The sequence below is a fragment of the Sus scrofa genome, chromosome 3 (assembly GCF_054392235.1).
Source record: "Sus scrofa isolate SSC_HxYL_T2T_F1_AM1 chromosome 3, Sscrofa_HxYL_maternal_Yorkshire_Landrace_v2.0, whole genome shotgun sequence".
Classification (NCBI taxonomy): domain Eukaryota; kingdom Metazoa; phylum Chordata; class Mammalia; order Artiodactyla; family Suidae; genus Sus; species Sus scrofa.
Window position 1 is genome coordinate 143209786 of NC_139385.1, and position 254348 is coordinate 143464133.

A 254348-nucleotide genomic window follows, 5' to 3' on the forward strand; every position below is an offset into this window, starting at 1 on the left:
GGAGGGGTGGCAGGTGGTTGGCCAACACCCCAACTCCTCGTCCTTCAACAGCGACGAGCTGCCTGGCGGGAGGTGGTCCCACAGGATCTCCCAGAGGACCCAGTGGGGGTGTGTCCTGCCCCTGCGAGCTGCTAGCCATCTGCCTTTTGTTGACTTCCCTCCCTGCATCCGGTTCAAAAGGAAAGGCCTCTTGTGGCGAGAAGCAGTCGCTAAGGTCGGTGAATGATGCCTTAAGAGGAGAAGCCTTGGGATCTGCTTCCTGGGGCGCCAGCTGGCTAAGAAACAGACCTAACACAGAGAGAGAGAGAGAGACGAAACAGACCTTTCGCTAAGAAGGAGGAAGAAAAGGAGGCTCAAAGCAGCGTCCTGGGTCTTGCCCGGCAGGTATGCGGAGATCTGAGCCAGGGATGGGAGGCCCTTGGCAGCAGGGACCAGGCCATCTCTGAAGACAGACTTGGCCTCCGTCACTTCCCCACAAACACGCACGCCGAACAGGCTCAGCCAAGCCAAGGGCTTAACACTCCCGCCAGACCTTGGTGGTCTTGTCATCACTGCCAAGGTCTTACCCGACGATGCTTCCGGGAACCCCGCTACGTCTTTGCGGAGGGATTACAGACTCTGCCAGCAGAGCTCCGCCGGAGTAAGTAGACGGGCCACGTGTTCTGTAATTCTTCAAACTTCCACAGGGGGGAGCCGTGGCACGCTCTTGCTTGTTTTTCTGGGCTCAGCCTCCCCGTGGTCCCTGGAGAATTGCTCCCGCACCTGTGACAGCACCACCGTCCCAGTTCTCCTGTGCCCTTTGGAAGTGGGCATGTAAGTGCTGCAGTCCGAATGCAACCCCCTAAAACTCATGCTAAACCTATCCCGCCACAGGATGGTGTCAGGAAGCAGGGCCGCTGGAGGTGACAGGTCCCCAGGGAAGAGCCCGGTGATAGGGTTAGCATCCTTGTAGAAGGGACCCCAGAGAGCTCCCTGCCCCTTCACCACTGAGGATGCAGGAGAAGACCATCTCTCACCAGACATCGAGTCTGCCTGTTCTTGGACTTCCAGCCTCCAGAACTGTGGGGAACCAACAGAGCAGCCTGACCTAAGACAGTGAGCATACACTTTGTACAGCTAATGAGTATATAAAGATAAAGATAAAGTTTTAGAGAAATCATATCCCCAAACACCTGCTATTTATGGAGTCCCTTATTTCCCTGGCCTTGCACTGGGCAGTTCACCCACCCAGGACACTGAGACAAAGAGGGGAGGGCCTGTTAGGACCCTTTGTGGGGCTGTATTAGAAAACCTGCCCAGTGTGTGGTCAGAGGAGGCCCAGCACCAGCCTACATGTGGGGCTATCCCAGCTCCTTCTCTCTCTCAAATAGTTCAGCCTTGGGCCCCTGTGTGTCAGCTCTCTCTTTAAGCTTCAGAAATTCTGGGAGTTCCCTGGTGGCTCAGTGGGTTAGGGTTCTGGAATTGTCACTGCTGTGGCTTTGGTTTGATGATCCCTGGCCCTGAAACTTCTGCATGCCAAGGGCGCAGCCAAAAAAAAAAAAAAAAAAAAAAAAAAAACTAGAAAGAAAAGAAAGCTGCAGATGTTCTGAGTGTTGCTTCCATAAATGGCAGAGGAAAAAGAGACCACTTTCTCCTTGGAAAATAGCCCAGAGAATTTCCCCCAACGAGGTCCCACAGGAGTCGAATGGGCACCCAGTCCAGTCCAGCAGGTGTTGTCACAAGAAGGGAGGCGGCCGTGTGAACACACACAGGGACAAGGGGCGGGGGTGACAGATGCAGAGGCCAGAGTGATGCATCCACCCGCCAGGGGTTGCCTGGAACCCCCAGAAGGTAGGAGGGAGCCGGGTCCTGCAACGCCCTGACGTCAGACCTCTGGCCTCCGGAATGTTAGACAAACACCTTCTGCTGTTTTCAGCCGCCTGGTGTGTGGTACTTTGCTATAGGAAATGAGCACATCTTCTCTTAGAGCATCCCTCTCACGTTACACCTGATTCCTCCTCTCGTCCAAGTTCCACTCACTCAACGGCTCCATTTCCGACTCCCCCTTCCTCAGAGCGCCCCCTTTGGTCGCCAGTGTGAATGGCACCCCTCCTCTAATTGTGATAAGCTTCCACTTTTTTAACCACAGATCTCATCTCTCTAGTTTGGTCATAACTCCAAGGCACAGAGTGGAAATTGTACTTATTTTTCTGCCTTATGGCATCTAGAACTTCTATGCATCATAAATACTGAGTATTTATTCAACATCCTATTTCTGATAGGATGTTGCACACGCAGAGGGACTGCATTATCATTGAGCGTGGCTGACGTGCTGCAATGAAGCCTGCAGCACTAATGCTGCCCTCCCCGTTCCTTTCTGTTAGCTTACAATCCTATTCATTTATGGAATTATTGGCTTTAATAAATAGTCACTTTTTCTTTCATTAATGTGTGTGAATATCCCTCACTTAACTTCCTGGTCCTAGGGAAACAAGGAAACTGCCATTTGTGTGACTGAAAGAATTATAAAGTCAAATCCAGATTTGAAATGTGCTCAATGGCGCAAAAATCCATGAAGCATTGGCCCCTGGTCTGAGCTCAGTAATGGTCAGTCGTGGGGGACCACCATGGTGTGAATCATTGAAATCTGAGGGAAATCCCAGAAGGAAGCAGTCATTATTCATCTATCTCTGCCCACACCACTGTCATCACTTCCCAGTCTATGATAAGAGTACGAAGCCAGCTTACGACCAAGAAGAAACAGTGGCAGAGAGCCAAGCTAGCATTAGACATTTATATAAGGCAAGGTAAGAACAGCATTGCATTTTAAATTACGAAATATACATCTCTCATCTCCAAAAAGTGATTATTTTGAGAAATGTCTATAAGTCTCTTCCTTAGAAATATATATAAAACTTGGTGTAATCCTAGTAACACAACATCATGATAGATAAAGATTAGCTTTTTTGCAATACATTTTCCAACGGTTGGAATCAGCTTCATGGAAGACCACACACACGCATACTTGTTTTGTTTTGTTTTTTAAGACTAATTTTTAAAGTAGTTTGAGGGTCACAGAAAAATTGAGGGAAGGCACAAAGATTTCCCACTTGCCCCTCTCTGTGTGCACAGTGTCCCCACCGTCTGAAACATTTGTTACATCATGAACCTAGACCGACACGTCATCCCCACCCAAAGTCTGTCAGGGGTCCCTCTTGGTGCTGCACCTTAGATGGGTTTGGATAACGACGAGTATCCGCCATTACAGGGTCACACAGAAGAGCTTTACTGCCCTAAAAATCTGTACTGTCCCCATTCACCCCACCCAACTACCCTCAAACCCTGGCGACCACTGATCTTCTTACAAAATCCAGTTTTGCCTTTTTCCAGAATGTCATCTAGTTGGAACGTCTTTTCAGATTGCCTTCTGTCACTGAGTGACACGCATTTGAGTTTCCTCTGAGTCTTTTCATGGTTCGATAGCTTATCTCTTCGGGGCTGATGGACTACTGAAGGACATCGTGGTTGCTTCCAAGTCTAGGCAATGATGAATAAAGCTGCTGTGGACATGCATGGGCAGGTTTTGTGTGGACATCTACTTTGAGCTCTTTGCAGTAAATACCAAGGACTGCTAACTGCTGAATCATACCGTAAGAATGTGCTTAGTTTTATAAGAACTCACCAAATTCCCTTCCAAAGTGACCGCACCATGATTCAGTCCCACCCGCAGGTTCCTGTTGCTCCACTTGCTCAGCAGCATTTGATGTCGTCCGTGTCTGAATCGTTGTCATTCTGCCAGGTGGGTGGTGGTGTCTCATTATTGTTTTAATTTGCATTTTCCCGATGTCAGATAATGTGGGACATCTTTTTGTATGCTTAAACTCTGTTTATCTTCTTTAGTGAGATCTCTGTAAAGATTTTTTCCAGTGGGTTGTCTGCTTTCCTCCTGTTTAGTTTTGGGTGTTCCTTATTCTTTATCAGATGTGTAATGTTTTCTCTCAGACTGTGCTTGATGTTGCTTTTTTTTTAATCATTGTTTATTCTCTTGACATTGCTTTCGCAGAGCTGACTTTTTTTTTTTTTTTTTTTTTTTTTGGCTTTTTAGGGCCTCGCCTATGGCATATGGAAGTTCCCAGGCTGGGGTGAAATCAGAGCTGTCTGCCAGCCTACACCACAGCCACAGCAATGCCAAACTGTGTCTGTCGCCTAAACCACAGCTCACAGCAAAGCTGAATCCTTAACCCACTGAGTGAGACCAGAGATAAACCCAGTGTCCTCATGGATACTAGTGGGATTCATTACTACTGAGCCACAACAGGAACTCCCAAGAGCAGACATTCTTAATTTTAATGATGACTAGCTTATCAATTATTTTTTTATGGATCATGCCTTAGTGTTTTATCTAAAAAAAAATCACCATTCCCAAGATCTTCCAGGATTTCTCCTTGTTATCTTCTAAGAGTTTTGTAATATTTCATTTTACAGCGAGGTCTATAATCTATTTTGGGTTCTTTTTGGTGAAGGAGGGAAGGATGGAAGGTCTGTGTCTAGAATGAATCTTTGGCGTGTGGATGTTCAGTGGTTCCAATACCATTTGTTGAAAAGTCTGTCTTTGCTCCACCCTGTTGTTTTTGATCTGTTGTCAAAGATCAGTTGCCCATATTTATCTGAGGAGCTCTCTATTCTGTTCCGTTCATCTATTCGTCTATATTTGCACTAACACCACAATGTCTTGATTATTATAGCTTTATAGTAAGATTGGGCAATTAAGGGAGTTCCCATCATGGTGCATCGGAAACGAATCTGACTGGGAACCATGAGGTTGCAGGTTCGATCCCTGGCCTTGATCAGTGGGTTAAGGATCCAGCATTGCCATGAGCTGTGGTGTAGGCTGCAGACACGGCTCAGATCTGGTGTTGCTGTGGCTCTGGTGTAGGCTGGCAGCAACAGTTCTGATTGGACCCCTAGACTAGGAACCTCCATATGCTGCGGGTGTGGCCACAAAAAGACAAAAGCCAAAAAAAAAAAAACAAGATTGGGCAGTTAAGTTCTCCAACTTTGTGCCAGAGCAGAGATGCTAAATAGACATGAGATGTTAAAGATGAATATAAAATTCCTTAGAGCAACATTAAAAATACAACACAAGGAGTTATAGCCTAAAAGCAACAGCAGGATTATCATGAAATACTAAAAATAAATAAGTAACCCAAGGAAAGGGAGAGAAAATGAACAGAGATGCAAAACAAAACAAAAAACATTTGAGGGAGTTCCCTTTGTGGTTCAGCTGAATTTCAACCATTCAACCCATAATGAACCTGACTAGTATTCATGAGGACTCTGGTTCGATCCCTGGTCTCGCTCAGTGGGCTAAGGATCTGACATTGCCACAAGCTGTGGTATAGGTCACAGACACAGCTCAGATCCTGTGTTGCTGTGGCTGTGGTGTAGGCCAGCAGCTGCAGCTCAAATTCAACCCCTAGCCTTGGAACTTCCATGTGCCACAGGTGTGGCCCTAAAGAAAAAAAAATTTTTGAAAATATTTGGGAAAGAATACAACAAATAACAAAATGGTAGACTTACAAAAAGACATAAATAATTGTCTAAAAATATACTAAATTCCAGGAAAAGGCGTAAGCAGTCAGAGAGTGTAAAAAAGTAAGAACCAACAGTAGGTAGTTGTAAGTGATACATGTGAGGACATAAGTGCACAGATGGATGGAAAGTAAGGGTGAGCAAAGACGTACGGTGCAAACTGTGTGCATAAGAAAGCTGCCAAGAACGCATTAATATTGGATGGAGTAGACTTCAAGGCTAAGAGGCAGAGATAAAAAAATTCGTGATGGGGTTCCTTTCGTGGTGCAGCAGAAACGAATCCAACTAGGAACCACGAGGTTTCGGGTTCGACCCCTGGCCTCACTCAGTGGGCTAAGGATCCGGCGTTGTCATGAGCTATAGTGTAGGTCCCAGACACAGTTCGAATCCTGCGTTGCTGTGGTGTAGGCCGGCGGCTACAGCTCCAATTAGACCCCTAGCCTGGGAACCTCCATATGCTGCAGGAGTGGCTCTAGAAAAGGCAAAAAGACAAAAAAGAAAAAGAAAATTCGTGATGAATAAAGGGTTCATTATTGAGGGAGACAAGTGTTCCCAAATGTGAATATTTCTAATAGCAGAGCTTCAAAACCCCTGAAGCATAATGTGCCTTCAACATCACTCATTATTAGAGAAATGAAAATCAAAACACTATGAGGTACCACCTTACACCAGCCAGAATGGCCATCATCAGAAAACCTACAAATAATAAGTGCTAGAGAGGGTGTAGAGAAAAAGGAACCCTATTACACTGTTGGTGGGAATGTAAATTTGTGCAACCACTGTGGAAAATGGTTTGGAGATTCCTTAGAAAACTAAAAATAGAACTACCATTTGATCCAGCAATCCCACTCCTGGGCATCTATCCAGAGAAAACCAGGACTCGAAAAGATACAATCTACTCCAATGTTCATTGCAGCACTATTTACAATAGCCAAGACATGGAAACAACCTAAACGTCCATTGACAGAGGAGTGGATAAAGAAGATGTGGTACATATACATAATGGAATATTACTCAGCCATTAAAATGAAAGAAATAACAGCATTTGCAACAACATGGATGGACCTAGAAATTATCATGCTAAGTGAAGTCAGTCAGACAGTGAGACACCAGTATCAAATGCTATCACTGACATGTGGAATCTGAAAAAAGGACACAATGAACTTCTTTGCAGGACATACTGACTCACAGACTTTGAAAAATTTATGGTCTCCAAAGAAGACAGGTTGCAGGGCAGGGGGATGCCCTGAGGGTTTGGGATGGAAATGCTATAAAATTTGGTTGTGACAATCCTTGTACAACTATAAATGTAATAAAATTCATTGAGTAATAGAAAAAAAGAAGATATGCAAAGAACAGTTAGGGGAAAAAATGTGCCTGAACTCAGAGGAAAACAGAAGCATCAGCATCGCCATTGATTTTTACATACTTCTCTGCTGTGACATCCAAGCACTGTCGGAGCTGGTCTACGGTCATGGACGTCGGAATACCATTGTCTGTGGGGCAGGAATAGACTGGGGCTTTCTGGGTAGTGAAAATATTCTAAAATCGTATCCGATTACATGAATTGAAATAGATACTTGTCAAAATTCATCAAAGCACACGTTCGGCTTTTACAAAAGGAAGAGAATGGAAGTTATGCAAGAAGTATGACAGGGTGTATTCATCTGCTGGTGCAACGGTAACAAATACCACCTACTAGGCAGATTAGACAGCAGACATTTATTTTCTCGGTTCTGGAAGCCAGAAGTCCAAGGTCCACATGTGGCTTGGGCTGGTTTCTCCCTGGCCCCCTTCCCTGTGTCCTCACCCGGGCCGGGCATCCCTCTGTGTGTGTCCTTGCCACAGTCACCTGTCCTTGAAAGGACATTCGTCATCAATTTGGAGCCATGTCGATGACTCAAGGTGCCCTCACTACTTCTTCCAGATCCCACCTCCAAAGCCAGGCACATGCTGGGGGCGGGGGACTGTGACTTCAGCAGAGGAATTTCAACGGTTCCACCCGTAACACGGAGTAGGGAACCCATAATCCAGGAAGAACCTAGGAAAGGAGGCCTTCGTGATAAACCAACTCAACTCACCAAAATCACTACAATTCAGGGCCTAAAAGAAAGCAGTGTAATTTAGGCAGATACTGGCAAAATACTCTCCTAAAACAAGCCCAAATATGTATATTTTCCCTTATCTGGGCTTTTTATTTTGTCTTAGGATAATTTTATTTTATTTATTCATTTTTTTGTCTTTTTAGGGCCACACCCACAGCATGTGGATGTTCCCGGGCTAGGGGTCAAGTCGGAGCCGTAGCCACCGGCCTACACCACAGCCACAGCAACTGGGATCCAAGCCTTGTCTGCGACCTACACCACAGCGTACAGCAAAGCCAGATCCTCAGCCCACCAAGTGAGGCCAGGGATCAAACCCGCGTCCTCATGGATGTTAGTCAGGTTCATTAACCACCGAGCCATGACGGGAACTACAGTCTTATGACAATTTTAGAAACTACAGGAATTTTCCAAAAACCACATCGATCTTTCTTAACCAGGTCATGGGCTTTGCAGGCATGGGTATGAGGACTCTCCATCCGGGACTCTGAGAAAATGTGGGAACTGACCAAGACCTGCTTGAGGAAGTTAGAGAAGCTGCCTGGACCATGGGGCTAGCTGGGACAGGAGTCATCCTGGAATGATGGCTGTGAGGTCTGCCCAGGACAGTCACCGTCCCTAATTACCAAGCTCACTTGCATAGCAGGTACCAGCTTCCCTCCTCGCTGAGTCACAGGCTCCTCCAGAAGTTGCCCCTGCAGATCGGAGAGGATGGTCCTTGCCGGGGAAGGAAAGCGACTCTACAGACAGGAAGAGCCTGTGCACCACGTGGGGTCCGATCACGTTTCCGGTATCATAGTGTTTCCAGCTATCGCCTGCAAGACAGATGAGTAAGGCTTTTCTCCGTCAACAGAATTAAAACCACGTGGAGCACTCAGAAGGTGATCGTGGAGGTGACGTAGATGCCAGTGGGGTCATTTTTTTACCATCTCTAAACCTACCCAGCCCAGGTGTTCCACAGCGGGAACCCTGGGCTGTAAATACTCGAGACTGCAGTGCTGAAATCTTGAATCTTGTGACCAAATGCGGGCAGGCCAACCCTGCAGTAACTACCGCAGACACATTTCATGGCCATAATTCCAAGTTAGTAAACAGGCTTGTGTGAGAGCACATAATTTCTTTCAATCGAGAGGCGTATCACCTCTAAAATGCATCCCTTAAGAAATTGTTCAGTGGAGAGTATTTTGCAAAACGGTAACATCCCTGATTCTGCTCCCCCACCAGGACGTTGAAAATGAGTTTCTCCTCCTCAGACAGCAGCGTCATGGGGACCCTCCCGTACAGCGGGGGTCTTACCTGCTAAAAGGGTTGGGGGCCAGGAAAGCTGCACAGTGACCCAGGCGGTGTGCTGCATTCAGGAAGCCTGTGAAACTGGAGCTTGGCCATTAACCTTCAAGGAAGCAAAGCTGGGCTGGGTGCTTTCAGAATGAGCGAGGCCAGTGTTTCACCATGGCGCGCACTGGTGGTGAATAATTAAAGGTGGATATAATGCTGCTTTGGTGAAAAATGATCATTGTACAATTGATGGACCTTAAACCTAATCCGTGTTCTTATGTGGCCATAAAATGAAGAGGCGGTAGTGCTCACAAGATGAATGCATTTCTGATGGCTGAGCCGTGGCGATTCTGATGTGGAAAATCTTTTCAGAACCCCACGGTGACCCTGCTGGGAGAATTTCATGAAAAATTTAAGAGGGAAATTTCAACCTGGAACAAGCTCATGTCTCACGCCAGCTTGCCTGAGGTCAAACAGTGTTTTTTCGATAATGCTGAGTTAATATCACAGACATAAATCATTCAACCACTGCAGATGTTAACATATCCTAAAACAAAACTTTCGCCTTCCTTCAAATCCTGTTTTTACGAGGTGCTGGAGTTACTTAAAACAATTTAGCAAACGCCTCCATGCATAACTTCCTATAAAAAAATGTTTATTGCAGAATTTCTTTTTCCTTTCGGTAAATATAGCTACTATTCTGAGGGGTCCCTGTTTCACTCAGACTTTCCCAGAACAAGTTAGCCTCTGGACATGTCTGTCATTTGCAGCCAGGCTCTTGCCAAGAATTATCACTACTCTCAGAAAAGAAAAATTATATTTCAAAGACCATTTCTTTCTTCCCAGTAACACTCCCTTTAGTAAAAAGGGGAAGAGTAATTTCTTTAATATGTAGGAAACGCTCATTAGAATCTGCATTTTTATTCATCCATTCTAATTTCGTTGAAAAGTGCAAACGTTCCAGAGAAAGATTTAATTAGGGCAACGTTAAGAATAGAGAAATGAAAAGTTAGGCACAAGGCATCACAGCAGAAATTTCTACTTGTGGTAAATAAAAGCGTGTGACCTGTGTTCTTGGCTCTCATGAGCCTGTGGCTCCTGTGACTCCGAGCTTCCTACTCGTTACCTGAGAGGAAGACAACGTAACTTGTCGAGAATCTGATCTCAAAGGAATCAGCCCTCGGTGCTCAAATCCTAGTGGCCGCCTGTGCTGGGACAGTCCCTGGAACAGGGCTGGCTGGAGGACCAGGTGGGGCAGAGATGCCCAGGTTTCAGAGGGTTTAGTGCACAAATCATCTTCTTTGCTTTCTCATTGCCCCTGCGGGCTGTATCCCGTTGGTGGAACATGCAGCTGCTCTTACTCAGGCAGGATTTGGCTGCCGTGTTCACCTGCGTGGAGTGCCCCCCATCCCTGCCTGCCCATGGGGATTGTTGCTTCTGGAGGGGTGTCTGCAGACTCCCCACAGCTCAGCTTCCCTGCTCTGTTCCAGCACCTCTCCTGCACACAGTGTCCTCTGCCTGGGGTGCGATATCTTCACCTGGGGATCGGAGGGAGTTCCCCTTTGTCTTGCTTGCACTGCTCGCCACAGGACAAGCCAGTCAATTGAGAGATGAAGCCTTGGGACAAGAAGAATGACTTTATTTGGAAATTCAGCAGACGGAGCAGATGGTGGACTAGTGTCCCAAAGAACCATCTGCCCCAAGAATCCAGGGGGACTTCTACTATAAGGGGAGGGGGGTGCTTGGTTGCTACAAACTTCTTGAATTCGGAATCCTTTGTTCTTGCAGCTGTCCAAGTGTTCCTGTAAACCTCCAACAGGACAAATGTCATTCTCCGTTCTGTAACTTTTTATCTCCATGTGAACAGGAAAGGAAAGTGTTACACCCTTAAAGGTCAGAGCATGAGAGGGGCCTCTGCTGTATATGTCAGGCTATAGGTCTTAACTTAGAGCAAAAGTACCAGAAAACAAAGGTTAAATTAAAAGAAACAGATCCAATATGGAGTCAGATTTGTTCTTCCTGTAACAAAGTTCTGTCTGTGGTGAACTGAGTACTTCAAGATTATTAACTCAATGCATATACATCTACAACCAAAAGTCCCTCTGTCCTCACCTGACAATGGCTACCAACCTTGATGCCCTCAACCTTCAGTGGCTCCTGCTCCCACCTGCAGGATGCGGGTCTTCTAAACATTCCTTGACCTTTCTCCCAACCCTTGAAATTCTCACCGGAGACCTTGGGTTCCTGCAGGGGCTGGTGTTTCAAAGTGACCACAAACTGGCTTCTCAGGGCTCTCCACTCCAACCCCCACAAACCCACCTTTGAGAACCCCCACCCCACAACTCCGCTCTGGAGATATCCATGATAACCCCGGTATCCACGCCAATAGTCCTTTCTTGAAGTTCCCAAAGCTGCAGGCTCTGGAGGAGCCAAAGATCAGCGGCAAACATCTATCCCTGATTGCACTGAAAACAGGGAGAGGTTCTGCCCAGAAGTCAAGGAAATGCCCCTCTGCCATGCATTGCCCTCTGCCACCAACAACTAGGGCCATGCAGCTCATGCTCTCCCACACTCCCTGGTGGAGCTGGCCCTGTCACTGTCTCATCACGTGCATCCATGGGACATGCCCTCAACAGTGTCTTCTGTCATTTCACCCCCCCACACACACACACATAGCATTTCCCTAGGTTGCAACCCGAGCAAACCGTCGTACAGAAGCCTGGTACTCCTTGTGCTGCAAGCACATCAGATACACTCAGGAAGGCGCGGGTCCAGGTCAGGGTCAAAGATGCATGTGGCCTGCACTGAGCGTTAACTATGTCCTAGGCACAGGGGAAAGCATTGTGCAGGACTTTCTCGTGTCTCCCTCACTTCATGAAAGAGGTATGAGAATTTATCTCATAGATTAGGAAATGAGGCGCAAAGAAATTAGGGCTTCCCCCCAAAAAATGCACATAGAGTCAGGATCTCACCTGACCTACCCAATTCTGAGCCTCAGCCTTCTCCCCCAGTCCAGTGGATGCTCTCATACAAGTGCTTGCAGGACAAGGAGGTTCTGCTGATGCCGAGAGAACATAGACCCAAAGCCAATGCCTCCATTCTTGTTAGAAACAGCAGAATACAGCAGCAAAAAGAACAGGTCTGTGGGTTCTGCTTCTAGGTCTACACAGACTAACCCAGATGAACTTGGGCAAGTCCGTGTAAACTTTCTGAGCTCCAGCCCCTTAGTCACTAAAGCAATGATAATTCCACATCTTCTGCTACCTCTCGAAAGAGTGAAATTAAGAGGTGATCATGCAGAGGAAAAGTCTTTCCAACCCGTAAGCCAGTGCTGTCATGAGATAAGAATGATGACAATGGCCTTGCCTGAGAGCATGAAGAGCCTTCCGGTGCTTCTCTGGGCAAGAAGCAGCATCATTTCCCTGCAGGAATCTTGAAAGATAGAAGCAATAAAATGCCCAGAGAGGGCAGAGCTAAGTCAACCAGACTCTCTCAGGCAACGGGAATGTAGTCGATGCCACCAAGGTCCACCGAGGTTTAGAGCCCTCTCTCCTGGGCTTGCCACATAATTTGTAACGTCTTTCCTGACACATCCTGTAACTGTCAGTGCCCAGAATTTGCTCTGCCCTGCTCCATGCCATGCACAGTACATGGGGAGGCATTCTTTTTTGTTGTTTGTTTGTTTAGGGCCACACCCGCAGCATATGGAGGTTCCCAGGCTAGGCATCAAATTTGAGCTGCAGCTGCCAGCCTACGCCAGAGCCATAGCAACTCAGGATCCCAGCCACGACTGCAACCTACCCCACAGCTCATGGTAACACCAGGTCCCCAACCCACTGAGCGAGGCCAGGGATCAAACCCGCATCCTCATGGATGCCAGTCAGATTCATTTCCACTGAGCCAGGACGGGAACTCCCAGGGAGGCATTCTGAGCTGCACGTCTTACTCGTTTGCCGGCTGTGTGAATTTTAAAGGAGCTGACCATAAATGTCCAGGCAGCTGGACATTTTTTTAAAAACCGAAACCGAATGTAAAATATTTACTCCCAGCAAGTAAGTGTTGGAGCCATTGGAGAAAACCTGCTTTTAGGACCAGGCTGTGTTAGCCACCTGGTTTCAAAGAGTGATTTTTATGTAGACACTCCAATAAACACAAAGAGCCGCTCTCTGTGTCTTGCTCATCAACCTGCAAGCCCGGTCATAACAGGCACATTAATATTCTAGACTCCATGTGGATTTCTCGAAAAGGGAGAAAGAACTATGTATTACGTTTTCTTCTATGGCACATGCCAGCCAGCAGGCCCTGTCCTGTTAATCTCTGCCATGAGGAGAATTCCAGTTGCCAACATCTGTCCGTGAACCAAGTCTGCTCAACCACAGGGCAGTTCATCTGGACGCACCACTCCGCTCTGTCCTCCTGGACTGCAGAGAAATAAACGCAGCCTTCTTTCCACAGCCACTCATGTATCTGCTTGGTTGGTAGGAAATAGACAGTATTTGCTGCCCAATTAATAACTGGGATGAGTCCTAATATCTCAAGGATGGTTGCAGTCACGGTGAAATAGCATAGGCTCGATGGCATTTAGTAGGAACCTGTTAAGGCCAATAAAAAGTAGCTCTCCTGGATATCCTTTCACTTTTTTTAAGTATTTTTGTGGCCCCACCTGTGACATATGGAAGTTCCTGGGCCAGAAATGGAATCCAAGCCACAGGTCTGACCTTGGCCACAGCCACGGCAATGCTGGATCCTTTAACCTTCTGCACGGGGCCAGGGACTGAACCCACACCTCCACAGCGACCTGAGTCACTGCAATAGCATCCTTAACCCACTGCACCACAGTGGGAATGCCTGGACATCATTTCTAAACCATCGTTAAGCCCATCAGAAGGGCTAAATTTTACACATTTATTTCTCACAGTTCGGGAGAATGGAAGTTGATCAAGATGCTGGCAGATTTGGTTCCTGGGGAAGGCTTGCTTCCCGGTGTGCAGGCAGCAGCCTTCTCACTGTGTCCCCTCCTGCAGAGAGAGGATCTCTCATCTCGTCCTATAAGGGCACTAATCCCATCTTGAGGGCCCCACCCTCAAGACCCTCTACACCTAATCGCCTCCAGAAGGTCCCACCTCCTAAGACTACCACCAAGAGAGCTGGAGCTTCGTGTCCGACACTGGGAGTGACACATCCGGTCCAGAGCACCACAGCCGTGAAATGAAAACACAACATCCTCCTCCTTGTGATGTGCTGAAAAATTAAATGTAAAGCCCTAAGCACAGTGCTAGCGCATAGAAAACCCAAAATGAGTCGGCTCTGTTATTACCAATTTTTGTCTAGGCCCAAGGTTGTGTTTGAAAATGATTTTGCATAAATGTTTCTTACTAAAAACTAAGACTTTTCACTGCATGCGATTGAACCCAGCTATGGCCCTTCTACGAGTTTATGTTAATCTACCTCAATTGAGAAAAGTTAGGTAGGGAGTTCCCTTCATGGCTCTGTGGTTAACGAATCCGATTAGGAACCATGAGGTTGCAGGTTTGATCCCTGGCCTGCTCAGTGGGTTAAGGATCAGGCATTGCCGTGAGCTGTGGTGTGGGTCCAAAATGCAGCTCGGATCCCGTGTTGCTGTGGCTCTGGTGTAGGCCGGTGGCTACAGCTCTGATTGTACCCCTAGCCTGGGAATCTCCGTAGGCCAGGGGAGCAGCCCTAGAAAAGACAAAAAAAAAAAATTTTTTTAAGAGAAAAGTTAGGTTTTTTTAAAAACTCAAAACAAGTCCAATCTTAAAAAAAAAAAAAGATACGTATGTGATACAAGTGAACTTACATACAAAAGAGAAATGGACTCACAGACAGAAAATGAGTGTCCGGCCACAGAAGGGGAAAGGAGGGCAAGGAGTGTGGGAGTGACAGGCACAACGGGTGAGTCCCAAGTCCTGCTGTAAGCGCAGGCACCCATTCTCAGTACTCTTTAATAACCTCTAAGGGAAAGAATCCGAAAAATGATAGACAGATGTGTTAGGACAAAGTCACTTGGCTACACACCTGAAACTAACATGACACGGTCAATCAACTATATTTCAATTAAAATTAAATTAATTTTTTCAATGCTTTGAGTAGTTTCCAGTTTCTGATTATTATAAATAAACCTGCTATGAAGATTTTTTAAGAAATAAAGTATGCCCTATTCTTTTTTTTTTTTTTTTTTTTTGGCTTTTTGCCATTTCTTGGGCCGCTCCCATAGCATATGGAGGTTCCCAGGCTAGGGGTCTAATCGGAGCTGCAGCTGCCAGCCTTCGCCAGAGCCACAGCAACGCGGGATCTGAGCTGCGTCTGTAACCCACACCACAGCTCACGGCAATGCCGGATCCTGAACCCACTGAGCAAGGCCAGGGATCGAACCCGCAACCTCATGGTTCCTAGTCGGATTCGCTAACCACTGAGCCACGACAGGAACTCCCCAAATATCCCCTATTCTTTAAGCGAAGTGAATAAGAAGTCTGTCTTCTTTTATGTTCCTCCCTTAAAATTGGACTCACTTTTCAAGTCTCAGAGGTACCCCTCAGACCGCAGAGCAGAAGCTGAGTTCTCAAAGGCACAGAAAGCTCCAGAAGCCAGGCTGTGAGGTGCTGACGTGTCAGGACCTCAGGGCAGAGTGCAGGCAGGACACCGGCAGCCTGCCAACTTCCCCACCAGCGGGCCGGGCATCCTGGTTCTGCCAGTCAAGAGCGGACTCTCCCGAACTTGCCTGTTTCCTCTCGGGTCTTATGTTTGCAGAGAATGACCCCAGCCCTAATCCATTCCAGAAACGGATTTCAGAATAACACATCAGAAACAGCCAGTGTTGGTGACTTCACAAACCCAGATGACCAGATTAGCTGGCCCTCTGGTCATCTGCATGATTCATATTTCATTCAACCAGTCAAAAACCATTTCTGCAAGACGCGTCGCTTGGGAGGACACACGCAGTAAAGATAAACTGGTAGTGGAGTTCCCGCTGTGGCTCGGCAGGTTAAGGACCCCATGTTGTCCCTGTGAGGACACAGGTTCCACCCCAGGCCTCGCTCAGTGGGTTAAGGATGCGGCATTGCTGCACGCTTCGGAGGAGGTCGCAGATGAAGCTGGGCTGTGGCTGTGACATAGGCCAGCAGCTGCAGCTCCAGTTCGAACCCTGGCCCAGAAACGTCCATATATATGTTGTGGGTGCAGCCGTAAAAACCAAAACAATTTTTTGAATTAAAAAAAGAAACTTTTAAATAAACTAAAACTGTTTTAAATAAACTCACAGACCCCCAGATGTAGTATTTGTCTACCTTTAACATGGTTTTCAAAGAGCTCTAAAAATGGATTTTAAAAGAGCTCTGAAAATCTGTGTCCACTAGTCTGCCTTTGCGCTGACGGTTTCGTGGCTCTGAGGCCGAGAGAGGATGGTGATCCGTGGCTTGGTGGCTGACCGTGGACCTGACGACATCCGTGCACCACCCCTGGCTGCTCCCAAGCCTTTCTCCTGGTCCCGCCCTCAAGTGACCAAGCCCATCACGCACCCCCCCCAGGCCTGACACGACTGACACGGTCTGACACATGCCGGGTGGCCCCCAGGCCTCCGAGGAAGAGCTCGGTTGCAGTGGCAGGGACACTGAGGGAGGGACACTCCGTTCTCCGGGTCAGCCAGGTCCTAGGTCTGTTTAGCTTCTGCTGCACAAAATGCTCCTGCTTTGCCTGGTCCCGTCCAAGCCTGAGTCTCTCAGGATGAGTCAGTGCCTTAAGGTGTAGCCATGACAACAGGTCGGTCAGCTGGCCTAAGCACAAATCACATTTATTTTTTTTTAATTCGGTTCAAGATAACACCACACGTAAGTCTCAGAATAAGTCCCTTCTCACAACGTGGGCAGCTGCACCTCTTAAGAGAGCTCCTCTTTCGTGGAGACGTAATTCATCAGGGTCCCTGGATAAAAGCAGCCTCCTGGAAATGAAACGTGCCCATGCAGGCTGATCCCGAGGTTTTAATGATCTGCGAGCACGGCAGGGGCTCTGTGTGGGTTCAGAGCACCCAGGCTCCAGCCGGATTGCCCACTCTCACTCTGCTTGGTCCTGGCCTTGCCGCATGCTCGCCAGGCCCTGAGCACCTGACAGATGCCCTGGAGACCACGCGTGGCTCGGGGCAGTTCTGAAGCAACAAGGAGCCTCGCTTTCATGCAACACAAGACTTGAGGGGACTGAGGAACCCAGAGCTGCCCCAGCCCACGGCTTCCAACCTCGGGAAGAGGGATCCAGACAGCTCCCCTATTTCTTCATCTGCCTCCCACTCGCCTCAGGCTGGAAATGCGAGTGGGAATGCACAGACCATCGGAGCCGCGCTGTGCTGTGACCCCTTCACAAGGAGGGGGTGGCACTGCCCTTCCTTGCCACTCCCCCACCAGGAAAATAAGCAATTCAGACACCCCGCCGTGGTGACAAGCCCCTGGTCCCGCTCTTAGCTGTTCTGTCATTGCAGTGTTAGGGCCCCACATCCTAAATCTCAAAGATGATAAACCGTTAAGAGGACAAGGAACACAGCCGGGGTGACTGCGTGTCCTCAGATGCCCAGGGAAGACCCAAGCACGCAGAACTCAGGAAAAACACATTTTCACAAAGAAAACAGCAGTTCACCGTGAGACCGTCAGCCGTCATCTGGACTTTGTCCTTTTTAACTGGAATTTTCTAACGTCTAAGTACTGGGGAAAATCCAAATAAGAGCCTCTGTTGGCTAAGGCCTCAGACCTCCTCGGCCACGGGCAGCGTTGGCACGCGGCTTCCCTCGTTCGCAAACCCACCCTGAGAAAGTCCTATTCGTCCCACTTTGCCGATGAGGAAAGTCCAGGTGGAAGAGGCTCACTGACCAGGGCACAGCCGTCCGGGTAATAAATCATAAAGCAGGAGGCAAACCCAGGCAGGACACCCAGGCTGCGACTTCAAGGCTCGGTTCTCAATCACCGTGCTTTTCCAGGGAAGAGGAAAAAACTGCTGAAAATGCTATTTCGTGTTTTCAGTAGCTGAAATCAGGCACCATCAGGATGGCTGGAGCCTGGGAGGGCGTCCTGGGTCGGGGGGAGGCCAGAGCAAACCCCAGAGACCTGGGCAGCCAGTGCAGGGTGTCCGCAGCAGCAAGGTGGCGGGGTGACAGGCAGTTGGGGTCGAGAAGATGAGCCTGGGGCCTGTGTGGGGCCGCTGCGACATGCACATGGGAAAAGAGGCTTCAGCACCCATCTGTCACTCTCTCATGTGACACAATCTGCCTGCCTGCCTCCCTGGTGATCCTGCTCTCATCACGAAGTCACGCCCGGGCAGCTGCTGAGGGCACGTTATGAGACGGCCTGGTCACTGCCTTCCACACCCCCTTACCGCCTCCCCTTAACCCCTTCCTCTCTGAGTGTCATCACATCCGGCTGTCCCCATCACTCTCAGGTGCCCCGAGGTCCCCTCCCACACTCACACCATCCCCAGCCCTGGTCACTGTCCTCAGAAACATCTCTGCTGCGCCCCCACGCGATGCCCACATCAGGTCCGTAGTCTCTGCTCTCTCCTCCCATTCTAACTGCCTGAAACCTGGCCCTCTTAGTGCATCCTCCAACTAACCAACGCCGGACAGGCTCCACGCTCCCACCGAGTGACAACCTCTTCTGTCCGTTAGGCCCGTCAAGCCCCCTTCCCTAAGAGGCCTGACCCCCTGGGCTGCTCCCTGGGCTCCAGGTACTGTGAAGCACCTGCCCCCTCGCCAGGGCCTCCTCACCACGGGGCCGGGCCCCAGGAGGTAAAAGGGAGGCTCCGGTGATCCCCCTTATTGCGGATCGTGTGCCTGGTCCTTTTCATGGCCAGGCTCCGAGCAGCTCCACCGGCCCACTGGCAGGACAGTGTGCACGGCTGAGGCCATCATGAGGGTGGGATGAGGGTCCAGAACAGCCGCGGGGGCTGAGAAATCAGACTGACAGGAAGCTCAGGCCACAAAATGCGAGCCTGTGGAAACCGGCCAGAGCAGTCCAGCTTTCATGGCTTAGGTTGGATTCCGCTGGAACTGGGGGCCGCTTTGGGCCTCCTTCCCTCATCACCAGAGGCCCAGGGTTCCTGGAGCAGCTCCTAGAAGAAGCAGCTTTAAAGCCTGATGTATCTTAGAACACTTTTCTTTCCTTAGTTCTCGCTCACATGGCCCTGGAGGGGAGACTCGAGCCTTCTGCTGCTGAGCAAAGACCAGGCCCTGAAGCACTTACAGATCATCAAATTGAACTCGGGCGTCAGATGCCAGAGCTTAGGAGAGGGCAGGACACACACCCCCAAACAGAGCAGGAGTTGGCAGGGACAACACAAACCCCATCAGAGAGATGACAGATAAACAGAAGGATAGATAGGCAGATGGGATAACATACAGACATACATTAATAATGATAAATATCTATAATGAGATGAGAGAGATGGATGGATGGATGGATGGACAGATGGGTGGATGGATGGATGATGGATGGATGGATTGATGATGGATGGGTGGATGAATGATGGATGGATGGATGGACAGATGGGTGGATGGATGGACAGATGGGTGGATGGCTGGATGGATGGATGCATGATGAATGGATGGATGGATGGACAGATGGGTGGATGGATAGATGGTTGCACGATGGATGGATGGATGATGGATGGATGTATGAATGATGGATGGATGATTGATGGATGATGGATGGATGGATGATGGATGGATGGATGGACAGATGGGTGGATGGATGGATGGATGGATGGACAGATGGGTGGATGGACAGATGGATGATGGATGGATGGATGATGGATGGATGGATGGATGATGGATGGATGGATGGATGATGGATGGATGGATGGATGGATGATGGATGGATGTATAGGTCAGTGGGTGGATAGATGGATGGATGGATGATGGATAGATAGATGATGGATGGATGGATGATGGATGGATGGATGGATGATTGATGGATGGATGGATGATGGATGGATGGATGATGGATGGATAGATGATGGATGGATGGATAGGTCAGTGGGTGGATAGATGGATGGATGGATGATGGATAGATAGATGATGGATGGATGGATGATGGATGGATGGATAGGTCAGTGGGTGGATAGATGGATGGATGGATGATGGATAGATAGATGATGGATGGATGGATGATGGATGGATGGATGGATGATGGATGGATGGATGGATGATGGATGGATGGATGATGGATGATGGATGGATGGATGGATGGATGGATGATGGATAGATAGATGATGGATGGATGGATGGATGGACAATGGATGATGGATGGATGGATGATGGATGGATGGATGATGGATGGATAGATGATGGATGGATGGGTGGATGGATGATGGATGCATACATACATACATAATGATCTATAATGATAAATATGATGAGATGAGAGAGAGAGATGGATGGATGGACAAATGGACAAGTGGATGGGTGGATGGATGGACAGGTGCATACATGCATACTTACATACGTACACACACACATACACACATACACAGACTCAGATATGAGTATGATGCAGAGTGTCGTTCTGGTGGCGTGGTGAAAAGGAAGCACGCTTAGAGGATTTCACACACGTGTAACATGCTCTACCCACAACCTTGCTGAGTGTTCCTACTACTTCACACCCTGCAAGGAAAAGGGGTTTCCTATGAAATATACTGGTCAAAAATCCACAACTTTGGGCAATTCTAAAATGGCTTCTTCTCCAGCTTTTGGGTAGCCCTCTGGCAATAAAGGATAATTGCATTAAAGAAACCGTCTAGGAGTTCCCGTCGTGGCGCAGTGGTTAACGAATCCGACTAGGAGCCATGAGGTTGCGGGTTCGGTCCCTGGCCTTGCTCAGTGGGTTAACGATCCGGCGTTGCCATGAGCTGTGGTGTAGGTTGCAGACGTGGCTCGGATTCCACGTTGCTGTGGCTCTGGTGTAGGCCGGTGGCTACAGCTCCGATTCAACCCCTAGCCTGGGAACCTCCATATGCCGCGGGAGCGGCCCAAGAAATAGCAAAAAGACAAAAAAAAAAAAGAAAGAAAGAAACAGTCTGCTATGTCAGTCTCTGTCTAATTAAGCTCCAGACCCCAAAGCAGGACAGAAAGCTGAGTGCCTGGCTGAGAGCCTGAGGCAGAGGGAGCAACGCACCGGGGCTTGGGGGCAGGAGGGGAAGGGGCACGGCCTGGGAGAACACACCTGGGATTCAGACGAGTCGGGTGTGGGGTCCAGCACCTCCCACTGTGTGATCTTGGTCAAGTTACTGACTGAGTTCAGTGCCAATTTCCTCATGTGTAAAGTGGATAGAACTTTCCCACCAGGCAGTTTATTTGCCTATAGTAGGAATTCATTTTTTTTTCATGTCTACCTTTTTTATTTAAAATAAGTGTATTCAAGGGTAAGGCCAATTTCTTTTCTGATTAAATTTTTATACGTGGATCACAATCCTATTAGCAACTGAACAATGAATATATGTTATAGTTATGGGTGTAATCAGAATCACATAACGTATACTTGATAAGTGTATCTTCAAATGATTAATTATGAGACTGAAAAATGCCTTAAAAGGCCATGGAGGTCTTCCCTTTTTGAACAGTGTTTTCAAACATACATAAGTTATTTTCAGTGTTCTTTGGAGCAGATAATATTGAGGCCGCCTTTACATGAACATCCTGAAGCTTGATAACAATTAAATCCACACACTTTGGTGCCGATAAGAATTCTGGATACAAAGGTAGAGATGTGAGAACTAGTGTTGCAGCAACACACTTAACACTGCACATCTGCTTCAGGGTTTTGTTTGCTTTATTGTTATTTGGCCATACATGTGCCTTACAGAAGTTCCCGGGCCGAGGATCACACCCGAACCACAGCAATGATTTGAACCACAGCAGTGACATCGCTGGATCCTTTAACCACTAGGCCACCAGGGAACTCCCACTTCATATCTTTTGGCCTCAACTTTTGCCATGGAGAGAAGCCTGGCCTCTCTCGGAAGGTTTGCATGAATGTCAAATTAAAAAGTGCATGCAGGAGCTCCTGCTGTGGGTTAAGCGTCCGACCTGGGTCATTACAGGTGTGCAGGTTCAATCCTGGGCCCAGTGGGTTAAGGGTCCAGGGTTGTTGCATCTGTGGCATCGGTCACAGCTTCGGCTCAGATTCAGTTCCTGGCCCTGGAACTTCCATTTGCCACAGGGGCAGCCATAAATTTTTTTTTTTTTTTTTTTTTTTTGATGTGCACGCAATGGAACAACACGAGGGTGTGACGACCACCTTGACAAAACATGCTTTCGTGACCACCAGCTCTCGTCCTGGCTTCCACCGGAGTGGAAGACAGCCTGCCTTCCTTCCTGCCGCAGGGCTTCGCGTTCTTGAAGGTTCAGCAAAAGGAAGGGATGACAGGTATTCACGACTCTCCGGGAATCTCATCTACCTGTTTCTTCCACGTTGGCAAACACCAGAGGCCATCTGGTTAATCATTACCTCCGACAACAGGATAGTTCCCCTGACAGCAGGACCCTGCCTTTCTGGAGGGGCCATAATTCACCGATCCCACGCAAGGGAAATGACTGCGTATAAATATAACCTACCTAAATAAGCCTAGTCTCTCATGTCACATGGTGACATGGGATCGCTGTCCATCCATGACCCCAGTCATCTCAGCAGAGGTGTCCCATCCAGGGCACTGAGCTCCCCCGCAAATTCCAGGGTGAGAGGCTGGCAATGAAGAGCCCAAACAGAGCTTCTGACTGGTGATGTCGCCCCCAAGTCCCGTAGTGGGTGGTCGCATGGCCTCCCTCGGCTCACGGGGGCCATGTGCTCACAGACCCTCTGGCTGCACCCTCGAGCCTTAAACTCAACATCGACACTTACCGTGTTTGCCACAAAAGAAACAAAACAGCACGTAAACCCTGATGTGCCTTCGAGGCGAAGAGAAGCTCACTTTCACACAGGCGTCGACCTCAGCCACAGCCGCATATTTCCTTGTCAACAAAAATACATCCCAAGAACTTGATAGGACGCTACATACATAAAGTGCAACGCAGGCCACCTCTCCTGGGAAAGGCTTGGACAAAAACACCGAGAGGTCTATGGGAGAGGCTGATGGAGGGGGCGCAAGGATGCCCCCCGCGTGCGCTGTCTGCTTCCGAGGGGAAGGAGGGCTCTGGAGCCGCGGGGGACCAGCGGGGGACCGGAAGACGGCACAGCCCCAGCTGCCTGCTATGGCAGCGTGTGCGACAGATCCGGGAAGACTTCACTGCCTCTGGGCACATGTTTCCCACGTTATTTGTGGGGCTATGCTTCGTGTCAGAACAACATCAACTCTGCAGTGACAGGGATGGAAATTCAGTGGTCATTGAGCTCTCCCCAGGAGCTGGGGCCCATGCCCAGCGCATCACAAGATTGGCAAGCGATTTTAAACTTTGAGAGGCCATAGAGGTCTGTGCCCGCTTTCATCTCCACAAAAGGAAACATCTTCTCCTTTTTAAAGAAAGTGAATGAGAATGTTCCGGAGAGATTTACTTTCCACAGTGTATGGCTTTTAACCTTTTTCTTTCCCTTGGTGGTCCTCCGGGCTCCGAAAAGAACGAATTTCACAGTGAATAATATTGAAATAGCAACTCCAAATAGTGATGCTTCGTGAAAAAAATTATGGGATTTAGCAAACCTGAGTTCTGTCCCAAATTCATCTCACCAGTCGCCTGATTTTAGAATTTTAGTCTTTCGGAACCTCTGTTTCCTCATCTGCTAGAAGAGAATCATAATCCAGAGTCGGGCTTACTGCTAATAACACCCGGGACAGACCGCTTACTGCTTACTGCTTACCAGAGAGCTTCCTACGTGTTCCATCTGGACACCTGGGTCTTCTGACCAACCTGGGGAATGGCTGGCATCGAGCTGGCACCAAGACCGTGGCACCCCCACCTCCCCCGACTGGGGTCCGCAGGCCCTCTGCCGGCATCCCCTGACATGCCGCGTAGGCCGCGAGTGGAGGGATTTGTGCCTCCTCCAGGCCTGGGCCCTGATCCCACATCCCCTACTGCATCCTGCTGGCCCATCCCCTGGGAAAGGAGGACAGAAGAGAAAACTGGGAAGCCGTTGTGGGAGACGGCAGGACACCCATCACCGAGGTCCTGGGTGACCACACGGAGGAGGTAAGTGAGCAAGAAATTAACTCCCCTGAGGCATTTCCCAGGCTGCTGTTGGTCCCAGCGGCTACATGAGCGCAGCTTTGTGAGACCTCGCAGATGGCCGTGCTCACCGCAGACCAGCCATCACGGACCCTGTCTCCCCTTGAGGACGCAGCCCTAGCCATCGAGACCAGAAGGGGGGCGGCAGAAGAGGACAAAACACCAGGGGTTTAAGGGCCCCTCCTTCCAGTGGAACTCCAAGGCGGGGGGGGGGCACGACTCCTGCAAGGACTGAGCTTTGAGGTGAATGGTTCCAGGAGGAAAATGGAGTGCAGCTGGGAAGGCAGGCTTGCTTAAAAGCTATACCAAGAGTTCCCTTGCAGCTCAGCAGGTTAAGAACCTGACTAGTATCCGTGAGGACTCGGGTTCGATCCCTGGCCTTACTTAGTAGGTTAAGATCTGGCGTTGCTATGAGCTGTGATGCAGGTCGTAGATGCAGCTTGGATCCTGCATTGCTGTGCTGCAGGCCAGCGGCTATAGCTCCGACTTGACCCCTAGCCCGGGAACTTCCGTACGATGTGGGTGCAGCTGTAAAAAAGAAAAAGAAAAAAAAAAGGGCATGAAAGTTAGGGGCTGAAGACAGGGGAGCAGCAGCGTTTGAGCACTCAAGTTAAAAGCTCCGGGAACAGGAGAGCTGACAGTAAATGCCTGATGTCTCACATAGTATGTCTCTCTTTCTCCCAGGAGCGATCTGAAAAAAATTGACCAAGCAACTCCCTCCTCTATCCATCACCTCAGCAAGGGGCCCCGGTAGACTCCACATCCAGCATTTTCCATGACTCTCTCGGAAAATGGCCCAGTTACTCTCAGAAAAGTTGCCAGTCAGTGGACACAAATGCTCTGTCTCTAACTCCTCCCTCTGTTCCAAATTGCCTTAAATCCATAAAAACATCCAGAAGTTCGAGCTTTTCTGGGCTCATATTGACACCATTTTATCCCAAGATGATAACTCAGTGTTTATCTTGAGCGCCTTCCCAGTGGATTTCTTTGGCGGTAAATCAAGATATTTTTACAGAAAAATACAAAAGGCTAAGCATTCACAACAGGTACATTGTTTTTGTTTGTTTCTTTGTTTTCTTTTCAAGGCCACACCCACAGCACATGGAGCTTCCCAGGCTAGGGGTTGAATTGGAGCTGCAGCTGCAGGCCTGCACCACAGCCACAGCAATGCCAGATCCAAGCCACATCTGTGACCTACACCCCAGCTCAGGGCAACACCAGATCTTTAACTCCCTGAGCGAGGCTGGGGATCGAACCCATGTCCTCATGGATACTAGTTGGGGTCCTTACCGCTGAGCCACAAACAGGTACCTTGTTTGGCCAGCAAGGATGTGATCTGCATGGGAATATTTAATTTCCAGACAGCAGGTTATATTTGGAGTTCAAGCCGGGCGGATGATTGCACTTAGGAGGGAGGGAGGTGCTCCTGGGGAAACGAGGGCCGCGTCCAAGTTGAACCTTAGTTGACAAATAGAGCTTTTGCCCTATTCAGTGGGTATAAGGGTACAGGGCTGGCTGGGCCCTCGCTCGTGTAAGACACAGATCTTTCAAGGTCCCGAACGGACACAGCTGGTTCACATGGAGTTGTTCCAAAATGCTCTTGCCAAGCAGCAATAACCTGCGCCTTATCGAGGGGAGTTGTTTGAAGTTATTAAAAATATACTCGTCACGGACCCACAAAAACGGAAGGTCACAGAAACGGCGGCAGAGCCCGCCTGGAACGTTCCAACAGCAGGACTTGACGCCCAGGGAAGCAACTCTCTCTCCATCTCACCCGCATCAAGAAATCCTTGTCACTGGCAAGGAGTTTACGATGCAGAAGAGCCCCGAGGCCTCCCTCATCTCCCAGGCCCTGCAGTCTTTCTGTGGGGCCTCTTGTGAGACTTTTCAACACCCAGCAGTGACAAACGCATCGTGGGCCCATCTACTGTCCTGCCACTTTCCCAAGGGATCTGAGAGACTCGGCCTGTCCCGCTCAAGTGCGACTGCCCCCAGGGCCAAGCGTGGCTCCCTTTGTAAGTCAACTATATATGCCAGTAAAACGTATTTTAAAAAGGAAACCTAAGGCCTAAATAAAAACAGCTTTGGGGACATTTTGAGTAAAAGTGATATAAATTCCACAAAGCTGAAACAAGTTAGCATGAGGGTTGCTTGCCTAAGGAAGGTGGGTTTCTGGTTCCCTTTGTCAACACAGTTTGCACATCTAGACTGACACTCTTGCTGGTTTGGTTTCCGCATCCCCCGTAAAGAGCTCCGGCTCTGCTTGAGATCACTCAGAAAGCAGATTTTGAAGTCTTGCTTTCTAGCCTAGACTCTGAGATGTGCGACCATCTTGCCACAGTTTTCTAGACTCTGGAGTAAAAACCAGCAGATTCTGAGAACAAGAGTTATGAAGTTCCAAGAGTCGGGAGCTGAAATTTAATTGTTTGTACCATCTCTGAGAGTGCATCCCCCCTCTTCCCTAGAGGTAATGTGGGAAAACTCAGCATGGGGATAAAACAAGGGTTGCTGTTGGAATTAAACGAGAGAACAAACATTAAATGCCCTGAACAAACTACAAGGCACTCCCGAAGTACTTCTCTGCAAGTACAGGTAGCTCTCCTGGGCAGAATGGTGCGGAAGAATATTTACATTTTCAGAGAAGAGCAAAGGACACGTGGAATGGCATTTCCTGTGCTCCACAAAACTCATTCTGACCGCAAGACTAGGTGCCGGCCGTCACCAGAATTACAAAAAGAAAGGGTTCCCTAGCATCAGGCCCCTGCTTGGTTTCTGCTGCCAAGCGGGCCTCTCCAATCCTCTGGATCTCGCCCTCGGAGAGGGAGGAGAGCTCTCGGCCAGACCGTCCTCAGACCCCATCGCTCGCCAGGTCGGGGGTCAGGTAAAGAGGGAGTGCAGGTTCAGACTCTGCAGCTCCGTGGCTAGTTCCTGCTTTTCGTTTTTATTGCAGTTGATTTCCAGTGCTCTGTCCCTTTGTGTTGTACGGCAAGGCGACCCCATCGTACGTATCTCCACGCTTTTTCTCACATCACCCTCCACCGTGTGGAGCGATCGCGGACAGTTCCCTGCGCTGTGCAGGAGGACCCCCACCGCCCGGCTTACCCACTGCACATGCAGTAGTTTGCACCTTCCAACCCCAAACTCCCCGTCCAGCCCCCTCCCTCTCCCTCCCCTTGGCGACCACACGTCTGTTCTCCAGGTCCATGCGTTTGTTTCTTTTCTGTAGACAAGTTCATTTGTGTCGTATATTAGATTCCAGATTTAAGTGATATCATATGGCGTTTGTCTTTCTCTTTCTGACTCACTTCACTTAGTATGAGAGTCTCTAGTTCCGTCGCTGCAAGTGGCTCGTTCATTTCTTAAATGAAGAATTCTGGGGGTGGTGTGGTTCTCCCTCGGTGTCAGACAGAGGAGTCTGGCTGATGGCATCTAAGAAGGGGAGAAATTCAGGCAAGAAGACGCAGGCACGGAAGGACCTGACGGAAAGAGGGTGGTTAGAAGGGGTTCTCTGTGACCCCAGAGGTCTGTATATTTACAGCCTGGTGTTCGGCTGTTCTCCCGTCCCTTCATCAGGCATTTAATCACAACTAAGTGTCCCATGGCGCTCTGGAGAGTCGATACGTCCCACACTCTTTAATTCAGGCAAAGCTCCAGGAGAAAAGGTCATTTGTTTAAGGTTTTCAAATTCTGTTCCGTTAAACAGATTGACTAGGTGATGTGGCTCCCAAGCCGATCCACAGCGCTCCTGCCTCTCACCTTCTCCCTTTGCAGAGGACATGTGCCTGCCAGCCTAAGCAGCATTTCTTAAAGGAATAAAAACTGAATTTGGTCCACTGAGTGCATACACTGGCCTCCAGGGGTCATCATGACATCAGCGTCCCTAGACCTCCAGTGACCAGGCCACAAGCTGTGTTATAATTCGTGCAGAATCAGGACATGTTGAGAAAACCAAATTTTAAGGCACCTCCCAGCCTACAGCAAATAGGACAAATCTCTGGTTGCCAGGTTATAGGTGGGCTAACGACACTCTCATTGTTCTTGAGGCTTCAGTTCCAGAGAGAAGGGGCTAGAGGTGAGAGATGACATATTTATGTCTGTCTCTCATTACAAAATAATACATTCTCAGAGTTCCCTGGTGGCTCAGCAAGTTATGAATCTGATGTTGTCACTGCTGTGGCAAGGCTTCAGCCCCTAGCCTGGGAACCTCCGCATGCCACAGGCATGGCCAAAAACAAGACAAACCAACACATGATCATTGTAAAAAAAACATAGAAGCAAGTAAAAAGAAAATTAAAAAATGCAACACCAGGAGTTCCCGTCATGGCTCAGCGGTTAACAAACCCAACAAGGATCCATGAGGATGCAAGTTCAATCCCTAGCCTCGCTCAGCGGGTTAAGGATCCAGCGGGGTTGCCTTGAGCAGACGTGGCTTGGATCCCACACTGCTGTGGCTGTGGTGTAGGCTGGCAGTTAAAGCTGTGATTTGACCCTTCGCCTGGGAACTTCCATATGCCTTGGGGTCTGCTCTTAAAAAAAACCCACAACACAGGATACAACCACTGTTGGCACCCCAGGATGCCGCTTTCCAGACAGATTTTTATGATCACGCTTGCATATTCTTGCGAGGATAGGACTGTAACATACACAGTATTTTTTAACCCACACTACCTTTTTTTAACTTACAACGTTGTGAACGACCTTCTACATTAACAAATATTCATCTATAAAATTTCAAGTGGCTGGAGAGTATTTCCGGCTATAGATGAACCATATTTATTTAATCAATTCCGTATTACTAGATACTTAGAAAATCCCCGATTTCAAATACAACCCACAACATAAAATTAAACGTTTTTCTTCAAGTCACCATTCCTTCCTTAGGACGGCGCCAACCACAGACTTGGCAAACACACGGCTCCGGATGAAAACGGCACAAAGTCACCCCTCCCGTGGCTGAAGGGAGTGTCCCTGTCCCTGCCCTGGAGATAGTCACTTTCTATGGACCAATATTATACATAAAAAATGCTAACACTACCGGCTTACTTTTCGTTTGTTTACTGGGGAGCAGAGTGGAAGCTTCTTTTCCTGTTTCTGTCCGCGGTTGGATTGCGTCGGCCGTGTAGTTTCTCCAGGGAGCAGATCAACTTCCCAAAGAAGGAAGCCCTCTTGTGCCCAGGCTTTGTATGCGTATAGAACCACTAAAAAGGAAGAACCACAAAACATGCTGGACCTTCTGGGAGATCTGTAGGTTCTTACAAGCGTTTTTGTATTTCACAAGGCTGTGCTAAATGAAGGTATGACTTTTTTTCACCTAAAAGCTGTTTTCCTGCCTCTAAGTTTTTATTAACAAGAGTTTTTTAAAACAAGCATCCATACTAGTGTGGGGGGTGAGGGTGGGAGACGAGGGAAGGGCGGGCCGGGAGGAGGAATTTCGAGCTCTTGGTAATAAAGCTCCAGGTTCATCCCATCACGGATGTCACAGTCCCCCAGAAACACCTGGTCCTTAAAAATCATGCCCCTCTTCTAGTTTGATGGACTGCATATTTTTACTTTTGTTGCCTGTGCTTTTGATGTCATATCCACCAAATAAAAAGCTTCTGCTTAGCAAAGGAGATGCTCCACAGACTGAGAAGGCAACTTACAGAAGGAGAGAAACTATTTGCAAACCACACAGATATGTGATAATTGACTAACTTCCAAAGTATACAAGAGAGTCCCACAATTTACTAGCAAAACAAAAACAAAACAAACAAACAAAAAAACTCTAATGACCTGATTTTTTAAACAAGCTAAAGACTTGAATAGACATTTCTTTAAAGACATTTGGAAGGCCAACAGGTATACCAAAAATTGCTCAATATCACTAATCATTGGGGAAATGCAAATCAAAACTACAATGAGATACCAACTCGCACCTGTTAAAATGGATGTCATCAGAAAAAAAAAAGTGACAGGTATCAGTGAGGATTTGAAGAAATCAAAACTTTTGTCCACTATTGGTAGGTATGCAAAATGGCACAGCCACTGTGGAAAACAGGACCCCCAAATAGAATTACTACATGAGCCAGCAATTCTCCTTCTGAGTATTTATTCCAAAGGATCAAAATTGGGATGTTGAAGAAATATTAGCATTCCTATGTTCTTTGGGCACTAGTCACAACAGCCAAGATGTGAAACAAACTAACGGACACACAGACACGTAGGTAAAGAAAATACTGAACACCCACATAACGGAATCTTTCAGCCTTAAAACAGGAGGGACTCCAGCAATGTGTGACAACGTGGAGGAGCCTTAGGGACATTATGTCTGGTGGAACTAGCCATCCCAGAAGGATGAGTACCACCTGTGACCTACCAGGAATTGTCAAACTCGCAGAAGCAGGGAGCAAAAGGTGGCCCCGGGGAAGAACTGGGGAGCTGACCAACAGGTGTAAAGTCGAATTTATGCAAGAGGAACCAGCTCTGGAGATCTGCTGTATAAGGTCATGCCCATAGTTAACAGGACTGTTTTGCACAATTAAAAATCATATTGTATTCTCACGAGATTACAATAAAACTTTTTTTAAATAACAAAGTTGTTTACGTATTTTGTTAAATGGACAAGTGCATCTGAACGGTGGAAAAGCCAGCTTTAACCAGCTGTAACCAGCTTTAACCAGGAGAGAAATGTCTCATAGAACGTGTGTGGGTCAAATCACACACTCTCCACCCATTCCTGCATTTAAAGCCTTAACCCCTGTCTTCCCAGCACCTGCCTGGAGATGGCCCGTAGGAAATACACAGACACTGCAACACAGGGCTGTCCTGAAAGAGATTCCTGAATGCATGAAAATGCTGTGCGAGAGGAAGTTGAGGCCTGGGGAGCAGCAACATCTTAGCTCTGGACCCATAGAGGCAGAATGCAGCCTCTAACTAAGCTTTCCTAGTAACCTGTCCATTTACCCCCTGATCAGGGATGGCTGTGAGCTGACACCTGCTCCATCGCTTTCCCACTGTGGGTCTTAGCGCTGCACATGGACGATGGAAAATTTAGGGCCAGGGACACCCTTACAAATGGACACTCAGGGTCAATGAAAAAGGTGTTATATATCAAACCGTGGGATTTTCCTTATTTGATGAAAGAAGATGTCACTTTCCAGCAGATATCATTATTTTAATAAGCTGAGATTTATGGTATTCATAATCTCTTTATTGAATTCATATACAATTATTGAAAAGTAATACAGCCTAACTCAGCCTTTCTTTAAGATATAAATGTTCAGTGTTTGGAGTTCCTGTGGTGGCTCAGTGGTTAACAAATCCGTCTAGGAACCATGAGGTTGCAGGTTCGATCCCTGCCCTTGCTCAGTGGGTTAACGGTCCGGCGTTGCTGTGCGCTGTGGTGTAGGTCGCAGACGCAGCTCGGATCCTGCGTTGCTGTGGCTCTGGCGCAGGCTGGCAGCTACAGCTCCGATTAGACCCCTAGCCTGGGAACCTCCATGTGCCGCAGGAACGGCCCAAGAAATGGCAAAAAGACCAAAAAAAAAAAGGTTGGTGTTTATATCCTTCACACGAAGGGGAAAGTTCTCAGGGCTGGCGGTGAGAATCGTTACCTCCTGTCTCGCGTTACAAACACATCTTCCAGCTGAGGAACTGAGAAACATCTTTCCTAAGGGCCACAGCATCCTGCAGAGGCTGAGGAACGTGTTTTAATAACCACCATTTCAAATATTTGCATATTCAACTTGTTCAGAAGTTACTGATTTGTCGACCTTTTACTCCTGTGGAAAATCGCTCTGAAAGCGTGACAATAAGCCTGCACATCTCTGTTGGGTGTAGGTGGCAGGAGGTCCAGCCCAGAGGCAAGAGCGCTGGCAGTCAGCTTGAGGAATGTTCTGAGCCAAGGACACCCCCACCCCTGCCCCCGCCCCCTCTGGCTGCACTGTTTTCAGACCAGCCTGGCTGCGGCCCAGACAGCTACTGGCTGCCTGGAAACTCACCCCAGACTTCTGTCTGAGCCCCCTCCCGCGGATCACAACCCAGCTAGCGCTGCCCAGGAAAGCAGCCTGGACCCCAGCCCTTGCTACAGCCTCGTGGCCAGCACCCAGGCAGGGACGTCACTCCTGCCGTAGGATGGCCCACTGTGTCTCCCTGTTTCCACTCCTCTCCGTTTAATCCAGCCCCCGACGCAGTCCCTAAATCCACGGGATAAATCTGGTCCCACAGCTTCCCAACAGGAAAACACCCCATGACACACGCGCTCTCTGTCACAGCCAATCCTGATCCTCCATCAGCGGGCCCAGCCTGGCTGGACTGGCTCCACCCTCGTCCAGCCCTGTCATTCCTACCCAGCCCCATCGCGAGAAGATGTGTTTTCACTCTGATGTGTTCCTATGGCATAACTTCTTACGTCATTCGAACTCTCCATAAAGTACTACGCACTGGATTGTCTTTCCTTCTCTCAGCATGTAACCATAATGGAATACTGTCTGTAGAGGAAATAGAAGTGAAACAGGAGAGCTGATAATTCCACGTTGAACGGTTGTCATCTATGCACACGCATGTAGGGCAATACTACTGTGTTAAAATGATGTAAACATTGAAAACACGGTTGCTCTCCGTGATAACCGGGCTGTTAACACAGGAACCTCCTTTCGATGCCAAACGCTGCCACGGGGTTTGCACGGTTCCCTTTGGGTGGAAATCCACTTTCTCCCCGACGGTGCTCTTGGGCGTTGTCTTACAGCGGTGGGTTGTGGCCACAAAGATGCTAGTGTGTTTGACATTCGGGGAGCCTGACGGCCACATTTTCCTTTTAAAGGCCCCGTGCACATTCCCTGGTCAGTCAGCATCCGCACTTCACGTGTTCTCTTTTCCTGCAGCCGTCTTGGCGTTATCACCACCACACTTCATAGAGAGGAAAGAAGAGGCCTTCGGCACCATGGGACGTAATTCAGTTGGTTCTGTTCGTTTTTTTTCTTTTTGTTTTTTTTTTAAGGCTACACCTGCAGCAGATGGACGTTCCTGCACTAGGGGTTGAATCAGAGCTTCAGATGCCGGCCTACACCACAGCCACAGCCAAGCCAGATCCTTAACCCACCGAGGGAGGCCAGGGATCGAACCCTCGCCCTCATGGATACTAGTCGGGTCTTTAAGCTGCTGAGCCACACCAGGAGCTCCAAATTCAGTGGTTAATAGATGGTTCTGTGAGACTAGAAACAATTCTGCTAGATTCTGCCCATTGTGGGTGGAAAGCCTAGCATGTGAAATTGAATTATGATGGTTTTTATTAAAAATGAGAGTCATTTAACTGGGAGGCGGAGGCCACACTTGCAGAGTTAGACCACAGAATGGAAGGTTCTCGCTTTAGGGGTGATCCAGTTAAAGTCCAGAAGGCTCCAGGGTCGGGGAGCCCCGCCCAGCGTCCAGCTACCCTCAGGGGCCCTCGCAGCCCATCCTGAGTGAAGGTCCCAGTGGACGTGCAGGGTCGCTGTGGTGCCAGGAGCCTAGGAAGCACCACGGACTGTTAGCAATTTTAAACCTAATTTCTCTTTCTAGTTCATGTGGAAGGAAAACATCCTTTCACAAAATTACAAAGCCTAATCCGTTTGCAAGTTGACAAGGGGATTTGAAGGTCATTTTCTTTTCTCGAATATTTGCGCTATGATATCACTTCTGCTGTTTCTAAGTGAAGTGGCTTTGAGCCTGAAAGTACTTAAATAATCATTTTATTTGCCGTATGTAGATAAGGATGTCGGAACCACCCCCCAAATTTTAATCCTCTAATTGTTTCCAGATAAGTTTCGAGCAATATTAATTGTTCCATAGAAGAAGCAAAGCAGATCTTTTTAGAGCCAAAGATGACGCTTGAGAGGTTTCCAAGGTTGGTGAAGCCCACCGTCTTCAAGCTGGACAGTCCCTTGTGGGTGTGTAGTTATAAATGGGCCCCAGTTACAAATGGACCCCTTGACCGTGACCTCAAGTTGGGGCCGAGGAATATGTAGATGTAACATGGCAACTTAAAATTTTGAATTAATTCCTCTCAAAAATAACTTTCTTTTACAAGTAAGGGCATTATTTTTATTGTGAAAAAAGAGACGTGTCGGGGTTAAAGAAAAAAGGAGGTATTTTCTGTGCTTCCCGGGATTCCTTAAGCATGATCCAGGACCAGCCCCTGCCCACGTGGACAGGTGCCCTCTCTCCCGGTGGGCAGGAAACGCCGAGACAGATGACGTCAGCGCACATCCCTAGTGGCAGCCGATGCCTAAAACTGTCCTGAGATGTGAGCACATGAGCACGTGAAGGCATCCAGCCTCCCGCCGCTGGAGAGCGGGGCTGGAGTTAAGGCTCCTCACAGCAACTCCTGGGTCCTTCCCCCACGCCACCCTGCCTCGCAAAAGAGAGCGAGTGGATTAAAATGCAAGTCTTTTTAGTAAATTAAATTGTATTTCCATGTTGATGTTTTTATTTCAAAGATGATTTATCTCAGTTCGTGACTGATCTGTAATTGGCGTTGGAGTCTTATTTCAGCTGTGTTGCCCTTGCTGTCTTTCCCGCCACTTTTGAAAGCACGCAGAGTCCGTAAGTAAAGGAAGCAGCAAAAAGATCAAGTTTAAAGAAGCATCTCAAGTCCAACTTCGTCTCTTTTATCAATCTCATCAGGGTTTCTCAAATAGGGACATACCTGTAATTAGTACTACCAAAAAACGGGAGTTTCCATTGTGGCTCAGCACTAACTAACCCAACTAGTATCCATGAGGACTCGGGTTCAGTCCCTGGCCTCACTCAGTGGGTTAAGGATCCAATAGAGCCATGAGCAGCTGTGAGGTTTGCAGAGGAGGCTCGGATCCGGGTGGCTGTGACTGTAGCTGTGGCCAGCAGCTGTAGCTCTGATTCAACCCCTAGTCTGGTACTTCCATGTGCCACGGGCTTGGTCCTAAAAAAGGAAAAAAAAAATCAAAAGTAAGATTAAAATTAATCATAATAATTAACAATAATTAACAAATACAATTAATTGTGGTACATTTAATATGACACATACTAATATTAATAGATAATATTAAGCTGTATTATATTGACTATTAAATGCATATGTAATGCCAATGTATATAATACATATATATTCATACATGATTATTAATTATATAGTACATACAGTATAGTAATGCCTTATATAACTTTAATATACAACATGTAATAGCAACATACCATCAACATCACATTAAATAATAAATGCAGTTAACTACAATACTACATTTGTGGTTTTAAATAAATATTAATACGATCAACAAGAATATGGAAAATAATTAGTGTGGCACACTTTTTTGAAATTTTAAATGTATTTATTTATTTTAATTACTCAAATGAATTTATCACATCTGTAGTTGTATAATGATCATAACAATCTGATTTCACAGGATTTCCATCCCACAGCCCAGGCACATCCCCCCACCCCCCAAACTGTCTCCTCCGGAGACCGTAAGTTTTTCAGTGTCTGTGAGTCAGCATCTGTTCTGCAAAGAAGTTCTGTCTGTCCTTTTTTCAGATTCCACATGTCAGTGAAAGCATTTGATGTTGGTGTCTCATTGTATGGCTGACTTCACTTAGCATGATAGTTTCTAGGTCCATCCATGTTGCAAAAAATGCTGGTATTTCATTCTTTTTAATGGCTGTGTAATATTCCATTGTGTATATGTACCACATCTTCTGGATCCACGCCTCTGTCGATGAACATTTAGGTTGTTTCCATGTCTTGGCTATTGTAAATAGTGCCGCAGTGAACATCGGAGTACATGTGTCTTTGCGAGTCGTGGTTTTCTCTGGGTAGATGCCCAGGAGTGGGATTGCTGGATCAAATGGGAGTTCTATGTTCAGTTTTCTGAGGAATCTCCATACTGCTTTCCACAGTGGTTGCACAAATTTATAATCCCACCAACAGTGTAACAGGGTTCCTTTTTCTCCACACCCTCTCCAGCACTTATTGTTTGTAGACTTTTGGATGATGGCCATTCTGGCTGGTGTAAGGTGGTACCTCAGAGTGGTTTTGATTTGCATCTCTCTAATAATGAGTGATGTTGAACATCCTTTCATGTGTTTCTCAGCCATCTGTATGTCTTCTTTGAAGAATTGTCTGTTTAGATCTTCTGCCCATTTTTTGATGGGGTTGTTTGTTTTTTGGGTATGGAGCTACAGAAGGTGTTTATAAATTTTGGACTTGAATCCCTTGTCAGTTGATTCACTTGCAAAGATTTTCTCCCATTCTGTGGGTTGTCTTTTTGTGTTGTTTAGGGTTTCCTTTGCTGTGCAGAAACTTTGAAGTTTGATTAGATCCCATTTGTTTATTTTTGTTTTTGTTGTCAATACTCTGGGAGGTGGATCTGAGAAGATGTTTCAGTTGTTTATGTCAGAGAGTGGCCTGTTTTCCTCTAGGAGTTTGATAGTGTCTGGTCTTATATCTAGGTTTTTAATCCATTTGGAGTTGATTTTTGTGTATGGTGTTAGGGAGTGTTCTAATTTCATTCTTTTCCATGTGGCTGTCCAGTTTTCCCAGCACCACTTATTGAATAAGCTGTCCTTTCTCCATTGTATATTCTTGCCTCCTTTGTCATAGATGAGTTGGCTGTAGGTGCGTGGATTGAATTCTGGGCTTTCTATCCTGTTCCACTGATCTATATTTCTGTCTTTGTGCCAGTACAATATGGTTTTGATGATTGTTGCTTTGTAGTAGAGTCTGAAGTCTGGGAGCCTGATTCCTCCAGCTCCATTTTTCTTTTTCATGATGTCTTTGGCTATTCTGGGTCTTTTGTGCTTCCAAACAAACTTTAAAATATTTCATTCAAGTTCTGTGAAAAATGTCCTTGGTAATTTGATAGCGATTGCATTGAATATGTAGATTGCCTTAGGTAGTATAGTCATTTTGATAATATTAACTCTTCCAATCCATGAGCATGGTGTATCTTTCCATCTATTTGTGTCATCTTTGATTTCTTTCATCAGTGGCTTATAGTTTTCAGAGTACAGGCCTTTTGTCTCTTTAAGTAGGTTTACTCCTAGGTATTTTATTCTTTTGGATGCAATGGTAAATGGGATTGCTTCCCTAATTTCCTTTTCTGCTCTTTTATTGTTAGTGTGTAGAAATGCCATCGATTTCTGTGTATTGATTTTGTATCCTGCAAATTTGCCAAATTCGTGGATGAGCTCTAACAGTTTTCTGGCAGAGTCTTTAGGCTTCTCTAGAATATGGTATCATGTCATCTGCAAATAGAGATAGTTTTACTTCTTCCTTTCCAACTTGGATTCCTTTTATGCCTTTTACTTTTCTGATTGCTGTGGCTAGGACTTCCAGAACTATGTTGAAGTGTAATAATGAGAGCGGACATCCTTGTCTTGTTCCTGATCTCAGTGGGAATTCTTTCAGGTTTTCACCATTGAGAATGATGTTCGCTGTGGGTTTGTCATATATGGCCTTTATCATGTTGAGGTAGGTTCCCGTTATGCCCAGTTTCTTTTTTTTTTTTTTTTTTTTTTTTGTCTTTTTGCTATTTCTTGGGCCGCTCCCGCGGCATATGGAGGTTCCCAGGCTAGGGGTTGCATCGGAGCTGTAGTCTCTGGCCTACGCCAGAGCCACAGCAACGCGGGATCCGAGCCGCGCCTGCAACCTACACCACAGCTCACGGCAACGCCGGATCGTTAACCCACTGAGCAAGGGCAGGGATCGAACCCGCAACCTCATGGTTCCCAGTCGGATTCGTTAACCACTGCGCCACGACGGGAACTCCTGCCCACTTTCTGAAGGGTTTTTATCAGGAATGGGTGTTGGATTTTGTCAAAGGCTTTTTCTGCAACTATTGAGAGGACCATATGGTTTTTATTCTTCAGTTTGTTAATGTGGTGTATCACACTGATGGATTTGCAGATATTGAAGAACCCTTGCATCCCTGGGATAAATCCCACTTGATCATGATGTACAATCCTTTTCATGTATTGTTGAATGTGGTTTGCTAGTATTTTGTTGAGGATTTTTGCATCAATGTTCATCAGTGAAATTGGCCTGTAGTTTTCTTTTTTTGTGGAATCTTTGTCAGGTTTTGGTACCCGGGTGATGGTGGCCTCATAGAATGAGTTTGGGAGTATCCCTTCCTCTGCAATTTTTTGAAATAGTTTCAGAAGGAGAGATGTTAGCTCTTCTCTAAATGTTTGATAGAATTCGCCTGTGAAGCCATCTGGTCCTGGACTTTTGTTTGTTGGAAGTTTTTTAATCACAGTTTCAATTTCAGTTCTTGTGATTAGTCCATTCATCTTTTCTATTTCATCTTGGTTTAGTCTTGGAAGATTGTACTTTTCTAAGAATTTGTCCATTCCTTCTAGGTTTTCCATTTTATTGGCATATAGTTGCATATAGTAGTCTCTTATGATCCTTTGTATTTCTGTGATGTCCGTTGTTACTTCTCCTTTTTCATTTCTAATTTTATTGATTTGAGTCCTCTCTCTTTTTTGCTTGATAAGTCTGGCTAGGGGTTTATCAATTTTGTTGATCTTTTCCAAGAACCAGCTTTTCGTTTCATTGATCTTTTCTATGGTTTTCTTTGTTTCCATTTCATTGATTTCTGCTCTGATTTTTATGATGTCTTTCCTTCTACTAACTTTAGGTCTTGTCTGTTCTTCTCTCTCGAGCTGCTTTAGATGTAAAGTTAGCTTGTTTATTTGAGCTTTTTCTTGTTTCCTGAGGTGGGCTTTGTATTGCTATAAACTTTCCTCTTAGAATGGCTTTTGCTGCATCCCGTAGGTTTTGGAGTGTCGTATCTTCGTTGTCATTTGCTGCCAGGTATTTTTTAATTTCCTCTTTGATTTCTTCAGTGATCCATTGGTTGTTTAGTAGCATGTTGTTTAGTCTCCACATGTTTGTGTTTTTTGCAGGTTTTTTCTTGTTGTTGATTTCCAGGTGTATAGTGTTGTGGTCAGAAAAGATGCTTGATATGATTTCAATTTTCTTAAAGTTACCGAGGTTGGATTTGTAGCCCAGGATATGATCAATCTTAGAGAATGTTCCATGTGCACTTGAGAAGAATGTGTATTCTGTTGCTTTTGGATGAAATGTCCTGTAAACATCTATTAAGTCCATCTGGTTTAACACATCATTCAGAGCCTATGTTTCCTTATTGATTTTCTGTCTGGTTGATCTGTCCATTGCTGGAAGTGGGGTGTTAAATCCCCCACTATGATTGTGTTATTGTCAATTTCTCCTTTTAAGGTTGTTAGCAGTTGCCTTATATATTGTGGTGAACCTGTGTTGGGTGAGTAGATATTTAAAATTGTTACATCATCTTCTTGGATTGATCTTTTGATCATTATGTAATGTCCTTCTTTGTCCCTTAAAATATTCTTCATTTTAAAGTCTATTTTGTCTGATATGAGTATTGCTACTCCAGCTTTCTTTTGATCCCCGTTTGCATGAAATATTTACTTCCATCCTCTCACTTTCAATTTGTGTGTGTCCCTAGAAGTGAAGTGGGTCTCTTGAAGACAGCATATATATGGGTCTTGTTTTTGTATCTATTCAGCCAGTCTATGTCTTTTGGTTGGGGCGTTTAGTCCATTCACATTTAAGGTAATTATTGATATGTATGTTCTTATTGACATTTTATTAATTACTTTGGATTTGTTTTTGCTGCTCTTTTTTCTTTCTTTCTTCTCTTGTTCTTTTCTGCCTAGAGAAGTTCCTTTAGTATTTGTTGTAAGGCTGGTTTAGTGTTGCTGAATTCTCTCAGCTTTTGCTTATCTGTGAAGGTTTTGATTTCTCCTTCAAATCTGAACAAGAGCCTTGCTGGGTAGAGTAATCTTGGTTGGAGGTTTTTTCCTTTCATCACGTTGAGTATATCATGCCACTCCCTTCTGGACTGCAGAGTTTCTGCTGAAAAATCTTATTGGGGTTCCCTTGTATGTTACTTGTTTCTTTTCCCTAGCTGCTTTCAAGATTTTCTCTTTGTCTTTAATTTTGGTCAGTTTGATTAGTATGTGTCTCAGGGTGTTCTTCCTTGGGTTTATTTTATATGGTACTCATTGTGCTTCCTGGATTTGAGTGAGTGCTTCCTTTCCCATGTGAGGGAAGTTTTCAGCTATTATCTCTTGGAATATTTTTTCTGTCTCCTTCTCTCTCTCTTCTCCTTCTGGCACCCCTATGATACGGTTGTTGGTGTGTTTAATGTTGTCCCAGAGTTCTCTGAGACTCTCTTCATTTGTTTTCAGTGTTTTTTCTCTTTTCTGCTCTGCATCCGTTAATTTCCACTAATCTGTCCTCTACCTCACTTATTCGTTCTTCTGCCTCCTGTATTCTGCTGTTAGCTGCTTCTAGTGAATTTTTTATTTCAGTTATTGTATTTTGCATCTCTCCTCGTTGAAGTTTTATATCTTGTATCTCTTTGGTCAGTGTTTCCTGTAAGTTATCCATCTTTGCCTCCAGTTTATTTCCAATGTCTTCCATCATCTTCAGCATCAACAGTCTAAAGTCTTTTTCCTGGAGGCTAAGAATCTCCTCCTTGCTTAGCTGTTTTTCTAAGGTTTTTCCTTTCTCCCTCATCTGAGTTATAGTTCTCTGTCTTTTCATTTTTATAGGTTTTTGGTGTGGTGACCTTTTTATAGATAATAGAGTTGTAGCCTCTCTTACTTCTGATGTCTGCCCCCATGTGGCTGAAGTCGGTATGGGGGGCTTGCTGTAGGCTTCCTGATGGGAGGGGCTGGTGCCTGCCCCCTGGTAGGTGGAGCCGATTCTAATCCCTCTGGTGGGTGGGGCTTAGTCTCTGGATGGGATTAGAGGCAGCTGTGTGCCTGAGGGGTCTTTAGGTAGCCTGTTTACTGAGGGGTGGGGCTGTGATCCCACCAGGGTTGTTGTTTGCCCTGGGGCTTCTCACCAGCTGACTGATGGGTGGGGCCAGATTTTCCCAAAATGGCCCCCTCCAGAGAAAGGCACTGCTGCTGAATATTCCCAAGAGCTTTGCTTTCAATGGCCTTCCCTCACAACAAGCCACAATCACCCCTGTTTTCCCAGGATGTCCTCCAAGAACTTTGACCCAGATTCCCATGGAGACTTTGCTTTTCCCTGGGACCCAGTGCACATGAAAGTCTGTGTGCGCCTTTTGAGAATGGGGTCTCCGTTTCCCCCAGTACCATGGAGCTCCTGCACACAAGCCCCACTGGCCTTCAATTCCAGACACTCTGGGGCTCTTTCTCCCAGTGCCAGATCCCTACACTTGAGAGTTCAATGTGTGGCTCAGAATGCTCACTCGTGTAGGTGAATCTTTGTGAACCAGTTAGTTTCCAGTCTGTGGAGCTTCCCACTTGGGAGGTATGTGGTTGTTTATATCGTGAAATCACCCCTCCTACCTCTTGATGTGTCCTCCTCTTTTTCTTCTGGAGTATGATATCTTTTTTAAGGTTTCCAGTCAATTTGGGTGAAGAGTGCTCAGTCTTCAGTTGTGAATTTTGTTGTTTTTAGGAGAGAAGTTGAGCCCCAGTCCTTCTATTCTGCCATCTTAATCCTGTCTCAGTGTGGCATTCTTTCTTTGAAAAGCCCAATAGAATGCCCCCTTCTCTCTCTCTCTCTCTCTCTTTTTTTTTTTGTTTTGTTTTGTTTTGTTTTGTTTGTTTTGTTTTGTTTAGGGCCACACTCACAGCATATGAAGGTTCCCAGGCCGGGGGTCCAATCAGAGGTGCAGCTGCCGGCCTACACCACAACCACAGCAATGCCGGAGCCAAGCCCCCTCTGTGAGCTGCTCACCTGCAATGCTGGCTCCTTAACCCATTGAGCTCGGCCAGGGATTGAACCCACCTCCTCACGGATCCTGGTCATGTTCTTAACCTGCGGAGCCACAATGGGGACTCCGGGAACCTCCCCTTCTTCTCTCACACAGCTTCTCAGAATCCTTGAAAAGTTACCTACTGGCCAGGGATGGAATCAATTACAGAGGGACAGACCCTAGTACAAAGGTTTCTCTTACGGCACATCTAGAGGACAAAGCTGACCTGGAACCCGAGCCTCCATCCCTGGGAGCCCAGGCCTGAGATCAGCCCTGTTGCACATGCCCAGTCCACACCCCCACTGGGGGTGGTCTGTCCGCCTCTCCTGGGTGGTCTCCCCTAGAGGCGCTGGCTGGTCACCTGCCTGCTTGGCATGAAATGACCTCACCATTTGCTTTTGAACCCTAATTGCTAGGCCCTTCCAATACTTAATGCCTTACTTTTTATAATCTATTTGAGCATCTCATTAATCCCCTCTCCTTGCCTGCCACACACACATCAGACTAAATAGCTTTTGGTTGGCTTTCCCCAACCATGTGCCCAGAGCTGGTGCCTCCACATTTTCTTTAGACTCAGGAAGTTTGCACATGAGTTATTTTTCCTCTGGCTGGTTAAAATCTGCTGAAATAGTGCAAATCAGATGTCAAAGATTTTTTTAAACCACAGCATTCAGCAAAAACCAAAACAAATAAATAGAGCTACAGAAAACAGCACTACTACTAGCTGGCAAGTTGTAGCATCTGCTAGAAAAAAAATATTCGTTTCAAATCATGAACAATTAGAAAATTTTAAAAAGGGAAAAGTACCTCCTTTAGAGTGACTTAGGGCACTAATGAGACACTGGCAAAGGGACTTGGCGGTGAGTATATTTCTGTCATGTGTAAGTGTGTGTGGGGAGGTGTGATCCCAGGATAACACATATGTCCAACACACTGATTTAGAATTGTTTTTGTAATTTGAAATGGGTTGGTTTAATTATTCAGAAGAAAAAAAATTCTCTTTGCAAAAAAATAGGAAAAGCACAAAACCCAAGTAGATTAAACCTAGAAATGATTTTTTCCGATGTATAGACGCCCCATGTGATAATGAGATACATATCCTCAGGAATATAGACAGGTGTATATTTTTAAAACTTCTACCCCGGGGAATTCTGGTGAATCAGGATGCACGCATCCCTCCGTGTACACGTGGAACGGTGACAAAGCTGGCTTGTTCCTGAGACGTTGTCTTCCTCTTTAGAACCAAGGACAGGAGGGATGCATCTCAGAGCTCACCCTCTTCACGTGAATGCACCTTTGTTCGCAAAGCTCCCAGATGGGCTCCCGATTAACCGCAAGGGTAGCCAGGTCGCCAGGCTCAGAATCAGGGACGGGAAACGCTGGCAGCCTGACTGACAGGTCCAGCAGGAGAGGCCTCGGAGCAGGAGGGGCCTCAGAGCGGGAAGGGTCAGACAGGTTATTAATAGCCCCATAACCTTGTGCAGCTTTGCACGGCTTTAAATAAAAAGGTTGAAAGGTTGAGGGGGGGGTTCCCGTTGTGGCTCAGCAGGTCAAAGACCCGACATAGTCTTCATGAGGATACGGGTTCCATCCCAGGCCTCAGTGGGTTAAGGAGCCAGCATTGCCACGAGCTGTGGAATAGGCCTACAGCTGTCTCTCCGATTTGACCCCTGGCCCAAGAATTTCCACATGCCTGTAGGGCTGGCCATAAAATCAATCAATCAATCAATTCTTTAAAAATTAAAAAAAAAATAAAAAGGTCCAAATTTCTTTGAATTGAAAAACCACACATGCCGGTGAATTCATGGACCTGCTGCACTGTGAGGTGGGCAAGGTGAGTCAGGCCACCCAATTTCCTCCTTACAAACAAAATCCTGAGACTCCCAGAGCACGGCGTCTGGCCCAAAAGTTGAAGGCCAGACAGAACTTGAGCCCAGAGCGGGCAGCCTTGCTGTACGATTAATCCCCAGGGTGTGTGTGACCCTGGCGCCTGTCCCAGAACCCATCCCTAGCAGTTACTACCACGTGTGTGGGACAAATCAACCACCAGACGTGGTTTCCTGCCCACAGGGTGGTGCCCAGCCTCATGGGCACCTGCCCAGTCCAGTGCACCCACACAGAGACTCGGGGTACCTAGTCTAGGAAGGCACCTGGCCCCAAAGTGCCTGAACCGTTCCTTCGCTGCTGGCATGCATGTGGACCTCACTCTCAGAATCAGGCACATGAATACCTGAAGGCTTGATAGCTGATAGCAGCTGTCCTGAGAAAACACCCAAATCAGCATTTTAAGAAGAAAAATTACTTGCTGGATTAATTGGACTATGGGAAGTGTAATCCATAGCTTACATTTAAGCCATTTCCTATCAAACGCATCTAAAAGCTCTTTAGACCTCTCTTAACTATTTGTTTTAGCTTCTTAACATCTTTTAAAGGTATTTATTAATAAAACCCAACAAAGGCTCATTTTATTTTCTTACCCTCTTGGGAGACTGGGGCGAGGTATAAGGCGTTGGCGCTCAGACAGACAGCCGAGGACCAGGGTCCATGTCTTGGAACCCCAGGGTCCTGGCTGCTCAGCCACTCAGTTCTTCTGTGGTTTTAGACAAATGCTTATGTTTCCTGAACCTCAGTGTCTCCACCAGGAACCCTGTGAGCATAACATTTATCTTGCAAGCTTCTTTCAGACCTGAAGGTGATGTGTGTGGATTTCCTGATAAATAACAGGAGCCTGATATTTTATGCCTCTTCTTGCTGTAACTGGTGGTGAGCTACGTCAGAAATCACCCCAATTAGTAACTTGTTTTAAAAATTAAGGTGAATTTCATCATGTACTCATTTCCTCCGGCTGCCGTCACAAAGGCACCACACGTGGGCGGCTGTGGCATCTCCCAGCTCTGAGGCTGCATCATCCTGCTTGGTCCCTCCCGAGACTGTGAGGGAGACCATTCCAGACCCTCACTGGCTCGCAGGAGGCTCTCCATCCTGGTGCACGTGGCTTTCTCCCCGCGCCTGTCCGTCTGCAGTCACCTCCTGGAAGGATACCAATCTTATTGGATTAGGATCCACTTTCGCGATCTCATTTTGGCTCGATTCCAGCTCTCAAGACCTGTCTCCAAATACAGTCACGTTCTGAGGTCCTGGGTGGGGCTCCTGTGAATCTGGGGAGGACGCAGTTCAATCCAGAACATATGCATATGTGATGAATCTATTAAAAAGGCGGTGACTAGGTGATAAACACAAACAGAGACAGCTCCAGGACCAGGAGGAGAATGGGACGGGATGGGGACGGGGACAAGGCCATTCCGGGCTGTGGTAAGGTCATGGGTTCACAGTATTCACACAGAGTAATGTTTTGTAATTTACACGGGATAGGTCTATTAGTCTGTGCATACCCCGTGTGTATGTATTTTTTTACCAGGAGGAGAATGGGACGGGATGGGGACGGGGACAAGGCCATTCCGGGCTGTGGTAAGGTCATGGGTTCACAGTATTCACACAGAGTAATGTTTTGTAATTTACACGGGGTAGGTCTATTAGTCTGTGCATACCCCGTGTGTATGTATTTTTTTACCAGGAGGAGAATGGGACGGGATGGGGACGGGGACAAGGCCATTCCGGGCTGTGGTAAGGTCATGGGTTCACAGTATTCACACAGAGTAATGTTTTGTAATTTACACGGGGTAGGTCTATTAGTCTGTGCATACTCCGTGTGTATGTATTTTTTTACCAGGAGGAGAATGGGACGGGATGGGGACGGGGACAAGGCCATTCCGGGCTGTGGTAAGGTCATGGGTTCACAGTATTCACACAGAGTAATGTTTTGTAATTTACACGGGGTAGGTCTATTAGTCTGTGCATACTCCGTGTGTATGTATTTTTTTACCAGGAGGAGAATGGGACGGGATGGGGACGGGGACAAGGCCATTCCGGGCTGTGGTAAGGTCATGGGTTCACAGTATTCACACAGAGTAATGTTTTGTAATTTACACGGGGTAGGTCTATTAGTCTGTGCATACTCCGTGTGTATGTATTTTTTTACCAGGAGGAGAATGGGACGGGATGGGGACGGGGACAAGGCCATTCCGGGCTGTGGTAAGGTCATGGGTTCACAGTATTCACACAGAGTAATGTTTTGTAATTTACACGGGGTAGGTCTATTAGTCTGTGCATACTCCGTGTGTATGTATTTTTTTACCAGGAGGAGAATGGGACGGGATGGGGACGGGGACAAGGCCATTCCGGGCTGTGGTAAGGTCATGGGTTCACAGTATTCACACAGAGTAATGTTTTGTAATTTACACGGGGTAGGTCTATTAGTCTGTGCATACTCCGTGTGTATGTATTTTTTTACCAGGAGGAGAATGGGACGGGATGGGGACGGGGACAAGGCCATTCCGGGCTGTGGTAAGGTCATGGGTTCACAGTATTCACACAGAGTAATGTTTTGTAATTTACACGGGATAGGTCTATTAGTCTGTGCATACTCCGTGTGTATGTATTTTTTTTTTTTCTTTTTAAGGGCCACACCTGCAGCATACGGAGGTTCCCAGGCCAGGGGTCGAACTGGAGCTGCAGCTGCTGGCCTACATCACAGCCACAGCAACGCCAGATCTTAGCCACATCTCTGACCAACACCAGATCCTTAACCCACTGAGCAAGGCCAGGGATCAAACCTGCATCCTCCTGGAGACTATGTCAGGTTCTCAACCCACTGCGTCACAATGGGAACTCCCAGGTATTTATTTTAAAAGATAATAAAGAGAATACAGAGGAGAATAGGAGAGTGATTTGCACGCTTTCCAGAAACAAGGGAATTAGAGTGCCTCCAGTGTCAACAGAGAGGCCCTCCAACCCAAACACTGCAAAACAGCCATCAGCCCTTTATAAAAACTGACGCCGGGCGTTCTTGATGTGGCTCAGCAGTACTGAACCCCTAGTAACCATGAGGATCCAGGTTCGATCCCTGGCCTTGCTCAGTGGGTTAAAGGATCTGGTGTTGCCATGAGCCGTGGTGTAGGTCACAGATGTGGCTTGGATCTGGAGTTGCTGTGGCTGTGGTGTGGGCCGGCAGCTGCAGCTCCGACTCAACCCCTAGCCTGAGGAACCTCCATATGCCAAACAGGCAACCCCCCACCCCACCCCCAAAAACCTGACACCGAAGGTCCACAGTTGTAGAGTCTCATCTTGTGACAGCTCCCTTCCTCTAATTGAGATTTTGTAAGGACTAGGGTCACCGCTTGCCTAAAACGCAGGCCCTGTAGCTGGCGTAAAGGATTTGGCGACGCTGTAATCCTCAGTGGCACTACAAACTGCTCTTATCCAACAGTTCCTTCCTGAAAAGGAAATGAATGCCAGCTGTGAAGCCTGCTTTCTTGACCAAAAGTCTCATGACTGTTTCCAACACTAAGATTCCCCTGTCAAAGCCCCCCTGAGCAGCCTGTTACCATCGGAAATTTCAGGGTCCCTCCAGGCATGACTCCCTTTAACGAAGTTTAATTGGACGGAAACCCGGTAAGACCAAGTTCAAGTTCCCCAATTTAAATCCTCTCTAGATAACCATCGCTTCTCCGAGCCAACACACATAAAGTTAAAACAATTATTTAAATTACACTGAGTCTCTAAGACAAACATTTCGCCCATACTTTAAAATGTTTATAATCAAAACGCAACCACGTGACAAAAGCTACGTTTTTCAATAATGGCAAAGAAGGGATGCATCTTAGGAGCAGAAATCTAATCTTAGGCTTCTTCTTTTTCCTTTAGACCCAGCGTTCTTTTAATCAATAATAATCCCTGGGGAATGATATGCTTATAAAGTACCTAAGCTTTTGAGGAAATCAATCTATACATTTGCTTAGAAGTGGTTTTATGGTATTGCTTAAACTATGCTGAATGACAGTTTTGAAAAGCAAGCCAAGCCACCGGCTTTGAGAATGCCAGCTATGGGAGAATGCCAAGCGATTACCAGGCGGAGTGACTACGGACAAGAAAATGCTACCCCAACCTCATCAGAGGGAGGAGCTCAGCCAGGGTCCGCTAGGAAAGCGGAGCTACGGCGTTGAGGATGGGGTGTGTGTGACCCTAGTGAGATCCGTCGTTTGTTCATGGCTTGGTAACGAAGACTACATACTGTGCTATGCTAGATTCATGCTAAGTCTATTTTTAGAGTCTCAAATACATTTCTAGAAGTGTTGACATTTCACACATTTTGAATTGAGGTCATCGAGTCCTCTTAAATATCCTGGGAAATAAATGTTATAATGTTCTTCACGCAGAGAGGAAAAGTCCAGGTCAAGCAAGGTGCTCCTAGCTTACAACTAATAAGGCACCAAACTCAGGTCTTCTGCTTCCATTTCCACCCACAAGGTAGCTCATGTCCAGAGTCCCAGAATCCCAAATCTGGACGTGGCCCTCAGGGCCACGTGCTGCCTGTGCTTCGACAAATTGGCCACTGAACTAATCCTCTTCGGTGGGAAGCTCTGGCACCTCCCTCCCAAAATGACTGTGAAATGGGCAACCCTCTCTCCCCCTTCCTGAGTCTGGCTCCAGCCTCTCTCCCCCTCAACATCCATCTTGAATCCCCTTTGGCTTCACTTGAACTTCTTGGAAAGTGAAACAAGGAGCTTGAGAAGCAAAGCATTTCAAAGAGACTCTTAAAAATTCAAAATATTTTTAAATGAAGCTGTGCTCCAATGATAGCATCACCAGGGAGCAGGGAAATTCTTACTCCTATCCAGCTGAATCCTGCAGACTGAGAATTACGATGAAGCCGGCAGAAACGCAGTACCTCAACCATGGTGGTACAAGGAACACTTGGGCAACCAGGACCTGCTGTGGAGCAGAGGGAACTCTGCCTCGGATCCGTGATCATCTGTGTGCGAAGAGAACCTGCGGGAGAATGGACGTGTGCCTGGCTCACTGTGTTTTACAGCAGAAACTATCACAGCCTTGTCCATTAACTATACTGTGATAAAACTTTTTTTAAAAGTGTGGGAAATGCAGCCTGGTGTCCATGATGTCCCGTCCACACCAGTGCAGCACCGTCCCCCTCCTGCTCCGTAGCCACCGGCTCTGGTCTGCAGTTTCCTCTCTGCTCCAGTCCTAGGCTGTGGCCTCTGGACAGCCCGGGTGACGGATCTGCTTAGTTCAAGGGGCTTCTCGGTGCAGGACACCCCTACAAATCTCCTATGACACTCCTGTGACCCTGCCCATCCACCCCGGGTCCTATTCCAGGACAGTCCTCCCGCCCCACCACACAGGTGTGGCCCTATTTTGGCCCATCATCTAAGCTCGAAGCGCCCACCTAAAGCCCACAGCACCTCCAGGCTCTGGAAGTCTTCACACAGCTTGCGCTCTGCCGTCCTTCACCTTGCCTCCTGGAGCCCCAGGGCCCCTGTGCTTTCTCAGGCTCGCTCCCTGACATCCATCCAGACCCCTCTGCTGACTGCCAGCTGTTCTGCCATCGCCCCAAGTCCTCCCCCCGGCTTTGATGCTGGGGTTTCCCACAATCCCACTAGACACGTGTGCCAGTAAAGGCAGCCCTTGCTTTTGACCATCGTTCAAACTCCCAAACAGATCAATCAGTCTTCCTCCAGGCCTTCCCATCCGGGGCCTTCTCAGGCAGCTGCCAGACCATTCCTTCTTTTGGTTTGTTTTGTTTTGTTTTGTCCTTTCAGGGCCACACCTGTGGCATATGGAAGTCCCCAGGCTAGGGACCAAATCGGAGCTGCAGCTGCCGGCCTACACCCCAGCCACAGCAATGCCGGATCCTTAAACCTTTGAGTGAGGCCTGGGATCGAACCCACATCCTCATGGATACTAGTCGGGTTCTTAACCCGCTGAGTGGCAGCGGGAACTCCAGCCAAGCCATTCTCGATGAGGGAAAAGGGGAGAGAAAAGAGCAGCTCTGGGAAAGAAGCCTAGTCCTTCGCCAAGTGGTTAAGTCTTTACCAACGGCTCCCACAGACATTGTCTTCTTAGATCCTGCAAAGGACCTGCGTTCCTCTGTGGCAAACAAAGCAACGAAACTTCAATAGGGGTCACTGTTTTATCTGAAACTGCCCAAACCAAAAGGGAGGAGTAAAAGCAGAACCACCTTCCAACCAATATCTTCCCCTTACACCTGCCTGTCACGTAGTCCGCGTGGGAACTGGCCTTGTCACAGGTTCCCAGGATGTAGGAACCACTCAAGGTGGCGAGAAAACAAAGAAAACGGTGAGAGCTGGAGAGGCAGAGCATGAAACGAGGCCAAGGAAGATTCAGGAACTGAACAACAGCAAATTCACGCGGGCCCCATCCTGCTGTGCTGGCTCCTTCAGGAATGAGAACTGCCTTTACTGATTTGTGTGGAATGTGCTTTTCAGAGTGAGAAGAACACACTTCCGTTTACTAGAGAATTAATATGTAGCCACAAGTGCTGCCAATTTTCTTCGATTATTAAAGTAACCTCAATATCAAACTCTACAGAATGTAACTTAATTTTCTTTGACGATGCAAGAGGCATTTCTTGGTCTTGGAGGTCCTCTGGTTCACTGCCATGAACATCCGTTATCACTGCAGCGAGTATATGGCTTTCTCATTAATGTCAGTTTCAACCCATCGGAGAGGCTGCCCCAGCGCTGACAGCACAATGCAGCTGGTGGGTTGGCTAAGAGGCTCACAGCACAGTGGCTCTAAGACATTTCCCCATCGCCTATTAAATGGCACAGGCTTTTCTTCCAGATGGGAAAGGCCCAGCATCAGATCTAAGCCCCCCCCCCACACGTCTTCCTCTGTCACTGGTCACTCCCCTCTTGAGTCCTTCAGGCACAGGCAAGCCGTTGTCCCTCTCTCTCCCCGAAGCTTGCCTGCCCCTCCCAAGCAGCATCGTGCCCAACGTGAAAGCACCAGACGGTGGAGGGTTCTCCCCTGGGAAGCTGAGAAAGTGGCTGATAAAGGGGCTGCAAATCACAGGGAGGGACCAGGACTGTGCTGGAACATAGACAGAGGGGGGTTGGGGGGGGGCGCAGTCCTCACGGCTGCTCTAAAGGTAGCAGGTATCGGGAATCCAGCCCATCAGCGCAGGTGCTTCAAAGCCTGTGTTTGAAAGCGAAGATGTGCCGAGCTGCTGAGTGTGGTCTTTTCATCACAGGGGGTCGACGTGGGGCGTGACTGTGCACAGCGGGGGAGGGGGAGTGTCCACTGAAAAAGCAACGCGCAGGGCTCACTGGCTTTAGCCTCTGTCTCTGTTCCATTGATTACACCTTCACTGATGACCTGCTGAGTGGATCTGCAGCGAAGCTTTGGGATACAGAACAAGCACAAGGCAGGATTTTATAATTATGTTTATTACCTAAGAATGCACTAAAGGTAAAAAAAATTAAGATTAAATAATATAAAAATGAAAAACAATTTGAGCGACACGCAGTAGGAACTCGTAAGTGATGGCGGTGCTACTGAGCGTGCTATGTGTCACTGCATTGGGGATACCATCTGACACGGTTAGATCCACACCCGTAGCCGTAGAGCTGCGATGTATATAATGGAAACCTACTGAGGCCGTGGACTCCAGTCATCGTTTAAAATCCATCCACTATCTTTTTTTTTTTTTGTCTTTTAGGGCCACACTTGCGGCATATGGAAGTTTCCAGGCTAGAGGTCAAATCACAGCTACAGCGGCCAGCCTACGTCGCAGCCAGAGCAATGCAGGATCTGAGCCATGTCTGTGACCTACGCCACAGCTCACAGCAAAGCCAGATTTTTAACCCACTGAGCAAGGCCAGGGATCAAACCTGCATCCTCATGGATACTGGTCAGATTTGTTAACCACTAAGCCATGAGAGGAACTCCCATCCACTGTCATGTCAATGAGACCACAGAACACAAAGTCCACAGAGCTAATGGTTTCAAATACTTAGAAAGCATTCAACAATGAAACCATAAAACCCACTTAATATCTTTCCCGCAAAGAGAGAGGGAAACCCAAGACAAATGCTCAGGGCACGTCACACCAGGGCACAACTTCCTGAGGTTCCAGGTGACCGATGTCACGTCCAGTGCGTGGCTTTCACTCTGGCACAATTCCCACGTCCACACCCACCTCAGGTTCAGAGCTGACTCTGTGGACTGCATCTCAGTGCCGAGATCTTACGGTGGAATCCTATCAGGGGCCCTACGCTTCACGATGCTATAGCCAGAACCTACCTCTAAGAGCATGTAGTGCACGTGTGTGCAGGTGTGCACAGAGACGTGTGCGTCCTATGCATTAGAGACACACAGAGACGTGCAAATTCCCTCTAAGGTCACAAAAATCCGTGGTGTACAGGACACTACCTGTGGCAGAGCCTGCGTCAGTTTGCAGAGTGAAGGAAAGCAGCAATGGGAATTTGAGCTCCAGCAGCCCAGTAATATTTGCTAAAGTTTCTATTGTTACCAAAAATAGACTCTCTTACATTATACCAATTTAAGGAGCACTTTTCCAGCTCACTGCCCACTTCCACACCTTTCCAGGCGTCTCCAGGCTCAGGGAGAGGCCTGGACAGGTGTGATGGCGCCGTGAGTGTTGTGTCTGTCTCAGATTTGTCTCTGCACTAACTCCAGAGCAAGCCTGCCCTGGGGGAACCTGATGCCACAGGCAAGCAGCAGAAGGAGCCCTTTCCAGACCGGAGGATCTATCTAAGCATCCTGGCCAAAAAATCAAAGGTATCCAGTTCAAGATGGAGGAGCTCCCTGGTGGCTCAGTGGCTTAAGGATCCAGCCTTGTCAACTGCTATGGCTCAGGTGCTGCTGTGGTGCGAGATCAGTCCCTGGCCTGGGAATTTTTGCATGTTGTGGGTGCCGTCAAAAAAAAAGAAAAAGAAAAAACCAGAAAAACAAAAGAAAACAAAACAAATTCAAGACAAGAGTTTTTTTCCCCAGGCAATTCAGAAAATTAAAGATTATGAACTTTTCTTCTCGCAGCTGTCAGATCACAGATACAAGGTCTGTGCCTTCCAAGCTCACGCCTAGGAAGCAATTGCAGAAATGCGGTACTCAGGTAAGACTCCAGGCTTGCACTGAAAGAAAAATCAATACGGATGATCAGAGCCAGCTGGCCCAAGGAGAAAAGCCAATGAAACATGGGAAACAAGAGTTATTTTTATGCGGTGCCTCAGGTGCTCTGCTGGGCCATCGCCTGCGTTCAGACTGTGGTCAGTTTTATCACCGTCATCATTTTAGGGCACCAGCCAGACCAGCCAGACCTTGTAAGTGCCCTGCGCTGCTGTTCCAGAAAACGGGAGCCACAGAGAAGCTCCAACAAGGAGTACAAACACTCCAGAAGAGAATGAAGACCTGCAGCCGAGGAAGCCGCTGTGGAGAAAAGCACCCAGAGGGGGACAGGTGGCTTTATTGTCACCTTTCCATCCAGAGCCTGCGCTCCAAGCTTGGCACACTTGCATCGGTTACCTGTCACCTGTCACGCAAACACCAAGCATGTCCACCTTCACCCACAAAACCCACGTCATCACCTCGCTGCTCCGAGTGTGGACGGTGGGACAGCGGTGGCAGCACAGCTGTAGAAAAGCCGAACCTGGGCCTGAACGGTCTGCGTGGTCACAGGTCATGCGTGCACCATGCAGTTTAGGGGGCCCCGGAGAATGTCTTCAAAGCCCAGAGTCACCCCAGAGCCAGAGGCTCCAGCTCAGAGCCTGGGCCACCCCCGCCCTCTCCTCTGCACAAAGCCAGGCAGGTCTCCGGCCACCACACACGTGTCTGGGACACCCAGAGCCACAGAACCAGTGTCGGGAGTCTATGTGTCCTAACTGGTCAGCGTTCTGGTCCAGGCCCTCATCTCCCAGAGGAGGAAACCCAGGCCGCACTGCTTGACGGAGGCCCCAGGGCTGGCAGCGTTCGATTCTGGTCTCTGCTGGTCTCACAGCCACGAACAAGGCCCGCAGAAGGGCGCGCGTAGTTCCACGGGGTGAGATGTCAGAAGGAATCTCGGGGATGCCGGGGCGCCCTCGAGGCTTTAAAAGGAGGAGTAGAGCCTCTGCACCGCGAGGAGGAGCTCCAGGCCCCAGGACAGACAGAGGGGGAGCCTGCGCGCCACCTCCCCGTCCTAAGTGACCAGCAGGACACCAAACACACAGGCCTGGCCTCCCGGCCCAGATGGGAGCGCGCTCTGCAGACCGCAGCCCCCTCACCCCACCCCATCAGCGCCCCTGAAACTCTCCCTTCCGGGCCGCAGATGTCCCCCAACCTCCCCCCAGGACTCAGGTCCTTCTTGGTCCTTCGAGGTCTTGGGGGGAAATGCATTTCATCCTTCAGTCACCACAGTAACGACCACTTTTCTCCACTCATCCACCTCTTAGCCTCACGGCCCGATTAACCACAGTAAACCACACTCACCCTCCCGAGAGGAGGGGAAGGACTTCCCACCCCTTCTCGGGGGCGGGGGCGGGATCCACACGGGGTGGAGGGGGCATCTGCGCCCCACTCCGGACATCCCACGTTATGTCACACCCTCCGTCGAGGTGGTGCTTCTCCAAAGCCAAGGGGGTGTCTTAGCAGCCACGCGCTCTGTACCTAGATCGGTGGCCAGGAGCTGGGGCTGCGATTCCTTACGGAACCGCCGAGTGAACCGGGGGCGGGGAGGGGGGCGGGGGATGGAACTTGGAGTGGAGTCAGCAGCCGCGTGGGAGCTCCGGGACTGTGGGGGAGGAGCAGAACAGCGGGCCAGGTGCCCAGGGACTCCGCCTTCCCAACTCGGTCATCACATTCACACGTCTTTCCAAACTATGCCTCTGATGCTTCTTGTCTCCTGTTCAGAAATGTTCAGGGGCTCCCCTGCACCTCCAGACTAAATAAAACGGATCCGCCCCAAAGCGAGGCTTCCGAGATGTGGCAAAGCTCAGCCCTGAGGCCTCCTGGCTCAGGTCCCAGCAGGTCCTTATTGAACCACGTTCACACTTCCCGGGATGCGCCCTTGGCTGACACGGAAATCCTGGCCGTCCTCAGGACCCAGTTCAAGAACTGCTGCTTCACAAGCTTCGCACAGGGTCCTCCCTCCCAGCCTGGCTGCAGGTTCTCCAACCTTGTCCTGGTTCTCATCTCACGCGGATGCAGGCGGCGCGGCCTCTCTGATCGATCACACGGGCCAGGGCAATGAGCACACGTCGCTCAACTTTGCTCCTCGCAGCTCAGCACAGTAACAGATATTCAATAAGCACTTTGTCCAGGAGGGATGAACCAACCCGATCCACTGGAGACAGGACAGAATGAGAAATCCGAAGGCAGGCGATAGCCCTTCCTTCCCTTGTCAATCAAGCAGTTCTAAGACGCAGCCCCTTCTTGTAGAAAATGTAGCCTCTGGCGTGTACATTCGCCAAGGTTCTACTCCTCCAAAATTTCTAATTCTCAGGTAGCAAACACTGCAAATAATTGAAAATTGGCCTCTAGTCTGTGGGCATTTCACAGCATTCTATTTTAGCATTTTTTAATCTACAGGGTGGGTTTGATCACGCTGAATGACAGAAAGAAAATGCATGACTGCATGCACGTATGAAAATCTGCGAGGCCAGGAAATCCCTGAGGCACGTGACCGTTCCAGGACTGGCATATTCTGACCATGAAAATCATAATGACGGTAGCGCCAAGACGCAGACGTACCCCAAGGGCAAAGAGCAAGGCTGTCCACTCTGGGCGGGAGCGGGGGGAGATGAAATGTAGCCTGGCATTCCATTTCCAGCACATGTGCCATTTGTCACGAGCCGGTGTGTGACCACTCACACTGCCACCGGGAACCTGTGGACCCTCAAAAGCGGGAAAGCAGGGCGCTGCGGCCAAGCAGGTGTCCCCCTGCACAGGGGGTGCTGGTCCTGTATCCACCCTGCTGGCTGCAGGGACCACCGGCTACTCAGGACAGTTGAGGGGCTCCGACGGAAGCTGTGAGCTCTTCTGGCGCCCCTGATGAGAAGAGACTAAAACACAGGAGGAATCTGACCCATTCTGTCTCCAGGCAGCACCTGGCAGCGCACGGTTCCTGCTGCACACACACCCAGAGGAAGGAAAATCAATCGGCACTCTCTGTCAGCCAGGAGACAGTCTCCAGATTCTGTGACGGGTGGAAATGGGGTCCCCTGGGAAATTAAAGCAGCCGTTTTGGTGAGTCTTCGGGAGAACATGCAATTAAAGTCACATTTTTTAAAAAATGATGCTTCCACCTCTGTGCTGTATGGCTGGCAGCTGGAAACCCCCTGGAGGTACATGCAGCCCCTTCGCAAGTCCTTTCCCAGCAGAGGAGTCGCATCGCCAGAGGGAAGGAGGACAGCCTGTGTCCTTGCTTAAAACCTAAGCAGAAGGGACCGCATCACCAGGCTAAGAGACAGCTACTAGCACGCTCTTGGTTCCCCAGGATGGAGATGAGTTGAAACGGTTGAAAATAAACATTCCATCCTTCTGAGATACTATCTAAAGATCTGCACTCCTGAGGAAGTTCAAGAGCGTGGTCATTACAGTGAATGTCCCAGTCACCGAATCTGAGGCTGGCAGTTAAGTGACAAAAGCCCAGGAATTCGGTTATGACTAACATCTTGGAGGCTGTCAGACAGGAGGGAACGTGCATGAGGGTAAAAACTGAACTCTTTCTGCGCCGCTTAAAATCCCTTTCACTCTTAGACTCAGTCGCCTCTCCTTCTCCATCTTTCTCCCGTGCATTCTCCTCTTCCAGATTTTGCCCCTTCCATGGGCTTCTTATCAAATTTCAGCAAAATTTTAGAGGTTGACCTATCCAACCAGCAAAGGAGGTGCTTTCCGTTCATATGTGTTAAGTCTTTGGAAATGACCATTAGCTCCTTTGAGTTTTTTGAGGGTCCTATTACAAAGTTACAATTCTCATATGTAGCCTTGGTTTTTAATTCATTCATTTTGATTCTGGTACTATGTGCTTGCACAATTGCTATCATTAAGTCTAATTATATAATTAGCATAACATGTGTGATCATGTAATTAGAATGTGCAATTATAATGTGCAATTACATAATTACAATGTGTAATGGCATCAGGATGTAACTATCCTTCTGAAATGTCAGGAAGAAATATCCCCTGTTTGCTCAAGAGGTAGTTTTTCAAGTTCAGTTTCACGTGTTTTTTTTCCCAGGATGAAAATACAAATATTATTGAATATTATTATCATGCACTTTAATTATGCTTAAGGAAATAGAAGCTTTATTTTCTTTTAATATCTTTTCTAACTGAAATACAAGGTAAGCGACTTTGCAGAGTATCAAAATTGTTTATTTAACAGATTGTCCCTCGTTATGTCAGCAGAGAAAACAAAATTATTAGAAATCCTAGAAAAATGAACCAATCCCTAAAATGCAAACACCTGGGTCTAGCAAATTTCTATCTTAAAATGTAATATTTCATTTAATCACCAGTCTTGTAATACCTGCGCGCCAGGCAGGATCTGAATGTTTCACAGCTCTCTCAAAGCCCCCGAAACATGCAATTACCCCTGCATTACCTGTCTTAGTGGTTCTTAGACTTTCAGTTGCCTCAGAATCACTTTGAGGACTTGGTAAAACCAACTGCTGGGTCCCCTCCCTGGACCATCTGCTCAGGCAGCCCTGGAGTGGCCCAGAGCATGGGTGTTGCCAGCAGGTGCTCAGGGACCACACTGGAGAACTCTCGTCTTATCCATCACCAAGAGGCCCAAGCAAGAAGCTTCCAGGTCATCTTTGACTCCTCCTTGCTCACCCTCCTACCCCGTGTGTTCACTTAGTCACTATCCTGCAGATTCTAACCCAGGAGCCTACTCCTGGGTCACCTCTCAGCCCTTCTCTCCATCCCCACTGTCCCTGGCTTCACCCAGCCCTCGTGCACTTTTACCCAGGGGTCGTCACACTCTCAGTCCTCCCCCCAGTCAAACCTACACCAATTCGCTTGAACTGCATGACCCCCTTTTCACAAAGGCGTGCTGGTCTCTCATGGCTTTGCCTTCTTAGCCTGGCCTGGGAAGCCCTTCCTTCCTGGGTACCAGCTTCCCTTTCCAACCCACCTCCCCCTACTCCCTGGGCTCCAGCGCCTCACGGCACAGCATCCCTGCCTGTATCGAGTCTCTGTCTTCCTGATGACACTCCCTTTGTGTGGGCTGCGGATCTAGTTCGGACCTGACCTATTACCAAAAATTAAGAGGCCAGCAGACCAGAATCTCTCCATGGTCGTAGAGACCAGTCCTTGGCTGAGTCAGGGCACGGAGTCGGAGGAATAAATCTGCTGGAGGTGGGGGGCTGAGGAAGGGATGCTCCTTCCACCATCCTCGTGCCCCAGGACCTTCACCTGGTTCTCCACTGGGACCTCACGAGCCTCCATTTCCTAAGTTTCATTTGCTAGAGAAGAAAATAGGAAGCTGAGGGAAAGGATGCAACATGTTTGGCGTCAAATACTTAGTAAACAGCACCATTAGTTTGAAATTCATATTCATAGAGCAAATATGTTCTCTGCCCCCACAACTCAGGTGTCTGGCAAACTTCCGCTGTAGATAAATTCATAGTGCCTTGAAAAAACACACTCCAGGAGTGCCAATGTGCCAAAGCTGAACCAGGGAGAGTCTCCAGGGGGACCGTGGTGGGGCGCTGTCTCAGGCCCTGTCTTTGTCCAGGCTGTGAGTGAGCCCTGTGAAGGCACAGAGGCTGCGGCTCTCAGAGCTTGCCATGTCTGCTAAAAACATCATTGGATTTCCAAACACGATATTAAGTTGGATCAGGTCAAATGTAACAGCACATTTGGTTCCAACATCATCGGACAACTTGCAGGCTTAGAAGAAATTTGGTGCTGACAGCATTTAATTTGTGAAAGATCTAGGGATTTCTCTCAATAGTAAACTTGGCAAGAGCCAGCCAGCAACGTGACATGACTTGACTCCTAAACAAATAAATAAAAATTAAGTTGTGCTTATTTTCAAGAGGGCATGGAGCTCAGTCTAAATGACTCCTCTCTGAGGCAATTTTTTTTATTATACTTATCTGTGCTCAACACGAAGAGACACATGCCTGTGGTTCAGAAAGAGAAGAAGACGTGGAGCAATGAAGATGGTTAAAGCCGTCAATCCGTGCCACTCTCAGTCCAGGCACAGGAAAAGGCAAGTAGTAAACAGGTACCTGCACTCTCTGACATGAAGTGGGGCCCAGAACCGACCCAACGTGCAAGGTGTCTGCTTCAGCTCCTGGGGTGGGGCTGCTCCCCTCCTGAAACAAAAAGAGACAGGCTACCAGTACTGCCTGTGGCTGTAATTTATATGATAATTCCGACCTGAGTTGTGAAAGGAAGAAGCCATAAAGCTGAGCCTTGAGACCCTGGACAACATGAGTTGTCGTGTAGGTTGCAGACATGGCTCAGATCCTGCGTTGCTGTGGCTGTGGTGTAGACCGGCGGCTACAGCTCCGATTAGACCTCTAGCCTGGGAACCTCCATATGCCGCAGTTGCGGCCCTAGAAAAGACGAAAGAAAGAAAAAGAAAAGAAAGGGGAAAAAAATAGGAACACTAAGAAAGATAGCCACAAATACTCATGCCCGGGAAGTGAGCATTGCAAACAAAATGCAAATGATAGAGCAATATAAAAGAGAATATAAAATAAGTATTTTGAGCTCCTAAAGAAGAAAAGGAAGGCATGACAGCCACAAAAGTAGAATAGCAATTGAGGAAACAACTGAGATTTAAAAAAAAAAAAAAACCAAGCAGGTATGAAAAAGAACCAACTGAAAATATTGAGAGTGAAAAATGCATTATTCATGAAAATAAAACTTTCTGGGGAGTACCCATTGTGGCGCAGCGGTTAACAAATCTGACTAGGAACCATGAGGTTGCGGGTTCGATCCCTGGCCTCACTCAGTGGGTTAAGGATCCAGCATTGCCGTGAGCTGTGGTGTAGGTTGCAGGCGCAGCTCAGATCTGGTGTTGCTGTGGCTGTGGTGTAGGCCAGCAGCTGTAGCTCCGATTCAACCCCTAACCTAGGAACCTCCATGTGCTGCAAGCGCGGCCCTAAAAAGCAAAAAAAAAAAAAAAAAAAAAAAAAACTGAAAGAAGCATCATCTCTAGACTGGATATGTCAGATAAATAACCATTAAAGTTAAAGCTACCTCTGAGTAATTCATCTGAATGAGTTTTAAAAATGAAAGCACAATTAAGAGACATGGATGGAAGTTTAAGGGCTTCCAAAACTCATCCAATAAGAAGCTCCAGAAAAAGAAATAAGACAGAATTTGCAAGAAGCATTTTTTAAAAAACAAAATCAAATACTTTTTTATTCAAAATCAAAGCTAAGAATCTTCAGATTGAAAAACCACCAGGAACTGGTGATATTCCCAAGTGAAACCTCAGAAAATTAAGGATGAAAAAATCATGAATCCTACCAGAGAAGACAGGTTGCCTTCCAAACAATGACAATTAGATTGTCACTAGAAATGTCATCATTTCTCCTCGATGCCTAGGAGTTCCCTGGGGGCCCAGTGATTAAGGATCTGGTGTTGTCACTGCTTTGTATGGGTTCAATCCCTGGCCTGGGAGCTGCAGCATGCCACAGCCATGGCCAAAAAAAAAAAAAAAAATGCCTAGAATCTTCAATGGGTTGAGAGAAAATCATTTCAAATAACATTCTATCCTTAAACTATGTTTAATGCAGGAAACATAAAAAGACATTTTCAATATGCAGAAGTCAGGACGAGTGGCTTCATAGAGACACTTGCTGAAAAATTTTCTAAACAGTGACATTTAACGTGAAGAAAAGCATGGCACAAGATTGTAAATCAACTATAATTTAAAAAAAGAGAGAAAACTGTACATTAACTATGATCATTACGACAGTAAAAGTGAATGTATAAATAAGAAAAAAAAGAAGTGGACACAGTGGAAAGCAAGGGAATGCAAGAAGCCATGGTAAGCGTATGGCTTGAGCTGTACCTTAGGATATCCACTTAATTATTAGATGAGAGAGTTCCCTTGTGGTGCAGCAGAAATGAATCTGACTAGTACCCATGAGGCTGCAGTTTTGATCCCTGGCCTCGCTCAGTAGAATAAGGATCCAGTGTTGCCATGAGCTGAGGTGTAGATCGCAGCCGAGGCTCAGATCTGGCGTTGCTGTGGCTGTGGTGTAGGCTGGCAGCTGTAGCTCTGATCTAACCCCTCACCTGGGAACTTCCATGTGAGGTAGGACTTCCATATGCCATGGGCTCGACCCTAAAAAAAAATTATTAGATGAAAATAAATCATTTAAAAATTAACCTTTGTGTTAAGAATATGGAACAACTATAACAGAAACAAAGAAAATAAGATGGGAAATGTATTTGATAGATAAATCAGGCTACGCTCCTTGTCTAGCTCAAAAAGATTATACAAGTAATGAAAAATTTAAGAGTTTAACAAAATCAAGTATTAGGTTAAAAAGCTAAGTTACCCTAAAAAGTTAGAAATACAGCTGATAGATTTTAAGAAAGTAGAGAAAATAAAAATAATTTATTTAAAATTACAGCAACAACAATAAAAAATAAGCAAAGAAGAAACAAATTACAGTAGTTTGGTTAAGACATTTATGTAAAGTAAGATGTTAGAAGTGATCAATTTGTCAATAATCATAACAAATACAAGTAAATTAATTCAGTTTTGTAAAAAGCTACTACCACTTTGGATTTACTTTATAACTCAGGACTAAGATGTTTACAAAAGACACAAAGAAAATTAACCCACACAAAAGGATGAAATGAAGGGAACGGGTGAAGATTAACCAGTTAAATAACATATGAAAAGAAAGCCAATTGAGGAAAATTAAGGATTAAAAACTCAAATTTAAGCAAAAAGCCTGAAAAGTGATGAAAAAACATCATAAGTATAAGACAATGGAACAAAAGATAGAGCAATTATGCCTCTAACAACATAGCTTCAAAACATATAAAGCAAAACTGATCGAATAACAAATCTATAATCAAGAGAAAGTTTAGCACAATTATAACCAAAATTAATAAGTAAAGCAAACCCGAAAAAAAATAAGAAGTATCTATAAGATTTGGGGAAAATGGAACTAACAGGGTTGTTCTAGTAGTATTTTTCAGTGGAACTCAACAAACTGATTCTAAAAGTGAGTCAACTATAAAAAATTCAAGAATGGCTCTGAAAATTCTGAATAGGAAAAATGAGAAGGGGGCTTTCCTTCCAGATATCAAAAATAATTGAGATAGACCAAGAGATCACTGGTACAAAAAGAGAAAGTATTATAAACCATTGGGAAACAACATTCCATAATCATTACCCGCAAGTAAAACTAATAATCATAAAATGAAATACCAACTTCATTCTATGTAATGCAATAACCTCTCAATGGCTGAATGAAACATAAATGAAAAGATGCTTAAACTATGAGAAGAAAATATTGGTGACTATTTTTATTTGGTATGGTTGAGGACACTTGCCTCGCTGGGAGCCCCTGATATTTTAGGGGGTTTGTTATTGTTACATAACCTGGGGGAATTGTCCTATTCAGGACTGAACAAGGGAATATTGGGGATTTCAGTTATATCCACAATGCAGCACAAAATGAGACAATAACAGGACAAGGAGGATGTCCACTGAGGAACAGTCAAGCAAACCAAAGTTATTTCACTGGAAAGGGAAGACTCAAGGGAAACCTAGCATCAAATACCTACAACCCATCAGATAAAAAAGTTTCAATGTTTTCCACATTGTTTCAAAAGGCAGTGGATAAAAACGGAAACAAGGAACATTTCAACACAGCATAAGAAAGAATTTTCCACCAGACTATTGCAAACCGGGGCAGCCCTCATCTGTCCCCAGGAAACAAGGGTTGGTGTCATCTGCTCATAAGACTACACGTTGATTTTCTTCATGGACATTCTAAACACGCTCTCCGTCAGGCTTCCCATGTGACGTGTGCCTGTTACATCATGCATGTACCACACACCATTGCCATTCCCCGGCCAGAGCACCTGTTCATTGAGTCAGCCTCACACCACGAGAAGAGACCGGCTCATGAATATTAAACATGGTCTCAGTGTCGAAAGACTGAAAAATTGTCTCACCTTTTAACACACATGAGGCCATTGGGAAGAAGCGACAATTCAAAAACAAATATGGAATTTTGAGGGAAGGGTTTGGGGTGTGCAAAGATGCAAAATACGAGTTTTAACTACCTGTGGTCTTGCATTGAAAAAAGATCAAAGACTAAAACCCAAGAGTTGCCATTTGTAGCTTGGCTTCTGCACTTCTGTGCAGAGACACCCGAGTTTTGGATAAGAGGCTGGACTAGAGAGCACACAGAGGTGGCAGGACCTCAGGAGTGCCTCAGTGACAGCCCCTGGTCCCTGGAGGGCTGGGCTGAGCCCTGCTCGAGCTGTGACCCTTAGCAAAGTGTTTACCTTTCTAAAGCCTCAGCTGCTTCTCCAGCAAAATGGAGTCCTCACTTAGCACCTACTCTGTAAGAGGGTTAAAGAAAAGATAAAATCATTCCTAAATAATAATCAGCATGGTACCTGACAGCGAGTAAATGCTCCTTAAACGTGGACTATTTTTTCTTGAAATCAAGCAGATGTCACTTGTCTGGGAATGACTATTATAACGCCCATAGCAATGATTTACTGAGTTCTTGCTGTAGGCCAGGTGCTGTAGCAGGTGGTTTGCATATATTATCTCACTTAATTCTCTAAATGACACCCTTGGACAGGCGATGAAACCAAGTGTTAAGTAAACTACCCATAGGGTGCTAACCAGTGCTTCAGCCCGCTGGCCGGCTGATTCTGAAGCAGGTGCTTTAACCAGCATATCGCTTATAACAAGGCTGCTGTGGAGACGGAATGCCATGAGTCCTCGGGGGCCCCGGATGCCTCATCCCTTTCTCCTCACCTGCGAGATTGAAGGTGACCTTTAGCACAAAGGCAGAAGGTGTCGTTTTCACTCTCTCATTTGAGAACAGCTGGCGGTGGCCCCAGAGCCAGGAGGCAGGTGAATTCCCCTCAGTGATGAGGACGCAAGCTAGGGCAGGGAGGGACCAGCATGGGACCATTCTTCCCATCCCTGCTCTCTTCCGCAGCGTTCACGTCCTTCAAGGCAATTAGAACAAGTGCATTTCTTGTGAAAAGATGCTCCAGACCAAAAAGAGAGTTAATGGCATAAAAGTGTGCTGCCAAAAGCCATTCCAGGGGGTGCAGTTGCTGCAGGTGGCGCAGTTGCTGCAGGTGGCTACATCAGGGAGCATGATACTTGCTCTCAGCATCAAGGAGAACAGCTGTCTGAGGCTGCAACGGTGTTGATCAATACAGCTTCCAGGTTTGCACAGGTATGGAGAGAAGGAGCCTCTTTTCATAGATGACCAGATTAAACCTGCTAATGTTTTCTTAATCCTGATTCTGCAGCCAGGCAGCGAGAGGGCTGGGCTGTTCCTGATCCCATGCTCTCAGCTCTAACTGACAGGTCTCCGTGGTCGAATTATTTCCTCTCTCTAGGTTGTTTTCCTAAAAGAAAGGAATTGGATGCCGCAATGCCTAAGGTCCTTTCTCGTCTACATGTATATGATTCCAAGTGAATAGTTATCATAGGCTGAATAAATGGGCCCTAAGCAGAAAGGCAAACGTTTACCTGAGATTTATCTACAGGGATTTTAATGCTGTATGGAGTGAAGCCCTTGGGGACAGGCCAGGGGACTGTCTCGTTTCTGTGATTGACGGTAACGGAGGAACCAATGGTCCTCTGAGGCCAGTAGGGCGCCTCTGTGGGAGGGCCAGGTGGGCTCCGCTGCGTTCTAAGGAAGCCCCGAATGGCACGGTCTGCTGCTCACAAAGCAAAGGCCTTTGACGAATCAGTGTCTCCCAGGAGGTGGAGAGGAGCAACTTCAGGTGGCGGAGGGATGGAGGGCGTTTCGAGCAACCTCCTAAGGAAATGCACTCATGGCGATGGGCTCTCTGCTGAGACCGACAGGCCCTCGGTACCCCCAGGAGATCCTAACACCTCTCCAGCCCTTGGTGTGCTAAAGAGTGACAAGTGGGCACAGTGAGAAAAAAAAGAATATTCAGCAACCTGTACTCCTCCATTAAACAAGTGGTCCCCATACGTGGCTAGTCATTAAAATACCCCAGGAAGCTTCTGAAACATCAGATTTCCAGGCCCAGCTCAGTAGAATCCAAAGGAATAATCCATGCCCAGATACTTAATAGTAAGCCAGCAAGTATTTAACTATTTGACCTGTTCACACAACTGCCCAGAGAAAATAGCATTTTTAGTTTTAAAAACAGAAAAAGTGGAACTCAAAGTAATGTATACATTAATAATTATTTGTTACTTCCTAAACCATCCCTGCATTGAGCGTTTGCTGAGTACCTTCGATGATGTAAATTGTAGGCAAGGATTCTCTGTCTCCCCGACATCACATTGCAACAGAAATTCACCAGCGTGAATAGTTTTGCAAGAATTTGTCATTGGTCTTAAATTACCCGTACAATTTTTTAAAACAGTAAGACAATTGGACTGGTAAACGCGTTCACCTCACCGTGATTTTGACGGTTTACAAGGCTGAGGCCCAAGCACCCTGCCCATCCTTTGTTCTCTGGACACAGTCTCAGGAAAGGGCTCTCATTTTGCAGAAGATTCGATCATTCTGACGAGGCAGTCTTTTTTCTCCCTCCACTCATGACAATGTGCATAAGATGAAAATTAGAGTGAGAAATGGACTTTGACTGAAAACGAAATTGGCAAATGTCATTGGTGTCCCCCCTGCAGTAAGGACTTGGCCATTCTCTGCCTTCGTGGGCCTAAAGGTCACTGTCAGACACTGCCCTGTCCCTACCCTGCATGCTCAGTCCCGCTGCAGAGCTACAGGCTCCCAGAAAAGTGCGTGAGGAGAGAGGCCAGCACCCCCAGCTCAGACGTGACCCTAATGGGCTTCCTCTGTACTGAGCAGAGCAAGGAAGCAGGAGGCTCGAATCCCTGGACCACACCGAGTTCCCGGTCCCACACTGAGGGGGCCCATGCATCTTGCGGGGATCAGCCAGACCTGGGCACCCAACTCTACCCGCATAAACTCTTGATTCCAAGTTTCTATTTCCTGCTTTACCTTTATTCTTCAAATAGAAGCTAAAATACAAGTTCCCATTGTGGCTCAAGTGATTAAGAACCTGACATACAGTGTCTGTGACGATGCAGGTTTGATCCCTGGCCTCGTTCCATGGGTTAAGGATCCAGCATTGCTGCAAGCTGCAGCATGGGTTACAGATGCAGCTCCGATTCCGCCCATGGCCTGGGAATGTCCATACGCAGGTGCGGCTGTAAAAAGAAAATGAGAGAAGCTGAAACAATGATGCAGCCAGCTTCTCGGGGTGCTCACTGCCCTCTAGGCCTTTTCATCCCCTCGGGAGCTCACCCAGCTGTCCTGTGTCCAGACAAAGTGGGCAGGAGCTGCTGGCCAGGCAAGCCTGCCATCCATCCATCCCTTGGGGCTGTAAGACCAGATGCCGCGTTTCAGCCTGGCCCCAGGAGCACGCTGGGCGCTGAAAACCACACTTGCCCGCAGGTCCCTGACCTGCCTGTCTTCTCCAGGCTTTCTGGATATGGGCCAGTGCTGCCTCCTCAATAGAAGCAGCACTGGCCAAGTATGTGGTCCAAGCGTGCTGCCCTCAGCGATAAGGAGAGTAATTATGAGGGGATACACAGTACTGGGTGGAGCCCAAGAAATGCTTTCCCATGAATCATCCCCTTATTTCTTCACATACACGCACGATGCAGACGGGGAAGAAAATTCACCTATTGTCATTTATTGAATATATTTCAAACCCTTAAAGCAATGCTGCTAAGTAATTCATATCTTCCATTTTACAGAAGGAGAAACTGAGGTTCACACAGGTTCAATAGCCCATCCATGGCCAGGTCTGCTCGTGAGTGACCAGAGCACAGCTCCCGGTCCAGCAAACAGTCCATTTATCCCATCGCACACTTTTGCAATCTTTGCTCCTCACGCCATGTGACGGAAGTGTCCTCAGTCTTAAGCAGGTGGTTTCCTTACCCCACCTGCAAGCCTGCCAGGGTGGGTTCTAGAAAGTCTCACTTATGCAGTGGGTAAGCACCAGGGGACGAGCACACCCAGGCTCTCAGCCTGAGGGCTGAAGGTTGAGGGGGTCGTGGGGCACTAGGGACCCCCCGGGGAAGGAGGGGGCATGAATCTCATCCGTGCTGAAGGAGCCCCGCGGGCCCACGAGGGACCAGCCCGCCTGTCCTCGGTGCCAGAGCTGGACTGAGATTCAGGGAGGGGATGCTGCCTAAGCTGGTTCAGAAGTGGGTTCCCGCAGCTCGTCGTCCAAATCAGCGTCAGCGGCTGGTCGAAAACTCAGGAGGACAAAGGCCAACAAGGCCCAAGGCCACATCAGGGCGGGTGGGGATAGACAGAGAGTGGACAGGACAGCGCCCGGGGAGGACACGCTTGCTGGGGCAGCATCCAGAGGCCAGGGGCAGCCGCGGAGGGCAGCGGGCGGCCGGACAGACGGAAGGAGGTGGGAGGGAGGCGCCAGCCGTCTGGAGGGGCTGTTTGGAGAAAGAGGAGTTCGGGAGCCGGGGGTGGGGGAGGGAGTGGGGGGGGCTTTCCTTGCCCACACTGCTGGCTCTCGGGTCTGCACTGGGCGGGGGTAGGGGGGTGCGGCTGGCTCTGGACTCTGGCCGCCTCTGGTTCGGAGAGGGGCCCGGGAAGGCCTCGTTCGCAGGCTCCCTCCCCAAGTACCGTTTCCTTCAAGAGGGGTTTCCAGTTATAAGAGTTAAGGTAGAAGTACTCCGAGATTCTTTTATAAATCACAGGCAAATTCTTCCGCCCTTCCTACATGACTGCATTTGGAAACAAAACTAAATAATTCTAGAGTTCCCTGGTGGCTCCACAGGTTAAGGACTAGGTGTTGTCACTGCTATGGCTCAGGTCACTTCTGTGATACAGGTTCCATCCCTGTCCATGTGCCACAGGTGAAGCCAAAAAAAAAAAAAAAAAATTTACTGCTGGGGCTTCTCAAAGCCTGAGGTGTTTAAGAGAAAGGCTGTTGCCAGCAAAAAAGGGTGGACACGCTTCCTGGGCCCAGCACAGCACGAAGCAGGAGGCAGTCTTGCAGCTCAGGAAAACTGATGAGCTCTTTCTGCCACTTTTGCAGAAAAATCTGCAGATGAGGTTGAGCGCTAACGTGGAGAGGCTGACCCGGGCTTCGTGGAAACGACTGCAGTCTGCGTCCTCCCTCTGCCAGGACGCAGGGCACAGCCACTGGCCAAGGCAGACAGAAGCCGCCACAGGGACAGGGCAGAGAGCAGACTAGCCTGGCTGGAGGCCCCCAGCACCTGTGCTGTGGGAAAAGGAATCAGTATGTGACCTTGCCTCCCCGTCTACAGAGCCAGCAACACAGAGTCCCGATTATGCACCAGCGTGGCCACAGCTGGGACAGTTTCTGCAGAGGCGAGAAGGGCCCCCTCCTGCAAATCAGCTGAAGAGCCTTTGTGGTCCCAGGAGACTCCATTCGCAAAATGATGACTCATGGGGCTCTGCAGGAAGAATCCTAAACCAGAAGGATGATAACACAGTTTCACCACCCATAAAACAAACAATAGTCCGCCCTGCTTCACGTTATGAAAAGAACGTTTCATTGCGTGCATTTACCCATACTTGTAAATCTTGAAGATCTTTCCCTTCATGCTGTTTCTCTGTTTTGGGGCTTCTGCTCTCTCGCACGCCCAGCTGTCACTGGACTGTCCTCCCCTTGCTGGCCCTCAGCCGTCAGCACACACGCCACCGCCCCCGCTCCCCGCGAGCTGGCATCCTGCCCTTGGCAGCCAGCCACGCACCCTCACTCCCTCCCGCGTGTCCCAGCGCCTCTCTCTTCCCTCCAGAGCCTGGGCTCTGCATTTGGCATTTCAGCCCTCCAGATACAGTCCCCTGGTGACCCCATCACCTCCTTGGGGATTTAGCAGGTCATGCCCCCCATGTCCACCCACCTGCTGTCCTGTCCTAGCCCCTCCCACAGGGGGCCCAGCACGCAAGGTCACACCCATGACCCCGCATGACCCCACCTTTCCTTTACACACCTGTGCTCTGTCCCCAAATTTACGAGCTACCTCCACTCCCTCTCTGCTGCAGGTGTGTCCTCTTGTTTCTCCAACGGAATGGCTAGAGGTAGAGACTGTTTTCATCGCATCAGTTTATTCATTTTTCGAGCACTGATGCAGGGCCTGCTCTGGGCCACAGGCTGTGCGGCTGTGGGCAGACAAGCACAATAAAAGGTGCCATGCAGCGCTCACAGCCAGCAGGTGACACCGGGAAGGAGCCAGTGGGTGCAGACACTGCACACAGCGGAGACTCAGTCCTCACAGGCTCTGTGGGACCTAAGGTCAGGGCCGAGGTGGGTCAGGGAAACTCCCAGGGGCGAAGGAGGCCGCACCACCCCCCGGGCCGAGCCTGCAAGCACACAGATAGATGACAGGATAGGTAGATAGATAGTTGATTAGACAGATAGATAGATAGATAGATAGATGATTAGATGGATAGACAGATTATAGGATAGAGAGAGAGACAGAGAGACAGAGAGATAGAGAGATAGATAGAGACAGATCAGAGACAGAAAAGTCAAAAGAGGTATATACACCATCCTGAGCTGAGGGAGGGGATGGGCCCTGGGCTGCCAAGGTCAGGAGGGTCATTGGGAGGCGATGAGAAGAGCGGGTGTTGGGTGGTCAGATGCTGGCCCTGCTGTAAGGAAGCTGCCACTTGGACAAAATCCATCTCCAGTGGTAACTCTTTTTCTAGGAAACATCTGCTATTTACACCTTCTAGGTAGTTAAGGGAGAGGCGGTAATTTTTCTGGAAAGTGCAGTGTCCCCACCGCCTTTAGTGCAAATAATCCTCTTGCCCCAGGGGCCTGTTCTGAACCCCTAGGAGCCCAAAGAGTTGGTTCTCTAGCAGGATCCAGGCTTCTGACCTTTCCCCAAATCATCAGCATCACCCTCTTAACCTATTCTTCCCTTTTTCATAAAGTAAAATCTCACCCAGAACCCAGAGAGCTGCTCTGAGACGCCCTCACCTCTCAAGACGGATTCTGTACAGGCTCATTTGCTAAGGAAAACCTCAGATGTAATATTTAGGGGCTGTGCTTCACACACACACACACACACACACACACACACACACACATCTTGTTTGTGTTCAAAACTAACTTTAGTCAAAATATTGAACATAATTTCTTCAGGGCTCATGCCAGGCTGTGAGCTTGGACACTGAGTCTCAGTTTAATGTGGACACTGGGTCCTAGGATTGGACGAGGGTATCTTCCGGGGACTCTTATTCTGCACATCACAGGACCTTATGTATATTCCCCTCAGTTTATTGCAAACACCTCTGAAGACTCTCCGCCATGCCCACCATCATTCCGGACAGTGGCGGGAATGCAGAGAGGAATGGACAGGACCAATCCTGAGACGCTCCCAAGGGTGCGGTGGAGACGGAAATTCAGAGCACAAAATAAGCCCTGTGCAAAAGTCAAATCTTGTGCAAATGAATTCAAACTGCACACGTGCCAAGCGTACCTGTGATGACTTGTGAAAATGCACGGAGAATCAGCAAAAAGGCACTGACACAAATCCAGGCTACGCAGAATGCAGATTCTCTAAGGAGGGGCTTTGAGGATCTCGAAAAACAGACCAGAGGTTTTCATCCTCAGTTCCGTTGCCAAGGTCTGAGTCAGGGCACCAGTTATTGACAAGACAAGAAATACTCATGGTTCAAGGGCTGCCTAACAGCTACCTGGGAATAGGCTTAGACCCCCTTAAAAATAATTGGCCGCAATGGAGATGGCAGGGCACGTCGCCTGTGCCATCAGGAAGCACGGCACGTGCTTACAGCCCAGAAGCAAACAACCCCTCATTCTACCTTGTAAGAACTTTAACGAAGCTTATCTTCTGGTTCTTACCAAAGAGATGGCACGAGGCAGTATAATCATGCCAGTTTCAGAGGAGGGAAAAACGGAGACTCGGAGAGAGAAAAGCATAGTCAGAGCCATGGTCAGAATCACCGCCTGAAGGAAAGCAGAGAAGCTACTTTATGTCAGAAATTCAGTTCATATCTAAAACGTCTGACCTTAACGCCTTCATTTTTTTCTTTTTTCTTTTCTTTCTTTTTAGGGCCGCGCCTGTGGCATATGGAAGTTCCTGGGCTAGGGGTTGAATGGGAGCTGCAGTTGCTGGCCGACGCCACAGGATCTGAGTCGCATCTTCGACCTACACCACAGCTGACGGCAACACCAGATCCTTAGCCCACCGAGCAAGGCCAGGGATAGAACCTGCATCTTCATTGAGCCCCTAACCTGCTGAGCCACAATGGGAACTCCTGCCTACATATTTTCAAAGGCTCATTTCAAACTATTTCCTTATTTTGCTGTCCCCAGAACTTAGTCTTTGGCTTGGAAATATCCAACTGGGGGTTGGTGGCTGCTGATTCCTCAGACATCCCAGGACCCTCACTCATCCCCTGGGACTGTGTTCAGTGTTCAGCCTCCTAGAATGACGACCACAACAATCTCCAAGTGGCCCCTCTGTTTTCTTGACAAATACCCTGTTGTCTGGAAATTGGCAGGAGGCGTCAGCCACCGCCTGTCCTGTGAGCACAGGACTTCTGGGAAAAGTGATCACAGACTTAGCCCTGGACCCCACAGAGCCCCCTCTGGGCTGGGCACACACAGCCCTCACCTGAACTACCTGGATGAACGTGGTCTGAGCAGGGGACCGGGGACCTTGACCTCGTAACCAATAGGAAGCAGATGGGAGGGGGGAGGTTGAGATAGAAATTGCCTTCTGAATTCTCCACTTACTGCAAATACCCCAGTGGGCTTCCTGCTGGAGAAACCACAACGGTTCTTTGGGGTCTATTCAGTCATCCAGAGGCATAAGGAATTTAGTTTGTATATATGTGTGTGGTGTATATCATTTTAATTCATGTAACCATATAGTCTATGTCGTATAGGCATCACTATATAAATGCATAACTGAAAAAATGAATATATAATTATAAAGATAAGTCTGATAATACATATAGATTCCCAGGTGCCATATATATACATATATATATATTTTGGTCCAGATTTCTAGGCAGCTATATATTTTTTCTGTGAAATGCATATTTTTGGATATTTTAAAATAGACTTCATTTTTAGAGCTGTTTTAGGTTCACAGCAAAATTGAGCAGAAACTGTAGAGAGTTCTTATGAACTCCCTCCCTACACCTGCACAGCCTCCCCCACCATCAGCTCCCCAGCAGAGGGGACATCCGTCACAGCCAATGAATCTGTATTATCCCATCATTCTCACTCCAAGTTCGTGGTCTCCACTAGGGCTCGCTATCAGTCTTGTACATTTGTGGGTTTGGGCAAATGGATAATGACACGTACCCACCACAACAGTACCACAGAATAGTTTCAATGCCTCAAAAATCCCCAGTGCTCCGCCCGTTCACCTTTCCTCCTGCCTAACAACCATATCTCTTAAGAGCTATTCAATGAGCGCTATGGTTTGGAAATCACTGCTTGGTGAAGTCCTTGCCACATATTTGAAGATCTGCACAGGACACCGCAGCTATCAACATTCTCCCAAAAACTGCTGGTATGTTGTATGTTGGGAGGAGCCAGCCAGGAAACTTAGAAACTGAGGTTTTATGAAGTTGGAATCTCTGTATTATCAGGAATTGAAGGTAGAAAGAATTTTCTTGAAGAAACCTACTTTCAGGAAGCCCATGATGTCTTGGGGCTGTTTCTCTAGACTTCACGTGGAGTTAGGTTTCATCTCGCCTGCTGGTGCCAGCTGGCTCCCGGTGCTGCCTGGAGAAGGGCGTTGACCAGCCCCTGAGGCTGTGAGCTCATTGGATGGGTGGCGGAGGGCCGAGAGACTGAGCTGCATGGACCGTGTTTGTAAAAGCAGTGGGGGCAGGGTGCACGTGGGGAGGGCCCTTCAGCCAAGAGCATGAAAAAACTAAAGTGGACAGTCCTGAAACTGGGCAACTTCCATCCATCTTCTCCTGCTGAAGACTACCGGCCTCAAAGTTCACGCCAACTTATACACCCAGGACCCCTGCAATGGTGTGTTATGCTCAGTGGCTAAAAGCAGAAACAACTCGAGTCCATCGGTAGATGAATGGATGCATGAAATCTGGTCTACGCATAACCGGGAACGGTTAACCATAAGGAGTGAAGTTCTGATCCACGTTGGATGGACCTGGCAAGCATGACGCGAAGTCGTATAAGCCAGGCAAAAGGACACACCTTGTGCGATTCCAAGATGTGAAATACCTGGCATAGACAGAAAACAGATTGGAAGTTACCAGGGCACGAGGAGAAGGTAAAATAGAGGATGTGGTTTAATAGACGGCGTTTTTATTTGGGATGATGAAAATATTTTGAAGAGCTACTGGGGAGGGTTGCACCATGTCGTGGAGGTGATTGATCTAGTTAAAGATACTTAAAGTGGCAAGTTTTATATTACCTTTATTTTATCATATGTTTAAAAATGAGGGACTTCTCTGGTGGCCTCTCGGTTAAGGATCCCGCATCGTCACTGCTGTGGCACAAGTTCAGTCCTTGGCCCTGGCGCTTCTGCACGCCTCGGGCACAGCCAAAAAATTAAAAAACAATGTGATATGCTGCAAACAGTGAATTGAGCACATGACAGGGGTGACCTGTGAGGAGGTGCATTCATCCTCTTCATCTCATCTCTGAGCAGACCAGCTAAGAAGAAAAGGTAGGCTGGCTCTTGGGGAACCCACATGAAATATGATCATTAACCCTTCGCCAGTGTTCTGGGTTTGGGGCATGAAAATACCACCCTTGTTTTCAAAGTAATGAAGACATTCCTACAAGATACAATTGCTAGTTTGTAAATCTAACTATACATCACATTGGCTTTTGGAGCTGGTGAGCCTCTCCCAGGAGAGATGAATGCTCCATGCGGCCGCTAAGTGGACACCAATTTTCATCTGTAAGAACATCCCACGCCCTAGAGGTGCTCACTAAGCACCATGCTGATTAAGAGAGAAATGTACTAGTAAGGGGTAATGGTTACTAGTAATGATTACTACAAGAGTAAGTGTTACCCAGGAGTATTATTTTTGTTATTCTTACCAATTAAGTTATTCTTTTTATTATGCTATATAAAATATTTAATGGTACATATAAGGCTTTCTTCTTCATAAATTTTAGTTGCATAATATACACAATTTTAATATAATGCTAATTTTTAAAGAAAAATTGAAATGTAATAGATAATACTTAATAGTAAAGATGAACGCCAAAAAAAAAGAAAAAAAGAAAAATATATTCTATGTTTAGTTAAAAAAAAAAAAGAGTAAGTGTTACCAGTATGTGAGTTGTCCATTGATTTATTAGAAGACAATATTTTTTCCCAAATAAACCAGGTAGAGTCCCATGGGAGAGTGAGAGTCCAGGAATAAGCTGCAGTCCTCTGAATATGTGGGATGTTAGTGCTGGGTGACAGCAGCCTCACTCACCCCCAAGTGCGTGCAAAGAGAGAAAACGGGGGAAAAGCAACAAATCGAAACAACACGAAGAAAACAATTCAAAAGTGCTGCGGCAGGAGTTCTGTGGTGCAGCGGGTTAAGGATCCGAGTTGTCACTTCAGTGGCTCTGGTCGCTGCTGTGCTGTGGGTTCAGTCCCAGGGCCAGGAACTTCCACGAGCCGTGGGTGCCGGGAAGGAAAGCAGGTGGAGGGTGAGCTGCCCTATGACCTGATTCTCAGCTGGATTCGTCTCTGAAGCGATTCCTTCCAAGCTTCCACAGAGCCCTGGCCTTTGCTGCCTTGGGATTCCAGCTATTTCCTCATCTCTGCACCCCGACAGGGCCGCCTCCTCACCGGGACCAGGGCGCCCTCTGCAGCAGAAGTGGCTGGGAGTGAAGGCGGCGCTTATGCAGCCCAGCGCTCTCTCGCCCGTTGCTGTACGGGTTCCAGATGTGTGCCAGCGTGACCCCCCCCCCCCCGGGAATTAATGCTTTGCACGTGGAAACAACAGGAGCCTGCGAGAGCCAAACAGAGGAGGCCCTTTCAACCACAGGACAGCTAACGGGGGGTCGTAAGTCTGCTAATTTTTGCAACCTGAGCTTTGTCTCTTGGATATGAAGTCATAGCAAGTCGATTTTCTGGAGCCAGAGTTCACAGTGGGTTTCGAGGATGGGATCAGACAAATGTACAGAGACTCGCTGCCTCGTAACAGAAGGAGATCTCCGTGAGGCCAGGAGTCTTGAGGCTGATTTCCGGAGGCTGAGCCCTTGAGCGGCTCCTGTTGCGTGGGGGAGGGGGGGTGGGGACGGGGGTCCAAGAAAGGAGAGACAGAGGAACACACAGCCAGCAGACAAGGAGACCCCACCTCGGGCAGTCAAGAGGGCTCCCACCCTGTGATGGGCTGGTTCCAGGAGCCCAGGAGCGGCCAGGAGCCCTGAGAAACAAAGGTAGTTTCTAAACATTCCCCTGAAACGGACCTGCTCTTCTGAGTGGGAAGCTGCAGGCCGAGGCCCGACCCCAGCGATGGCACCAGGGCACCCACAGAGCCAGCAGCCCTCCCCCCGCCTCCAGGAGGAAGCTCCTCCCCTCCTCCGCCCCTCCCTTCCTGGTGCATCCGATGCTCCTCCAGGTGCTCCGCCATGAACAAAACAAAGACCCCCTTGTGACACTTACATTTCAGTTGGAGAGACAGTTTCAAATAAATAATAAATAAATAGCAGATGCGTCCTATCATCTTTACCATGCGATGTGTGCAGTGAAGCCGAACGAGAGACGCCTAAAGAAGCCGCGAACTTCCGGGAGGAGGTGGTCAGGGTGACGGGCTGGAGTCCGGCAGAGGCAGGCGATGCCCCGGAGAAAAGCGGGCGCCGCAGGCAGGAGAAGCGCTCCTGTGGGAAGGGACCCCCTGCTTTACATGACTGCACGGGAGGGGCTCTGTTCTCCCAACCGAGATGGGGAAGGAGCCTATCACCTAGTGACGGTTCCCCCGCGTCAGGCCCAGAAGAGGTGGCAAACATTGGCTTCATTCATTTGTTTAAAGTTCCTACAGCCTCCGGATATTTGAAACCCCAGAAAAGCCAGTGCCTGAGGCTGACCTCACCGCTAACAGGCTTCCCATCCCAGAGCCAGCTCCCCGCCAATATTGCCTGGCAGGCGGGATGGGGGGAGTTGCTCACTGGACGTCTTCTGAGAAGTGCTTCCGCTCTGAAGGTGCGTCTTCCTCTCATCCTGCTGTCGGCTGCTCGGCAGGTGCAGGTGGTTTCCCTGAGGAAGATCTCAGGGCAGGAAAGGCCGATGTGTCTCAGCATCACCCCCCAGCAAGAAGGAGCTCCCCTCCTGTTTACCCTGCTCACCTTCCAGTGTCCCTGGCCTTTCCTCAGTCCTGACCATGGTTGATTATCCAGAGGCCAGGCACACCAGCCAAGAGGCACACCTGAACCACAGGTCCAGACTGGTGACCTCCCAGAGCTCAGAGCGTACATGGGGGGGCCCAGCCCTGGAGGAGTGTAAAACCACCTGGAGAGCATTTCCTAAGACACGCCCTGGACCGCAGTGCGTGAGGACGTACACACAGAGAAGTATATCCAATGCCTTCTAATATCCTATGATGGCATCTAATCTGCAAAAAGACCCTGAATCACTATGCTGGACACCTGAAACTAACATGATAAATAAATATATATATATATATATATATATATGGCACTTCCCCACCCACAATGAAATCATTTTTGCTATGGGTGTGACTCAGGCAGTGGTATTTTTTAAAACACTTTGAGATATTTGCTTTTTTGGGGGGCCACACCCAGAGCACGTGGAAGTTCCCAGGGTTGGGGTCCAATTGGAGCCACAGCTGCCGGCCTACACCACTGCCACAGCCACGCAGGATCCAAGCCATGTCTTCCACCTACACCGCAGCTCACAGCAATGCTGGCTCCCTGACCCACGGAGCAGGGCCAGGGGTCAAACCCACATCCTCACAGATGCTCGTCAGATTTGTTTGCGCTGCCCCACAATCGCAATGCCCAACCTTGAGATATTTGAAGGCACAACCCGGATGAACTAAAGCCACCCCTCAGCAGTACAGGCACGGACTCGCTTGAGGGCACCCATTCGCAAACCCTCAACTTCCAGAGGTAGTTTCTCTTAACACACGTCTACTTGAAATGAAGCCTGCGGCTCTGTTTTCCCTCTGAACTTTCACGATACTCTTCCCCCAGTTACGGAAGAAAAGCATAACTCTTGCCCATGGAGATGGAAAGCCCGCCCGGGGTCAGGCAGAAGGGCAATCCTGGATGCATCCATGTCAGGACCAGCAAAGCCAATGGTACTAATCACCAGGCAAGGAGCCCTTTCTCAGGTCAGATGTTTTCCAAGTCTCTGTGTCCAACGAAATTAAAGGACGATTTCACTGACACATCCACTGATAGATCATGACAATAAAGCTTTCATAACACATCAGTTATAGGAAACTTTCCGAAGCTCAGAGAGGTAAAGAGTGTTGCTGTGAAAACACTTCTATTTTCATCAGCTTATATCTAGGAACAGCATTTATCGCTGCATCTATAATAATAAGAGTAAATGAGAACAGAACTGATGGTGATTGGTGATTCTTGTCTCATTCTAGGAATAGTGGCACCTACATGAATACATGAGCTACAGTGAGAAAAATAAGCAACACACCCCTCAGTTAACAGGAGCATTTTCTGTACTTTACTTTTTGGATTTAATAACTGACTAAAGTAAAATATTTAGATTAGCAATTTTGCATTCATAATTATTACCATGATAATTTAATTCAGAAAATATTTAAGACTTCCAGCTTTAGAGTCAAAGGAGATGTTTTTAAAAATCAGTCTAGAGACATGTCTTTGTTATAAAGAAATACAACAGCATGATCCATAAAACACTTTTGTTTTTTAAATATTACTTTAAGGTACAATTCTACGGCTGAAACAAAATGGAATTATGACCTTAACTAGGAAAAAATACATAATATTTCTAATTAAAGAAAAAACTTGTTCACGTGTTTTTAAATCAACTGGTGGTATCACGTTTCCATGGGGTTTAGATTCCCTTGAAGAAAAGCCACATACCAGCTACATGTTAAAATGCCCATAGTTACAGACCCTGGAAACAAATTCCTTTGGAAAGATTTAGAATTATAATGAAAACTTTCAGATTTCAACCTATATAGACGCGTAATTTTTCTAAATTATGTTTAGAGTGAATCCAGACGAAAATACATGAAGCGCCCTGGTCAAGACCTTACCTTCTATCAGCCATCGCCTGGGAGGAACACAAATGACTTTTCCGAGCTCTAAGCCACCAGTTCTTTGCCTGGCACGTGTACTTACCGTTCATGCAAGGTGAATGCAGCATGATTCGTCCTCTTATGAAAGAGAGGGACTGATCAGAAAGCAGGGCATCCGGCGAGAGGGCAAAGGTTTCGAACCACCAACTCCCAATGCCCTGTCTTCCCAAAGCCCGGGGGGCTGCGTGATCTGTGACAGAGAGTAAGGAATAAAGGCTCAGTGGTGGCCCATCAAGGACCCGTATTCTCTTTGCGGTGCTTTCATTTGCCTGCCCAAAAGGAGATCCATTTCCTGCTTTGGTGAGCCAACACATCAGAAAAGTGTCCTCCTAATAAGGACTGAAAATAAGCACACTTCAACCACGGTAAGTCTCATTCCGAGACAACGTTTAAAAACTCCTTGGCGTCTCCCTCAATAACAGAAAAGGCTCAGAGGAGAGCAGGACAGCGAACAGTGTTTGCAGTGGGAAAATTCCAGGAAGGGAGACATCGAGCACATCACACCCAATAGCATAAGGCACCCCGGATATGCACGTTGCACACGCTCACACACATATACACACACACCCCCAGGACACCGGAGCCGATGGTCTCCTATCGCCACTCCTGCATTCAACTTCCCTCAACAACACCAATAACAACGTTTATGTGAAGTAAAATGCATTTTACCACTCATATCAACCAAAAGAGCAAGTTTTAAACTAGAAAAGGGGGGAAGAAATAGAGCCCCCTCAGGGACACGATGGAGCTGATTGGTTTGAGGGGAGATGCCTCTTGAGAACTCCACGTTTCATCAGGAAGGGCTTTTGCACAATGTAAGACTAGGTAACGAGGCATCGTGGAAGCCAACGGGAATCTGCTCCGAAGAGGAAGGTCCCCCTGCCCCCACTGGAGAGGCTACAGGCAGAAAATGTATTGGCAAAGCTACTGAGACAAATTAAATATCCAGTGGCCTGGCCCCCGGGGAGCAAAAACTCAGAAAATGAAGAAAGAGGGAAATAAATCAATTCCGAGATTTAATGCAGAAGATTTACATCGAAACATCTCCAGAAAGCGTTATTTCTGGGTGAGGATCTAGAGGTGGTCAGTAAGGAAGCTCGGAAGCCTGGTGGCGGGTCGTGGTCACTGCAGGATGCCTCCACGGCGCCAGGAGGTCACGAAGACGCGGACTCTGCATGGAGCCCCTCCCTCTGCTTCTCAAAGCTCTTTCGCCTGATTGTTGGCAGGGGTGGGGGAGCGTCAGCCTTTGGACAGGAGTCTGCCCTCCACCAGCTGCTGCTGGTCCAAAACAAAGCCAACTTTTCTTCGCACCAGCCTCGCCTCTTTACCGACTTTAGAGCAGCCTTGAGCAGCCAGATGCCACTTTCAGTAACACTCCCTCCGTCACACTTTACCAACCAGCCCGAGCTGCTGAGAACAGAGCTTCGGACCACTCTGGTTTTGAAATCACTCAATAAAATATTCTCATCCAGGAAACCTCCCAGGATCCTCTTTCAACATCCTTTACCCCTAACTACGTCTACGGAAAATTCTAAAACTAAAACTAAGGACATGCTCATATCTAATACACTATCTCACATCTAAGAAAATGAGGGATTGGGGACGGAAATGCTATAAACTTTGGTTGTGACGGCTGTTGTACAACCATAACCGTAATTGAGTAATAAAAAATGCTATAACATGATAAAAAATTGAAATAAAGAAAATTAAGAGAATTTCCTTAGCATGGTCTCTTATCCAGTCCATACTGCATGGCCCTTAAATTTTTTGTAAATTCATGTCTTTTTTTCCTAATCAGAGTCCGCCGAGGTTCACACATTGTGTTTGGAGGTGGTGTAATCTTGATTTTTATCTCCCGATGAAGGAGGGCAGATTGACTCACAGCTCATCCTTTCACGAGGCTCTGCCCCCTGCTCGGGTGGGGACACCGTCGCTTTTCCCTGAAATGATGTAACAACCCAAGACCCCGAGGACCAGACCAGCAGCCGCTCAGCAGCACACCAGCCCCATGCCCATCGCTCTGGGTTCCAGTCTCCTCCTCGTCCGTTTCCTGAGAGCTCAGGTACTCATGCAAATGCTGCCTTTAATTCAACATCTCCACGTCTTTTTCAGGTGGCCCTCCCAACATCACATCTATGACCTTCTTTTTATCCCCCTGAAGGTCACAAGACCCAGTACATGCTGGAGCACCCAAGGTTCGGGGGTTTTTTGGTCTTTGTTTTTGTTTTTAGGGCTATACCCGCGGCATATGGAAGTTCCCAGGCTAGGGGTCGCGCCGGACCTGCAGCTGCCAGCCTACACCACAGCCACAGCAACACGGCATCCGAGCCAGGAAAACGTTGATGCCACATCGTGTCTTAAGCGCTCACATCCTGGGGCCCTCTGGTTGCCGTCTGACTTATCCAAAGATGGGGCTGACCTTTTCTTCTGCATAACTGACGAGGCCCAAAGACCATTCAAACACTATGCCAGCCACCTGCACACGAGCTCCTTTCACAGGGCTTGAATCGAAACATCTACCCCTTGCCCTGCGGAGCTTTCTGGAGGCCCAGAAGTGGCATTGAAAAAAATTTCGCAATGTGGAAACCTGAAAGGTGATATTTCTTTTAGAACAAGAGCATGCTGTCAGATTGAAGACAGACACAAAGGAAATTGCACAAACTGTTCCTAACATTTTGTGCGATTTTTTTTCCTTATTTTTTCCTATTTGTCCCTTTCCAATGGTTCTAAGATACATTAGGCTGCTTACAGGTCCTGATGTTCGTATATAAAGAGCTTTCATATCTTGTGGAGCTCAGCCTGGCTCCGACAGAAATCTATGTGCTGTGACGAAGTAAGAGCGATAGTTTTGCTAGGCAGTACCTGCCACGTTGCATTAGTTTTATTTGGAGTAAAGAAGGCATTTTCATGTCTGAATTGTAGTACATTTGTTTTCTTTGGTTAACTCAGAAAACAGATTGATCGATCGACTTAAAAGTTCCCAGAAGCTCAAGGGATTAAAGCAAGAAAGAGCTATAAGTGCCGACTACGAAAAAATAAATTCGATAAAGCCATGACATTGGTTAACCACTTTTGATTGACTTTTGTGGAAATTTCGTTTTTCTGCCAAATGAAGACGGAATATATACAATTTAAGTTGGATATAACTTTCCAGGAAGTGTTTTCTGACTAGACTCTTGGGGGTCCCAATCCACACTCCTTCTAATCGCTGCTGCTCCTCTACTGTCACAGCTACTCCTGTGCCTGTAAGTACAGGGGACGCTTGGGCAGGCAAGGTGGTTCTTAATGATTAAAATAAGAAACAGGCCCGAGAAGACGTACACATTTCTCGTTTGCTAGTTTGAGTCAAATGGGTGCCGTGCAACCAATTCCGAGGCACAGCCAAAGACTTCACTAGCCAAGGGAGCACACACGCACTAAGTCGATGTGTGAGCCACAGTAGAATTTCAGTCTCACAAAGCTAGCACTTGCTGCATCTTCCCTGTCTGCCAGTGGGGCATCAGTTTACCTAACAGTGGAGGTTATGTTTCTTTCCATAAATGTTGATCTATCTGTGTCCGTCACCTATCTATCCATCTATCCATCCATCCACCCATGCACCCATCATCCAACTCTCTTCTATCTGTTGTCTCTCAATCGTCCATCCATCTATCCACCCATCCATTCATCTTTATCCACCTACCCATCTATCCACCACCCACCCGTCCATCCATCCAACATCAAACTACTCGCTGTTGTCTATCAATCCTCTATCCATCTATCCATCCATCATCACACTACCTTCTATCTACCTGTCTGTCCATCATCTATTTGTCTCTTTTATGCACACGTAGGCACACCACTTCCTCAGGGCAGTGTCATATGAAGTCTGTTGGATAGTGAGCACTTGCCCCACCTCTGGAATGTGGCCGCATCGGAGGCACCCTTATATTATTTCTCTTTCACCCCCAATGTTCAGCACCCAGGCTCTTCATTAGCTGCCGTGTCCTCTGGTCTTTTAAGGAAGGAAATCCCTCACGCCCACCCACGTGGAAGCAGAGCCAAGGCAGCATCTTTTCCACTGAGTCCAGGGCTTCCCACAGCTCCAGGTCCCCTCCACCCAGCTAGCTCCTTTCATATTCACCCCACAGGACATTGCACTGTCCCCACACTGATGCCTGCTCGGCCCCAGGCCTGTCCCCTGTGGCCAGCAGGAGGTCCCTCAGTACAGGAGGACTTTGGCCAGAGCTAAGCCAACAAAATGTCAATAACTAGACCCAGCTTGAAGATACGGGGAACATCTGAAGCGGTCACCTCCTGAGATGGAACCTAACCTGTCACATAAGGAACCAGGAGGCTCGCAGGAGGCTACAACCCTCCTTGCTCTCCCGCCCTGGGTGGTGTGTGTTCTGCTGCTCGGGACCCTGGGCAATGCCTCCTCTGGCCACAGAGAGTTACCACAAACCACGAGGTTCTTTTTATGCTGGAGCAACTCAAAACATCAGAGACTGTAAACCGGGGCGGGGCGTCTCCCATTGGCACCAGACGCGCCGCTAAAGGAAATCGCAGGACAGCCAGTGAGACAGTCCCCCTCATAGGAGTTTCAAGCCCAATTCCATGAACTCTGACCCTCTTCCACGTCAAAAAACACGGGATGCATAAGGCTAATAAACCAATCAACAGTCAGAAAGGTAAAACCAACCTCTGATTATCTGCATTAGTGGAGGGACTGCACAGAGAAGTCAGAACCACGAAGCACCCAAACCTTGTTTGAACATTTAAAGTCATTTGCTCTCCTTCTGTCAGCCTTCCTCAGGCATAGCTTGGGGGCGGGGGGGTGGGGGAGGAAAGAACAATATTACCACTTTTTAAAATGCTTAAAATCCACCTTTGACATGATGGAGGATAATGTGAGAAAAGAAAGTGTATATATATATATATAGTTCCCTCACTTGGCTGTACAGCAGAAGTCAACAGGATACTGTAAATCAACTATAATAAAAAAGAAATAAAAATCCTTTAAAAACTCCACCTCCGTTTCTCCCTGTCTCCTGAGGTCAAATATGCGGTGCGATAACGCCAGAGTAGACAAACACTCGGGCCCGGGGTGTCCGGATCGCATGGACCTGATTCACATCTTGGCCGGCAGGTGAGGCAGCAGCGCAGCCCTGGCGACATAACCTAATCGCCCTCGGCTTTAGCGGCTCCCTTGGAAAAAGAAACTAACCACCCCATCCTGCAGGGCCGTGTCGGTGGGGCCAGGCAGACGCTCTGAATGACAGGCTTCGGACCAGCGTGCCCCCAAAGCCGCCGGTTCCAGACCCGCAGACACAACATGCGAGGGCCACGCCCCCCCATCTCCCGCCCCCAAAGCCGGGCCCCCGACTCGGCGGTGCCGAGAGCCCCAAAGCAGCCCTTTCAGAGTCTCCCTGCACCCAGCCGCCCCTGCTTTGACCAGATTTGGGAAATCCTGCCATCACGCAGGGAACCAGCAGCACGTGTGCACCCCACCTGCACCCCCGGGGGAGAGAGGCATGTGCCGGCAGGCGAGGACCACCCACCAGGCTCAGAGGACCCGGCAGGCATCTCGGTTTGTCCTGCAAACCACTGGGCCTGCAGAGTTCATCTTTCTTCGTTGCCAGAGTGGATCGGTAACCCCGGGTTGTTCACTGGCACTGAGAGGTTCTGGCCTCTGGCCTGGGCTGGGACATGGCACTGGGGTCGTCTGGGGTCAAGGTCTGTTCCACCACCTGCCAGCAGCAGACTGTGGGCAACTGGGGTGACCCTTCTGAGCCCGCTCTTCCCTGTTGACTGGAACCCCTCCCACCTCATTGCAATGAAGACAAAAGGAAGAAGAGAGGCATTCCCTCCATGGCTCAGTGGGTTATGAACCCCAACAAGGATCCATGAGGATGCGAGTTCAATCCCTGGTCGTGCTCAGTGGGTCAAGGATCCGGCGTGGCCGTGAGATGTGGTGTAGGTCACAGACGCAACTCGGATCTGGCGTTGCTGAGGCTGTGGTATAGGCCGGCAGCTGACCCCTAGCCTGGGACTCTCCATGTGCCGCAGGTGTGGCCCTAAAAAGAAACAAACAAAGGGAGGGAGGGTTCGTTCAGTGGCAGTTGTCATGTTCTCAGCCTCTTCCTTACCACCGTCGTGCTGATGATCAAAAACTCAAACAATTAAGACATAAAGAAGGAGCAGCACCCTGAGCCCGACTCCTGGAGCCCAGCAGGTGCTGGCTCAGCATTGTAGCTGCTCTTGTGACACCAGAGCATCTCAGCCCCTGGAGAGAAGCGCGACTGCGCTGTCTGGAGGCTGGGGTTTCCAGCCCATCCTGGCTGATACACGGAGCATCTTTGAGTGCCAAACGGAGCTCCAGGCTCAGGAGGCGCAGCCGGTTAGGGCGGCCGCTGTGGAGGAGACACAGGCCTGCCCGGACAGAAAGCTACCAGCAGCACGGAGGTCTATCGGAAGATAGCAGAGGAGCTAAAGGAGGTGAAAGGGACATCGCAGGACGCCTGGCTGTGGGGCACTGGGGTCAGGGTGACACAGCATCCATGAGCGCCAGCAGCGAGAACCTGACCACCTCTGGATGTCACGCTACTCAGACAACAGGCTGCACATTCACAGAGGGGACTGCCCACAAGAGTGGACACCACATGCACTGGCCAGTCTTTGATGAGTCTTTGCGTTCCTCCAGGTGGAACCTCTGCACACAGAACAGACCAGGTCTTTTTTTTTTAATACTAATTTTTATTTTTTCCATTATAGCTGGTTTACAGTGTTCTGTCAATTTTCTGCTGTACAGCAAGGGGACTCAGTTACACATACATGTATGCATTTGTTTTTCTCACATTATCATGCTGCATCACAAGTAACTAGTTATAGTTCCCAGTGCTATACAGCAGGATCTCATTGCTTATCCACTCCAAAAGCAATAGTTTGCATCTATTAACCCCAAATTCCCAGCCCATCCCACTCCCCCCTACCCTTGGCAACCACAAGTCTCTTCTCCAAGTCCACGACTTTCTTTTCTGTGGAAAGGTTCCTTTGTGCCATATATTAGATTCCAGATATGAGTGATATCATACGGTATTTGTCTTTCTCTTTCTGACTTACTTCACTCAGTATGAGAGTCTCTAGTTGCATCCATGCTGCTGCAAATGGCATTAGTTTGTTCTTTTTATGGCTGAGTGGTATCCCACTCAGACCAGGTCTTGAGCGCAGCTCTGCTGGGAATGGAACCAGCTCCCTGAGCGAGGCCTTCACACGGCTGCTCTTCATGGGTTCAGGGCACCCATTACTCTCATCAAGGCTGCAGTTCTGAGGCTGCTCCAGGACATGGGGAAGAGGGTGGCCAATGGAACAGCAAGGACACCCAGCAGACAGCAGACAAACGGCCACCACCATGGCCCTGCCCCTGCTGAGCGTAGACCTCATGCATCCTTAGATGCATATGTTTCAAGTTTCTAGCAATCTCTTGATCCCTAATCACACACTTGGCACAACGTGCTATTGATAAGACAGGAGTTAAACAACTAGCGTTTTGCATTCTGAAATGAAAATTTAAAAATGCACAGTCCTTTCTAATTCTGTTCCTAATTACCGTGCTACATACAACCCAGAATGATGGTGAATTGATAAAATATGCAAATGAGCCAACAATTCATAGACTACATTAAAATTTCCATTTAAACTGTTAGTTAAGCTGTACGCATTTGTAAATGTAAACATTAACCCTCAGGAAAAATATTTTTTAAACTATAGCATAATTGGAAACTCCACAGTAATATATAACAGAGCAGGAACCATTACACCCAAGGGTAGCCTCTCGCTGTAAATTTAAAACGAACATTTCCACAGGGCCGTTGCTCCCTCTGAGCTGCTGCTCCCTCTGAGCCGTCGCTCCCTCTGAGCTGCGACCCAGCACTTGCCCTGGGTCCCTGTGAAGCCCTGTCTTCATTCTCGCCTCCACCAGGCAGTTGTGCATGTGTCCATCTCCTTGGCCAGAAGGCGGAGCCCCGAGGTCAAGCATCTCGCTCACCTTGGCGTCCCTCCTGTGGTCCAGCTGGTCCTCGGTCACGTGCCAGGAGCTTGCTGAGGTCCGTTGAATGAAATTCCACCGTGTAGAATTAAACCAAACTGAACTGACTGGAACAGAACTCACTGACATGCACTGTGGGTTTCCAGCTTAGAAGCTGAGGAAGTGCATCCAAAGTTTCTCCTTTCCAGCCTGTGCGCAGATGCCGTGCCTCGGGCCAAACCAAAGTGCCGAGGGGATTGAATGGATTCGAAGGCGTTCAGGGCTGGAATCACCCACCACTGAACAAACGAGGCTGCCCGTCTACACCGCCTTCCCACCCAGGGGTGTCTAAGCCCCTGTCTGGGTGGAAGGAGTGGAGTGCACCTGGACCCGTCAGCCAGCGCCCTCTCCAGCCGCCCTCCTGAGCGCCTCCTCACACGAGGTGCTCTAGGCTCACAGGAAGCCACACGATGATGGAGACGGACGCTTCACAAAAGCCACCACTACCCATTATTTCCACCCGTTCCTAAAAAGAATCATGTCAGACTTTATTCCAGGAGAAACATGGCTTTCAAGGAAAGTATAGGTGTGTTTATCCGACAATGAAAAACACAAATTCTATTGACTGTTTTCGCCCAGTCTTGCCCACAATGTGAGGACAATTAGGGTGCTGAATACGCTATTCGAGAGCAGCAATCCTTTGATGGCCAATTCTTGGGGCATTATTGCCACTTACATTTATTTTGTTATTTCCCCTTTACTATATTCTCTACTGGCATTCATGGACATAGCCTCGAGTTCTTTTTGATAATGACTATAAATAACTAATCAAAACAGAATACATGTTTGAATTATGTGAGTGCTGCTGAGCAAGAAAGCTATGCCATAGATCCAAATGTGATAAATCCTGTCGCCTCTTCAGATCATGTCCAAACACCTCAACTCAACAAATCTAGCAAATTATATTGGGAAAGTAGGATTACAGTTTAAGAATGAGCAAAGACAAACGCTTTGGCCAACAGTATTCGTGATTTTCCCAAAGGCCAGTGAATTCATGATCTATAAATAGGAACCACACTTCCATGCTTCATCACATTCTCTAATTACGTCTCTGAGAGACAGCTCAGTTAATACGAAGGATGGAGAAGGGGGAAGGAAAGAAGGAAATTATCATTATGTGAGACATAATGTGTACCAAGTATTTTACATACAGTGTTCCACAAATAGCAACTCTAATGGGCAGGTTTCAGGTCTTCTCATTTTACAGCTAGGACTCACTTCACTGAAGCTCGGAAATAAGAGACTTGGTCAATGTCACCCAGTTGTAAGACGTCATCAACGTTCCATCCAACCACGTTTCCCTCCAAAAGATGCTGTGGTACCCATTAAACCTGAGAAGCTTTCAAATATTCTGGTTCCTCACATCTTTATGACAGCTTGTTCTTCTACTCACTGTGGGTCACCGTTCCAATAGGAATCTGCCCATCTTGGAAGGGAAGGAATTGGGATTGAGATGTTTAAGCTCCTAGTCTGGGTCCTTCCCAGCGATGCAGAGCCAGATTTAGGTTCTGTTCCTTCAGGGAGGGAACATCACCACTCAGGCTCCCCGCACCTGTCCCGCCAAGAAACAAGACCCCGTGCCCCTGAAGGCCCACCTGCCCGCCACCCATTCCAGAGAAGGACGGCAGCTTATGCCACCAAGACATCCTTTCACCCACTCTGGACTTAGCCAAAGAGCACATTTTGAAGGTCTGAATAAGTCCTTGGGGATAAATCCAGAAATGAGTTCTCTCCCCTGATGCAGTTCCAGGGCTTCGAACCTGTGCACCGAGCTCCTAAGCCTCAGGAAAATTCCTTCCCTCCTGACGTTTAAAAGATCCCTGGAAAGAGGTGGTTAAGTGAGTGTCTGACAGCCTCCAAGAAGCAATTAAACCCTGAGCAGAAAGTTCAAGTTGACGCCGAACCTTCCTGTCCCCATGTCCTGAAATCCCAGGGCCACCCCACCTCCACAGAGACTGACATATTTCCTCTGACGACGATGATGAATATTCAGCAGTGCAAACTCCATTTGGCATTTCCTAAATCAATATTAATGGAAGCCCTCAGGCAATCAATAGACAGAGGGTAAACCTTCATTGATGCAGCTCCTGCTACAAATAGCAGCAGCCCGCCTCCCCGTCGCTAAGGAATCCAGATATTCACGGAACTCTCCTCCCTGACACGAGCTGAGCCTTTAAAGCCTATGAGCAGAACTGCCCCTTTTCATACAGAGTAATTCAGAGATAACCACCCTCGATGCCCCAGCCTAAACACACCTGACCTGCCGCTCATCAGAGGTTTCGCTTAAATGCAAGCACCTAAGCAAGAGCCACCATGGCTATGTCTTCTAATCACTGCAGGTTTCATGGAGCTCCATCAGGTAGTCCCAATAAAACTGTAACCACCACATCTGTGAGGAGCTGAGGGGCTGGAAGCAATGGAGTCCGAGCCAGCGGGCGTTCGACCGGGCTGAACTACTTAACCAGCCAGGCCATTTGTGCCAGCCCTTTAACCTCTCTTTGTGCCCTGTTTTCGCACCTGTAACTTCGAGATCACTCAGAGAACCTCACGGGGCTGCAGTGAGGGTTCAATGAAGCTGTGGAAATACAAGGCTTGTCATAGGCCCTGCAGAGAGAAAGGGTCCAGTTAATGGTACCTGTCACTGCTAATCTGTCTGGAATACATTGATTCGGGAGACCTAAGTGGTAATCTTTTCCTCCTCACTTTAAAGAAGAGGATACGGCATAGGAGGTGTGGATGGCATGGGCCAGGTGGATGGTGTGGACGGTGTGGACGGTGTGAATGGTGTGGACATTGTGGACCATGTGGGTGGCGTGGGTGGTGTGGACAGAGTGGGCGTTGTGGACGTGGACTGTGTGGACCGTGTGGATGGTGTGGACAGTGTAGACGATGTGGGTGATGTGGCCGAGCACAAGTCTTAGAGAGGAGGAGTGGGGAGGAAAAGCAGGGAGTGACAGGGTGACCAGGAACCGTCCGGGTGGGCTTTCCGTTTTCCACGGGTCTTTCTCAGTCACATCCTTGGCCTTACACTTCAGGTAAATTTCAAGAAAGGCTTCCCATTTACAAGATTTGGCAGCTCTCCATGGAACGCTGGAGTGAGAGCAAAGGGCGTGAAGAAAGGGGTCCACCTGCAATCCCACTCTTGGGCATCTATCCGGACAAAACTCTACTTAAAAGAGACACGTGCACCCGCATGTTCATTGCAGCCCTATTCACAATAGCCAGGACATGGAAACAACCCAAATGTCCATGGACAGATGATTGGATTCGGAAGAGGTGGTATATAAACACGATGGAATACTCCTCAGCCATAAAAAAGGATGACATAATGCCATTTGCAGCAACATGGATGGAACTAGAGAATCTCATCCTGAGTGAAATGAGCCATAAAGACAAAGACAAATACCATATGATATCACTTATAATATCCAGCACAAATGAACATCTCCACAGAAAAGAAAATCATGGACTTGGGAGAATAGACTTGCAGCTGCCCGATGGGAGAGGGAGGGAGTGGGAGGGATCGGGAGCTTGGGGTTATCAGACACAACTTAGAATAGATTTACAAGGAGATCCTGCTGAGTAGCATTGAGAACTATGTCTAGATACTCATGTTGCAACAGAACAAAGGGTGGGGGAAAAAATGTATACATGTAAAGATAACTTGATCCCCTTGCTGTACAGTGGGAAAAAATTTTAAAAAAAAAAGAAAAGAAAGGGGTCCAATTACATGAACCCTGGGCTCCTTCTCATGTGAAGACTGTCGTGCGCTAGGTCTGCTGTTGCAGCAGGGAACTCTCAAAGAGTGTGCTGCTAAGTGAGGCTGTGACGTGCCTTCACACTGAGGTTCTGATGTGGGAATTCCAGCTATTCAGGCCAACCCAGTCTAGACTGTATTATAAAGACACGGTGGATTTTGTTAGACCATTTAGGGAAGAGCAAAGGGAATGAGATAGTCCTTAAATAATCCATCCAATCGATGCAGACTTTAACAAGGGCTCCAGGGAAGGACGTTTAAGGAATTTAAGTTTGGACTTGATTTTGCCCTGCAATCCTAGGATGTAGGGTTGGAAGCCCTGCCCAAGGACAGGGGAGCTTGGGGATCAGAGACATTGAGTAACACCTCCAAGGTCACACAGACCACAAATAGTGGTGGCAGCAGTGGAATTCAAATCTTTTTTTGTTTTGTTTTTGTAATGTCCCAGACTGTAAGAAAGATATCAGATTTTCAGGGAGCCTCACTGCAACAGTGATGGGGATTGGCTGAGCCTAGCAAGGTGGAAATTCATCCCAACTGTCTACAGTAGTTTCATGTGAAAGTTAGAAACGAAAGTTCACAGTTCTGCATGAACTCGTGTTCCTCTTTCAGGATGAACTGCAAGGTAACCCTTGTTTGTGTTAGCAAAGGAAAACTTCTCTAGGAGGAGAAAAGGAGAAAGGAAAACACATTGTGCTCCATCTAAATTGCTGCAAGGAGAAAGGCATCCTGAACTGAATAGCTCAGGACTCGCTGTTTTCCCAAGAGAAGGCAGGTTACTTATGGGAAACAAGCTGGAAATCTCTGCACCTGAAGCAGCTTCCAGTGGCTTTTGTCCAAACCAGGTGGAGAAGAAAAAAAAAAAAAAAAAAGGCTGAGACTCTGTCGGTGGGTAAACAGTGACATCCAGTGGCCAATTAAATTTATCAATTGCAGTCTCAATTCAACTACTACATAGAAAAAATAAATTTTTTTAATAGTATAGATTTTGTTCTTTGAGAGATTTTCACTGAGTAACTAGAAGATACTAGATGATGCGATAGACACTATACAGTGGCCTTGAGGCATACAAGCATTTCCTCCACCAAAACCAACAGAAACAGAAAAGCACCTGGAAGCTTGGATCATCTTCCCAACGCTCAAGGGGACCCAGGCAGAGGCGTCGGTGAGTTGCAAGGGAGCAAAGAAGCTTGGCCTGGGTTCACCACCCCGTCCAGGCCCCCCGGGTAACCGGCTGAGCACGGGTCACAAAGCCCTACCTGTGCCCGTCGATTCAAATAGCAGCTGCTTGGTCACGTCAAGTGTTCACCTCGGGACACAGAAGTGTCCTCGGTGCTCCTGGCTTCCCAACACCTGTCTCCGCAGCCTGGTGGAGCCGCGTCACTTTCCACGTTGGGGACAAGCACACTGTCGCGCCGACAATCCTTTACAGTGCAAAGCCCAGAGGGCGCTGGCGGACTCGGCTCCCCCGGGGGCTGTAGCCAGGGCATCCTCGGGCAAGTTGAGCTCAGTGAGGCTGGAGGTCTTCGTTACGAAGCAAGGTCATGTCCTTCACAGGCTGGCAGGACTGGACGCCACTGGCTCTTTTCCTGGAGTCACAGAGCAGCCTCTGTGACCGAGGCCCCCGCCTGCCTGGCATCGAGGTTCGTGCCCAGTCACCCCTCAGCAGACGAGGCTGCTCCTCTGCTCTGTTCTGCACCTGTTTACTGTCTGAGAGGCAGCATCTCTGTGATGCTGCCTCCACCTCCACCACTTGGGCTTCTGCAGAATCCCCTCCCTTCCTCACGCAGCTCCCGAGCAGGAGCAAGAGAGGCCGTAAGAGCAAGACGCTGCCAGCATTTACCACTAAACTAGAAAGCCTGTGTTTCACATGTGCGGCTCCGTCACGCCCATGACAAAGGCAACGAGGCATGGGTGCTGCGGTCCCTGGCCTTGACTGTGTCTTGCACAGAAGCTTATTATTTTCCTGTTTGAGTGGGTTCCTCCAAATTTTAAGGCGTGGCTGGTTCAACCTACAGCCAAGGAACCTACAGCTATTCCAAAATTAATTCCTTAATAACTTCACTCAAAACAGTAACCAAGCCAAGACGAATACATTTTGCTCTTTTCTCTGACTTCATCCACCCACGCTTTGTCTGGACTCACTTTGCGGAATGCGTTTGCGGCATCTGCTCTGTTGAGGGTCATATGCCCTCACCACCCCGAGCCCGCCTTCTGAAAACGAGAGGGCGCTGGCTTATTCCGAGTGGGAGGCAAAGGGAACAGCAGAGCAACACGTGTGACGTTTCACTGTGACTGTTTCACTGTAAACAGCAACACGATGAAAAACTCCGCCTTGAAAAAAGACCAGTGGCAGAGAGGACCCGAGTCCAGACCCGTGGTTGCTGGATTTCAACCAACATCTTTTAATTAAATCCGGAGTCTGGCCGCCGCAGAAACAGTTCATATTTTCAAATAAAGCAATTCTTCATCTAGATGAGAAGCATTAAAGATTCATGTTATATATTATACTTACTCCAATGGGAAAAAAAAAAAAAGAAAATCAACCGAGGCCTTTACTTGCTCAAGACTAAGTTTCAAAGAATAGACTTCTCCATTAACCGTTAGCCAGAAATTAGGTAAATTAGAATTCACTGTTCTCTAAGCATTTTAGGGAGTCGGGGTTTTTCTAACTCGTCTCTTTTTGTGAGCCCTCAAAAAGCACAGTTAATAGACAATATTCTTGAGATGATGACATTTTCTGAAACAAGAAATCCTATCAAGGGGAACCTATCGTTAATTTTTAAATATGATTCCACAGCAAACACTGTGAGCAGACTCGGGTCTGGTTCTCCCAAAACAAAGCAGCCACGGTACCAGCACAACGCCTCCAGTTCGGAAAGGTCTTTCTCCCGTTCATCTCAAGTTTTCCCTGAAAAGTAGAAGTTTGACAGGGAAGGTGTTATTAGCGCCATCTTTCAGATGAGAAAATAGAGGCTCAGGAAGACACCAGACTGAGGAGGAAACAGCTCGCGCTCCTCTGGGATCTGGCCAGCAGAGTCACTAAATCACTCCACTCTTTAAAGAATGGAAAAGCCCCGAAAGACACTGTGTGCGAAGGGCTGAAGGCGTTAGACTGGCCAGCCCTGCCCTGAGGGTAGACGGCTCTGCAGCCTGCTGGACTCAACCAGCTAAGAATCCCGGGGACGCCTAGGGCTGGGGCTTGTGGTCCAGAGCCCGGAAGACAAGAAGGATGTGGAGAAACACAGGGGGGTGAGAACAGTCACATCGGAGGTCAAAACCCACGCGGACTCCAGAGGCTGGTTTTCCAGTGATATTGGATACATGGCTGGACATGAGGGGGCCCACGGTTCTGAGCAAAGGAGATCATACATTTCATAGAAACTCACGGGAAAGAGCCCTCTGGCCGGCGTGATCAGAAGTTCCTAGGACTGAGAGTGACAGCACACCCCTGGATGCAGGCTCACGTCCAGACCAGAGGAGAGTGTGAGGGTGCACCATGGAGAAAAGCTGAACCCCCCCTCCCATGGTCATTTCATCTTGAGGCCACAGCACATTGCTCACAGTTCCATGGAAGCCCCAGGCACCTTCTTATTCTTATTTCAGGTTTTGCATTCAGTTCCACCTGCTCAAGACATTAAAGCACTTGAGAGATGAAAAATTCTTGGAGGTCTCCTTTCAAATGTCATGCTAAGGCTTCTAGCCAGCTTTTCCATATTTAATCAAAAGCACCCGGGTGCCTGCTTTCAAAGACGTTAGCACCAGGGTTCTGCCCACCCACTGTAAACCACAGCCCTTCAAAGCGCTGGGCAAGCTGACCCCAGCCAATGCCACGGAGCATGCAAATCCAGGAGCTTCTCCAGCTTGAAGGCTGAGTGAATGTTCAATGTCATTTGCAGCTGAACACAACCGTGTATGGCGTGCTGGGGTCATTAGCTGAGATGTAGGGAAAGCAAGGCGAAAATCTTCCTTCGCTCTCTCTGCTGTGTTTTCTAATCTAACTGACAACAAGCCCACAAAAGCACCATAAAAATTCCTCTCGAGTCCTCAGGTGAACATACATGCGTATAAGAGAACCATCAATAGGTGTACAAGGAAATGAAAGAGAACGGGCTGGAGCAGCCTCGCCTGGACAAGACAGGAACACGCTGCATAAAAAGAAAAGCCACCAAGACCAAAAGGCAGCAGACACAGCAGGTGGCGAGGTCATTGGGCTCCACGCTTCCGAGAGGAAATTCATCAGACAGTAGCTCAGCCCTTGATTGATGAACTGGACCCAGGTAATTCTCCAAATTTACTAGGATTTCCTGAACGGTATATATTTCTAAATTGAATGTATCAACGAGTCACTTCCAGGACTTTGCCAAAGGGCTGGACAAATGTTGTCTCACACAGACCAGCACCAGCTCGAGGCAGCCCCCACCTCCCCACAAGCATCCAGCCACATCGGGGACACAGCATCGGGGGGGGGGGGGGGGAGAGAGATACACTTGGCTCTTTGACATTTCGAAATGTTACCTTGAAATTATCATGAAATGTTGTCCCGAGAATTTAGAAGTGGGTAAGAGAATTCTTCTGTATTCCTATAATAGTCCCAAGGACTTAAGAAATATTTCTTGTTTGTCCTCACAACAAAATTAGCACGGTAAAGAGGGGAGACCTGTGCTGCCTTTTCTCAATATTCTGTAATAACGTGGCTCTGGAGCTTCATGGAGAAAAAAAATATTTTCTGTAAATTTAGTTGCCACCATCTGCCTAGAACATAACGCTGGTGGATGAATCTGTTTTTTGATACATAGAGACTTTTCAGAATATACATATATCATAGTACCCAGACTAGCCCTCGCACCTATATGTTGCTGGGAAAGAAACTACACTTCCAAGTGACAAGATATTTATTTACAACCACATCCTGTTTTTCTACGTATAAAATTGCGGCGTTCTCTTGTGGCTCAGCAGGTTAAGATCTGGCGTTGGCACTGCAGCAGCTCTGGTTGTTGCTGTGCACAGGTTTGAGCCCTGGCCCAGGAACTCCCGCATGCCATGGGTGTGGCCACAAAAGGAAAAGAAGTTGTAACATATGTAATGAGCTAGGTAAATGGACTTGTCTTTTTTTTTTTTTTTTTTTTTTGTCTTTTTTGTTGTTGTTGTTGTTGTTGTTGCTATTTCTTGGGCCGCTCCCGCGGCATATGGAGGTTCCCAGGCTAGGGGTCGAATCGGAGCTGCAGCCACCGGCCTACGCCAGAGCCACAGCAACGCGGGATCCGAGCTGCGTCTGCAACCCACACCACAGCTCACGGCAACGCCGGATCGTTAACCCACTGAGCAAGGGCAGGGACCGAACCCGCAACCTCATGGTTCCTAGTTGGATTCGTTAACCACTGCGCCACGACGGGAACTCCGGTAAATGGATTTGGTTGTTAAAAGTAGGCTGGATCACGCCATGTGAAGAACTACCACCTTAAAAAATACTTTAAACTTTTAAAAAGCAGCATCACTGCCATGTAAACATTTAGATAAATCTGCGCTTTCAACCCAGCTCACTCATTTGGGGCGATTAATAAATTCTCAGATAAGGAAGTCCGCACTGTGTGTGTGCATGTGAAAAAGGAAGGGTGTTCAGAAGGAAAACTGAGAGAAATGTTTTATTGATACATCTGTAAACTGAAAGAAGTTTTTGCTACAGTCACAAGAATATCAATACTTCAGTGACTCTCACAGGTCCTAACTTCATGTTCACAAGAGGTGCAGAAAGAATGGCAATTTTTAGTAGTGTCATCTATACTTACAGCTAGTGATACATATTTTATTTTTAGACCTCACGCACAAAGTCAAAGAGAAGAAACAGTGTAAAAAGGAACACAGAAAATGCCACCTGACAGGGATTTTTGAAGATACGCCTACCATCAAGGGCAAGTACGCCACAAAAACTCAGAAAGGCTCCTAGCACAGAAATGACTGGATTTGGGAGGGCAACCTTTTGGAGGTTGCAGGCGTTTATGCAGCTAAGATGGCCCAGTCACTCCCTTGCCTGAGCCTCAGTTTCCTGTTCTGGAAACTGGACCTGCGGATGGGAACGTTCCCATCATGCAATGTTCTGTGGAGAATGAGGCCCCACCAGCCGGGGCTGATGCCGAGCCCTGTGGCTGCAAAGCCCACAGCTCTGCTTCAAGACGTTCCTCACACGCGTCTCCCTCTCAGGACCAAGTCGCAGAGGGGCCCCAGCGCCAGTCAGCAACTTCTGCAACAAAATCTGTCTGCAATCCAACTCCCAAGTGGAGAAGCACAGGAGAGACTCTAAATGAAACTGCCAAGTCTCACCAGGCTTGGTCCAGGTGACAGTTCCAGGCCTCAACAGAGGCTCTGAGAGCACAGCAGAGCAAAACAGTGTAGCCCAGGGTTAATGAAATAAAGCTCCTGGGGTTAGTGCTCCCTCAGGGTCAGCTTTACAGAGAAAAGACCTCTTCTCCTAGCCAGAGAGTGTCCACAGAGGCAGAGAAGCCACTTCCAAAGTCCTTGAAGTTGTAACCAAAAGGCAGAGGGTGGGCAAGTCGGTGCCCCTTCACACCTGCCCAGAAGGCCACCTGATCCATCACAGGCTAAGCACGGCCCCTGACCTCCCAGTTAAGCAGGAGGGACACTGGCTTTGGGGGAACCATGCTGAGCAAGAATATGGCAAGGCTACTGACGCCAGCAGGAAAAATATGTGCACGCATTTATCACTGTAAAGTAAATTTTTTAATGTGGCCTAATCGAAGTACACCAGCATTTTCCAGCCCATCAGAAAGGAGGAAAGGAGTTTCCATCGTGGTTCAGTGGAAACAAATCTGACTAGTATCCATGAGGATGCAGGTTCCATCCCTGGCCTTGCTCAGTGGGTTAAGGATCCGGTGTTGCCATGAACTGTGGTGTAGGTCACAGACACAGCTGTGTCTTTTTAGGCCATGGGTGCGGCCCTAAAAAGACAAAAAACAAACAAAAAGAAAGGAGAAAAGAGGACGTGTTCAGGATCTTAGAAACACTTTGGGCAGGAACCCTCTTCTTGCAACCTACTGGCCACAGCTGGGGCCATCTGCACACCTGGTTCCAAAGGAAGCTGGAAAGGGAGTCTTGGGCGGGTACCTGATTCCGGGATGAAATTCAGGATTACTCCAGTCACCACAGAAGGGAATGACTACCGGGGGCATTCAGCAGTCAGCCACACTCTGTGTGTGGACATCAGCCCCTTCCCCACGGTGGCAACGCTGTGAAAGCTGGGATCTCACTCATCCCCCTGGCAGCCCCAGGGTATTCCTGCAGCACAGAGTAGCATTATAAAGTTACTGGGTTGAATTAACTTTATTTATCTCATTTGTGTAGCCTGAGATATATTATGATGAAATAATAATATCCGTCACCTACTGAGGAAGGAGGTGTGTCAGCCTGGGGTCCCCTAAGGCACCTAATACCACACTCACCCCATAGGTGCCTCTCATTAGTCCTATGTCCACAGTGGCTCCATCAGCAGCCAGGCCTCTCTGACTGCCAAGCCCTTGCTCTGCCACGTCTGTGTCATCTGGGAGCCGCACTTGCCACTGTCCAGGAAAAGGGAAACCGCCCAGAGACCGCTAGCTAGAACGTCTCCTCTATGGAGGGAGCGCACAGAGTCAGGCAGCAGCTTGTTTAACCCATAATAATCCCGTTCTCAGACATTTTAATGAGACGGCACACAGCTCAGCTGCAAGAGCACTGTGTTTATGGACTGAAGTTTTATCCTTTCACGGGTGGACCATGAGTGAGAAAGAAAAGAGCTGGAAATAAAAACGGTGTAAATCTGATCTCAATAAATGCCTGGGCTCAGACACTGTAATTTATTTAAATGTCAGCCTCCGTCCTACTGTCTAGTTTGTAACCATCGCTCAAAAATTGCTTACCAACCATCCCAGAGCAGGTGCTTCCCTCCCCCAGCTCCTCCCATCACGTGTTATCGGGGAATCCATGCTCACAATTCAGTGAGACAGAACCACCCTAGAAAAGCATTCCTCATCATGAATGGAACTCTTGGCTGAATGCTTATGAGGAGAAAGGCAAACAGGCAATTCAGGACCTGTCACCAATTACTGAACAGCTAGTCCACCAAAGCTGATAGTTTTCCATATTAGCAAAGCAAACACCACCAGCACCTTACATCAGAGCAGGCCCTGTGGAGCAGGGTGACTGGCCCAGGGTTAGAGCTCCCTCCCTCTGTCCAGGTGTGGACACAAGGCCACAGGGATCACCTGAATTTCCTATGCGATCAAGAGAAGCAGAATTGTTACAATTTTTTACATCTACTTCTAGTTGTGGGGACATGAAGGAGATGAGGCCACTGGAACGTGAGTTCCCCAGGAGTAAGAGTTTTATTTATTTCGTTCTGAGTGCCTAGAACAGGCTGGATGCATCATAATTGCTCAGAAAAGTTAAGTAAATGTTAGGTCTCAGTAACACTGAGATCTCTCAATTTCTCAATATGTCTTCAGGATCCTTCCATATTCCTTCAGGTGGCTTCTCCTCTCTGATGTCCTCAGCAGCTTGGCCACCTGCCATCACCCCCATCTTCTACCCCAGTGCACTCACTCACTGGGGTACCACCCTACCAATAACCCTCTGATGACCCAAGCTGAACAGAAAAAAAAAATACTTAAAAGAAAAGGATGACAGTTTAAGAGGCCTTTAAGAAAACATCAGGTGTACTAAAATTTACTTTATACAAGTCCCAGAAAAAGAAGAGAAAAAGGAGAACATATCTGAAGGCACAACAGCAAAAAATGTCCCTAACCTCGGAACAGAAACAGACATCCGGGCCCAGGAAAGACAGAGTCCCAAACAAGATCAACTCAAAGAGGAACCCACCAAAACACACTGCTGTTAAAGCGGCAAAAATCAAGGATAGAGAGGAAACATTAATCGCAGCAAGGGAAAAGCACCTGGTACTGTACGAGGGAACTCCCATGAGGCTGTCAACTGACTTTGCAGAAGAAACTCTGTAGGCCAGAAGGGACTAGCATGATACATTGTTGCTGTTGTTTGGTTTTTGTTGGTTTGTTTGTTTCAAGGCATTAAGTTTGCTTTTTTTTTTTTTTTTTTTTTTTTTGTCTTTTTGCCATTTCTTGGGCCGCTTCCTGCGGCATATGGAGGTTCCCAGGCTAGGGGTCGAATCGGAGCTATAGCCACTGGCCTACACCAGAGCCACAGCAACTCGGGATCCGAGCCGCGTCTGCGACCTACACCACAGCTCATGGCAATGCCGGATTGTTAACCCACTGAGCGAGGGCAGGGACCGAACCCGCAACCTCATGGTTCCTAGTCGGATTCGTTAATTGCTGAGCCATGACGGGAACTCCAAGTTTGCTTTTTTATAATTTTATGATTTTTATTTTTTCCATTATAATTGACTTATATTTTAAATTGTTAAAAGAAAAAACCTACAACTATGAATATTTATTTACCCATCAAGACTTTCATTCAGATTGGAAGGCGAGATCAAGAGTTTTACAGATAAGAAAAAGCTAGAAGAGTTCAGTGCCATGAAACCAACTTTATAAGAAACATGTAAAGGGAATTTTCTAAGCAGAAAAGAAAAGATCACCACTAGAAATATGAAAATTACAAAAGGGAAAACATCAGGTAAAGGCAAATGCAAAGTATAAATAGTATACCAAAATTACAATAAATGCAAAGTATAAATAGTATACCAAGTAGTACAGCAAGCTAGTAGGAAGGTTAAAAGGCAAAATCGTTTATATCCACAATAAGCAGTTGAGGGATATATAAATCAAAAAGATGTAAAACATGATATCGAAAACAATAAACATGACGTGGTATTAAAATGCAGTGTTGTTAAATTCATTTGCACTTAAGAGATCAATAACTTAAAATAATTAGATAGATAGATATAGATAAAGAGATAAACATCACGGTAAACACGAGCCAAAAATCTGTAATAGATGTTCACACCCAGAAGGGAAGGAAGGAAGGAAGGAAGGAAAGGAAGGAAGGAAGGAAGGAAGGAAGGAAGGAAGGAAGGAAGGAAGGAAGGAAGGAAAGGAAGGAAGGAAGGAAAGGAAGGAAGGAAGGAAGGAAGGAAGGAAGGAAGGAAGGAAGGAAGGAAGGAAGGAAGGAAGAGGGAGGGAGGGAGGAAGGGAGGGAGGGAGGGAGGGAGGGAGGAAGGGAATTCAAATATATCACTAAGATAGTCAGCAAATCACAAGGGAAGAGAATAAAAGAAGGAAAGGGGGGCTACAAAAACATCAAGAAAATAATTAACAAAATTACAATAAATGCATATCAATAATTCCTTTAAATGTAAATGAACTAAATGCTCCAATAAAAGACAGAGTGGTTGAATAGATACAAAATAAAGACCCCTATCAGGCTGCCTACAGGAACACTTGGAATTGAGAGACGCATGCAGACTGTGAGGGGATGTAAACAGGTATTCCATGCAAATGGAAACAAAGGGAAAGCTGGAGTGGCAAGGCTCATATCAGACAGAATAGACTTTAAACAAAGTCTGTGACCAGAGACAAAAGAAGGAGGTTACATAGTGACCAAGGGGTCAATCCAAGAAGATGTAACAATTGTAAATATACACACACCCAACACAGAGGCATCTAAACGTATATATATATACACGGCAAATGTTAACATGCATAAATGGAGAAACTGACAGAAGAGTAACACATAACAGAGGGTACTTTAACCCCACTTACATCAAAGAACAGATCAGACAGAACAGACAGAACAGCAATAAGGAAACACAGGACTTAAATGACACATTAGACATGTTGGACTAATGGATAGGTGTATAACCTTCCCTCCAAAAGCAGCAGAATACACATTCTTTCCAAGTGCACATGAACCACTCTCCAGGTTAGAGTACATGCTATGCCAACAAGCCTTTGCAAATTCAAGAAAATTGAAATAATTTTAAGTATCTTTTCTGACCACAACATTATGAGACCAGAAATCAACTACAAGGGGAAAAAAAAAAAAAAAAAACCTACAAAAAAATGAAATACAAAATTAAAAAAACACAGAGGCTGAAAAACATGCTACTGAGCAACCAATGGATCGTTAAAGAAATCAAAGAGGAAATTAAAAATCCCTGGAGACAAATGGAATGAGCACACCATGATCCACAAGCTCTGGGCTGCAGCAAAAGAAACTCTGAGAGAAGTTCATAGCAACACACGCCTACCTCGGGAGTAAGAAAAATCCCAACTAGGAAACCTAACCTTACACCTAGAGGAACCAGAAAAAAGAGGAACTTAACAAAATCCAAAGTCAGCAGAAGGAAAGAAATCATAAAGATTAGCGCCGAAATCAATGAAACGGAGGCCAAAAATAACAGAAAAGATCAGTGAAACCAAGAGCTAGTTCTCTGGAAAGATGAGTAGCATTGACGGACATTCAGCCACAGACTCAGCAAGAAAAAAAGGCAGAGAGGACCCACATCGATAAAATCAGAAATGAGGGCGTTCCCGTCATGGCGCAGCGGAAACGAACCCGACTAGGAACCATGAGGTTGCAGGTTCGACCCCTGGCCTCACTCAGTGGGTGAAGGATCCAGCGCTGCCGTGAGCTGTGGTGTAGGTTGCAGACGCGACTCGGATCCTGCATTGCTGTGGCTGTGGTTCTGGTTCGATCCCTGGCCTAGGAACCTCCATATATTGCAGGTTCAGCCCTAATGACCAAAAAAAGAAAAAAGAGAGAGAATTCAGTGCCTCCCTGAAAAACTCTCCATGGAATACTAGTTAATGAGATGGAACTGCTTTTTTGTAATATGAGTTTTTCTTAGTCACCTCTTGACTTTCCCTGGTTTTCAAATAGGAGGGTTTACATTAATCAGCAACCCTGATTCAGCAGATCTGGGGCAGAAGCAAGGAATGTCTTTCCCACAAGCACACCCAACAGTTCAAAGCGTGGACCTCACACTTCCCAAATCACTTCCCAAATCCCTTCCCCAATCCCTTCTCCAATCCCTTCCCCAATCACTATGATATTGACAGATGGGTTTCTTAGATGTTTGCGGAAGTTGTTCCAAAGCATGTTTGAAACGTTTGCCCTAGAATTATGCACGAGTGTTGAAGGAAAGGTGAATTTTGATCTTACTTTTTGTCTCCCCCTTGAAAAAAAAATTCAGTCTAACACCAGCCATTTACTGAGCCCTCACTGTGTGCCAGGAAGTGCGATAAGCATTTTTAAGTTCTCTTACTTGGTTGTCCTGGCAACCCCAGGGCACAGGTTTCTCACTACTTCATAGATGGGGACATTGAGCCTCGGGGCAGACACGCCCAGGGCTGCAGAGTCGGAGGGATGTGTGTTGGGGGGGGGGGGTTCTTTTATTATTTCTCTTTTCAAAGCTCTAAAGCTCAAATATGTTTATTTCTATTTTCCACTCAGTTGCTAAACACCATTCTTGTTAGAGAATACATTTCCTCATGAGAAACAAGCTATGCGTTGTGATTTTCTTCTGTCTGAAAGATGAAAATGAGCAGAGAAATATTTATCTCGGCTGGAAAAAGGAAAGAGAAAACGTAACAAAATCCTAGAGAACAGGGGCCTTGTAAACAAGTTTTTAAGGGAAAGAAGCCCTAAAACACAGTGTCTCATCAACTAAATAAAGAACTCGAAGCCAGGTCTGGAGGAAACGGGTACTGTCGTCATTAGACCATAAATGCCCAGCCAGAATGGGAATGTGATACAGGCAGATGGAAATTCAGTTTCCAACAATGCCTACCTGGGAACAGGCGACAGTCTTCTGGCTTCTTGACCCTGCCAACATCAGATCCTGCAGCGCTTCTCAGGGGAATTCTTTAAGAGAAAAAAAAAAAAAAAATGAGCATACCTGTGAATGAAGTAAAGCATAATCTCTGGAGACAGAAGGAAAATGCTCACCTAAAATTAAGGCTTGTGGAGTTCCCGTCGTGGTGCAGCGGAAACAAATCCGACTAGGAACCATGAGGTTACGGGCTCGATCCTGGCTTCGCTCAGTGGGTTAAGAATCTGGTGTTGCCGTGAGCTGTGGTGTAGGTTGCAGACGTGGCTCAGATCCAGCATTGCTGTGGCTGTGGTGTAGGCTGTGCAGCTGTAACTCCGATGAGGCCCCTATCCTAGGAACCTCCACATGCTGCAGGTATGGCCCTAAAAGCTAAAAATAAAAATAAAAACTCAGAAAAAAATAAAATAAAATTAAGGCTTGGGCATGTCAGGTAACTGGAAAGCACTGTGTGGTAGCATCTAAGGGGACCCAGGACCAAAGCAGGATGAGTGACCAGAAGAATTGCCTAAAAAACCACCAATTAACATAGATACATGACTACACATAAAAAACGTGAATAACGAGGACCTACTGTGTAACACAGGGAACTCACTCACTAACTTGTAATAACCTAAACCCTATAATGGGAAAGACCCCGAAAAAGAACAGAGAGAGATACATACCTATGAGTGGGTCTCTGAGTCATTTCGCTACACACGTGAAACTGACACAGCACTGTAAATTAACTAGACTTCAATTTTTAAAAAAAAGCCGCCGGCACAACCCACAAGTATGGCACCTGGATACCAATGGGACTGAGGTCAGAAAACGTCCCTCTGCCTCAATTCGGCCCTGGAAAATTGCACACCTGGTGTGCACACCTGGAGCTTAGCGCTCCCCCTTCAACACATCCTCATTTCCGTGCTTCTCTGCCACCAACAGGCAGGACCAGATCGTACGCTCCTGCTTCTTTGCAAACTACCTTAATACTTTGTGTTCCAAACGCATTCTCCTCCTAGGAACTGTGGATGGGAGCCAGAGAAAGGCAGAAGCGACGTCACAGCCTGGGAGAGGTTCAGTTCCTAACGCCTTAATTTGGGAAGTAAGTCAGAAAGTCACATGCCTGGAATTTCCCCTGCGGGTTTTTTCCCCTGTTTATACTGATATGTAAAATCAGAGAGATTGAGAGACCTTGAGGTCGTTTTAAATGTCAAAGTGCACATATGTAACGATATATCACTCTCCCAGGCAGCCTAACAAGTTCTTAATTTTATGTCCACGTTTTCATTTTACATGCTTTTGACATGACTCGAGGTCTTATCATGAACAGGTAAATTTCCAAAGAGCATACGTGTTTAAAAGATCCTTGGGACTGAGTAAAACCCCATATAATTTCATCCTGGTGGGAAGTTTTCCAAAGTAGCCACAGATAATTTGTCGAATTTACCACTTCCACAGATCCCTGTGCGAAGCCAAGAGAAGAGCAGGCAAAGGCCTGGCCTCGTGGAATTTACAGTCGGGCTGTCTTCGCTGCCACTAACAACTGAGCTAAGGGGCCAAAAAGCAAAAATAACCATGAAAAGGAAAAACTCCACGTTTTCCTGCCTGTGTAGTGAAAACCGGTCTTTGCTACTGTGTGTGTCTCTTCCCAGCGTGTCACATGCAACCACACACACACAGTATACTCACGCCTCGGCACACCAAGCGGCCACTTCTCTGGGACACCAGCTGGGTGTCCAACCATTTAAGTCACTCCTAACGCCCCACCCGGAGACGTTGTCAGAGCCCAGATCCCACAGGCTGAGGGTTCAGTCCCCGGGGCCGCCCTCACCACCTCGAGGTGTCACCTGTGCTTCTTCAGGCTGATCCCCCACACGTCAAGAGGGTCCAAGGACCCCCTAAAATCAGGATGCCAGTCGCACGTCCAGGTTGGGGTTCTGACCAACAGGCTACAGACCAGTGGTACACACCACAGGCATCTGCCCTCGGCTCTGCCAACATGGCAGCAGGGCAATTTTTCCAACACCAAGGAGGGACATGGGGCCTGTGGCTGGCTCCAGAACGCTGACAGATATTAAAATTACGCAGTGCAATTAAGGGCTTTCCTAACAGAGCTTATGTACAGGCCAGGGACCATCTATCAGCAGAGGGCAGAGTTAGTGAACTTCTGAGATGCTTATCAACCGCCCAATAGCCCGGCTGGGATAGCGCCCCTGAAATTGCCACAGTCTATCACGTATACACGGAGGTTCAGCCCTTTTTGTGAAAACCTGCACGATGTGTCCCGTGGAGCAAAACAGCTTCTCCGAGCCCTCCGGGTCTATTCCATCAGTCCCTGGACGTCCACGCTTAGCCCCGCTCTGTTACAAGCCTCAGCGACAACAGCAGCCCGAAAACGTAGTCCAACCAAACAGACCCGAGTTGGCCGGGATCGGGGCCACGGCTCAGCTCTGCCTTCCTTCCTGTGAAGCTTCTGTGACATTTCCTCAAGCGACACCTTGACTCTTCCCCCCCCCAGACACCCCGTGAAGACCCCTCCCCCTGGGGAGAGTGCGAGGGACGCCGTGATGCTTCTCTCTCTGTGTCGGAAGCGCGGGGTCTCAGGAAGGATGTGGAGGAGAAGGGGAGGACGGAAAGGAAGGGCTGCCTTTGGAGGGTCCCTGATGGAGGGTTACCGTGTGTGAGCGAGTGCGTGGGGCGGGGGGTGATGGAGGATATGTAGGGGTGTGTGTGTGTGGGTGTGTGTGAGTCCCACATCTCACTCAGACACCAGCCCCTCCCACGCCAGACTCCTGCTCACCTCGCACGCTCCCTCTGTGTGCCCCGCCACCAACGCAGCACTGCCCGGGCACACACGCCAGAACCAAGGCTATGCCGCAGACCCCTCCCTCTAGCCCAGGCCACGAATGCTGTCACCGCCAAGGCTTGAAGGTTTAGTCCCTAAAATAAGCCATCAGCTTCTCTGTATTCCCCCACCACCCCTGGCCCGTCCTGCTATCATCTGTCGCCTGGGCAATGCAGGATGTATTTATATTGTGTGTGTGTGTGTGTGTGTGTGTGCGCACAGAGAGAGAAATAACCAACTGGAGGAAGCGTTTCTCACCCCCTGAATGGACCCTAATTGCTCTTAGGGTAAAGACCAAACTCCTTTGCATTTTCAGGTCCTCCAGGGCACGGGTCTCCTTCCGTCAGGAATTCTCTCTGCTCACCCCTCCACTTGCTCCCCCAGCTTGGCCCTCACCCCTCAGATCTCAGCAGGAAGGTCACTCCCTCCAGGACCATGTACACACGGACCATCTCCCTGACTCCACGGCACTAGCCACAGGTGCCGCCAGGCACCCAGTAAGGTCGTCATTTGAATGCCATCTTTCTGCCCCACTCCACTCGAATGGGCACCTTGGAACGGAGCCCGCTCTATCCTCTCCGCTTAGCACAGAGCCTGGGCCCCAAGAAAGACCCCATACGATCTTTGAATAAATATCTGTTAAATAAAAATTTTAAATAAATGTTGACAGACGATGGGGATAAGTCATATTCTGATGAAAAGATTACCCTAAAAAAAAAAAAAAACTTGGCTTCCTCCATAAAATGCACTCTGCTCCAACCTTTGAGAAATATCTTACTCTGAAGGACACAGTCCAAAATAGTGCCAACTTTGTCTGGAAACATCCCGCGTGATTTCATTAACAGGATCAGAGAGCATGAAAAGAGTGCATCCAGAAAACACAACGTTCAAGAACTTTTTCAAAAGGAATATGCGCAAGATGAAAAATATGCACAAAAAAAAATTTTGAGAACAAAAAACAGCTCTTGAAAATTAATAGCATGAAAGCAGAAATTTTTTAAATTCAGTGAAAGAGCTGGGAGACAGAGTGGAGAAAACTTTGCAGCCGAGGAGTGTCCCTGGCTCCCCATTGTCCTGTTTCCATGGTGACCAGCCACCTGCTTATCAGCCTATTTCAGCAGGACCACAGTCTAAACACCCTGGCTTAGGGCCAGGTCCCCCACCTCGGGAACCAGGGGTCTAGAACCGTGGCACTGGCTTCAGCCAGTGTGAGAAGCATGAGTCCATCTATTTACCAGAGTCGAGGCAGCAGACGGCATCTGAAAACCAGATTCAAAGTTCAGCAGGAAGGCAGAGGGGACCCTGGAGGGCTGCTGGGGACCAGCCCACAAAGCTGGGGACATGGGGACGTAGGAACCACCAGCCCTGTGAGCAGGTTGGGGGCAGCTGAGGCAGTGGCTTCTTTGGGAGCTCTTCTGTGTCGGCACCATCTCTGACCTGCTCCATCCTGTTTGGGTTTTAAGGGTTAACTATCAAAAGTCAACTACACCTGGGAGTTCCCGACGTGGTTCAGAGGGTTAAGGACCTGACGCTGTCTCTGTGAGGATACAGGTCTGACCCATCTCCTCACTCAGTGGGTTAAGGATCCAGCGTTTTGTGCCTGTGGTGTAGGTCACAGCTGCAGCTCTGATTCAACCCGTAGCCCAGCAGCTTCCATGTGCTGCCGGTGTGACCATAAAAAGAAAAAAAAGTCAACATGAATTTGGCCCCTCTCACCCCAATATCATAGGACCTCTTAAAGATAAACCCATCGAACTTTCCCATAAAGCAAAGAGACTTAAACATAATGGTTCACAAACGCGTCTCCAGTGTAACGGTCCCGCACCACAGCACATTCGCCGGACCCGTCACACAGGGACACCCCCCTGAAGTCACGCGCACCGCTCTAGTTCCTGACGCGCGAGTCTCCCTGGCCCTTGGAATTCTCACTGGGATTCTGCCAAGGACGAAGCAGCCAGCGCTCACCTTCACCCTGGGAATGCACTTCGTCTTCTGTCCATCGGTGAGAACGAACGTTTTCACGTAACCAGAACCTGCCATCAATAAGCATCATCATTCCATCTCATAATTATCTTTCCAATTAAAAACTATCTTTAGTTTGTCAGGCTTGTAAAGACTTACAGCAATGTCCACAGTAAGTAAAACCCGCTGGCGACTTTCCTAACAACAAGAGTAGCCACGGTAACAGCTCCCGGCTAGAATCTGCATTTACTTTATAACCAGTGTTTTCGTGTCGCCTATTTGATGGGGTTTCCTAATGATTCTCTCATTTTAGACACCATGAGACGCTGATATCAAAAATGAGTACTGCTGGCAAAGCCCCATTTGGAAAATTCCTCCTGGAGCCCAGCCTGCCTCCGAAACCAGGGGGCCCCCACCCCTTCCAATTCTAGCGCCCAACAATTTGCTCGCCCTTCCCTCTCTCAATTTTCCAGATCTTTCCAAATTTCCTCAGTAGGAGGTTGTAGATTCCCTGAATGTGAACATTGCTTTTTGTGGGTTTCTGATTTGCTCTTTAAAATCCTCAGCACAGAAAAGACCAGAGAGGAGCTGCCCCCTGGGCCCAGCACTCGCTCCGGTGCCAGGGCTGTTGGTGAGCGAAGAAGAACAGACACTCAGCACGGAACACACGCGGGCCAGAGACGATCCCTTGTTTATTTGGAATTCACCTTTGACCGCATGCCTATGTTTTCGCTGGACCAAAATCTTTGTCTTCAAACAGGGGTGGGACATCTGCTTCCAGCCGTGAGAGCGTGGCAGGGCCCAGATGGCACATGGTCATAAACGACTTGAAAAGCAGGCAAACTGTGAAACGAGCGTTCCTGACATGGAACACGCACAGGACAGCGTTCCCCGAGAGGGAGGGAGCCTGGGGAAGGGGACCCCGCGAAGCACAGGGAGCAGACAGCCGGCAAGGAGGCAGAGGGACCCCAGAGGAAGCGCTGGGCAGGCGGCAACTCCAGAAACCCACACAAAGACCCTGGGGTTGGGGCGGGGGGTTAGCCGTGTACAGACCTGCTCAGCTTGGAGGCAGCCGTGAGAGGAAACTCATCTTGAAGGCAGAGGGCAGAGGACCTTGCCCCGACTTTCAGCAGTTACTCGAGACCCCATGGCCTTTTCTCTGCTCCGCCCTGGCCTGCAGGGATGCAGCGCCCCGGTAACAGGTATGTCCTCTGGGCCTCACCCATCACACCCACTCCGGGCTGCCATGTCCTGAGCCCAGCCCTTCCGTCCGCTCCTCTCCTCTAGCGGACTGCGGGGCCGGGGGCAGGGGCGGTCCCCTTTCACAGAGTTTTCTAGTCTCCTTTTGTCCAGCGGATCCTCCAGGCCATCGGCCTCAAGGTCCTAGACATAAGTTGGCCCAGGCAAGCTGGTACCCATCCTCTCATCAGCCGAACCCATCACAGTGCTCATGTCTCATCGGTAAGCAGCAGGCAGCTGGCAGCAGCCAGTTGGCATGTGTGATGAGAAGCCAGCGCTCCCAGAGGCCCCTCCTCGCTAGAGAAGGGGACACAGACCCGGTGGGCGGGCCTCAGCCCCCTGGCTTGGCATTCTTGAGAACTCCCTCCTGGCCCTTGTGTGGCATGGTCACCAGTTCTGTGTTTGCCCACAGAGCTTGGAGGCGCCTCCCTTCCCCCTGCCCAGGCCCGCTCTCACCTGTGCGGACTGATGCCGCACTGCCCGCTCTCCTCACCCGCTCTTCTTCTCTTCACTGAAGCCCAAGGACCTGCTCAAACACAGCTGTGATGACCTCGTCGCCCTCAGTACCCTTGGGCGAGTCCCAAGCTGAACACCACAGGGCTGGTCCCTGCGTGACCCAGCCTCACCTCCATCCCCGCCCACTGCCTCCTTCCCTCCCCTCAGCCCACCAGGCTCCCCTCCCCAGGCTCTGCCCATCCCTCCCTGGGGGTCACCCTCACTGGCCAACTCCCAGGTACCCCTGAGATCCCAGACCCACCCCAGCGTCCCTGACCTCTATCCCCGGGCAAATCCCCTATGAGACATTCTCACGGGCCCCCGAGCCCCCGTTACAGCGGCTTCCTTCTTACCTGATGAGCGTCTGTCTGGGACACGCTCCGGAAGGGCTGGGGGGACGGTTCTGGCTCAGCACGGTGACTGGTACAGAAGCGGCGTCCTAAGTCCTGGGGGAGGGCGGGAAAGAGAGAGGGAGGGAGAGAGAGAAAGGAGACGAGGAGAGAGCAGGCATGAAGGAAGGAGAAGAGGAGGGAAGGGGGAGGGACAAAGGGAGCAAGAAAGACCGTGGGAGGGAGGACAGGAAGCTGACCACCCCACCTTGTCCTTTGGGTTTGAGGGGGGGGCGAATGCAGGGAGGGAGGACGGGGAACGAGGAACAGGTCAGACACCTGACTCTTCCCAGGAAAAGGCTAAGTCGAAGGAGGAAACTGCGAGACGACCACGGGTCACGACGTGGTGCTGGTATTTCACTGTCCTGGACCCCAAGAGTCATGGCTGTTTGATCCGCAGCGTAGCAGTCAGGGCAGAGGAGAGGCGTGGACTCAGCATCGAGGGACCTTCAATGGATAAAGAAGACATGGTGCATATACACAACGGAATATTACTCAGCCATAAACAGGATCAAACACCACCACTTCCAGCAACGTGGATGGACCTAAAGATGATCACAGGAAGTAAAACCAGCCAGACAGAGAACAAATATCACATGATATCATTTGTATGTGGAGTCTTAAAAATGAGATAGAAGTAAATTTATCCATGAAATAGAAACAGACTCACAGACATAGAGAACAGACTTGGGGTTGCTGGAGGAGAGGCTGTATTGGGAATGTGGGGTCGGCAGAGGCAAACTGTGATCTGGAGAAGGGATATGAACCACAAGGTCCTGCTGCACAGCACAGGGAACTATAGTCGCATCCTGGCAGAGACCACAATGGATAAAAATATGGAAAAGAATATATGTGCATATAAAACTGAATCCCTTTGCTGTATAGCAAGAACTAATGCAACATTATAAGTTTATTGTATACGTCAATAAAATGCATTTTTAAAAAAAGAATTGAGGAGTTCCCATCATGACTCAGCAGTGCAGAACACAACTAGTACCCATGAGGTTGCGGGTTCGGTCCCTGGCCTCGTTCAGTGGGTTAAGGATCTGGTGTTGCTGTGGCTGTGGTGTAGGCCAGCAGCTGCGGCTCCAATTCTACCCCTAGCCTGGGAACCTCCGTATGCCACATGTGAGGCCATAAACAGAAAAAAAAAGAGTCCTGTTTTTCTTCTCAGGACTGTGCCATTTGGGTATAAACATCAGAGAGAAACCTGTTCAGAAATACAGAAAACTAAAGACACACACACACACACACACGCAAGCAAATTGCAGAGTAGGTTTGCTATGGTCGAATATTTCTATCTCTCTAAAATTGCGCTAATTGCCTTGGTAATTGCACTTATGAGACTACGAGGGGCTGACGCTGACGTAGAATAAATAACATTTTGAAATCCATAAACAAAATACGAAGGGACGTTTGAGAGTCGGAAGGGAAAGGGTGGAGCCACAGGTGCCCGTTCACGTCGGCCGCGCCCACACCAACCACAGACTGATTTTTTTCTCGCACGTTACACACAGAAAATTAAAGTATGTGGCGTGTTTTACATTTTAGCATATAAGCGATTTTTCAGAATGGCATGTTAATTAATGCTCGGATATTAAGAAGGGGCCCGTCTCAGAGGCACATCTGTCCATCCTTCCGATAACGGGAACAACTGGAAGATGAAACCGTTGCCGGGGCTAAACGAATGCCCTTCCATCAGCCTCATGCTGGCGAGGACACTCCTCCCCTTTGGCTCTTGGCTGAGACCCTGATGACGTCACCCGGCTTGGTCCCCAAAGAGGCTCAAAGGTCGGCGCTGAAGGTGCCACATTTTAATTCGACGGAAGCAGAGACATGAACAAAATCAACCTAGAATCTGTGTGTGACATGCGACTCTTGGAGCTCCTGAGTCAGGAAAGAGAGTGGGATTTAGCGTCATGCTCTGTTTGGACACGATTAACTTTCAGAGTCCCGATCTATCTTTCTCAGAAGAAATAAATCCCAGCCCCTTGATTTTCTGCTCTGCCTCGGGGCGTAGGGATTTGCTGCTGTGTCTGTTTCCAGCGTCTTTACATCCGAATGCACATACATTCCATCTTGAAGGAGATCAGACCTCATTAACTCGCTTGACCAGGCTGGAAAACGGCTCTCTAAGAGCGCATGGAGCAAAAAGCATTTCTTCTTCGTTCCCAGACAAGGAATCACCAGCATGCTCCCTATCAGAGAATCAGACCAAAGAACAAAGTAATTCAACACCCACCCTATAATTAATATCCAGGCTCCCCCACACCCCCTTGTGACTGGTAGAAATTAAGTCAAAATACATTTTAGGAGCAAATGTTTCTTCCAGCTACAACTTAGAAATGCTCATAAAATCATAAGCAGGTATCCACTGTCCTGATGAATCTTTCAATTCAGGACAGACTTTGTGTCTGTCATGAGAGTAAATTACGACACTAAATTTCCAAGCGCTTGTGTAACCTGCTGGACTCTTTACAGAGACCCCAAAGAAATAAATATCCCAAGCCTGCCAGCCAAGGTCGCCCTATTGATTGAGCAGGAAAGGGCGTTCTAGAAGGCGAAGCATTTTCAGAAATTAACACTACAGAGATGCACCTTCATGCTTTGAAGAAATGTCTTTGGCAAATGGGAACATCAATCTAAAGAGTTAAAAAAAAAAAATCAGCTCCTGTAGAGAAAAAGAGAAGGATGCTTAGCAAGCCCAGCACCCCTTGGGCCACTGTGATCCTGCCTCAAAGGGACGGGGAAAAGAAAAGAAAAAAGAAGGAGCCAAGCTTTCTCGAAGGATTAGAAAATCAGGGCTTTAATGGGCCCCGGACTCCCACGGTGTTCTTCACGCTGGGTGACAGCACACAGCCAAAGGTCACACGTCTACGGGGGAGGTCGTGGCCTCTGGAAGAACGACCTCCGTGTGCAAATAGCCGTGGGATTGAGTGAAAAGAATGGACACTCATTTATATTTTGGAAAATGTAATTGGGCTGATGTTCCGAGGAGAGGGGCTCCGGAAGGCCAGGGGAGGCAGGTCACGGACGCCAGGGTGCGGGGTCACCGCGCAGCGAGCTGACGGCCCGGGCCCCGGGCGCCCCTCTCCCAGACCACTGACTCTGCACTCGGGCACATCAAGCCGCCTTTCCCAGAGCTGGTGGGCTCGGAGGAGGTGTCTGGTACCAGGGCTTGCCTCCGGCTTTATGATTTAGGTTTTACACAAATGAGAAGAGGAGAGAGAAGGTTCTGGTCTTCCATTTTCATCTCATGGCTCATTTCCCCCATCTGTCTTGCTTACTGGTGTCTCCAGGATTTCCTGCCTGTGGCTGGCAATATGCAGACGGGGTGGGAGCTTGTTTTCCGTCTCCCTTGGCTGCGGGGGGAGGGGGGGGAAGTACCTGGGGATTGGTGACAGAAGTCACGAAAGCCATCACATCACATCACCCATGGAAATCGGCTGGCTTCCCTTCTGTGTGGCCACTGAAATGACATCCCACAACCCCAGGATACCTGCCCTGTCTCCTTTCGAGAAGACCAGGTCTGGGTCCAGGGTGTGGTGGCCCCTCGGGGCTGGAACTCCCGTAGAATCATGACACTTTAAATAAAACACATGCACTGCTTCTGATCTGGGCCAGATTCTTTTTCTTGAAATAAATCGTTTTTCCCGAATCCGTCATGTTGGTTCTACTTGCACTGGATCCCAAAGATCCCAGATCTTACAGGAAAGAAGGAAAGTGGTACGTCTCTTGTGAGTCTCACGGCAACGGGGCTGTCACTCCACTCAGGCCTATATGCTTGAGCCGAAGGCCAGGTCACTGGGCATCTGAGCAGGCTCTGCCGCAGCCAGCGGCCTCCCAGGGCTGACCTCTGACCTCTGACACACAGAGGTGACGCCCCCTGAGGTCCCTTTCGGCGCTCCTCTGCGTTTTCACAGCCTCTCCGGGTCGTGGGGTTGCTTTATTTATCTTCCTTCCCACTGATTTAATTAGTGCCTGCTGTCTCTTCAAGGGCCACTGAGTGATGCCTCTGCTGGGTACAGTGGCTTTTGTCTTGTCCCAGGCTGGCCTGGCCCGGGATCCAGTCCCCGGACCTTCTACTCCTGGGGATTTCTTTTTTTTTTTTTTTTTTTTTTTTTTATTTTCCCACTGTACAGCAAGGGGGTCAGGTTATCCTTACATGTATACATTACAATTACATTTTTCCCCCAGCCTTTCTTCTGTTGCAACATGAGTATCTAGACATAGTTCTCAATGCTACTCAGCAGGATCTCCTTGTAAATCTATTCTAAGTTGTGTCTGATAAGCCCAAGCTCCCGATCCCTCCCACTCCCTCCCCCTCCCATCAGGCAGCCACAAGTCTCTTCTCCAAGTCCATGATTTTCTTTTCTGAGGAGATGTTCATTTGTGCTGGATATTAGATTCCAGTTATAAGTGATATCATATGGTATTTGTCTTTGTCTTTCTGGCTCCTGGGGGATTTCATTTCTCTTCCTTTTCGGAGAAAGCCCGGAAGTTCCACATGGCTTTCTCCCTGCCTGATGCCGACAGAGTGCAGCCGCTGTGCTTAAAAACCCCCCAGAAATCATGACGCCGCATCCTAAATTTCAGCACAAATGGCTGTGATGAAAGGACGTAAAGCTTAGTAGGACTTAACTGTTGTGTGGCACAGGGAACTACATCCCGTCACCTGTGACGGAACACGACGAAAGATAACATGAGAAAGAGATTGTGTGTGTGTGTGTGACTGGGTCCCTTTTCTGTCCAGCAGAAATTGGCAGAACACTGTGAATCAATTATAATTAAAAAAAAAAAAATAAGACTTCACTGATCTGCAGCCCTCATGGCGGGCAGCCCCGTGCAGGCAGCCGGCGGACAAGCTGATGGGCAGAGACAAGTCGACACCTCGACGCCCACAGCGGTGGGGCCGCGGGACTCTGCCCTTCGAAAGGAGACGGCACATACCCGTGACAAGGGGTCCCCGTTATTCCTCCGATCGCCAGCGCGCCCCTGGGCCATCCTCCCTGCAGGCTGGAAGTCCCACCCAAGGAGGAGGCCGGGCGCTTTGCGTCTCAGTTAAATGACTCCCGCCTGGAAAGGAGCAGGGCAGCTCCGCCAGTCACACGGCAGAAGGGGTCGCTCTGAGCCGCGTGTAGGGACAGCCTGCTATCTAGGAAACACAGCATCGGAAAGAGCTCCGGGAACAGCTGGCGGCCCTCAACCCCGTGTGTGTCAGGCTCACCATCTCCTCCGCCGCCGGGCCCAGAGGGAGCAGCATGAGGTGTGGACACAGCAGGCCTCCTCCGCGGGCGGTGTAAACAGCGGGGCGGGAAAGCGCCCTAACCCTGCCCGCAGTCAGCCTCTCCCCGCAGGAAGCTCCACCCTGGGGATCCAGAGGCCAAGGCCTCTTCGTGACCCACACGCTGTGACGCTAGGCTGTCACTGTAATAATATGAACCCCATGGTTTTCTACGGCAGCTCCTGGAGAAGAATTTCTTTTATTCTTTTTTTTTTTTTTTTCTTGGTCTTTTTGGGGCTGCACCTGCAGCCTACTGGAAGTTCCCAGGCTAGAGGTCAAATCAGAGCTGTAGGAGTTCCCGTCGTGGCGCAGTGGTTAACGAATCCGACTAGGAACCATGAGGTTGCGGGTTCGGTCCCTGCCCTTGCTCAGTGGGTTAACGATCCGGCGTTGCCGTGAGCTGTGGTGTAGGTTGCAGACGCGGCTCGGATCCCGCGTTGCTGTGGCTCTGGCGTAGGCCGGTGGCTACAGCTCCGATTCAACCCCTAGCCTGGGAACCTCCATATGCCGCAGGAGCGGCCCAAGAAATAGCAACAACAACAACAAAAAAAAAAAAGACAAAAAAAAATCAGAGCTGTAGCTGCAACCTACCTCACAACAATAGCAACCCTGGACCCTTAACCCACTGAGCAAGGGCAGGGATCAAACCTGCATCCTCACAGACACTATGTCAGGTTCTTAACCCACTGAGCCACAGCGGAAGCTCCTGACCTCAGAAGTTTTGTGGGGTTTTGGGGGGTTGTTTTGGTTTTTGTTGTTTTCTTCTGCTGTGGCGTGTAGAAGTTCCCCAGCCAGGGATCAAACCCACGCCACAGCATCGACCCAAGCTCCAGCAGTAACAACGTTGTATCCTTAACCTGCTGCACCACCTGGGAACTCCCCTCAGAAGATTTTAAATGATGCCTGGAGTTTGGGGGTGTGTAGCGAGTGTGGTTGTGTGCACGTGGGAACGACAGAGCCTTGCTCCAAGGAACCTGAGGACTATCACAGACTTCAGAAAGCAAACTCCTGGGTCTGAGCAACTACTTCAACCAGACTAAACGCTGAAATGTAGTCCCCCGACTGTTTCCCCACCTCAGCTGTGTCACGTACAGGTTTCCGTTCCAGAGACTTCCATCCTTGGGGCGCAGGGGCCCAGCCCCTAAATCCCAAGATGCCCACACTCGTCGGTCACCAGCCTGGGAGAGGGGGTCGGGGTGATTAAGTGCCAACTGTGTTCCGAGCTTCTGCAGCAATTGGAAGCGCAAATTAAATTATCTATAAGCAAGTCGGGAGATATTTCCTATGCGGAATGCTGGCGTAAAACTGACAGGAACACAGCTCATCATGTTGAAGCAACTGAGAAAAACACATGGAAAAGAAGTAAAACAATATAAAATAGAGGCTGGGACTCGCAAATGATAAGCCATTAATTTTCCTTTCGCACCATCTTGGACCACAGAGACGAGTGATGTCATTATCTTATTATTTCTAACGGCTGGGACCCGGCCATGTAAGACTTGGCCAAGCTATCTGGATTCCAGACCATTTGTTTTCTGCTCTTCTCATGAATCACTCCTCCAGCCAAACAGGGGAGCTATGGAAATGCAGAGATCCCAAACTCCCAGCTGTTATGAGCATGGAAGACTTCCTGCAAATGACATGTTTGCATGTGCATCATTTAGGCTAAAGATGATGTAAACACCTAACACTGTGCGGTGCCAGCGCTAGAGGGACCATTCGGGGCTGTCGGGCCTCCCCTCACTTCCGAGAGAGGAAGGCGGCAGGATGTAGGACGGGACTAGAAACGAGCCTTGGGCCAGATGCCCCATCTCCTAAGTGCCTCCAGTGAATAACAGAAATGCTCTCTGACTATTTCCTTATTTGCAAAATCCTCACCCCAACTCTCCCCCTCGTCATCATCGAGATACCTCCTTGCTGACAGGTGCACTGCCAAGATGGAGACGGCTACACTCCATCACTCCGAGGAGACCGGCTCAGCCCCTCGGCCTCCGCGGCACTGGGGGGTGCTGCCATTTGCCGTCCAAAGATGGCACGAGTCACTCACCTCTCCTCCGATGGCTTGCGTAACTCTGCCCGTGGTGGCAGTGTGGATTTAACACACTAGGGTCTGTTTCAGGCTGAGCTAAGGTAACACTTTTTGGCATTAAGACATGAATGGCCCCTTACTGGACATGAGAAACGCAGGGAGCATTCCAAGGAAGGAAGAGAAGAGGCCAACTGCCATAAAGCCCTACTTCATCCCCCTGCTGGCGCTGTAGCAGGGGGCAAATTGCTTCAAAGTCTTTTCTATTAGCAAAACTAGGCGTGTACTGGGCAGCTCACATGCTGGGTTCATATGTAGACTTCTCCCCTTAGCTTTCTGATCTGACATTTCCAAAGGTCTAGAATGATTAGCTGCTCGCGTGCTGTGGTGATATTTTAGAATGTGAGCAATAACGAAGGGCCGCTTGGCCACTACCAGGGGAATTCTGTTGGCATCGGGCTGCCTCAGTGGACTACCGTGTCCACGGAAATACCCTGTGAGGCTTGCTACCGCGACACAACCGAAAACCATCCATAGCTTAACAAGCCATGGAGTCACCATTCCCAGTCCTATTTAGGAAACGGCCGGGAGCTGTTCCGGTGAGTTATTTCCTCTAGAAACGGTCTTCCCCTGCCTCTCTGGGGCCGTGTGCAACGACTGCACCAAGGCGACGTGGAACCGCAGGTTGGTGATCTCTGCGCTAAATAGTCTTGGAGCAGATCTATTTAGGAAGCGGTGTCTAAGAAATTCCTCCAGGGGCGTTTGCCAGCCGAGCAGGGCCCAGGTCCTCCTGCCCATCAATGCATTGTTTGTATTAACAATTCACACCACCCGTGTCCAATGGCAGATTGAAAATCAGAATGCATAGAAAAGAAAATCATGGAGAACAGACACGTGGTTGCCAAGGGGGAGGGAGAGGGAATGGGATGGACTGGGAATTTGGGGTTAATGGATGCAAACTATTGCCTTTGGAGTGGATAAGCAATGAGATCCTGCTGCATAGCACTGGGAACTATGTCTGGTCACTTGAGATGGATGATAATGTGAGAAAAAGAATGCATGAATGCACACATGTATGTGTGACTGGGTCCCCTTGCTGTGCAGCAGAAAATTAACACAACACTGTAAACCAACTATAATGGAAAAAATTAAAATCATTATAAAAAAAAAGAAAATCAGAATTGGCAATCCAGATAGGAGAAAAGTCACCTAATTCACTTTCCTGCAAGAGGGTCCTGCAGCGGGGTCCAGCACAGCCCTGCAGGCTCTCCTGCCTGACTCCCTTCCCACCAGGTAGCCCCCCTCACACTCCACCCTGCATCCTCAAACTCCTCAAACAAAGAGACACATGAAACCTATGAAGCTGCGGCCGTGCACCTGCAATGTCAGGGGTGTCCTTCGGGGCAGGGGCACCTGAGCATCCCAAGAACGTAAGGGATGCATTTGCCACTTTCTTCCTTTAAAGTGGGAGCTTTGAAGGAGTTCCCCTTGCGGCACAGCGGAAATGAATCTGACTACTATCCATGAGGATGCGGGTTCAATCCCTGGCCTCGCTCAGTGGGTTGGGGATCCAGTGTTGCTGTGAACTGTGGTGTTGGTTGCAGATGCGGCTTAGATCCTGCATTGCTGTGGCTGTGGTGTACGCTGGCAGCTGCAGCTTCGATTTGACCCCTGGCCTGGGAACCTCCATCTGCCACGGGTTCAGCCCTAAAAAGAAAACGTAATAATAAAGCAGGAATTTTGAGGGACAAACACACCATCCAGCTCATCCACGATGTGCAGCTAGAGCTGGGCTTTCTCTGAATCTCCTTTGCAATTGTTGAGTTACTAGCAGTGGGTTACACTAGATAAATCTTATAAATAAGAAGCAGAGACAGTGCTTTAAAAATCCATAATCTTGGTGACAGGCAGCAGAGGTCCATCTCCGGACACAACCTGTGACCACCTGTTTCTGAACGATCCCCACATCACACTTCATGAAAAGATGGGTCACCTCTGGGCAGTGCCAGATGGGCTCCAGGAAACAACCAGGGAGTCGACGAATAGGAGCTGCCTGTTTCAAAATGAACAAAGACAGGCAACTTGCCTACCCTATACCTGGACTCACCTGAGATCCATGAAGCAAGCAGACAAGGCTCAAAGCTTCGGTTACCTCACAAAGTCTGGGCTTCAGACACAGATGAGAGCCCAGCCCCCACTCAGAGTGCCCAGTTCTCTCTATTTGTACGGCCACATAACCTCAGCACCTCTATAGAGAGAAGGCTTTCTGGATTGAAAATACAATAATGCATAAAGATGATTCCATTGAAGGCGTCGGAAATTTCAAATGTATTAACCACAAAATATTACTCTGAAGAAGATTAAGAGAAATTAAAAATAATTAGACCATATTAAAAGCAAATTTTAAAAATACCAGGGACATAGTAGGAAATAAACATAATTTTAGGAATGCAATTAACGCACATGAATGATTATTCCACTTTTTTTTAAGTTCAGATAATCAATATCAAAAACCCTATTTTATTTTAATGCACATAGATATGCTTTTTTTTCTTTTGCTTTTTGGGGCCGCACCCACCGCACATGGAGGTTCCCAGGCTAGGGGTCTGATCGGAGCTACAGCTGCCAGCCTACACCACAGCCACAGCAACGTGGGATCTGAACCACGTCTGCAACCTACACCGTGGCTCACGGCAACACCAGATCCTTAACCCACTGAGCAAGGCCAGGGATCAAACCTGCAACCTTGTGGTTCCTAATCGGATTTGTTTCCGCTGCACCACGACAGGAACTCCAGTATGCTTTATTTATTTTGCATAAAAACTTTTCAAAAGTTTCAAAACTTATTTTTTAATAGAACCATCTCATATGCACCAATGTGGTAAAAATTAATTAGGTGGTCAATAAATCTGTACGTGTGTGTGTGAGAGAGAGAGAGAGAGAACATGTGCCCCTGGATGTGTCTGTCTGTCTGTCTCTCCCCTTTCTTCTCTCCATTCCTCTTTCCCTCCTTTACACACACGTACATATATTAAACCATTTTTAGTCATCCTTCTCACTCGTAAAAGTGCCCTGGTTCGTGTGACAAATTATGAATGGAATGCAGAAGAGTTAGGCTCCTTTCCTCACCTGTGCCTCATGGATCAGAATTTTCCAGCATTTGTGGAAGAGGTGGAAAAGGAACTAAAAAAAGCTGTTGGGGCTGAGCGGTTAACCTTCTATGTACACATAGAACTGAGGAACTTGAAAGCACTGAAAAAAATGCTTCCTCCCTAGAAAAGATATCAGAATAAGGAGTATTATTTCCCCCCCAAAAAAATCTTAATCATCGGCTCAGAGGAGAATGCTTCAGCCTTTCTTTCCTTCCTTCCTTCCCTTGAAGCAAAAGATGAAAAATGCTTCCTCTCACACCCACCCAAAGTCAACTGCAGGAGACTGTAAATGTACCAAACACAGGGATTGAAGACTTCCAAGAGAAAAAAACCTAGCATGCCGTTCCCCAGTCTGATGGCTATATGGGCTTGCTGATTTGCTTCTCTGTCAAGAGAGAACAGCATTAAAAACATGCCACAGGTGCAAAAATGGAGCCATCTGCAATCCCACCAGTTGCCATCTCAAGAACAATATAAGACAAACATTTCTTTAAAAAAAGGCAAAAATTTCTGAAATAACAAAATAAAGACAATCAAAAGTTCACTCCTTCACAAAGGTAATGAGAACACTAGCAAAAACGGTCAAAATCTTCTTTTTCAGGGCACTACTAGAAATTAATCATAGGGTTGTAGCTATCCAAGGAGCATGTATCCAAGAAAAACAACTGAAGCGCAGTAGAAACAGCAAATTTTGCAGGGTTTTTAACTTGCCCTATCCCCAACTCCCTCTCCCCAGCACATCAACCTTGAGAACGAATAACCTCACAGCTGTTTCATGGTAGCTGTGAAAACCAAAGCTTAGCACCCCCTAGAGAAGGCAGAATGGGTTTAGAGCCTCCAAAAGCTCATACGCAGAAAGCTTTTGCTATCCGACCTGTCTCGCACTCTACGAAGAGCTCCATTCTCAAGAGTTCTCTTTGTCTGACCCTTCTCAGAGCTCACTCTGTATAAACAGCCTTATCTCTGGGGCACTGTCAAAAACAATTGGTGGCAACTGTTTAACATTATAGCTGCCTTAGGTGGTGACACCAATTGGGACTAACAAAAGGCTGGCTAAAAATTTTTTACATTTTAAATTCCAGTTTTTAGGGGGAAAAATAGGAATGAGGCATCTACAGTTGGTTCTGCAAAGCTCTGATATAGTCCTGAGAATCTAGAAGGCCATATACATGTGCAGAGCTGTGCGCATACCCAGGAAAGACTTCAGATGGCCTCAAACTCTCACCTTTGTCTGACCTTGAGTCTCTGATCAGGAAGCCAAGACTAAGGCAGGGCTGTAAATGCCCTCCTGGAGATATACCCAACACACACGTGGAGCCCCTCAGAAAAGGCCAGAGATTTACTGAATTAATTTAAGGGAATCTCTGTCCAATCACTAGCTGAACACTAAACTCAACAAACTCCAAGTTAGACAAACTCAAAGAGATACACACCTAGACACATCATAATAGAACTATCAAAAGCCAAAGGCAAAGAGAACTTTAAAACAGTAAGAAAGAAGCAACTCCTCATGTACAAAGTAGCCTGTGCTACTTCAATGGAAGCAGAGATATGGCTTCTTTTGTCATATCTTTTTCTGTAAAAGAGAAATACATTTCCACTCTTCATTTTACTTCTGGTTTCCACTACTCAGCTCAGAAGGTTCACCAGACATTTTTAATTTTTCTTTTTTTTTTTTTTTTTTTTTTTTGCCTTTTGTCTTTTTGCCTTTTCTAGAGTCGCTCCTGCAGCATATGGAGGTTCCCAGGCTAGGGGTTGAATCGGAGCTGTAGCCACCGGCCTACGCCAGAGCCACAGCCACACAGGATCTGAGCCACGACTACAACCTACACTACAGCTCACGGCAATGCCGGATCCTTAACCCACTGAGCAAGGCCAGGGACAGAACCCGCAGCCTCATGGTTCCTAGTCGGATTCGTTAACCACTGCGCCACGACGGGAACTCCTCAGCAGACATTTTTAAAGCCTCCTCTTTTGCTTCCTTTCTCACTTATGCTTGTGTACCCCAATAGGTTCTGACACGTTTTAATGCACATCAATTCTAAAGAATTTTTAAGCATCAAATATAAGAAGCTGATGCTGTTGAGCCTATTGTCAATGGTTATAACCATTTCATCAATGATCATTAACAGAAAACATGTTTAGGTTCTTCACGTGACAACATGCAACATAAAGGAGATGGAGACGTTTATGTCTCTGTGAAAATTTGACCTTATTGAAAGCACTTTTTTTTTTTTTACAAATGCTAAGGTAAACAACCTATAGCTTCTTTAAATATGACTAAAATGCAAACAAAATACATTTAACAGCTAAATGTGTACCCAGCAAAGCAATCCCCAAACTCTGAACAGAGTGATTTGAAGGCATACATTATTTGCTGGAGTTAAAATCTTTTCTAAAATAAACTGTTAAATTTTCACACTTAGCCAGATGGGTATTACCTTTGTCATAAAAATAAGTAGATAAATTTTTAAATCCATTTCCCAGCAGACCTTGATTTTTTTCTTTGCATTTGGAATTAATCATTCAGAAGGTAAACTATGTTCATGCTTTGAACTTCATACAGCAGTTTCTAGATACCTTTTTGTGAGAACTTCCAAGTTGCAGAGAAATGAAACCATACCCTCCAAGGGACAGTCCAAGAAAAAAAAAAGGAATTGGGGAGACTGTGCAGGTCATTTCAAACCCTTCTGGATTTCTGAACAGTATTTGTGAGCCTTAATTATAAAGAACCGCGCCTCACTCTTTTCAATGTTTACTATAAAGAAACATCACCAAGAAAAGTAATCAGAACAATACGGAAACCAGTGGAAAACCCTCCTCTTTAGCTTTTGAGAAGACACGACTGCTGGGGCTTCAGCTCCACCCCAGACATGATTTTCTTGCTGCTAAAATGTCCGTATCAATAGGGAAGCACCATGATTGAAATAGATATAAAGTTTTTTTTTTTTTTTAGTTTATTGGTTTATACTCCCAGGCCATCTGAAAGACATAAAAAATCACGTTATATAAAACACTTCCCAAAGCTGTGATCTGGCCACCTTTTACTCCCAGTCCTCACAAAAGCTGGTATTTCTGTAAAGTCTGGGTTCCAGGCCGTGTTCGGGGCATATGCTGAGAGTCCAGGAGCTACAGTATCACATGAAAGCTAATTACAGCACATCCAGGCACGGTTTGCTGCCAGGCAGACGCTGATGTAGAAAACAACCTTGGAAATTTATTTTGAAATAATTTTGAAATGATTTCAGCATTAGCGGTCACCTCACTCCGGCTGATCTAAAGAGGCCCCTTACTCCCCCTCTTGCCTTGCCAATGCTCCCCTCCCAGCCCCCATCTTTAAATGTGCTAAGATACCCCAGCATTGTCTGAATGTTTCTGTCTGACTGCAATACTGAACTTCTCCCTTAGGAAGTCATTCCGTATTACAACCCCCAGCACTCCGACCACTCTAAAACTAGACCCCGAACGTGGCTGTCGCCTGGGCGCAGCAGTTTAAATGAAGCAACATTTAAGTACCCGTTAAAATACAAAGAATCTATCTCATACCAGAACACTGCTATGAATTTTAGAGAATTTAATTGCATTTGTCATACAATAATTCTACCCTAAGGCAGATTAAGTATTTCAGTGGATTTGAAACAAACAAACAAAAAACTTAAGAAAGAAAGAAAAGTAAAACATCAGTTCAAGCCCTGCCCTGCTACCTACTAGCTGCAGGTCACGTGTGCCTTCAGACCAATGACCTAACTCCTCCGGAAACCTCAAGGTCAATGTCTGCTAAATGCCACACCCTCTAGATTTTCAGCCAACTTGAACATCAGCCCCTCATTTTACAAAAGACAAGAGGTCAAGAGAATGCTCAAGACCCTCGGGTCAACAAAGGATGGCCTCTGGAGTTCCCATCGTGGCGCAGTGGTTAACGAATCCAACTGGGAACCATGAGGTTGCGGGTTCGGTCCCTGCCCTTGCTCAGTGGGTTAACGATCCGGCGTTGCCGTGAGCTGTGGTGTAGGTTGCAGACGCGGCTCGGATCCCGCGTTGCTGTGGCTCTGGCGTAGGCCGGAGGCTACAGCTCCGATTTGACCCCTAGCCTGGGAACCTCCATATGCCACAGGTGCAGCCCTAGAAAAGACAAAAAAATAAACAATAAAAATAAACTAAAGAAATGACGGAGATGGTTTCCATTTGATTACTGTTTTCTCCTTACGGAGTAACAAATTCTATGGTCAGGTCCAACTACAAATCAAGAAACCACAAATATGAAGAAATAACAGCCTTCCCTTCTCCCTCCACACGCCAGCGCTGTACTACCAACTGACAGATGGGGAAGGACGGGTGTGCTGATAACCGGATCCTCAGGGTCCTGCAAGCCTTGCCGCCATCTGCATTCGGACAGCCGAGAAGCCCAGGTGACCCTCCTAACAAGGGTCAAATCTGGTAAGAATCTTAGCAGAAGCTCTGGGTAGCATAATCTGCTTACCGTCTCTCATTTAAAGGAAAAATGACAACAACCAAAAGGACGTCGTTAACTTCTTTCAGTGTCCCCCCCGAGTCCAGCACTGGCAAAGGGCTTTAAGGTAGGCAGTGGCACGCTCGATTATCCCAACAACCTATGAGTTAGGCGTCATTATTAGCTCCCGTTTATGGATGAGGCGCAGATCTAGTTCACATACCCAGTGAGCGAAGCCTCACTGTACCTTCTGACTTCAGAGTCCATCTTCTTACTCACCAACCACGTGCCATTCCATGGGGTTCTGATGGTCTGTTTCTGACATGTATGTGCGTGTACAGGTACGTATACTGTATGTCTGTGTATGCGTGTATTTACACATTAACATAATAATTATAGGCTTAGCTCACTCTGAATAGAAAGGTTTCATTACACTTACCTATGTAAACACGGATCATTTTCAGGAGGGCTGCGTCAGTCCAGGCATGGACTGATGTTCTAAGAAGAAGGAAACTAACATTTGGACCAAGTGGCGACACGCGTTAAACGTCACAGCGACTCTTCCTTCCCTGCCAGCTTTGCACTCAGGGACCCAAGAAGAAATTCCAGATACATGTGGTCTTATTGTTTGGAAACTTTATGTCTGGGCACCAAAATATGAAATTCACAATTGTAACATTCTGCTAGCACACCTCTTCAGCATCATGTGAAAAAATGCCTAATTTTCGTTTAATTTGCCTCATGATCCTTTCTAGCGTCAGACTGTTGCGCTTCACGCCATGGCCGATACTTCGTTTTCAGGGTATTCGCTGTCCTTTGTGTCCTCCCCAGGGCATCTGTCTGGGGGATGGATGGTTGTCTCAGGATGGCTGTTCAGAGGACCTCCGTCAGCAGCCTGTCCTTGGGATGGCTGTCCCAAGGACGACGGTTCCAGTGATGCTTGGGTGTCACGTTGTACTTCCGGCTGTCCTGGTGAGGACTCTTCTTGGGACTGTTGTCCCCCTGGCGGTTTCCTTTGATCTTCTATTTTCATTGGGGTTTCTAGTAGTACAGGTGTATTTTTTTCCTCTAGAATGTCATTTGGTTCTTTTTCTTGTTTTCCGTCCACAAAATAAAACAAAACCACCAATAAACAGAGTAGCCTTCTAAACCAAGTGAAATAAATCATAAAATGACAAGCATTGCTACGATATGTCATTGATTTTTCAAAATGACAGTGATAACAACGTATTTTTCACATAGGATATTATACTCACAAGGTGCTTTTACATGTTTTCTCACTCTTACTCTCATTTAGAAATATAATCCATTAGTTGATTAAAAATTAAAAACCCACAGGGGAGTTCCTGTGGTGGTTCAGCTGTTAGTGAACCCAACTGATATCCACGAGGACAAAGGTTCAATCCTGGGCCTCACTCAGTGGGTTAAGGATCCGGGGTTGCCGTGGGCTGTGGTGTAGGTCGCAGATACGGTTCAGATCCTGCGTTGCTGTGGCTGTGATGTAGGCCGGCGGCTGCAGCTCCGATTAGACCCCTAGCCTGGGAACCTTCATAGGCCACAGGTGCAGCCCTAAAAAGACAAAAACAGACAAACCATACAGGAAAGACTCCTGCTTTCCTACCAGTCACTGAGTTACAGAGGCACCTCTGCTAAAATGAAAAAGAAAGACTCAGTGCAGGAGGATCCACATGAAAACCAACCCATCCAGGGGGAAGATCACTGGGTGTCTCAACCTTTCACCAGCCAAACCGCATCCACCAAAGCCAACGAGATGCCAACAGAGATACGTGCCCTCCGGCATGGGGTCTGAGGATACTTCTGAGAACTGGAAACACCACCGTTTGAAACAACGCCTGGAAAGGAACCCTCAGCTAGAGCTTCACAGAAACGGAGACAAGCCAGGTACCTCAAATCCTCACATTATCATCTTCGACCCCCCAAACCCTGCTCCTCCTCTCCTCTCGCCCGCAGGAGCAACACCAGACCCCAACTCCAACCTCATCCAATTTCATCCTCATCTCTCACATCCATTTCGTGGCCAGGTCTGGTCCGTTTGATCTTCTCCCAGAAATCTAGCCCTTCCTATGCAGCCCACTGCTGTGCTCCAGGCCTCTCCCGGCGTTAACAGTCTCTACAGGAGGCAGATCAAAACCCTTAGAGTGACACACAGGGCGCCGCAGCAGCGCCAGACACCAAGGCAGTGTCCTCCTTCCCAAGGGTGGAGGCGCCAGACACTCAGCCAGCATCCACCCGGGCGGGGCCCAGACATCTCGGCCTGAATGAACGGCTGTGTGCCGTGAGGTGCCCCCCTGGGCTGAGCTGGTTAATGTGTGGTGTGACCCCCCCCCCCCGGTGTCTCCTCTCCTCCTGTAGGAAAGGCCACGTGTGGAAGACAGCAGTGGCCTCAAGACCAGATCCCTGACTCACCGCTGGCTGGGGAGACACCAGGAGAGTCTCACCCCACAGCAGGCTTTGCTCAGTTGAGGAATAAACACTGACCAGTCAAGACAGAGACTTGGATGGATGGACTTCTTTACTTCGGACCGGCCCAGCCGACTCTCACTGACACAGCCGCCCGCGCGAGCTGAGCCTCCTCTGGATTCCCAGCCTCCCCCTGCCCCCACACTGTTCCAATATGCACTCTTGGTTCCCACTGCGCCCCCAACACGTCATCGCTCCTCCAGGCATTTGCCCAAGACCCCCTGCCCTGCATCCTCTCCTCAGCACGACCCCTTTGGCAAACCCTCCTCAGCCTTCACAGCTCATCAGCGCCTTCTGCTCCTTTGTGGCTCCTTCTCTAAACCCCGCAGCCCCTCTCCAAGCCCCGGACAGTCAGCCATTCTCTCTTCAGGAAATTTCCAGGGTATCCAATACAAATCTCTATCTCTTCGTGCAGCGGGGTCCCAACCCCGATCTAAATGAGCTCCTTGGGGACAGTGACACTGCGTTAACCCGTACATGTGCTCTCAGCACTCAGGACCTGGCTCAGACCTGGCAGCTCCAGACTCTCTTGGTTCGGGTTTAAAGAAGGGTCATGTGACATGTGAGTGTCGGCTCCTGCACCTACTTCCAGAATAACCTTAGATAAATCTGCTTCTCTTCCCGGGTTTCAGTCCTTTCTTGCTTGAAAAATAGAGGCGGAAGTATGGGTCTCTGGAAATGCCGGGGTGATGGTGGTAAGTGCCTGAAAGCACACACTGGACTGCAAAGCATGAACAGACGCCCTCAGTGTCTGCGAGGTATGGTTCCAGGGCCCCTGGGGTCCCAGAGCCCACCACGCTCAAGTCCCTTCTAGAAAACGGCGCAGGGCTTACAGACAACCTAAGGACATCCTCCCATGCCCTGCAACTCATCTCCACATTACTTACGACACCTAATACAACGCAACTCCCGTGTAAACCGTTGTAAATACGGTTAACTCGTCACCTGCACGTGGCAAAGTAAAGTTGTGCCTTTCAGAACTTTCTGGAACTTTTAAAAAATATTTTGGATCTGCAGTCAGTTGAATCCATGGGTATGGCACCCACGGACACAGAGGGCAAACTGTACACATCATATGATGCTTATCACAAAAAGTTTAAAGACCAAAGAAAAGAAGGGATTACAGAAGAAAAACTAAAAACTGTCACAGGAAATATACCATTATACGGACATGAAAGGCCCAGCTGGTGAGAGCCAGGAGTTGAAACCGCCCTGGGCAAACCCGCAGGAAGGCCCGAGGCCGCTCACTGCGCACGTGCTAGTCTGGCGCCCCCTACAGGCTCCCTCCTGCACTGGGGCTCATCCTCTGCTTTCATTTAAGTCTGTCTCCCCTACGAGACCTGGGGGGCAACCTGGGAACAAGGGTTGCATCTGACTCGTCTTTGTTTCCCAAGCTCCCAGCTCAGCCTGGCACATGGAAGGTAGTCAGAAAATGTTTGATAAATGAAAAAAAGGCAATAATGGCATATGGACCAGCGGCCCATAGCCCCACACGTGAAGCATTTCCAAGGACATTAAATTAGAATGTGCAAAATTAAACATGGTTTTAAGATACTAAAAGGTGTTCATATGAATAGTAGGTCACCATACTATTTAATATAAAATTTCATTAAACATGAATATAAAATAACATCACTGCATTGCGATGTGATAAAATGCATTTCGAAAATCCCTGAATTCAATTTGCCTTTTAAATGTCATCGCCAATGAGGTATTTCTGGCATTGCACACGTGTTCTATATTGTCTTCTTTCAGAACTGAACCCATAATCCAACAGGCCCCTAAATAAGGCCAAAAATATGTCACTTCGGTGCACCAAAGAATTTCCATATTTGTCTGACGTCTCAGATCTGAAATCTGCACTTGGTACCACAACTTTGTAAGAGGTTTTTTCCCTCTCCTCTCCTTTTTTACAAAATGTTACAAAGATAAATGCAGTCAAATCTTAAAATAATTGCATAATTGAACACTGAAAAGTCTGCCCCGACTGCACTGCTGGCTGTCACAGTGTCACCACGCGGTGAGTAAAACCTCATCTGTCCACCCACCTAAACAAGGTGCCACATGAAAGAAGGTTTGGAGAGATCGGAACTCAGTTATCAACGTGTAAGCTTTTGTTCAGAGCCAGACAAGCTGAGGGGGCGGCTGCCCCCAAATGGAAGTTCCGGGGGTCTCCCAGCAGGGGGCGTGGCACACAGTTTCAGGGCTACCTCCCAAGGACAGCGACAAGCACACAGGCTCACACGCGCCCCACAAATGACCACCAATAATCACTCTCTTACCAGGAACTGAAACCGCTTTCTGATTCTTGCTAAGGTTCTTGAGAGAAGCTAAAAAAAAAAAGAAAAAAAAAGGAAAACCCAGATATTAATAAACTGACCAAAGTTCATTACATACTATGAGATTCTGTAGTAAGATCTACAGCTAAAGGAATTACCAGAATGTCACCACGCTGACCGGTTTAGAGAACATTTAGGGATGTTTTGAGTACAATCATGCATTATTATACAGGCAGTCAAGCCAACACCATCCCAATTGTAGCTGCTGAGATGACAGGGCAACAGAATTTTGATCTTATTTTTCTTCCTCTAAGAAAAAAAGCATATTTTAGCTAAGGATTTTTTTAACTCCTTCCTCATGCAGCTTCACAGTGGGAAGCTGGGGACATATGTTGGCATTTCCTTTGCTCCATACAAGATTTATCAAGTAACAGCATCCCGCCAGTTAGACCAGCTCGGGGTGAGATGCAGGTGTTGGCTGCTCTCCCTCCAACACCCAGAGAAGGTTCTCAGTGTACAGAGCAGCTGCTTGTCAAAACCTCAACAGCAAAGAGCAGTAAAGACAGCATATTCAGTCTGCCATGAAAAATACTCAAATTAGAAATGCGTAACTTGCACCAATACGCAGGGTAAAACGCACTCGTGTGCACAAACACAACATAAGCAAATGCAACAAAACTTCTGCAGATCTGCCCTGTGACATCTTCGCCGACAATTCTGCTTTGATTTTAGGTATTTTTTAAGTTTATGGACGTCTCTGCCAATTTCCCAACGTGGCATGAAAATATTTATTGCATCAAGGATAGACACTCCCCAAGGCTTCTGGGTGTAGAGTTTCACCGAGATACTTCACGCAGCAATGTTCTTGCTGATAAGCGCTCCCGTCACGTGCAACCTGGGAGCCAAATAACTAGACCAAAGCAATTCGATTCGGAAGACCTGACAGGCTGGCACGTAAGAAGCAGCGCAAAAGCTGCTGGGGGCACGGAGCAGGGTGGGGGTGGCTGACGGCCACGGAGGAGATTCCAGACGCCGTTAGGACCCTTGACTGGAGAGCAGCAGCCGCAGGGGATCTGAAAGTTGGAGCAGAGAAGAAACAAACAAGAACGAGGAGTTTCAGAAGAAGGCGGGTTTTGAGGACAATCGTGGGAGGTCAGAGGCCACCCGGAAGCCCAACAGCTGGATGACATCAGAAAAGCCACTGCCTGGGTCCAAGAAGAGTCCCCAACACCCGTCTGAAAGTCTAATGGAACGCGGGCCTATTCTAAGCATGTCATCGACACTCGCTTTGAAAACTGGTCTTCGTCTCCACATCTTTCCGTGACGGCCAGACCCTGCGGCCGCTGTGCGTTACGAATTACGACGTCAGGCTCCAGTTTGCACTGATTCACCTAATGTTTCAGTTTAAAGTATGAAGACGCTGTGAAACGGCAGAAAGTTAGACCACATTTACTGTTTGTACCTGGTAACTATTATGCAGTCATCTGGTTTCTCTGCGGGCTAGCGCGTTTTTAAATAAGTCAGCAAAGACACTGACCAGGTCCTCTTGGGAGATTACAAACTAAATCAAAAAGCAGTTTGAATTCACAAAATCTCCGACTGGTTTGAGGGTCCCGACTGGAGACTTGGAATCAGATTAACCCAATGAAACCAGGATAATTATCTTCATTCTTAAAATAATTCCAATGTTCTATATTCAAGTGTACTGCTCATCACAGAAAATTTGGAGAAGAGAGACAAGGTCCCCAAGTGGGAAACAAATGTAAGTCACAGACCCACCACTTGTTGCCGGAGGTCGGAACCTGCACGGTGTCGGGAGTTTATGATGAGAACTTATCCACGGCTTTCCAGCCTCGGGTTAAACCCCTGGAGGCAGGTGGCTGGCTCGGGTGTACAGACGCCCATGTGCCCGACAGGAAAAACCACCCACTTCGGCTTCTCCTGAGGACCCGGGCTCCCTAGCAGCCTTCTCGAGGGAGGGCTGCTTGTCCCTTCCTCTCCCTTCCTCCCCTTGAAGCCCTCAGCCTCTCTGGCATTTAGGTCAAGAGATCCCACCCCCCTCCCTCCTTGCAGTAGCCATGCCCTCTCTCCTTGACCACCTGAGCCCTTGGGTCCATCTCTCTCGCTGACACAGCCCCTGTCATCATCCTTGGGGATCTCAACGGCCACTTGAGAAAGACCTTCCAGCCACGGCTTCTCAGTTCCCTGATGTCCCCCCATCCAAGGCCCTGTGCTCTTTCCCTCCCATGACCACACCTGGACCTCGTCATGACCACGGACACTAGACCCCTCTCAGGTCACCCTCCAATCCTTACAGTGTCTCAGTCCTTCCATTTTTCATGACCTGACACTGTCGAAGCGTGCGCGTGGGTATTTTGGGGGGTCCCTCAATTCAGGCATAGCTGATACTTTCTCATGAAGGGACCAATGGCCCTGGAGCAAGACCAGCTCCTCGCCCTGCATCACACCAAGAGGGGTCTTATATCAACATCCCCCTGTCACTGGTGATACCAACCTCGATCACCGCCTGTCATCTTTATTATAACGTTTTCTTATCGTTTCCTTCACATGAAAAAATAAGACTCAGATAAGGCTTCAAATAAGCCATGTTCTGAGTCACACCGTGTGCTAGTATTAGCAGGACTACAACCACAACAGAAGGAAACCCGACAAGGAGACGGGGAGATTGGCTGCTGGGTGTTCAAGGTCCTTTCCTGCTCTGAATTGCAGTCCTGTTATAAGCAATTTACTCTTCTCTTATCCATACTGATAAAAACATATTGGAGTCTCGTTTAAAAGAAATGAAAACTCACTATGCTAGAGGTATAATTCCTGTAAACTTTCCCAAGAAATGCAACAAAATCATATGATAAAAGCAGGCAACGGAATTTCCCATCGTGGCACAGTGTAAACGAATCCAACTAGTATCCATGAGGACGCCGGTTCCATCCCTGGCCTCGCTCAGTGGGTGAAGGATCCAGCATTGCCGTGAGCTGTGGTGTAGGTCACAGGCACGGCTCGGATCCCGGGTTGCTGTGGCTGTGGGGAAGGTCGGCAGCTGCAGCTCCGATTCGACCCCGAGCCTGGGAACGTCCTCACGTCGCAGGTGCAGCCCTGAAAAAAATAATAAATAAATGGGTAAGAACGTGCTCTTCGGCCATTCGGTGTTGAAACATGCTTCCACCTGCATGTTTCTTTGGCAGAGAGTAACAATAAAAAGTCGGCTGGAGGACCGGCCAAAACCAGGTGAGCAGAGATGGCGGGAAGTCAAAGTAGGAGCCTGCTGAAGGTGCAGCCGACACAGAGAAGGGCCCGGCCCCAGACCAGGAGAAGCAGATTCATCTACACACACACTGGAACCGCCCTGAGAACTCAGGGGTGTCAAAAGAACAAAGCGCACAACAAAGAATTACCTACATTTGGAAACGGCTTTGGGGTTTTCAACAGTGTTTTGGGTCACTTTTCTCACTTAGCATCCACCATGTGCTGCTGATTCTGAAGACACAGTGTTTACGAGAGGTTTAGGAACTTGCTCTGGGCTCACAGATAACACGGCCCGGGGCTGGGACCCCCGACCCCGGGACCCTGTGTATACCGCGCTTCCCACGGCACATACGGGGGGCTCCGCCTACGAAGGTTCGTTTTCATGCTCCTTTTTGCTTCTCCTTTTCCATTCTAAGACCTTCTTGAAGCGATTTAAATAATCACATCTTAGCAGCCTCCTAACAATTTTACTGGATCCCATGACAGCTTCTCCGGACTGTCTGGGAGGAGGTCTGTCTGTCTGCAAACTGGAGGAAGTCCATACACCCTGCTTGGCTCCCGGGAAGCAAAGGAAACGTCCCCGCTCCACACACCCCGGGTACACACACCGTCTTCAACCCCCAGAGAGGAAAGCTGCCACAGAAACCCAGCTTGGTCTGTAACCGCTCCGAAGCCATTCCATCAAACTCAAAAGGTCATGGCATCAGGCGAAGACGAGTCGGCCTACAGGAGGGGCCTTGGTACACTGATCAAACACGATCCGGGAAATAAGTTATTTCTACCAGCACCAAAAAGAGAGATTTAGACTCTCATAAACAACGTGTATTTAAATAGTAAGGAAAGTATCGAAAGGGGGAAAAGTGTCTGAACACGTTTTCTAGAACTATTAGGGTTTCGTTCTGTCTAAAGGCAAAGACTCTGGGTTGCAACCTCAAGCAACCTCTGGCAGATGGAGGCACCCGACCGCACCGTCCAAGCGCCCACTGAGCACCTGTCCACAGGTCGTCCTCCCGGACCCTGGCCCCAGCCTCAGCTCGGGCAGCGGCATGGAGGAGGTGGGCAGCTCCCCAGACACACTCCTCCATCCAGAAAAGCTAACGGGAAGCGCTGACCCCCACGTGGATTTCAGAAAATCTGCGAGACTCAGAAGCTAAGAAAGGAGCATCTGACTCCATGGCCTCCTCCTGCCCGTGATCGCAGGCCCTGCGCCTGGTCAGGGGGGACACAGCGGGTCCAGGGCCATCGGCAGGCCTTGGGGATGCAGGCTCAGTGCTCACTCCCCCGGCCCCGGGGGGCAAGTGAACGCATCATTTTACCCCCCTAAGCAGAGGATCACAGCGTATCACGCAATGGACGTGCCCAACATTGAGCCTCCCAGAGAAGAGCCGTAAATTATAGAACTGGAAGAAACATCAGCTGCCTGGGTTACTGCTTCCAGCACAACTATGAGAAAGGACGGGAGCACGTGCTGGGAGATGGGCAGCGTTCACAGCGCGAGAGCCGGGCCCGAACACCCAGCCACCAGGCACCGCCTGGTTTCCTTTCAGCCCCTCATCCTTGGGTAAAAGGAGATGCATAGTCGGGGGACTAGTTCCCTGCATGGCTGAGACCCTCCCCTGCAGAGCAGTGTCGCTCTCACAGGCCCCCGTGGACAACGGTCAGTGCATCTCGGTTTAGAGCCCAATTCCCAGCCTCAGCTTCTTCAAAGAAAAGGCGGCTTCCGTTCGCAAGGGAAGCTGACACGGATTTAATGCCACGTGTGGTCTACGTAACAGATGACAGCTCCCAGGAGCAGAGGCTCCATCCACTGACCACCCGAGAGGAACAGAAAACAGGGGGCGGGGGGATGCTCCAAGGGGCGGGCGAGACGGTGAGGCCGCCGGGAGGGCTGGGAGCCCTGAAACCCACAGAACCCACAGAGTCACAGTTCTGCTCACGGCCACCCTGAGGACAGCCATGCAAACGGCAGAGAGAATAAGCAGACGCCTGGCTCAGGCACCGAAGTCCCTCAGCTTTCCCCAAAGACACGAAATGAGACTATTTAAATAACACGAGAATTAGAAAGAAACCCGGATGATTCACTTTGCTGGAGAGGCTGCTCCCACGTCAAAAGAGGCGGTCAAGAGGAATGGATAAAGAAGGTGGGGTACATGCACGCAGCGGAGCATACACGGTGCGGTACAGTGGGGTACACGCACACAACTACTCCGCCGAGAAAAGTGCCATTTGCAGCAACACGGATGGACCTGGAGATTCTCATACTACGTGAAGTTGGAGCGTGGAAGACGAATACCATACGATATCACAGGTATGTGGAATCTGCAAAAGGTTACAAACAAACTTCTTTGCAGAACAGAAACAAACTCCGGACTTTGAAAACAAACGTATGGTCACCAAAGGGGACAGGTTGCAGGGTGGGAGGGACAGACTGGGGGTGGGGGACTGGCACATGCGCACTGAGGCCTCTGGAATGACTGGCCAGCGGGACCTGCCGGGCGGCACAGAGAACGCTGCCAATGTTCTGTGATCGTCTATGTGGGAGAAGAATCAGAGGGAAGGGATGTGTGCCCGTTTACAACGGAATCACTCTGCTCTGCAGCAGACATGACGACAACCGCGTGCAAGTCTACTGCAATAAACCCAAAAAAAAAAAAAAAACAGAAGAGGCCACCAAAACAGACAGCACACAGGAAAGGCATGGCAAAGCCCCGATGTGCTTCGAACGAAAAACGTGCTGCTCCACAAGGCAGGGCGGGCCCTGGGTCTGTGCTCTCCCCTCTGGAGGCCCTCCTGTCCTGCTCCTGGACCCAACCTGTCACCAACTGTGAGCAGCTCTTTGAATGACCATCACAGGTCATAACTGAGCCAAGCTAATTTATGATCCTTAAAAAACGCTAGAAAAAAAAGAGTTCCCGTCATGGCACAGTGGAAACGAATCCAACTAGGAACCATGAGGTTGTGGGTTCGATCCCTGGCCTCGCTCAGTGGGTTAAGGATCCGGTGTTACCATGGGCTGTGGTGTAGGTTGCAGACACGACTCGGATACTGCATTGCTGTGGCTGTGGTGAGGCCAGTGGCTACAGCTCTGATTAGAACCCTACCCTGGGAACCTCCATATGCCGCAGGTGTGGCCCTAAAAAGCAAAAAACAAACACAAAAAAAATTACTTTTAATAATTCCTAAGTTGCCAGATTGACGAAAATCTTAAAGGAAAAAATCCCTCTAATAAAGCCTTCAGGCAGAACGAGCATCAGGCCTGGCCAAGCTCCTCCCCTCAAAATTCTGTGCTCAGAGCCCCCAAAATGGTCAGCAGACCCACTGGTGCCTACGCTGCCAAAAGGATTTCTAAGCCAGGCGGCCCGGGCCCTGGGCAGCATGTTTCTGTGGCTTTGTCCTTGCAACTGGGAACAAAGAAAAGCAGGTGGAAAAATCACAACGGAAGAAAATGGATTTTTTTTTCTGATTCTTTGGTTTCTTCCCTTTGAGTCGCCCTCCACCTCCCAATTCCCAAAGCAAATAAAAATAACCGCAACAGAACACAGCCAAAAACTATTCCCAGTGAGGATAGAAAAGTATTCCTGCCTTGAATTCAGCTTGAGGAACTTCAAACTGCCTCATTCTCCTAGAAAAATTAAACTAGCAAACTCTCACAAAATAGAAGGTACAGCAATGTTGTAGAAACTGTGTTGCAGCAGCTAAGAATTCCGAGATTTTTAAGCACCTGATTCTATAGAAGACGAAAGAACGTGTATTCTGTAAGAAAAGTCACATTTTTTAAAAAAAATTAAGTTTTATTGGCGTATCCATAATTTACAAGGCTGTGCTAACATCTGCGGTACAACAAAGTGACCCAGGCATACATACACACACATCCATTCTGCCTCAGGTTCTTAGGGAAGGTGACATTGTTTAAGGGAGCTGTGACATGGGCTCATCCCCTTCCCCCGAATAAATCTTTGGGTTCGGCCACTGTTTCCCATGACCTCGGATGAGCAGATTGACCAAAACGGCTCCGTGTAACGTGCTGGGGTGCCGGGCTGCCCGGAGACCTTGGAAGCGGTAACTGAAGCCCAGAGCTCGCAGGTGGAGCCCAAAGGCACCTGGAAACTAACTGGAGGTGCCCCCCTCAGCGCACGAGCCACCCCCACCCCCACCCCCGCCCCCGCCCCCGCCCCCACCCTGGCACGGGAGCAGAACCTCGAGGACAAGAGGGGAGAGGGGGAAGCCAAGGGGGTGGCGTGCATGTCTGCGTTACTTCTGCCACCCCCGTTACTGCTGCTGGTGCCCTCGGCCACCAAGGACGAGACAGGGCGCGTTCTGCTTCCTCCTCCTACCGTGAAGAGCACCACCTGGCCAGGCTGTGCGAGTGGAAAGTCGAAGGAAATACCTGTGCAGCGACGGTGCAATCTCTGTGTGTTCTTAAACAATCCTGACAGCAGATGGTTCCGTGTGCCTTGCATCTGTGAGAGCCAGCAGCTCAAGTCCTCGGGTCCTTCGACGGCAGGGAAAGGGCCCAGGAGGCGCCGGAAGGGAAGACGGCTTAGACCCGCCCATAAAGATCTCTCTCTGGGGTGAACGTCACGTGAGGAGCATCCTTCTACTAAACGCCAGGTAACAAAAAGGAGAGAGAAGCAGGGACTTAGAGGACACTAAACCAAATGGACCCGCTTTTGCGTCAGACTTGCGACGCCCGCCAGGGTTCCTTCTGGTCACTAGGTGGCGCTGTGGGTCCCTCTACTCCCTGGGGTGCAAACCCCACCTTCACACTTTAATATCTGGGGGATCCACTTTATAAACTCCTTTTGAAAACAAAATATTCTTCTCTAAGAGTTCCTGTCGTGGCTCAGTGGTTAACGAATCCGACTAGGAACCATAACAATGAGGGTTTGATCCCTGGCCTCACTCAGTGGGTTATGGATCCGGCATTGCCGTGAGCCGTGGTGTAGGTCACAGACGAGGCTCGGATCCCGCGTTGCTGTGCTTTTGGCATAGGCAGGTGGCTACAGCTCCGATTGGACCCCTGCCCTGGGAATCTCCATGTGCCTCTGGTAAAAAAAAACAAAAAAACAAAAAAAAAAAACAAAAAACTCTCATCATTTATTGGCATTTATGAATGATGATTTTTTTTCTCTTAAGTACCAAGAAGGGTAGCATATCAAAAGGTAGACAGATGTTTCCCTCAAATTCAATGGAAATTTTTACACACACACACACACACACACACACACACTGGTCAAAAAATGGCTTTTATTTTTTAACATTTCATTCTTCACAATAAATGTTAGGTAAAATAAATTATTGGTGTTAGTAAACGTTTATGAGGTATGGGAAAATCCTCTTATAGGAAAAAACACCATATAAAAAACTTGAGTGCATTTAAGTTGTGCAAGCTCTCACTTTTCTAACTCAACGTCCACCGTTTTTTATCTCTTGATTTGATTATTATGATTAAAAATACTCTTACATTTGATATTTTAGAAACTTTTTTAATATCCACTGTTTAAAAATGATACTTGAATGAATCATTCCAGAAAATATAGTCTCATACATTTTAATCGCTCCCACCAGGTGTTTCAGAAGAAACATATCGATAAGTGGTTTACCAGCAAATTCAATGGAAATTCTATTTCCCTCGCATTCAGTGGAAATTGTCGTTGAGAGATTTTGATCGTGGGGCATTGACAGTTACAACGAACTTTTAAAACTGAAAGCCAAAATGTCATCCCAAAGGGTCACTGAGCCTGTCCCCCTCTGTCTGTTCGTCCCCCCAGGCCACAAATGAGAAGCAGCACGAAAGGTCACTTCCCCAAAGAACTCGCCACTGCCTCGGAGCCTGAAAACCATCCCTCCCTTGAATCTGCCTCGCTGGTCCCCAGACGCTGTCCCTCCCCAGCTCCTGGTGGCCCTGCCTCCTGGTGCCCAGCAAGACGTGTGTGTGGCCACTGCCACTGAAAAGCCTCCGTCTGTTCTTTCAGACCTCCCTGTCCTCCCATGCTCCCCTTGGGGTTGGTTTAGTCTAATTTTAACCACGCATGTGAGCTAAAGGAGTCGGCTACCGAGCTGTGATGGACCGAGGGGGGCTGGAGGACAGGGGCTCACAGGACCGGGGAGTCCGGGCGCATCCCCCTGCCTGCCAGCTGACAGAAACCCCGCCACCTCTCCCGCTGGCAAACCCCTCTTCTTCAAGGGGAACCGTCTCGGGCCCTCACACATAGAGCCCCAAAGAAGGGAAGGAAAGGAACGGGGTGTTAGAGAAACCCCACTACCAGCTGATCTCACAGGACAAGGATTCAGAAAACCCCACTACCTGCTGATCTCACGGGACACGGGTTCAGAAAACCCCACTACCCGCTGATCTCATGGGACACGGGTTCAGAAAACCCCACTACCCGCTGATCTCACGGGACACGGGTTCAGAAAACCCCACTACCCGCTGATCTCACGGGACACGGGTTCAGAAAACCCCACTACCTGCTGATCTCACGGGACACGGGTTCAGAAAACCCCACTACCCGCTGATCTCACGGGACACGGGTTCAGAAAACCCCACTACCGCTGATCGCACAGGACGCATATCTCACAGGCCTGTGATCACCACAGTCAAGGAACAAAGAGCTGCACTGCTTCGTCTGAGGACTAAATTACATCTGAGGAGCATATGGCTTTTTGATGGACATCTGAGCCACGGCGCAAGGCTAACTGCAGGGTTTCTGTCCCTTCCCATGGATACAAGGCCCAGGCTTCAGACGACACACCCTGGAAGAGAGTTCTGGCCAAAACATGACAGGTCCAGTGATGTGGCAAACGACCCTGTGACCTGGGGAAGGATACCCACCCTCGCGAAGCCTCAGTTTCTCCATCTGTAAAATAGCCAACTTACATCATCAAAAGAGGAAGGTGACACGTCCATTTTTGTAATCTGCAAGGCACCGTGCCATTTCACACTGTGATGTATCATTTCCCTGCTCTTCATGGTAATATGCGACCAGAAAAGCATGTTCACGAAAATCTTTTGTAACCTGATTTTAAAACTACAAATCTAAACAATTATGATTATAACTAGTTATGAGAAAATTTAGGAGAAGAATTTATAATTTGGTGGTGGTATTATTACGGGGAGTTTAGGGGGTTTCAGGAAATGAGACCTTTTCTCTATCAAGTGTTCTATGCATATTTTAACTATATCCCAGGAGACAAATTTGACTAGCTGTTGACAACAGGATCTCACAAGTATCCTCACCCACGGTTGAATTATTACAGACTAGAGACATTTCTATTTCTTCAACATCTACTCAACATACCTTCTTTCTCTGTGTTGTGTCTTAAGAGAAACTCTTTCTTAAAAGACATTGGTGAGTTGTCTTCCTGAAATAGAAATCATCAGTGTTAGCAGCTGATCTGTTTATATTCAGAGAAAAAGTGAGTCATCAGGAGTGGAACACCCAGCTATAACTGGACCTTGAGAATGAAGTTTGCAACAAAGGTGAGACCAGCAGAAATTTAGCACACTCAAGAGTGATGTGCCAAACCACACAGCCCATGCTGGAAGGCCACCCATCGCTCCAGGTCCAGCATGGGTCAGCCTTCCTCCGGCCTGGCCAGGGAGTCAAGGACGAAGGAAGCATGGACCAAATAAGCTCCCCCAGTCTGGCTTCAGGGCCCAGCCCTTGTCTGCTGGACTCTTTAACTCGGGGCAGTTCAGGGACCAAACCGGAGACCAGGACCTACTAGTTCTCATGGTCACTCCGAGTTTTCCAGCACCATCTTGTCCTCCCAAACATTTCCTGTGCAAAGATGGCCCAGCTTCCAAGAGAGTCCCTGCAGAGAGTCACTCCCACCCGAGCAAGAAAAAGCTAGATAATTGACAAATTAAAACCATCTTGATGTCATCAGAGAGTCGGGGTCACAGGGCAACCACCTAGGCTGAACTCTAAGGACAGACGGACTCCTCCAAGGAGGTGTGGGGCTGAGCACTGGCTGCCCTGGGGCAGAGCACGAGAGGAGGTGCCCGCCAGCCAGGGGGTCAGAGGACTTCCGCCAAAAGTTTCAGTGAGCCCAGGGGGTGTGTAAGCACATACAGCCCGGGCTCCTTGGCTAAAAGGCGGGTTCTACGGCGGAGGGCGTACAAGAGGAGCCTGGAGAATCCTGGAGTCACAGAAACAGAGGAAATTCTTTTTTTTTTTTTTTTTTTTGTCTTTTGTCTTTTTTGTTGTTGTTGTTGTTGTTGTTGTTATTGTTGCTATTTCTTGGGCCGCTCCCGCGGCATATGGAGGTTCCCAGGCTAGGGGTTGAATCGGAGCTGTAGCCACCGGCCTATGCCAGAGCCACAGCAACGCGGGATCCGAGCCGCGTCTGCAACCTACACCACAGCTCACGGCAACGCCGGATCGTTAACCCACTGAGCAAGACCAGGGATCGAACCCGCAACCTCATGGTTCCTAGTCGGATTCGTTAACCACTGCGCCACGACAGGAACTCCGGAAATTCTTAAAATAACAAAAGGTGTCAAAGGCACAGGTCAAAGGAACACAGGAGCCAAGCTGAAGGGACACCAAAGACCAAACAGGAACAACCAGAACAACAGCAAGATGTACGTGAGTCCATAATGATAGGAACAAAGGTAATACTGGATTGTAACCCAAAAGAGAAATACATATACATATACAGGACTCCATAATGCTATGAATAAATGCTTGTAGAAATAAATAAATTGGACATAAAAAACAAACATGCCCAGAGGAGACCCCCAAAGAACAGATGTACAGAGATCAAGCTCCCTGCCACGGAAGGGGAGGGGTAATTTTCGGCCCACCGCCTTTTGGAGTCTTGCCTTAGTGCCGTGCTTCCGACGAACAGAGTCAGGAAAGGGAGGAAGAGAGCGTCTACAGCGTGGAACTCTGATGCCCAATAGACGAGGAACGAAGGTCAACGCCATGAGGAACGTGGGTGGGTTTCCCCTGGTGCCACGCGACAGGGATCCTCCCTCCACCTCCGAGGCCTTTCCAAACCCCTAAGTCCAGTCTGACCAGGAGAAAAACCTCTCAGGGGGCCGGCATCACCCTGCCCTCAAACCAGAGACATTCCGGCAATGAAAACGGCAGACGGATACGTCTTGGAAACAGACAAGAGGCTCCTTCATAAAATACTAACCCACCGAATCCAACTGCATGGGAAGAATGACTGTCCGTGATGAGCAAGCGAGGTTTACCCAGGCAGTCCAACCTACTTCAACGTTTGAAAGTCAATCAACTCACCTCAACAGACTAAAAGAGAAAACCACACATCTGTCTCGAGAGATGCAGAAAAACCATGTGACAAAAAGTGCTTTTACTGCTTAAAAATGAGGGTAAGTGCGGGACTGCTGTGTTTGCTTTTTTCTTTCTTTTTTCTTTTTGCTTTTTAGGGCTGCACCCATGGCACATGGAGGTTCCCAGGCTAGGGGTCCAAATCAGAGCTGCAGCCACCGGCCTGCACCACAGCCACAGCAACGCCAGGTCCTTAACCCACTAAGTGAGGCCAGGGGTCAAACCCGCAACCTCATGGTTCCCAGTAGGATTCATTTCCGCAGCCCCACGACGGGAACTCCTGTATTTGCATTTTATCAAACTGTTCTCCAAACTGTTCAGCTGAGCAGGCAGCACCATTGAAAGTGTGTGGAGAGCAGTCTAGAAATCCTTATCATCACCTCAAACATGAAACACTGAAGATCTATCTGCAAAAAGCCTCATCACTTCCCTTAAGATGTCATAAAACACTTCACAGAAGCCCTGGGCTGGAAACACAGGCAGGAGACGACCCAGTCTTTCGGCTGCGTTTCGGGTCACTGGCAGCTGACACAGGCGTCGAGGAAGCTTCTCCTCACCCAGCTCCCCTCGCCCCTCCGGAGGCGGATGCTCCAGAAGCGCCCTTCTCAGTCGCAGGACTAAGAACAGAGAGAATAAAGCAGCAGCGGTGGGTTTTCTTCACGTCCACTCTTCTCACGCTCTCACCTCGTCCACCAGGAGGGAGCAGACTGGTCCCTGCCGACACCAGGAAAACTCAGTGGATCCTGCTCCCAGCACACACACGCGGCCCCTCGCCGGGCCCTGGTCCCATCCGTGCAGCTCCTGGGGAAACCTGCCCTTAACCTCACGCTCCCGCCCGAAACGCCTTCGGAGGGGAAGCAGGTGGAATAACAGGTGCACAGCTTGCGACTGGCTGTGTCCGTGCTTCCCTGGGGCGCAGGGACAGTCGCGCAGGTGAGGCGGTTGGGGGAGTCCCTTGATTTTCAGTTACCCACATTACTGATTCATGGCGGAGAATACGTTACCTCCACACAGGTCAGTGAATACAGGTGAGGTGACAAGGGAACTGCCACCAGCACCGGGAGGGCCAGGGACAGCGCTCAAAGGTGACACCTCTGCTCCACGGAGAGAAAGCGTAAGAAAGCGGGGAGCGACTGATGACACCAGGGAGGTGGAGAGGGGCCACGGCGCCCGGACCCTCAAGAGCTGAGGACAGAAGACACCGTCGAGAAGGATGGAGGCTGCGGTCACGCAGGAAGCACGGACGGTCGTTCCTTGGGGGCTTGAGGGAAAGGAGCCCAACTAGAAGGAGCCGCTGAGCCGGAGGCCGGAAATGGGACCTCACTCCTGACATCTTTGATTTGCCTGTTAAAGCCTAACACTGGCCAGTGATTCCTGGTCTCTCATTGCGCCCAGCACAGTTCTCGAGTCACCTCGTTCTCCCCTCACTGTAACCCACCCGCTCCCGTGACCCACATGTGGCTGAGGGGACCACAGCCTGGGACAGGTCACCGAACGAGGGGGCAGTGCTCTCGGCTCCCGCAGCTCCGCCCAGGGCCCGGGGCTCCAGCCCCTCCGCCCTGGGCTCCCATGTGATGCGGCTGGAATCACAGGGGAACCTTCTGCAGGAAATGAACGGAAACACTGTCGCATCACCGCGTCTGACACTGGTTCCCAAGAGGTGGTCCCGATCCCAGGGCCACAGTGCCTTCCAGGGGGTCAGTGCAGTCCAACGCGTCACAGGAAAACTGCGCCCTGCGGGCCTCACCCCCGGTGACACCGGCACACTAACGGCACGAGAACAGCAGAGGTAAAACCGCAAGAGACGAGCCTGAGAGCAGCCGCACCTCTCAACATCGAACTCCTCGGGATGGGCCCTTGCAACTTGAGGGTAAAAAACGCCTGTGTCACTGAAAGTGTCTCTGATAAAGGAGCGGAAATGACTCACGTTATAAATATTGACCTTGAGTGCACGTCTGAACACTCTGTGTGAGGAACTAAGAACACAGGAGGCCCTCTGGCTGCCATCACAGAACCACAATCGTCTCTGGACGGTCCAGGAGAGGCCAGGCTGGCCACCTGCCTCGAGCATCTGCCTGGAGCCTCTGCCTCAGGCACCTGCCTAGAGCCTCTGCCTCATGCACCTGCCTGGAGCCTCTGCCTGATGGACCACTGCTCGACTTGAAAGGATGCACAGCAAACCACTTATTCAGCCAGGGGTGCAGGGCAGACGCTTTAATGAACAAAACAAGGCTATACCTTCAGTGAAAAAATCTCTCAGTGTCTGACAGCTCCCCAATACCGAAAGTATTTCCTAAAATGATTCCTGTAAATATTAATGCATGTGATCTTTGTTAAAAAATATTATGTAATTGTGTTGATATTGTCATAACCTGCTGAACCAATACTTCCCGAATCACCAATGCACCCTCTTGCAAAATCATGCATGTCTAACAATCTATTCAAAGTGCAAGATATTACAACGGATTTTAATGGAACAAAAAATTAAAAATTCACCGATAGGATTTCTGATTCCAAACTGCAGTTTACCCTTAAGAAATTATCCCTTGTTGAGTTTTGGGGTAGTATCAAAGAATATCCACAATAATCTGAAAAAGCTCTGAAAACACTCCTCTCTTTTCCAAGTACATATCTACGCGAGGCTGGAGTTTCTTCATCTACTTCTTCCAAAACATCCTACAGCAACAAACTGATGCAGAAGCAGATATGAAATCCAGCTGCCTGCTGTTGGACCAGATAGCTACAGAGACCCGCCAGAAGGTAACACATGCCACTCTGCTCACTGATTGCTTGTTTTGACAATTTTTTTCATGAAAAATGTTACAGAAAAATATTATTGACTTATTATAGCTATTTTTAAATGAATAAATAGGAGTTCCCGTCATGGCACAAAGGAAACGAATCCGACTAGGAACCATGAGGTGGAGGGTTCAATCCCTGGCCTCGCTCAGTAGGTTAAGATCCAGCATTGCCGTGAGCTGTGGTGTAGGTCCCAGACGAGGGCTAGATCTGGCGTTGCTATGGCTGTGGTGTAGGCCAGCAGCTACAGCTCCAATTCGACCCCTAGCCTGGGAACCTCCATATGCCACGGAAGCAGCCTTAAAAAGACCAAAAAAAAAAAAAATTTGATAGAGTACCACTGAATTCATCCAAGATATTACAAAGAATAGATGCTTATGCGTTTGCTCTGAGTGGTCCCTGAGCCCATTATCAAACCTCCAAGACCGAAAATAAACTCAGCTACAACTTTAAAGCTCACTGTTTGCAAGGAGAATTTCCGAACTAGAATTTAGGGAAAGAAGTCACCAGCTTCGCCTATGCACACAGCTTTTATTATTTTCATTTTTAATCTGACCTTTGGGTTTCCAGTGCATATTTTTACATACAGCAAAAGCAAGAAGAGAAACTCTGCAGGAACAACACGGCGCCAACTCCCTCTGCCTCCGCAGCCTCCCCTCCCCACGCCTGCAGCCTTTCTGCCAGACTCAGGAGAGCAGCCATTCACGGCCAGGCTGCATCTTGCTGCATCTTTCTGCGTCTGAACTTTGCAAGGAGTCTTTTACACCCGAAAGCTACTGAACGCAGAGTATACCCTCACTGGATATTTGAAATTGGCTTAAAATATTTCTAGTGTGATATGGAAATTACTAAAAATTACAATATTGAAAGAGGCAAAGAGCGCTTTCCACCTCTTCCTCTGTATCATGAAAGAATGGAGAAGAATCACTTCTGGGTGCTTCTGGCTCAGAAGGTAAAGATCCTGTAGACCCAGGCTATTCCACGGACCAATCACTGGCCAGGGCAGGGAGCCAGGGCTGGCCTGATACAGGCTCACGCAGCAGGAGGAGGTGCACACAGACTCTGTGATACGTGACTGGACAGCAGCGACAGAGATGCTGAGCCAAACAGAGGCTTCTGACACGGGGATGGAAGCAGGATGTCCCGGAGCCTCTCACTGCTCCCCACATACATGCACAATTTGCTCAAATTCCTGCGTGTCCCGTGCCTACAATATCTGCCAATTTGTGAAATGCACGACTGCCTGCATTTCAGCATGAGATGTGCATCTGCTTTTTGATATATTACAACTTCAAAAAAAAAAAAAGCCTAGCTTTTCCTTCTCACTCTGTTTACAAGCAGAAACGTGCGTTTGTTCAGAGAACTGTTCTTCACAAGGTCATGGATTCTCCTCCTGCAAATATCCACAGACAAACCCTGACGATGAGTAACGGAGAACCGTGCCTCCTCGACGTGAAGCGATACTACGCGGTCTCAGAGCCGGCTTCTCCAACCTCGGTACAGCCGACCTCGCTCCTTCTCAGTGTCGCTCCCTCTTGGGGAAAAGCCGCCAGATTCACAGCAGAGGCGTGGAATCAGGGGAAAGGCCCTAGACAATCTCGTGGGTCAATTCGAAGCGCCGTGGCCCTTCCAGCCCCGCCCCCTCATGTTTCTGATTTTTGTTCCTCTAAGCTGTTCATGGGAAAAGGTATTTTTTTTCTCCAAAAACATGCGGCTATCAATTTCACTTGGCTGAGTTCACCCAAAAGTACTTTCCCAGAATGGGGGGTAGGCAGCCAGGAAAGGTTTCTCATTTAACTCTCCCAGAAGGGAAAATCTTAAATGCTACTTTTTTTGTTTCCAAAAATGGGATTTATGGCCCTGTCTACGTTACACAGACCTAAACCCTAGGTTGGTCGGGACCTTCTAAAAACACTGTAGGCAGACCACATAGTTCTCATAATTAAACATCATTCATATGCTTTAAAAGTTACAACAGCATCTCTATGTCACATGTGAAAAACAAGGTGACTACGAATGAAAGGCTTTCCTTTTGCTACTGCAACGGCTCGTGGATTCCGTGGTCAGATTTCAGTAAAACCTCCACCCGAGACCCAGAGATCGTGACCACGTAACCACACAGGAGACAAGAAATGGATGACGATGCCTCCCCCCCTCCCCTGGGCCAGACCCACAGCTCAGAGGCCAACACGCTGGTCCAGGAAGGGTCACTGCTTCTCCCTCTGCGCTGTCCCTGCGCCTTGGGCACCGAGTGCTATAAAGACCCCACAAAGGCACCTCTGCTGGCACTCTGAATTAAGGGTATGCTCACAGCAAATTCCCAGGGTGTCCTTGTCTGTGTCCTAGCAGCTGGTTCATCTGCTAAAATCAATTTTCTGTAACAGACCACGCTGCAGACCCCGGGTGAAGGGAAAAAACTAACAAAGGGACGGCCAACCACAGGCTGGTGAGGAGCAGTGCGCCCACCTGGCACCTGGTTTCATCCAGGTCACTTCCTTCCCTTTCACGGTGTCAAGGTCAACAAAGAAATCTGAGAGACAGAGAGCCCGGCAGCAACACATTCCCCGAGCGCCACCTCCACTGGGCCCTCTGCCCAGAGTGGGAGAGTCTGCAGAGGGGGTGGGGACGGCGCCCAGGCCACTGCCAGCACAGGCTGGGAGAGGGCGCTGGAGCAGAAGGGGCGCTGGGAGGGCGTCTCGAGTCCGTAGCCTAGAAACCGGAGGCAAAGTTGGGAAGTTCCCAGGATGCAGCTGCTGGCGGTGGAAACTGGCCCAGGTTTGCTGGTCTTTTCCTCCAGCTTTATTGGGGTGCGACTGAGAAGCGAAACATATTTAAGTGACACAACGCCATGCTGTCTATGCCACAGCTACAGCAACGCTGGATGCAGCTGCATCTGCAGCCTATACCACAGCTCACAGCAATGCCGGATCCTTAACCCACCGAGCGAGGCCAGGGGTGGAACCCACATCCTGACGGAGACAACATCAGGTCCTTAATCTGCTGAGCCACAACGGGAACTCCACCCCCCCACGTTCTCTAAGGACGATCTCATAGATGTAAACGTTATGAAATGAGCCCCGCAAGTGAGTTAATGAACACACCCGTGACCCACATCCTCACGCAGCCCATGGAGCGAGGACACCTAACTCCACTCTCGGCAAATCCCAGGATACCACACCGTCACCTGGGGGCAGCGGATCCCCAGCGCCCGTTCTCTTCTGTGCTCTTCCGACTCGCCGCGTTTCTAGACCAGACGGGAGCCACTTCCTTTCCCCCTTCAGGTCCGTAAAGGCAATTTCTTCTTTTTTTTTTTTTTTTTTTTTTTTTTTTGTCTTTTTGCCATTTCTTGGGCCGCTCCCGCGGCATATGGAGGTTCCCAGGCTAGGGGTCGAATCGGAGCTGTAGCCACCGGCCTACGCCTGAGCCACAGCAACGCGGGATCCGAGCCGCGTCTGCAACCTACACCACAGCTCACGGCAACGCCGGATCGTTAACCCACTGAGCAAGGGCAGGGATCGAACCCGCAACCTCATGGTTCCTAGTCGGATTCGCCAACCGCTGCGCCACGACGGGAACTCCCGTAAAGGCAATTTCTAAAATTGGCATGAATTCGACAAAAGTGTTTCAGTGGCGCCCACTGTAGGAAAAGATAAATGGATTCGTCCGTGTCTTTCTACCATCAAACATCAACACGACGCCGTCTGTTTTACTCTTGAGAGCATCACACAGAATGTATGTCCGCCACTGTGTTCAAGGTGAAACACCTCCTCTTTTCTAAAGGGGACGTTTCTCCTTTCGCTTAAATCCAGATGTATTTCCTATGGATAGAGGAGACAAGCCTGATTTTTCTAAAGCCACATGATTCTCCAAAAAGTGTGTTTCTTAATATTTAATTTACCATATCCCACTCAGCATCACTGACGGCTTACACTTGGCTTTCACACTCCAGTGGGGCTCAATATTAACCTCGTCTCTCCAAGAAGCAATAAAACACTTAGCTGTAGTGGCAGAGTGGTATCACGACAACAACGAGAAACAAGAGTGACGATGCTGGAAAGGCAATGAATTTCAAAAAATCCATCAAAGAATCAATGCCATTTTCATTCGGTCACGAAAATCCTGAGTCAGGGACAAGCTAGATCAAAAGCTCCCAGGCTCTACCGGCATTTCTGGCAAGTGGTAATGAAATGAAATCCCTCTCCTGTGTGCACAATAAAGCACACAACGAGAGTCAACAACTGTTTTGGATTTGTGCATGCATTTGATTCCAGCAAGATGCTTAAATGGTGCATTCATCAGTGGCTGCAGGTGATGGAAAATGCCTTGGCATTTGTTCTGAGCTCAGCATTTGTTAAGTATGTTAAATCGCTTGCATATGATTTATGTCAATTCATATAATCCATTACTTTGATTCTTTCTTTAAAAAGTTGCACTGTTTTATCACTCATTTGACAGCTAAAAACATATCAACCAGTCACTTTTTCCTTCCTGATCTTGTCTGGCACGAGGCCCACCCTTTCCCAGCTTAGGCAGCCTGGCTGAAGCAGAGGTTCACACAATAGGAAAAGCCCATTTCTTTTTTTTTTTTGGCTGCACCTGCAGCATGCAGAAGTTCCCAGGCGAGGGATCAAACCCATCCCACAGCAGCGATCTGAGCCACTACAGTGACAACACTGGGTCCCTAACACACTGAGGCACCAGGGAGCTCCTCCTATGAAGTTTTGATTCCACAGTAAGATTTGAGGTGGAGCCATAATGACAAGAAAACTGCATCACCTCAGGTCACTGCTGTGACACAGGTTCAAACCCTGGCCTGGGAATTTACACACGCCACAGGCACAGCCAAAAAAAAAAGGATTTTAGGAACAATTTGTGCTCCCTGAGCATAAGATATGGCCCCTACACAAGGCACTTCCACCTCGTAGGAAAAAGAAACAGCAGGCATGCAAGAGAGAATTGTGTTGAAACTTGACTGCACATGCAACATGACTTAGAGGTCCTCAGAAAAAAAATGACACGATTAAAATAGCACGCAATTGCCCAAAGAAGACAGCGTTAGGAAAGGACCAGAGAAGGCAATTTAAGAGTTTCTCAGAAGAGGAGTCTTGTGCACCAAGCAGAGATAAAGCATGAGGAAAAGAGTGGAAGGTGGGGCTGGAAGTGAAGAAGTAGGAGTCTTCTTTCTCCAGGAGGGGGAAGGGGCGGGCCCTGCAGCTCAAAGGAGGTATGGCCTCGGGGAGGAAAGCAGCCCCCAGCACTCACACCTGGTGAGACAAGCCATCACCTAAAGATACAGAGGCCACTTTTTCTCACCTGAGCACTGCTATTCCTGGCTCAAGGGCCCAGCGCTCTTAACGGAGCTCTGCTGGCTGAGGCTGCCTCACGTTAATTCCAGCCTAGGGCAGGGCAACAGCCGGCAAAGACAATCCCCCACCTTCCACGGCCACATCAGACACTAGACTGCAGAGTCTCCACTTACACTTACGTTCTAAATGTTTTGATTTATAAACATCAAGATTTTAACAGAACAAGCAACACTCAAGCATACGTTGTTAAGTTTCTTACATCCCAAGAGTAAATGTAAACAGACGTGAGCACTAGTCGTGTGTGGCCAGAGTCTTTCTCTCTCTTGCTTTTCCCATGAGGTGAAATATAAAGGCTTCAAAGGCAGACAAAATCTGCTATCTTTCCATCACACTGACAGCATTTAACACAATGCTCAACAGGTTTTGAGGTTTGGTCCCATGTTGCCTTCAACATGCAGGTGAAGTGACTTCAGCCTGATCTAATCATGCATAAGTTGGTCACAAAAAAATGCATAAAATGCGCCTCTACAAGGTGAGGGAACATGTCCTAAACCAATTAACATATATGCTAAAAATCTTATCCAAGAAATTTTTTTACTGATAGCGCACTTGTTAATCAAATTATACTTGATTCTTAAAGACTCTGAAAAAACTTTTCAAGGTTATCATTTCACCTCCTTATATACTTTGTACCTGGAATCTGTCACCATGGCAACCTGTCTGGATGCCTGTCAATCAGGAGTGGTCCATGTGTTCTGATGACAGCCTATGATGCAGAAACAGAACCAAACTGCCTGGGAACTCATACGCCCCGAGGTGGCCAAAAAAGAAAACAAAACAAATCAAAGCAAAACCACCAACCTGCACACCACGGCGTCTGAGGGTCCTTTGCTGGTGTTAGTTTCGGTTATTATCAGTCAATGCAGGATGGAAGCAGAGTAATTGCCACATCTAGTTTCATGAGTTAAACTTCAGTTTACATTTGAAAACATATTACTGGATAAATTATTCCATCTGTTTACAACCGACCCTTGGACAATGAGGGACTAGAGGACGACTCCTCCAGGCAGTCAGAAATCCAATTACAGGGAGTTCCCGTCGTGGCTCAGCCATAAAGAACCCGACTAATATCCCATGAGGATGCAGGTTCGATCCCTGGCCTCGCTCAGTGGGTGAAGGATCCAGCATTGCCGTGAGCTGTGGTGTAGGTTAAAGACATGGCTCGGATCCCAGTTGCTGTGGCTGTGGGGTGGGCCAGCAGCTACAGCTCCGATTCGACCCCTAGCCTAGGAACCTCCATATTCCGTGGTGCAGCCCTAAAAAGAAAAAAAGAAAAGAGAGAGAAAGAAAGAAATTCGAGTATAACTAGTAGTTGGCCCTCCACATGGGCTTCCTCCCAGTCTGAGTTCCACATCCACAGATTCAAGAGAGAGAAACAAACCTTTTTTTAACACTGGCATGAGATTAAATGGTCAAAACAGAAGACACCCAAGAAGGGAACATGCAACCCTGCTCTGGAAGAATTCCACACAGGCGCAGGATTCACGTGTTGTTTTGTTGGTGGATGTTTTTAATGTGAATGGCATCTCTGCTCAAAATGCTTAAATTTATTTAAAATAAATAACATGAGCATTTCAAAGTATATTGAGAAAAAAATTAAACGTTGAAAATATCCTCAATATTGATTTGCAGCTTTGTTACATAAATTTTTCTATTATCGGCAGTCATGATCCCTTTACATGCTGCATTAAAGAAAAAGTGGAAAACAATATTGAAGAATATACAGAAAACTGAAAACAGTTTCTAAACAGGAATTCAATGCTTTTATTTTTTTCTTAAAAATATGAATTATTTATAATTTGATAAAGTATTCTTAACTTTAAAACATGAGATATCATAGAAGAAAATTCAATTTTAAAATGCAATTAATGGCAACTATGAGTAAGGTACTGTGTGTGCCTGATGCTGAGAAAAATGAAAATACAAATAAAGTCAAATTCCTGCTTCCAAGGACTTGAAGCCTCTGCTGAAACCATGATTAGACTGGAGAATAACAATAAACAGCAGCTATAATGAACTCTCAACCACTGCGTAAGGCACTTCATGACTCTTCCTAATCCTTATACTCACTTCACAAGGTAGAAATTATCCCAGTTTCACGGATAAAGAAACTGAGGCTCAGGGGCGTGAAACGGTGCTCCTGACACAGTTTACCTGTGTCTAAAAGCCGCAGTCTCTAGCCACTGTGTTTGCCAAAACATTCGGATTAAAAGAACAAGTAACACTTATGCCCAACAAATGCTAAGTTTTCCAAAGAAGCACTGGACATGAAAAGCCAAGCGCATGTTACTTAAACTTACAGGGACATCCGGTCAACACCCACCAGGGTCTCTCTAACGCAGGCTGGTCCCTGAGACTTCTGTCCCAAGGACAAAACGCAAGATAAAACTGATCACACTGGGAGTTCCCACTGTGGCTCAGCAGAAACGAACCCAGCTAGCATCCACGAGGACACGGGTTCCACCCCTCCCCTCGCTCAGTGGGTTAAGGATCTGGCATCGACGTGAGCTGGGGTGTGGGTTGCAGATGTTGCTCGGATCCTGCGTGGCTGTGGCTGTGGGGTAGGCCGGCAGCTGCAGCTCCCATTCAACCCCTAGCCTGGGACCCTCCATATGCCACAGGAATGGCCTTAAAAAAAAAGGGATTACCCAGATTTTAGCAAGAGATTGAAGAGTGGGAACAGGCAGTGTCTACTTTCCAACTAGAAAACACGTCCTCTCAGTATTTAGCTTAAGCATAAATAATGTAAACATGGTGGAAAGAGACAGAGTACACTTTTTAGGAACTTTCACATCCACTGGCTCCGCTGATTCCTTCACGGCAAGTAATGATGCAGAGTAACTGTGGATGGAATGAATGAGGTGCAAAGAGGTAAAACTACTTAACAGAGGACACCTGCAAATTAATAGAAAAAAACTGGACATCGGTGCTTTTTACACGGCCATGTGCACACCTGCAAGTTGACACACTCCCGGACAGAAGAGCAGCTCCCCAGAGACTGTCGGGGTTCTCCCACCCTCCCGAATTTCTTCGTTGTTGTCATTCACCCACAGAGCAAATCAGTCCGCCCGGTGCTAAAACGGACTCAGAGAAATTCAGGGCCACCCCCGCTCTGTCTCGCTGGGGAGCAATTTGTTATGTGTAATAACACAACTACAGAGCAGAGCATCAAGTGTGAACACGCCTAACCAGATCTTCTGCTGCACAGAAGACATTATCACAACATTGTAAATCAACAGTACTTCAGTAAGACTTTTAAAAATGAAAAAAAACAAGTATAGCATCAAGCATATTTTATCCATCCTGTCTCGCAGCCTAGAGGTTGGCTGTGTGATAAATAGATGATCAAACAACAAAGTTCGAGCAGAGGGAACCAAGGCTCTGAGAGCTTAGGGGGGCTTCCCACGGTCACACGGCGAGAGTGATGGATGAGCAGAGAACTCCAGGCTGGTCCGATGGCAAATCCCAGTGCTGGTTTTGATTAGGTATCCTCCCAAGGACTCGTGTTTACGGCCCAAAGGATCAGCATTTATGGCCCAGGTGTTTTAGGGAGTGATGAGGCGTCTGAACGGACTTAGGAATAAATAAGTAAAACCTCAGACACAATCACCGGGATTGCTTCATCACTTAACACGTAACAGCGAGGCCCTGACTCTACCTAGGACAGAGCTCTGGACAGCAGCGGCCATGCGGGGCCAGCTGCCCAGCCACAGCCACAGCCTCCTGTCTTCCCCCGGTGCCCTCCCCGAGCTCACAGCCAGGACAGCGTGGGTGCTCTGACTGCCTGGACAAGCCGAGGAGGTGTCTCCAGGTGCCTGCTTGCAGGTAACTTAGCCGGGCAGTCACCTGATACGCGACCAACAGGCATCTCCCCTCCCCTGCTTTCATCTGCCTTTAGTGGACCCGTCCACCTCCCCGAAATGCCTTAATGTTTCTCTTCCCCTGATTTCACTTCCCTCCTCCAGGAACAGAGCTATGGTGGACGACCGACAACGTAGACAGGTGTCACGTCCCTAAAAGGCACCTGACAAGGTTTTGGAATCCTCTGATTAGCTTGTCAGGAATGTCTTCAGAATAGGAGCCACAGAACTACAGAATCTGATGGTACAAACCTTTTTGTCATTATCCTCATAAAGCCTTTTCTCTTCTTTTTCCTATTATTACAAAAATACGTACAGTAATCAACTCTCTGCAAGAAGGATATGGCCAGATAAGTCCTGCATCGCCCGACCTCTTCTCGCCTTCCTGGTTGGGTCAAATGCCTGCTTGTTATCAGTTTCCCACGGGAGCTGGGTCTCGAGCCTCGACTCATCCTTGGTACCACTTCTGTGGTCCTGAGGCTCCTCTTTCCCCTCCATCGCATCAAGCAATACCCCTTGCCATCAAAAGCTTTGTTTTTACGTACGTTGGGTGACATTTTTATGCAAAATGCAGCACAGAATGGTCTCTGTTGCCACTTGATTTTTTCCCCTTAATTAATATTTTGGAGCCTCCACCCTCAGTACACACGGGTCCAGCTTATTGTCTTCATGGCTGCAGTGCTTTCGGTGTGGGCGAAGCATAAATTGATCAACCAATCCCGACGGATAACTATCTCGTTTGTTTCTATTTTTTGTTATTTATGAGTATATTTGTGAGATATTCCTGGCTATGGTTTTAACATATGTGCTGAGTCCAAAAAATTAAATAAAATAAAACAAAACATCTACAGATTTAGTTTTAATAAAAGAAGCAAAATTCCCTTCCCAAGAGGCTGCACCAATTTATATGTTGACCTTGTTAAGAAGCATTTGCTGCCTTTCTGCACCTTCCCAGCACTGGACATTGATAATCTGCTTTTTAAAATAAACTCATTGCTTACTATTTGCATTTCTTAAATTAGGAAAAACATGAAAATTTTCTCTTACATCTTTTGGGGATTTGTATTCCTTTCTGAGAATTTTCTATTTGTCTCCTTTGCCTTTCTTTGATTGGGTTGTATTAATGACCTAATGAACTCGGTATAAATTAAGAAAATTTAATTTGTGTTGCAAGTGTTTTCTCCGTATTTTGGTTGCCTTCATGGTATTTTCCAGAGGGAAAGGTCAGGGCTTTGGGCGCGATTACTGCTTAAGATGTAGTCTCTTGAGACACACTGAATATTCTGCTTCATTGCTAGTCCTCTCTTTTGGAAATCATTTCTCAGCCCTGGCTTGGCCACACCCCACCTTCTTCAAAACCTCCCGCCCCCAAAGCTGCCACCGCAACCCACAATGGTTACCTACTGTGGTCAAGGTTCTTGCAAATTCAGGACCAGTCACACCTGAGTGCCGGGTCAAGCGAAAGGTGCCAAGAATACAGTAGAATGAACTCTTTACAAAACTTAACCCATCAGAGCAGACAGCAGAAGCACACAAACAACACTAAGAAGAGCCAAAGTGTAATTCACACAGGGTTGGAAACACAAGTAAAATACTACTGGGGATCAAGAAAGAGGAGCAGCCAGCTCTTGGTGAAGGATGCAAAAAAAGCCTAATCAGGACATTGGGATTGGCAAGGAGCCCAGAGGGTGGGAGATTTTTTTTTTTTTTTTTTTTTTTGTCTTTTTGCTATTTCTTGGGCCGCTCCTGCGGCATATGGAGGTTCCCAGGCTAGGGGTCGAATTGGAGCTGTAGCCACCGGCCTACGCCAGAGCCACAGCAACGAGGGATCCGAGCCGCATCTGCAACCTACACCACAGCTCACGGCAACGCCAGACCCTCAACCCACTGAGCAAGGGCAGGGACCGAACCCGCAACCTCATGGTTCCTAGTCGGATTCGTTAACCACTGCGCCATGATGGGAACTCCAGGGTGGGAGAAATTTGACGTGGCAGCAGTGGGGCCCAGGCACGCACGGAGCAAAAGGAGGAAGAAGCGCAAAGATGAGCTCTGAGGAAGAAACACTCAGCATCCGGACACAGAAGTCACCCTCTCCCTCGCCTCCTCCCGAAAACACAAAATTACCCCTGGACTGTTCATGTGCACAGCCTTTTGGAAGGTCGGGAAAACGGAAAACCCATTAGAACCTTGATGGCCCAGACCTCAGAGTCCGAACAAAAGCCCGAGAGTCACAGAGGCTGGAGCACTCCTGGGCGTGCGCACCTGCAGATCCCCCCAAACGCTTCCCTGGATGGGGATTCCGCCAGCCTAGGAGACCCCCAAACACGTGGTCTGTGGACTCACCTTCACATGCCTCTGGAAAGGAACCGAATCTTTGCAAAACTTCTTCACACTGTTTACAAACCTAGCAGGCGGCATAAATTAAAAAGTGCTGCCTGAACATGGATGGAACTGAGGCTCATTCTGAGTGAAGTCAGTCAGAAAGAGAAAGACAAACAGCATATGACGTCACTTCTATCTGGAATCTAACATACAGCACAAATGAACCTTTCCACAGAAAAGAAAATCATGGACTTGGAGAACAGACATGTGGTTGCCAAGGGGGAGGGGGAGGGAGTGGGAGGGATTGGGAGCTGGGGGTTAATAGATGCAGACTATTGCCTGTGGAATGGATCAGCAATGCGATCCTGCTGTGTAGCACTGGGAACCATATCTAGTCACTTATGATGGAGCATGACAATGCGAGAAAAAAGAATGTGTACATGTACGTGTAACTGGGTCACCATGCTGTACAGTAGGAAAAAAAATGTATTGGGGAAATTAAAATTAAATAAAAAATTTTTTAAAAATAACAAGAGCTGCCTGGAGTTCCCACTGTGGCGCAGTGGGTCAAGGTTATGACGTTGTCTCTGTGGCGGCACAGGCTCCATCCCCGCCCCAGTGTGGTGGGTTAAAGGTTCTGGCATTGCCACCACGATGGCATAGGCCACAGATGCAGCTCAGATTCGATCCCCAGCCCAGGAACTTCCATACGCCATGAGTGCGGCCATTAAAAAATAAAATAAAAACAAAAACGAATGTTTTAAAAAGTGCTTCTTGCATATAAATTGCTTTATAATCAATGGATCCAAACACACTAGGCCCTCAAAGGACTGGAGAAATTGCAGTCGACCTCAATTTGGACAGTTTTCAAGGACCCAATTTAATTAAAAACGTGTGTCAGGAACGCAGTTTGAAATAGGGAAAGGGGGAAAGAATACATGCCATCTTTATAAGTTCACAGAAGAATTAATGAACGCTGCTAACATTCCATTTTTCAGATGGAAAATATTCTTAAAGTGCCAGGTATTGGCAGGGTTGTCCTGACTGCTTAATTACCATACTCAAAACATTCCAAGGATGAAGGCGCATCACAGAAGCACAGGTCTGTCTCTGCACTTGATTTTGATGTTGCCGACTTCTGTGCCTGTGACCCACATGACGACAAGATAAACATACTTGGTGGAACCCCCTGAGCCAGGGCGAGTGGGATCAGCTCGTGGCACTTACCTCTAAGTCACTCCTTGGGTCGGAGGTTGTTTTAAATGCATACATGGGGGGATGTGCTTGGGTTGTGGGATGGACATCCTGTGAAATTGGATTGTTATGATCATTATACAACTACAGAGGTGATAAATTCATTTGAGTAATGAAAAAAAAAGAAAAAAGAAAAGAAATGCACAAATGACAGCAGAGTTGGAGCCGGAGCGGGGCCATGGGGGTCAGTGCCTAACGCTTACGGGGTTCTATTTGGGATGATGAGAAAGAGGCTCAAGGTCACAGAGATGCTTACACATCGCAAATGTGTTTAATGTCACAGAATTTAATGGCACTATTGAATTTTTTACGTCCACTTAAAAACCGGTCCAAATGGCCCATTTTATGCTATATGTATTTTACCACCAAAAATTCCCCGCAAGGGACACAGAACCCTCGCGACGATCAAACATCAGAAACACGTGTTTTCAAACAACGTTCGTGACGAGGTGCCGGATACAACGTGCAAGGTCATCCCCGTTCCCCTCGGGATCACGCACCGCGGTTTAAACGGTGACTCCAAGCAAAGCCGCAACATTTATGAGGCACCCCCTGCATGTCGGGTGCTGCCCAGACCCTGCAGGGACGGAGAGGTGACAAGGGGGCCTCGGCCCCTGAAGGGTCTGGCACTATTTAGGGAGGGTGGTCAGGCCAGAAACACCCCCGCCCCCGGCCCGAGATACCCATCGATTCAATGTCATTACACATCACAGGATCAGGTTTTCAAACCAACAGACAAATGACACCACTGTCACACACACAGGCCACTGCGGTGTCAGCTGCGTCTCATTTATGTGCATTATCACCGCCAGTTACGGGGACGCCCACACTTCGCTTGCTCTCTTTCCGATCCCACAAAAACACGGGCGGGATTTCAGGGCAGAGGACCTTCGACTCCAGGGGGCGTGTCCACGTTTTTGTCCAGCTCGTGCTGAACCAGAGGGGGAGTCTGTGGCTGCGAGAGAACGGAGACACTTCCAGAGGTCGCACAGGATCAGCGCAGCCCCGAACACCCAACACTGCAAAGCATCCGCTGGGGGGACAGACCGCAGGCTGGGACCGGACGCAACCGGCCAGCTTTGCTGGGGAAGAGGAAACGCAGGCGTGGAATGGTTCAAACCCAGGTTCAAAGCCAAGCCTCCTGATGCGGGGGCAGAAGCATCTATGACGGGCTGTGGACATCCTCTGGCAGAGTGACGCGAAGGCGACCTGGGAGGGGTGTGACCGGCCAGCAAAGGCTTCACCACGCTCCAGCCCATCTGCCCCACGTCGGTCACCCCTGTTTGGGCAGGAGGAAGACGTTGGGCTGTTCCCGATTGCCTTCCTTCCCCAAAAGCTTAGGTCCTGGACCCAGATTTCTATGAGCTGGGTGCTCGGGTTCCCCACGACGCCGCTGATACTGCCTGCGTGAGGACCTGAGGCTCAGGCCAAGGAATCAAGTCTACAGACTCCTGGATCCAGGCTGAGGATGATGTCAGGCTTCCAATCCACAGAGGCCCCGGAGGTTTACCTACAGAGCAAATCCCTAAGGCCGAGAGGGTGAATTTCAACAGCCGGACGTGCGCAGATGCTCCAGGGGCTGAAAACACGCAATGCAGGCAAAAGGCTGGGTGCGGCTTCCATTGGAACGTGGTGCTCGGTGGCTCCGGGACCGAATCCCAGCAGCTCCCTCTCCTCTACGGCCCCAACGCAAGCAGGTGGCCCAGGGCTCCGGGACCCACCCCAGACACCGTCTCACCTGTCCCCAGCCACACTCGTCCTCGAGCAGCCGCCTGTGAAAGGCCCGCAACCACCCAGGTACACACAGGCTACCTTTCCCCGGACGCCGCCGCCAGGTCAGAAGGAGTTAAGGCTGTAAGGAAGGGGGACGAATCCTTCGAAAGACGATTCCTGCTGTTTTAGACCCTAAACTCCTTTTGCGATGAAAAACCTGAAGAAACCTCCGGAGACCCCATGGCCTTTCCCGCAAACGCCCTTTTCCAAGGAGGGAAAAGCCAGGCACCGATTCTGGCTCCGGGCCCCTCCCCCAGGCTCTGGAGTCATAGTCCCTCTTCCCGAACGGGAAGACAGGCGGGTTTCAGAGCAGGAACGGACCGCTGGCAAGGCTAAGGCATCTCGGATTTATTTATATTCCGTCATCAGAACAGACCTGCACTCGACATCCCAGCTCTGCTCCAAAGTCCCTGCCTGGGGCCAAACAGTTACAAGCCAGAAACCACCTTGAAAAACATCTAGAGATGGAATTTTAAAAACAAACTCCCCAAATCTGTTTCTTAGCTACTCAAATTATTTACACTAAATTTTGCCTTGAATATTCTCATCACCCCCTCACCACACACACACTCAGACACACAGACACACACACAGAAACACACATACACACAGACATACAGACACACAAGCACACACAGAGCTACGTTAATGAGCTTGATTGTGGTGATTATCTCATAGTGTGTGTGTTTATCAAATTGTACACCGTAAAAACGTACAATTTTCAGTTGCCAAGTCTTCCTCAATTAACAAATAAACATACAAGTAAATTCTGTTTCCCAGGACACGCATTTTACATAGATTAGCCACATAATCTCCTCAAGTACCACAGAAACAAACATGCTTCCTGTGCTAATGGTGCATCTAAATCATCTGGATGGGGAGGGAGAAAAAACACAAACCACACAGTGAGTTGTGCACTAGCTCCTGCCGCCATCTGTAAAGCGTGTGCTACGCGCATCCACAGCCAAGACATGTTGATTACACAGCCCTGACAGCCCACAAAACCAATGTCCAAGGTATCCATGACAACAGGGCCCCCCACACCCACCACCATGGTTCCCCTTTCCTTTCACCTCCTCTAAAAAGGCATCTGGGGGAGTTCCCGTCGTGGTGCAGTGGTTAACGAATCCGACCAGGAACCATGAGGCTTGCAGGTTCGATCCCTGGCCTCACTCAGTGGGTTAAGGATCCAGCGTTGCCATGAGCTGTGGTGTGGGTTGCAGACGGGGCTCTGATCCCACATTTTGTGGCTGTGGTGTAGGCAGGCGGCTACAGCTCCGATTCGACCCCTAGCCTAGGAACCTCCGCATGCCGAGGGAGCAGCTCAAAAAAAGGCAAAAAGACAAAAAAAAAGTGGGGGGGAATCCTGGAAAGTTGTCACACAAAAAAAGCTTTCTGGCTGGATGATTTCTTTCTGGTTGATTGGGATCGGAGCAGGCGCCAGGCGAAGGACCCTGCGACTGCTGGCACACGGGAGACCATGGAAGGCGCAGCCCCTGAAGACACACGCGCTGGTCCGATTCTATTGGAAAGACTGGGCTCTCGGACCCTTTCTCATCACATGCCCGCTCCACCCAACGTATTAAAAGAACAAAGAGGTTAAAAGGTGCCTTCGAGCAGAGCCACTGACTACAAGATAAAAGGAGAAACAACTCACCTTGTTGCTTTCAAAATCAGGGCTGTTCCTGTGTGTCTCTTCAACTTCTTTCACCATCTCCGCCGGTTTCTAGGGAGAAAAGGGCACATCTTAGGGTTCGTTGTCCTCAACCCAGGTCCCGCTCTTGTACAGACGCAAAGAGCGAGGGGCGCCGTGTGACTCTCTAACCACTTCTACGTGCAGAGCCGAGGAGGGGCCGCAGCTCGTCCACGGTGGGTGCTCAGGCCCGGGACGGCGTCTGCTCTGCACTTTGACCTCTGGCTCCTCCAAGTGCCAGTCCGTGTAATCAAACCGTGGGAGACACCTTTCAGAGGCCGCATAAACCCCTCTTGGGTAGAAAGCGGACACTGGTCCCGTCAGACGCCTGTGCCACCCTCAGCGCCTGAGTACCCCGGCCAGCACCCTTCTGCTCCGGGTGCAAGAGCCAGGGCTCGGCTGCCCTGCACCCCACGTGGCCGGAGCTCCTCTCCTCGTGGGTTATGTCCCACGTGCCATGACTGGCTGCAAAAGGCGACAGGCTGTGGTGGCTGATGCCCTGGAAGCTCCCTCCAACCCCGGGACAATCCTGTGGTTCTCAGCCCAAAATAAAGGCTCCCATGGGAACAGGTGCATTGGCCAGCCCTCCTCCCCGCACAGCTCTCGTACGCCCAGGAGACTCCAGGCCCCGGGTTCACATGACCTCGGGGCAGGGGGAGCTTGGGGCCAAGTCCCCGTTGCCTCTTAAGGCCCCTGCCTGGAGGTGCCACCTGTCATCGGTGACGGCAAGTCCTGATGCCACACCTGAATTAAAGTGGGTGGAGAAGCTGGCTCTTACTGAGCCACCAGAATGGGTGTTAGTGACGAGCCCCAAGGACCCGACAGCTCCTACCAGCTGACCCCCCCCGTGCGCGCACCTGAGCTCTGCCGCTGTGTAGACAAGTGGGTTCAATACGGTCGATCCCATTAGCCCAGACCTTCCGGGAAGTGAGACGCTGACCTTCCAAGCATTCTCTCCCTGCGGTTTACACAGAGCAGCGACGGCGAGGAGGAAAACTCCGGGCGAGGCTCATATCGCACTAAAGACAAGTTCAAGGCAACTTTCACTACAGAACTGCTGTGATGCTGGCCTCTGGCTCATTCCTTGACTCGTGGATCAGAGCCTCCCTGCCTCTCCCCCGAAAAGGCCGCAGGGAGGAAGCATCTCCTGTCCACGTTCACGTGGCTCAAGGTGCCACCCAGAGCCAGGTAACCGTCCTGGGGAAACAAGCCCAGGGCCAAAGGTCAAAGGCAGGTGGAGCCCGAGGAAGATGCCCTCGGGTCCCCCGTCCCCTGCGCTGACCAGTCCTGGAGCGTCTACTCCCGGAAGCCTCTAGACCTGAGACAGGCGGGGGAAGTGTTCCCCACGGTTCAAGCCACTCTGCTTCGGTTTTCTGCTCTTCGCCACTGAAGGCAGGCTAACAGCGCTGTTACGCTTTGTAATTTACGCACTAGGATCAGAACCCCGATATCAACCAACGTGAGCTTAGCCTGGGCGACTCCGCACCTGGAAGCAGCAAAGCTTCAAAGCCCTGCCGTGTTTTGTCCAATTAGACAATCCAGAGATGACACGGACTTCAGCTGACCTCCTAATTCATGTCTTTTGATTTTGCTTTATGTCTTATTCCGAGCTCATCTCTGAGTGGCGTGAATCCTGGCAGGCGTGGTAAAACTGCATTCTCGTGGATACTAGTCAGATTCGCTTCCACTGAGCCACCAAGTGACCTCCACTCTTTTCAGAGTATTTATAAAAATAAACATAATCTGAAATCTAGCAGAGGCCATTACTTTGGCGACAAATGTGTTCCTTAAATCAGACCCAACTTGAACACCAATGTCTTAATATCTGGATGTCATTTTTTCGCAGATTACAAATGCTAAAAATTGTTCCCTTAGCGTTGGGATATAATAACTCAGGACTTTACAGAAAAAGAAGGACAAATACTATATGATATCACTTATATCTGGAATCTAATATACGGCACAAATGAACCTGTCTACAGAAAAGGAACAAACGCATGGACCTGGAGAATAGCTTTGTGGTTGCCAAGGGGGAGGGGAGGGAGTGGGAGGGACTGGGGGTCTGGGGTTCACAGATGCAAACGATTGCCTTTGGAGTGGAGAAGCAATGAGCTCCTGCTATGTAGCACAGGGAACTGTATCCAGTCACTCGTGATGGAACAGGATGGAGGAGAATGTGAGAAAAAGAATGCCTATGTGTGTGTGACTGGGTCGCTTTGCTGCACCTGGGGCCCTGCATTTACACAACCTGCTTTTCATAGAAAATTGACAGAACGCTCCAAACCAACTGTAATGGAAAAAAAATAAAAATCATTGAAAAAATAAATTTTTTTAAAAGTTAAAGTAAAAGAACTCAGGACTTTAAAATACAAGCTAGCGTCAAAGACCATTGCTCTCCGAGAGCAAAGGTCACGAGGCAGAGAGTGTGTGTATCACCTTCGAGGCCCCCACTCAAGCTCAGGGGATAAAAACATTGGAGCGGAGTGCCCAGCGTGGCGCAGTGGTTAACGAATCCGACTAGGAACCATGAGGTTTCGGGTTCGGTCCCTGCCCTTGCTCAGTGGGTTAACGATCCGGCGTTGCCATGAGCTGTGGTGTAGGTTGCAGACGCGGCTCGGATCCCACGTTGCTGTGGCTCTGGTGTAGGCCGGTGGCTACAGCTCCGATTCGACCCCTAGCCTGGGAACCTCCATATGCCGTGGGAGCGGCCCGAGAAATGGCAAAAAGACAAAAAAAAAAAAAAAAAAAAAATTGGAGGGGACATGGCAACTGCCACTAAAACCGAAGAGAAACAAAAACACTGAAAACGAATGATAACTTCTTTTTTTTTTTTTTTTTTTTTTTTGCTTTTTAGGGCCACACCCGCGGCATATGGAGGTTCCCAGGCAAGGGGTCCAATCTGAGCTGTAGCTGCCGGCCTACACCACAGCCACAGCAACTCGGGACCCGAGATGCGTCTGCGACCTACACCACAGCTCACAGCAGCACCGGATCCTTAACCCACTGAGCAAGGCCAGAGATCAAACCCGAAACCTCATGGTTCCGAGTCAGGCTCATTAACCGATGAGCCATGACGGGAACTCCTTTTTTATTTTTTTTTTTTTTTTTTTTTTTTTTTTTTTTTTTTTTTTTGCCAGGCCTGCATCATATGGAAGTTCCCGGGCCAGGGATGGAACCCATGCACAGCAGTGACCCAAGTCGCTGCTGTGACAACACCCGGCCCTTAACCTGCTGCACCGCAAGGGAACTCCAAAAATAAATCACAATTTCTTAAAAATGGAGACAAATGCATAGGAAGAGGGAAAGGGGGACTAAAGACTATGACCCTAACCCCCGTCACTGTGCTTGACCCCATCAGTAAAGTGGTCACTTCCTAACGCCCAGACTCTCAGTCCCTGGTACTCTCGCCCTTTTGCTGTTATCACACTTCCCGCAACTTAGCTCTGAGTCCTCTTCGGGAATCACTTGGTTCAGGACAAGCCAGGTTCAGAGACTAAAGCTTCATCACTCATGACACAGGCACCAAAACCACTTGGTTGACGGAAACAGACCTCAGGCTTGAGTCTCTCGCAAGCCAAAGATGAGTGTCAACAGAATTCTACAAGGATCTCGATGGCAAAGCTTCTTCTCAAGGATAAGCTTTTAGGACCAGGGCCGTGGATGTAAAGACACACCTTCCAACAGATGCAGGAAAATGAGCAGCTCTTTAAAATCACCTGCAAAGGTCTCAGGATGTAGAAAATCCGGTGGCTGACGCAGGAGGACAGAAAAGGGACATGTAGGATCGGAAGTTTATATCGCACTGTGGCCAAGTTAAAAAGAAAACAATCGGGAGGCAGAGCCATTAAACTGGGAGCATCTGGAGTTCCTGTGGTGGCTCAGCGGGTTAAGAACCCTACGTAGTGTCCGTGAGGATGCGGGTTCAATCCCTGGCCTTGCTCAGGGGGTGAAGGATCCAGTGTTACCCTGAGCTGCAGCGTAGGTGGCAGATGGGGTTGGATCTGGCGTTGCTGTGGCTGTGGTGCAGGCCGGCAGCTGCAACTCTTTTGAGCCCTAGCCTGGGAACTTCCAAATGCTACAGGTGTGGCCATATAGAAAAAAAAATGGGAGCACCTTAGGAATCAGAGCACAGGTCAAAATGCACAGTAACAGCCGTCTTGGGCCATCAGAAAAACCAAGGCTCAGAGCAGCCGATCACATCCCTTCGCCACTAAGTGTCTGACATCCTTGCCCCGTATCCCTGCCCCACCTCCGCCCAGCTCCAAGGGGTTCGTGAACCAACTCAGAAGTCCTGGGGGAAGCTTCTAGGCCCTGGAAGGAAGGCAAATTAAGGAGGACACAGCGTCAGCCTTGCTCGTCCTCACAAAAAAAAAGACGTTACACGACGTCAGAAGCAGTGGACAGGCCACCTTCCTCACACACCGAAACCTCAGCTTCGACCTCCACTCGGCACCGGGCGTGCAGGGCACACGGTGATGCTGCCTGGGGACGCTGGGACCCACCCGCCGACCCTCTGTTATTACCAGACACCGTCAGCCCCAAACCGCAGCCACGCCCTCCGGCCTGGAGGGTTCCTCATCCTGGAGGTTCAACCTCAGCTCGCTCCAAATACACACACCGCTAGCTGGGATGTCATGGTGTGTAACGTGTTACATTTCCAGCCACATGGAGCTGGAGAGCGTGTCGGGGGCGGGCCCGGGCCGGGTGGGAAAGAATCAGGCTCTCCTGCCAGCACGAAGCCCGTCTCTCCAGAACCGGAGAAACGAAGCCCAGATTAGGGTGCAAGTCAGTTCTCTAACCCAACGGTCTAAGGTGAAGGCCAAGCCGTGCCTTGTTGATGATCGAGAAAGTTCTAAGGGCTGAAAATGAGTACCTCCCTCTCCTCCCACAGGGAAACCGGTGGCACGGAGCTCACCCAGCCGCAAACACCGAACTCAGGCCTCCAGGCGTGAGGCCACCCTGGTGTGGCCACCACCGCCCCCAGGCCAGGGCTGCCCAGGACGAGGGCGCCCACCCCTGCAATGAGAGAGGTCCTCTGAGCCCCTGCAGGCCACACGTGCTTCCCACCCCAGGACCACCTCCCTCCCTCGCCCTGCAGGAGAAAGCTCCTGGATGCGGCAGAAGGCAGGGCCGACCCTGGACCCATGGGGCCCAGGAAGGAAAATCACTCGGGAGAAATACAGTTAACTGAAAGCTTTAACATCCTCTTTAAACTCGAGGACGCCTCGGAAACACTGACTGCGAGCAGCAGGTTCCCCAAGACACAGATCTCAACTTGTCAACCTGGGCCCATCTAGACCATCCAATGTCACAGCAGCCTGAAGCTGCTGCCCCAGGTGCTCCTCCAGGTGCTCCTCCAGGTGCTCCTCCAGATGCTCCCCAGATGTTCCCCAGCTGCTGCCCCATTAAAGGAGCTTCTTATCTCCTTCAAAGTCATGGAACCTGCTTTATTACTCTCTCCTGAACTAGAAAGTCTCCACCCCCCAGGCCTGGAGAAACCGACAGACAGAAAGCAGCTCACCAGCCTCTCTCTCTTAGCTCCCCTCCCCCAGTGGCCGGGAGCATCCTGGCTCAGGCCTCCCCGTCTCCCTGACCCCCCCCCTCACTTCACTGCCCCCCCCCGGACCCCGGGTCAAAACTGCTCCTCGTGGGGCATCACCCAGGTTTGTCATCCACGCCCCTCTTTCTTCTCACCAGCGGCCCGTGTCCCTCCACGGCCGTGGACACAGCGGAGACCGGGTACACTCACTAGGAGAACTGGTATTTACGGTGCCCAAACAGCTGCCGAAATGGTACTCGTCACGGTAGGATTTTAGTTCTGCTTAAAACGGCGTCAGACACGCTCAGTCGCTACCCAGGAAACACATAATAATAGATCAATAATAATATTGAATGTTGGAGGTGGGAGGATGGATGATAAATTTGGTATAAAATTAACTGCCTCAGAAGATCTAAATGGACATTTCTCCAAAGAAGACATACGGGGATGGCCAAAAACCACAGGAAAATCTGCTCAACATCGCTCATTATTAGAGGAATGCAAACCAAAACTACCATGAATGAGGTACCACCTTACACCAGTCAGAACGGCCACCATCAAAAAGTCTACAAACAAAAAATGCTGGAGTGTGGGGGAAAGGGAGCCCTGCCACGCTGGGGTGGGAATGTAAGCTGGTACAACCGCTACGGGGAACCGTACGGAGGGTCCTCAAAAAGCTAAAAATAGAGTTACCATGTGATCCAGCAATCCCGCTCCTGGGCATCTAGCCAGAGAAATCACAATTTTTTTTTTACTTTTTTTGGGCCGTACCTGTGGCACAGGAACGTTCCCAGGGCAGGGGTCGATCAGAGATACAGCTGCCAGCCTACACCACAGCCACAGCAATGAAGGATCCTTAACCCACTGAGCGAGGCCAGGGATTGAACCCACATCCTCAGGGATACTGGTTCATTATCACTGAGCCACAACAGGAACTCCCAAGAAAACCATAATTTGAAAAGACACCTGTACCCCAATATTCACCGCAGCACTACATACAATAGCCAAGACATGGAACCAACCTAAATGTCCATCAACAGAGGAGTGGATAAAGAAGATGTGGTATGTATATACAATGGAATATGACTCAGCCATCAAAAAGAATGAAATAACGCCTTTGCAACAACATGGGTAGACCTAGAAACGGTCACGTCAAGTTAGTGAAGGACAAACGCCATGTGATACCACTCATATGTGGAATCTTAAAAAAAGGATACGAATGAACTTATTTGCAGGACAGAAACAGATTCACGGGCTTTGAAAAACGTATGGTCCCCAAAGGGGACAGGTTGCAGGGTGGGAGGGATGGGCTGGGGGTGGGGGACCGGCACATGCGCATTGAGGCCTCTGGAATGACTGGCCAACGGGACATGCCGGGCGGCACAGAGAACTCTCCCTAATATTCCGTGATCGTCTGTGTGGGAAACAGTCTGAAGGAGAACGGATGGGTGTGTGTGTTTAACTGACTCCCTTTGTTGTGCAGCAGAAACGATCAAACCTTGTAAACCAACTCGACATCAACACGACGTAAAAATTTTTAAAAAGTAACTGCCTCAAGTGTCTTAATATTGGTCCTATAAACGTCTTAAATGTGCAATAAAAACATTGGGAGTTCCCGTCGTGGCGCGGTGGCTAACGAAGCCGACTAGGAACCATGAGGTTGCGAGTTCAATCCCTGCCCTTGCTCAGTGGGTGAAGGATCCGGGGTTGCCGTGAGCTGTGGTGTAGGTCGCAGATGCAGCTCGGATCTGGCGTTGCTGTGGCTGGGGTGTAGGCGGGCAGCTAGAGCTCCGATTCGACCCCTAGCCTGGGAACCTCCATATGCCGTGTGAGCATATGGCAAAAAGACAACAATAAAAAATATATATATATTTAAACAGTTTAGGTTTTAAGATAAGACCAAACTCTTTGGTCATTTTTTGGTCTCGCGGAAGAAGAGGAGAAATAACGTCATGAATGACAGAAAATACAACCGGACACACGAGAACCGTCTCAAAATGCTGAAAAGAAGTGGGAGGTTAGTACATTAAGCGGTGGTCTAACACTTTTTAAGCATATCCTGGAAAAAAACCCAGCACAAGTTAAGAATAAATGACGGGTGAAGAATGAATAGTTCTTGAAAGAGGAGCAGAAAAGCTCGCGGGTCACTGGGCTGGGGGCGCGTGCAGGGCCAGGACCTACTCTATTTAACAGGAACAGAAATGAGATTCAGATGCTAATGTTGACCTTTTACAGAATGTAAATTCTTTTCTCAAAAACCAACGATTGGAAATGCACCTGCAGGCAGACACGGGAGGCAACATCAGCATCTAGCGATTACCCCACCCAGGCTCCCGTGAGGTGCTGGGATGGGCCCCGGGGGCTGTGAGTCCTGCCTGCACCGGGTGGGGGCAGAGCTGGGCTGGAACCAGGCCTCCGACTGGCCAGGGCCTCTGTCTGCTCCTGCCCGGCCCCAGGCCTCGCTGTCAGCCCCTCCCTGTCTCGCAGGACCCCACCCACTCCTGCGTGAGGCCAGGAGGAGGGGACAGTGAGTGAGGGTTCCCAGTGCACCAGGCCCTGGACCAGGCACTTGCACGTGCATGGCGCCCCTCAGTCCCCATGCAGACCTGCTCGGTGGCATCACCCGTCGCAGGGACAAGGAGGCTGAGGCCTGGGGTGAGAAAGCCAGGAGGAGGAGGCAGACCCACCACTCCTGAGCACATGTCTGACTACACCATCCGGTCCATCGTCCCATCGCCCCACAGAGACGGCTCAGGGCCTCCCACCTGCCAGGGACTCTGCCAGGAACAAGGGCTGCTGACGTGAGCAGAGCAGAACCCCGTTCTCACGGGGCTTACAGCTTAGTGGGGAACGGGAGGGTCTTCAACTAATGACAAGGCCAGACATGCACAAACTGCGACAAGTGTTAGGACGGGTCCTGGCAGCAGAGGAGCCTTGGCGGGGAAGATGGGCCGCCAGGAGAAAAGGATGAGCAGCAGCTCCCTGGAGGGACAAGGAACATTCTAGAAACCAGGGAAGGCTGGGGGGTGGGGCTGGGGACGAGATGCAGGCAGGGCCACGGAGCAGGAGCAGGAAGGCACTGGGCACTGTCATGCACAACGTGCGCCACCCACCTGGTCCACAGGTACGTCCACGGGCACGTCCGGGGCCTCCTTGATTTCCAGCGCTCCTGAGGTGTCCTCGTCAAGAGTCTGGGCTTTGTACACGCCGCCATCTGCGGGAGATCGACAAGGCTTTCAAACCAATGTCCATTTTCCCTTTTCTGACCCAAAGTTATAGGTCGCCATGGCAGAGCTTCCTGTGTCATCATCAGATGGCCTGGCCCAGGGACCCCTCCATTTCCCCGTCGCTCCTGATTTTGCTTCAGTCGAGGTGCTGGGCTGGGAGGCCCTCGACGTCCACACTGCCTGCCTCCGTCCGGGCCTGCGGGAGGCCCTCCCCCTGGGGTCACAGACATTCCTGCATCCCGGCCGCCCTGGGACTCGGGCCAGAATGAAACACAGTGAATGTCTGACGTCTGTGTGTCCGGCTCTTTCAGTGAGAAATACACGCGGAGCAGCCCACCAGCCACCGACGTCGGAGCTTAAGGACACAGAGATGCACCCCCTCCAAAAACATTCAGCACTGGGCTTGGACAAAGGAGGGCAGGCACTGGACACTGCAAGGCTCTCAACTGGATTGACAGATAAAATCCTCTAATTCCATGACTGGACTACTAAATGCTTATAAAACTCCAAGGTCCTTGAAAAGGTTGTCCTCCCCTGATCAGAAGCAAGAGGCGGGAGTTCCCGGTGTGGCTCAGCAAAAATGAACCCAACTACTATCCATGAAGATGAGGGTTCGATCCCTGGCCTCGCTCAGTGGGTTAAGGATCCAGTGTTGCCGTGAGCTGTGGTGTGGGTCGCAGACGCGGCTCGGATCTGGCATTGCTGTGGCTGTGGTGTGGGCCGGTGGCTACAACTCCAATTTGACCCTAGCCTGGGAACTTCCATATGCCACAGGTATGGCCCTAAAAAGACAAAAAAAAACTTTAAAATAATAAAAACCACTTCTGAAGTTTAATCTTTTTTTCTTTCCTTTTTCTGGCCACATCCCTGGCAGATGGAAGTTTCTGGGCCAGGGATCAAATCTGAGCCACAGCTGCAACCCACACCACAGCTGCAGCAACACCAGATCCTTAACCCCTGCTCTAGGCATCAAACCCACACTGTACAGAGAGAATGCTAGCTCTTTAACCCACGGCATCCCAGTGGGAACTCCATGAAGTTTAACCTTTTCAATGCCTCTCAGACTGGGTTCCCTTGTGGTTCAGTGGGTTAAGGATCTGGCATTGTCACTGCTGTGGTGCAGGTTTGATCCCTGGCCCAGGAACTTCCACACGCCATGGGCTTGGCCAAAAACAAAAAAAAAAGAGTCTCTCACACTCAAAGAGTGGACCCAAACAAATCGGGTGGCTTTTACGTCCATGTTTGGTTGCTGCGTGGGTTGGTCGTCTTCTGTGTCATTGGTCCTTAGGGAAGGAATGCCCGCCCTGGGGTCCGCAGGGCCTACAGGATGCCTGTTACATTCCGCCTGAATCGCGGAGGCTTCGGCAGGTGAATCCCACCGCCTGCCGCCCTGGGACTCTGTGTCTCTGTTCTCCTTGCTGTGGCCCGAGTAAAATCAGAGTTGTGAGTCAGGTTGTTTCGTCAGATAGTTATAACCACATCTTCGCAGAACAAAACTGGCCTGAAAAGCACACCCTGGACCCGGCAGCGGGGGCACTGGGGCGGTGACGTCGATTTCATGTACCTGCCCTGCTCGGCGTGAAAGGTTCTCCGTTTGGCTTCTGTCCCTCTTTGGCATAAAAAACAGAATCCTGGGTTTGGGGTGGAAAGCTGTCCGGTGTTTGAGTTTCTTTCTCCTTGGGCTCCTCCTACCGTACAAATTAAGAATAAAAAGCAGGTCAGCACAGAAGCGAACAGTGAGTCTTAGGAGCCACGTGGAGGGCAGCCAGGAAAGGCACAGGCCTATGGTGGGGGGTGGAGGGTGGAAGCCCCGCTTCTCGCACCATCTGGACCGTGGGGCCGCCTGCATTCCTCTCCCTAAAGTGGCAGCAACACTCCCCCCCTCTCCTAGAGAAGGGAGGCCAATTCTAGTCCTGCAGGAAGGCCACGTGCCGCCTGGAGGAGGAGGGGCTGCCTTGGCAGGGGGACAGGCCGGCCCTCAGAGGTCCCTGGGGCGTTAGACACACCCCTACCGCCTAATAAAAACCGTTTTGACAAGGACGACTGCGCCATCTCTGCCGGAACCTCTGCGCAGGACGGAGCATCTCTGGTAAGAATGAGACGCATGGCAGGTGTGTGTTGGGTTACGATGGAGGGGAACTGGGATTTCTAAAAAGTCTATAAACGGTAATAATAAAGCATAACTGGATCACAGGGCAGATGAACTGACTCGTAGCACCACCCCGAGTCTCCGCCACAGGACAGAATTCTAGTCCAATTCTGAGTTCCCGTCGCGGCGCAGTGGTTAACAAATACGACTAGGAACCATGAGGTTGCGGGTTTGATCCCTGGCCTTGCTCAGCGGGTGGAGGATCCGACGTTGCCATGAGCCGTGGTGTAGGTCACAGATGCAGCTCAGATCTGGCGTTGCTGTGGCTGTGGTGTAGGCAGGCGGCTACAGCTCTGATTCGACCCCTAGTCTGGGAACCTCCATATGCCGCGGGAGTGGCCCCAGAAAAGGCAAAAAGGCAAAAAAATAAAAATAAAAAAAAATAACAACAATAAAAAAGAATTCTAGTCCAATTCCATCCCCTCTTTACACACAAGCCGTCTTTTTTAGATCTCCTTTCTTTCTATCTTTACTGAAGTATCTGGAAGCAAATTCAGGCAAAACTATATAAAGAGCTGTTTGTCGTGATCTCACGAAGTCTCTTAAGAAAATGTCAAACCAAAACCACCTACCTCGTACCGTTTATATAGGGTATCATACATGCATTATACAAACCACATAGCGGAGCCAAGTAAGATCTTTCTACCTATATTAGGAGGCTTTCTTGCAAGTTGAAATTGTGTTCACCAGTACAGGAAACAAGGTCCTTGCAGAATGGGTTTCAGAAACAGAAAATGGTAAATGGCGCTTGTGTCTCGGAAGCACCTGGGGGCTGGACCTACTGATTCTTTTCAGCATCACTCCTACGTCCTCGTCACAAGCATCTCCCATACCTTTGGCCTCTGAGATCAAGACGTCCTAGGTTTACCTTATTATCTCTGAAGCAGTAGTCAAAGGACAGTGACAAAAAGAAATAGTCCCCCCTGGTTATGAGGGCCCAGAAGCAGCGAGGCCGCCCAGCAGAGGGCACAGAGCAAACCACTTCCTTTGCAGTTCCACCAGCTCCCACCACCATGGGGGCTGCAGAGACAAGAACTCCCAGGACAGCGGGACGGCGGGGGAGGCAGGCATCGCGTTACTGTGCCAGTTGTACTGATTAATCTCACTCCATACCCAACAAGCACAGAGAGGGATGGCAGGCTTCTAACGCCCCTCCCTCCTCTGCAATCCAGTGAAGCCAGAGCCCCGTGGGTTTGGCCTCATCAAGCACTGACTTGCACAGAGCAGCTGCATCTCAGACTTGCTTAGATGGCCCTCAGCCTCCCCCACCTGGCACACAGTAGGTGCTCAATGACTGAGAGCCACCCCACCGCCCCCCACCCCAGAAACCCTGCTCATGGCACATCTCCTCTGGGGCTGTCCCAGGACTTGATAAGAATTCCTTCTTGGGGTGGCCATGAGGTGTGTGGAGCTTCATGCAACAAGGATTTTAGAAGCCTGATGGGCAGACAAGTGCTCCGTGGGTGAGCAGGTTTGAATCCTGAGCTCTGGAGAGCCGTGAGGACAGGGTGGTGGTCTGGAGGGAGGCAGGGTGGACTGGGTGGTGCTCCTCTAGACCCTGGAGGGGGCTACCTGTCATGTCCTGTGAGCATCCCAGGTCTGCTTCCCCAGGACAAAGTGCAAACCCCAGGAGCGCAGCTGAAAGCACAGGCTCCCACCTGCCAGCCCAGCCCCACCTGCCAGCCCAGCCAGCCTTCCACCAGCAGCCTCAACACATGCCTTGCTGTTCCCAACAGGCCAGGCCCTCCAAATCCCTGGGTTTCTCCTGAATAGCCTCTCCTCTGGGGGCTGGCAAACTCACCCTCAGACCCCAAATCCAGCATCATCTCGTTCCTACAGAGACCCCTGCCCCACTCCCCACCCCACCCCCCACTTTACACACCACTCCATGGCCACAGGCCAGCAGGTTCCTGCTTACACAGCTATCCCTTGGCCTGAAGGCTCCCTGAGGACCGAGGTGGGGCCACCTGCATCTCCACACGCCTGGCGCTCGGCCCACGTGATTACAAGACACTGGATGTCTTGTACTCGTCAGGGCAACACGGATTGACAGCAGTTCCCAGAAAGCGGCGGAGAAGCAAGAACCAGAGTCCACCCACTGCTTTCTACCATCTTCCCTGCCCCCCGCCTCCAGCCCCTCGGAGCCAACGTGAGCGCTACTTACAAAGGCCACAGTGCTTCGTTTCAACTTCCCTCATCTTTCTTTCTATTCAAACATTTGCAGGTCATATACCTGAGGCACTTCGGGTTTATTACTCTGGCACTTTATGAAATATCGTTTTTCTCCAGAGCCCACGTCCATCAACCCAGCTGCCCCGATGCTGCCGTAATGGGTTATCTCTCTCAGGCACAGGAAAGGCAGCCCCCAGGGTGACAGCGGCTCATGGAAGAATGTAACAACCCAATTCAGAGTCAGTCCATCCTCAGGTAGAAAATGACAGCACTTCCCCGGCTCCGCGAGTGAATGTCCTGGTTCCAAAGTGGGTCAAGGTCTTCCAGCAACAAACCAGTTTCTGCTGTGAGCATCACTGATGGAGAAGATCTGCTGACATTCGAACCGGGCTGATGCACCTCCAGGACGCTGGAAGTATGCAGTGCTGAGATGTTTGTGAACTTGACGCCATCAGCCTGCAGACGTCAGTTCCGAGCGTTTATCTCACACTGAACTTCTCGGTTTAGACCCAGACATCACAGCACAGGTATCAGACCCCCACACACATCTGGTGTACTTGGTGTGCCTGCGCTGTAATCTCAGCTCAGTGCTGTTTGCCATCAACATCTGCGCTTTGTGTCCAAGAGAGAAGTAGGCATAGAACAGCAACATCTGATCACAGATGTGACAGAAATACATATACTGATATTTTACAGAGGCTTTCTCCTAAAATAGTCATTTAAATAGATGAGTGCAATGTTAAGTATTCACTGAGTTGGCCTCACTCCTTTGGAAGGTAACAGCACAGGCAATGCAGCTGCCATTAATCTGAATTTGATGTCACAGAGTAAGAGTAGCTGCATTCAATCACTTACATTGGACCCAAAGAGTCATGGCCCGAGTTAACTGGACCACTTAAGGCCTTGGCAGGCTCCTAACAACGTATTTTCCGGCATTCAAATGTGTGAATCCAGCCATAAGTGAGTGAGCTTAGCCAATCCAAGAAGACAGCCAGTGTCCCGAGTACAGTTCAAGGGCGCCAAACAATGAAAATGCACAGATGTGGTTTCTTTACCATCTTCCTGGTAATGGGGACTTTTTAACAGTGCAGTTTGAAGTTCTGCTACATTAAGACAAAATCTTTCATTCTGTTCTAAATGTGAATCAAGATGTAAGAAGCAAACAGATTTGCTCTTCGATTTTTTTTAAATACTCTGTTAGGATATTTCTATTAGCCTGAATTAGAAACTCATGCCATTGGAAGGAAGTATGATGACAGGAAAAGCAGGAAGTAAAAGCAGACCAGCTCTTCACTGATGGAGACCCTGAGAGGTCGGTGGCATCGCGTCACACAGCTGCTCAGCACAGGGTTCCACCCAGTGCGTCTGAGTCCAGAAGTCTTGTTCTTCACCTCAATGTCCATTGGCAGATGAATGGATATTTTGGTACATATACAAAATGGAATACTACTCAGCCATGATAAAGAGCAAAACAATGCCTTTTGCAGCAACATGGATGCAACTAGAGATTGTCATACTAAGTGAAGTAAGTCAGAAAGAGACAGACAACACTGTGTGACATGACTTATATGTGGAATCTAAAATACGGCACAAATGAACCTAAACAAACCACAGACACGGAGAATAGACTGTGGTTGCCAGGGGGAGGGACGGGGATGGATAGGGAGTTTGGGGTTAGTAGATGCCAACTCTTGCATTGAGGATGGATGGGCAATGACGTCCTGCTACAGCACAGAGAACTCTATCCAGTCTCCTGGAGAGAAGGTGACAGAAGACAGTACGAGCAAATGAATGGATATACACGTATGACTGGGTCACCTGGCTTACAGCAGAAACTAGCGAAAAACTGTGAACCAACTATACTCCAAATAAAAAATTAAAAAAAGAATGCTTGCTCCCGAAGCCCCAGGCTTACCCTGGGTGGGAGGAATAGGTTTACTTTGTTTTAAAAACGTTTGTTATCTTGAAACATAGAAAAGATGTCACCCACTTCCTACACATCCAATTCGATCCAAAGAAGAGTCATCGTCTTACTCATGAAAGAATCCACAAGGATAACCCCAGACGAGGAGGCAGCAGACGCGTCCCCTGCCACACATTATACGGAGTTCTGTGTGACACTGACAAACTTTTCCATAGGATACCGTTTCCCACGTCTTCCCTTCCCTCTCCCCGGTGAGCGTGCTGATCGAGAGCAAAGCAACTTCCCACGCACACACCAACGCCAAGCCCTTCTCATCCTTTCCCACGGCCCAGGCCTCGGCTCCTGACCTGCCAGCGTTCCCCCCGGAAACTGGGAGGCACCCCTGGCTTCTCCCACCGCCTCACATCCCACAGCCGCCTGGTCCTGCCTCTGTCCCTCCCAGAGCTCTCCCTCCCATCCCACTGAATCAAGATCCCAGGATCTCGGGGGTTGAGGGGGCGGAGGAGCAGGATGTGGCGCTCACCTTCTCCCACGAAGACATCCAAGATACCATCTACGTGTGCAACGATTTACACAGCGCAGCTGCTGGACGCTGGAGAGCCTCAGCCCTCCAATAAGGGCAAGAAGCCTCCGCAGAGCCAAAGGAAGATCCGAGAATCCTAGGACACAAGGGAACTTCCTGTGTCGCTAATAAAGACACCAAGCTGCCCCGTGAGCCACATCACATCACGCTGCTTCCTTACAACCTAAACCTTCTGTTTTCTGCTTCCTGAAAAAGCTGTTTGGAACTGTTTAGACAGATACTTACCAGCAGATATTTATCACAGAAATGAGCGACTTGCGTCTTTCCAAGACTTTCCCTCCTGCCTGTGGCTCTTTTGAACTATTTTTGCCTCAGAGTCAAAACATCTATGCTGATGGTGGGGAGGGACTGACGGTGGGAAAACACGTCTACACGACCGTATAAACCAGATGATTGTCAAGAACCTACTGTAAAGCACAAAAAATCTACTCGATGGTTTATAATAACCTACATGGTGAAAAAAAGAATGGATCGTGTGTACGTATGACTGATTCACTTTGCTGTATACCTGAAACTTAAATTGAAAAAAAAAGAAGGAAAAAAAGGGCATCTGTGCTCTTGCATGTCCTGGGGCTCACGGCGCCCACACTGGCCCAGGAATTCCCTTCCAGTGCTCAGCACCTTCGCTCTGCTGCCTGGAGTGCGGGAGGCAATCCTGCACTGATCTCGGGGAGGAAACGCGGACCGGGAGGCGGGCTGCCCCCTGGCCACACAGCCCCCTCGGGACGACAGCCAGCACCAGCTTCCAGACGCGGGCACACGGCCAGCTTGGACGACCCAGCCCAGCACACCCTCCCATTCAATGCAGCCCGGCGAGTAACGCAGTGGAACCGGCCCAAGACCCAGCCAGCCAGCCCACGGAATCTACAGAAATAAGAAATCGTTGTTTCAGCCCCTAGGTTCGGGGATGGCTCTTTATTCAGTACCAGGTTATGGAAGCTGAGAGCGTGGGCAACTCCTTCTCCTGGGTCCATCAAAGAATTGGCTGTTGCTTTGCAAACATAAAGGAATGGAAGGGGAATACGCCCCACTGACAACAAATTCACGTCTTGCTGTTCTGTCTTTCTGCTTTTCCGCATCTAGAATAACTTTTCATTTCAATTCTGAATCACCAGCAAAATCACTCTGAAGACACTGACACAGCAGTTAAACTCACCGTGCGTAGCCCAGCCACGCACCCCTCAACCAAAGAGACAGGAAAGTGAACAGGTGCGGCCAAGTTCACCGTGACAACAAACTGCAGCATGACAGCCAAGTTGCCGGCAGCATGAGGCGTACCCCTGTTTCAGAGCCGCGAAGATGGGGAGTGCCCATCAGAGGACCGGGGCCACCCAGCAGCTCCCACCCAAAGGCTGCCCACCTGCCACCCCAGGGCACTGCAGCTGCCTCAGCACCAGCCTCTCTCCTCTCTTCTTGCTCCTTGTTTGGTCCGAACATTTCGCCCATCACTAGCAGTGACTGGGAGCAGTCACTCCCTTGCTGAGGTCAGGATCCCTGTGAATGCAAGCGTTTCACTTGCCCTGCCCGCCCCTCTGACCGTCCCTGCCCACCTTCCAGCCCGCCGCGGGCACTGCCGATGGAGAGGCACAGGTGCGTCCAGAAGTTGGGTGGTTTACTAGCAGAGGGCCTGCCGCCCTATCGGAATTGTGTGCAGGTGAGATGTGTCGGGGGGGTGCTGGTGGGATCCGGCATGACGTCGCAGTGGGGCCCAACCAGGATCCCCGCGTCCTGCTCATTGGCACGTCTGCCTTCTCCATGGGCACAAACTCACACCCAGCTCATCTCTGTTTTCAGCACATAAAGGTTTCCTGGGTCACTGGATGAATCAACGGATGCCCCCTTCAAGTCTGCCAGTCTGTGGGTCAGAAGCTCTGCGCATGGCTGTAATCTGTTCCTGAAGAGTCTTGTGCTGTGGGCATGTTTTTAAAAAACCTGCAGATTTAAAACTCAGCCCTCGGTCTTACAGAGAGCTGCTACTCTGCACATCTTGACACCTTTAGAATGTGACAGTGACCAAGTCCATGGCAGCCCCCCATGTGCTACAAGGCCATGTCCCCACTGAGAGGCAGCCCTGTGTTGCCAGAACTGATTTTTGTTCGGTTTTGTCTTCTTAGGGCTGCACCCGCGGCATATGGAAGTTCCCAGGCTAGGGGTCAAATCGGAGCTGCATCAGCCGGCCTACACCCCAGCCACAGCAACGCCAGATCCGAGCTGCGTCTGCGACCTACACCAGCTCATGGCAACGCCGGATCCTTCACCCGCTGAGCAAGGCCAGGGATCGAACCCGCAACCTCATGGACACTAGTCGAGTTCTCAACCTGCTGAGCAGCAACGGGAACTCCTCGTCCGTCCTTTTTGAGTCTCGATGATGCCTGCTCATGCATTCAATGAACACCTCATAGTCAACGCAACCCTTAAAGAAAACTGGAAACAAGTAAGGTGACCATTCGGTGCTCATGCATTCAATGAACACCTCATAGTCAACGCAACCCTTAAAGAAAACTGGAAATAAGTAAGGTGACCATTCGACCTGAGAAGCGACTACAGCAAAGAAGTCAATTCAGAGAAACCCTGACACCGAAAATCAGACAACTGGCGACAGAGGGATGCTAGGCCAGTCTCACGTATAAACAGCCGTTTGAAAATCCCTAACCCCATTGAGCAAAACGATTCAGAAAAGCATGTTTTTAGCAGGAAGGCTTTTTCGGCGCAAGCGGGTGGGCCAAGGATTGTGGCCAGGAATCCAAGGTGAAGAGGGTGGGTCAGCGGTTATCACGTCGGAACGCTGAGCCGATGGCTGGGCTCCAGGCTGGGCCTCCGCCAGGCGAAGGACAGTGAGGTAAGAAGCCACAGCTCCTTGCAGGCAGGTAACAAAGGGGCGGATGCGAAATCTGAGCTGCAACAGGACAAAAGCCAACCCCAGGGCCTGGGGGGAGGGGGAGGGTGCAGATACTGGAAAAGAATGGGTGCATCCACCAGAGAGGCCTGGGGCCAGCAGGCTCCCGAGGCCGGGACTGGGAGAAAACAGTCGGTGCTGGACTCTTGGTTGAGCAAACATTCACGCTTCTGAGCCACTAAGGCCCCGATTTCCGAGGCTGGTTTGGGGTGTGTGCACATCGCAGGTGAAAGGGCCTGTCTGAGCCGCCAAGATGCAGCTTCCACCCGCCTCCCTCGTCTGGAGCTTTGTGTTGCAATATCGAATTGTGTGTGTAAATGAGCACACACGTGCACACACACATTCCTGTGCCTTCTTCCTCCAGCTGGCACATGGGCCTGAAATCTCCTCCCAGCTCCCCCTGGGCCGAGCTTGGTTCACTTTTGCTCCTTCCTGCCCCTAAACCTTGTCTCTTTTATCTCTGCACGCGCTGTGCCCCCTGGGCCCCGACTCTGAGCTCCAAGGATGCACCTGATCGCCTGCTTCCGTCCTTTTTGTTGTGGTTGTTTTGTTTTTTGCTTTTGGGGGCCGCACACGCAGCCTATGGAAGTTCCCAGGCTAGGGGCTGAATCGGAACTACAGCTGCCAGCCTACACCACAGCCACAGCCACACGGGATCCGAGCCACATCTGCGACCTACACCACAGCTCACGGCAACGCCGGATCCTGAACCCACTGAGCGAGGCCAGGGATCGAACCCACATCCTCATGGATACTAGTCGGATTCGTTTCCGCTGCACCACGACGGGAGCTCCCTGCTCCTTTTTTTGTTGGTGTCCAGGACACCAGAGTCAACCACAGCAGCCAGCGGCCCTCAGAAACCACTTACTTTTTTCTTTCTTCGTGAATATTTCTCCATGTCTGAGTACTTTCTGAAAAACAAAAGATAGTCCAGCTTGAAATCTTTACATCCCAGCCTAAAACATCTGAACAAAAATGTAGACGCTGCCTTGGCCTCGGGAGGCACTGACCCGAGGAAGGGGCTGGACCACCCCCCCCCCCCCCCCGCAGAGGACACAAGTCACATCGACAGCAGCCCCCAGGCTCAGGGGACAAGGGACAAAGAATATCCGTCCACTTTCCTTCCTGGCGGTCTCTGCAAACCCCATGGCTTCTCCCGGGGCGGGGGGGGGGGGGGGGGCGGTCCTGCCCCAAGGGCTGTGCAGTTACAGGCACCCTCTGTCCTCAGGCTTTTAGACGATCCCGCGCGGGTGGAGGGGAACCTGAGCATTTTTTAGTCTTTGACAGTTGATGAATCACGTTTGCAAGCACGTGGTGTCTGCACTTGCCCGCCCCACGGTGACACGCAGAACAAGCCCTGCTGCTCCCCTCGGGCTGTAAGGAGCCCAGGCTCCAGGCAGGTGTGTTTCGCCAACGCCCCAGCCCATCAGCAGAACTACGGTCCCATCCCACACCCAGTCCACCCGCTCTCTAACCCACCGCAGAGCTCTTGGCTCCCTGCCCCGCTCCCTCTGCACCTGACAGCCCTGAGGACACCCAGGCTGCCTCTCACACCTCCTCTCCAGGGCTGCCTCTGTGCGCATCTGGAAAGGTCCCGCCAGGCGTGTCCCCAGCACACGGGCACCTCCAGGGTCCACTTCCTGGACTTCAGCCTCTCACCGACTCTGCGGACTCCTGTTACCCCAGGCCCAACCTCTCTGGGAGGAGGAAGATGCTTAAACAACCAATAGACGCAGGTCAGGGTTCGACACGGACAGGAGACACAAGGCACTGGAAGGCAGGGGGACTTGTGCGGGTCGCAGGAGACGTGGAGCAGAGAGAACCATCGAGCTCAGTCCACCAGCCCACCAACCTCCAACGCCTGCGGTCAGGGTCACCAGCAACGAAGAAAGAAGCCGATAAAATCAGGAAATATCCATACTCGTCAGACACGCGGGCAGGACCCCGACCTAACTGCTGCCTGAGCCTCACACTGCTGGGGGGTCACCGGCATCAACAGGGCGGGGAAGCCCTAAGGTAAAACCCGAACACTGCAGCCAAAAGAGACACGAGGTCCACCACAGACACTGTCCCCACGGTGGGATCTCAAGTGCCCCACAGGCACTGGAGCTGCAGCAGGGACCTGATGGGGGAGGGGGGAGGCCACCACCCACAAGGCTGGGACCACCTGCCGGCCCCGCACACAGCAAGCAGACAACGGACACCTCGTGTTCTCAACACAGTGACCATAAAAACCTGGCCCAGAAGCACGACAGAGAGACTGGTTCCCTGACAAGCTCTCGAACACCGCATGGGGTCTAAGCAGCCAAGGATGCGAATCCCATGGACAGAAGCTGCTGTCTCAGCAAGACCTGGACATCAGGAGCGCCGCGTGGTGCCCGCCTTAAAAACCACGTGGACAGTCTCCTGAGGAAGCCCTGGGCGCGTGTGAACAGGTGCGCACGCCCCAAGTGCCAGAGCGGGGAGGGCCCAGTCCCCTGCAGCTGGAGATCTGTCTCCCGCAGAACACATCTGGGGACCGCCTGCCATCCCCCAGGCACACACCTGGCACTTCCATTTGGGACCAGAACTGAGATGCTGGATCAGTCCGTACCTCTGACGTTCAGGCCCGCAGGTCAGCTGAGCCTGGTCCAGCCCCGACACCCAGTGTCAGACACGCAGGGGCTCATCAGGGGCTGCGGCCCAGGACCCCAGACTCCCAGAGAGCTTTCTGCGTCTGGCCAGCACGACAGGAGACGGGGAAGGCACTGGGACCCCCCAGGCCTGCAGAGAGGGGGGCGGGAACACTGAGGCTTTACCTACAAATGCCACCAGGGGAGCAAGGCGGGTGGCCCACGGAAATTCAGGGGAATTCTGCCCTGGCAACCCATCCAGACCACCTCGCCTGGACCTCAAGGACACGGGACACAAGCCAGAGCTCAAACGCTGGGCTCTTCTGCTGCAGCGTGAGCCCCAGGGCACCCTGAGGCCTGAGACCACAGAGAGCATCCCCTTAACGGGGGGGGGGGGGGGGCGCTGCCGGCCCTATTCCAGATGCAAGCACGGGCCGAGGGCACGTCTCATTCTCTCCCGTGACAGGAGCGGGGTCCCCGCTCCCCACCCTCCTCCTAGCGGTCCCCAGGGAGCACAGACGCACACACGAGGTGAACCGTCAGCCAGGCCAGGGGCGACCAGAACGCCACTGCCGAGCTCTCGTGGGGGGGGGGGGGGGCGGCTCACGCCCTATCTTCCCGTCTAAGAAAACAGAACCTTGCTGGATGGAGCGGGGCCGCCTCGACCGTGGCGGGGGCCAGCGCCCCCTGCATACCCAGGCCCTGACCTCCCGACCCCAGGGACCCCAGAGAAAGACAGGGGTCACCTACAATTTCACATCCTTGTGAATCTATCAGACAGCAGTGATTCCTCCGCGCCTAGAACTTAGAAAATTCGAGACTGTACCGCGCGTAAACCGAGAGGATGACGTTTCAGCACAGAAGTAACTTGGGGGGAGGCCGGTTCGCCCCGCAGGGAGGCAAGGGAGGAGAAGCACACTCACTGTCGCACTGCGCTGGGCACCCTCGGGGACTTCCAGTAAGGACAGCGCTTGAAGGTCTCCAGCCCCACGGCCACGTAGAAATGGTTGTCTTGCAGCTCCTTGGAGTCTTCCAGAAGATGCCCGTTCATCGTGAACAACCTGCGGAGAAAGGAAGGGGACGCAGAGCCGTCAGGGCGGGGCCCGTGTGCCCGCGGGACCGGTGCGGGGGGGCCGCGGGGGAACCCCGCCCCCGCGAGGAGCGCACGTGACCCCACAGGCGGAGGGAGCCCTGCGGGGCCGCTCCGCCGCGATTGGGCGCGCTTTCCGTGTTTAGACTTTTTAATTAAAGTGCGTTTTTAATTCTGTACAAGTGCTCAGAGGCCCTGGAGAACATTTGAAGCTGTTGGTTGGGGTTCAATTAATTTGAACGAATTAACAGCTAAAATTAATGCAAATTGGCTCGTATCGTATAACAATACTTGGAAAACAAACCGGCATTTATCAGCAAATAATATGTCCTTTCATAAGCACCAAAAGACTAATATTTGTCTACATTTTATTCTGCACTCTGCTTTGTAGAGTATTAATTCGCTAATTTATTTATTTTATTTTGCTTTTTAGGGCCGCACCCTCGGCATATGGAGGTGCCCAGGCTAGGGGTTGAATCAGAGCTACAGCTGCCAGCCTACACCACAGCCACAGCCACTTCTGCAACCTTCACCACAGCTCCGGGTAACACCAGATCGCTGACCCACTGAGCAAGGCCAGGCATCAAACCTGCGTCCTCGTGGATACTAGTTGGATTCATTTCCGCTGCACCACGACAGGAACTCCCACTAATTCATTTATTTAAGAAACTATTCAATTCAATCAATGTTGAGTATCTGTTATGCAACAGACCACAAAGTAGGTAATGCCTTGGATAAAAAATACAAACAAGAAAGTCAGAGCTTGGAGTTCCCACTGTGGTGCAGTGGGTTAAGAACCCAACTGCGGTGGTTCAGGTCACTTCAGAGGCATGGATTCAATCCCAGGCCTGGCACAGTAGGTTAAAGGATCCAGCATTGCTGCAGCTGTGGCATAGGTCGCAGCTGTAGCTCAGATTCAATCTCTGGCCCAGGAACTTCCATATGCCATCAGTTCAGCCCTGGAAGGAAGGAAGGAAGAGAAAAGAAAAAAAAGGAAAAGAAAAGTCAGTGTTTCCCCCAAGTCAAGAAGTATAGGAAAACCTATAAAGACAAATAGGATCAGAGAAGGGCAAAGTGCCAGCCTCCTAAGAGAAGCAAGATGACAGGCAATAATTGTAGGGTTCACTAAGCTGGGAGAATGTGCGGTGGGGTTTGCAGGGCGGGTAGGAGTTCTTCATGTGAAGCTGGGATGAAGCTCTTGGGGCAGCAGCAGGGCCTCTTGCAAGAAGCCAGAACGTGGGGTTGACTGTCACCAAAAGATGAAATGAAACACAGACCCAGAACTTGAACACCGAATCCCAAAGCCTGGAATCCTAGGTGGCGTTACCATCCATTTAGAGTAAAGTGCGACTCCCATGGAGATGCGGGACGCGCTGCGATTTAGCAACAGTGGGCTGGGGGAGGGGACGTAAAGGGGAGTCAGAGGATTGCGGGTGGGCGCCTGCGGGTGGGCGACAGCAGGGAGCCCAGGAGGGGGGTGGCCGGGAAGGATGCGATCCCGGAACAGGTGGGCGGGAAGGATGCAGGGCTCCCGGAACAGGACTCACCCCTTCCTCCATCGAGCACCCCCACCTCAGCACAGGGACCACCCGGGAGGCTCGCCCAGGCACAGGCTGATGGGCCCCAGCCCCAGAGGTCCTGACCCGGAGTCTCGCTGAGGCCAGAGCATCCATTTCTAACAAGTGCTGCTCCTGTGACTCAGCCTTGGATCAGCCCTGAGGACAAGCAGGACAACGTGAGACGCAGACAGCCGTGGTGTGTCTCAGGGAGCAGGACACAGGGCTCGGAATTCCCGTCTCCCGCTGTCACCTCAGGACAGTCAGCACCTGTCCCCTACCCCACCCAGGGCTCACAGCGGGCACAGTGTCCCCAGGAACAAGTGCAAGTACAGACGCCCCCCAGCGGCGGCAAGGGGCCCAGGGAGGCAGTGGGGGGGATGCGAGGGACCTACTGCTGCAGCCTTAAGGACAGCCTCCCCCCCCCAGAGCCCGGGTGCGGGGGGGCGGGGGGGCACGGAAAGCGCTGGGGGGTCAGGGCGGGGGTGGGGGGCGGGATCCCACTGGACACACAAGTGCTTGACAGAAACATGGAACTTAACGTGAAGGTGGAAAATGTTATCAAAGAAGCAACGGGGGAAAGAAAAGGTACAAAGTACTATTTGGAAGATAAAACCGAGGCACTCAGAGTTCCCGCCGTGGCGCAGCAGAAGTAAATTCGACCAGCATCCCTGAGGACACAGGTTTGATCCCTGGCCTCGCTCAGTGGGTTAAGGATCCGGCGTTGCTGTGAGCTGTGGTGTAGGTTGCAGACAAGGCTCAGATCCCGCGTTGCTGTGGCTGTGGTGTAGACCAAGAGCTACAGCTCCGATTTGACTCCTAGCTTGGGAATCTTCATATGCCACGGGTGCGGCCCCGAAAAGACAAAAAAAATAAAAGGAATAGAGGAACTCCCCCAGAGAAAGACAACAGAACAGTGAGAAGAAAAGCTAAGAAAAAAAAAAAAAGAGAGAGACGTGCCAACCTCCAGGTAATAAGAATCCCCGAAATAAGTTAAAAAGGCGTGGAAAGGAAGATGCAGACCCAGAAATAATGAAGATGAACGCCACAGCCGGAAAGAAAGAGGGGAGGCCTCCAGCTGGGAGAGTCCACAGATGCTAAGGAAGCAGACAGAAGAGCCTTAGGTCTGACGCAGGTGCCCAACAAACTCGGATTCAATGAAAATTGAGACCGGAAATAGTTGTATCTCGGAGTCTCAGACACAGCCTCCCAGGAAGCTCCCCACCCTCTCCTCCAGCAGGTGGCAAGGAAGCAGCCCGGGGCTGCGAGCCCTTGGGCAGCTCGCTCTCCTTCTTGCTCAATTTCCTCCCCACGCCAACACCTTCCCTTCTTGGACGGCATCTGGCCAACCCTCACGTCCAGGCATTTCCACAACTGCGTTTCCCCACCAGGGCTGGACCAGGGGAGACCAGAGAGGCACCGGCGTACAAATCTGGGGGTGCCCCCTTTAGGGGTGGGCCAGCACCTCCTCCCAGACCCAGCCCACCCCCCGCCTCTACACACTCCCCCAGCCTCAGGGCGAACCCCTCTCCTGAGCGCGGCCCTGGATGGGGCTCCAGGCAGGTCACGGTCCACTGGGATGACTCTCAGTTCTGCAGGGGCCACAGGCCTCAGGGGGGAGCGGAGCAGGCTGGGCTCAGTCCGGAGCCTACCACGTGACCGGCACACAACCCACATCTGCGAAAAGCATGTTTTTCTAACACCGAGATCAGCCGTAATCAGTCACACAGACCCACGCGCGATCCTACTTAAGGACTTCCCCGCAAAGAAAATTCAAAACTATCCACTAAGCCAACTAATTTTAATACCACGGTGCATGTGGCAAAGTGTCCATCCGACACAAGGCCAAGGTCTAATAGAAAAACCTCCGCCGAACCACGTGAACATTATCTAAAGAGGGAGAAACGCCAATAAACGCAAGTGACTTTTCAAGCGTGTGCTGAACATTCTCTGTAGGTTCCATTCAAAGGTAACACGTACCTTGAATTTAAAAAACTAGAATGTGGAGTTCCCTTCATGGCTCATCAGTTAACGAACCCACCGAGGATCTGGGAGGATGCGGGTTTGATCCCTGGCCTGGCTCAGGGGGTTAAGGCATGAGCTGTGGTGTAGGTCGCAGACACAGCTCGGATCCCGCGTGGCTGCGGCTGTGGTGTAGGCCAGTGGCTGCAGCTCCAATTCAACCACCTGGCCTGGGATCCTCCATTTGCCGCAGGTGCGGCCCTTAAAAGCAAAAAATAAAATAAAATAAAATAAAAAATAAAAACTATAATGTGCACACTGTATCCCTCTTTCAAGCTTATCATCTGCACTTTCAAAGCATGTCTTTTATTTCCAAGCGCTGCGCTTTTTCTGAACTCAGCCATAGAGAACTAATTTAAGCCCGGGGGGAAGAAGAAATAAGTGTATTGATCTAATGTTTGTTTTCCCTCCAACTACCCTATTTCCTTGCTTTGTGCTCCTCTCCCAGGACTGTCTCTCACTCTCACCGCTGCTGATACTCAGTCGTAGATGCAGCGCTTATGATTAACTCCGCGGCTGTTTCCGGCTTCTTCCAAAAAATAGGCCCAAGTCTATCTGCTCCACACAAATCGTCTCTATTTCTTTAAGGACAAAACGCTAATATTTCTCATTGCATTCTGGAGTCACTTGGGCATTTCTGGTACTGATTATATAAACCGCTGCCTTCTGGAACATTTGATTCACCATTTTTCACCAGCCGCGATAGGCCAAGCTCCATCCCACTGCGGTAAACGTCCTGACAGTTACGTCGTAGCAGGAACACGTCCGTTTTCATTGTTGGTATCACAACTTGACTGTAAATCTATCTTCTATATTTTAATTTACCCCTCAGAGAATCAGTTCACCAAAAAAGTGAAAAAGGAATAAAAGGGAGTTCCCCGGTGGCCTAGTGGTTAAGGACTCGGAATTGTCACTGCTGTGGCTTGGGTCCCTGCTGGGGCACAGGTTCAATCCCTGGCCTGGGAGCTTCTGCGTGCCAAAAAAAAAAAAAAAAAAAGTAAATGTGTTCTTCCAGCCCAGAGCCCACCAGCTGGCTCATCACTTCCGCAAAAACGACCCTTCTAGTAACCCTTCAGCGTCGTACGCATCTCCTGACTCCCTGGCCTGAAAGATCTCTGTGTCTCCCGCGTCCCCAGCCCACTCCCCCGGCAAGACTCTGGGCCTTCTCGTCAGCCCAGCATGTCCCCACCACCAGGCCCTCAGCTCTCCCGCTGCAGCCCCGCAGCCTTGCCACCCCCCATCGCTGCCCCCTCCATCCTCTGACCGCCCGGCCTGAGGTCTAAGACCAGCGGGCTGTCCCTGGGTTCACTGGCACAGCCACCTCTCCCTCCACCCACTTCGGCTTCGCCCCTGCGTACCCAGAGAGCCGCCCGCCATCCCTCCCAACCTCGGCAGTGGACCAGTCCCTCCCCCGCCCATCCCCCGCCCCAGGCTGCCGGGGATCCTGGGACACCCCAGCCCTGCAGCGGGTCCCACTGCCAGTCCTGGGTCTGGGCTGGCAGGGCCCCCAACACGGCGACAACCCTCCTGTCCCCCCAGGACGCTGACCCCCACCCCCGTCCACCCACAGGAGACCGCCTGTGAGCACCCATCCTCCAACCCAGCCGCTTCCATCTGCTCAGCATCTTGTCCCCCGTGGCCACCCTGCCTCTCACCCCCAACCTCCAGTCCCCCGCTGTGACCACCACTGCGAGCATCCGCCCACGTACACAGGACCCAGCGGCCAAGAGACTGCAGGATGCCAACCTGAGGGACGCTCACAGTCTGGGTCCCAACAGCTGTTGCCACCTCACGGTGACACTCACTTGTGGACATGGAACCGGATAGAATTTGCCGCAAATGCCAGGCTCCTTGACCATGACCGCCAGCCCGCCTCCCGCTCAGGTCACACCGAGCACGCCGCCAGGACCAGAGCCACATCAGGACTCCTGGGAGCAGGTTCTGTTACCACTTCCGACCGTCCACATGAGGAAAGAGGCCTCGGGAAGCGACGCACGTCCCCGAGGGGGCCAGGGCAGGCCCAGCTCCCAACCACCACACCCACTGCCCAGTGGTCCCAGGCCTTAGCTCCCACTGTTAGGACAAGTCTGCTCAGAGGCCGGTTCCCCCACAGATGCCGGACTCCTGCTGCCAACGAGGCGTCATCACTGGAGCATCGAATTGAACGTTCACTGTTGCAGGGGCACAGGGGGCGGTCGGACCCGTGGGCAAGGGGACAGGGGCACGTCTGCCTTGACAGCTGTACTCACCACACCCAGCGAGAGGCAGGTGCTCAATAAACTTTGCTGAATGAATAAATGAAAGAACCCATTAAAAATACGTCTGGTCCAAAGACAGCGGAAATCTCGTCTGCCTGAAGACTTAAATTCGAGCTCACAATGAATCGTCTTAGACCCCATGGGTCCCGGCAAGGAATTCTCACGGAAAAGCACCAAGCCAGCCCCTGGGACCCATGGGTCCCGGCAAGGAATTCTCACGGAGAAGCACCAAGCCAGCCCCTGGGACCCACGGGTCCCAGCAAGGAATTCTCACGGAAAAGCACCAAGCCAGCCCCTGGGACTGGGGTCCCCAGGGCCAGGCGGGGCCTTACTTTCGGACGCCTCCCAGAGGAAAGACCTTCTCTCCAATCACGGCCAGCACGCAATTCCAGTCTGTCAGGCAGAATCTGGGAATAATAATCTTGACAGGTGGGAAAAATAATCTCCCATTTGTGAAAACACTGCAAGAATAAAAGAGAAAGCCATGTTAGTGCCTCACACTTTGGGGGGAAACACTGGAAATTCAAGAAAGATACATCATTTCAGGACCAACTGTGAAAGGCACCTGGAGCCCTGAGCAGCCCTCAGAGGAGGGTCCGCCATCCGCAGGAGACGGGGACAGAACAGGAACGCTGGGGACACAGCCTCATAGGACAGAAGAGGCCCAGATGAATAGAATTAACTGTATTCTTTTTAAAATGTGCCTCCATGACACAGGATATCATGGAAGAAAACTGTGTCCATTTGGAAAACAGGGAATTTTTGCCGTTAAAATAGCAGCCATTGTCCCCTCCATGGAGCCGAGAGAATATCCCAAAGGAAATAAGGTGCAGTCCTTTGGAAAGAGGATAAAAACAGCTGATGGGGTTCCCATCGTGGCTCCGTGGAAACAAATCTGACTAGCGTCCCTAGAATGCAGGTTCGATCCCTGGCCTCGCTCAGTGGGTTATGGATCTGGCAGTGTTGCCGTGAGCTGTGGTGTAAGCCGATGGCTACAGCTTGGGTTTGACCCCTAGCCTGGGAACCTCCATATGCCTCAGTGCAGCCCTAAAAAAAAAAATAAAAAAAAAAAAGATAAAGTTTGGAGTTCCCGGCATGGCTCAGTGGTTAAGAATCCAACTAGGAACTATGGTTGCGGGTTCAATCCCTGGCCTCACTCAGTGGGGCTTCCCAGTGCATGAAGTCATGTTATACCACACCATAGTCTACTGAGGATGCGACAGCAGTATGTCTATAAAAACAATGTGCAGACCTTAATTTAAAAGATACTTTATTGCTAAAAAGTTACTAACCATCATCTGACAGCAGAGGGTAGCCAGAAATCTTCCATTCATTAAAAAAAAAAAAAGAAAGAAAGAAAGAAAAAGAAAAGCAGTATCTGTGAAGCACAACAAAGCAGAGCTCAGTGAAACAAAGTGCACCTGTATTTATCAAAACAAAAACAGAAAAACAACCTAAAGGTCCAGTGCAGAGGATGGTTAAATAAACTATAGCACAGCCATGCAATAATAAACAATGCGGCTATTTAAAACTGTTTACTCAGAATTTGTCTTTGGGGGGAAATGGTCAAATGCAATTAATGCTGAAAAAAACAAAAAAAGCGCAAGAGCAGCTATAGAGCCAAGATCACATTCCTCCGGTGAACAGGGCTTGTCTCTGAGGAGTGAGAGAAGAGTGGTTTCTATTTTATTCTTAACACATTTCTAGATTTCCCCTTTTTCTAATAAGCATGTAAATATGAGGGAAACGACCTACAAGGATTTTTTAATGATTTTTATTTTTTCCATTATAGTTGGTTTAGAGTGTTCTGTCAATTTTCTGCTGTACAGCCAAGAGACCCGGTCTCACTCACACACACACTCACACACACACACACACACACACTTATATATATATTTCTTCTTTTTCTCACATTATCCTCCATCATGTTCCATCACAAGTGACTAGATATGGTTCCCAGTGCGATGCAGCAGGATCTCATTGCTTATCCACTCCAAAGGCAATAGTTTGCATCTACGAACCCCAGACTCCCTCCCCCGCCCCCGGCAACCACAAGTCTGTTCTCCACGTCCGTGCGTTTCTTTTCTGTGGAAAAGTTTATTTGTGCCATATATTAGATTCCAGATATAAGCGATATCATAGCAAAAATGGCTTCAAGACTTAAACATACGACAAGACCCTGTCAAACTCCCAGAAGAGAATATGGGCAGAACACGCTCTGACATCACCTGGAAGGGTTTTTTCAACTGCGAACAATAAATGCTAATCCCGTTGTGTCACTTAGGAAGCTGCAAGCTTGGAGGGAGTGATGGACCTAACGCCTCTCCAGCAGTTGGCTGGTTGAGCTGGAGAATGGCTGAGGGGAAAAAACCTTTGCTCTGCCGGATTCTGTCTGTGCTGTTCAAGCATCAAACAGCCCATCTTCCACCTGACCATCCAGGGACGCGGATGAACACCGCCAGCAGAAACAGCCGAAAGCGGTTTCCCTGGACAGTCGGCGACGGAGGGTGATGGACGGGCGGGAGCTCCCGCACACAGGCTAAAAGCCCATCGCCGCCAGATTAGACTCTGGCGCGTTCGGCTCTCCAGCACCACACGGCCGTTTTTCAAAGCGCTCATCTGTTCGCACACACGGAAGGCGTATTCTCTCTCCAATCGTTCACGGTCTCATGTACAGAATGGATAAGCGAGGTCCTGCTGCAGAGCGCGCGGAACTGCACACGACACCCTGGGATAAAGCATCACGGAGTAGAATATGTACACGAAGGTATATATATGTGAGTAACTGAATCACTCTTGCTGTACAGCAGAAATTCACAGCATTATAAATCAACTATACTTCCATAAAATTAAACAAATAAATACATGTTTTAAAAGAAACCAGGGTAAATTCTGCAGTAGGATGAAAAGGAAGATACTCAGCCGTGTATGCAGCATATATATACCCCTCTAAACCCTTGAATAGGCAGAGCCAGAAACTTTTAACAGTCACCTCTGGGGATATAAAGTGGGCAGAAGACTTACTTTCAATGTATGCTTTCTTTTCTTTTTCTTTTTCTTTTTTTTTTTTTTTTGGCTGTGACCACGGCATGCTGAAGTTCCCAGGGCTACAGCAGTGACCTGGGCTGCTGCAGTGACATTGCCAGATCCTTAACCCCCCTGTACCACAAAGGAACTCTGTAACATATACCTTTTAAAAAATGACTTATTTACCATGTGCATAAGTTACTTAGGCCATAAAAAATAGTTTATTTTTTTTAAATAACTTTGAAGTAAGACTAGCGAAAGGCATGAAACAGCTTTGCTGATATACCTCCTAATGTGCTCATTCATTTTTAATAAATAATATTTTAAACCTTTTAAGAAGGATATTTACAAATTTTTTTGTCTTTTTAGGGCCATACACACAGCATATGGAAGTTCCCAGGCCAGGGATCCAATCGGAGCTGCAGCTGCCGGCCTGCACCACAGCCACAGCAACGCCAGATCTGAGCCACATCTTCAACCTACACCATAGCTCACAGCAATGCCGGATGCTTAATCCCCTGAGCAAGGCCAGGAATCAAATCTGCGTCTTCATGGATACTAGTCAGATTTGTTACTGCTGAGCCACAGCGGGAACTCCAGATATTTACAATTTTTAAATAAGAAATCTTTAAAATTTTTCAAAGAAGGAGTTAGCCCCTGGATCTAGGAAAGGAGTCCAGGTGACGTAATGATGATGCTGGTGGCTGCATCACTCAGCGCTTAGCCTGTGCACAGCTCCGTTCGTGACAGAACCGACACAGGCCTGAGCCTCCACCTCCAAGCTGGCCACCTGGCCTGGACGTGGTCTCCACCCTCTGAGCTCTGAGGAGACCCGGACAGGCAGGGGCGTCCCCCCCCCATCCAGCTGCTGCAGAGCTCACCCTCAGCGCCCCCACCTTGGCTCCCCACTTCCAAGGGCCAAAACATGCTTCTCCCTCGAGCACTGCAAACCCTGGAAGCGTCGTGACCATTTCCTGGGTGCGTTTGAGTTACAAGGTCTCCAAGCAAACATGATCAGGTCTCTCCTTGGTAGAAAAGGCCCTGCGTTTGGATGGTTATTTGGGTCCATCTAGTGGAATTTCAAGCACACCAAAGGAAGGCGAGGAGTATAGGTCTTAAAAGAAACTGGTTTACAGTAGAAAAAAGTCTGTCAAAATAAGTGAGAATCACTGATGTTCTTGCATCATGCCAAAAATAAAATATATATATATATGTGTGTATATATATATATACATATATATATATGCGTCTCTAGGGGTAGGTGTCCTTGCTAGGAAGGACCCATCAGCCAATAAAGTTCCCTGGGACCTCCACCCATTCTTCAGAAAAAGACGTCCTTCCCAAATTTAGAGATGCGGTGTCTCCCATCATTTCAAAACCGCTCTCAGATGGACAAACGGCGCAGCAGAAGAGCCCTCGACGTGCAGGTGGCGCCCCTGCCGGAGCTGAAGGGAATATTCTGAGGAAACGACGGTGAAAGTCTAGAAGGTGAGTGACAGGAGCAGCTTAGCTGATGAACGGGTCATGTTGGCTCCGTCCTTGGGCCTCCCCGGCAGGGGCTCTGCGGGGTCTGAGGTGGCTCCCAGCCTCCTGCGCCCCCAGCTGGTCGGCGGGGCACCAAGGACGACGCTGCTAACCGAGGCTGGGACTGGCCAGCTGCGGGCCCCCGGCCCTGGGGCCACCACGCTGGAAACGCACTGAAACGCCATCCATGGGAGCAGAACCAGTGAGAAGGAAGGTGCCATGTGGGGCCTCCCCAAACCCTCAAAACACCACACTGTAAGAAGGATTGGGGGGGACGGCTGCCGTCTGGAGAACTCCCGCCCCTGAGAGGCACCAGGACCCTGCAAACCGATGCCACTCAGAGAGAGGACGCGTGGCCAGGTCCCAAAGCCCCAGAGTAAGAGGCTGGACTTGAACCAATGTTTTGTCTGAGTCGAGGGAGTGCTCTCTTTTTCTTTTATTTTCTTTCTCTTTTTCGTTTGTTTGTTTGTTTGTTTGTCTTTTTAGGGCCATACCCGCAGCATATGGAAGGTCCCAGGCTAGGGGTAGAATCGGAGCTGCAGCTGTCAGCCTGTGCCAGATCTGAGCTGCATCTGCCACCTATGCTGCAGCTTGCAGCAACACTGGATGCTTAACCCGCTAATGGGGGGCCAGGGATCAAACCCACACCCTCACAGAGACAAGGTGACGAGCCACAGTGGAAACTCCAAGTGAGTTCTCATCCTTTTTTTTTTTTTTTTTTTGTCTTTTTGCCTTTTCTAGGGCCGCTTCCCGTGGCATATGGAGGTTCCCAGGCTAGGGGTTGAATCGGAGCTGTAGCCATCGTAGCCAGAGCCACAGCAACGTTCCACAGCTTACAGCAACGCTGGATCCTTAACCCACTGAGCAAGGCCAGGGATCGAACCCACAACCTCATAGTTCCTAGTCAGATTCATTAACCACTGCGCCACGATGGGAACTCCGAGTTCTCATTCTAAAACCCAATACGAGGCAGGCTGGCCCACGAAGGGGCTGTGATTAACCCAGACAGAGTCCACCGGCACCTCTGCACCCATCTCTGTCGGCCGCTTCCTGGAGCAGCTGGTCCTGTGGCCACACTCGACCAGGATGTGTCACCCCAGAGGCCTCTGGCAGTAAGAGCTCACGGTGGGAGCATAACTTTTACCTTTCCCATCATCCAGCAGCTGCAGTGACTAGCTTACCCCAAAATAGATAAAAAGCTAAGGCTAAGTGGCGCTTCCACCCCCACATGAACTGGAAACTGCAGCAAGGCAGTCGGATTGCTTTTCCAGAATCAGGATTCAAGAGAACCTGTATCACGCGAAGGGCCGAATCTTACAGAATCTTCCCCCAGGTGGAAGGATGAGCCATCGCGAGGAGGTGGGGGGAGGAGGGGGAAAAGAGTGGCAGAGAGGAGGGGGAGGGGGCCAGGGAAGCAGGGAGGAGGGGGGCAGGGGGCTACCATCTGGTCTCCCCCACCAGCTGTACTCACTTTATTGGTCGGGATAGCCGACGGGACGTTTGCCACCTGGAAGGCACACTGATGTCACAATGTACCACGGGCTTGACCTGAAAAAAGAAAAAAAGAATTCTCAGAATTCAGTTCAGCGAACAAGCCGGCGCTAAATACCCAGAGTACACATAGCATCGCTGAGAGAACACGAGGGAAGACGGGGGCTCGGGGGAAGCTGGGCTCCGCGCTGGGCAGGATTCCAGCCCGGGCGTGCAGACCACTGGCTGCAGGGCCGTGAGTTCCCCGGGGGGGAGAGGTCACGCACGGAGGGGCCCAGTGAGGGTTGGCGGGGTGGGTGAGAGTGCGGGCCACCCTGAGGCCCAGCCCAGAGCACAGAGGACCTGGCTTCTAATCCAGCCGTGAGGCTTGGGCTGGAGCATCCTGGCCAGCGGGCGGGAGCACCTGCGTGGGGTTCTGAGCCTTCGCCTCCCTCTCCTGTGACCCCAACCTGAGGGCTGAGCCTCTCCGGGGCCCCACTCAAGTTGAGCTCCATATCCATGGTGCCAAGTACATTGTGCCCAGGCAGGAAAGCGTCTGGAAACCTGCCCTGGGGGCCCCTCTCCCCGTCAGGTGCCTCGTTTCCATGGAGACCCATGGGTGAGCGGAGGGCTTCTCACTGCACTGATGGAGAGACACCTGTGCCAAGTACTGTGCCCGGGGCCACGTGCCCTGCCCTGGGCTGCCTGCAGGATGCCCGCCCATCCCCCCATCATGGCCCTCCGAAGGAGCTCCCTGTCTCCCCACCAGGCTGAGGAGCTTGGGCCCTCCGCACCCTCCAACAAGCACCCCCTCCCCTGGCCACACCCCCCCATGTACCTGCCAAGTACATTGTGCCCTCTGCCCTCTGCCCTCCACGCTCTGCATCACGACCCGTCAGCCACTGGCCCGCTGGCCAAACCCCAGCCTTTGCTGCTCAGACCAACCTCCCCCACCTCCACGCTCCCATCACCCTTCAGGGCCGCCTCCAAAGCGACAGGATCAGTGCCCCTGAGGGAGGCTCGGGGTCCCCCACACTCCTGCTCTTCCTGCAGGAACAGTTTCCTCTGCCACCCCCTGACCCTGAGCACCCGCAGAGATGCCCTAGGACCCGGCCCTCACCCCGTCCGCAGGCCTCGCAGGGACCTCTGTCTGGGGCTGCTGCTTCCCTGAGACTAGCGGGTCGCTGCTAACCCGCCCCCCACCGCTCCCCAAGGCTGGGCCCGGACCCCCTTGCGACCGAGACCAGCATGAAGTTCCCAGAAGGGACCTGAGTCTTTGCTGCCCTGAGGTTCCGGCCTGAGCCTCTCTCTCCCCACCGCCCACCCCCGGAGCCTGCGGCCTGCTGGAGCCCGACTCTGTGATGACAAGTGAGAGGCGGCTCTGATACTCGGGGAAGGAGCTCTGAAAAAGGGAGCTCGCTGTGGCCACGCACCCGACATCCGCGTTCCCCCATTTTCTTCCTCTATATAAAATTACACACACCTGCTACTAAAGTGACAAACTCAGTGCCATGACTACCAACAACTACCATGAATGTACAGACCTAGTTTGAAAACAAAACAACCCAAATTACCCTCTGCAAAATCCTGTTGAGGTACAGCTACCCCAAGAACCAGCTTTCTGCTCGACCGCGTACAATTACAGAAACGACAAACGAATCGCTTTTTTATGTGCTGATGATTCATTACCGCCGTCACCCGCCTAATTAAACATCTCCAGCAGTTACCTGCGCGATGCCAGACTCTTTCCCGGTGCTCACGACCTCCCAGGAAGGGTCAGGCAAACACGCTTTTCTGTTTCTCTCTGAAGCTGGTGACAGTTCACCCATCCGCGCTGAGAGGCAAGAGGTGCCAGGCCTTCAGGCTCTTCAACAGTCCAGGGGATGACACCCGTCAACCTCCGGGACAGAAGACACTCGAGACCCCCCCACGGCATGTTTCCCCGAGCAGCACCTACGGCTGATTGAACGCCTACTCTCTGTCGGGCACTGCCCTCCCACCCTACGTGCATTTATACCTAATCCTCAAGACACCGGGCAGAGCATCCAGGTAAGAGGACTCAGAGGGGTTCTGTCATCTTCCCAAGAACACGGCCGTTAAGCGTCCTGGCCGTGATAAGCCAGTCAACAGATCTTCCTTGGGAGTTCCCGCTGCGGCGCGATGGGATCAGTGGTGTCTTGGGAGCATGGGACACAGGTTCAACCCCTGACCCGGCACACTGGGTTAAGGACCTGGCATTGCCACAGCTGTGGCTTGGGTTGCAACTGTGGCTCGGACCTGACCCCAGGAGAGTTCCTGCCGTGGTGCCGCGGGTGAAGAATCCAACTGCAGTGGCTTAGGTCACTGCAGAGGTGCAGGTTCGATCCCCAGCCTGGCACAGCGGGTTAAAGGATCCGACACTGCCACCGCTGCAGCATAGGTGGCAGTTAAGGCTCAGATTCAGTCCCTGACCGAGGAACTTCATTGTGCCATGGGTGCAGCCATAAAATATACATGTGTATACATATAATGTATATATACTGTAGTTTTTAACAAAGTGGCAATTTGAACCTATGCCAACACAGCATTTCGGAGCCTGTGCTGCATTACCAGGATTCTAGGAGTGGCTCCGTCACTCGCTCACTGTGTGACCTTGATCAAGCGGCCTCCCTTCCCGAAGCCGGCCCCTCACGCGTGCAATGCAGATGAGAGCAGGGCCCGCGCCCTAGGCTTGCTGTGTAGGAGCAACACACAGTGAGATAACACACCATCAGGGCCAGCAAGGCGCCTGGGGTGGGGCAGGGGCCCGGCTGACAGTTGTGGTTGTTATTTGTGTCGTTGCTCAGAGGCCTTGAGCCTTCTACCCCTTCATCCCGCTCCAAGAGCCCTCAGCGAAGACCCTTGCAGCCTTGTTCACGCAAAACAAGGAACCAAAAGCCCCTATGGCTGATGTGCGTGCCCTGGTGCCTCGGAGGAGGGATTCCAGCTCCTGCTGAAAAACGGATGGTCAGTTGGCACCGTCACTCTGAATGACTCCAAAATTGCTGACTCCTTAAAGTCAGGGAAACCATCCAGAAGAAACAGCCGCCCCATGATTTATGGAGCCTGCTGGCCACCCTGGCAAGTCCCCACTCAGAAGCAGGGCTGCAACTAAAGCCAACCCATGGCTGGGAGCATACCCGCCCTCTCTCTGCCAGGCTGCAGCCCCAGGATGGCACTCGGTCCTGGGTCCATTCACTCATTTAAGCCCTGGAGGACCCTCCCCCGTGGCAGGAACTGTGCCGAGGCTTAAAGATGCAAAGGGAACAAGCTGGGCAGCACACGCTCAGGGGCCAGGGGCCTCGGGGACACAGACAACCAAATAAGCGACCTTTAAACAAGGCTCTGGAGGCCGTGGGAGCACCAGGGCACCTAATCCCCGCAGTAGCACACAGGAGGCGTCCTGGAGGAAGGGGCGGCAAGGGGGACTTGACGGAGAAGGAGTCAGTCCGTCGAGGACGGAGAAATGCTGGACGAGGCAGGAGGACCAGCTCAGTCCTGGCTGGAGGGTCAGGGACACATCCTCGTGGAAACAAGATCTTTGGGAAACTGGAACCTCCTCACGGACCAGATCCCGAACACACAGGGAGGAGTGGTGAGCGCTGGGGCTGTGGGCGAAAGCAAGGGCCAGACCAAGAAGGACCTCGACGCTCGCGGTCAGCAGTGTGGACTCCATGCCCTGAGGGCAAAGAGGCGTGTGAACCAAAGGTCTGAACCAGGGAGCGGATGTGATGGAGTGTAGGAAAGGGCCAGGCTGGACGCAGGGAGACCGGCGGGAAGGCACGAGACTGTCTAGCAACAGCCCGTGGTGCCCCCACAAGAACAGGAGTCAAGGACACAGTATTAACCAAAGGGGCTTGAGAGGAGGTGGTGGGAGGGGTTGGGAGGAGCTGGGAGGAGCTTGAGAGGAGGGACTGGGAGGGGCTGGGAGGGGCTTGAGAGGAGGTGGTAGGAGGGGCTTGAGAGAAGAGGCTGGGAGGGACTGGGAGGGGCTTGAGAGGAGGTGGTGGGAGGGGCTTGAGAGGAGGTGGTGGGAGGGGCTTGAGAGGAGGTGGTGGGAGGGGCTTGAGAGGAGAGGCTGGGAGGGGCTGGGAGAAATAAAGGCTAAGAACAAGACCCAGGAGTCTGGTTTTAGCAGGTGAGCTATAGTTCCATTCTCTGAAAAGGAAGCACAAAGTAACAACTGGTTTGGAAGAAGAGGCCAGCGAGGTCGAACCTGGACACGCTGACTGGAAGTAACCTTGGGACGTCCAAGTGACAGGGCCTGTGGGCAGAGACATGGACAAGCGTCCCGAGCCGGAAAGAGAGCGGGGAGCCTCGGGCACAAGGGTAAGGACGGGCGATGCACGCAGCACGCTGCCTGAAAGGGAACAGGGGAGGAGCCAGGGTCGCTCCTGGACGGACTCCGATAGGAGGGACAGACAATGACAATAATTTCACAGGCAAATTTAGAAGAAGCAATCAGAGGGGCTAAGAAAAGAAAGGAATCTCAAGAATGAGAAAGAGGGAGGGCCAGTTCCCACCCACCCGCATGGCCCTCATCAGAAAGGCCCAAAAGTCCGCCGACTGTCAAGTGGATGAATAAATTACGATCTCTGCACACCGTGGGATATCATGCAGCCAGAGAAAGGAATTTTGAAAAATCCATGCTACCACATAGATAAGCCTTGAAAACAGTATGCCTCATTTAAGAAGTCCCATGCAGGAGGCCACCCACCCTATGATTCTATTTACATAACGTGTCCAGAACAGGCAAATCCATAGAGATGGCTATCATTATTCTTAGCGTTTTTTCTCATTCGTTTATGGAGGGTTCTCAAGCAATTTTCCCTATTTGCTCCCACATCATCAGTTTACCCAAAAAGATGATGAACCGCCAAAGCTATCTTGACAAGAAGAACAAAGTTGAAGGCAATTATTATCCATAGACATAAGCTAGTATATACTCAAGACAATATGGTATTAGCATAAAGACGGACCAATAGCTCAGTGGGAGGGAAAGTCCAGAAATAAAGCCACATGTCAATTCATTTTCAGCAAAGGATCCAAGAATATACAATGAGGAAAGAACCGTCTCTTCAGCAAAAAGATGCTGGGAAAACGGGATAGCCACAAGCGAAAGAATAAAGCTGGACCCCTCTCTTCCTACACAAAAATCAACTCAAAATGGATTGAACACTTGAAGGTAAGACCTGAAACTGTAAAACTCCTAGAAGAAAACACAGGGAGTAAGCTTCTTGACATTGGTCTTGGCAATGATTTTTTGGATTTGACACCAAAAAGGTATGTGTGACAAAAGCATAACTAAGCAAGTGGGTGGGATTTCCCTGGAGGCTCAGCAGGTTGAGGATCTGGCATCGTCACAGCTGTGGTGCAGGTCTGAGCCCTGGCCCGAGAACTTCCACATGCTGCAGGTGTGGCCCAAAAATAATAATAATAAGCATTGGGACTACATCAAACTTAACCACAGAGAGCTTCCATGCAGCAAAGGAGACAGCAGCAAGGTGAAAAGGCAGCCTACTGAGTAACAGCAACTATCTGCAAACCTTGCATCTGATAAGGGTTAATATCCAAAGTGTACAAGGGATTCATATCACTCAACAGCAAAACCCAAAACCAAACCAATAGGCTAGTTTAAAAATGGGCAAAGGACATAAAGAGACACTTTTCCAAAGAAGACACACAACTCGCCCAAAGGTGCTCAGCATCACCCATCACCAGGGAAACACAGGTTAGCACTACAATGACGGGTCGCCTCCCACCCGTCAGAATGGCCATCGTCACAAAGACGACAAGGAGGGAGTTCCCGTCGTGGCTCAGAGGTTAACGAATCCGACCAGGATCCACGAGGATGCGGGTTCGATCCCTGGTCTCGCTCGGTGGGTTAAGGATCTGGCATTGCCACCAGCTGTGGTGTAGGTCGCAGACGCGGCTCGGATCTGGCGTTGCTGTGGCTGTAGCTCCAATTCGACCCCTAGCCTGGAAACTTCCTTATGCCACAGGTGTGGCCCTTTAAAAAAAAGTCAGCAAATATCCAATGTTGGTGAGAATGTGGAGAAAAGGGAAAAGGGAGGCCCTGCACTTTTTATTCTTCATAAAGGCATGCCCCTTAGGACACAATAAAATGCACTGCAGAGGAGATCAGTTTTATACTGTGTGTTCCACGCGTTTTGTGTGGGGCTTTTCTTAGAACTGCTCTGGCTGCATGACAGGTTATTATTGCATATAAATTCAAATGACTTGTTGGGGAATTTATGGTAACATTGTAAGACCCATGTTAAAAATGGAGTGCTTGGGGCGTCCCCGCGTGGTGCAGGGGGTTAACTGTTGTGGCTCTGGTTACAGCTGTGATGCAGGTTCTATCCCTGGCCTGGGAACTTCTGCACGCCACATGCAAGCCAAAAAAAAAAAAAAAAAAATGGAGTGTTTGATAGCAGGTTTTAAACAAATTAAGAGCTAATGTTCCTATATGAAAAAAAATCCCACTACTGGCAGGAATGTAAGTTGATGCAGCCTCCATGAAAAACAATATGAAAAGTCCTCAAAACAACAGTTACTACATAATCCAGCAATTCCACTTCCAGGCACACATCCAAAGGAAATGAAACCATTTCTTTGAAAAGATATACGTACTCTGGTTAGTGTTCACTGAAGTCCTACTCACCATGGTAAAGGTATGGACAACCTCGTGTCTACCAGTGGACGGGGGGACAGAGAACGCGTGTTAAATACATACAATGGAATATTACTCAGCCATTAAGAAGAAGGAAAGTCGGCCATTTTCACCAACATGGAAGAAACCGGAGGTCACGGTGCTGTGAGTAAAACAAACTAGACAGAGAAAGACCAATACTGCGTGGCAGCACTTGTACGTGGACTCTAGGAGGGGGAGGGGTCCAACTTGTAGAAACAGAGGGTGGAAAAGTGATTGCTGGGGCCGGGAGCCAGGGAAGCAGGAAGAGATGGGTCAAACAGGTACAAACGTTCAGTTGTAAGACGAATAAAGTCGGAGGCTCTAACATAACATGGTGACAATAAGTGCCAACATCGCCTTGCGTAGTGGAAATTTGCTAAACATTCTCATGGGAGACAGAGAGAGAAAGGTAACTACGGGAGACGATGTGTCAATTAACTCAATGGGGGGGTCCTTTCGCATCAAATCACCCCAATGCACATTTTCTCCACTGCACTGCAGTAAAGCTGAGAACTACGGTATGTATCACTTAGCGGAACACTCTGAATCCACTAAAAATTGTTATAGAAGCACATCTGTGGACATACCAAGATTTCATGATTCGTTGTTAAGTAAAAGAGCATGTGTTAAAAAATGTAAAATCTGCTTTCATTTTTGCTGAAATAAATATATTTATAGAGCAAGAAGTGTATGCAGTGGGCCACTGAACAACACAGGCTCGAACCACACAGGTCCATTTACATGAAATGTTTTAAATGAACATATTGGAGTATTTTTTGGAGGTCGGCAATAACTTAAAAAACCTCACAAACAGAAATATCAACAAATTAATGTTAGGTATGTCATGAAATATCAAAAATAATACCAAAAAATTAATAAATATTTAAAAACCTAGAAATAGCAACAACTAATAAGTTAGGTGTGTCATGAATGCATAAAATAAAATAGATGTAGATACTAGTGGGTCCTTACGTGGGCACCAGGTGAGTGCTATTTAATACAAAATTAGTAATGTGTTAGCTTTTTCTCCTGTTTTTAATAACTTCGCTTTCAAAGAACTATATGACCGTCTGGTCTGCCTCTCTCTTTCTCATAATTAGAGAAACTGCAGTTCAGCCTATCGTCCCAGGGACGTGTGCTTTTTTAAGGCAATAACATTCCCAGGACTGGGTCGCGAACGTGACTGTGATACCGTGTGCCTTAGAAACTTCACACCAGTGCGTTAGCGGGTAGGCTAGGCTACCAGAAAGCAGTCAGACTGCTGCTGCTTCATTATCAACGCATGAATCACTACACCTATAAATAAAGAGGAATTCCCTTTTCACATTATCTCTTCATTTTTTATATCTGGTGTTGGTAACGTGCATAACATTTAGAGTTTCGTATCATATAAGACAACATTGGTATTTTCTAAGACTCATCTTGTGCATAGATGACGCAAACGACAGTGTCAACACAGTGCGGCACTGTAGGTCTATTTTCTCTTTCTTATGATTTTCCTTTTTTTTACATTTTTTATTAGAGTTGAATTACAGTGTTGTGCCACTTTCTGCGGTATAGCAGTGGACCAGTCATAAATACATATGCACATTCTTTTTCCCTCTTCTATCACGGTCTGTCCCAGGTGACGGGACAGAGCTCCCCGGGCTGTGCAGTAGGACCCCCCTGCTCATCCATCTGAACGCCGTTGTTTGCGTCCACCGACCCCAGCCTCCCCGTCCTCTTACTTGACTGCAAAACACAGTGGGTACCACACTAACACACAGAATTTGTGGTAGTCAACTGTTCCTGTTACCTGTGAGGCTTCCAGGCAACAGGAGGCTATCAGTAGTTGAGTATGGGGGGAGCCCAACGTGACCCACGGACTTTTGACTCTGCAGGGGACCAGCGCTCCTGACCCTGCATTGTTCAAGGGTCAAGCGTACACAGAGGCATACGTGCCTACATGTGTTAGAAGCATATAGAAAAGCATGGTGGTCAACCTTTGGATGAATGGCTTATGGGTGTGTTTCCTTTTAAATTACCCACATTTTCGCATTTCTCCGTAACGAATTATAGAGCCATTTCTGAAGCAAAAACAGAAGCTTCCAACACATGTGTTGGGGTCAGTTCAACAACAGGGAGCACCCATGACAAGGCCGCTGAGGGACGTGACAGGACTGGACTTGGGCTCAGTCTGTGCAGAGCACTCAGCCTAATCTTGAGTCGAAACAAAGTTAAATCTCATTCCTCTTGCTCTTCAGTAAGATAGGGAAGCACATAAAGCCCTTTATAAGCATTTATGTTAACAGTTCATTTTAATCTTTAATATACTCTTTATAAGAGAACAGTCGATCTACAGTGTTATGTCAATTTCTGCGGTACCTTGTAGTGACAAAAAGTCAATTTTAAAATTATTTCTGTTAGAATCCTGTAACTGCAGTTATCTGGAAAATTCACCTCCAAGAGTCACTTCCTTCGCTTCCATGACAACTTGAGATAAACACAGTCTAAATGAGTGGTTTAATTGTTTTACCATCAGTATGCTATTTGCCAGGATGAGCCCACTGAGAGGCCAGAAGACCAGCCCTGATGGGCAAAAAAAATATTGAAGTAGATCTCATGTGTTCTAGAAGTGTAGAGAAAAGGACTGGGCGAGCGGCTTTCTAAACACTGCCCAAATCTAGACAACTTGACATTACGAACCCAAACTCTAAGAGGCAGCAACGGAAGTCCTTGAATTAAACTGAGACCAGGGACCTGACTCTCATGAAAACCAATGGGACATCATCATTGACATTCGAGATCCCAAGAGCACCTGTTTCAAGTCTAATTTTCCTTGCCCCCGCATTTAATGAAACATAATTCCGAATTTATTATGTTCAAGCATCTTATAAATCATAATATAATCAAGTTTAATATAATCAAGTACATAATGGTATTCTCATTCATCTTAAGTAAATTTCTATACTAAAATCAAGGTCTCTTGAGAAGCGTCTTCAATTTTCCCACTAAAACATTTTGATCGAAACAGAAATTCTATGAAAGAATCTACAGGAAGCTAGGTACTTCTACTTCATATGAATGTCTCACAAAGAAGGCAGAATAACTGCAGAAAACATTTAAACATTGAACATTTGGATTTAGCCAAAGCTTATAGTATAGCATATTTAACGCTGTTAACAGTGTGCCCTGGTAGTCAAATTGGTAGGCATTTGTGGAGCTCAAATTTGGATAGGGTCAGCTATGAGTGTAACATCAGGCAACATGATAGCAATCATTTACTGAGCTCTTCCAACAGGCCCAGCTCCATCTCATTTCATTCCAACAATATTCCAAGAGGTACTATTTCCAGTCAATACCTAGAGATGGAAACACAGCGTGACGAGTCATGAATCATTCAACTGTTCCTCTATTGCTGGACATTCACCGTGTTCCCAGGGGGTTGTAATTATCATAAAAGCTGCTATGAACATCCTTAAGGCCCAGCACATGGACAGGTTAAGGGCCATGAGCTGAACGTGCTGCCTGGAGCAGGGGCAGGGGGGCTGCACGTGGCCTCAACTTCGGACAAGGCCCGGGGAGTCAGCAGCACCAGACTCGCTTGCAAGTTGTTCTCCACTGTCCCAGGAGGAGGTGGAGCACGGGGACCAGGTCCCCTCTGCAGTGCCTCCTGCCGGGCATCGCCTCCCCCAGCCCTTTGCACAAATCCTGGAGGACCACGGGCCCCACCCTGCTGAACCCCTGCTTCCCAGCAGAGCCTGGGCCAACTCTACTTGGCACTGGGGGGTCTGCCTCACCGCCTGGCACCCAGGGCTGCCCTTTCTGTAAGGAAAATGCCCACATGTCCCCGCCCTCCTGGGAAGAAAGGCCTCAGGCTGAGAGCTGGGAGCCCACCCTGCATTCTCGGCTGCACCTGTCTGCAGCGGGAGGAGGACGGAAGGTGGGGACCAGGCTCCAACTCCACCTTATGGCATTGTCCTCGGTAAGAACAACGTTCATAATCAGATTTTTCTGAATGAAGAGCACTAATTCCAAACAAACAGCACGAGGCTCTTTGGGCAGCTAAGCCTCGCGGCTGAGCACGCGGCAGCTTTGGGAGGCAGAGCCTCCCACGAGCGCTTCAATTCCAGTGCCTGGTTTCACACGAGGTGTGTCCTACCCTCTCCCACCACAGCATCCTCAGCTAGAAGACAGGGAGTTTTCATAAGGTAATCTAGATGCTTCCTTCCTGTCCTAAAATGCCAAATGTTACCTTGTAATCTTTTTTTTTTTTTCTTTTTGTCTTTTTTGGCCACACCTGCAGCACACGGAAGTTCCCAGGCTAGGAGTCAAATGGGAGCTGCAGCTGCCAGTCTACACCAGCAACACAGGATCTGAGCCTCGTCTGTGACCTACACCGAAGCTCACGGCAATGCTGGATCCTTAACCCACCGTGTGGGGCCAGGGATGGAACCTGCATCCTCATTGACGCTAGCTGGTTCATTACCACTGAGCCACAAGGGGGAACTCCATCATGTCTCTTTTTTAAATCACTGAAGTGGACAAAGAACAGACACAGACACAAACTTGAACAGATTCGTTCAAGGGCGCCTCCTCAGAACTGCTGCTCAATCCCACACCCCACCTGGAGAGGGCAGAGCAGAAGCCACATCCTCTCTCTTTTTCAGCTCACCTGTGACCTGTGCCACAGCTGGAGCAACGCCAGATCCCTAACTTCGCCACAGCAGGAGCTCCCCTCTCTCTTTGTTAAGGCAGCCCTGCCATTCAGGGGCTGCCAGAACTGCTTTCTTGTTGGGAACTTGCCTCATGCCCCTGGCAAGTTCCAAACTAAGGTGGGTGAGTAACAAATGTGACTCGATTCACCACAGGGCCCTAACGTATAGGCTTGAAGGAAGCAGCTAAATGCTTCTGCAGGCAGTGCCTGTGGCAACGCGAGAGCTGCTAGAAAGTCCTTCACTGGAGCACCGGGTGGAGTTCAAGGCCGCGGAGAGGTCCCGCTTCTTTAAAACACCGGGAATGAGGAGTTCCTGTCATGGCACAGTGGTTAACGAATCTGACTAGGAACCATGAGGTTGCGGGGTTCGATCCCTGGCCTTGCTCAGCGGGATAAGGACCTGGCGTTGCCGACACCGCGTTGCTGTGGCTGTAGTGTAGACCGGCGGCTAGAGCTCTGATTCGACCCCTAGCCTGGGAACCTCCATATGCCTTGGGCGTGGCCCTAAAAAGACAAAAAAAGGGGGGGAAAAAGGTGGATCTCTTTTAACCTATAGGTGAAGTGGGTTTTTTGGCTACAAATCAAGTGATGTGAACAGACTGGTGGAAGGTTCCATCCTGAAAACCTTTCAAATGTCTATCAAGTACAAAAATGTGCGGAACACGGAGCAAATCTTTCAATGTAGCATGATAATTAGCTGCAACCCTGTATTACTTAAAATAACCTCTCCTGACACCTGTCTTTCCAAATCACCAAAACAGAAGAAACAAGGCTTCACAAATGACTGCACGCTGGTTCGCAAAGATGCTCTCTCCCTCACCGTGGGCGTGGGATGTTCTTACAGACGCTTCCGTCACCCCGGTGACTTGAGGGGTTTGACAAGGAGGACAAGCTTGCCCAGCAATTTCTGGCTTCCAGAGCAACGTGCCTTTGTCCGCATCCCTACAAAACGCTGTTTTATCAGACTTGGGTTCCTCGACGCCGGCACGCTCGTCTCTACCCGACCCTCGAGGGCACCCCATCTTTGGCAGTCAGCCGCAATCACTTACGTCCTTCAACTTTCTCATCTTCGCAGGTTTTCTGGGAACTATGTGAATATAACTGCAAAAGAAGGCAGAAAAATCTAATTAGCAGGTAAACATGTAGAGAGAAAATTTGAGCCTCTTCGGAGATGACGCCGTTGCAGCATCACAGTGCACAGCTCCACAGCAGCTGAAACCTGAGACCTAGAGCCTGGCCGCGCTGGCATCAACACACAGGAGCAGCGTCTCTGCAGGACAGTGTCCTCGCTGGCTGCCATGGGCACCGCCGGGAAAACCGTCCTTACCTGGCACTGCGTTCCCTCATATGTCATTGGTCAGAGAGCAGACTTTCCAGGTCATTGCTGGGCCCAGGGTCCCACCACTGGCCAAAGCCAGAGCACAGCCCCAGATCCTGCCCAGCTCAGGTCACCTCAACTGCCCCCGCCTGGCTCACAGGACGTCATCACTGCTCCCGTCCTGCTGGGAAAGAGCCGCCCGAATAAAATGTGTGGGAGTCCCAGTAACACAATCTCTGATCCTGGGGAACTTCTGGAGAGCCTTCCCTGTGCCTCAAAAACAGAACAGCTATTTCTAATAAAAATAAACAATACCTTAGGACTTACACATGATGAAGTTTTTTTTAATTTTCCCTAGTTGATTTACAGTGTTGAATCAGTTTCCTGCTGTACAGCATAGTGACCCAGTCATACACACACACACACACACACACACATATTCTTTTTCTCACATTATCTTCCATCATGGTCTAGCCCAAGAGATTGGATCGAGTCCCCTGTGCTGTACAGCAGGACCTCATTGCTTGTCCATTCTAAATGGAATAGTTTGCACCCACCAACCCCAAACTTCCCCTCCATCCCACCTCCTCCCCTGTTAAAGTTTATTCTTTTTTTTTTTCATCTTTTTAGGGCCACACCCACAGCATATGGGGTTCCCAGGCTAGGGGTCGAATCGGAGCTACAGCTGCCAGCCTACACCACAGCCACAGCAACACAGGATCGGAGCTGTGTTTGCGACCTACACCACAGCTCACAGCAATGCCGGATCCCTAAGCCACTGAGCAAGGTCAGATATCGAACCCGCAACCTCATGGTTCCTAGTCAGATTTGTTTCCACTGCACCACTACCAGAACTCCCATATTTCTTTTTTTTTTTAATATATATATTTGAGATGGTTTTGTTGATGGTTTTGGTTAGCCATAGTCAGAGAAGGATGGACTAAGAGCTGGTAAGTGGAAGGAAAAAGGCACTTCAGTATTCAGTGCACAGTCAAGGGTCAGAAGCTCAGATGCCTCCAGAGGCCAGGCAAGAAAACAGTGACGGTTACAAAGGGTGGCGTTAGGGAATGATGGGGACAGGGCGAGAAGGAGCGAGGGTCCCTCTACGACAAACAGAGCTCGTCACTCCGGGGCACTGTTTTCCCGTGAAAGGCAGGCAACGACAAACCAAGACCTTTTGAACAATTGAATCCTCAATTTTTTTTTTTAATGCAAACAAATACTTCATAGTACATGAACTCCCCATTGGAGAATGCTGCAGCCACGTCACACCTTTGAAAACTGGGTGAACCAAAGAGCCAGCAAAACTTCAACTCACCACCTGGCTCCCAGGCCCTTCCAGGAGCACTTCTGCTCGTCCGCCAAGGGGTCTTTCTGTGTTAAATCCCCAATTTCTTTACCCGCAGTCAACATTAACACCTGCCAAAGGGAAGTTATTACCATTAAATAGAAACACAAGGTAAATATACACACAGAAAAATGAAAGCACAGAAAGACTGAAAAGCCAACATGGGCTGTTTGCCGCTTCGCTGTTGCTTTCCAAACCCACAGAAGTGGACCAGAAAGCAGGAACAAGCCGCTCCTCAGCAATCCACTGGATCCCCCTTTCAACAGGTGCTGGGAGAAGGCTCCCGCTTGCCCTTGGCCTTCCTGGGGGTGTGGTAGGAGGTGGGAGCAGGAATTTGAAGCAGAGACTGGACGCTAGTGTGCAAGTCCCTCCTTGCTGCGCCCAGAGATAAAGCAGAGGAGAAGCAGCCTGGGATGGAGCCTGCATCTCATGCTCACAGCACCGCAGGGGAGCTCCTAGGAACTGGCCTCACTTTGTTAATGAGGGAGCGGAGTGACAGTGAGGTTGTTTAATTGGCCCAATGCCACCCCGAGGGGCAAAGCCAGGATTCCATCCACCCAGGGCTTCCTGCATTGAGGCCAGGCGCCTCTTCCTGGGCGTGGCTGCCTCTCCGCACACCCCCACCTCCCGGTTATCCGAGGATCCTCAAGCACAGGTCGGTGGTAAGGAGACTCTGAGTCCAGGTGGGGGCATCACTGAGCTGCTGGAGTTTGATCGAAAGAGCACCTTCACTTTGCGTCTCAACACCAGCCTCCGAGGGTCACCAGGAAAAATTCCTCCCCTAACTCAGATTCTTTGGGGTCTCCTCACACACACACACACACACACACAGACACACACATACATGTACAGACACACACAGGCATGTACACACATGCACACCCATTCACATACACACACACAGATACACATACATACACACATGCACACAGGTATACACACATACACATAGACACACACACACACTGTGATCCCAACACGCTCCGCAAAAGAAATCCCTAATTCCAGGCTTTATGGGACATTCATTTTTTAAGAAATTATTAGTCTATAATATTTTGTTTTCTAGAGAAAAAATTACATTCCTCATCTCAAATTAATTTATTCCAGAAAACGTAGGGAAGGTTTGAATAATGTTTGGGGTAGATTGTGTGGTATTTGTCTTCTCAATGTGCTGTTTTTCAGCCATGATTACACAAAGACTCCCAGGATGGTTAATATATCATCAGGTTCCCCTTCAAACTTCATCTGTTGGTGGCCCAATTAGATTATTTGATGGTGAAAATTAACTGCACTGCCCAACAGCTCAGTAATTATAGAAAATACATTCTGACAAGTGCTAGCTTAACCCAAACCAGCACAAACCAACGTAGTTTTCAGGAGATAGATCAAGATGGCACAGGAGTAAGAGGTCGCTCACACCTTCTCCCATAAACACATCCAAAAACAAAAAAAAAACCCATCTACATGTAGAACAGTGGGCACAGGACCTCTCCTGAACGCTGGCAGATCATTACACCTCCAAAAAGGCCAAGAAACCCTCCACATAACTGGGTAGAAGAAAGGGGAAAAAGAGAGAGAGAAAAGGAATCAGGACGGGAGTAGCCCTCTGAGGGGGAAGCTGTGAAAGAGGAAAGGAACCCACACCCTGGGAGCCACCTGACCGGCAGGGAGATCAGCCGAAGGGAGGGACCTCAAGGTCACCAAGGGAAGCACAGCAGCTGGACTGAGACGGGCAAAGCAGACTGAGAGCCGCGCAGACCATCTGCACCCCCACCCCGGACACCCCAGCCTGAGCTGCTCGGGCAGGGGCTGGGCGCTGAGACTCAGGCTCCAGAGGTCAGTCCCAGGGAGAGGACTGGGGCTGGCTGTGTGGCGGCAGCCTGAGGGGCTAGGGAGTGGTATGCCACGGGCCGGGGAACCAAGTGCCGCAGCCGAGGGAACCCAGGAGGAGGTCTGGGCCTGCAGGAGAAGCAGGGCGCCATTGCTGGGGAGGGCTAGAGGAGGAGGGGTGGACCGCCATGAGACTCTCCCTGCACCTGCCTGTGTGAGCTCTCAGAGGGCGGGGCACCTCTGGCGCAGGCTACAGGCGGCAAGAGACCACTTGCTCTGGGCAACGGGTGGAGGGGCACCTCTTGTGTGGGCAAGAGGTGGCCAGACACCTCTCATGTGGGCTAAGAGCAGCGGGGGGCTAAGTGCCACGTGGTATCCCTTGTATGATCTACAGGCAGTGGGGACAAACCACAGCAGTCATCTCAGAAACTAGAGGGAGGCATGGCCCACCCCCACTGGGGCTCTGTGATCAGGCACCACCTGCAGCCCCAGTCACCTCAGAGGCTGGCTAAAAAAAGGGCACTGCAACCAAGCACCACCCATTGTTGCTCTCACTGCCCTGGGAACACACCTGCCCTGCTGCTGCCACTACCAAACGCTCTGGGCACCACCTATGGCTGCCTGATCAGTCACTTTCCAGGACCCTGCAACTAGGGCAGCAGCCTGTGCAGCACCTCCTGCATGCACTAAGTGGGATGGGGTGCTTCCTGCGTGGTTTATAGGTAGCTGGGGCAAACCACTGCAGTTATCTCTGACTCCAGAGGTGGGCATGGCCTGCTCCCACTAGGGGTCCATGAACAGGCACCACTTGCAGCCTCAATCACTTCCGAGGGCACCACAGAGGAGGGAATTGTGACCAAACACCACCTGTTGTTGCTCTCACTCCCCTGGGAACTCACACACCCTGCTGCTGCCACTGCCAAGTGCTCTGGGTACCACCCAAATCTGCCTGAGACTCATTACCACTTCCCAGGGCTCTGCAACTAGAAGCAGCCTGCACCACCTTCCCACAGGTCCTTGCCACTGTCAAGGGCCCAGCAACCAGGCCCTGGCTATTAGCCCTGCCCATTGCCTCCATCTCCCTGGAAGCACACACAGCACCCTAGAAATAAAAAGAAAGCTCTCACAAAATAACCAGGGGTGCTCACTCATACAAATAGCCCTCCAAGACTACAGTAGTTGTTTTCCCTAAACTCATAGAATCAGAAAAGTACAAGCAAAATGAAGACACTCAGGAACGGTTCCCAGTTAAAAGAACAGGAGAACTCATCTGAAGGAGCAAATAACGAAACAGACCTGTGCATTCTAACAGACACTGAGTTCAAAAAGGAGATAGTAAAAATACATGAAAGAACTGAGAGTGAATATGAAGGAATAAAGAGTGGATGTGAACATTAATGCAGACTACTTTGGAAAGGAGCTAGAAAATACAAGGAGGAGTCAAGAAAATACAGAAAATTCATCTGCAGAGATGCAAGCTGAGTTAAAGTTACTGAAGAAGAGCAGAATAGATAATGCAGAGGAACCAATCAGTGACTTGGAGGATAGAACAATGGAAAAATCAGGACAGCAGGCAGAAAACCAAGTGAAAAAACATGAAAGCAATACAAGAGATCTACAGGATAATATGAAGTGGGCCAATCTAAGCATAACAGGGATTCCAGAAGGAGAAGAAAAAGAAAAGGGGATTGAAAATATATTTGAAGACACTATGGCTTGAAAACTTTCCAAATCTAAAAAAAATAGATATCGAGATATGGCAAGCACAGAGGGCCCCAAACAGGCTGAACCCAAATGGGCCCATGCCAAGACATATTACAATAAATTCGCAAAAGTTAAAGATAAAGAGAGAATTCTAAAGGCAGCAAGAGAAAAACAAAGAGTTAATTATAAGGGAACCCCTGTAAGGCTATCAGCTGATTTCTCTACAGAAACACTACAGGCCAGGAGAAAGTGGCAAGATATATTTTCAAAGTTCTAAAAGGGAAAAATTTGCAACCTAGGGTACTCTACCCAGCAAGAATATCATTTAAAATAGAAGGAGAAATAAAGGTTTTCTCCAACAAACAAAACTAAAAGAGTACAGCAATACTAATCCCATTCTAAAAGAAATGCTGAAAGGGCTCCTCTAAATAAAAAAGAAGAAAAGAAGGAACAGGATGTAGGAAATCACAACTGGAAAGCAATCACTTAAATAAGCCAGTATACAGATCTAAAAGGGGAAATAAAAACTACTGTAAAAGCAATGACGAACACAAGAGCCAGCAAAAGGACAAAATGAAGATGTTAAAAAGACTCCAAAATCATAACATGTGGGGAAGGAAAGTAAGAAAATCTAGACTTTTTTTCCAGATGTGTTTGAGCCTATATGACTATCAGGCTAAAGCCGGCAGATATAGGAAGGGGTTAAATACTTGAAAAACAGGGCAATCACATATCAAAACCAAATATTACATCCATAAAATCTAAAAAAGAGAGAACACAAGCATAAAATAAAAGAAAATCATCCAACCCAAAAAAAGAAAGGGACAAAGGAGAGACATAGAATCAGCTGGAAAACAAGGTTTAAAACGGCGATAAATACATATTTAGTAATAATTACCCTAAATGTTAATGGACTCAGTGCTCCAATCAAAAGATGTAGAGTGGCAGGTTGGATAGAAGGCAAAAGTCTATAATCAGCTGTCTGTAAGAGACTCACCTTAGGGCAAAGGACACATATAAACTGAAAGTGAGGTATGGGAAAAGATATTTCATGCCAATGGACAAGACAGAAAAGCAGGAGTTGCAATACTCATATCAGACCAAACAGACTTTAAAACAAAGGCCATCAAGAAAGACAAAGAAGGACACTATTTAATGGTTAAAGGATCCATTCAAGAAGAGGATGTTACAATCATTAATATATACGCCCCAATAGAGGAGCACCCAGATACCTCCAACAAATACTAACAGACATAAGAGGAGAAATTGATGGGAATACAATCATAGCAGGAGACTTTAACACCCCACTCACAGCAACGGACAGATTCTCTAGACAGAAAATCAATAAGGCAACAGAGATCCTAAAGGACGCAACAGAAATCTTAGACTTAGTTGATATTTTCAGGACATTACATCCAAAAAATCAGAATATACACTCTTTTCAAGTGCACATGGAACATTCTCAAGGATTGACAGCATCATGGGACACAAAACTAACCTCAACAAATTTAAGAGTATAGAAATTATTTAAAGTATCTTCTCTGACCACGATGTCATGAAACTAGAAATCAACCACAGGAAAAGAAATGAGAAAAAACTGACTACCTGGAGACTAAACAACACGCTACCAAAAGAAAAATCAATGGGTCCATGAGGAAATCAAAAGGGAAATTTAAAAATCCCTTTAGACAAACGATAATGAAAACACAACCACTCAAAATCTATGTGATGCCACAAAAGCAGAGCTGACAGGAAGTTCATAGCGATACAGGCCTTCCTCAAAAAAGAAGAAAAATCTGAAAGTGACAACTTAACCTACTACCTAAAAGAATTAGAAAAAGAAGAACAAACAAAACCTAAAGTCAGCAGAAGGAAGGAAATCATAAAGCTCAGAGAGGAAATCGATAAAATTGAGATTCAAAAAACAGTGGAAAAAAGTCAATAACTAAGAGCTGGTTCTTTGAAAGAGTAAACAAAATTGACAAACCTCTGGCAAGACTCACCAAGAAGAGGCAAAAAAATGGGAGTTCCCGTCGTGGCGCAGTGGTTAACGAATCCGACTAGGAACCATGAGGTTGCGGGCTCGGTCCCTGCCCTTGCTCAGTGGGTGAAGGATCCGGCGTTGCCGTGAGCTGTGGTGTAGGTTGCAGATGTGGCTCGGATCCCGCGTTGCTGTGGCTCTGGCGTAGGCCGGTGGCTACAGCTCCGATTCAACCCCTAGCCTGGGAACCTCCATATGCCGCGGGAGCGGCCCAAGAAATAGCAACAACAACAACAACAACAACAAAAAGACAAAAGACAAAAAAAAAAAAAAAAAAAAAGAAGAGGCAAAAAATGAAAAAGGAGATATCTCAAAGGATATTGCAGAAATAAAAAAAAAAAAACCTAAGAGAAAACTGTGAACAATTATATGCCAACAAATCTGACAACCTGGAAGAAATGGACAACTTTCTAGAGACTTACAGCCCACCAAAACTGAATCAAGAAGAAATAGATCAAATGAACAGAATGATCACTAGAAATGAAATTGAATATGTAATAAAAATACTCACCACAAACAAAAGTCCAAGAACCAGATGGCTTCACAGGTGAATTCTACCAACATACAAAGAAGAAATTATACCCATCCTTCTTAAACTTTTCCAAAAGGTTGAAGAAGAAGGAACACTCTCAAAGACATTCTATGAAGGCACCATCACCCTAATACTAAAACCAGACAAAGATACCACCAAAAAAGGAAATTATAGGCCCATATCTTTGATGAACATAGATGCAAAAATTCTCAACAAAATTTTAGCCAACCGAATCCAACAGCATATAAAAAGATAATACACCACGACCAAGTGGGATTCATCCCAGGTTCACAAGGATGGTTCAACACACACACAGATTAATCAATGTCATACACCACATTAACAAAAGAAAAGTCAAAAACCATATGATCATCTCAATAGATGTGGAAAAAGCATTTGACAAAATCCAAAACCCATTCATGATAAAAACTCTTATCAAAGTGGATTTGGAAGGAACATACCTCAACATAATCATAGCCAATATAATACTCAACGGAGAAAAGCTTCCCACTAAAATCTGGAACAAGACAAGGATGCCCACGCTCACCACTTTTATTCAACACAGTATTGAAAGTCCTGGTCACAGCAGTCAGACAAACAAAAGAAATAAAAGGTATCCAAACTGGAAGAGAAGAGGTAAAATTGTCACTCTATGCAGATGACATAAGACTATATAAGAAAACCCTAAGGACTCCACGCAAAAATTACTTGAACTGATCAATGAATTCGGCAAAGTAGCAGGATACAAGATTAACATTCAGAAATCGGTTGCATCCCTGTATACTAGAAATGAAATATTAGAAAAGGAATATAAAAATACCTTTTTAAATTGCACCCCCAAAAATTAAATACCTAGGAATAAACCTGACTAAAGAGGTGAAAGACTTACATGCTGAGAACTATAAAACATTAACCAAGGAAACGAAAGAGGATTCAAAGAAATGTAAAGATATTCCATGCTCCTGGATTGGAAGAATCAATATTGTTAAAATATTGTTAACCCAAAGCGAGCTACAGATTCATTGTGATCCCTATCAAAGTACCCAGGACATTTTTCACAGAACTAGAACAAACAATCCAAAAATGTATATGGAACCATCAAAGACCCAGAATTGCCAAAGCAATCCTGAGGAACAAAAAACAAGCAGGAGGCATATAACTCTCCCAGACTTCAGGCAATATTGCAAAGCTACAGCAATCAAGACAGTGTGGTACTGGTGCCAAAACAGACATACAGACCAAAGGAACAGGGTAGAGAACCCAGAAATAAACCCAGATGCCTATGGTCCATTAATCTTCAACAAAGGGGGCAAGAATATAAAATGGGAAAAAGACAGTCTCTTCAGCAAGTGATGCTGGGAAAACTGGAAAGCTGCATGCAAATCAGTGAAACTAGAACACACCCTCACACCATGCACAAAAATAAACTCAAAATGGCTTAAAGACTTAAACATAAGACAAGACAGCATAAAACTCCTAGAAGAGAACATAGGCAGAACATTCTCTGACATCAACTGTACAAACGCTTTCTTAGGTCAGTCTCCTAAGGCAATAGAAATAAAAACAAAAATAAACCAATGCGACCTAATCAAACTGACAAGCTTTCACACAGCAAAGGAAACTTAAAAAAAAATTTTAAAAGGACAACCTACAAAATGGGAGAAAATAGTGATGCAACCGACAAGAGCTTCATCTCTAAAATATGCAAACAACTTATACAACTCAACAGCAAAAAAAAAAAAAAAAAAAAACCAATTGAGAAATGGGCAGAAAACCTGAAAAGAACTTTTCCAAAGAAGACGTATGGATGACCAACAAGCATATGAAAAAGTGCTCCCCATCCCTGATTATTGGAGAAATGCAAATCAAAACTACAATGAGGTACCACCTCCCACCAGTCAGAATGGCCATCATTAGTAAGTCAACAAATAGCAAATGCTGGAGAGGGTGTGCAGAAAAGGGAGCCCTCCTGCACTGTTGGTGGGAATGAATATTGGTACAACCACTATGGAGAACAGCATGGAGGTTCCTCATTCCATTGAGTCTGCTGCAAATGGCATTATGCTGGTTTTTTATGGCTCAGCTGTTTTCCATGGTGTATATATACCACATCTTCTTAATCCAATCATCTGTGGATGGACATTTAGGTTGATTCCATGTCCTGGCTCTTGTGAATAGAGCTGCAATGAACAGGCGGGTGCATGTGTCTTTTTCAAGGAAAGTTTTGTCCAGATATAGGCCCAAGGGTGGGATTGCTGGGTCATACGGCAGTTCTATATTTAGTTTTCTGAGGTACCTCCATACTCTGTGCTTGGCCCTTAGACAGTTAGAAAAATTTCGGGAGAAATTTCTTATGAACCTGGATTCTTGCATCTTTCCAGGCTTAGAAAAGCCCTGAAATCATTCACTGAGGCGTCTGTTCCTCACGACGCCAAGGTCACCTGTACCCTGCGCCCCCACCTCTTCAGAGCAGGTCCTCGGGGCTGGCTGAGAGGCTGTCCCCCAGGCCACAGCCCTCGGTAAGACACCGAACAAACTCCACTCACAGCTCTTACACTGTGCACTTTTTTCGAGTTGGATCATCACACTGCAGAGTCGGGGGAGGGGGTGGTCAGTTTCAACAAATGAATTTCGAGAGGAAAAAAAATTCAGTGTGTAGCATACAGTGACTAACCCCGAAAAAATCGCAAAAATCAAAACATCTACAAAGGAATACATTCTTGTCGGTGACTTCTCATACACATCAGGATTATCACTGTAATAAATTTAACATGTCACGGCACTAATCCAACCTCTACCTCCTAGTAACTATGTCTGTGATAAGATTTTTCTTCCAAAATAGGAAGATGAAGGTTTGCATCTTCACAGATGTCGTTAAGAATCTGATCCCAAGCCAGAGAGCTCCCAAAACTACACTACCTGGGTGATTCCCAAAAACACTCAAGCTGCCGATGTAACTCGGGGCGTCTTGGACGAGGGAGCATTCCCGGCGTTTGGCAGAAGAAAACGGACATCTTCTCTGGAGAATCGCACCTTCATCTCAGCCCCCAAAGAATTTCCTCACAGAAGCTCAATGAAAACGAGTCCTTTGCAGTCAAAAATAAGTAAACTAACAAGAACAGAAACGGCGTTAGAGAAAACCAGCGGAAATAGGAGAAAAGCGAGACGAGGTTTAAACCCTGGGATCACAGGCGGAGACCACAGTAGGACAACGCTTTACGAAAAGGCAAGCTTGAGAATACACGCGAGACCAAGAAACTCTGGGAGGGAATGACACAGAGGACATGAAAAAGAACAGGACAGCATTTCTAGAGATGAAAAATGAAATGCTCTTTTCTTTTTTTGCTTTTTAGGGAACATATGGAAGTTCCAGGCTAGGGATCGAATCAGAGCTGCAGCCACTGGCCTACACCACAGCCACAGCCACACTGGATCCGAGCCCCCTCTGCGACCTACACCACAGCTCACAGCAACACCAGAAGCGAGGCCAGGGATCGAACCTGCATCCTCATGGATATTAGTCGGGGTCGTTAACCACGGAGCCACGACGGGAACTCCGACACTGCTCTCAAAGAAGTGAATGATGACAGCTGATTTCTCACCCGCAACCACTAAGTTAGAAGACCGTGAAAAAATACCTTTTGGAGTTCCCGTAGTGGCTCAGTGGTTAACGAAGGTCATGGCTCGTCGGTTATCCGCATCCTCCATGAGGTTGCGGGTTTGATCCCTGGCCTGGCTCAGTGGGTTAAGGATCCGGCGTTGCCGTGAGCTGTGGTGTAGGTTGCAGACGCGGCTCAGATCGCATGTTGCTGTGGCTGTGGTGTAGGCTGGCAGCTACAGCTCCGATTGGACCCCTAGCCTGGGAACCTCCATATGCCGTAGGAGCGGCCCTAAAAAGACAAAAGACAAAAAATAAAAAATAAAAATAAACAATTCAGAAATATCTATGTGTGAAGGGAAAGGGTGAGAAGCCATCTGCATCTGGGAAAATGGGCTCAGCCACCCTGCCCAGCCCTCCTACAACAAACTAGTACAACCGGACAAACTGAGAAACACGTTCTTGGAAACTAAGACACCTCACAAGATAGCGCGGAATTACCACAGGCCAGAAAAGAAAGCAAATCCAAAAACGCGAGGCCACCATCTGGGGTCCCCTCAGCCCTGGGTGGCTGTTCTGTGGAAGAGGGCGGAGGGGACACCGTGGCCTTGTCAGGGCAAAGCACCGGTTCAGGCCCAGCAAGAACGGGGCCCCCTGAGAACCACCCTCTGTGGACTGGGGCCCACTGGCTGCACCTGCGGAGCAGCAGGCATCCCAGACTCCAGACTGCGGGGTGGCCCAGGCTACCTCACACCCCGAAGCTGTACAAACTGGATGACACAGGGAGCCGGCCAAGTGTTCAAAAGTCCACCGAGGCAACAGGTAATATCCCAGGCCTCAAAGTCCTTTCAAAAGGAAGTCTCAAGAAGTAACATCCAGCACACAAAGATAACCAGGCAGAGGGAGAGAACACAGCCAGAGAGCCGGCCGTAACAACAGACACGGTGGCTTCAGGCTGGGGACAGCCAGCTGGTAAGTCACCCACAGAGAGGCTCGGGGCCTGGGGGAAGGAGGAGCAGGGACCTTCCTGCCTTGGCCACGTGAGTCAGCCTGCAAGCACCCCCCCCCCCCCCCGCCCAGCGGGCCTTCAGAGGACTGAAGCCAGCACCTCGACTGCACAGGCAGAGGCGTCTCGGAGCCAGAACCACTCAGCTAAGCTGCTCTCAAATTCCTGGCCACAAAAACTGAGAGAGAATGTTTTAGCCAATAAGCTTGTGCGAACAGGTTATGCAGAAATAGATAAAACTAACACGCTCTCCAAGAGAAAGTCCTACCCACAGGCGCCAGGAGACGGGGAAAAGGATTTTACAGCATCGTTGCTTATTTTAGCATAAAATTTAAAACGACCCAAATTATCCATCAACAGATTGGATAACCAAACCGGTGTATTAGTCAATGAAATAATACACAACAGTAAAAACAAATGACCTGCGGCTACACGCTGTGAACCTGGATGTGTCTCAGAAGCATATGATTGTGTGAAAAAGCAAATAGGAAAATGCATGCAGCATAATTGAATTTACACAAAGTATATAAAACTTTACGAAAAACCTATCCTTCGGGGATGGATTATTATGAAAAGACAGTTATCACAAAAGCTAAAATAGTGGTTCCCTGTGGGCAAAGGACTGAGAAGAAGATAGAAGGTTTTTTAAATAGTGGTAACGTGGAGATTCCGGCGTAGCTCAGTGCTTAATGAATCCGACTAGGAACCATGATCTTGCGGGAACCATGAGCTTGCAGGTTCGATCCCTGGCCTTGCTCAGCGGGTTAAGCATCCGGCGTTGCCATGAGCTGTGGTGTAGGTTGCAGGTGCCACTCGGATCCCACACGGCTGTGGCGCAGGCTGGCAGTTGTAGCTCTGATGTGACCCCTAGCCTGGGAATCTCCATATGCTGCAGGTGTGGCCCCAAAAAAGTAAAATAAAATACTGGAAACGCTCTTTCCTTTAATCTGGGTTGTGGTTTACACAGAGGCTGGCTTTATTACTATTCTGTAAGCTCTACATAAAACTGTATACACTCTTCTGTAAATACGATATATGTCGATATAAAAGCAGCGGCGTTAACAACAACTTAAGGAAGGGTAACAACACCTTAAAGGGCAGACATGAGCAAGGAGCAGAGCCAAGGCGGCTCAGGAATTCGTGGAGGACGAAGAAGGAAACAACGTCCTCCCTTCCCTCCTGTAAAGGAAGCCTTTTCGGAGGCGCTGCATCTCCGCAGGATTCAGCCCGTGCTCCTGTCCTCCTGGTCACCACTTTCTCTTTGGTAGTTCTGTTTGTTCCTTATCGCCCCAAAACACAGCCAGCCCCTCACAGCCTCCGCCGACCCTGGAGGCCACCCTACAGGAAAAGCACACAGTGGCCTTTGTTCAAGAACTGCAAGCTGGGTGGCAGCTGCTGTCACCTTTGTAGAACGACCATCACCGGGAGACTTTAGAGAAATTAGAAGCATTACTCAAGGGCGCAAAAGACCGAGGTGCTCTTGGGAAGAAAAGTGAGCGTGAACACAGAAGCGTGTCACATAACCCTCAGCAGTAAGATCTCAAAGGGGCTGCAATGCCCGTCCCAGGCCACGTGGAACGGAATTGAACTGACCCGCTGAGCGGGGCCCTCCGGTACAATGACAGCCTGAACCTGGCCCCTTTGGCTTCTGCTTTCTGGTGGCCCTGCGTTTACACACAGACCTGTTTGCCCCCGTCTTTTTCTCTCCAGCACTGACGGGTCCGGGGATGGCAGCGCCCTCGGCTCCCCACAAGGCGGGCGGGGGCCTGGGCCGGGTGCGCGCGGTGCGCTGAGCCCGAGAGCCCCGGGAGAAAACCCCTACGGGACGGTGGCGCTCAGTGGGGACAGGGCGCGGGGAGGGGGGCGCACCAGGCCTGGGTAGACGCCAGAGCTGTCCCCAGCGCCCCGACCCTGGGGTGGGGGGGTGGTCGGGGCGCTGGTTGGGGGCAGACCTGGCTCCACCGTCCCGGGCCCTGCGGGGCCAAAGGGGCCACCGGGCCGCGGCAGACCCAGGGCACAGTCGCGGGCCCCGAGGGGGAAGGACGGTGGCGCTGGCTGGGGGCAACCCCGTGGGGCGGTCCCCGGCCCGCGGCAGCAGGATGCCGGGGCCCGCGGGCACTTACTCGAGCTTCTTGAAGCGCTCGCGGCCCGCGGCCACGTACTTGCCGCCGGCCTGCAGCGCGTCCAGCTCGCGCACCGGGTGCCCGCGCGTCGGCGTGAAGAGGCGCCGCACGCCGAACGGGGCCTGCACCTGCTCCGTCAGCTGCTCCAGCAGCGCCTCGAAGGTGGCCACGCGGCGCCGCGACAGCACGAACTTGCGGCCCACGTAGAACTGGTCCCCGTTGCGGTACACCACGATGGTCTTGGCGGGCGTGGTGTCCACCAGCACGTGCGGCGTGCGCGAGCCCATGGCCACGCACCTGCTCCGCCGCCCCGCCGCCGCCCCCTGTGCTCCAGACGCCGGGCAGCCTGGGCGCCCCGGCCACGGTCGCCGCCGCCGCCCCCGCTGACGCCACCGGGCGATTGTGACCATGGCGGGCCCAGGAGAGGGGCGGCCCAGCCAGACAGGGGGACAGAGCCAGGACAGGTGAGGGGGAGACAGAGCCAGGACTGTGAGGAGGCATGAGACAGCCTGGACAGGTGAGGGGGAGACAGAGCCAGGACAGGTGAAGGGGACAGAGCCAGGACAGGTGAAAGGGACAGAGCCAGGACAGGTGAAGGGGACAGAGCCAGGACAGGTGAAGGGGACAGAGCCAGGACAGGTGAAGGGGACAGAGCCAGGACAGGTGAGAGCAACAGAGCTCAGGCAAGGGAAGGGAGGCGGGGCTCCTTCAGAGTTGGTAGAAGTGGGAGGGCTGAGGATCCCCTGGGCCCCGAGCTTGGCCCCTCCCTCTGCCCCCTCTGCCCTCCTAGGCACACGAGGTGGGGAGACGGGTTGAGCGGGAGGTGGTGTCAGGACCATCTTGACAATAAACACGTCATCATAGAGGAATTGTCAGGAACCATTCAGAGCACGTGATTAACCAGGTTACTAGGCTCACGTGGCATCGCAAAGGTTTAATCTTCCCAAGGCACTTTCATGTGGGGATGAATTCAAGGGGTCGCCTGTCCTTGGGAAAGTCCTTCCCTATCCCAGGTAAAGGTCAGCCTGTCCTGTCTTTGTGGTGGGACAATGGGTGGTTCTAGAAATATATGTTTCCAATGGCTTTGATTGGCTTAAACTTTTAAAGAAAAGACTCTGTGTTAGCTACTGAAGTACCTCTGAAGGTAAGGAATACTGACACTATAAATATCAATATCTTGTGTTTCAAAAAAAAGCAATTCCTAAGAGACCGCCTGCCGTTCACAGCCACAACCAGTTTTTGAGGTACCCAGTGTTTCACAGTAACGTTAGACACAGATACCCATGCATGAAAATGACCACTTTATTAAATCGCCAGGAATTATATTGATCTTCAAAAGATTAATTGCTAGAAACTTCTCAAGGCTCTGGTATTGGAAACGCTTCAGAAGAGGAGTGTGACTGAGTGGTTGCATAACCGGCACGGTTTGCGTGCCATTAGAGGTTCGCTCGGAAGCCCACCTTCACCGCAAACCGCATCCTGGGCTTCTCCCGGGGCCGCAGGAGGCAGAGGGAGCTGGGGAAGCCCTTGAGTCGCAGGCGGCTCACACCTCCGTCGGGGGTGATGGTGAACCTGGCGTGGGTGATGACGAACCTGGCGTGGGTGATGACGTCTTGCAGCTCCGGGGTTAGGCTGTCGAACAGGTGGATCGTGTCAGGGTTTAGCTGAAAAGAGAGGCAGGCAGGCGTAGAGGCCCTTCTCATAACCAGTGGGCCGACTCGCCCAGCACAACCCGCCAGCTTGGACTTAGGGGGTCTTAAGAGGTAAAAGTGGACTTCTGGTTGTGGCTCAGCAGTAATGAACCCGATTAGTGTCCATGAGGATGCGAGTTCAATCCCTGGCCTCACTCAGTGGGTTAAGGATCGGGCGTTGCCGTGGGCTGTGGTGGAGGCTGGCAGCTGCAGCTCTCATTCCACCCCTAGCCTGGGAACTTCCCTACGCCATGGGTACAGTCTTTAAAACAAAAGGTAAAAGTTACTCCATGATAATCGTTTGGTGTACCACGGACACCTGCCAGTGGGAAAGGATGCCCAGTGCGCCTGACAGGAGCCCTCAGGTCCCCATGATGTTTCACAGGTAATTAAGTGGAAAACTGATGAGAAAAGGCAAAGAGGGATGTCTCCTAGAGGCCGTCCCCCCTCCTGACAGGGAGCAGCCCTCACCCCCGTCTCTCACTCAGAAATGACCTCTTCGCTTCTACCTGATCAAAGAAAACACTTCGGGGACCTCTCAGCATCCACCCCACAGGTGGACACCCGCTGAGCTTTAAGTATGCCCGCAGGCCCTCCTGAAAAGTTAATTTAACGCAGAAGCTCTTCCGCAGATGTGTTCTTTGCACGTGGTGGTATAAAACAAAATCCGGTTGATAGATATCCAAAAGTAGGGGAATAGACCCGCCCTTCTTATTACATAAATGCTCAGATGTGGTCTTTACAAGCTCACGGGTTTTCCTCTTAAATGGGCAGAAGTTTTGGCGTGGCGTCACAATCCTTGGGAATCCAATCTGAGCGAGGTGGGCCCGGGGAGGGCGGGGAGGGCAGGCTGCCTAGCTCCTGGGGGAATGGGGACCTCGCCAACCTTGTGACTGGAGGCAGTGGTTTCCACCTGTGGCCGGGATGATCCCACTTCTGCTTGACTGTGTCTTCTTCCTCCTGGGTCATCAGGATGCATCCCTCCAGCTTACAGCTGTCGGGGGCACTGCCTGTTGGGAAAAAGAAAGGGTGACTTCCTCCAGCCCGTGTGCACTCAGCACGGTTTGCTTTCGGGAATACCGGGCTTTTTCAGCTGTACCAAAAACCCAGCAACGGGGAGTTCCCACTGTGGCACAGTGGGTTAAGAACCCGACGGCAGCACCTTGGGTCACTGTGGAGGGGAGGGTTCCCTCCCCAGCCTGGCACAGGGAGTTAAAGGATCCAGCGTGGCCCCAGCTGTGGCACAGGCAGCAGCTGTGGCTCAGATTCAGTCCCTGGCCTGGGAACTTCCCTAAGCTGCGGGCGCGGCCACTTAAAAAATCAGCAAAGAACAAATCAGGGGTAGGAAGCATGTGAGAGAAGGAACATGCCAGCTTGCCAGGGAGTTGGACTGCCTCCGGAGACCGATGAGTGTCTGCTTTTCGGAGGAATCCGAAAGGCCGGGCCTATGTTCATGGGCTGGTGTATTTGAGCTGGAACACAGGGCATTTTACTTTGAAAGGTGAATGTGTTTGATAAGCTTCCTAGATTGCATACTTTGTGACTTGCATCCTGCTAGGTGGCTCATCTGTAATTCTCAGGAAGCTGCAAAGTATTTCCCCTATGGCGTCATATCAAGGGATAGAATCATATAATCATGTAAGAGGAGGAAGAAGCTGGACTAACCAGGGCTTAGCACCTGTCAAACACGCTGTATTCAAGGACGTCGAGGCGCTCCCGACGGGGCTCAGTGGGTTAGGAGCCCGACTGGTAGCCATGGGGATGCAGGTTCAATCCCTGGCCTCGCTCAGTGGGTTGAGGATCTGGCGTTGCCGTGAGCTGTGGTGTAGGTCTCAGATGTGGCTCGGATCCCGTGTGGTTGTGGCTGTGGCTGTGGTGTAGGCCGGCAGCTACAGATCCGGTTGGACCCCTAGCCTGGGAACGTCCATATGCCACAGGTGCGGCCCTAAAAAGACAAAAAAAAAAAAAATATATATATATATATATATATATATATATATATATAATAAAATAAAGAAATAATAAAATAAAAAGAACGCTGGCAGGAAGGGAACGCATGGAAACACTGGTCTCCAAGGTAGATGAGAAAACCCGGGGAGCAGGAGAACATAGGCTGACTGCTGCTGTGTCTTGAACACACACACACACACACACACACACGTGTGTGTGTGTGTCCATCCTGAGCCTTGCGTAGTGGATGTTGTAACTGGATGCTGGCACTCTCCCTCATCCCCACCGCTGTCATCTTTGGTGATAGAAATGTCCTAAGGGCCACCAGCAGTATGTGTGTGGCATGTGGCAGCCTGGAGACCCGTGTCACATGGATTTACTGACCGCTACCTGGTTTTGACTAAACTATCCCTCACAAAAATAAACAAGTGATTTTGAACTGGCCATGCCGAGAACCATGGGTTAAAGATACGACCGGGGCACAGCATCCGCAAAGAACAGGAAAATACCAGAGCTGGCATTTCTCCCCACCCTCAGGATGAGCCTGTGCTCAGCCGTGCTGAAAGCAGAAAAGAGTAACCGGCTTCTCCTGTCTAAACCACGGTCTGGCCCATAGACATTTCAGTTATCAAGACTTCATCTCCCACCACCACCGATGAACTTCACCTCACATACACGCTGTGTTTGGATGGAACAGTGACTAGTTGACTCGGGTCATAATGACCTGCAAGTCATTTCAAAATCAAGCCCCCAGGAGTTCCCACTGTGGCTCAGCAGCGTAAGAACCCAACTAGTCTCTGTAAGGATGGGGGTTAGATCCCTGGCCTCGCTCAGTGGGTTAAGGATCCAGCGTTGCTGCGGCTGTGGCATAGGTCACGGCTGCAGCTCCAATTCGACCCCTAGCCTGGAAACTTCCCTGTGCCACAGGTGCGGCTGTAAAAATAAATACATAACTGTCAAGCGTCCAGTGTATGAATATAAAGTGCTGTATTTTTTCAGAGCCAGCCCGACAATCCCAAGAGACCCAACCAGGTACTTATCAAAATTTCACCTATTATAGAAGTTTCATAACCTCTTGAACTTCCTTGTATAGATGACACGTGTATCTATTTCATAAGAAAGTAAATATAGAAGGTCAAGGATGCTTCTCCAGTTTTGTTTTGTTTTTTTACTAATGGAAGTGCATGACTCTTACAATGCGTAGCTCACTGCCCTCGGAGTCCAGCCCGGAGAAGGAAAGGCCACCCGTCTGCTCAGGACCCTTCCTGGGAGGAGATGCCCCGTCCAGTTCTTCTTAGGCTCTAACCAGGGGTGTTTCCTAGGCTTCTTCCAAGTGGAATTCAGGCCCCGACGGTAAGAACCTCACAGGTCTCTAGGATCTCGTGTGACTTCTGTGGTCATTCCTCCAATGCTGGCATTTTATAAAGAGGGCGACCGTGCCGAGAGGTAAAGCAGCGTGCTCGAAACCGCGCCGCCCTCCTGCGGTCCTGATCCCACCCGCTGCAGCCTGCCGGCCTTGCAGCCAGCACGGCCGCGATAGCGAGGCACGTCCTCACTGCGTTTACCTTTGAAATATCTCGTATCAATTTCAGTTGGAGTTATCACTCCCGGATGCCAACCGGAAAACTGCCCATTCACAGCCCGGAACCAGGAAAACGCCACGCTCATCGTTCTGGAATTCAAAAAGGAACAGAAAATGGGAGTTCCCATCGTGGCACAGCTGAAACAAATCTAACGAGGAACCGTGAGGGCACGGGTTCGATCCCTGGCCTTGCTCAGTGGGTTAAGGATCTGCCCTTGCTGTGGCTGTGGTGTAGGCCGGCAGCTATAGCTCCAATTCAACCCCTAGCCTGGGAACCTCCATATGCCGCGGGAGCAGCCCTAGAAAAGGCAAAAAAAAAGAAAAAAAAAAAAAAAAAAGAGGAGTTCCCGTCGTGGCGCAGTGGTTAACGAATCTGACTAGGAACCATGAAGTTGCAGGTTCGGTCCCTGCCGTTGCTCAGTGGGTTAACGATCTGGTGTTGCCGTGAGCTGTGGTGTAGGTTGCAGATGCGGCTCAGATCCTGCGTTGCTGTGGCTCTGGCGTGGGCCGGTGGCTGCAGCTCCGATTGGACCCCTAGCCTGGGAACCTCCATATGCCGCAGGAGTGGCCCAAGAAATAGCAAAAAGACAAAAAAAAAAAAAAAAGATTGCCATGAGCTGTGGTGTAAATTACGTTTCGTGTAAAGTGCCTCTTTGCTGTCATTCTGTAAATGCCTCGAGCCGACTCGTGAGCATACTGGGTACTTGGTAAATGTTTATAAATCTCTAATATGATTTTCTATGTCAGTTATAAATTCAGGTAGGATGCTGAACACAACACCCAGCTCATAGTTGCTCTGTCAGTTTGATTTGACCCGTTAAAGTAGGTATGTTTTTGGTCAAACCTATACCAATATATGACCTGCCTTCAAACACTAGTGTCTAGCAAGGAGAGCTTATTTATTTGTATCTGGAAGCACTGGGTGACACGAAAACTAACCCCAGAAAGGGCCTTTTACGACTAAATTTGCAGTGGGATCTACACATTGAAAGGTCCTTTCATTTTTACTTCCTAATCTCAAGTTAGCTACTGGCCAAATTTACCAGCGGAGCCACCTCTAGAGTTCCCTGTCACAGGCTCACATAAGTGGTCACACACAGGGACACAGAGAGATTAAAAATGACGAAATGGTGGGGGGGTTTTCTTTTGCTCCAGGTCACCCAGTGAATTTACTCAAGGGTTTTGTATCATTAAATCATAGATAGCCTTGCTTTGTTTTGTTTTTGTCTTTTTGCCATTTCTTGAGCCGCTCCCGCGGCATATGGAGGTTCCCAGGCTAGGGGTCCAATCGGAGCTGTAGCTGCCGGCCTACACCACAGCCACAGCAACATGGGATCCGAGCCACGTCTGCAACCTACACCACAGCTCACGGCAACGCCGGATCCTGAACCCACTGAGCAAGGGCAGGGATCGAACCCGCAACCTTATGGTTCCTAGTCAGATTCGTTAACCACTGAGCCACGACAGGAACTCCAGATAGCTTTGTTTCTTAAGGAAAAAAAAAAAAAAAAAAAGACAGAGGAATCACCCCAGCAGTGCTTTAGAGCAGCCAATAGGAACTGCCAAGGTTGGCCTTCTGTATCTTTGTAGCTAGTCTGGCCCTGATCTTCTGATATTTGATGACACAGTGGAAAATTTAGAAAACATGAGTTCCCATTGTGATTTAGCAGGTTAAGGGCTTGCCATTGTCCCGTGAGGATGAGGGTTTGATCCCTGGTCTCACGCGGTGGGTTAAGAAGCCAGTGTTGCTGTGGCCATGACGTTAAGTCGTAGCTGCAGCTCCAATTCAACCCCTGGCCTGGGAACCTCCATATGCTGCAGGTGCGGCCCTAAAAAGCTTAAAAAGGAAAAGAACATTTAGAAAACATGGGGAAGTGACAAAAATTTAGAAAAATGCCTAAGTTTCTCTCTCTATATATATTTTTTTTTTTGAGTTCCCATCGTGGCGCAGCAGAAATTAATCTAACTAGTATCCATGAGTTTGCAGGTCAATCCCTGTCCTCGATCTGTAGGTTAAGGATCCGGTGTTGCCGTGAGGTGTGGTGTAGGTCACAGACACACCTCAGATCCCCCATTGCTGTGGCTGTGGCCAGCTGCTAGAGCTCCAATTCGACCCCTAACCTGGGAACATCCATATGCCACAGGTGCAGCCCTAAAAAGCAAAAAAAAAAAAAAAAAAAAAAAAAAAAAAAAAAAGGTTTTTTGGGTTCTTTTTTAAGGTCTGTACCTGTAGCATATGGAGGTTCCCAGGCTAGGGGTCCAGTTGGAGCTGCAGCTGCCGGCCTATACCGCAGCCAACACAACGCCAGATCCAAGCCCCATCTGCAAACTACACCACAGCTCACAGCAACACCAGATCCTTAACCCACTGATGGAGGTCAGGGATTGAATCTGCAACCTCGTGATTACTAGTCAGGTTCACTACCACTGAGCCACGATGGGAACTCCCAAGAGGGTTCTAAAATAGGAGTCTCCTTGACATAAAAAAAAATTTTTTTTTAATTAAAAAAAAAAAAAACTTTATTTCTTGGGAAACAATAGGGCCTAGTGTTTCTCTCTCTTCTCACCGCCAGTATTGGTGGCCTGTCTGGTCTTCGCACCGTTTCCCAGCCATCTGCCATAGACTCTGCCTTGCCGACTCCTGCCAAAAGCAACACCATTTAACGGGGCAGCCCGGCCCGGCCCATTTCGTTAAAAGTGTGAGAATGACTGCGCTGGCGGGATCAATGACACCCCCATGCACCCGGCATTGCTATTGCCCTATTCTCATGGACGTTTCCAGAAACTCAGATACAACCACGGGGTTAGCAATTTTTACTTTTCCTTTTTTAGCAACTGCCTAAAAGCCAAATTCGGAGGGAAAAAGTGCTGTGGGTGTCCACCACGTCATGAGGACATGAAATCCCACGCGTGGGCGTGGTCGGGCCGCCACACTCAGGCTTGGAGCCAGACGGCCCTTCCTCTTGGGTAGTGAATTCCGGCCGCATCAGGGTGCTTGGGGCCCAGGTGTCCCGAGGAAAAGCCAGCTCCTGGAGCATCGTCTCACCTATTATGTTGTTTGGGTGCCCAGATGCGCATTGCTAAACCCTACACAGGCGCCCCGTAAGCGATGGTCACCAGATCTGATGGTTCTTTGGGGTCACTCGCAGTCCAGTCTCTTTGTCCAATGCCGTAAACCCTAAAGCGTGCGATTCCGCCATCTGAAAAGCAAAGGTGCCATGGTGACGCCTCCTTGGAAAAGTGGCTGTTTGCAGATCCTCCACGCCTGCTGCTCTAGTTACTCAAATATGCCAAACCTGCTGCCCAGGGACTCAGCACGCGCCACCTCCCTGTCCCAGGCCTACTTTCTCAGCTCCCCAAAGACTACCTGCTGTTCTTAGGTCTCAGCTTAAGTGTCACAGCCTCAGAAAAGCCCTCCCCCCACCCCCCCACCCCCCGATGCTGCCTGACTCCCCAGGTTCAGTTTCTCACCTCCCTGCTTGTTTACTCCATTGCTCTAATCACAGTCTGAAACTATCTTGTGGGGGTTTTGTTTTTGGGGGGGTTGGTCTTTTTAGGGGGGCACTCGTAGCATACAGATGTTCCAGGGATAGGGGTTGAATCGGAGCTGCAGCTGCTGGCCTGTAGCACAGCCACAGCAATGCAGGATCCAAGCCACATCTGTGACCTACACCACAGCTCACGGCAATGCCAGATCCCTGACCCACTGAGGGAGGCCAGGGATCAAACCCGCGTCCTCATGGATGCTGGTCAGGTTCGTTACCCATGAGCCACAATGGGAACTCAGGTACTGTCTTGTTCTTTAAGTCCCTGATAATACCAGACTCCTGAAACCAGAACATAAAATCTTTGAAGGCCGGCACTGGAAACCATGTCTAGTCACCTATGATGGAGCATGATAATGTGAGAAAAAAGAATGTATACATGTATGTGTAACTGGGTTTCCATGCTGAACAGTAGAAAAATAAATAATGTATTGGGCAAATTAAAAAAAAAAAATCTTTGAAGGCCAGAAGAGCTGCCCCTCTTGTTTGCATCTGTGTGGCGCCCAATTTTTTAATTGAATTAATAAGTCCAGGAAGGCCAAAAAGCAACTGCAAAATTCCCCACAGATGCAATGTTTGGTGCCGGAAATCAGCATTGCTGCATCCCACACAGACTCGCACAAGAGCCTTGCATTTTTATTTTCACAAAACCGCATTGCTCCACAATGCAATTGAGAATTCTAAAGATAATAGTCACAAAATCAAATAGCTGCTAGAACCACAGCAGCCTGAGATTTGGTCTGCAGAACAGAAAATAGCTACCAAGATCCCTTCACATTATCTGATTCTAATAAAGTGAAGGTTTTCTATGTGTCGGAATATTACTTCCAAGAAAGTGGAAGCCAAGAGATTTTTATACAGAAGCTCACAATCATGTATCAGAGGATTCTACGGAAACCAAGTGCTATATATTTTTACATGAAAAACTTGGTGAAATTGAGTGATCTGAAAAATTTCAGTAGAGCAGTGGAAGTCTTGATATTTACAGTAAATAAAACCAGCCCGTGTTGGCATAAAAAACCAAGAAAATACACTAGCGGGAGTAATTCAGAACAATTCAGAACACCATTCTGGTTCATTGAACATTATGATCTGCTTTAACGGTAGAGAATGTTAGTGCAAAGCTGATTTTACATTTTAAAAAAATAAGATTCTTCTTTACAGAATTAATATCCGGCCTCGCTTTCAAGCAAAACGACCACAGAATATCAGCGCTTCAATGAAGCAACCCTGCTCCCTTGCAGGGGCCCCCTGGGGCTCTCCTGCTGCTCCTTCTCCCTTTAAACTTGGATCTGGGGAAATGCTCGGCGAGCAGCAGGCGATGCTGCTGAAGGGGGGAGCAGAACTCCGCCCACGACAGTGCCCGCCCCCACCCGCCCATCGGCTGAGGCGGACCAATCACGCACGCCCTTCACTGTGCGCAGGAAACCTCCAGGACCAATCCCACCAAGCGGGGCTCCCACGTGACCCTCCCTCACCTCCTAAGCTCTGTAGCAACCGAGTTGGGCACCTGACCTGGCTCTTTCAGGCGCTCGGAACAGCCACATCGAGGCGTTCCTTTGGTGCGCAGTGGGCCAAGGATCTGGCGTCTCCGCTTTGGCTCGCGCGGCAGCTGTGGCGCGGGTTTGATCCCGGCCCGGGATTTCCATGTACCACAGGCGCGGCCACAAAAAAAAATTTGCGGAATAGAAATTTCTTAGGGCTCGAGAAAAGTCCTTTTGTTGTGACACGTATGACTGGTTGGCAGTATTTGGTTTCCTTGTACATCTCCCTGCCTGGGCTGTTCCCTTCCTAACTCTGTCCCTTCTCTACCACTCACGGTCCTTTGGCATCTACTGGGCTGTGCCAGGTGCTGCGCACCGGCCAAGGGCAGCCCAGACCCAGGACCCCTGACGTCACGAAGTTTCTGTGCAGTTCGCTGCGCCCTAGTCAGCATCGGGGAAGTGACTATACAGCCAGTGCTAGGTCCCTAGCTCAAGGCACTACACCCTGAGCGCGTGCTGAAGAAGCCAGTGTGGGTAGTCCTAAATCCCTCTTGCTGGCTTTGCCCATTCAGGGGTCTCCACTGGTTTTAGGACAGATGGTTTCAGTGAGCAATCAGCAGCGCTCAGCGCGTGTTCAGATCGCTACACTTCGGTGTCTTGCTGTAAACCATGATAATCAGAAACACACCCGCATCGAAGGGAAAGATGTGTTCCAGGCAGGAAGGCCTGTGGCGCTCTGCTGACCCACGGCCAGTGAATCTGGTGAAAATTTGGGGAAAAACGACTACCTGAAGGCTCCGGAAATAGTCCTAAGGCCCTCAGCCGAGGAAGCGCATGTATTCCCCAAATCTACTAGAACTCAGCAAGACCGGAAGAGTCCGTGGGGTCGGAGCCTGGTCCACACCTTTGCTCCCTCCTCCCGCTGCAGACAGGTGCAGCCAGGAATGCAGGGCTGGCCCCCAGCTCCCAGCCCAGGCCTTGCTTCCCAGGGGGTGCGGACGTCTGCCTGTTGTGAGGCTAAGTCCCAGGTGAGTGTACCTGAGCAGAGGGACGTCTTCCTTCCACCCAGGCCCCTCGGGAGATGGGCTCCACCCCACATGCAGCCCCACGGACATACGGGGCCGGTGAGCACCAGAGCCTCTGTTGACAAGGCTTGGGTTGCTGCTATGGGTTAGATCCCTGGCCCAGGAACTTCCACATGCCATGGATGTGGCAAAAAAAAAAAAAAAAAAAATGCTGACATTAAAAAAGAAGCCATACTTAAAGGTTAAACATAGACAGGACACCACTAGACTCCTGGAAGAGGAGTTCCCATTGTGGCTCAGCAGAAACAAATCCAGTTAGTAGCCATGAGGACACAGATTCCATCCCTGGCCTTGCTCAGTGGGTCGGAGACCTGGCATTGCCGTGAGCTGTGGTGTAAGTTGCAGATGCGGCTCGGATCCCACGTTGCTGTGGCTGTGGCACAGGCCAGCAGCCGTAGCTCTGATTCGACCTCTAGCCTGGGAACTTCCATAAGAAGCAAGTGTGGCCCTAAAAAGAAAAGAAAAAAAACAAAAACAACTCCTAGGAGAGAACATAGGCAAAGCATTCTCTGACATCAACCTTACAAATGTTTTCTCAGGTCAGTCTCCCAAGGCAACAGAAATAAAAACAAAACAAAAATAAATGGGCTGTAATCAAACTTCCAAGCTCTTGCACAGCAAAAGAAAGATTCCAAAAAAAAAAAAAAAAAAGACAACCTGCAGAATGGGAGAAAAGAGTTGCAAACAATGCAACTGACCAGGGCTTAATTTCCAAAATATACAAACTCATACAATTCAATAGCAAAAACAAACTAACTAAAAAAAAACCCAACTGAAAAATGTGCAGAAGACCTAAATAGATATTTCTCCCAAGAAGACATACAGATGGGCAGCAGGCATGTGAAAAAGTGCTCCCCATCCCTGATTATTGGAGAAATGCAAATCAAAACTACAATGAGGTACCACCTCCCACCAGTCAGAATGGCCATCATTAGTAAGTCAACAAATAACAAATGCTGGAGAAGGTGTGGAGAAAAGGGAACCCTCTTACACTGTTGGTGGGAATGTAAATTGGTGCAACCACTATGGAGAACAGCATGGAAGTTCCTTAGAAAAGTAAATATACAGCTACCATATGATCCAGCAATCCCACTCCTGGGCGTATATCCAGACAAAACCTTCATTCAAAAAGATATATGCAGCTGGGTATTCATTGCAGCACTATTCACAATGGCCACAACATGGAAACAAACTACATGTCCATCGACATATGAATGGATTAAGAAGATGAGGTATATATTCACAATGGAATACTACTCAGCCATAAAAAAGAACAAAATAATGCCATTTGCAGCAACACTGATGCAACTAGAGAGTCTCCCACTAAGTGAAGTAAGTCAAAAAGAGAAAGGCAACTACTGTATGATATCATTTATATGTGGAATCTAAAACGTGGCACAAATGAACCTACCTATCTACGGAACAGAAACAGACGCACAGACAGAGAGAGCAGACTTGTGGGGGTCAAGGTGGTGGGGGGGGAGTGGGAGGGACGGGGAGTCTGGGGTTGGCAGATGCAAACTTCGACACTTACAGTGGATCAGCAGTGGGGTCCCGCTGTGCAGCACAGGGAACCCTGTCCAGTCTCTTGTGATAGAACATGGTGAAGGTGGTATGAGAAAGGGGATGTGTTTACAGGAAAGACCGGGTCGCTTTACCATACAGCGGGAATTGACACAACATTGTACGTCACCTCTAATGAAAGGTAATTAATTTTTTTAAAAGGAAAGAAGCCATAGACCTAGAGATGGCTCCACCTCTCTTTACCTGGGAAGATGTTGAGTCGTAGGTGAGTCCACCTCTGCTGGGAGTGGCCGGGAAAGTAGTTGTGTCTGGAAGCAGGGGTCCCTGGTGGAAGCTCTGTCATGGGAACCCAGCAGTCCCAGTTGCTGGACTTGAGCTAGTGGTGCACAGAAACCTGTCAGCGGCAGCTCTAGGGGACCTGATATTCTCTCGTCCCAGGGCCCTGTGAGGCTTCTGGGACAGAGACACTTGGGAATAAACGTTAATGACAGATGCCTCATGGAACACTTGACTGCAAACGCTAACAAAGGCCAGGTCCCAGGTTTCACAAACAGAATAAAGGCCTGAGGTTCTTTCACCCTGATCACAGCAGCCCCTGGGGGGGAAGGGCAGGAAGGGCCCCCCCAGGGGGGGGAGGGCCTGGGGGGGGGCAGGGAGGGCCTGGGGCGGGGACGGGCCTGCAGATGCCATCCTGGGAGGACGCACAGGCAGGAGCCAGAATGGTGATGGCACCGTTCACGGGAAAGCCGGGCTCTTCCCTGGACCTTGGGGGAAGTGGTCAGCCTGAACCCCTGCGTCGGTGCCTCGCGCCTGGAAGGACCCGTGTGTGGCGGCCGTTATTTTTCTCCCCGTCTGTTCTGGAGCAGCCCTTTCGTAAATCAGCATAAACCATGTACCAGACGAGCACTGAAACATAAGGATGTCCCCAACACAGGCCGCACTGATATCTTAAATTCGTCAGACATCGGGTCCTCTGGCCAGTTGCTCTCAAAAGTATTTAAGCTGATTTAAGAGAGAATCACCTTCCATGTTCTATCGCATCGAGCAACATTTTGCAGACGGGCCGGCGAGCAGACGGCCCTGTGAGAGGCAGGGACCTAAGCCTCCCTCCGGCTGTCGTGCTCCCTCCTGCAAGGACCGCACAAACACCTGACGCATCTCCGAAGGGTCACCCAGAGCAAGGGCGCGAGGGCCCAGGGTCCCAGGGGAGCGCCGAGCATGGCCGGCAAGCAGAGCTGCCCCCCTGGCCGTCCTAGCTCCCAGGACAAGCCCCAGGTCCCTGGGGACGTGCCCCTCGGCAATAGCTTCAAACTCCTCCGGGGTGGCTGCGGCTCCTGTCCTTTCTTCTCGCCGTGGGACTTCTGGCTCTTCACCTGCAGGGAGAGTGATGGGTAGAGTTTCCGTTCACGTTCAGAACCAAAGAGAATGTACTCTCGTGGTGGGTCGTGGGCTAATTTTCATCTTGTCAAATAACACGAAAGACGTCATTGCTTAAGTCCAGGCGTCCGAGGATCAAAGTAATAGACACGCTTGTGAAAAGTTCCTCAGTATTTAAAATACTAAACGGCTGGAGTTTTCCAAAAGCTGATCTATGACGTTTCAGAATATTCTAAGTCAAATCCAGAAACACTGCTTCCACCAAGGCATCCTTAGAATGGATACGTGAGGAGTGCCTGCTGTGGTGCAACAGGATGGGTGGCCTCCCTGGAGCACCGGGTGCAGGTTCAATCCCTGGCCCGGCACAGTGGGCGTTGCCACGGCTGCAGCCTAGGTCCCCTGTGCCTCGGATCCGATCCCTGGCCCAGGAACTCCATATGCCGTGGGGCAGCCCTAAAAGAAAAAAAATCAGTACATGTGAGCATCATAGACTTGATCCACGAGCAATTCCGAAATAGAAGCACTCGTGGACAATGGATAAAGAATGGCTAAAGAATCCTACTCATGGTCGCTCGTCATTCCCGCTTGTAAATGAGCATTTCTCCCAACATCCTGTGACTTTTCCAGTTCCCCCCCCCACCCCGCTGTCTCTCGGGGGCAGGACCGGGCACATCCACAGAGCCTCAGGCGGTACTGGGCACGCAGTGCTTTCGCTAAAAATTTGCCAACCAACATGATATGTCTTCCCTAAGTCCACATATAGACATGCGCATAAGGGTACATGTTTGCAAAAAATTAATTCTGGGACCCAGTTAAAGGGCCTCATGATCCCTATGGCCCAGCTTCCAGGAGCCGAAAAGAACCGTTTCCCAGAAGCCTGTAGCTGCAGCATCACCGTGCAGACCCAGGGCCACTGAAGAAGGAGCTGGACACTGGCCCCACCGCTGGCTCGAACGTCCTCCAGCCCATCCTGCCCCTGGCCCAGCAACCTGCTCGCCACATCCCACGCGGATGTGTGGGGCTGCCTCTGGGGGTCTGCAGAGCAGGGATCACAGTTAAGCTAAAACTCAAAGCCCAGAGCGCTTTACCGGGACGCTGGCTGCAAGGCTCCCTGGCAGAAAAGGGCCTTGGACAGGCTGCGGGGCCCTCAGATGGGAAGGGCAGTGTCAGGGGCTGATGGGCCCCACGACCCCCACCCCACGTTCCCACGGCACCTTCGTCCACGTGGGCCACTTGAATCGACACGCAGGGTGCATGGTCTCCCACGAAGTAGGAAGTGTCCACGTCGAAGCCCTGATGATCCCTTGTATCCCCAGCTTGAGGACACACCAGTTGTGACCTGGAGACAAACGGCAGGAGCGTCCCCGCCTGGATTAACTTGGCCGGCAAAGCGCGTGACCGAACACGACCGAAAGGAAAGCAAAGGCCAGGAACACGATCCTCCCGGCACAGAACACGTGCAGGTTCGTTCTCAGCCACCAGCCCAAGGTCGCCGCGATGTGGCCACACGGGACCACCGTTCCCCACACAAAGCCTCAATTCTATTCAGACCCGAAGGTGCAGAGGCCTGGGATTCCGAGAGACCGACTCTGCTTCCAAATGGATCGTTTCCTGTGTGTCTTTGGCAGATAGTTTGGCCTCTCTGAGCCTATGGCTTCAGCTGCAAATCAGGGATGAGAGGGCTTCCAGAACCTTTATCGGCACCTGTGCTGCAGCGAGTGGCGAGCTGGGTCTCCTGGGGACACCGCACTGCTTGTCGTCTTGAGCTTCAGGGATTTTCCACAGGCCCCACCCAGGATGCCCCAAGGAGGCATCGGCTGACGTCAAAGAGCTCTTGTTTTCTTCTTCTTTTTAGGGCCACACCCTCGGCCTGTGGAGGGTCCCAGGCTAGGGGCTGAATGGGAGCTGCAGCTGCTGGTCTACACCACAGCCACAGCCACGCCAGATCCTTAACCCACTGAGGGAGGCCAGAGATCCAAGCCATATCCTCACGGGTATCAGTCAGGTTCCTAACCTGCTCACAATGTCTAAGAACACTTGATCAGCGTGTCTCGGTGTTGCTCGTGATGGCTGGCAGTCAGATTCAGACCTGCCTCCAGATATCCAGATTTATTAGACTCCAACAAGTGCGCCATAGAAATATAGAAAATTGGAGAGATCCGATCTTTCTGTAATACTTGTTACAATAGCAAAAAAAAAATCCGGTTATTAGCCTAATGCTGGATTAGCTTCCTTTACAAGCATTTCTGGAAATTTACAAGGTGCCTTCTGATGGACAAAGAGCCGTGTTCAGAAGTAGCGTCTTAAGGTGACAGGAAAGGTGGGAGGATGCGGGCTCAGGTCCCAGCTTATCTCACCAGTTACAGCACCTGGGCTAAGTTAATGGGCCTATTTCCATAGCAACCAGATGGGACAAGGACGCCTCCTGCGAGAGTCACGGAGAGGCCCCGAGAGGCCGAATGTACCGCGCAGACCAAGCGGTGGTCGCCCACGGCTCGGCGCCCACTCTTCCCCTCGTCCACAGCCCTCGCGTGTTTTCCTTGTCCTAGTCCTGCTTGCTCTGTGCACAGACGACCAGGGCTCACCCTCCCGAATTCCCAGGGCCTGGTGTTCAGAGGAACATCCGAGGGGACAGAGCATTCCACGGGTCCCGCGTGGCCGCTGACCCCAGACGCACCCCGCCCAGCAGCCCCTGCTTCCAGGCTGGGTGGCCGTGAGGGACGCACGCCTCTCACCTGGGATCCTTTTCCGCCTGGTCTGCCAGCCATCCATCCGTTTCCCAGACGCCGTGTACTCGTCTCCTCTGAAGCGCGGGCAGTCCCTCTAAAGCAGAGATGGGTGACAAGCGGATGATTAACAGCCATGCCAGAGCCTGGGCTTCCAGCAAATTCCCTTTGCCCCAAGGGGCCAGGTGGGCCTCAGGCAGGGTCTCCAGGGGAGGCTGCCCCACCTTTCCGCACAGGGAACTCGCCGTCCACGGAGAGGGGGGTACCTCCCCCTCCCTGCGTGGCCTCCAGAGAAAGAAGCCCTGCTTCTCTGTGGGCCTCTGTTCACAGAACGAGCCCCCTGACAGCAAAGGCTCAGACCACATCACGATTCACGCCACCAGCCCCACAAATGGTGCCACTGCCAGCTATGGCCTCAATGCCCCAGAGAAGCCATGGGAACACGTCCTACCTTTTTATAATTAAGCAGGTAAAACATTTGCCAAAAAATGCAGGATGGCACCATTTTTCCTCCCCTCCCTGAGGATGAGGTCCACGTGGGGCCGAGAGCCACGCGGGAGGGCCCCGGTGGTCGTCCCCATACAGCCATGTGGGCCCGAGTTCCTGGGGCAGGTCCCCGATGGCATCTGCCAGGCCTTAGCCTGTGTCTGCGGCTCTACGATGCTCATTCCCTGGTTGGCATCCGTGACTCCCACCCCAGGTACCGGCGTGGAACGCACATGGCTGTGAGGTCGCCCTACGCGCACTCACGTCGCAGAGGCCAATTCACTGTGCCTTTATAAGGTTTTCTGCAGGAGCAAAAAAGTCATCTATTGCAAATAAAATCTAGACAAAGAAAGGAGTAAAGATAAAATAACCATAAATTAAAAACCATTTTATTTCATTCCCTCGTGAAACATTACAAGATGCAGTAAAGAGAAAACGTGGAATTGCCTGGGGGAGAGAAACGATATGCAATTAAGCCAATTAAGCCGAGATGCCTTTTAAACGTTTAGCTTTCATTGCCTGCCTCCCCCTTAATCTCCCCCCCTCCTTTTTTCTTAATCCCCTTACCATCTGGAGGCAGAAGTGCTAACTTCTTACACTTGGAAAGAAAATAAACCCACTTCTTTTCAAGAATCGAGGACACTGTGGCTTTGTGAATCTTTCACGGAGCAATGGCCAAAAAAACCGTGGGGAGGCTCACCCTGAGGCTTGGCCGCTCCCCAGAGCTTGCCGTGCAGGTGGGCTGGCCAGGTCACTTGCGGAAAACGGAACGTGTTTGAGAGGGAGGGGAGGTACTACCCCCCACGCTGCGGGCACCACACCTGACCTGGGGCCCAGGGACAGCTGCCGTCTGGAGGGCACAGTGCCCTGGCCTCCGACCCCAGTCCAGAGCCTAAAAGGCGGGGGAGGACCCGGCTGTTTTAGAGCTGCCGGCTGTCTGGGGGGGCCGAGTGGGGCGGGGGTTTGCTGTGGGGGCAGGGGGCAGTGATCTGCCCCCTGAGAACCTGCCAAAAGGAGGGAAGTGCAGGTGAGTCCGTGGGGTCCCCCCACTCTCCGGAGCCTTCAGGGGCTTCTTGGCAGGAACCCTCACAGGCGCAGGGCCCCCTTCCCCTCCAGGCTCAGGGCCCTCAGCCCCCACACCGACTCCCTCCATGGTGTCCTCAGTCCGAACCTGCTCCCCCACTCCGCCTTGCCAGCCCCCTCCCCACCTGAGGACGCCTTTCAGCATCACTTACCTGCAGGGCCCAGCCTCCTCCCCACCGCAGGCGCTGCAGAGGTCTTGGGGCACAGAGAGCCTCCTGAGCGGCCTGGTCCTCCCGTCTGCGCCCCCCCCAATGCTCCCCCACCGCCCCCTCTCCTTGCGCCCGCACATTAAGTTAGGTTTTCCAGGGGAGCCTCGCTAAAGCCTGGGGGCCCCGACCTCTACGGCGAGAAAGCATGCAGAGGGATGGGCATTCCTGTCGCAGGTGCAATACCTGTCCATTCAATATTGTCACCGTTAAGGCAGCACTGCCCTTGCTCACGATTGCCACCAATTTAAGAAATGTTCTTTGCAAGAAGCCCCCTCTGGGGCGGCCGTCCTCGCTCCTGACGCTTGCTGTTCCCATTGGGGTCCCTGCGGTGGAGGGCTGGAGCCCTGGCCTGGGGCCTTAGGGGCCTGTTCTCCTTACTGGCCAAACAGAAACAGACTCCGAGCTTTCCACAGCAAACTTGGGTTCCAGGGCAGGGAAACACGGGCGGGGGGAGTGGGTACACCGGGAGGTGGGCAGTGGCACTTACACACTATTACACACAAAATCCATGAGTACAAGGGCCTCGTCCATTGCACAGGGAAGCCTCCCCGATACTGCGGAACAGCCTCTACGGGAAGAGAAGGTGGATACTACGTGGATCACAGAATCACTTTGCTGCACCCCTGACACAACTCAGTAAGTCACTATATTGCAATAAAACATGTTTTCTAATTTTTAAAAATTGCTTGTTCTCCCCAAGAGACCCACTTACCTTGCCACCTACCAACTCAGAGGCCATGTCACTCAGCTGGGTGAAGGCCGGAGGCCTGGCCAGTTTCCCCTCCCACGGCGAGTCAGCCATGCTTCCTGCGAGGAGGGGACAGGCCGGGTCAGCCTGGGTGCAGAGGGCAGGCCTAGCATCAGGCTCCCAAACCCGGGCTGGAAACAACACGCTTGCTGCCAGCCCGAGGCGGTGGGTGCCCTCTGGCTGCAGGATCCCTTCAGGGCGAAATGAAAGGCTGCTTTGCACCAACGCGCTGAAACGGGAGGACATGAGAGCACGGAGTCCTTCCAAGATATTTAAGAATAAACTCTCCAGAGCCTGCAGCCACAAAAGGCCAAGTTTTAGAATTCCCGTTGTGGCACAGTGGAAACCAATCCGACTAGGCTCCATAAGGACGCCAGTTCGATCCCTGGCCCTGCTCAGTGGGTTAAGGATCCGGCACTACCGTGCGCTGCAGTGTAGGTCGCAGATGCAGCTCGGATCTGGTGTTGCTGTGCCTGTGGTGCAGGCCGGCAGCTGCAGCACCAGTTTGACCCACCCCTGGCCTTTCCATACGCTGCGGGCACAGCCCTAAAAAGCAAAAAAAAAAAAAAAGAAGCAGTTTTATTATTCAAAGAGGAGACAATATTTTCATTTGGAAAAGAACAATTTGCTTACACTCAAAAAGCACGTGTTGGAGTTCCCGTGGTGGCTCAGTGGTTAACGAATCCGACTAGGAATCCTGAGGTTGCAGGTTCGATCCCTGGCCTTGTTCTGATTAGACCCCTAGCCTGGGAACCTCCATGTGTCACGGGAGCGGCCCTAGAAAAAGCAAAAAGACAAAAACAAAAACAAAAGGCACGTGTTGAGCAGCAGGGCGGCAGGCCCTGGATGGAAGTAGGGTACAGAGGACAGAGCAGCCCTGCCCTCGGAAGCTCGCCCATGGTGGGGACAGACACCCAGGCCTTTCAACGTTTCAGCATCTCCAGGGACCGAGTTCTCCACCCCGGAGGACTGAGCACCACGGGGGCGACGTGACTGCACCCCACGCCCAGCACCCTGACCTCTGAGCTGAGGAAGCCGATTCGGAGGGAGGGAGCGAGGCCTCGAGGGGCCGGGGGAGGCAGGGGTGGCCTCGGTGGCCCCACGCCTGAGCCAAGGGGCCCCTTCCTTCCCACTCTCTCCCCCCCCGGCCCTCCTGGTGGAGAGAGCCACGCACAACACAACACCCATTAAGAATGATTCTTGTTCACGGAAGACTCAAGCGGGCACCGGACACTGGAAGAGGCCACTGTCCCTTGAAATGGCAGGAATACAATTAACACGAAAAACAAGTCTTTCTCCTGTGAAAAGAACCCTTTTTTAAAACAGCAGGCACCGCAGGGTCTGCTCTCGAGACCGCAAATGGGCAGAGTCTCTGCGGTGACGTCTGGGAACAGCGATGCGCGGGCAGGTGGCCTCGCCTTCCTCACGGTGACTCCCGCCCCCCACCCTCCCCAGCCTGGAGTGTCCCCACTCTTGGCACCCGGATGCTCCCCAAACACATCCGGCCTGGGGGACTTGCACCTGCCCGCTCGCCCCGGGTGTGTGATCTGTCCCCCGCCAGCAGGTGCCACCCTGGGCTCTGACCCCCACCCCCCCAGCCAGTGGTGCCTTCGTCCCCCCAGCCGCTCAAGCCAATCCTTGGATCCCCCCCTTCCCTCCCACCTCACATCCGCTCTGTAGGAAAATCACATCCACCTTCGGGTTTGAGCCAGAACCTTGAATGACGTCTGGGATGGTCATTAAAATCAACTGGAGCGTTTGTTTTGAGACATTTCCTCAAAATGTCTACAGGGGAGGCGGATGAGGGCAGGTGCGAAACAGCTCGGGCCGTGAGCTCGTCGCCGGGGTAGCGGGTCATGGGAGCGTGAGGACGGGGTCATGTTTTTATCTACTTTGTATCTGTCTGGGATCTTTCCCAAGAGAAGTTACACGTATCACATGCATGACACACACACCCACACCAGGAAAGCGAGAGCAGAGGAGGAGAGATGGCTTCCCCATCCCCGGATCGTCCCAACATCCCCACTGACCTCCCCCCCAACCCCCTGACTGCCTGTTGTCAGCACAGCACCCAGAGCAATCTTTTTTTTTTTTTTTTTTTTGTCTTTTTGCCTTTTCTAGGGCCACTCCCAGGCTAGAGGTCTAATCAGAGCTGTAGCCACCAGCCTACGCCACAGCCGCAGCAACGTCAGATCCGAGCTGCATCTGCGACCCACACCACAGCTCATGGCAATGCTGGATCCTTAACCCACTGAGCAAGGCCAGGGATCAAACCCGCAACCTCATGGTTCCTAGTCGGATTTGTTAACCATTGAGCCACGACGGGAACTCCCAGAGCAATCTTTCAAAAACAAGCCAGCCGGCTAGGAAGCCTGCCATTCTTCCCCTCCCGCCCAGAGAGTGAGGGCTGGTCCCCTTACTTTGGCCGCAGGACCGCCCCAGCTCTGATGCTTTCTCTCCTCCCCACACCCCTCCTCTCCGCCAACCACACCGTCTTCCTCGTCCTGCCTCTGGGACTTCGCAGCAGCTGTTCCCTCTGCCGGAATGCTCTTCCCTGGGCATCTGTGCGGCTCTCCCCTCACCTCTCCTTGGGGCTTGTCTATCACCTTTGCTGTAAACCTACTGTCTGCACTCCCCCAGCTCCCCGACCCCACCGAGCTCTATCTCCACGGCAGAGACATCTGTGCGACTTGCCGCCTGCCGTTTTTATTATCTGTCTTTCCTGCTCAGATGCTGTGAGGACAGCGTTCTCTCTGGGCCGCGGGTGTCCCTCCAGGGCTCAGAACATTGCCTGGTTCGTACAAGATGCTTAAGAAATCGCCGTTGAACAAGTGAATGAGTGAGTAATGCTTTCTAACGTGATGTGTGCTTGAACATACTGGTCCCTCCATGGACCACGACCTTCCTGCGGATGCAGAGGGGCGGAAGCAGAAAGGTACTGACATTGATCTGAGTTGACGATACGTCATCATCCTCGGTTCATTTATTTCACCGCATTTGAATCCTCGGAACAACGCTGTGAGTGTGGTGTCACCCACACCTTACAAATGAAGAAAATGCCTCTCTCAGAGGCTGAGTAACTTGTCCAAATCACACAGCCGGGAAGTGAACGGTATTTCCCACCCAGATCCGCCCTTATATGGGTGATGCTTGAAAGCTCTTAGCACAGTGCTGGCTCCCGTGTTCTGTAAGACGAGGTTCATGCCGACCGCGTCCCGACCGGGCCCCGTGTTTTGGGGTTACACCCGCTCTCAGGGAGCTCACGGCGGAGGGTGGGGCATGGGCACAGCAGGAGATGGCGGTGACAGAAGTGCCCTTATAGCAGGACAGGGGCATGGGGGGCAACCTCCCTTTAGGAGGGACCCCGTGGAGGGGAGCTGGGGAGGGGGAGGCAAGAGAGAAAGCACGCAGGCAGGTGGCATCCGGGGCCACGGGACCAGGACGGCAGCACAGGTCAGACCTCCAAGCTCGAACCAATTTAATGCATTTTAAGTTCATCGCAATTAACACCCAGGAGTTCCTCTGGTGGCGCAGCAGAAACTAGTCCAACTAGATTCCGATCCCTGGCCTCACTCAGTGGGTTAAGGATCCGGTGTTACCGTGAGCTGTGGTGTAGGTCGCAGATGCGGCTCGGATCCTGCATGGCTGTGGCTGTGGTGCAGGCTGGCAGCTGTAGCTCTGATTTGAGCCCTATCCTGGGAACCTCCATATGCCACAGGTGTGGCCCTAAAAAGTAAACAAAACAAAAAAAAATAAAGTGTACATTCAGCTCCACGTGTACTGGCCGCATTTCAGGTGCTCAGTAGTGCCCTGGGGCTCCCGTGGTGGGTGGCACAGAGGACTCTTCACCCTCCCGAGCCTGGATAGAGGAGATGGTGACGCAGAGGCCACCCCACCACCAGCCAAATGACAGCCAACACAAACCCACCAGGCAGTCACCCCCACATCAGCTGATCAAACCACCTCTCTCTGAGCATCCCTGCCACACTCCAGGGCAGCCGTCAGGGTCGAGACACCTGCTCTGCTCAGCTCTTGGGGCCTCTCGGCAGCAAAGGGGGCTCAGAGGCACAAGGGGAAGCTGGGCTGGGAGACTGTCCATCCCAGACTGGGGGGGCCCAGCCCAAGCGTCATGCCTCCCCGTGACAGCTCAGTACCTGCCCTGTACCCTGCACAAAACCCCAGAGCCAGCCCAGTCCCATGCGCCCCACACAGGCTTGCTGAGTAGTTAATTTTCTTAAATAATTACGGAACATTTGAGCATCCAGCCACTGTTTCAAAAAGGCTTGACTGTTTCCCAGTCAGCTGCAGGCAGCTCGAGGCCCAGGACAGAGCCCCACAACCTTGCCGGAGTCAGGGGTGCAGTGTTCCCCGCTTGACCGGTGCCAGGGACGGGAAGGCCAGGCGTCGTGGTAACCTGGGCACAGCCCTGCCACCCGCAGTGGGGAACAGCGGGGAGGGGGGCATTCTTTCTCATCTTTGCTGTCTGTTATCTTTTTCTCTGACGTGCCTGGGTCTAGACCAAGCCATCTGTCTGACACGCGGGGACCAGAGGCTGCAGATTCAGGAGAGAAGGAGATCAAGGGGAAAAGGCATTTTACACTTTTTTCAGGGTCGCTGTCTCAATGCTTCGGGTTTTTCCACTCTTACCAAAAAAAACCTGACACTCCATTTAGACAATAAAATACTCCAGTTCAGCATTTGGTTTTTTGCGGTTTTGTGTTGTTGTTTTTTGTTTTTGTTTTTTTTTGTTTTTGTTTTTGTTTTTAAGAAAAAGAGGAGTTCCCGTCGTGGCGCAGTGGTAAGCGAATCCGACTAGGAACCATGAGGTTGTGGGTTGGATCCCTGACCTCGCTCAGTGGGTTAAGGATCCAGAGTTGCTGTGAGATGTGGGGGAGGTTGCAGACACAGCCCAGATCCTGCGTTGCTGTGGCTGTGCTGTGGCTCTGATTTGACCCCTAGCCTGGGAACCTCCATATGCCGTGGGTGTAACACTAAAAAGCCAAAAAAAAAAAAAAGAAAAGAAAGGAAAGGAAAATGCTTCTTTTTGGAAATGAGTGTTTCCATTTGGAAAATATTAAATAAATTAAAAGCCCTTCCTGGGCCCACGTTAGCCTGTGTATCAGTGCCCTCTGTAGCTCACGTGTAAAGCAGACAGAAACCGCCTGTGTCCGTGTGTGCGTCACAGTCGGCGTCCAGGGTCACGACGCAAGGCCATTTGATGCAGCCTGTCTCTCAACGGGCTGAGCACGCCTTCCTCAAGCTCATTAACATGCATGAATTATATGCATATGGATGTGTATCTAGACACTGAGGAGCACCTCGGCAGCAGGTGGCAACCTCCAAGGCTAGCCTTCGTTTTCCCCACTGAACTCTGGCCCGGGGAAACATCTGTTTTCATCGGCAGAATGAATCGGTTTGGAGCAGAAATTCTCCCAGGCGTCTTCCTGGGCCTCCCCTGAGCTGCAAGCTTCCCTAGAGGGGAAGGCTTACAAAGCAACCTTGCAGCTACTCCAAGACCCACTCACTTAAATGCTTTATCCTCCTCTTGGCAAAGCTCCATTTGCAGTCAAGACCCCACTACTACCGTGTGTTTAAAATGTGTTATGTTGAGATAAAAGAAAAACAAACAGCCCTTTGTGAAATACGACAAAAGAGCCAGGATAGAGATAAATCTCAGAGGAGAATTAAACTCGATCTAATAGAAGAAGCAGTAGTGGCGGGGGGGGGGTGCAGGATGCAACATCCAGCCACTGTTTTCTTTTTGGCCCTTCACGCTTTTCAACTACCTCGTGTTTAGACAAAGCATTCAGACCTTTAAAGACGAGAGGTGCTTAGTCCTGGATATTGAACGCATAAAGTTTAATGCTGGCAAGGTGTCTGCACATTTCATGGTCGCACTAAGATGGGAACCATTTGCCATTTAAATCACTTAAGTTTAAAGCTAATGAAATTTCAAACCCGGCGCTCAGGAGCCGGGTATGTACTGAAGAGCCAGAAGAGAGATTTCCATCGCTGTAGAGGGTCTAGTCCGGGTGCAGGTGTGTGGATGAAAACAGGTTCATACACATTGCAGAAGAGCATCCGTTATTCTTACCTCTTTTTATGAATGAGCTCTGTGTGTCCATTCATCCCGCAGACTCCCCAGCTGACCAGGTGGGTCTGAGTTCAGATAAGAGGCCATGAACACACACTTCCTCGCCTTAAGGAAGGGTCCAGGAGGCGAGAGAGGCCAGGGGCCTCTGGTGATCCCACAGCAGTGGCAGGTGCAGAGGGAGGGCCCAGGGGCTCGAGCACATCCCCCTGCGGTGGACCGGAGGCCTCAGCAGTGTGTGTGCTCCCTAATCCTGGAAAGCTGGGTCCCCATCACCGTGCTTGGCAAGGGGTTTTGGGCCCTAAGAGGGAGGTAATTCTGGAAAATCCAAGTGGGTTCAGTCTAATCTCATGAGGCCTGAATCGCAGGGAATTATCTCTGCACAGAAACAACACAGCAGAAAGAAAGCCAGAAAGGAGGGCCAAAGGGAGAAGGACCCCACTCGCCCCGCTGGTCCTGGGGCCATGTGCCAGGAGCAGAGGGTGGCCCGCTGACAGCCAGCAAGGACAGGGACCCTCAGACCACAGGAACGTCCCTGCCACCACAGCAGGAACCTCCCAGAGGGGCCTCCCCGACCCCAGGGGAAGAGCGGTCAATGAGCCCGCCTGGATTCCGACCCACAACCCGAGAGGTCATAGATGGGTGCCGTCTAGGACCCTAAAAAGGTGCAACAATGCCAACAGGAAACGCACACACACATTTTCTTGTTCAAATTTCTCAGCAACTGAGAAGAGTTATCAGCAAATTAAGGTACAGAGAGACAGAGGCAGAAGCAGAGTAGGGATGCTGTCAGCCCCGGAGGCCAAGGACTGTCACAGCATCATCCGTGCCCCTATCTCAGGCGCAGTGCCAGCCTCCTGGGCACACAGAGGACTCTCGGCCTGAGCCCCGCAGAGAACACAGGCTGACCGGTCTGTCAAGAACCCCCACCCTGAGGAAAAGCCCCTCCCTGACCAACACTCTGGGGGCCTCTGATTTCACAGCTGATGGAACGCAGACAGCGCCCCGGGGCAGGTGTAGTTAGAGCCCACCCCCAGCTCGAGGCGTCTCATTAAGGGTTGGCTCCTGCCCCGTTGCTCAGGAAACCTGTGTCACAGTGTGAGACAGAGGCCTGGCGAGGGGAGCGAGGTCATTGAGCCTCCGCCACGTCTTCACATCCGTTCTCCAGCCTGATCTCGGGGGGTCACGTCCACCCAGGGGATCACATCGGCTGCAGAGAAGCCCAGGGAGGTGGGGCACTGGCCGGCTCCCACTGCAGTGAAGGGGAGGGGGGGGCCTTCAGTAAGAAGAGCCTCCGACCCACGTCATCAATTACAGAGAAAACAGTGGAGGCTTCTCTTCCTCCTGAGGCCACACAACTTGTCACCTGGCCTCTGAGCAGCCTCCAGGCAGTTGCAGCAACACCCACACAAGGACAGAAGTCCTGCCCCACGTCTTCCCTCCTCCCACAGACCCCAGGGCCTCGGTGACAGCTGGGGCTCTGCAGGGCCCTTGGGAGGCCCTGAAGACTCTCCCCCAACCCGGAGCTCGCTCTGAAAGAGGCCAGTTCTCCACCCTCGGTGCAGGGAGTTCACGGCTCCTCCCGGGGCTATGGCTCACCAAACCCCCAGCTTATGGTCCCTGCCATTTGTATGGATGGAGCAGCCCTGTCTGTATGGAAAGAAGCCCCCCAGGCCTGGCCGTCCCCCTCTCCCACCCGCTCAGGTCCCCCCGTGATGTCTCCTCCTGAACCTACATCCAGAAGCCCCTACCAGTGCAATTAGCTTTAAACTCATTCCGGGCAAAGGAACACAATTTCCTGTCAAAGGGGCCGGGACCGAGGCCAGGCTGGGGGTTTAAGGGCTACGCTAGCGCTTTGGACGCAAATTGCCCCGAGTCATCAGAAATGAGGAGCCTGCGGAGGTCCCTGCCACGAAGCCATTTTTCTCTCCTGATGGAAAAGCAGCGTTTTGAAATTATCTCTTCCTTTGGGATCTGCCTTAAGCTAGGCAGCTGCATCAGGGCGCGTGCAGGAAAGGGGGAAGGGGGCTTCTTCCAGGCAAAGCCAGGCTCTGTGGCGGGCTCGCTCCTGTTCTAGAACACGGCTCTTACCCTCGCTGTCCATGGTCTAACCAAAGGCTTTGGCCACGAGGGTGAGATTTACGGTGAAAGAAAAGAAGCTCATTCAAGTGTGGGACCAAACTAGAGTGAGTTTGGGCAGCGACGTGGAGGAGCCCACGGCCGGCGCTGAGACCCCTGGTGGACGTGCCTGGGGATCTGTTCAAGTTTCGAGAGGATGGGGGGGCCCCCTCTTTGGAACAAGGTTTCATCTCCATCCCCCACCCCGTGGCTGAGTCTGTCAGTGTTTGGGGGTTTGTTTTTTTGTCTTTTTTGTCTTTTTAGGGCCGCACCTGCAGCATATGGAGGTTCCCAGGCTAGGGGTCGAATTGGAGCTGCAGCTGCTGGCCTGCACCACAGCCACGGCAACACCAGATCCTTAACCCACTGAGCAGGGACAGGGATGGAACCTGCATCCTTATGGATACTAGCCGGGTCCGTAACCTGCTGAGCCATGATGGAACTCCACTGTTTTGGTAAAGACCAAAATCGTGTGACTCAAACCCCAGCAGAGAGGGACCAGAGCCTCTCAGCACATCCTGAGGCTGTTCCTGGTTCTGCAAACACTGTTCCCGGATCCAGTCATCCCCAACAGCAAACATCTGCTGGGATCTGTCCCACCCTTACCTCTCAAAAGTGTCGGTCACTCACAACGCCGTTACAGTCATTTCTGTCCCCTGTTCTTTGGCAACAACTTAAAAATAGCGAGTTATTCTAAACGGCACTCCAAGCTCACCCGGGAGTCCAGCATTCCAGGTTTAGGGTTGGGTTTCCTGCTTCCCACAAGCCCGTCACAGCCCCATGGCACACAAGACCCCGCCAGGAGAGCCTACACAGGGGCTGGAACCGCAGACTTTTCCAGAACTGGCCAGGCCTTGTGATGTCACAAGGGCTGCGGGAGGACGGAGCTCCGAGGCGGCGGGCGGCCCAGGCAGCCTCCGTGAGGCCCTGTGCGAGGCCCGCTCCATCGCTGACCCTGCTGTCGGCGGCCAGCCCCCAACTGAGCGACCTCGTCCCAGGCTCCCAGGCGCCCCCACCACCGAGTACTGTCTCCAGGAGGCTCCCACCGCAGCCAGCAATGGCTCCTAGCAGAGGACAGCTTGGGGTGGCAGAGGGGGACCCTCAGCCCAGGAAAGGGCAGACGTACCTGCAACCTCCATGCGGTTTAAAGGGCTTGCGGGCCTCTGCCCGGGCTGCCACACAGACACAGGTCCCTGCTCTAGGAGCCCCACGTCCAGGGAAGGGAGCCAGGAACCACCGAGGCCGGGCCTGACACGCGTGGTCACGCCTGACACTGGAGGGGCACAGGTGATCGCACTGGCCATCACAGCACCTGCGCAGCGGCGTCACCCTGCTCACAGATGGAGAAACCAAGGCTCGAGGTTGCCAAGGTCATCTTAGGTTGCCTGCGTGGTGAGCGGCTGAACCGAGCAGAAACTCCAAGCACCAGGGAGGCCGGAGCGCTTCCTTCCCACTTTCCCTCCTGGGTTCTATTCCTGCTCCCCCCACCTCCCCGACCCTCCCTGATGCAGCCAAACAGCGGAGAGGCTGCCCCCGCCGCTCCGGGGCCCCGCCTGGGCCCTTACGGTGGGGGGACACGTGTCTTCTCTCAGGCGACCTTCTTAAGAACCAAACCCATGTTTCTTTCTGTAGCAGGTTGTGTTTTCGTCAACTAATGGGTGTGATTCTACCCTGATGTTTCCCACCACCCACGACTATCCTGAGCCGGCAGCTACGGGCTCCGTGCTGCCATCTCTAGTGGGTCCAGGAGGCAGAAGGGCCGCGGTCATCCTTTGCTCCACCGAGTCCAGGCCCGGCTCGGAGAATAGCCACAGAAGGATGCTCACAGCCAGCGAGGCCTGCTCGACACTCTCACGCCCAGATCCGGAGCCCAGGTCCGAAGGGCAGATGTGCCTCAAGTCACTGGGAGCTCAAGTGTGGATTCTGACTCTACGCCCCCGAGTCTCAGTGTCTCCAAGCTCCAAGGCGGGGCTGGCATGCTGGCCTGCGGACGTTATCGTGAGAATAAGGTTCTCCAAGGTGCATGTCAGCCGTGAGTTATGTAGAAGTTTAAATTTGAAAGTTCCCATGTGGCTCAGAGGTAACGAACCTGACTAATGTCCACGAGGATGTGGGCTCGAGCCCCGGTCTCGCTCAGTGGGTTAAGCGTCCAGCATTGTCGTGAGCTGTGGTGTAGGTCACAGACGTGGCTTGGATCTCGCGTTGCCGTGGCTGTGGTGTAGACTGGCAGCTGCAGCTCCGATTCGACCCCCTAGCCTGGGAGCCTCCATATGCCTCAGGTGCGGCCCTATAAATACAAAAAAAGAAAAGTTTAAATTTAAATTAAACGAAGTTCAAAACGTAGACCCTCCGCCTCACTAGCTAAATTCCACGGGCTCCGGGCCCACGGGCGGCCCAGATCCAGTGCGTTTCCATCCCTGGAGGACGCCCGGCCGGAGAGGGGCCGGGCCCCGCACGGGCACCTGCTGGGTAAGTTTAGTGCCACCATCATGTGCCCGGGTTTCCCGGGAGGCGAGAGAGGAGGTGCACCCTGCATTAATGGCTGCACTGGATGCTACACACACACACGCACAGAGACACACATACACACGCATGCACACACACGCCTGCCATAGCAATCAAAGAACCTCCTAGCTGCTGACCCTAGATCACAGTTGGAGGGCAAACGTGGGGTTACTGCGTGAAGTCACTAAGTTGGGGTGGCTGGTTAAGCCACCTGATACCATCTGCTTGGGGTAGAGGTTCCCTCCCATGGACACTGCAAACTGCCTGCTTTCCCAGGCTCGTCTATATCCAGCGCACAGGCACCTACAAAGCCACCACGGGCGGGATGGTCTCTGGGTGGGGCCTCAGGTCTGTGCGGGGCACAGCCTGTGCAGACCCACTCCAACCCTCAAAACCCCCAGTGGTCCACCATGCAGATGGCAGCAATAAAATATTTTGCCGCAAAACCATCAAAAAAGAGCTCTGAGACCTAGGTACCCAAACAGACTCGCCACCAACACTGAATGGGGAGCTGGGGACAAAGGGTGGTCACTCCTGACAGCAGCTGGCTTCTGGCGGAGGGACCCTGCAGACCCACGGACAGCCTGCTGTACTCCACAGAGCACCCAAGACACCCTCCAGCCTTTCCAAAATTCTTCTGAACTGCCAAAAAGCTTTCATCAAATTCTCTTTCTGCTTAAATTCACCAGACTCAGATTTCCTTGCCTACAGCCAAGCAATGCCCCCTGGTCCTTGGTTCTGCTCTGCTGGATTAAACTGGTGACCCCTGGTGACCACCCCCAGGCCCTCCCCTGCCACCCACCCCCAAGACAGCAGGTGGGCACACTGTCCAAGCCAGTCATCAGAGGCACCAGCCCATCATGGCAGACGGGAGAGCCATTTTTCAAGCCTGGGCGAGGCAGGAACATCCAGACGAAGGCTGCCTCGGAGACAAGAAAGAGTCAAGGATCCCAGAGAGCCACAGGACACCTGGCCGGGAGGGAGCACCCTCCTACCATTCCCCTAGAGCTGCGTGGAGACCCCACTGTGTGCTCAGCGCTGCAGGCCGCAGGGACCAAGGTAAGAAGTCCCATCTCCTTGCTGGAGCGTCTTCCCACCCCCAGTCAGAAGCCGCAGTGCTTTTCCTGGCTAGTCTCTGAGTGTCCAGGTGATGGCTGCTGCCACCTGGGGACACACTCCGACCTGGAGGAGAGCCGCGCGGCACGGCCGAGTATTGCCTGAAGGGTCGGACACCTCTGGGTCTGGGGCCGCCTTCCCTCCCTGCGGCCCTTTGTTCTTCCTGCGTCTCTCAGGTCTGGGTCTCTACCTGGTCCCCTCTCCCTGCCGGCCCCCCTCCAGCGCGAGCGCGCGCGCGCGCACACACACACACATACACACACACACGCAGGAGCGCGTACACACAAACCCCACCCGCAGCCTCCGTGCAGCGGGCAGCCCTGCCCGCCCTGGATGCCCCGCAGCATCTTCTCGCGGTGCGCGTCCCCCCGCGGCCGCTGGGTGGCAGTGTGGCCTCGCGGACGCGCCGCCGCCCGCCGGGCAGCCCCGGGCTGTGTCCCGGAGCCCATCCATCTCCGCCCACGCTTCACGGAGGCTCGGAACAAAACACGCTCACCAGCTCTGCGGTCACGCCTCAATGCGGCACCTAATCAATCCCGGCGCTGCCCTCAGCCAAGCCGCCTCCCTCCCGCAATGCAGATCGCCGCTGCGCCACACCGCAGGCCCATCCACCAGGGCAGGGGGATTCAATTAGCGGCCGGGCTTTGTGCCCGCTGATCATCAACTTGGCTGTGAAACCGCCCCAGCCCTGTTGGAGAGTATGACCCGGGCGCAAACAAAGGCAGGCTTTCCTGCGCTTTGCGCCTCGGAGGGAAGCTGGCAGAGGTGGCCACAGAGGGACCTGATCAGCTTCCTCTGGTTTCACAGAGGTGTTTCCCATCCCATCTGCTCACCTTCCAGCACAGAGCCCAGACCCCGGGGGTGGGGGGGGCTGCCCTGGGCTGCACTTGAGAACTGGGGGAGAGCCCATAGGTTGGGGGTGGGGACACTAGCTTGACCCACCCTGGAACCAGGGCAGCCCCGTCCAG

The 254348-nt window shown here is 49.8% G+C and overlaps 2 protein-coding genes and 1 long non-coding RNA gene across 6 annotated transcripts; all 3 read right to left on the bottom strand.

The window, feature by feature from the left end:
* Window positions 1–75608: 75608 nt before the first annotated feature.
* Window positions 75609–76249, bottom strand: LOC146404991 (uncharacterized). Its single transcript, XR_014839865.1, has 2 exons — window positions 76125–76249; window positions 75609–75836 (listed from the first exon to the last, which is right to left on the bottom strand). It is a non-coding gene; the product is annotated as an uncharacterized LOC146404991 (long non-coding RNA).
* Window positions 76250–106970: 30721 nt separating this feature from the next.
* On the bottom strand, window positions 106971–222458 carry DCDC2C (doublecortin domain containing 2C). 4 transcript variants are annotated; one of them, XM_085016181.1, is made up of 18 exons: window positions 222061–222411; window positions 207610–207661; window positions 195154–195230; window positions 189464–189592; window positions 183129–183266; window positions 180462–180504; window positions 171434–171557; window positions 169756–169856; window positions 161068–161136; window positions 140033–140096; window positions 129471–129518; window positions 110075–110242; window positions 109760–109852; window positions 109368–109437; window positions 108726–108846; window positions 108380–108498; window positions 107676–107743; window positions 106971–107370 (listed from the first exon to the last, which is right to left on the bottom strand). In XM_085016181.1, the coding sequence occupies exons 1-12, from the start codon at window positions 222345–222347 to the stop codon at window positions 110175–110177; spliced, it is 1200 nt and encodes a 399-aa protein (XP_084872307.1). In that variant the 5' UTR covers window positions 222348–222411; the 3' UTR covers window positions 106971–107370; window positions 107676–107743; window positions 108380–108498; window positions 108726–108846; window positions 109368–109437; window positions 109760–109852; window positions 110075–110174. The 4 variants fall into 4 exon arrangements, with proteins under 4 accessions (XP_084872307.1, XP_084872305.1, XP_084872304.1 ...); XM_085016179.1 differs by lacking the exons at window positions 106971–107370; window positions 107676–107743; window positions 108380–108498; ... (2 more) ...; window positions 109760–109852; window positions 110075–110242 and adding exons at window positions 125332–125799; window positions 137119–137328 and having other exon boundaries at window positions 222061–222458; XM_085016178.1 differs by lacking the exons at window positions 106971–107370; window positions 107676–107743; window positions 108380–108498; ... (2 more) ...; window positions 109760–109852; window positions 110075–110242 and adding exons at window positions 125332–125799; window positions 137119–137331 and having other exon boundaries at window positions 222061–222439.
* Window positions 222459–223466: 1008 nt separating this feature from the next.
* ALLC (allantoicase) lies at window positions 223467–241604 on the bottom strand. Its single transcript, XM_021088413.2, is given in 15 exon segments — window positions 223467–223724; window positions 224634–224761; window positions 227267–227316; window positions 227318–227373; window positions 229851–229924; window positions 230330–230353; window positions 230356–230385; window positions 230388–230483; window positions 235165–235297; window positions 236209–236294; window positions 237513–237593; window positions 237596–237637; window positions 239034–239121; window positions 239799–239849; window positions 241515–241604. Coding segments are annotated over 15 exon segments (1257 nt in total). The 3' UTR covers window positions 223467–223496.
* Between the last annotated feature and the right edge of the window lie 12744 nt (window positions 241605–254348).

What these genes read in the sequence shown, in the direction of transcription:
- DCDC2C (XM_085016178.1), bottom strand. Translation starts at nt 222,347, where the DNA reads ATGGGCTCGCGCACGCCGCACGTGCTGGTGGACACCACGCCCGCCAAG. An exon ending in TTTCACGCCGAGCAGGGCAG is followed by an intron (nt 169,857 to 171,433) that starts GTACATGAAATC and finishes GATCTCCCGCAG; the next exon opens with ATGGCGGCGTGTACAAAGCC. An exon ending in TGGACGTACCTGTGGACCAG is followed by an intron (nt 161,137 to 169,755) that starts GTGGGTGGCGCA and finishes TTTTCTCCCTAG; the next exon opens with AAACCGGCGGAGATGGTGAA.